Source organism: Mustelus asterias, chromosome 23 (genome assembly GCF_964213995.1).
Source record: "Mustelus asterias chromosome 23, sMusAst1.hap1.1, whole genome shotgun sequence".
Classification (NCBI taxonomy): Eukaryota; Metazoa; Chordata; class Chondrichthyes; order Carcharhiniformes; family Triakidae; genus Mustelus; species Mustelus asterias.
Window position 1 is genome coordinate 24,630,346 of NC_135823.1, and position 288,358 is coordinate 24,918,703.

At 42.0% G+C, this 288,358-nt stretch overlaps 3 protein-coding genes across 5 annotated transcripts; 2 read left to right on the forward strand and 1 right to left on the reverse strand.

Annotated features, from left to right (window-relative positions):
- The first annotated feature begins 19,253 nt into the window (after positions 1–19,253).
- Positions 19,254–36,513, forward strand: LOC144510585 (importin subunit alpha-5-like). The gene is made up of 10 exons (XM_078240146.1): positions 19,254–19,325; positions 21,241–21,375; positions 21,842–21,927; positions 23,016–23,284; positions 23,359–23,441; positions 25,576–25,839; positions 32,077–32,310; positions 33,334–33,516; positions 35,712–35,861; positions 36,345–36,513. Exons 1-10 carry the CDS (start codon positions 19,257–19,259, stop codon positions 36,378–36,380), a joined length of 1,509 nt encoding a protein of 502 aa, XP_078096272.1. The 5' UTR covers positions 19,254–19,256; the 3' UTR covers positions 36,381–36,513.
- Positions 36,514–49,189: 12,676 nt separating this feature from the next.
- smurf1 (SMAD specific E3 ubiquitin protein ligase 1) lies at positions 49,190–178,921 on the forward strand. Of its 3 annotated transcripts, none has more exons than XM_078240138.1 (18): positions 49,190–49,434; positions 118,250–118,288; positions 126,164–126,272; positions 132,459–132,592; positions 138,912–138,977; positions 142,914–142,998; positions 149,207–149,445; positions 152,293–152,377; positions 152,472–152,618; positions 155,008–155,212; positions 155,380–155,483; positions 158,932–159,046; positions 160,874–161,052; positions 161,702–161,839; positions 162,763–162,883; positions 163,717–163,918; positions 168,847–168,931; positions 169,944–178,921. In XM_078240138.1, the coding sequence occupies exons 1-18, from the start codon at positions 49,380–49,382 to the stop codon at positions 170,041–170,043; spliced, it is 2,208 nt and encodes a 735-aa protein (XP_078096264.1). In that variant the 5' UTR covers positions 49,190–49,379; the 3' UTR covers positions 170,044–178,921. The 3 variants fall into 3 exon arrangements, with proteins under 3 accessions (XP_078096264.1, XP_078096265.1, XP_078096266.1); XM_078240139.1 differs by having other exon boundaries at positions 168,856–168,931; XM_078240140.1 differs by lacking the exons at positions 49,190–49,434; positions 132,459–132,592 and having other exon boundaries at positions 118,271–118,288.
- Positions 178,922–219,819: 40,898 nt separating this feature from the next.
- uts2r5 (urotensin-2 receptor 5) lies at positions 219,820–220,884 on the reverse strand. Its single transcript, XM_078239805.1, has one exon. The coding sequence runs from the start codon at positions 220,882–220,884 to the stop codon at positions 219,820–219,822; it is 1,065 nt and encodes a 354-aa protein (XP_078095931.1).
- Between the last annotated feature and the right edge of the window lie 67,474 nt (positions 220,885–288,358).

Below are 288,358 nucleotides of genomic sequence, written 5' to 3' on the forward strand. Positions count from 1 at the left end.
TTGCCCATCCCTAGTTGCCCTTGAGAAGGTAGTGGTGAGCTGCCTTCTTGAATCGCTGCAGTTCATGTGGTGTAGGTACACCCATAGTGCTGCTAGGGAGGGAATTCCAGGATTTTGACTCAGTTTACTCTAACTTAAAACCTCAGGGGCTTGTGGGGGGAGGGGCAAAGAAGGTGGAAGAAACAGATTTTCTTCTGGAACGGGTGTGATTGGTATGACTGTCATTAGTCAGCCTTGATTACCCAACTCTGCTTTCTTGGATCAAGTTATCCCAGTATGATTATACATCTTACTGCAGTGCAGAAGAATGGGGCTATTGTTGTACCGACATAATTAGGAGACAGCATTATAACTCTAGTAGAGCCCCATTGTCTGAAGCTTTGTGGATGTGTGTATAGAGGATTGGATAACTCCAATCACCCTAATTAATTAGCAGGCATGAGATGCTAATGAATGGAAATGTTCACTGGGAAAGCCAAACTGCCTTTAAGCCACCGAAAAACAATATTTACAGAGTTCACCCCACCATCAGCAAACAGATTTTTGCCTCTCGTCAAATTAATTGCCCCACCAGCCTGGATTCCCACCGCTGGTGGGAATGGAAGCTTCCACAATGTTACAGCCTTTTCAACCCACTGCTTCACTTATGTAATTAATCAATTGTGATTTAGAAGTAAAACTCTGTCGATACAGCTGTCCTATTTTAAAATAGATAAACATTTCCTGCAAAGAATGGTTCACAAACACAGCAGGGAAATGCGTGAGATTTGATTGTTCATGTCATAGGACTGCCTATTATTTGATTTTACCTCAGTTGGTTTAATCATAGAAATCATCATAGAAACCCTACAGTACAGAAAGAGGCCATTTGGCCCATCGAGTCTGCACCGACCACAATCCCACCCAGGCCCTACCCCCATATCCCTACATATTTACCCACTAATTCCTCTAAGCTGCACATCTCAGGACACTAAGGGGCAACTTTAGCATAGCCAATCAATCTAACCCGCACATCTTTGGACTGTGGGAGGAAACCGGAGCACCCGGAGGAAACCCACGCAGACACGAGGAGAATGTGCAAACTCCACACAGACAGTGACCCGAGCCGGGAATCGAACCCAGGTCGCTGGAGCTGTGAAGCAGCAGTGCTAACCACTGTGCTACCGTGCCACCCATGAGGAGTCCTTTAGAATGAGGAGTCGCATCACTTAGTAAAAGAACAATGTTAGTAAAATATAAACCTTTGTAAAGCAAGTCACTGTGGATATTTTAGAAGTCAATAGTTTAAATCAGGCCAAAAGTCTTTGGATTTTGGAAAACAAGCTGAATTTCTCTGGCAGGAGCTCTTTTCTCCAAGAGTAAATGCGAATTTGTAGCAATGAAAGCATTTAAGATCATGAGAAATAGTAAATGGGTGCATTCAACACTCTTAACCTTGAAGGCATTCCAATTCATTTGTTCATGAATATACAGCTATTCAAAATGTCTAATGTAAAGGGTATGCAATTGTTAGGCCTCCCATTGGAAAGTTAATAAAGTAAAAAATATGATGCAATGAAATCTAACTAGTGAAGAATTTATACTCTTTCGGGATTTGGCACAGATTGCAAGTCAGAAATAGAGGAAACAGTATTTGACCGGGTGAAAGAGTTATGATACAGAAGCATTTACCACAAAATAATTCAAGGTCAATTCTTTATAATGTTTTTTCAGACTACTTTTTAAAGTTTGAACTTGTCTGCAAGGTTGAGATTGATGACCAATACCGTTTAAAGTTTATTTATTAGTGTCACAAGTACATTAACACTGCAATGAAGTTACTGTGAAAATCACCTAGTCATCACAATCTCGTGCCTGATCGGGGACACTGAGGGAGAATTTAGCATGGTTAATGCATCTAACCAGCACATTTTTTGGATTGTGCGAGGAAACTGGAGTACCATGCAGACACAGGGAGAACATGCAGACTCCACACAGACAGTGACCCAAGCCGGGAATTGAACTGCGTCCCTGGTGCTGTGAGGCAGCAGTGCGAACCACTGTGTCACCATGCCGCCCATTGTGATTGGCCACATCCCTATAACTCAAGAATTATTCCTGTTCACAACATTGGCCGGAATTCTCCAGCTGGCCACGCTCCACCATTGCTGCCAGCAAGGACGGAGAATCCCAGTCACAGGCGAGGTCGGAGAGTCCGGCCCATCATTGACATGGTAGTTGCAGCATCACAGAACAAGGGACGTGCCATGAGCAAGTCATGAGTTTATAGCCTCTGTTGACTTAAAAATCATCTTTAATATTTTTAGAAGGGATGAACTCTGAAAGAGTTGGCTCCAAACAGAACTTTATCATCTGCATGGCAGCATATTGGTCAGGGTGACTACAGATGGAGAAACTATTTCCTGCATCAAATCAGAGAATAGGGTTGTATTCTTGTCACAGGCCATCTCAACATTTCTTTGCTGTCATGTTTAGACTGATGGCTAACTCTTCAAATTAAGAAGACACCAATCAAAGATGAAAATCGATGGGGAAGCCAAGCATGAGTTGTTCTTTTCTGATAACTCTGCTTGCTTGTTTCAATAACCATGTATCAACCATCAGACAGCATTGGCTGCAACTGGAATGACTTAGAAAGAAACTAAGGCTCCAATCTACATTAGGATCTCATTGGAAAAAAATGTAAGCCATACTGAAGTACAAGCTAACATGTTCACCAGGGCCCAGATTCCATTGCTATTGTGATGTGAAGATGCCGGCGTTTGACTGGGGTGGGCACAGTAAGAAGTCTCACAACACCAGGTTTAAATCCAACATGTTTATTTGGAATCATGAGCTTTCGGAGCGCTGTTCCTTCATGAGGTGAGTGTAGAAACTTGATGTCTGTGTCGATATGCGCAATCTTCTTGGAGATCCTCTCCACTTGGAGCCGGTGGTTTGCGGTGTCGATGGTAGCCATGATGTGGAGATGCCGATGTTGGACTGGGGTGGGCACAGTAAGAAGTCTCACAATACCAGGTTAAAGTCCAACAGGTTTATTTGGAATCACGAGCTTTCGCAACACTGCTCCACTCACCTGATAAAGGAGCAGTGCTCCGAAAGCTCGTGATTCCAAATAAACCTGTTGCGATTGTGCACACTGCATCTTGCTTTGCTGACCACTCTGAATGAAAATGAAAGCTCAGCACAACCAATGGCTTGCTACAAAATGAGTTTGTCATTTACAGTGCTTGTAAATGTAAAAAAGACATTATGCACTGATATGCTATTTATTTCTGTTTTTAATATTTTTAATATCTAATATTTTTTTTAAATTAATTTGTGACAAGTTTCAAACTTTTCCAAGATTCTTCTTCCAACAAAACACTGAACAGAGAACAGATTGATGGACTGCAAGAATTAACCGCAACGCACACACTTCATTCTGCAATTGCAAAGCTTGATACTTTGCAAGACTAAAATCATATTCAGCATTAACCAAGCTAGCTCATTGGTCTCGTTCCCACCCCCTAAAAGGACATTTCGCATAGCATAGAATTCCCAAGAAACATGCTGTTAATTGATTCCCCCGTAGGATTTGAACACAATCCAATCAGAGTTGAACTAATAACTTCTGAAGTTGTTTACCAAATCTTTTTTGAACAGTTGTTTCTTACCCATGAGAATGGGTAATGTATAAAAAGGTTTTACAGACAGCAGCATATGTCTCAGTTGCTAATGGGGGTTGATGAGATAGTGCCGTGCTAATGTCACTGGATTAGTGATCCAGAGGCTAATGTTCTCAGGATATGTTTCAAATTCCACCATGGTAGCTGTTTAAATCCAGCTAATTAATTAATCAGTTCAATTAAATAATAAATCGGGAAATGAGAGCTAGTCTCAGGGCCTGATTTTACTAAAACTTCGCGCCCATAAGGTAAGGTTGGGCGTCGGGCCTTTAACGCAATCTGCACCTGAATCCGAGCAGATCGCGCCTTTACCGACACCCGATTCGGGCGTGGGTCCGGCCCGCGCCCGAATCGGGTGGCGCGACAATTTAAATGCATCTGCATGCATTTAAATCGACTTAATGAACCGCGCGCCCAACTCTACCGCCAAATCCCACTTCACTGTCTTCTGGCCCAATCTGCGTCCGTGCTATTACCGGCCTGCCAAATAAAAGTCTGAAGTCGCCGTTGCAGCCTCTGAAGAGCCGGGTCAGAGACTGCAACGGCTCTCTGACCCAGGTCATCCTCTGGTCGGGGTGGGAGGGAGGTGGGAGGAGGAGAGGGGGTGTGACGTCTCATCCCTTGGCGGGGGGTGGGGGGGGGGGGGGGGGAGAGGGGGTGTGACGTATCATCCCCTGGCGGAGGAGGGGGAGAGGTGGTGTGATGTATCATCTCTGGGGGGGGTGGGGAGAGAGAGTGTGATGTCTCATCCCCTGGGGGGTGGAAGAGAGGGGGTGTGACATCTCATCCCCTGGGGGGGAGGGAAGAGAGGGGGTGTGACGTCTCATCCTCTGGTCGGGGGGGTGGGTCGGATGCCTGTCTGCGGCCGATCCCTCCTGGCACCATCACTGGTACACTACCAGCCACATATTACTCTTCCCTGCAGGGGCAAGAGAGCAGGAGAGATGGCTGTGGCTGGTAGTGTACCAGTGATGGTGTATCCCTTTACACTGTGGAATTGGCCACTGTGGAATTGGCCGGTTCTGCTTCATCTTCTTAGCGAGGAATCGCTTCATCCTGAAGGTTTTGTGGGATGGCATGGCCGCACGTCCACTCCGGCAGGAGGCATCAGCTGCAGACTGGCAGCCGAACCCCCCCGACCAGAGGATGAGACGTCACACCCCCTGTTCCCCCCGCGCCCCCCCCAGGGGATGATACGTCACACACCCTCTCCCCCCCCCCACGTCCCCCAGGAGATGATACGTCACTCCCCCCTCCCCCCCAGGGGATTATCGGTCACACCCCCTCTCCACCCACCCCCCAGGGGATGATAGGTCACACCCCCTCTCCACCCACCCCCCAGGGGATGATCGGTCACACCCCCTCCCCCGACCAGAGGATGAACATCAGAGAGCCGCTCTTTCCGTTTTCTGCTTTTTTTTCGAGCCCGGGTGCGCTCTGTCAGATTTTTTCCGAATTGCGCATGCGCAGTTCAGAGCTCCGATCTGAGCTAAGCCCAGCCCACAGCGCGAACCGGACCGGAGCCAGCAAAACACGTATGGGCGCGCTGGAAAGAGGATTCCAGGCACGGATCTATTTGACGCCCAGATTCGGCACTTAGGCTCAAAATGGTAAAATTCCCCCCTCAGTATTGGTGACCATGAAAACCACCAGTTGTCTTAAAATCTCATCTGGTTCATAATGTCCTTTAAGGAAGGAAATCTGCTGTCCTTAACCAGTCTGGTCCACGTGACTTGAGACCTATCCCACAGCAGTGTGCTTAACTCTGAAATAGCCTGGCAAGCTACTCAGTTGTGGCAATAAAGGATTCTGGCCTTGCCAGTGATGCCACATTTTATGAAAGGATGATTAAAAACCTATTTGGTTGAAGATTCTGCATTGGTTTAATTTTATCCCAGAGTATATTAAAAATTTGAAGCATATGGTCGTAGCTCCATCATCTGATTGCAAATCAAAGGAACTTTCTGCTGGGCTGGTGAGATTTTAAATGCTGGGTGAATTGACGATTATTCAATGTTGTCTCTATATTCTGTCTAAAAGTCGCCTATTACCAACTTTTGAAGGTGGTAGGCGTAACTGATGAGGCAGTTAAGAAAAACATATGGGCCTGAAACTTGCACTCATTGAATGTGTGTGAGCAAGAGGCTTGGAAACAGACGTGACATGCTGTGACAGGGCCCAAACTTAATTTCATGCTGGCTGGCCAATTAATAAGTGGGAGGGCACGGGCGGGGTGGGGGTGGGGGGTAGTGGTGGTGGGGGCAGGCACCAAGGCGGTGCAGGCATTTCTAACAAGTTCTCTGAGGGCAGATAACTTCTGTGGAGCTGCCTCAAGAAGCTGCAGACCTGAAAAATGAAATGGGATGAAAGAATTGCGGCACATTCAAGCACCTGACAGCACTCAAAAGGCATCATAAAATCCCGACAGTGCAGAAGGAGGCCATTCGGCCCATCGAGTCTGTACCGACCACAATCCCATCCAGGCCCTATCCCCACAACCCCATGCATTTATCCTGCTAATCCCCCTGACACTAAGGGGCAATTTAGCATGGCCAATCCACTTAACCCACACATCTTTGGAGTCGGAGGAAACCAGAGCACCCGGAGGAAACCCACGCAGATACAGGGAGAACGTGCAAACTCCACACAGTCACCCAAGGCCAGAATTGAACCTGGGTCCCAGGCGCTGTGAGGCAGCAGTGCTAATCACTGTACTATCAAGCCACCCACATTGTTTTTTATTATATTTCAGCCCTGACATTTCATCTCGATCTGGATCAAAGTAATGGTGAAAAGCTGAAGGCCACCTGGGTAATTGACCTGTCTGCCTAAAATCACTTTCAAGTAACTCCCTAATGAGATTAATTGCCCACCCAGTTGTCAGTGCGTGCATTCCTGACTGCCATGTGCACCCACCCAGTGAAATGTTGCGCAAGTGTGTGCTGATGTTGAGACTTGCACCTGATTTTATGCATTTACAACCTTTCATTCTTTTGAACTGGATTAGTTTTCTTTCTTCTTTCCAGTGTCAATGATAATGCGTTCGAATTTGGGGTTTATTTAAATTATTAGAGATTTAATTTTTTCCAATGATTTTAAAGGAATTCCTATCGCTCTTGCATGACTCCTGAGGAATGTACATATTAGATATTGGTGAGTGGCGCTGGAGGATACTTGGTGGCATGGAAGCTACATGGAGGTTGCATGGATGATCCGAGGGGGCATAAGATGGCATGGGGTATGTTGGGGGAGAGAAGGATGGGTTGAGGTTTAATGAGTCTTTAAATGATGTTAGGAACTGGGCTGCTGTGTTGGCGAGCTCTTCCACCATTTTCATCATGATGAACGGTTAGCACTGCTGCCTCACAGCGCCAGGGACCCGGGTTAAATTCCTGGCTTGGGCCACTGTCTATGTGGAGTTTACACATTCTCCCCGTGTCTGCGTAGGTTTCCTGCGGGTGCTCCGGTTTTCTCCCACAGTCCAAAGATGTACAGGTTAGGTGGATTGGCCATGCTAAATTCTCCCTCAGTGTACCCGAACAGGCGTCGGAATGTGGCGACAAGGGGATTTTCACAGTTACTTCATCGCAGTGTTAATGTAAGCCTACTTGTTTCACTAATACATAAACTTTAAAATTTTAAGAGGCTGGGCCAACATGTCTATTAATCTGGATCAAAATTAGCAAGGGAATCAAATGACAGAGACAAATAGGGAAACCATCAGGACAAAAAGAATTAATAGAGGGTGCAAAGGCAGCTGTAAAAGTCAAAATGAAAAGAACAAAGTACAATTTCCCCACTCCAATAACCACCAGAAATGCCAATGACAAAAAAACGCACCCAGTCTTTTCCAGGTTACGCCCATCTCCCTACTCATCTTAATCGTAATTGTAATAAAGGATATGAAATGGAAATGTCCACCACTTGATATATCAGGATTATAAGACGAGAAGGCAGATAAAAATCACACAGCTCTAGTGAATGGATGTTCCTGAGTTCGCCAGGATATCAGGATAACAGACAACACATGCCTCAGTGCTCATATATCACAACTCCTGTCGGGATAAAAAACTTTCTCACAAAATCAGGAATATAATCATTTGGGAACAAAGTTCAGGATTAATGGTGAACTGCAGGGTAATATAACATAGCTTGAAAAGGCCAAAGTCAACACAGGATCATCGAGCAACATCCAGGATCCATCCAGAGTTTCACCGAAGCCTTTGCACCCCAACGATGTTGTCATCCCAAAGCCCCGGCAAAAAGAAATCTAGACCCCAGTGGGTGGAGAAGATCCGTCGCAACTGGCCACCTTATCTCGCAGTTCAGTAATGTGCTAGGGATCCAAGACTATCGTCGACAACTTCACTCACAATGGCAGTCATCATCCCAACACCTAATGCATTGCCAAAGCGCAAAGGCACCAGCAGAACCGCCACTGCAAACTGGGCCTCACCCCGGGCATCTCTGACCGACACCATCATATGAGGATTTTCTTGATTTAACTCGGCTCCCCATCACCAAAATTTAGCCAGGATCTTCCAGGAACATAGCACAGATTGTACACATCAGGATCAAATAATTCAGAGTTGTACATTAGAATTTTAAAAAAAGAATTAAAAGATGAGCAGTGACAGAGCTCGTGAAAACACAGACACCCCAGCACTTACATCATGCCATTTATAAAGGGAGCCCCAATCACAAAGTGAAGTTAAAGATTCCCCCCCACCATGAATATCGGAAACCCGGCGGATAAGGGGAACACTCTCAACCCTCGAACACAAAGGGCCAACCTTCCCCCCCACCACTCAATGGACAGGTCACCCCCCCATGCACGACACACGCGTCAGGGTGACCCCACCCAAATTAAACGAAGGCAGGTTTTTCCACCCCCACCCCCATCCCCCCCACCCCCATCCCCACCCCACCCCACCCCCCTGTGACATATTCCCGGCAGCAGAGGTGGCTCGACATTGACCAACAGTGGAATCTTCTGACTATGTGGATGATGTGTTGTGTGGCTCATCCCTCCCACCACTAAGGAACCTGCTCGGGGAGAGGGGTGTTCACCTTCAGCGGGACCGGAAGATCCCACCAGTGGAAAGGGCCAGAAAATCCCACCCAGAGTTTCTGTGAGACCAGTTGGCTCACAGTGTGACAAGCATCTGGGGGGAGTTAATGAGAAACCCATAGAAGTTGCTTTGGGACTTGATTTCAGAGTGTGGTGTGTCTAACCATCGTTCACCTATTACATGGACTGTGCACTTATTGAGAACATTAGATTTTGTAACTTGTCTTGTCCTTACAAATCTGTATATACGTGTCAAAATATAGTTGCGGGGAAGATGTGGTCAAGTTCATCTTGTTTAATTAATGTTTTATTCTTCTGTTGGAAGTCCATCAGCAGCTTCTGTGACTGTTCAGTAGCTGCCCTCCACATTTCCAAACCAAATGCAAAAGTTAGGATCTATTAAGCCAGGTTCCACCCTGGGATCTGATTTGTCCAGTGGTAACATCAGCTGGGATAGTAACATCTTTTCTAGAAAGATCAATTTCCTAATGGTTAAATTGATTATTCTTCAGTGTTCTAGTTTTGGAACAGCCTTATGGGTCCTCCTGCTACAACTTTAGGTACTATATGACTGGACAGGATAAATAGTGAGAAATAGTCCCCATTCAAGAGAATATCAAGAATTAGAGGGCATAGATTCAGTATAATTGGCAAAGGGAGTAAAGTGACATGCGGAAAAACAATTCACCCAGAGGGTGGTTAGAGTCTGGAGGGTGGTGGAGGAAGGTTTGATCGAGGTATTTCAAAATGGAATTGGATTGTTATCTAAAAAGAGCGAATGTGCATTGTAAAGATTCCATGATTCTGTGACTGCGGATACTGAAAGATGGAATTCTTTGGAATTCCAATGGTTGATGCCATCCTGGAGTTTAGAAAAATATTCTCTGGAATTTAGAAAAATGAGAGATGATCTCATCGAAACATATCAAATTCTGAAGGGTTTGACAGATCGATGCTGAGTGGCTGTATCCCTTATCTGGAGTGTGAGATTAGATGTTTTTCACTCAGGGCGGGATTTTATGACCTCACTCGGTGAGATTGTAAAATCCCATTCGAGGCCAACAGAGATTTCTGTTCTGTGAGCCTTGCTCGCCCCGATTTCGGGGCAGGCAAGGTGATAAAATTCCGGCCTCAGAGTATTGTGAATCTTTGAAATTCTCTACCCCAGAGGGATGTGGATGTCAGTCAACATGTATATCCAAGATATCCAGGTCTACTTCTGCTCATACATTTTCTACTTTTCTCAAGTTGAGAGAGAAAAGAGACAACAGGCAGAATTCTCCCTCCCCACCTGTGGCAGGTTTGGTGGTAGGCGGGGGCGGAGACTCTGGCGGGAGCCAAAAAGTTGGAAACCCAATGGCGTAAAATCACATAACAATTCTCCCAGTGGCGGGTTAATGATGTGTCAGTCATCTCACTGGCTGGTGGTGTGAATTCCATTTGCATTCATTTGCATCTCATTAAATCTCATTAAAGCAGCTGCTCCCTGGTGTCCCATCAGGCCTTCCAATCTGAGGGAGGGAAAATTGAGGGGAGGGAAACTGGATCTCGACAAGGCTGCGTGAAAAGCTCACCAAACAACTGGGTTAAAGATACCACAGCGTTTACTGGAAGGAGATGGATGAAGACTCCAGATGTCCAAGTGGGGCATGGGCGCCTCACAGGTGATGGGTTCGGGGGGGAGGGTAGTTGAATCAAGGAACAGATTTTTTCTTGAGGCTGCTATCCTTTACCTCTGGGTTGCTGACATCATGTAGGGTCTGGTGAAGACAGGTGGGCTGGAGAGAGTGATTTGAATGTGCTGGACTGGTATTTAAATAGGTGCTGGAATGTTTGAACCCATCAGTTGAGGGCGGGCAGACAAATTAGCTGCCGGCCCACCAGGACAGTTGGCGGGAACTCACCAATACATCATTAGAAAGGTTCCAAGAATCTGGCGCAGGAAGCCACCATTCTGGCCAGCAGGACAGGCACCGCTGGAGTGCCCACCATCACATTTAATCTCAAAATGGGAGAATTCCACCTAAAACTGCCTGTCCCTGGTCCCTCCCCAAGACAATCCAGGTATAGGAATCCCAGTGTAACGGGTCAGGCCCAATTTCGGCTTCTGAAAATCTCTGGCTGTTTGCCTGCAATAAGCATTGAGTTTGTGACAGCTCGAAAGCATCTTCAGCCCCTCATGAACAACTAACCTTTTGTCCCAAAATAATAATGAACTAATCAACTGCATTCAGTTAGCAGTGTTTCTCATCTGTAATTTTTCATAGTGTAATTTAAGTTGTAAATGACACCCTCCAAAGGAAATAATATATCATCTTATTAACTGCTCATCATTGCAATCATAAGTTCAAATGCTCTTTATTTCGCAGTCTTGTAAAATGTGGCACATAACTTGCAGTGTCTGAAATTTTCTCTGTAAATGTGGCAGCATAGTGGCGTGCAATCATGGGAACAAAATGCTGTTTGGACAGGACTTGACAGAAACTTGACAGCTGATCATATTTGGTTGGCAGTGATTTCAAATGTCAGTTGACTTTTAGTGTGGGATTCTATACACTACACTTCACTGAGGAGTCCTTGATGGTGATTTTGCGTAAACACAATTAAGGTGCTTTGTCTTCTCAGCAATGCTTTCCTTAGCCACATAAAAATACCACAATAGCAAAAAGAATTGTCAAGCGAAGTGGATTGATCTGCATTTATTTCTGGCTGTTAGGTTCATGGACATCTTTCAACACTTGGGAGTGTACAAACAGATGCAATACTCCCACTTACTTCTCCTGTAAGTCTTCTTGAGAAACAGACAAATCCTCAGAGAGCCAATAATCTGCACATAAAGTACATTTCCACTGTATTTTTAGAAACATCGCCCACTTACAATTGAATCCTTCCAGTTTTAATTAATGATGTTCACATATATAAATAACTAGTCCTTTGCCCGAACCAGGATATTCTTCATCAAAGTGACAACTTGTTAAATGTAAGATTGTCACTGAAGAGAGCAAAGGAAGTTTGCATTATTCACGTTGTGCTGTAGCTTTAGAATTTACCAGACTTAAAAGGTAACAATATTTCTGTTAATGTCTCAGGCTCTCCTGCCCAAGATAAAATGGGAACTACAAGAAGGAAATCCTGGGGCCACAATATGTGAGTGCTGCAGTGCGGTGCCACACTGTGGTAAGATACGGCTGCATTTCTGATTTTCCCTGCAGCGAGTAACCCAATCTCACAGGAAGGAAGGAATTAATGGCATGAAAGATCTTCGGGTAAAGTGAGGTTCCCAGATCTCCTCAGTTACCCAACTTCTCAATAAATAATCAATCAATCGCTTGAAAAGCGTCAGAGAAAAATATCCAAGAAAATGACTGAAGTGGTTCAGACACAAAAAAGTATCAATTACTGACATCGTGAAACTCCACAGCATTAAACTCAAAGATTGCCGTTTACCATATTGTTAATTTTAAAAAAGTAACGATAATATATAAAAATAGCCTTTTTTAATGGAGAAATATATATTAGCAACTCAAACCTATCCACTCGCTACACCTGTTTAACCAATTGGGTTGTTCGCACGATTCTGGGTGGAGCTTATTACTAACTCTCCAATCAGCTTGGAGTGTAAATTACATATTTAGCAACATTGGCCTGGCGCGGGAAATTCAAAGCTCCGAAAGCCGAGGCTAGTTTCAAACGTGCTGGGAGAGGTCGTTGAATGAGTGACTGTCCGTAAGTTTTTACTTGTGAAACTGTTATTGGTGCGCCGGCGTTAATTTATTTGCTGTATTAATCTTATCGATAGGTATAAACTATTTAGAAGCGATATTTGATTAAAATGTGTAGTTTTGGTTGTATTTACCTTGTGAGCTTCAACGTGTTACCGACCAAGTAACAAACTTTTCTTCATTTTTTTTCACACTAAAGAGAAAGGAAGCTAATTCGTTAAAGAGTTACACTTGCAGTCTCAAGTGTCTGCTCCCTTATAGATACAGTACTAATAAACAATGCGGTGTTTTTAGCTTTTCTGGTCATTTAATTGTTCAGGACGGTGAATGTTGTGAAATTAATTTCTATGTACGACACTGTAGTTAGTGCTCTGAGGTGCAAATGTTTTTGTTTACTCTGTCCCAGGACTAATTGTATAGTATTTATTAAGATGAAGGGTACTGGTGAAAAAAGACATCTTCTGTTTAAGCACAGTATTCTCTTGGCCCACACCCCCTCCTCTCATATTAGTGGCACAGTGATTTTGTCACTGAACTAGTAAACCAGAGACCCAGGGTAATGATCTGGGCTCAAATCTCAGCACAGCAGGTGATGAAACATCTGATCCTTAAAAATCTGATGACTGCGGAACCATTGTTGAGTTGAAAAAACCCATCTGGTTCATTAATGTCCTTTTAGGTAAGGAAGTCTGCTTGCCTACATCTGACTTCAGAGCCACAGCAATGCGGGTGACACTTCAGGAATAGGTAATAAATATTGGCCCAGCTAGTGACATCCTCTTCCCATGAACAAATGTTTTTAAAAAAATGCCCAAAACCTGCATTTGGGTACTTGAAAATCTAATCTACTTTAATGTTGTGAATGAAGCTTGTTGTAGGAATATGCTGTATCAGTGAGTGACCTAATCACTGGTGACAGGGGAGCTGAACTGAAACCTGAAATGGGAAATTTTGCAAATTGGAGCTTGTGCCTCTGCACTTTTGCCCTGAGTCGGAAGATTGTGGGTTCAAGTCCCACTTGAGAAATTTGACCCTGATACTAGTATGTTGATAGTATACTGATGGAGAGCCACATTGTTGGAGGTGCTGTCTTTTGAATGAGATGTCAAACTGGGGTCCTGGTCAGGTGAAGATGGAAGAGGAGCTGGGGTGTAGTCCCTGATCTCCAATATTCATCAACATTGCAAAAAAAAAATCCAGTTACTCGGGACTCTGCAGGCATTCGGGTTCGGGATGCATTTGTCGCCCGGATCCGATTACTGTACTCTGCCACAGAATGTCTAATTAAGGTTAACGGGTCCCTGGCAGCGCCCCTTCGCTTTGGGAGAGGAGTATGGCAGGGCTGCCCCTTGTCTGGCCAACTGTATTCCATATGTGTGGAGCCATTCCTGCGTCTCTTGCGGAGGAGGTTGTCAGGTTTGGCCCTGCGTGGACCGGACGTAGGGGTGGTCCTGTCAGCTTACGCTGATGACTTGCTCCTCATGTTCACGGACCCAGCTGACCTGCGGAGGATGCGAGAATGCCAGGTGGTGTACACTGCTGCGTCCTCCGCCAGGATCAACTGGGCCAAGTGCTCCGGACTCCTTGTCGGTCCTTGGGAGACGGACCCCGTTCCGGAGGAGCTCTGGCCTTTTACCTGGAGCAGGACCAACCTCCTCTACTTGGGGGCCCATCTCTGCCCAGCTGAGGAATCCTGGCGGGAGCTGGAGGCCAAAGTCTCCGCCCGCCTGAATCGCTGGACAGGACTGCTCGAGTGCTGTCCTACAGGGTGCGAGTTCTCGTCATAAACCAGCTGGTCGCCTCCATGCTGTGGTACCGGCTGGTCCCTTTGACCCCCCCACCCCCCTGGCTTTGTCGCTGATATCCAGAGAACCCTCCTGCAGTTCTTCTGGGACAATCGACTGCACTGGGTCCATGCTGTGATTCTGCATCTCCCGCTTGAGGAGGGCAGACAAGGTCTGGTGTGCCTTCGCACTCAGATAGCGACCTTCCGCCTCCGGGCCCTGCAGAGGTACCTTTACGTTGAGCCCCCTCCACGATGGTGTGCCATGGCAATGTATTTCTTCCGCCAGTGGCACGGCCTGAATTATGACGTGCCGCTCCTGCATATCAATCTGGGATGTGTTTCGACCTCCCTGCAGGAGTTGCTTGTCTTTTACCAGGACCTCCTCACTGTATGGAACACGGTTGCCTCGCGACGCAGCTTCCCCCCCCCCCACCCCCACCCCCAGTCAGGAGTAGCGGCTCTCGTGCGAGAGCTGCTGCTCAGGAATCCGCTCCTCCAGCTGTATAACTTCAGGTGGCTGGTGGAGAGGGGGGCTGTGGACGCCGGGGTGACCAGGATCGGGGACGTGCTCAATGGCAGAGGGGCGGGCTGGATGAGCCCCTGCGTGCTGGCTGAGTGTGCGGGGGTGTCTGTCGGGCACGTGGCCAAAGCCATCTTAGACCTTACAACGGTCGTGCTCGGCCCCGAAACTACACGCAAACTCGAGACAGCACAGGTGTGCGGTGGGATCCTGCCCGAGCGTTCCCCTGTTCGGATGGAATTCCACATTGGCCCAAAGCCTCAACCCCCCTCGGGTGAAGTGCCCCACAGCATGAGCCGCCTTGCGGAAATGTCCTCTGTGCTTTTTTCTACTGCGTGGAGGTGTTTCCTGTGCGGGCTGCTGCTGCACACCTTCCATTACCGCGTCCCGCCTGTCACCCCGATACACCTTGGTGGGCCTTGTTGTCGCTGGGCGGTGGAGGTCCCTCTACGGAGGGATCTCCCCCAATTACATTGGGGACCTGGGGTGGAGGGTGTTGCATGCAGCAGTTCTGCACAACCGTAGGATTCACTGGTTCACGGGCTCCGAAGACTGCCCCTTCTGTGGCCTTGTGGAGACTGTGGACCATGTCTATGTTTTGTGTCTTAGGCTGCACTCCCTTTTTGTTTTCCTAAAGAACTTTTTATTGATGTTTTGTTTGCACTTCAGTCCCACGCTCCTGATCTACGGACACCTGGTGCGGAGAGGGGAGGGTCGGGATGGCGACCTTCTCGTGAACCTGCTCCTGGGCCTGGCGAAATGTCCCATTTACAGGTCCAGGCAGTGGGCGATTGAGGGGGCCGTCCATCCTGACTGTCTGCCCCTCTACCGTGGCTATGTTCGCGGCCAGATGTCCACGGGTGCGGTTGATGCCTTCCGTGCCTGTTGGGCACCGCAGGGGTTTGGGGTGTGTTATCGACCCTGATAATCACATTTTAATTTGATGTCTTTAAGTTTCCTTTGTACTTTGATTTTTGTTCAGGCTGTTCCCCCTACTTTTGGGGAGCTGCCCCTTTTACTTTGTCCTGACTTAATTTGAGTTTGTTTATTTGGTTTGACCTAAAGAGGCCAAATTAACCTGTTGGACTTTAACCCTGGTGTTGTGAGGCTTGTTCCTGGTATCTTTATTTGACCAATGACTGAAGGGAGAGAAGCATTGGACAGTCCAATGCCATGGTACAAGAGAAGGCTTGGAGCATTCCAGTACCACTGAGGTTACAACACATCTGTCAAAACAATTGTACATTTCTGAAGTTTGCTCCTCCTGCCCCTCTCGTTGTGAATAAATCATCATCAATCACTGTTAACAATGGTCATGTACCTTAGCCAATTGCATTCTACTCTCGGATGACATAGGTTTCATTGTTCCGTAGAATCCAAATGCTTCCTCCCCTGTAAAATCCTGATGCTTCTTCCTCTTGCTGAGCAACCCCTGACGCTTGGCTACAAAGGTTAATGTTCCTACCAACGCTTGATTATGTCAACAACTGAACCAGACAGTTGTACATGCTCACGTCTGAGAAGACCTGCCTTATCTGGACAGTGTGAACACCCCAATTCAAAGGGGTCTGAGAACCTTACTGCTAGTAACTTTCCCTCAAGAACTGTGGTTTCATTGTTCCAAAGAATGTGGTTCTTTCTGCTAAAGCTTCACCCCTTGCAGCAACCTGCCTTTGGCTAAAGTGCGCAGTTTTTAAAAATACAGCTAATACATTTTAAAATGCCAAAGTACATGTTTAAATCAGAAATACTTGTTCAAATCTAATACTTTAAATTTTACTGTTTATGCTGTTTTCATGTAGACAGTTCCCCTATTAGACGGAGTCTGATCTGAGGTTATTTCACTTATTGCTAGTATTTTATTAGTGACTTAAATCACTGATATTTGAAATTTCTCTAACCTATGAATGTTTCCAACATGGATATTTTAGAATTAAAAAAAAATACAATTCATCCAATCTGTATGCTGGGACTTGTTCGTTGGAATGGAACTTGATGGATGAATGGTATTAATGTGTTCATGTCTTGAATTAATCAAAGATCACAAACATGGCTTTCGAGAAATATTGTCCTCTGACTGTTGGGTAGAGACCACAATTTGGAAAATTCTTCATAGTATTACAAAGTTGGGTAGAGTAATTGTAGATTGGTGTTTGTGTAATTGTAAAATGCCAGGGAAAAAGCATTGTGTGGTCCCTTTAAAAGGTGGTGCTTTTTCTGTGCTTAAAGTTTTTAAAAAATGCAAGTACATATAAAGTGCCCAAAATGAAATATTTGTATCAGAAGGCCAAGCAACTGGCTTTGGAATTTTTTGAATTTAGCCAATCAATTTGAATTAGGCACTTGGATACCAATTAAATTTAAATCTGATGGTTTTGGCAACCTAGGACCAATCCTATTGTGGGGGATATTGATATGTTATCACAGTATAAAAGCAGGGAGCAACTTCCAGAGTAACAGCTCTTAGTTTAGCTCTTAACTTCAAGAGAAAGTGTCATCTCGATTCGCAAAGGCCCAGAATATTTGAGAAGACACAACCCCCTGCTTGTAATTTAGAGAGCGACTTTTTGTCAAATAAGTGGGAATTGTATTTATCTGGACAGGATTCCATTCGAGTTGTTTTATTTGGTTTAATAGTTTAGTTAACTTGTTCACTGTTCTATAAAATAGTTATTTGTTGGTTTTAGTGTCAGGGATTTATTTTGCTTTAACAACAAAGTTGCTGAAGAGCAGATCGTACCACTTCACACTCAATGTAACAGATTATAGGGCGAGGTACTCCTGAGTGGTTAGGTGTTAGTTCTCAGAGGGGGGGAATCCACCTCTGCTTTATAACAATAGGTAGAGAGAATGCTTGAGTGAAATGCGTTTCATGGACACCCTTTTATTTTGTGTAAAATGGGGTTCTGTGCAAACTTTTTCTGAAGATAACAGTAACTTGTTTGGAATTGTTCTGAAGAATTTAAGTTGATGTATTTCACCCATACAATAGGGAGTATTGGGTCTGATATGTCCAAAGATTGTATTTTTTTGGTGTACTTAATGAACGTGTATGGACTCCATTTCTATGTTTACTAACCATATTAGCAGAAATTTCTTTCACAAAACAAATGAATTCTCTTGTAAGCAGATGGCTCTTGCAATGGCAGTTTACCAATGATATGGAGGATGATGACCAGCAGGCATCTCTGCCTCCTTGTACCATGTTTTGGAAAGGAAAAATCAAAGGATGACAGTGCTGTAGATGCTGGAAATGAGTTACACAGCATCTGTAGCCAAAGGAAGAAGTTTTGTTGGAACCTTTGAAATATTCAATTTTTAGTTCCATCGTAGTTCGTAAGAACATAAGAAATAGGAGCAGGAGTAGGCCATCTAGCCCCTCGAGCCTGCCCCGCCATTCAATAAGATCATGGCTGATCTGAAGTGGATCAGTTCCACTTACCCGTCTGATCCCCATAACCCCTAATTCCCTTACCGATCAGGAATCCATCTATCTGTGATTTAAACATATTCAACGAGGTAGCCTCCACCACTTCAGTGGGCAGAGAATTCCAGAGATTCACCACCCTCTGAGAGAAGTTCCTCCTCAACTCTGTCCTAAACTGACCCCCCCTTTATTTTGAGGCTGTGCCCTCTAGTTCTAGTTTCCTTTCTAAGTGGAAAGAATCTCTCCACCTCCACCCTATCCAGCCCCTTCATTATCTTATAGGTCTCATAGTAGCTTCGATAGAATTCATAAGACCCTCAAACTAGCTACTGGTCTGAGAAAATTAGTTACTAACCATGTAGGGTACAGCCCCAACCAATTTCCAGCCAGACTTGTGATCTGATTCACAGTCCCTTTTACTTCCAGTCCGCACCAGATAAGCAATCTGTCATTGCAGTACATTGAGCCACTCTCGTAGTGACTCATATGTCTATAATGTAGTAATGTTTGCTCAAAAGACTAACCTTTAATTTTACAATTATTTCATGGTGTGAAGCAATGATTACATCGCTCGAAGAAATGTACATCCTGAGTTGTTGAGGAAGCAATACAGGACTACATTTAAATCGAGATAATTGTGACGCATTAAGTCTATACTTGGATCACAAAGAAAGAAACATGACCAATACATGAGGTGATGTAGTGAGTACAGCCATTTCCTCATTTTAACAACTATTTTAAAAAAATCTACGAACAGAGTAAAGTATTTTAGAACATGTTGTCGTCCTGGTTTTTATCCAGTTGCTGAAAATGTTCTGGCCTTCATGTTTCATTGGCTTGCCATTCCTGGGTAATGGTTGCTCAGCTCAGTCTCATTTTCACCTTGTGTTAATAACAATGCTTTGAACTATAATTTCAATCGGCTTATCCTTCAAAACATGTTGCTTGGGTCATTGTTTACTGCTTTAACAGTTGAAAGTTCTTGTACAGCAAACCTGTGTTAATGAAGTTTTATAATTGATCTCTCATTGCATGTTTTTAAAAAAAATGCAGGCAGTCACCATGTCTGCCACCAGTGAAATGAAGCAAGATAGGATGTACCAATTCAAGAATCGAGGCAAGAATCCAGAGGTAATTGGGTTGTTTCTTGCATAGTATAGCTTTACTCTTCAATATGCATTTAGCCAAAATTGGAACTGGAAACAAGTCTGTCCAATATAACTAGAAACTGGCTGGGTATGCCACCTGAGTGGGGTTTCTCTAATTAACAAACACAATTGGATGCAACAGAAGAGTTTACATCAAAGGTGTATCTGTGGGCTCTGATTTAAATACTTCTATCCAAGCCCCAGGAGTTTTCATTGCTGTTTTCAAACATTCAAGTGATATTGGGGGAGGAATTCTCTTGGTGGAAAGAGATGTGGACAACAGTACAACATCCAGTGACATTACTCAGGGCAAAAATATCTGTTGGAGTGTGTCACAGGATTAGGGAATTTCCCCAAGATAAAATGAGAATTGCTGGCTTGTGGCACTCTGTTCCCCTTCAGACTGTCTCTTCACTTGTGGAATAGGCTGTTGCTATGATGGGTGATATTGTGGATGATATTGATTTTTAAACTTTGTCTATTAAAGTTCCAGTGTTTATGTATTTTGCATCCACCACCAGTGGCAGTATGGTGCTTAACAAGTCACATCACCCCCCCATTCCTCTGGGAGGTTGTTGCCTCTTTGAACACCTCCAACCCATTAAAACTCTTGTTTTAATTTAAAAAATTTGCCCACAGACCCAGATGCATTTAAGCAGTGACTTTCGCTCTGATATTAATCTCCATCCGTTTTCCCCTTGGACCTCAGTCCTCTGAATTCAGTACTCTCTTTCCTCCACAGAAACTGCATCTCCTCCTGTTCTCTCAGCACTTGCTCCCAGCCAGACTCTTGAATTTCTTTCTAAACTCCTCTGCTTCATATCCCTCTGATTATTTAGATCCTCCTTTCAAAACTTGCCATTTTGATCTTTGAGTAACCCCTCCTAAAATCCCCTTTTTCTGACCATTTAAAGTTTGCTTTTTAAAGTTCTAACATTGTTAAATAAAGGGAAATGGAACACATCAGTCAGCTTAACATTGGTGGTAGGAAAAAGAGTCAAATCCCTGAAGAAAATAGAAAAACATTTTGAAGACCCAACTCTTGCTTGACTATCTTGATACTAAATCGATGATGGTGTTCAAGCATGGCAACTTCTTGCAAGCTGTGCCCAGCATACCCTCTAATTCTGTCTTTTACAGTTTTATGCTTTTAAAACTGTATGCCTGTCCTTCTCTACATACTATATGCTTTGTAAAGCACGCAAGAAACAATACTTTCAATGTATAATAGACCATAAGATATAGGAACAGAATTAGGCTATTTGGCCCATCGAGTCTGCTCCGCCATTCGATCATGGCTGATATGATTCTCATCCCCATTCTCCTGCCTTCTCCCCGTAACCCTAGATCCCCTTATTGATCAAGAATCTATCTATCTCTGTCCTAAAGACACTGAATGACCTGACCTCCACAGCTCTCTGTGGCAAAGCTTTGACAAAGGGTCATCTGGACTCAACGTCAGCTCTTTTCTCTCCTTACAGATGCTGCCAGACCTGCTGAGATTTTCCAGCATTTTCTATTTTCAGATTCCAGTATCTGCGGTAACTTGCTTTTATCTGCCATCCTTACCTGGTCTGGCCTACATGTGACTCCAGACCCACAGCAGTGTGGTTGACTCCAAATACCCCCTGACACAGCCCAGCAAGCCACTCCATACAAGGACAATTAGGGATGGTGAAATGCCAGCCCAGCCAGTGATATCCACATCCCATTTAAGAATGAAAAAAGCTTTCTGCCAACAATAATTAAAGTAACTGCCAAGTGTTGAATGCATGGAATGACTGACCTGATGAGAGCAAGTAGAACATTGTGCTTTCAAGGATTTTACATTTTGGAAACTTTTTCACTTGTATATAATTACTGTTCTCCAGTTTTGGTGCTTTTTTTTGTTCAAACAGATATTTAGGAAACAGAGAATCGATGCTTCCATTGAATTACGGAAAGCCAAAAGGGATGAACAGATCTTGAAGAGACGGAATATAAGCTTTTTCCCAGATGGTCACCCTTCGCAACAAAACCTTGCTGGAATAAACGTACATATAACATTTACATTTGATTATATCTTTACCAAGCAACAAATTACTGGTTGAAACTATTGTAATCCCAACATTGTTTTAGTTTTGCCTGGGTTGACTTTATGAAATAAGCATCTATTAAACCTTTTGTCAAATCTGATTCTTAATCTCTGATCTCTAGTCAGTTATTCAACACCATGGGATAGCCTAGCTGAGAGAAATCTTTAGTCTACGCCTTAACTTGTCCTTGTGTGTCCATTTACCAAGCATGGCAGTTTGGGCCAGTGCTTTGTTTTATGATCAACCATATAGATTAATGGTGTACAAATAGAAAATAAAGCTCCCAGTATAAGGTACAAAGCCATATGAATGTAGCTGATTTGTACCATTTCCAATCTTGATAGTCTTAATTATTTTCTAGAATGGCTTATTTGCCAAATGAAAGTTACTGCTCCATGTTTAACATGTATCTTGATCCTTTCAGGATCATGAAATGACCATAGAAGAGATCGTGAAGGGAATAAACAGCCATGACCCATTGCTACAGCTGCAAGCTACAAATGGGACTAGGTAGAGGCATTGTTATTTCATTGCATAATGCACCTATATTTTTTATCTCCTTTTTAGAAGATGGAAGTGTTCAAATCAAATAAGTCAATGGACACAACGCATACAAGTCACATTTTTATTGCCAGTCTGGATCTGTAAAGTACTTATGAATTTCAGTTGACTGCAATACTTGGAGTGCTTGAGCTAATATTTAACTCGTGCATTGAGGTGGTTGTGTGGGGTAACTTTTTTTTATAACCTGCCTGTACCCCCTCCCTCACCAAGTAAAATTGCTAAACCTTTAATTTTTAAATTAAAAATGAGATGAAATGTGATAACTAAGTTCACTTCTTTTAAAACCCTATGTCTATTTAACTCTTGACTGCATGAAGATAGGCCTTTAGCTGAAGGATATTGACATTAGGAGTAGTAGAATAAGCATTCAGCTTCAAAACAAAAGTCATAGTATCATAGAATCCAGAAGGAGGCCATTCAGCACACCAATAACAATCCTACCTTGTAGCTCCACGTATTTACCCTTCTAATCCCCCTGACACTAAGGGACAATTTAGCATAATCAATCTAACCCTGTGGGAGGAAACACTCCGACGTGGGGAGAATGTGTGAACTCTGCACCACAGTCATCAGAGGCTGGAACTGAACCTGGGTCCTTGGTGCTGATGTGGAGATGCTGGCGTTTTGGACTTTAATCTGGTGTTGTTAAACTTCTCCTTGGTGCTGAGGCAGCAGTGCTAACCATAGCCACCATGCAGCCCCAAATTCTTTTTTTTTCTTCCATCCCAATAGTGTGTCTTGACACCCCCACCCATCTCCAGCATCCTCTGCACACCACTATCCACTTTATATTCTCCATTCTGTCGACTTAAAATGAAACATCTACACTTTGTAATGTTCTTGCACAATTGTTCAGGTGCATTTTACATGGAACCATTGCATCCAACAAACTTTGGTTCCATTCAAGCTCGGGTCTTGAAGAAAAAGACTATTGCCTATCCTAGTCTTGGCAATTTTCCTTGGATTGTGAGGTGTAGAGAAATAACTAATCCAGGGAAACAAAACTATCTTCACACTATTCATTTTCTTGATAGGAAACTTCTGTCACGAGCATGGAAACCTCCACTGGATGAGATTATTGAGGCAGGTCTAATTAAGAAGCTTGTTGAATTCCTTGGTCAAGATGACAATTCTGCAATACAGTTTCAGTCAGCCTGGGCACTGACAAACATTTCCTCTGGAACATCAGCACAAACTAGGGCAGTGGTGGAAGGAGGTGCAATTCCACCACTTGTACATCTTCTTTCCTCTCCATGCATGTACGTCAGTGAGCAAGCTGTGTGGGCTTTGGGTAACATTGCAGGTATGACAGCACCAATTAAGGTTTAATTTTGGTACTAAACAAATGGAGGTAGTAACTTGTTCAAACTTTTCCAGGTGATGGTCCTCTCTATCGTGATGCAGTCATTCAATGCTCTGCTGTCCCCCCGCTTCTGGGATTGGTACAACCTGATATCCCTGTAAGTCCAAATGGTTGCTTGTGGTATGACATCTGCTGTATAGAATGCAATGCTTGAATGAGTTGAATTTGGGTGGTTCTAATGACCATTTGAATTAAATTGCAATGAATAACCAATACAGTAATTGTGGTAAGGCAAGGTTCCCTTCTTGCACCTTTCTCCCCCTACCTCTAACTGTCTTGGATTACACAGCCAAAGGCTTCATTGGGATGATGAATAAAAGGGGTGGGTGGTGTGTATCCTCAAGATGGAAGGTTGTAGGTTCAAACGTTGCTCCAGGATGCAGCTTTGGCATACATTAGTATGAACATTTGAAAGGCTCCCACATTGTCATAGATATCTTTCTGATGAAACATTAAACTGAGGCCACCATCAGGGATCCATTGGCACTTTTGGACAGGTTCAGTTTCCTGCCATTCTGGTCAATAGTCATTCCCCAATAACAACACAGATTAATGAATTATTCATTCCTTTGTTGAATCCCTCCATGTTCAAATGCAACAAGACCTGGACAATATCAGACTAGGAAGTGGAAATTAACATTTGAAACCATGTCAGGCCATGATCATCTCAGAATCTAACCTCCCTTCAGTGTTCAATGGAATTGCTATTGCTGGATTTCACCCCCACCCCATTATCAACATCTTGGTAGTTATCATTGACAAAAATTTGAAGTGGACCAACAGTATAAATACTGCAGCTGGGAATTCCATGGCCAGTAATTCCTTGCCCAACTTCCTAATACCTGTCCACAATTAACAAAGCACAGTTCAGGAGTGTTGTTGGAGCAGCATGCATCTAGGCAAGTATTCCCCCTCAAGAAGTCTGACATCATCCAGAACCAAGTAGCCTACTTGATTGGCACCCCTTCCACCTTGAACAGTCACTCCCTCCACCACTAACAGTGGCAGCATTGTGCAATGTTAAAAGATGTGCTGCAGCAACTTACCACACCACCTTAGCAGTACCTCCCAAACCTGCAACCTCTACAATCTAGAAGGACAAGGGCAGCTGATACATGGGAACACCACCACTTGCAAGTTCCCCACACTACCCTGACTGAGCTATATTGCCATTCCTCATTGTCCTTTGGGTATACTAAAACAGACTGCAACATTTCAAGAATGTGGCTCATCACTTGAGTGCAACTGGGGATGGGCAACAAATGGCTCAGCCAGTGCTATCTACACCCTGTGAAAGAATAAACCTAAAACATCAAATCACTTTCAGTTGTGTAAATTGGCTGTGATGTTTATTCATTAAATTGGTGACTATATATTGGAAAGTGAGATTCTCAACGGTCCTTGGTCTGTCTAGTTGTACTTGAAGAAGTCTCACAACACCAGGTTGAAGTCCAACAGGTTTATTTAGTAGCAAAAGTCACTAGCTTTCGGAGCACTTGCTGCTCCTTTGTCAGGTAAGTGGGAGTTCTGTTCACAAACAGGGCATAGAAAGACACAAACTCAATTTACAAAATAATGGTTGGGATGAGAGTCTTTACAGGTAATCAAGTCTTAAAGGTACAGCAATGTGAGTGGAGAGAGGGTTAAGCACAGGTTAAAGATGTGTATTGTCTCCAGCTGGGATAGTTAGTGAGACACAGCGCAGAGTCGCTGAGCAGAAACTGATGGCCAAGTTCTGTGCACATGAGGACGGCCTCAACCGGGATCTTGGGTTCATGTCACACTATCTGTAACCCCCACAACTTGCCTGGGCTTGCAAAATCTCACTAATTGTCCTGTCTGGAGACAATACACATCTCTTTAACCTGTGCTTAACACACTCTCCACTCACATTGTCTGTACCTTTAAGACTTGATTACCTGTAAAGACTCTCATTCCAACCATTATTTTGTAAATTTGAGTTTGTGTCTTTATATGCCCTGTTTGTGAACAGAACTCCCACTCACCTGATGAAGCGGCAGCGCTCTGAAAGCTAGTGGCTTGTGCTACCAAATGAACCTGTTGGACTTTAACCTGGTATTGTGAGACTTCTTACTGTGTTTACCCCAGTCCAACGCCAGCATCTCCACATCATAGTTCTACTTTAACATCCAGTTTTACTAAACCTTTCACTTGACTAATTGCTTCTTTCTCCTCCGTACTGGCATAATTCAGTTTCACTTCAATTCTAGGTTGGCTTCCTGCGCAATATCACATGGACCATGTCAAATTTATGTCGCAACAAAAATCCACATCCGTCCCTCGAGACAATTCAACTGATGCTTCCCACACTGACTCAATTGCTTCATTATGAGGATGAAACTGTTCTGTCTGATGCTTGTTGGGCAGTATCGTACCTGACAGATGGCCCGAATGAACGGATTGAGGAGGTGGTTCGCACTGGTGTTTTGACAAGGCTTGTGCAATTGTTGTTGAAGGATAAGTTGCCTGTGTTGGTGAGTAATTTTGACAATTGGAACTCCATTCTATTTGAGGTTTTATGGGGGTGGGAAAGCATTAATGGCTTTGAAGCCTGCAACTGGTGTGACATGTGACAACTTCAGATGTAGCAACGAGTCTTTGAATTTGACAAATGTTTCTTCCGGGGATATATTAATAGGCTTTGTCTGGGATATATTTATAGGCTTTTTCTTGCTGATGGGGCAGAACACTGGAGCAAAGAACCACCAAGCTGTGATTAATTAGGACTATCATGTTATAATGTCCTAACTATGTAAGGGCTGAGAGTTTTAAACCAAGATGTGGCTTGCACTGTTGATTATTGCTGTTGCCTCTGCAGAGTAGAAAATGAAACTAAACAAGTTTGTGAAACACTCCAATGACATCACCAAATCATGTGGCTGGCTCCTAAAGCAATCATGCAACCACTTGAATATTTAACACATATCTAAATTGGATACTGTGTATTGGATCTGCTGTAGTTTATGTTCAATTTGTCAACTTCATTTCTTGGTTTTTAGCTTTTAGTTAGTGATTTGATCAGCTATTTGGAAAATAGTGCATGCATTTGTTCTTGTGGTGTTGTGGGAGAATAATCCTGTAGCATACTGCTTATGTTCAGTGCCTATAGAGGTGCAAGTTCTTGCAGGTAAAGTTTGCTATGGAATTGGTTTTTTCCCCCTTGAATTTCTAAGGAATAATTAATTAACTGCAGCTTCCAGCACTGCCAACATGCTGTCACTATGCTTTGAGGCTTTGCTTATTCTAGAAGTGTCTTGATAGATGGTATAGCTGGAGATATCTGTATGGCTGTGGCCCAAATTGGGCTTATGAGAACATGTGATATTATATGATACAAAGATTGTGACCCTCCAAGGAGCAATCAGAGCATCATGGGAAAGTTGTTGCCCTTAGACTGCAGATCCTGGCTGAACATCTACTCCAATCCCTCTGAGGTTTCACAACTAGGAGATCTACAATTGTGACCTTTTTTGTTGTCTTTGATCTCACCAAGATACAATTCATGACAATGTGAAGGATTAGGTCTGCAATGGGGTCACAGGCTTTTGTGTTCTGGCACTCTTTTTATCTGCAGAGCATGGGTACCAGAACTGACCAAGCTGTTTGCCCGGAGATCTAAACAAACTGCACTGAAGATGCTGCATTAACATTCCTGCGTTAACACATGCAGCAAGACTTGAAACTTAATGCTGTGACAAGAGGCTGAGAATTCTGCAGCAAGAAGCCTGTCCATCTAGAAGGCACAAATCAGGAGTGATGAAACACCTGGATGTGTGCAACTCCAACAACGCTCCAGCATCCAGGACACAGCAGCCCACTTGAATGGCACCCTATCTACTAAGGATGTGGTTTAACCATCACATCAGAAGTAAAATATGATCCAGGATACTACCATACCCTTGTCAATCTAGAAAATGTGGTGCTGGAGGTTATCTCCCATATCTCAGCTTCACAAACACCAGCAACAATGAGACACACATTGCAAAAGCTGCAGTTGTGATGGTCAGCTTATGTTGAGCACAAGTGTGGAACAAGCCTGTAACCTGGTGGGACCTGAACAGCATTGGGAGAGAAGGCTGAACAGTTTCCATGCTGGCAATGTACCATCAGCATCTCTTTGACAGGACATCAGGTTCAAGTGTGCTGTTTGTATCGGCATACACTCAGTAATCCAACAACTGTGCTGGCTTAGTCATGTTCCTCAGATGGCTGACTGCTGTATACCAAAAGATTTTCTATACAGGGAACTGGTTCCTGGGTGACATGTAAACATGGCGGTCATCAGAGATCGTCACTGGTCAGAAGGCATTGAAAGAGGAGAGCAGAAATGGAAAGGCTCAGCTTTTGGAGGCAGCCAGCGAATTGTACACTTTTTTTCTCCACCTGTCTTCCTCTACAGCAAGTTTGGGCCAGAGTGGGGCTCCTGACAATGCTGAACAGAGTTGACCATGGCACAAAGCATCTAATGATGCAGTGGAATGCTGTTAGCCCATCTTATTTATAATGGCTTGCTTTCTGAAATCATGTTTGGTATTTTTAAAATGTGGGGCACTTGTGTTGATTGTAGTGGTTGTGCCAAGTCAATGGCACTGTCATGTGTATCAAGCTGGTTAAGTATACATTGCATGCTTATTGGCATTACGTTTCTAAAGCCATTGGTTAACTTCTGTTGTTGTGTTACACTTGTACAGAGGCAAAGGCAGCAAAAGAAACATCCCTGACTACTGGACAGATTAGCAGCTTTTTCAAATATCAATAAGCAACTGTGCTAAAGGAAAGAAATGTCAGTAGTAATCGGGGGAAACTGCTTTCACTTGATCAGTTAATTTATTTAGAAAATGGTTGAACTTTGGGAAGTCCTCTTCAGGGACAGGAATCTGACACTGATGTGCATAAAGAGACATTTAGAAATGAGTTGGTTGCGTAATCTGGCTTGGAGCCATTATCTTCTGGGAAGCTGAGCCAGAATATTAGTTGAAGTCTAGACAGCCCACAGACCATAAGAATTTATTGTACATTTATACAAACATGAGCTGGTTTTACTCAGAATTTGTCTAAGCTGTGTAACCCAGCAGCTCCAATTAATCTTGTGCCTGATGGGTTTTCTCTCGAGGAAAGAGGCATAATTCCATTCTGGTTAAAAGGGATCCTTTTAGCTACAAGACAGTATGTAAAAGCTGAAGCCCAGAACACTCGCATAATTTTGTTGCACAAATAAAAGAATTAGCCTGTACATACTACCAGCATTTAGGAAATAACATGGTGCACTGGCCTTCATTGCAAGCAACCTGAAGTCGAAGATTAAGAAGTCTTGTAACATGGTCTCCTTTGTGCAAGGATATACTTGTCTTTGGAGATGATGCAATGAAGATTCATTATGTTGATAGCTGGATGTCCTCAGTGCAATTGGCCTGGGGGGGGAACCAGAGGAAACTGACAAATGGGTCGAATGTACGGACTCCACACACTGACCTGAGGCCAGAATTGAGCCTGGGTCCCTGGTGGTAAGGCAGCAGTGCCAACCACTGCCACCATGCTACCACTTGACTAGGTAGATGCTGGGAAGTTACTTGGTGTAGAGCTGTGACTCATGAGGATTGCACAGTAAGAGTTTGAACAACACCAGGTTAAAGTCCAACAGGTTTATTTGGTAGCAAATACCATTAGCTTTCGGATGCAAATAAGGCATAGAGACACAAACTCAAGTTACAGAATACCGATTTAGAATGCGAATCTTTACAGCTAATCAAGTCTTGAAGATACAGACAATGAGTGGAGAGAGCATTAGGCACAGGTTAAAGAAATGTGTATTGTCTCCAGACAGAACAGCCAGTGAGACAGCTGACAACGCAGAGTCGCTGAGCAGAGACTGATAGCCAAGTTCCGCACACATGAGGACGGCCTCAACCGGGATCTTGGGTTCATGTCACACTATCGGTAACCCCCACAGCTTGCCTGGACCTGCAGAATCTCACTGGCTGTCCTGTCTGGAGACGATACACATTTCTTTAACCTGTGCCTAATGCTCTCTCCACTCACATTGTCTGTATCTTTTAAGACTTGATTAGCTGTAAAGATTCTCATTCTAATCAGTATTCTGTAACTTGATTTTGTCTCTGTATGGCTTGGTTATGAGCAGATATCCACTCCATCTGACGAAGGAGCAGCGCTCTGCAAGCTAATGGCAGTTGCTACCAAATAAACCTGTTGGACTTTAACCTGGTGTTGTTAAAACACTTAACTGTGTTTACCCCAGTCCAACGCTGGCATCTCCATCAGGATTGGCCATTCCAAAACTCAGATGAAACATTTCTTCACTCCAGGTTGTCATCTTGGCATCCCAAGGCCTCTAGGGTATAAAATGCCAATACCCAAATTGTTTAAATGTTTTGTTTGCCGGGAAATAGAGATGGAGTTAAGATCTGCAATCCAAGTCAAATGACTGGCAAGCCTTAAACCTACTCCTTCCTTATCACCTGCAAAGGTATCTTGTGGCAAGTCCAGGTTTTGTAATGGATTCTGCTCATCAGTCACTCCAACTAGTGAAAGGCCCAAGGTTTTGTGATGCAGCTTTGAGAGCTTTTTAAAATATTGAAGTCTGCTTTATGGATCGACCCAGAGGATTGCTTGGTTTCCAATTATTTTCTAAACATTAAGTTGTCTGCTGCGATGTGTGCTTTGCTTGATAGAATTGGACATCTTCCTACATGTGGATGGGAATAATCATGTTTGAAACTCCAATACTAAAATTGAGGCATTTACAAAGAAAATGCCTAAGGTTAGCACCACATGCTGCTTGTGGTATCATTATGTTGAGACAGCATTGAATACATTGCCACTTGGCTTGCTGGTTTACTGACCAGTTTAGCAACTAAACCTCTGTGGCCATCTGCTGGCAGTCATGGAAATGATCATTAAGACTGTCAACATGACTTGCAGGAATATACAAAGATAAGAACTAGGTGTAGGCTATCTGGCCCCTCGAGCTTGCTCCACCATTCAATAAAATCATGGCTGATCTTTTCGTGGATTCGGCTCCACTTACCTGCCCGTTCACCATAACCCTTAATTCCTTTACTGTTCAAAAATGTATCGATCCTTGCCTTAAAAACATTCAATGAGGTAGCCTCAACTGCTTCAGTGGGCAGGGAATTCCACAGATTCACAACCCTTTGTGTGAAGAAGTTCCTCCTCAACTCAGTCCTAAATCTGCTTCCCCTTATTTTGAGGCTATGCCCCCTAGTTCTAGTTTCACCCGCCAATGGAAACAACTTCCCTGCTTCTAACTTATCTATTCCCTTCATAATGTTTCCAAAAGATCTCCCCCATTCTTCTGAATTCCAATGAGTATAGCCCCAGTCTACTCAATCTCTCCTCATAAACCAACCCCTCAACTCCAGAATCAACCTAGTGAATCTCCTCTACACCCCCTCCAGTGCACCTTATACAGTTGCAACATAACCTCGCTGTTTTTAAACTCCATCCCTCTCGCAATGAAGGACAAAATTCCATTTGCCGCCTTAATTACTGCTGCATCTGCAAACCAACTCCTTGTGATTCTTGCACAAGGACACCCAGGTCCCTCTGCACAGCAGTATGCTGCAATTTAGTACCATTCAAATAATCAATTTTGCTGCTGTTCCTATCAAAGTGGATGACCTCACACTTGCTGACATTGTACTCCATCTGCCAGACCCTCGCCCACTCACTTAGACTAGGAAGGCTTCCAATCTGCTGGAGGAGTTGCATCTCCAGTAAGAAACTGGTGTACCATGAGTTACTGGCTCCAAACTTTAATCTTGCAATGTGGAACAAAAGCAAAAACTGATTACTCATCCATTTCTAATGGGCTTTAGGCAGTAATTTAATCTCTGCAAGAAGCTGGCATGGTAGTGTTTAGCTGTGATTGCTGGCTGTTAATGAATGCATTTTCCCCAATGCTTGCCCTGCCTCCCTGACATGTTTCCATTGAATAGAGCTTTAGTTCTACATTGGGGGTGGAGAGAGCTTTATTTCTAGACTGGGAAAGTGAGTTCATAGGAGTTGAAGACCCGGTTCACCTACCCATTCAGATTTTTTTTGTTTCTGGAGCAGTAGCCTGGTCTGAGCATGTCCATTAGTTCACACCTATCAAAAGGAACATTTAAAAAGACACTACAGTTGTTGAATTGGCCTGAGTGCTCATGACACAATCTCATTGCCTGATCCCACTGGGGGTCCTAACTCTTAATCTGGGAAGTCCCGGTTTAGACCAATGACCATTATTGCACTGAATGATCTCCAGACTGCGACCTTTGGTATCCTTTTTCAATACTTGGTGTACTAAATACAGACAGACCACTTGTGAATGTGACTTCAAGCAGCATCAGATTGAACTCCAGTTAACTCCTGGATTTTCATCTGACAGTGGGGCTGGAATAGAAACCAACTGAATACTGCAGCCATGCCAGTCCTGGAGCAAGGTTGCCTTTCAGGTTTTTGCTTTTATTACTGTAGTAGAAGCTTCCACTTCTGTTCTCTAATTTGATCCACAATCAACTCTGCCTTTTCTATATGGCTCTATCACATTTGGCAATGGAGGCTCCATCTTTTACTGCATCTCCAGAAATCGAGACATCCAATGATCTGACCAACTTCTCTACATAGCCTTGTAGTAATTGCAGTAGCAGAATATGAAACCATGTTTCTGAATATCTTTTGTTCCTTTTCAGACTCCTGCTCTCCGTGCTGTGGGTAACATTGTGGCAGGAACTGATAGTCAAACAGAGGCTGCACTTGAAGCAGGAGCGCTCTCCATTCTACCAAAGCTTCTGAAACATCCCAAAACCAGTGTACAGAAGGAGGTTGTTTGGGCCATTTCCAATATTGCAGCTGGACCCTCAATGCAGATTCAACAGCTGATTACTTGTGGAGTTATAGCTCCCCTTATTGAAGTTCTGGAAAGAGTAAGTACTTGGTACCATTTAAATAACAGCAGGTTCAACATTCAGGCTGAGTTTGGATAAACTACATGTGTATGTGATCTTCAGTGGATTTATGCTGCACTTAAATGTACACCTTCAGAGATAGGTAACCTTTGTCATGTCTGATTGGGAAATCATTCCTACTGTCAATCTTGGCAAGGTATTTGAAATAGTCATTTGGTTAGAGTGGAATGTCAGCAGTCAAGAATCCTGTTGAGCTCCTGAGGATTTGTTTTTGTTTTGGCTATTGATTCAGTCTCGATGCAGGAATTACTGGCAAGTCCAGTATTTATTGTCCCATTAGCTTACCCTGAAGGTGATGAACTGACTAAGGTTGTGGTATTGATATTTCCAGTGTCCTTGGGTAGAAAGTTCTAAAGGATTTTGAAGCAGCAACAATGAACAAATTATTCCAAGTCAGGATGTTCTGCAACTAATCTTGTGCCCTTCCAAATGGTAGAGGTGTTAAAAGCTTTGGTAACTTGCTATAGTGCATCGTGTACATATGATGTATACTGTAAGCTACATTGGTGCTGAAAGAAGTGACTTTCAGGTAGTGGATGGAATGTTAATCAAGAGGTTTATTTTTGTCCTGAAACTATAGGGAACATTCCACCCGTGGATGTGGTGGTGCATTGTGATGGTAATACTGAGTCAGAGGTGGTTAGATTTTAGAGGGAATTGGTTAGATTGTCCTCATTGGAGATGGTTACTACCTGGCACTTGTGGGGCACAAATATTGCTAGTCATTCATTCGGGGCTTGTTGCATGTGGGCTTGTCACAGTTCATTAAGATGTTGAGAATGGAATTATCATTTTGTAGGTGACTGCTTATTTTATCAAAATCGCCTAGTGGATCATAAATGTACAACACCTTCATCACTGACCTTTAAACTAATTACAGGGCTATGAATTTGCTGTTACCAAATTCGATAACATGAGAACATTAGACTTGGTTGTGCTAGTTGCCAGCATTTTAATCATGGTGCAATATTTGTCTTCCAGGGTGAATTTAAAGTACAAAAAGAAGCAGTTTGGGCTGTGACCAATTACACAAATGGTGGTACAGTTGAGCAGGTTGTACAGCTGGTGCAGTGTGGAGTACTGGAACCCCTCATTAATCTACTACATAACAAAGATGCCAAACTGCTTCTGGTGACCCTGGAAGCCTTGTCCAATATCTTCCTGGTAAGTTGGCTGAAACTTTTAAACCATTTAAAGCAAAAGTGGGACCAGTTTGGAGATCTTGTGAAGACCGAGGTACTAAATGATTACTTCGCCCTGCTATTCAATGGGGAACAGAATTCTGTGAATGCAAGTCATGATATTGCTGTGTACTTCATGTTGGCAGAATTAATTCACCTGAATCAGCTGCCAAGAGTAAAATTAGCTGGGGATCTGGACACAATTTTCCAATGCTCCTTGGGTAAGGTAGCAGTGCTGGAGGAATGCAGAGTTTCCATCCCATTCCCACAAGGAGTGGGATGGAAACCAACTCTAGGTCTGTTGACCTAATGTCAATGGTGGGCAAATTTGAGGATTCATGGGCATTTGGAATACTAAGGGTTGTAATCGGTGAGTTTGTTCAAAGCAAATTGTCTGCTGATTTATTTGAAGTGAGGGTTGGTATTTACTTTAGATGCCACAGGCTTGTTCACAAAACTGAATTTGCAAGATTCAAGGGGCATCTGCAGCATGGACACAATGGCTGAGAGAGAAAAGGCAATGGTGCATAACCTTTTCAGGATGGAAGGAAATATACAGCAGTGTTCCCCAGACCCCTCTATTAGGATCACTCCTCTTGGTTTATTGATGGCTTGGACTTGAGATTTACAGGGCATCATGTCGAAGTTTGAGACACAGCTTGGAAACCTAGTGAACAATAACCCAGCTTCAGCAGGACAGATTGGTGAAATGTGCAGGCACTTGGCAGGAGGTTGCTCAGCAAATGAATGAACCTCCACCCCTTGGGTAGAGTTGATAAATGGGCAGGGTCTTTCCAGGAAAAGTGAACACTGTCCTTTTTCCCAGCTGTTGTTTTTGCAGTGGCGCCACACCCATCAGCAAACAAAAAAACTTAAGTGTCCCTCCTGTTAGAAATTTGCCCATGCTGCATGGCAGCCACTACTGCCTTGGAGTTTGTGATCCTGCAGCACATTGTTTGGGAAGACTTGATCCAGAATGCACTGCCTAACCAGATTGGAAAGGGAATTGAGAGCAACTTTCAACAACTGTTGGTGTCTCTTTAACTGAGAAAACATCCCAAGGTGCTTTAAAGAAGACTTCTCCACATATTCGAGGATGAATCTTTGAAGAAGGGAAAGAACTTCAGAAATATAACATCTGGGATATGAGATTTATGGGTCAACTCTCGGCAATGCAAGTGCAATTGGCCAAAATGGCCTCCAGCGCTATATCATTGTTTATTTGTGATCCTATGATTTGGGCATTGCTATCTTGCACAAGCTAAGTAGGGTGTAATGACTCTGGAAGCCTGAATGCAAAGTAAACCCACTACTGTGGTGTGTGTACACTAGTTCTGGGCCTGGCTGGTAATAGCTGAGCAGCCCATTGCCTTTTGCGAGGGAACTGGTGTTCAAGCCTCGGATCAATCAGTGATTTCCCCCATGGACCTCTGGGGAAGGAGGGTTGGGTTATCACAGGTCTTGCATCTTGGCTTAGGCCTAGAGTCTGCAATAGGAATATAGGGCTGTGTTCCTTGGAATTTGGAATGTCGATGGATATTTTGATCAAAGCTTGAGATATTAAGGGGAAACCTTTTTCTGTTGGTTTTATTGAATCAGCACTTGGGAACATCTAAGAATGAGAAACAGCTCAAAGAAACATTTATTCACAGAAAAGATGGTGCAAGTTTGGGACTCTGCTGGCCTAATGGTTGTTAATTTTGAATAAGGAAAATCAATTTGAGGTATTAAGTGATGAGGCAAAGGCAGACAGAGTTGCATCACTGGTCATCCACAATCTCATTTGAATGGTGGAACAGACTTGAGGCTACATGGCCTACTCTGCTTCCTGTAATGTCCTCCTTTAAGCTGACAGCAATTTTTAAACTTGGTGTTTGAGCAACAAAAGATGGGTAAAATGGTGCATTATTCTTTTCTTTGCAAACTAACTTCTAATTATTGGCTACTCTATTGAATTACTCATCTTCAGTATAGACCAGCTTGCATGTTGGATTTTTGGGGAAAGGAGTTTTAGAACAAACACTCTGCACGTTCTGCCTTTTTGCTGACCATGTCTTCAAGTTTGAATTCTGACCTTTTCTTTAAACTGATGATCCAACATGTTAATTGTTAGCAGTAACTTTCCACTTGCTGTCAAAGGTGCTGTGAGTTCATGCTATCCTTCAATTTTTGTTAAAGGCTGCAGAACAGTTGGGTGAGACTGATAAACTATCTCTATTGATAGAGGAACTTAATGGCTTGGAGAAAATTGAGGCTCTTCAATTCCATCCAAATACCACCGTGTACAAAGCAGCATTAAAGCTAATTGAGAAGTACTTTCTTGATGAGGTAGGCACAAAAAAGTAACCTGATTGAATATTCTCGCACTAAATTGTGTTGCTGCTGATTTGAATTCTTCAGTGTTTTCTTCCAACTTGTGGTGGCTTTTGCTGTGTATTTTCTCGTGCTTACTGGGAGGCGGCATGGAACTGGCACGTGTGTGCACACTTGAGTAGTTTAACAGAAGGTGAGGCCATTTGGCCTTCCCGCAGCAAGATTCCTGTTCCTGAAGTCATGAGATGAGGAAAAACTATCTTCTTGATGATTTCAACGACTGTCACTTGTGGCTCATTCTCTTTCAGTCTTGAAGATAAATTGTTGTTCATTAGCATGATTTTGTAAATGTCATAACTTGTTTCAAAGTGAATGCCCATCTGGGCCAGCTTCTCTGTCCCTTGGTGGTTAGACCACAGTTGTGGTAGTGGAGAAACGGAGCAGTGAAAGGGGATATACACCAATGTATTTAAATCTGAAGCATCTTTTCTCTTCCAGGAGGAGAAGTTCAAAACAACATGCAGCCTGAAGTAGCAAATGGAGAACCTTCATTTGAAGTGCATTCCACCAAAGATAAATTTATCTTTTGAAGAATTAAGCTCATCCTTGTCTGTGCAATTTATAATCCATGTTTAACAATTACTTTCACAAATAAACAACTTTTTGCAAAACTTTCTTTTGCAACTCTGCTCATTAAAATGAGCAAATTGCTGGGATCTATGATGGAGGCAATAGCAGGGCACTAAAATCTGTGTAATCGGGCAGAATCAACATGGCTTTGGGAAAGGGAAATGGTGTTTGACTAATTTATTGAACTTCTGAGGAAGTAATGGGGAACCCATGGATCTGCTGTCAGTGGATTTCTGGAAGACATTTGACACTGCATCAAACATTATTACACAAAATGAACTCATGGTGGTATGGAGGGTAAACATGGGTAGAGGATTAGTTAGCCAACTGGGACCAGCCAGGGCTTGGTCATTTTTGGGTTAGCAATGGAGTGCCACGAATCAAAGCTGGGGCTCAACTACTTACCAATGACTTGGACGAAGGGTCTGATGGCATGCTGACTAATTTTGACATTGGTAGGAAAGTAGTGTGAAGAGGACACCACATAGGGTAACGTGAGTGGGCAAACATTTGGCAGATAATATGGGAAAAATTGACCTTGTCCACATCAGCAAGAAGAATAGAAGCAGTATATTTAAAAGGAGAGATTGCAGAACTCTAAGTACAGAGGGATCAGGTGTCTTGGTACATGAATCTCAATGTTGGCATGCAGGTACAGTATAGCTTGGAAGATAAATGGAATGTTGGCATTCATTACAAAGGGACTATGGTATTTTACAGTTACATAGGGTGTTGGTTGAGACCACATGAAGAAAGTTGGAACAAGTTAGGCCTATATCCATTGCAGTTTAGAAAATTGAAATGATCTGACAAACACAAAATTCTGAGGTCTTGACAAGATGGATGGTTTTGGTGGTGAGGGCAGGGGGGGCTACAACTGGGGTCACAGTTTGTAAAAATATAGGGGTTTTGCTTTTAAGCCAGATAAGACTCATGAGTCTTTGGAAGTCTCCAGACAGCAGTAGAGGTGAGGTATATGAATATTTTTCAGGCAGTGGGAGACTGACTCCCTTGTTAAGCATCTGGTTTTTTAATCAGCCATGCTATTGAGTAGCTGAGCAGGCTTGAGGGACTCGATGGGTTACTGCTGCTCCTAACTTGTATGACCAGGTGGCTCCAGCTGATCTTGCCACCACTTCATCCTTGTTTAATAACTGCAAGAGTAGTTACAATAATTGCTATAGTATTTGAAAGGTCGAGTCTCCTTTCTGTAATGAAGAAAACTATTTCAAGTGGCTGCAGAATAGATGCAGGTGACCAGCCATTAACTTCAACATTTTTTTGAGTAAAGCTTGATGCAAAAGTCAGCAAGTTCTTTTACCTTCAAACAATGAGATCTCTACCTTTTTCTAATTGCTTCTAATTTCTCTCTGAACATTACAATACACACCATTTCTTTTGTGTTACACTGAAGTTGATGCATGTTCTGTATCTCAACTGGTCAATTTGATTTTGGTCTTCGTTTCAGCATCCATCATGAGAATGATCAGACCAAGAACTCTCTGCTCCATCTTCCCAGCCCCTCCCCTACAGCATCATCTGTAACTTGTTTCACTTTTTTGGAGTGGTGATCCATGTTTTGCTACCTTGCCTTGATCCCATTATTAGCCTCCAAGTCTTTCACACTCCCTTTAGTCTTGTCTATGATGGCTTTGTCAATTGCTCTGAAGCTCCCACCTATCCCTGATCTATTCTGCTCCACCTTTTCCAATCCCCTCACCATCTATGTAATCCATTGCATTTCTGCCCTTCCAACTCTGAAGAACGCGAATGGATCTGAAACAATGTACACCAAAATCTTACTGGCGTTTACGCTGATGGGATCATGTATTCCTGCCAATGGTGCACTCCCACCATGGGTTTCAGTGGTGAAGGGTGTTCAACTGGAAACATTGACAGCAGAACCATGAGATTGCACTGCCTTCCACTGCTGCAAAAGACCATGGAGAGGGAGGAAAATCCTGCCCACTGTTTCTCATACTGCCAGACCTGCAGAATCTTTCCAGCATTTTATCAAGGTTTTGTCTGTTCATTGGTTATCCGACTGATTTATATCATCGCATTATGTATTGTCTTTAATGAGCATGGGGTACATCACAGGTGCATTGCTTTTAAGTTGGAAACCCTGAACAGGAAAATGTCAATCCCAGTGGACAAAAGATTAAAGCCCTTACAGAAGAAAAACCTTGCATTGATATAATACCTTTCATGATTTTGTGACTTCCAAAGTACTTTGCAGTCAAATTCAATTCTTTTGAAATGTAGTCATTTGTTATAATGTGGGTTGCCAATTTGTGCACAGCCAAGGTCCCATAAACTTACTAGACCATCTGTTTTTGATGTGGATTGCAGGATAAATGGTTAAGGCACTTGCAAGAACTTGGAAGTAGTACCTTTGCATCTTTTACATCGACTGAGTGCCTTGGTTTAACATTGCAACCAAAAGATTGCAACTCTGACAGTGGAGCATTCCTTCAGTATGGCACTGGAATGAAAGTAACTTGTCTTTTACAAATAACTTTGAAATGCATATTTCCTCTTGAAATTTCTTATCACAGTGGATGTTTGTAGTAATTCAACCTGCTAGGAAATTTCACCCCCTTCTGAGTTTTGAACTGATTGCTCCCTGTGTCGGAGGAAGATCCAACTGGGGTTTTGATTTGAACAGAACAGCCCTCCTCTGCAAATAAATCCAGGAATCCCATTTTTTTTTTGAATCTCTGGCACAAGAGCTAAAGGAAACAACTCAACAAAACTGAACAGTATTCCTCTAGTTTGAGCTATTTGCTTCTGGTCTGTGACTGAAACATGTACCAAGCTTCTCCTTGTCCAATGTTACTAGAATTTAAATTGCTGTTTTAAGTCGCTTATGTCACTGAAACAACGACTAAACCAATAGAACAGCTTGCATTATATCAGCACCTTCCATGTAGGAATTTCTTGAGGCACTTCACAGATGTGCAAGGAAAACAAGTGCTGAAAGGAGAGATTTTGAAATGGTCCATAGAATTGAGCCTTGAGAAGTGGAGATGTTGTGGGATGGACCATAAGATACAGGAGCAGAACCTAGCCATTTGGCCTATTGAGTCTGCTCCACTATTCTAGCATAGCTTATAAGTTTCTCAATCCCATTCTCCTGCCTTTTCCCTGTAATCTTCAATCCCCTTAAGAACCTATCTATCCCAGTCTTAAATGCACTCAGCAACCTGGCCTCCACAGCCTTCTGTGGTGATGAATTCTGTAGATTCCACCATCCTCTGTCTGAAGAAATTCCTTCTCATTTCAGTTCTCTCAGGTCGTCCCTTTACTCTGATGCTATGCCCTCGGATCCTAGTTCTTTCTCTGGAGTTTCACAGAGCAAGATAAAATGCACAATGCATCTCGGAGGTTGTAATTTAAAAAATGTCAATGCTGTATCAATTATTATTGAGCACTTCTGTAAGGGTGCATGTGTCAGCCCAACAGCTGTTGAAGCTGCAGTTGTGCCTTGCCTTGGGAAAGATCTTTCAAATAAACTTTTTCTCTCAGCCGGTCCTGGAAAACGTAATAAATCATGTCCTTGTCAAGGAGAACAATGGTAGTTTAATTTGAGGCATCAAAGAAAGTGATTTTACAAAGCTGTTAATGAACCCTGCGGCATGTTTAGATTTAAAAATGGCATTTAGGACCTAAATTCATGGGAGCTGAATAATAAAAAGCTGACTGAAGTACCCACCTAATGATTAAACCAACACATGATGCCTATTATCCAGCATTGTCGCCTTTCCATTCTTGTGATTGAAATTTGAGATGAAGGCACCCTGAAATGGAATTGAGAGATTTTGTTAAAGTTGGTACTGCGCTGGAGGTGGTGAGTATGGAGGCAGCAGAAAAAAATTAATTGGTTCCTATTTCTTAGGAATGCATAAAAGATAATAGCCCGGCAATATTAGTGTTCCCTTTATGCCGTTAAATTCTACATTTGCCACTTCTTGCAGCACCATCTTCATCCAGTTTGCTTGGAAGATCGGGCCTGTAAAACTGCTTCCTGTCCCTCTTACCCCCACTCACCCAGACACTGTTCACTTGGATTCGGTCAGCTATTCAACAATCACTGCCCTTTGCAGTTCATTCCGGTTAGCCTGTGAACAAGGCCCTTATTGTAGACCATTGCTTTGGGATATTGTGGCTTTGTCTGTAACTTGGTTTATGGATGTTGGACTAATTGAGCCCGAGATTGATAGATTTTTGTTCGATAAGGCTGTATGGTGAAAGGACAGTTAAATGGAGTTGAGGTGTAATCTGGAGAGGATGAAAGTCCCCAGAACAGCTCTCCTGTATAGAAACATAGGGCGGATTGTTTGCAATGTATAGAATAACATGGAATTGTAGCATATTGAGAGGTTCAAATATGTTTCAAAGGTTAAATGTCATATTCCACTGTGTACAATTTTATAGTATATCAGAAAAATCAGTACGTTTGTTTTGTTGCCATGAAAACTGCAGGTGAAACTGAAGAGCGAAATAGTAAATGAGAATTGAGCAGAAAGCGCGAGTGAACAGTGGCTTTGAGCATCATTGTAGATTAATTTTCATTATATTGTAACATGATATCGTTATTATCCAACACTCCATTCTTCACACTACAATGGCATTTGTGTGCCATGGCATTTTAAGGGAATTGTAATGTGTGAAAGATCAGTAATATAATATCAATGGTGCACATTATCAGTGTTACCGCATTATAATCGGATTTTAAGATTGTACAGCATAAAATCACCACCTGGATATATTCAAGGGTGTAATTTATATGTGGGGTTCAACGAGCTTGGGTTTCAGTTTTGTTAATTTGCTTACAGTACTATTTTTACATTAGAATGCATGTGCTAAATCAGTTACATGGATTTTCTTTCAACCGTCTCATTTGATAGTTCATAGCATTTTTGTATATCAGAAGATATGTAGTAGAGGAAATTGCCAATACATTCTGGTGTTAAAATAACATTGTATAGATTTATACAATCTCTGCCAAAAATGCTGCACGATGAAATGTTTCAATTCATCCAGATATCTTTTGCAAGTTGTAAGTAGTTTGGAAACTTTCTGGTATCTTTTGGTTTACCAAATCATACAAACTCCAAGCTGTGGCTGAACATTTTGAATGTGAGTAAGATGAATGTCCCCCTCACTTTGTAAACCCGTTATTAAGTCGAGCTGAAACATTCACTCTCTCTCTCCCACAGCTGCTGCCTGACCTGCTGAGTATTTCCAGCATTTTATATTTTTATTCCAGATTTCCAGCATCTGCAGTATATTGTTTTTTGCCTGATTTTAAGTGTTCCTTGAATAATGATTGGTAGAAGTTACCTTTTATGTACGAGACCACTGTGATTTTTTTGCTACGGTAACGTGTTCTTCAGACTTCCCATGTCCAAACTGCATTAGGAACCACTTTTTTAAAAATGAAAAATTACTTTTTTCTTCTAAACTCTCCTGATTTCTTGACTGGTGTTTATTTGCAATCCTTTGGTTCTACAGGTGCCTCATGCTTTTTGGACAGTGTCCACAAGGTTCTTCTGCACCAGTGATCTTGGGCTGAGTGTTAGGAAATTATTTGCTCATGCCAGACAGATGCAGGTGCAATATTTTTGTTATGCCATTTTTTAATGACTTTTATATGTGGGGTTATGGGAATAAGGCCTGGGTAAGATTGTGGTCGGTGCATGTTTGATGGGCCAAATGGCGGCCTCCTGTACTGTAGGGAATCTGATTCTATGACTTTGATAATTAGAGCAAAATAGCTTCTGAGCAGAGATATCTTTGTCACTCTGTCAACAGAATAGCCTCATAATGCAACTCTCCTGATGTGGCTGTATTTTCTTCAGTTGTTTGTTCTGGAGATCTTGAAGTTGCTTATAATTCAGGTCACTGTATAATGACTCTGAACCTCCCCTCCAACTGGTACAAATTTTCCCAATATTTGCATCAATACTGGATAACCCAATTTTTTAAAAAATCATTTGGAGGAGTGTGGCTGGCTGGACCAGCATTTATTTCCTGTCCCTAATTGCCCTTGCTAGGCCATTTGAGGGTCAACTGCATTGCTGTGGGTCTGGAGTCACATGTCGGCCAGAGTGAGTAATTCAAATATCCTGGAACAACCATTCTGTTACTTGTCTCCCTGAACCCTTTTGTGTAAAGATGTCTCTCCACAACATGTATTCCTCCCTCCACCAATACTGTCATTCCTCTTTCTTACCTCTTTCAGTTCCCTCCTGAAGACATATGAATTCAAATTTATTTAACATCCTAATGCCCAAGGACATTGAACCAGATGGGTTTTTATGACAATCATTTTCATGGTTATCATTAGACTTTTAATTCCAGATTTTTACTGAGTTCAAATTTACCATCTGCCATGGTGGGATTTGAATCTGGGTCCCCAGTGAGAATACCACTACACCACTGCCTCCCCATCAATGTGCACTTCTTTAAGCAGCCTTTAACCTGTGACTACACATACATCTTGATCCAGTTCCAATGGTCCCATAGGAAAATAAATGCCCCTAATTTGTAGCTAGAATGTGGGATTCACCATCATAAGGAGTAGTTAGTGGCCAGCAGATGCATTTAAAGGAAAGCTCGATAAATAAATCGGGGACAAAGGAATAGGAGGATACGTTTGATGAAGGTTGGGAGAAGGCTTGTGTGGGGCAGAAATACTCAGTATGAACAGAGTACTGTGCGGTAAATTCTTTGTACTCTACTATTTGATGTCTGTGTCAGTCCCCATTAACGTATTACGCAGTATTAACAGCTTGGGGAATTCAGGCCAACTTGTCTATGCTGGTGCTTATGCTCCACACAATCCTACTCTTTCCCCCATCCTTCAACTAACCACGTCAATATAACCCTGTATTCCTTTCTTATGTTTGTCTAACTTCACCTTGAAGTGACAGAGTGGTTAGCACTGCTACATCAGTGCCAGGAACCCAGGTTCAATTCTGGCCTTGGGTGACTCTGTGTGGAGTTTACATGTTCTCCCCATGTCTGCTTGGGTTTCCTCTGGGTGCTCCAGTTTCCTCCCACAGTCCAAAAATGTGCAGTTTAGGTGGATTGGCCATGCTAAATTGCCCTTAGTGGCCCAACATGTGTAGATTCGGGGGATTAGTGGGGTAAACGTGTGGTGTTACGGGGATGCTCTGTCAGAGAGTCAGTGCAGACTCGATGGTCCAAAGGCCTCCTTCTGTACTGTAAGGATTCTATGAAGAGGAAAAAAAACATCCATGTTGTTTGCCTTAACTGGGTTTTTAGTAGTGGGTTCTGCATTCTAACCACTCTGTGCAATAAATTTTCTTTTGAATTCATTTAGGATTTATTAGTTATTTTGATGGTTGTGGGCTGACTCAAGTGTGAATGTGTTCTCTGCTTCTACCCTATCAAACTTGTTCATTGTCATGAAGACCTCTATCGGACCACCCCCCTCGGTCTTCTACTCAAAGAATTTTGATGAAACATGACCATAATATGGTGGAATTTAGCATTCAGTTTGAGAGTGAGAAACTTGGGTCAAACAATTGTGCTAAACTTAAATAAGAGTAATTACAAAGGAATGAGGGTTGCATGTTGGGTTATTAAAGGAAGTAATTACAGATATAGTGGTTGCACTGGTGGTAATCTTTCAAGACCTTAAATTCTGGGCAAGTCCCAGACAATTGGAAAACTGCTCGGGTAACATCCTTCATCAAAAAGGAAGGGTGACCAAAAAACAGGTAACTATGGGCCAGTTAGCTTAACATCTGTCAGTAGGAAAATGTTAAGAGTCCATTATAAAGGATATAATAGCAGAGCATTTAAAACTACATAATATAATCAAACAGAGTCAGCATAGCTTCATAAAGGGAAAATCATGCCTGACAAATTTATTATAAGTCTTTGAGGTGGTAACAAGCAGGAAAGATAAAGGGGAACCAGTAGATGTAATATACATGGATTTCATTATACTCACCGGTGTTTAGAAGAATGAGAGGGGAGCTTGAGATATATAGGAATCTTGGGGCTTGGAAGGGTAGATGTTGAGAGGTTGTTTTCCCCCTGTGGGAGAGACTTGGACCAGAGGGCATAATCTGAGTAAGTGGTCACCCATTTAAAATGGAGCTGAGGAGGAATTTCTTCTCTCGGAGTAGGGGGGTGAATCTGTGGAATTCTTTGTTGCAGAAGGCTGCAGAGATTGGGTTAAGTACGTTCAAGACCGAGATACACATTTTTAATCAGTCAGTGCATCAATGGTTATGAGGATGAGGCAGGAAAATGGAGTTGTGGATTATCATTTCAGATTAGTCTTGATCTCATTGAATGGTGGAGCAGACTCAGTGGGCTGAAGGGCCTACTTGTGCTCCCACATCTTATGATCAAACAGTGTCATGAGTGAGAGTCACCCTTGGTCTCAGTATTACTATTGGATGCATTCAGGGAAAAGGCTACAATCCTTGAATGCAGAACAAAATTGGTTCCTGAATTTATTTATGCCCTTCATTCCAAGAACTTTGAACAGGATTTTAATGTATGGACGAGGAAATGCACTCCAGGTGGGACTCACTGACTATTTTAATGCATTGGCTAGTTTTTTAAAATACATAATTAAAGTTAAATCTTGGTGATAGGTTCATTTTCAATGTTTATTATTATTTCTCATTTATATATAATAATGTGAGAGTAATGTACCCAAAACAAATTCCTATACCGACAATGAAGTGCAATTGAATTGAAATTGAATTTTCTAGAGAAAAAAGCCATTCCAATTTTTCCTCATGGGTGTAGCTTCTCAATTCTGGTATCATTCTGTAAATCTTTTCTGGTGCTTTGATATCCCTTTTATAACCAGGTCTATTCAGAGCACTCCCAAGTGCGGTCTGATCAAGTTTCTCTTACACATTTAACGTAACTTCTCTGCTTTTTAGTTCTGTCCTTCAGGTAATAAACTCCAGTGCTGTGTTTGCATTTTTTTAATGGTCTTGTTAACCTGCATCATATTTTTAGCAATCTGAAAAGTGTTGAAAGCATGTGGGTTTGCAAACTAAAAGGAGTAGGTAAATTCATGGAAATTCATTTGACCCATTGTGACGGGTTCATCTTGAAAGGGAGATTACATTAGTGATATTAAAAGTTTCCTTTGGCATAAAAGCACTGCCTTTGTTACTTGCCCTTGCTTTAGTGCCAAACTGCAATGTCAGCTTTCGATTCTGTTTCTATCTCTTTAACAAGCACTTTGGTTCTGTCATGGGTAGGAATGTCGCCACACTTGGGTACATTGTATTGAAATGGATGTGAAAAACTTCTTAAACTATTATTCAAATCTGCAAAAAATATGTTCTGAAGGTGATATTTTAAACCCCTGTAGACTGATTTAGTCTTTGCATTCTAAATCTTTATGTTATCACTGTGACTTTCTACATTTGTGTAATTAAATCTGTGCAAAATTTAGCCCGAATCAATGACATGACAGCGTGATATTTACTGCCTTTTGCAGCAGACAAGAAAATATGATTGGTATCTCCTGTGGGTTACACAAATGAAAAGGCAACGGTTAGTCTTGTGAACGGTTGTGCCATTTATGCCACTCAAAGCTCATTGGAGACTCAACTGTGCTTGTGGATATTATCTTTTTGCTACGAATATACAGTAAAATTGCTGGGGATCCCAAATCATAAACACATGACAGTCAAACGCTTTAATCATTTGTGACTACACCATTTGTCCAGCAGGGGTCACTGATCAGCAATTGGGAATAGCAATCCTTGCAGATTTCCTCCTTGCTCCTGTTGTGCAATTTTGTTTTCCATTTCACACACATCCGCCTCCGTATTGAATTTTCTTCCATCACCCCTTCAGGCAGTGCAATGCAGACCATAACAACTCACTCATGAAAGTTTTTTTTTCATCATGTTGCCTCTGGTTCTTTTGTCCTTAAATCTGTGCTCTTCTGATTGACCTTTCTAACAGTAGAAACAGTTTCTCCTCATTTCCTTGCTCAAAATCATGAGGGGTTTTGACAACCTGTCCAAAATTTAAATTCTCGGCTTTAATGAGAATAAACCCAGCTTCTCTTTTTCTCCACTGCAGCCTCATATCATGGAATCATAGAATCCCTACAGTGCAGAAGGAGGCCATTCAGCCCATCGAGTCTGCACTGACCATAATTCCACCCAGGCCCTATCCCCATAACCCCATCTATTTACCCTGCTGGTCTCTCTGACACAAAGGGGCAATTTAGTATGGCCAATCCACCTAACACACACACCTTTTGGATCATGGGAGGAAACCAGAGCACCCGGAAGCAACCCATGCAGACACGAAGAGAATGTGCAAACTCCACACAGTGAACCGAGGCTGGAATTGAACACCGGTCCCTGGTGCTACGAGGCAGCAATGCTAACCACTGTGTCGCCGTGCCATTCTGTCCCTGGTGCATTTCTAGTAAGTCTCCTTTGTACACTCACCACTGCCTTCTCTGATCTGTGCTGAGTCATAAGGCAGGGACAGGACTAATCACCGAATTTAATTGCATAGCCTATTTAAATATTCTGTTGATCTTGATATGTGTGACATACAATAAATTGTTTGTGGTATCATACTGATAAATGTGCCTTGTGTTCAGCCTCTGGAATTTTTTCAATTGAAAATCTATCCACCTTGCCAATTTCATTGTAGATAAGTTGTCCCAGTTAATTTATATTTAGGCACGGGGCATGTGAATCACTTTCCATGTCACTTCTGAGTGAGAATGGTCAATACTTACCAGTCAAGTTTAAAAAGAACATCACCCCAAAATGGTCAGGACTGTCAAATGTTTGAAGATGTTTCCTTCTCCCCTATTTACTCTATGAATGGTATGCTTTGTCTGTATAGTGTACAATCATAAATCAAATCAAATGTGACTCCTGACACACAGCAATGTGGTTGACTCTTAACTGCCCTTGTAATAGCCCAACAAGCACTCAGCTGAAGGGCAACTAGGAATGAGAAATAAATGCTGGTCAGCCAGTGACACCCATGTCCAATGAATGAAAGATTGATTTGCATTTATATAGCACCTTTCACAACTTCAGGCAACTCTCAATGATTCATTAGGAAAGTTTTAAAGTTTATTTATTAGTGTCATAAGTAGGCTTACATTACCACCATAATGAAATTACTGTGAAAATCCCCTGGTTGTCACATTCTGGCATCTGTTCAGGTACGCCAAGAGAAAATTTAGTATGGCTAATGCACCTAACCAGTATGTCTTTTGGACTGTGGGAGGAAACGGGAGCCCCTGGAGGAAACCCATGCAGACATGGGGAGCATATGCAGACTCTGCACAGTCACTCAACCTTCAGATTGAACCTGGGTCCCTGACGCTGTGAGGCAGCAGTACTAGCCATTGCTGAAAGCAAATTACTGCGGATGCTGGAATCTGAAACCAAAAGAGAGAATGCTGGGAAATCACAGCCTGTCTGGCAGCATCTATAAGAGCTGACGTTTTGAGTCCAGTTGACCCTTTGTCAAAGCTAAAAGACATAGAAAGTGGGAGATATTTATTCTGCAGGGTGAGGGAATGAAAAATGAGTCACAGCCACAAAAACAAGGGGAAAGGCTGCTAATGGCAGTTCATGGAGAGAATAAAAGGTGTGAATAGCCAAATGACAGAGGCTGAAATCAGAGGGTAAGCTATGACACATGAAGATGTGGGGGGAGGTTGGGTGGGCGAGAGGTAAAATTGAGAGAAAGGGGAAGCAAAGTGGGAGAAAAGGTAAGGAAACGGGTGCTAGAATGGGGGGGGGGAAAGAAAAATCACGACAAAGTAAAAGGTAGCGAATAGTTAAAAAATGAAATGAAAACAAAGGGGTCAAGATGGGGTTGAGCTAATCGTCTGAAATTGAATTCAATGTTAAGACCAGAAGGCTGTAACGTGCCTAGCCAGAAGATGAGATGCTGTCTCGACAGTTTGCCCTCTTTTTAGGTCAAACCAAATAAACAAACTCAGATTAAATCAGGACAAAGTAAAAGGGGCAGCTCCCCAGAAGGAGGGGGAACAGCCCGAACAGAAATCAAAGGAAACTTAAAAACATCAAATTAAAATGTGATTATTAGGGTCGATAATGCACCCTAACCCCTGCGGTGCCCAGTGGGCGCGGAAGGCGTCAACCCCGCCCTTGAGCTTCACTGGAACATTGCAGCAGGCCAAAGACAGACAGGTGGGCGTGGGAGCAGGATTGTGTGTTAAAATGGCAAGCAATTGGAAGGTCGGGGTCCTGATTGTGCATAGACTGAAGATGCTCAGCAAAGCACTCACCCAGTTTAGGCTTGGTCTCTCCGATATAGCGGAGTATACTGTGATGCCCTGGCAAAGGGTACGTGCATGCTAACCGGGGGTGTTTCTAAAAGTGGGCACTGCCAAGAGTAATTGGTAAAGGTGTTGGTCTTCCAGCCTTCAGGTAAAAGGCCATGATGATGCAGCCCCATCCGGGTCACGGCACTGCGCCGTGCCGTCATCAGGCAGTCGCTATGCCTGGATGCACAGGCACCGCGCCGTGACGCAAACGCGCATCCGTCCCTCGGCGCGAACGCGTACGCACTGCGCCGTGACGCAAACGCGCGCCCGTTCCTCCGCGTAAACGCGCACGTACTGCGCCGTGACGTTGGCGCGCCGCCGCGGCACTGGGCGGGTGCGCGCGCTGCAGCCGCCGTCAGTTGTGTCTCGTGCGAGCGCTGGATGTTGTCGGGGGCCCCGGGGAGTGTTTTCAAACCCCGTTTTATAAATCACTTACTTCCCAAAGAGCAAAGGAAAGAAATCCAACTCTCTCTACATATATATTTTACTATTGGTGAACAGGAACGGACCGACCCGCTGGGGGAAGAACAAGGGGGATTTTTTTCTAAGTAATGTCGAATCCCGGAGCTCGACGGAACGGGTCAAGCATTAAAATCCGGCTGACAGGTAAAAGAAGTTCAGTTGAGGGGGTAAATGTTTGAGGTGATTTTGGTGGCTGACCTGTCGGCGCTGGTGGGGAGACAGCAGGGGGTGGAGGTGGAGAAGTTTCTGGAAGCAGCGGCCGGGTTGTTTGCCAGGGCGGGCGGCTCGGTACCGGCTCGGCGGCGGCGGCAGCTTCTCCCTCAGTCCAGACAAGGGGATCCCGAGCCAGCTAGCGGCGCATGCGCGCGGGCCGTTTCCTGCCCCACTCAGCCATTGATGGGAAATGTCCATCTGACTGAGAGGGGGGCCTCATTCATTTGCACTGGGCACACGGGTGGCCTGGTTACAGTGGCTTTAAACCTCCAGTGTGTGTGAAACGAGATTTTGGTACACTTAACAATACATCAACTTTGGACCCCCTCGAGTTGTAAACCTGGCACTTTCAGCCTGTCTTTTGATTTGATTTATTATTGTCACATGTATTAGCATACAGTGAAAAGTATTGTTTCTTGCGTGCTATACAGACAAAGCATACCACACATAGGGAAGGGAAGGAGAGGATGCAGAATGAGATTTCAAGTACAATCCTCTCTCAAGGCAAAAATTGCGGATGCTGGAATCGATTTTTTAAAATTTGATTTATTATTGTCATGTATTAGTATACAGTGAAAAATGTTGTTTCTTGCATGCCATTCAGACAAAACATACTGTTCATAGAGAAGGAAATGAGAGAGTGCAGAATGTAGTGTTACAGGCATTGCTAGGGTGGAGAGAAAGATCAACTTAGTGTCACGTAGGTCCATTCAAAAGTCTGATGGCAGCAGGGAAGAAGCTGTTCTTGAGTTGGTTAGTACGTGACCTCGGACTTTTGTATCTTTTTCCCGAAGGAAGAAAGTATGTCCGGGGTGCATGGAGTCCTTAATTATGCTGGTAGCTTTTCCAAGGCAGCAGCAAGTTTAGACAGAGTCAATGGATGAGAGGCTGGTTTGCGTGGTGAACTGGGCTTCATTCATGATCCTTTGTAGTTTCTTACGGTCTTGGGCAGAGCAGGAGCCACATCAAGCTGTGATACAACCAGAACAAATGCTTTCTATGGTACATCTGTAGAAGTTAGTGAGAGTCTTGGTGGTCATGCCAAATTTCCTTAATCTTCTGAGAAAGTGGAGGCATTGGTGGCATGGGGGGACCAGGACAGGTTGGTGATCTGGAGACCTAAAAACTTGAAGCACACGACCATTTCTACTTCGTCCCCATTGATGTAGACAGGGGCATGTTCTCCACTACGCTTTCTGAAGTCGATGACAATCTCCTTCATTTTGTTGACATTGAGGGAGAGATTATTGTTGTCGTCGCACCAGTTCACCAGACTCTCTATCTCATTCCTGTACTCTGTCTCGTCATTGCTTGAGATCCGATCCACTACGGTGGTGCCATCAGCAAACTTGAAAATCGAGTTGGAGGGGAATTTGGCTAGACAGTCATACATGTATAAGGAGAATCTGAAACAACATTTACCTTGGCTCTGTTCCCACTCCACAGATTCTTTCAGACCCTGCTTGCTTAGATTTTCCAGCAATTTCTACTTTTGTTACAATCCTTTGTTTAGGTTGTGTGTTTATCGATTATCACTGCAAACCAGGCAAGCACTATTGGTAAAGCAAACATGGTCATTAGTGTTCAATTTGGTGTTGGATTGGTTAATTTTATACACTTTTTTTCCTCATGACAAGAATGCATATAAGTAAAATGTCTAACCAGCAGAGTTTTAAAGTCCATGGCATTCTTTTTACACAACATTTTTTTTACCAATCATACAAACATATGAATTGGGAGGAGGAGGCCATTGGGCCCCTCATGCATGCTCCAGCATTCAACAAGATCATGGCAGATTTCATTGGGGCCTCAACTCTTTTTGCCCGCCCTGATAACCTTTGACTCCCTTGTTAGTCAAGAATCTATCTGCCTCTACCTATCTCCACTACTCTCTGGGGAAGAGGGAGTTCCAAAAATTCAAGACCCTTTGAGAAAAATTCTTTTAATCTTTGTCTTAATTGGGAGACCCCTTATTTTAACTCATGTCCCCTAGTTCTATCTCTCCACAAGGGAAAACATCTGTTCAGCATTCATCCTGTCAAGTCTTTTCAGGTTCTTATGTTTCAATAAGATCACCTCTCAATCTTCCCAACGTCAACAGAGATAGCACCGTCCCCCCCCATTCCAGTTATCAGTCAAATGAATCTTCTCTGAACTGCTTCTGACACATTGATATCCTTTCTTAAATAAGGAGACCAAAACTGGACACAGTACTCTCGAAGTGGTCTCACTAATGCCCTGTTCAACTGTAACAAAGCACCCCTAATCCCATTCCCCTTGCAATAAATGACAGCATTCCATTTGCCTTCCTAATTATTTGCTATACCTGCATAGTAACTTTTCCTGATTCATGTACCAGGACGTCCAGATTCTTTTGTACCTCAGTCTCTCCATTTAAATAATATGCTGCTTTTCTATTCTTGCTGCCATGTGGACAAGTTCCAATTTTCTCATATTATACTCTATCTGCCAAATTCTTGCCCACTCACTTAACCTATCTTGTGTCCTCTTAACAATTTACTTTCCTACCACTCTTTGTGACATGATCAGATTTAGCAACCATACCTTCGGTCCCTTCATCTAAGTCACTGATATAAATTTTATACAGTTGAGGCCTCAGCACTGATCACTGTGGCACTCCCCTCGTCACATCTTACCAACCAGGAAACTACCTATTTATTCTGACTCTGCATTCTGTTCGCTAACCCATCCCCTACTCGTGCTAATATGTTACGCCCGACACCATGAGCTTTTATTTTATGTAGTAACCTTGGTGTGGCACTTTATCAAATGTCTTCTGAAAATCTAAGGACAGCACATCCACGGGTTCCCCTTTATCCACGTTGCTTCTTATTTTCTCAAAGAGCTCCAATAAATTAGTCAAACATGATTTCCCTTGCACAAAACCATGTTGACTTTGCTTGATTGCTTTTAGAGTTTTTAAGTGCCCCACTATAACCTCCTTAATAATAGATTCCAGCAATTTCCCTACAACAGATGTTAAGCAAACTGGTCTGTAGTTTCCTGCTTTCTGTCTCCTCCCTTTCTTTAATAGAACAGTCACATTCACCATTTTCCAATCTGATGGGACCTTTCCAGAAGCTAGGGAATTTTGGAAAATTAAAAGCAGTGCACCTACTATCTCAACAGTCACTTCTTTTAAGATAGGATGAAGGCCATCAGGACCTGGACGTTTATTAATTTTTAATTCGAATAATTTTCTCAGTAACCTTTCACCTCCTGATAATTATTTTTGGGATGTTATTTGCATCCTCTGCAGTGAAGACAGGGGCAAAATATTTGTTCAATACATCCGCTATTTCCTTCTTTTCCATTATCAATTCCCCATTCTCACTCCAGAGGACCAACACTTTTGTTTCCTTTAAATATCTGCAGAAACTCTTACTGTGTTTTGGTTCTACCCACCTTTCTTTCATACTCTAATTTCTCCTCTTTATTAATCTTCTTGTCATTCTTTGCTGTTCTTTATATCCTGGCCAATCTTCTGACCTGCTTTGCAGAATTACACACTTCTTTCAATTTGATGCTGTCCTTGATCCCCTTAGCTAGCCATGGATAATGCATCCTTCCCTGACAGTCTTTTTTTCTCACTGGAATGAAATGTTGCTGAGCATCCTGAAACATCTCTTTAAATGCCTGCCACTGCATCTCTACTGACTTATCCCCTAACCTAATTTCCCAGTTCACTCTCACCAGCTCTGTCTTCGTACCCTCTTAATTGCCCTTATTTAAGTTTAAAACGCTAGTCTTTGATCCACTCTCCTCCTAAAAGTGAATGTGAAATTCAATCATGTTATGATCACTGCTACCTAGGGACGCTTTCATTAGGAGGCCATTGATTAATCCTGTCTCATTGCGTATTGCACAGTAAGAAGTCTCACAACACCAGGTTAAAGTCCAACAGGTTTATTTGGTAGCAAATACCATAAGCTTTCGGAGCAGAGCTCCTTCGTCAGATGGAGTGGATATCCGTTCTCAAAGAGTACACAGACACAGAAATCAAATTACAGAATACTGATTAGAATGCAAATCTCTACAGCCAGCCAGGTCTTAAATGTACAGACAATGTGGGTGGAGGGAGCATTCAACACAGGTTAAAGAGATGTGTATTGTCTCCAGACAGAACAGCTTGTGGAATTCTGCAAGTCCAGGAGGTAAGCTGTGGGGGTTACTGATAATGTGACATAAATCCAACAAGCTGTGGGGGTTACTGATAATGTGACATAAATCCAACACCCCGGTTTAGGCCGTCCTCATGTGTGCGGAACTTGGCTATCAGTTTCTGCTCAGCGACTCTGCGCTGTCGTGTGTCGTAAAGGCTGCCTTGGAGAACGCTTACCTGAAGATCCAAGGCTGAATGTCCGTGACTGCTGAAGTGCTCCCCCACAGGAAGAGAATAGTCTTGCCTGGTGATTGTCGAGCGGTGTTCATTCATCCGTTGTCATAGCGTCTGCATGGTTTCCCCAATGTACCATGCCTCGGGACATCCTTTCTTGCAGCGTATCAGGTAGACAACGTTGGCCGAGTTGCAAGAGTAGGTACCGTGTACCTGGTAGATGGTGTTCTCACGTGAGATGATGGCATCCGTGTCGATGATCCGGCACGTCTTGCAGAGGTTGCTGTGGCAGGGTTGTGTGGTGTCGTGGTCACTGTTCTCCTGAAGGCTGGGTAGTTTGCTGCGGACAATGGTCTGTTTGAGGTTGCGTGGTTGTTTGAAGGCAAGAAGTGGGGGTGTCATCTCCTTCCACATCATTGCGTATTACCATATCTTGTATCACCTTCTCTCTGATTGGTGCTAAGATATGCTGCTTGAAGAAACTGTCCCAGAATCACTATGAACTCATCATCCAGGCTACTTTTGCCATTCTGATTTGTCCACTCTGTATGTAGATTTAAATCATTATAGCAATATCATCCTGTACCTTACTCACAAGCCCTTATTATTTCTTCCTATATGCTCTATCCTGGAGTGTGGTTACTATTAGGGGGCTTATAAACCACACCAATGATTTCTTACTGTTACTATGTTTCATCTCTATCCAAGCTGATTATACATCTTGATCTCCTGAGCTAAAGTCATCTGTCTTTATTGTACCAATGTCTTCGTTAATTAACGGAGCTACCTCCACTTTTTCCTACCTTGCTGTCCTTCCTAAATGCCATGAATCCATGAATATTCAGGTCCTAATCTTTGTCATCCTGTAGCCAAGTCTCTTTAATGGCTATCAGATCACACATATTTATTTCAATTTGTGCTGTGAATTCATCTGTTTCTGTTACAAATGCTACATGCATTCGGTTACTGAGCCCTTAGTTCTGTCATTTTACTTTTTTTTTAAACCACTAGCCTTATCTGCTGGTGCACTCTTAGGTACACCCGTGCCATCTTTGCCGTGCTCTGATCGTCATTTCCGTTATTCCTATCTTGCTCTTTTACTTTGTCTCCTCTATTTAATTTACCCCTCATTCCCAAAGTTGATCTCTTGCCTCACTACTTAATTTGAACCTGAACTACCCGAGTTATATGACTCGCTAGAGCGCTCGTGGCGCACAGTTCAGTTGAAGACCATTCTAACGGTACAATTTCCATTTTTCGCACACCATTCTTTGAGCCATGAATTGGACTCTACAATCTGATTTATCCTATGCCAATTTTCCTGTGAATTTGGTAATAATCCAGCGATTATTATCTTTGAGCTTCTGCTTTTTAATTTTGCCCCTAGCTACTCATACTCCCTCAGACGAACCTCTTTCCTAGTTCTGTATATGTCGTTGGTACCTACGTGGACCATGACCTCCCCCTCCCACTGCAAATTAGACAAGTTTTGAAGATAAATGAACAAAATATTCACCAATCAATCATTTATTTGTTTTCCTGTGATAACACGATCAATAATTATGATGACCAGTGACTCCGATGACATATGCACTGGATTGTAGGAGATGCGTCTCTAAAATTTGTGTTTCTCAATATCTGTCAAATAAATCTTCTTGTTTTCAACAAGCCTGAAATAACATCATAATTAGTGTTTGTCAGCTCTTTTCTAATATATTTTTAGGTAAGATTGCTAACCTTTTACCTAAATGTCAGAGCTAAATGCCTTATGTGGGGCTGCATTGACTCTGAAGCTTTTGTAATTATTTTGACTTGTTATTACATCTAACCTGTATTTACTGCTTTGGACAAAAATCTGATTGCTATGACAGGAGATAAATAATTAATCTTACAAGTCAGGATTTCTTCCTCAACCTTGACTTTGAAATTGCATACATCAGCATTTCCTAATTGGTCAAACTGCTCAATTCTTGTTACGTATCTTTTTAATGTCTTCTGTCAGCTAACAATATAATTTAGTTTAATTTGGAAAAGATAACATAGTATTCCAAAGCAAATTGCCCGCCATATAGTGTCCATTCCTCAAAGAATTACATATAGAAGATCAAAGTGAACATCACACCCGACATCAGTTAATTTTCAAACTGTCTGCCACAAAATCTTGCTTTCTGTTTCTTTGTTTTATTTTGGTAATTTGCCTTTTTTCCCAATTTCTATGCTTTTCAAAAGAAAAGCTGTTTCTGTTGAACTTAATAACCATCATATCTTATTTCTTGCTCTACTTAGTTGTTTTTATTTGTTCTTGGAACATAACCCATCCCACATTGCCCTAAGAATCGGATAGATCTTCTCCTTGAGTCAACTTGACCCCTGTGGTGATAATGCAACTGCAACATTATTAGGGAGGAAATCCAAGATTTTCACAGTGACAATGGAGGATTGGCAATATATTCAAGCATCTGACTTGGAAATGATGGTGTTAACATGTTTTACTGTTCTTGTCCATCCTGATAAGAGTTTGTAGGGCAGGGAGGTGCTGTCCAACTAACATTGGCCAGTTCTTGACTCTTTAGATCAGTTGTTCCCAAAGGGTGCGGCGCGCCACACTGGTGCAGCGAGAGAGGATGGCAAGTGTGGCGGGAAGATTCAAGGACAATCAAAGAAACATTTAAACATGGTTTAAACAAGCATTGTTTTATACTTTCTGGATGCCCCATGATCATATTATAAAGTAGTTGTGTTCTATGTTATGAATCAAGCACTGCTAGGAGTTGTTTTTTTTTGTTTTTGAATGTATTTCTTATCAATAAGAAATTCGGTGTGGCGCGAGCAAATTTTTATTCCGAAAGTGCGGCCCAGTGAAAAAAGTTTGGGAACCACTGCTTTAGATTGTGGTTACAGTCAGATCATGGATATTGAGTTCAAGTTCAGGGGTACTAATCAAATTAACTTCTTTATTCTGGATGGTGTCAAACATCTTAAATTGGGCTGCCTCCCATCAAATTTCCTTTCATAGGACTTTAGTAAAGTGCTTTGGAATCTTTTAAAGGTGCTTTGCAAATGCAGTTCTACTGTCTGCAATGAATCCTGCATATTTTATCTAGTTTTGTCTGCAGATTGAACTTTTCTCTTCTCAGCCTTGTGGTTAACTTCTGTTAGACCTACAAAGATCGACTTACTACATCCTTCCATCTTCCTTCTATAATATCTTGTCTCAGGATCTGCTCACATCTTGCACCACCAAAACTGTTTGTTTTCAGACTCAACCTTACATAGCATATACGGCACAGAAATGGACCGTTCGGTCCAATCAGTCCATACTGTTCCACTCAAGCCTCCTCTCATCATTCCTCATTTAAATCTATTTATCTGTTCCCTTCTTCCTCACAGTTGTTTAACTTCCCATTAAAAAGGACAACATGTGGTGCAGTGGTTAGCACTGCAACCTCACAGTGCCAGGGACCTGGGTTTGGTTCCGGCCTTGGGTGATTTTCTGTGTGGAGTTGGCACATTCTCCCCATGTCTGGTGGATCTTCTCTGGGTGTTTCGGTTTCCTCCCACAGTCCAAAGATGTGCGGGTTAAGTGGATTGGCCATGCTAAATTGCCCCTAGTGTCCAAAGATGTGTAGGTTTGATGGATTAGCCATGGTAAATGTGCAGCGTTACGGAGATGGAGAAGTGGGAGGGGGGGTTTGGGCCTGGGTAAGATGCTCTTTCAGAGAGCAAGTGCAGACTTGATGGGCCGAATGGCCTCTTTCTGCACTGTAGGGATTCTATGGGCTGGATTTTATGACCTCGCTCATCCCGAAACCATAAAATTTCGCCAGAGGTCAACGGACCTTCCCATGCTTTGCCCCTCACCTACTCCAATTCCCATGGCGGGCGAGCTGGTAAAATTCCAGTCTATGTATCTATGCTATTCACTTTAATCATTCCCTGTTGTAACTAGTTTCGCATTCTCACCACTCTTTGGATAAAGAAGGTTCTTCTGAATCCCCAATTGGAGTTCCTGGTGACTATCTTGCATTGATGGTCTCTCGTTATGCTTTTACCCCAAGAGGATGCATTCTTTTCCATCCACTCTATCAAAACCTGTCAAAGTTTTAAAGACCATTAATAACTTACCCCTGGCCTTCCTTTTTTGAAGAGACTTAGTCTATGAATCAGTTCCTGATAATATGTACCCACGCATTACTGCTATTATCCATGTAAAACTTCTCTGCAACCTCTCCAATGCCTCTCTATCCTTTTTATAATATGATAGACAGAACTGCATACAGTGCTCAGTATTTGGTCTAGTCAATGTTGATACAGGTTTTGCATAATTTCCCCACTTTTCATTTCTGTAACTCTAGAAATAAAGCTTAGTTTTCTTGTTTTTCTGGCCTTGCTAAACCTGTAGTGCAACTTTTAGTGATTGGTGTATTTGTACTCCAAGATCCCTTTGTTCCTCTGTACCACGTCTGAAGTGTTGATGTAAATTGTGAACAGCAGTGATCTCTGCAATGATTCTTGTGTAGCACCACTTCCCACCTGCTACTTAAATAATGACGCTTGATTCCCACTCCCTGCTTTCTGTCTTGAAGTCGGCTCGCAATTCATTTTGCTACCTATCCCTTGACTCCATATCCTCTCACCTTATTCTTTAGTCTATTATGAAGCACTTTATAGAATCCCTACAGTGCAGAAGGAGGCCATTTGATCCATCAAACCTGCACCGAAAACAATTACACTCAGGCCCTATCCCCATAATCCCAGGGATTTTACACTGCTAATCCCCCTGACACCAAGGGGCAATTTATCATGGCCAATCAATTTAACCTGCACATCTTTGGACTGTGGGAGGAAACCGGAGCACCCGGAGGAAACCTAAGCAGACACGGGAAGAATGTGCAAACTCCACACAGTCAGCCAAGGCTGGAATTGAACCCAGGTCCCTGGTGATGTGAGGCAGCAGCGCTAACCATTGTGCCACCAAGACGCCCTTTTATCAAAGGCCTTTTGAAAATTTGGATAAGTTACATTGACTGCTTTAGCATTGTCTACTCTCTATGCTACTACCTCAAAGAAACTCAATAAAATTGGTCACAGGATTTTCCCTTTTGAAATCTGTGCTGCTGAGTCATTATTTTATTTACCTAGTTTCTTTTAAATTCTTTCCTTTAATAAGGGTTCAGTTATTTTCCTGCCAACCAATATTAAGCAAAGTGGTCTGTAATTCCTTGGATACTTTCCGTCCTTATCTTAAATATAGGAATTACATTAGCAATCTGCCAGTTGTCTGGCATTGTACCTTTCTGTGAAGAATTATTAAATATGAGCAGTGTTACATCAGCTGTCCCTTCCCGAGATCATTTTAAAAGGTGTGGATTCAATCCATCCAACCCAGGGGCTTTAACATTTATGAGTTTTATTAGTTTGTCCACTAATTTTGATTTTGATTTGATTTATTATTGTCACATGTATTAACATACAGTGAAAAGTATTGTTTCTTGCGCGCTATACAGACAAAACAGACCGTTCACAGAGAAGGAAACTGGAGTGTGCAGAATGTAGCGTTACAGTCATAGCTAGGGTAAAGAGAAAGATCAACTTAATGCAAGGTAAGTCCATTCAAAAGTCTGATAGCAGCAGGAAAGCAGCTGTTCTTGAGTCGGTTGGTACGTGACCTCAGACTTTTGTATCTTTTTCCCCGAAGGAAGAAGGCAGAAGAGAGAATGTCCGGGGTGCGCGGTGTCCTTAATTTGCCGAGGCAGCGGGAAGTGTAGACAGAGTCAATGGATGGAAGGCTGGTTTGCGTGATGGATTGGGCTGCATTCATGACCTTTTGTAGTTCCTTGTGGTCTTGGGCAGAGCAGGAGCCATATCAAACTGTGATACAACCAGAAAGAATGCTTTCTATGGTGCATCTGTAAAAGTTGGTGAGAGTCCTAGCTGATATGCCAAATTTCTGCTGTCTTCTGAGAAAGTAGAGGCGCTGGTGGGCTTTCTTAACTATAGTGTCGGCATGGGGAGACCAGGGCAGGTTGTTGGTGATCTGGAACCTAAAAACTTGAAGCTCTCGACCCTTTCTATTTCATCCCCATTGATGTTCTACTTTATGCATCCTGAAGTCGATGACAATCTCCTTCATTTTGCTGACATTGTGGGAGAGATTATTGTTGTCACACCAGTTCACCAGATTCTCTATCTCATTCCTGTACTCTGTCTCATCATTGTTTGAGATCCGACCCACTACGGTGGTGTCGTCAGTAAACCCTAAAATCGAAATGGAGGGGAATTTGGTCACACAGTCACAGGTGTATGAAGAGTATCGTAGGGGGCTGAGAACACAGCCTTGTGGGGCACCGGTGTTGAGGATGATTGTGGAGGAGGTGTTGTTGCCTATCCTTACTGATTGTGGTCTGTGAGTTAGGAAGATCAGGATCCAGTCGCAGAGGGGGGTGCCGAGGCCAAGGTCACGGAGTTTGGAGGTGAGTTTCGTGGGAATAATAGTGTTGAAGGCTGAGCTGTAGTCAATAAATAGAAGTCTGACATAAGTGTCCTTGTTATCTAGGTGTTCCAGGGTTGAGTGCAGGGCCAGGGAGATGGCGTCTGCTGTGGACCTGTTGCGGCGGTAGGCAAACTGTAGTGGATCCAGGTAGTCTGGGAGGCTGGAATTGATTTGTGCCATGACTAACCTTTCGAAGCACTTCATAATGATGGATGTCAGAGTCACCGGCTGATAGTCATTCAGGCAAGCTGCTTGGTTTTTCTTAGGTACCGGGATGATGGTCATCGTCTTGAAGCAGATAGGGACCTCAGATTGTTGTAAAGAGACATCGCCATTTTAGTTTGAATGCATTCATCTCATTGCTTATCTCACCATTCAATGTCATGTCTACCACCCTGGTAAAGACCCATATGAAATAATCAGTTAATAGTTCTGTCATTTCTCTATCTTTACCTGTGGTATAATCCTGTCCTTTAATGGTGCTATTCCTATCCCAGTCTTTTTGTATTGATGTGCCTGTAAAATATTATACTGTTTATGGTAATTTAATTCCAGAGTTCCTCTTTGTCTTCCGAATTGCTTTTTGTCTTCTGTCCTAATCTCTTTGCATTTCCCTCATATCATTCACTGTCTGCTGTCTATGTATTTAATTTATGCCTCTTTCCTAATGTGCAGTTCATCCATAGAGTCTCACCAGTGTTTAGATTGGTCTTTGTGTAAGACTATAAGACATAGAACTGAGTTGTGTTCCTGTACTTGCCATTAATGGGGTGCTAGACAATGGTTCTCAGTATTGGTTCAGATGGACAGCATTACCTTGGCTCATTCAATAACATCAAACTGGAGTACTTTAGTATTGGAGCTGTCATGGTTTTCAGCCCTTTAACATACTTTTTCAGCATGTCTTTTTGCAAATTGTACCTCCAACATGTACATCAATCTCCTTGCAAGTACTCCTTTGAGAAAGCTGTTGCCTTTTTTCTCACTATTTCTTCCCTTTTTTAATCTCTTCTTCACTTTCTCACTTAGTTTACTCTTGTCATATACCTTCAGTATTTAGTATTTTTGTTTCCTGCCCTTTAATATCTTCTAATTTGAGTAGACTTGCAGTTAGTTCAGAGAAAAAAAATTTGAATGAGAGTCTCATCTTTAATCAAATGGTTGGAAATCATGTTTCTGTTAGTTTTTTAAATTGACTTATGAATAATGATCTCATTGAGAGTTTGACTGTGAAGGATCACAAGGTGATTCTGAGCGATACTGTATTAATGAGCTACATCAGCCCCCTCAGTGCCCACTGCAGTACAGCACTAACCCATATGGATTACTGTATAAGGTCTGCGCCATTATGTTTACTGATTATTGACTGAGCAGCTGATAACAGTTAGTCTCAACATAATGGGCTAGGGAAGAGAAATCTGTTTGGCCACTTGTTCTTTTCCCCAATTGCTGTTTCCTAAAAGGTAGTTAAATTGCACAGCACCTCCAATATAGTTTACCCGTCTTGCCATTGTTTATGAAAGCTAAACCATAACAAACATTATTGAGCCCTGCTGTCCTCTGCTAGAACTGCCCACTATTTCAAGAACATCTTAAAATGCAAAGATAAAACACTTGACATTTTTTCACCATCACCAACCATCTCTGTAAACTGCTCTTCCATGCCCCCACTATCCTTGTCTGCAATAATGCATGAGGAGCTCATGGACTTCTTTGTCACTATGATTGGGTTTCCCTTCCTTCCCTTGCTCACTAAAACCAAACTTATTTGAAGGTAACCAGAGCTGGCTCAGCAGATAATAATCAACTTAGTGATTAAAAAACCCACCCGAACTCTGTTTCTGAAAACTACAACCCTCATCTCCTATTCGTCCACTGAACTGGTTTGTGTCTCCTTCCTCTGTACCCGTATTTCCTGGAACTCCATGTTAGAATCTCACCAGTGAAGCTTTTACCTCATCACGACCTTGGAAAGGCCTTAATCAAAGTCACCAATTACTTTCTATGTGACTGATGGTACTTCTTGTCATATCTGCAGCCTTTGACATAGTTGACCACACAGTGCTCCATTGTTTCATCACTGTTGTCTAGCTGAGTGAGACTGCCCTCATCTGTTTCCACACTTGCCTTTGCAGTGTTGCCTGAGAATCCCCTACAATGGTTTCTCTTCCTGCCCCTGCACTGTTCCCTATGGGATCTTTGAAGAATCTATCCTTAGACCCCTCTTTTTGTCATCTACATATTTTACAAATACAGCATCAGTTTCTGTATGTACACAGATGATACAATACCTTGACTTCACTTCTCTCAAGCCTTACGAACTGTCAGACTATTTGCCCAATATCCAGGGAGTTCTGAATTTGTTTGTCCTATCTTTTTTCCTCATGAGAATGTACCTCAGCTGTATCTGAATTATCTCTTTTATAAAGGCATCCCACTGTTCTGTTATAATTTTACTAATCTATACCTGGGACAGAACTGTTCTCACCCGCTGAAATGCCCCAAAACCAGCAATGCTCTTTGCAAGTAAGATCTGAAACATACTGATCAAGAAAATTCTCTCAAACACATTTCAGAAACTCTTTCTGCGCTTTAAATGATTACTGTCACAGTCTATAGGATAATTAAAGCCTGAATTGAATTGAATGCTGCAGCAGACTGCGTATGCGAAATAGCCTAATCCTGCTTCTGTGTTCCTAAAATTCAGTGAAAATGAAGAACATCAAATGTTTGCACCTCTACAGCTACAATTGTGCACCCAGTTGATGTATTCTTAGTTTCTAAACTAATGGGGACTTATTCGAGTCCTCATCCCGAATTTATCAGAATTTGTTAGTTTGCTGCTATAATTTCCCTAGTGCTTGAAAAACTTAAAATGCTTTATTCTTAGTGTCCAACCTTTTAAAATTACTCCAACTGTAAAAACTAGGGTAATGAAGTTGTGTTTTTGGAGATGGCAGAATGGAAAAATGCTAACTTTCTTGAAGGGCTGCTTCAACATGAATACAGTTTACTTTTGGTTCCTGCTTGCTGACAATTTCCTTCATGTTGGAAAATATGTAAATCTTCCTCAGATAGCAAAATATTAAGTATTTTATAGTTGTAATACTGAATTGTTAGCAGAAAGTGGTAACCTGATTTTGATCGGAGCTTTAATTTTGAGGTTGAATTTTCCTTTCGTTTGCTTTGTGTTGCTGTTAGGCACAAACCTAATGGGCAACACATAATGCAGTGTGGTATCCCTGTTATTGTTGTAATCAATGATTTGAAAATATAGTTTTCGATTGGAATGTTTTAGATTGTCTGACCCAAATTAGTTTGAGTCATTTCGGTGGAATCTGTTACTACAGTAGCAGTTACACAAGTGGTGCATGGGGATTACATCCATTGAGGAACTAATAGTGCGGATGGCTTTTGCTACTGCATAAATCTGGGCCATCCATTAACACCCAAGCTAGGGCTCTGTTTGAATAAATTTAGCCAAGTGGCTCATCAAACTTTCTTTTCTTAAAATGTGACGTCGTCATTTCTTACGGGTGCTGACAATTTTACTGGTGACTTAGAGTGCATTTTTATTTCTACAAGGTAACAACTACTGAGGTGGCATGCTGCCTAGTTTCTGATGCCTTGACTATTTAGTCATTCTTCAAACTTAATGGACCACTCTACATAAGCACTGAACTATACCAAGCACAATAGTACCAGGCTGGATTACTGGCCCATGCCAAGTAGGCTTCATCTGAAGTTAGAGGCTAAAATTGAAATCTACAGAAAAGCCAGGTTTTCCATTCTTGCCCACTATCTTGTAATGCCTGCTGGGAAACATGAACATCGCTAAGGGCAGGAGATTCCAGTGGTTGATTGCCCCAATAATACTCATTGTTGATCCTTTCATTTTAATTCTAGATATCAAACAAATGATGCTGTCTTTTCTTGCTGGATTCTACCACCTAAATTTCCTAAACTGCTTCATTGGTGGTCTTGTGTCTCCCCCTTCTCTGGCATCTTTTCGTTCAAGTACCTTATTTCTCTTATTTCCTCTCTTCTGAATTCACTGTCCTCCTTTCCTCCCAAAATCTCTGCCTCTACATGTAACTTCACCCTCTTCTTGGCCATCTCCCATAGCCTGTCTACTCTCATGTTAATTTTTGATGAGGCCATCCATACCACTTGCTTATATTGACCATGACCCCATTCTTCCCGCTTTGACTTCTGTGTCTAAGCTGAAAAAAAATTCCCAAGTCACTTCCAACTTTATAGTCAAGCTCCTATCTGCATGGAATTTGGTCCTCCATTTGCCATTATACTTCTGGAGCTGTTGGTTTACTTAACCACTATCTTGTCTTTACTTTTGCTACTCTTTTGCCTAACTAAACCGTGATTCTTTTCTAAGTGGACTGGTACCATGGTACATCCTGTGTTTCTGTTCTGTCAGATCTGAGATAGAGATTTGAGCTTATCTGGTGCATCACAGGATGTGCTTTCAAGCCTCATTTAATCTGCCAGAGAGTCCGCTACTTCAGGATCATCTTGGAGAACAAAGATAAGCCTGTCTCCTTAAAAATTCTCCATGGCCCATGACCGTACCCTCATGCTTCCATTCTTATCAATCCAATCAAAGCCAGATTATTTTCAACAATAAACTTCTCATCTGGCTCTGACACTGTCATTTCTGGAGTCCCCTAAGGATTCATCCTTGGCCCTTCCAGTTCATCTACATTGACGTCAACATTTGCAAACATAGTGTCAGCTTCCATGCTGATAACAGGCAGCTATACCTCCTCATTACCTCTTTCTCAATTCCCCACCTTCCTTCATCGACACATTGGAGAGACCAAAGTCACTGTTTTTCGACACTGACATACACTCGATACCTGTGCCACTGATCCTGTTTACTACCTCGATATCCCATATGATCATAAATGCTACCCATTCCAATCCAGTGGAGACTAAACATCCATATTCCTTTCCCATTATCACTCTCTCCTCCCCTTTCTTGTTTTTATACCCTTCCTCTTTACCCCATCTTTTCCTTCGTCTTGTTCCCAACACCCCTCCCAATTCACTCTCTTCTCTCTCACTCTTTCGTTCCCAATCTTGATTTGGTTGTCTCTTTGCTTCCTAGCCCTGTTTGACGTGAAAAATTCTGTGGTCTTCACTTTGTGTAACACAGTAGGGTGTCAGAGATATAAGGAAACTTGATGTTGGAAACCTAGGCAGTTGTTCAGATAGGATGGGTTGGTACTTTGGGCTCTAAGTATTTGAAATGTTCTTTGGCATTTCTTCATAGCACAAAGAAAGCTAAATGTGGCAGCAAATTATGCTGTTTATCTCCCTTCTGATTTAAGTTTCTCTCGTGTAAAAGCTATCATGATGCAGCTGTGCAGGAATATGGGTGCTATGGTTAATCATTCTTGAAAATTAGTGAAGTTTCCAACAATGTACTTAATTTATCCATGTGCAACTCTTGAAGTCTCCTGATCTTTGAGGTATGCAGTGAAAATTCGCCTTGGTGCCAATTAAAATTATTTTGCCACTGATTTTCTTTTTCTGGTTCTCAAGATTTTAAATGGTCCCAGGTGCTTCTGACATTTGCTATTTGAAGATTGAGTATAGATACACTTTTCAGAGAATGAAGATAAACTAGTAGCTGTAGCTATAGTAAACAACAATTCATGTAGTGGCATTGCATCTTAGGGTGGGATTTTCCAGTCAACCCACCATGTTCCACCTCCATCAATGGGGTTTCCTGTTGAATGCACCCCTTTGCACCGGGGAAGCACGCAGTGGGAGTGCGCCGTTGGCGGGACCGGAACATCTTGCTGATGTGAATGGCTGGAAAATTCCTGCCTCTACTTTTAAAATATTCATATAAAGGAAACAGCCATGTTTTTCCAAATTGATTTTTGTTAACCATTTTAAGAAATACTGCATGGTTAATGTTGCTTTAAATTGACACAAAAAATGACTGCAATTACATTGCAAGTTTAGAGCTGTGTTGTAGATGGGATTTTGCCTTGAACGGATGCAACTTATAGAAATACAATTACAATTTTGGAAGTACAGCTAAGATAAATTAACATTTTCGATGCAGGTCATTTACAACCTTTCCTTTTTGTCATCTTGAATTTTCCAATACACCTATAATTGATTAAAGTCAAGTTCTAATTATATGTGGATGAAGTTATGGCAATGGCATCCTTAAATTACACCTTAAATCCTGCTTGTTGTACATTTAATGTAGAGCAATAGTGATGTTTGAAAGTCAACCATAAAACTGTTGTGATTGCTTAGTGTTCCAATACATGAATGTATGTCCATCATTTCTTCTGGTATAAATCTTTGTATAAATAATACTAGATGTGATGGTGTGTCAACTTTATGTGATGTGTGATGATGTCATCAACATTTGTTTCATCTAACTTGGTTACTTTAATAAAAGTTATATCACATAGACAATTTGAGTTAAATAAAGAGAGCAGGCGTAAAATTTTGTGTTATCAATGTCCTGGTTTTGGCCGACAGTACAGCCCATGGTACAAGACTGCTCCAAAATAAGTTGATCTAAAGCAAAAGACTGCATCATGTTTGACTAGGAAATTTGCTTCCGTCACTCTTTTATTGTGCTGTTGTAATCATGTATATATTTTCTGGTCAACCTTGCCATGGTACTGCTTACAACTGTAACTATTAACAGCTTTGATAAATTCAATGCTGAAGCGCACACATGTATAGCATGTGTACCATCAGTAGTGATGATTCACTGATGGTGGACTATTTTTGAACTCAACAGTATTTTCCAAAGTTCATTTGTTGCTAGCCAACCACAACATTCAGTTGTTAGAAAGTTTGTCATGATTGCAGAGCTTTTATGAGAGAGAAGGGAGAAGACCTGGCCCCATGAAAGATACCTTTTGCAAATTATTTACTATAATTATTTATGGTTCTCGCCATCTCCCTTCATTCTGTTTTTCACCCTCCTACATGCAGGTTACATTATGGAAAGTAGGTTGTTGGGGCCCAACCAACCCATGTTGTTGTTCTTGTCGTACTCTTTTGGAGTAGTAGTCATTATTCCATGTGACTCCTCCTTCCCATATCCTTTCCCAGCCATCTAAAAAATCTGATGATAAATGTTGACATGGTCAATGCTTCAATCATGAACTCCAGTTGTACATCCCCCAGCCATGCTATCATCTGCTTAAAAAAGGTGTCTGCTGCTCTCTGTCCTCAATGACTTGCATTTAATCTCTCAATCATGGAAATACACTTTCTATCAGATCCATGTTGCTGTTTAGGCTTTGCACTAGTACCTCCTTACCTTCCTTAATTTAACTCTGTCAACTTGTATTTTTGTTCCTTTCTCCCTTGTTCTGTTCATCTCGCTTCCCATAAATGCATCTATGCCTGCCACAATTACATCTTGTGGTAATATGTCCTGCATTCTTTCACAAATTAGGCATAATTTTTGCTATTGGATCATAGGAACTGGATTTAGACTAGGCCAAACTGACTTCACATAGAACTGTTATATTGGCAGATCAGATTTCCATTATGTTGCTCTGAATTGGATTTCAATCCAGGTTCCAGCAGTGAAAGGCCAGTTTGCCTTTTTATTTAACAAGAAAATACCACTGTGTATCACAGTCAATGTACAGTGTATCCTGTCACATTCCTTACTGGTTTGAGTACCTCCTACCATCCTGCAAATTTCTCTGTTGTCACATTAGCTGCCCAAATTCTTTGAACTTGCGTTTTTTCATACCTGTCAGCATTCATGTGAATTTGTATTGCATTATGCTTCTGCCTCAACAATCCTATAGTGTGCTCAAATCTACATACATTTCCTAACTTTGTATCACTGAAGTTCTTTATAGATTTACCATCATATCTCAGTGTTTATATTCTATAGATATTGTCATATAAGTGTTATTGTATTCAATGATCATTTTTATAGCCTTATACATTTTAGATGCTGGTTTTAATGGCTTCTGAACCCAATATGCTCAATCCTCTACTTTCTCAGAAGACTAAAGAAATTTGGCATGTCAGCTATGACTCTCACCAACTTTTACAGATGCACCATAGAAAGCATTCTTTCTGGTTGTATCTCAGCTTGGTATGGCTCCTGGTGTGCCCAAGGCCGCAAGGAACTACAAAAGGACATGAATGTTGCCCAATTCATCACGCAAACCAGCCTCCCATCCATTGACACTGTCTACACTTCTCGGCAAAGCAGCCAGCATAATTAAGGACCCCATGCACCCCGGACATTTTCTCTTCCACCTTCTTCCTTCGGGGAAAAGATACAAAGTCTGAAGTCACGTACCAACCGATTCAAGAACAGCTTCTTCTCTGCTTCTGTCAGACTTTTGAATGGACTTACCTTGCATTAAGTTGATCTTTCTCTACACCCTAGCTATGACTGTAACACTACATTTTGCAGTCTCTCGTTTCCTTCTCTATGAACGGTATGTTTTGTCTGTATAGCGCGTAAGAAACAATACATTTCACTCTATGTTAATACATGTGACAATAATCAATCAAATCAAATCCTCCGCTCTTCCATATCATCCAGCATCCCCCCATTTAAAGTATTATTTTTAAAAAACTGACTCGCTCTTTTCAAAATACATAAATCCACAGACCAAACATAAGCATGACACTTTTCATGTGTTGTCATTATCAATTGTAACTGTGGTTCTTGAACACCACCTCACATTTGTTGCCATTGATATCAGTATCTGCTTTGCAACCACCTCTAGCTCTTACTTAATTACCATATATAATATTTTGCTATTGTCTGCAAACTTGCATCCCACTGTAGAATCATAGCATCACTACAGTGCAGAAAGAGGCCATTCAGTCCATCGAATCTGCACCGATTCTCCGACAGAGCATCTTACCCAGGCCCTATCCCCATAACCCCACATATATACTCTGCTAATCTCCCTGCCTGCACATTTTTGTGACACTAAGGGGCAATTTAGCTTGGCCCATCCACCTAACCTGCACATCTTTGGATTGTGGGAGGAAACCAGAAGAAACCTACAGAGACACGGAGAGAACATGCAAATTCCACAGTCACCCAATATGCTAAATTTATATTTCCATTCACTGTTAAATAGAAGTGATCCCAGAACAGATCCCCCCTCTTGGATACTACTATTGTATTCAGTCCAAGGAACTTGCATAATTCCTTTATTTCTTTTCTTCTAACCAGCTTTTAATCCAATTTGCTCTCTCCTAATTTCATGGCCATTTATTGTCTCTAGTTTCCCAAACGGTACCTTCGGTTTTTTGAAAGTTCTCATGTTGCAAATCCACTGGATTTCTCCCTGTTGCCCAGAAAAAATTCCTTTCTGTGGCCTTTTTGCCATTTTGTTGCAGCTTTGTGGTACACACTACTTCATACATTTCCACCTTGTGTCTTATTTCTTATCTTTCCCAATGTGTTTAAAACAGCAGATACTTCGTAGGAACAAATCGGAACATGCAGCTTTTCACAGCAGATCTTGTGCAAGGTACCCCAAAAGGCCATGCTTAGTTGTTTTTTCTGTGTGTTCAAGAACCACAGTTACAATTGATAATGACAACACATTAACAGTGTCATGCTTATGTTTGGTCTGTGGGTTTATGTATTTTGAAAAGAGCGAGTCAGTTTTGACTTGATACTTGGCTAAATCATGCCAAGTTGTGCATAATCTGTGACAGATGGAGCAAGATCTTTGCTGTATGATTGCTGTCTCTGCTGCCATTAATCTATCTTGATTTGGCACTGTATTGTTCACATTCTGAGAAAAACTATGAAAAGAAGCACCATTGTATTGTTCTCCTTCACACCAGAACAGAAAATGAAAATGGGTCAAAGGTAAACTTTTCATGAAATTCTTCGAAGGTGCTGTGAATTTTACAGGGTAATTACTCTACAAGAGAAAAAGAAAAAAAGACTTGCATTTATATACTGTAAAGTCCCTCCATTCACTGGGGATACATTCCTGTGAAACCTTGCAAAAGGGGAAATCGTGAATGCTGAACAAACTTTACGATGGGAGTCAATTAGATTCTCGTCATTCTAAAAGTTGACGTAGAAGGGATCAAAGGCATTAAAACCATGTTCTTAATAAGTTTAAAGGGAGATTTACTGTGAACATTGTTTAAAATAATAAAGCAAGAACGATGTAAAATTTGTCTCAGTATTTGGGAGGGAGGTGGCGCACTACTGTTTGCTGGTGGTGGGATTCTGTAGTCCCATTGCTGTCAATGGGATTTCCCATAGAAATCATAGAATCATAGAAACCCTACAGTACAGAAAGAGGCCATTTGGCCCATCGAGTCTGCACCGACCACACGCCCACCCAGGCCCTACCCCCATATCCCTACATATTTACCCGCGAATCCCTCTAACCTACGCATCTCAGGACACTAAGGGGCAATTTTTAGCATGGCCAATCAACCTAACCCGCACATCTTTGGACTGTGGGAGGAAACCGGAGCACCTGGAGGAAACCCATGCAGACACGAGGAGAGTGTGCAAACTCCACACAGGCAGTGACCCAAGCCGGGAATCGAACCCAGGTCCCTGGAGCTGTAAAGCAGCAGTGCTAACCACTGTGCTACCGTGCCGCCCTTTGATGTCATTCCACACTGCCAGGAAACCCACGGGAGGGGGTGCACCACCAGCGGGACCAGAGAATCCCGCCGGGGTAAAGGGCCGGAGAATCCCCCCCCCCCCCGTGTTAATTGTATAAGTTAAGCTTAAATGTATACTGGTGAGGGACACGCATTGGATAATTACTCATTGACACAGAGGGTGGGTTGTAGAGTTAGGAATTATACATTTGTAATGTCATATGTTGTGAATAAATCTAAAACTTAGTAAAGATTGACTTCTTGCTTCCTCCTTCACTAATTGCCTGTAAGAAGTTTAACAGATGACACCTCTGACAGTGTAGCACTTCCTCAGTAATGCACTGGAATTTCAGCCTATGTATTGTGCTCAAGTCTTGGAGCAAGATGTGAAGCCACACCTTTTGATTCAGAAGTGAGAGTGCTACTAACTGAGCCACAGCTAACAATAAGACATTTTATACACATTTATAATGCCTAACATCACAGTCCTTCAGTTTTGTCAAATACAACGTTCATCTCCAGTCAATTTAAAGAAAGGAATCATTTAACTAGTTACTCACCCTTCAGTCGGCTTCTCTGTTAAATGTTTGCTTTTATATTTTTTAGATACTGATAGTTTCACACCCTTGGTTTATTTTCCTTCTTAGTTGCTTTTGATAGCAACACTGGGGGATATGTACGGTGGGTGGCTTCATGTTCTCAACTCCCTGTGAAGTCTCACACCATGCTCTTAAATTATTAGAGCTGAAGTAAGAACCACCTCAAACTAAGACTATTTGGAGCATATTGGCTGCATAATTATTGGAATAGACTAATATGATGATTGAACCATGCCATAATAACTGTCTATCTAATTGGAACAAAGTGGAATTCCAAAGCTTCTGGGCACCTACTTGTTATTAGTCGAGTGAAGTTAGAGTAATGTTGGAGCAGAAGGCTCTGAACTGCAAGAATTGGCTTAATCTTTTTGTTGTGCATTTAGTCTGCCTTGGAAGTTTAGTAGTAAAGTGACCAAGACTGGTCCTCATGGCATTTCAGAAGATCCAAAAAAATGTCAAGTTCTGTATGCGATTAGAGACATGGGGTTTGCCTGCTTCTTATTAATTTTCTGTGTGCATGTAATATTGGCAGAGAGTACTACATGGAAGGAAAAAGAAAAACGTGCATTTATGTAGCACTTTTTGTGACTTCAGGATGCCCAAAAGTATCTTATGGTTAGTTAAGTGCTTTTGAAGTATAGTCACTGTTATAATGCAGAAGGGAGGGAAAGAGAATTGATAGCATCCAATTTGAAATGCAGCGTGTACTATAATATGGTTGTTGTATTATTTTAACCATGCTGAGTATTGTGAAGCTAATTGATCAATTTTATTTTACAAATTTGTATTCCATGTGAATTGGGTTAACATCGATCACTTCTAAATTTTGTTTTGAGGTGGGAAGCTAAATTATATTAAGAGTGGTCTGAGATACCTTTCTTTGATTTTGTTTCCTCTTCCTACTCTGCCACCTCAGGGAAATGCTTGGTCTCTACTCATGAATGCCTGTATTGAAGGTGCATTCAAACTGAGAATTCACTTTATACTACATATAATTGTGATTGTGAATCGCTGAACATTTCGTAATTTAACTTTCTTGCTTTGGTACTGACTGTTGGATTGTATTTTAGAAATTGCCAATCAACAGCAATATTCTACAAATTGGTCAGTAATTTGATTTTTTAAAGAAACAGTGTACCTTTAAAGGCTGATAATCCAAAAGGTTATTGTATGTGGATTCCCTCCTTATTAGTTGTTAGAACATGATACAGTTAAACTTGCAGTGAATCACTCTGAAATTTTTTTTTAGTTTTAAAACTAATGCAACAAGTTAAGACTTTTCAGGCATCTGCTGCTGTCTTTCATCAAAGACCAATGAAAGAAAAATCCAATTCACCAGAGTCTGGAGCAAGTTTTCAGTTTTGGAGAGTATAGTGCATTTCTTGCACCTTTAATTCTTACATGTTTCTTTGCCTTCCTGTTATAGCCAACCTCTGTGGCATATTGTAGTATATTCCACACACTACAAAATAGCTCTTGATGTGTATCGAAGGTCAGGCTTTGTTTTTTTGGGGAGCTACTTTTCCCATTTTCTATCTCTGGACACATTTTCAGCGTATTTGTTTGCTAGATTATAATACGGCCTCATATCACAGCATGAGCACATTTTATTCTTTCAAAAAAGGATGATGGTGTGAGTGAAATGTTGAGTTCTGTATTCTCTTAGTGGCAGTTGTGCGTTACAATAAGGAACTGACAGTGAGTTCTCTAAACCAAACTATGAAAATGGAGGGAAAACACAGGCAAGAATACAACATAGATGAAAAACAGTTGTTTATTAATTTGTTTATTGCATTATTGGCGATGTTGTCACAAACAGTAATTCATTTTCACTGCCATTGGAGCACTGTTGCAAATTATGTTAATAGATTCTTCATTGGAAATCCGTCAACCCAGTCAGTGATTGTTGGGATGTGGGTGAATTATTTGAAGTGATTTGTACAGGATCCTTTACCTTAAAAATAACTGGAAATGTACTGCTATATTACATGACTGCTTCATGCCATAGCACATGCACAACAAATTGTTCCTTTGAGACTACATGATGTTGGCATGAAATGTTATGGTCTGTTATGTATTGATAACATTTATGTGTTATACATTAGCATCTGATAAAACACAAAATAGTGAATGTTTCAGATAGTTCAATAGACATTCTCAGAACTGGGAAGGGAAAGTAAGCAAGTCCCTTTATAAGATTGGCTAAAATGAAAAGGGAAGTAAAGAACATGTCAAAGTCACTGGTTAAATATGCTGAATACTGGTAAATAGAAGACCAGTGGATACACTTAATAGCACGAATATAAATCGAAGAAAAATTGGAAATGGAATATATGTTAGAATCAGAAATTATCTCAGCTAATTGTGAAAATATGCGGTGACATATTGAAGAGCCAAAAGATGATAAAGTAACATGAGTGAAATTTGGGAGAAAGTGGCATGAAAACAATGAAGATGGCTTAAGATCAAGAAGAAAGAGTGGTCTGCCTTTATATAGTGCCTTTCATGTCACAGAACATGGCAAAGCACTTTGCAGCCAGTGAAGTACTTTTGAATGTAGTCACTATCGTAGCGTGTGGCAGCCCATTTGTGCACAGCAAATTCCTACAAACAGCAATCTGATAAAGACCAGAGAATCTGTTTGCATGATGTTTAAGAGTAATTATTGATCAGGATATTGGGGAAACTTCCCCTGTTCTTCAAAATATTTCCATGGATCTTACACCCACCTGAGAGGCTCGCGTCTTGTCCCCAAACTGCTCACAGCGCCAGGGATCTCAGTTCGATTCCCAGCTTGGGTCACTGTCTGTGTGGAGTTTGCACATTCTCCCTATGTCTGCGTGCATTTCCCCCGGGTGCTCCGGTTTCCTCCCACAGTCTAAAAAACTGGTTAGGTGCATTGACCCAAAAAGGTGCCGGAATGTGGCGACTAGGGGAATTTCACAGTAACTTCATTGCAATGTTAATGCAAGCCTTACTTGTGACTAATAAATAAACTTTACAAAGACAGCGTCTCCATCAGTGCAGCTCTCCTTCAGTACTGCATTGGTGTGTCAGCCTTAGTTATTGTGCTCAAATTCTGGAGTGGATTTGGACATGTAGCTTTCTGGTCTGGAGGTAAGAGTGTGCCATGGCTGTCATGTAGTTGCTGAAATCAATGTTCGGGCCAAATTTCTGCAGAAGAGAAATGAAATGTTGCTCCTGAAGTTTCTGGTGTGCTTGACCTGGAACAATGTTGCAACAAAGATGGTAAGATAGGATTAGGAGGTTGAAATAATGCTTCCATATTTTTTGGTAGCTGGCCAAATTATACTGTGCCAAGATCACAGATGAGAATGATCATTAATTCACCCAGAGGGCTTCACAGCACCATTCCCCCACCCCCAGCCCGACCTCGCCCTATTTACAGCTTTTGTTTCCATTACAAGTGAACACTGATTTTATAAAGGTTTCCTAAAATGTCAGTCCTTATCAATGTCTCCTTGTACTCTTGCAATTTGTCATAGTTTGACCCTTTCCATCTCCTTCGCTATCCTGTACACCTTCATAGGATTACCTCTCTGATGACTGACACTGAAAAACCCTAGTTTAACCTGTCTTTTCTGTATAATTCTGACCTTTCAAACTAGGATCAGCCTAGTAGCTTTATCTGTACTACCTCTGTAGGGTATTTTTTCAAAGGCTAAGTATTGAGCTTAACTTTAGCTAATACAAAGACACGCGACACAGTATCCTGGTGAAAGACATTTCTTTATTGATCAACGCGTGCTGGGAGAGAAGGGCTGGGCAGTCCAACTCTACTCTAAAGTTATATCACAGTGACAATACAATTATACAACTTCCAAAGGACATTTTATCCACCTTCTGGCTCATCATGAGCCAATCATCATTAGTCCAGGTCAGTCATCATTAATAAATGTATATCTTGGCCAATTACAGATATTCTCTGACAGCATGGGAACAATAAGTCCTAGTGGTTTCTGCCTGACTTTTCCCTGTCCTAGAATCTTATCTGCCCTATTCATTAAGCTGTCTGGAACCACTAGCTTGTCCTTGCTCAATAAATGTCTCATTTACTGAGCTGTCTGGTACCCATGCTGATAAGAGCTATGCTTCTATGGGTGTATTGTTATAAGGAATGTTGATCACTTTACTGGCCTATTTCCCATGATGCCTTAGAACCCTGTGCCATTAGCCAAGATGTATGCCTATTCAATAATACACTTTCAAAAATACATGTTTAAATTCTCTAACTGTGGTTATATGTGTTTCTATGCAGACAGTATCTCTGTAAAATAAATATAAGGCAGTCTGTGATTCTTATCCTAAGCTAATCCATTCAGTTCTAATAGTCTTTATTAGTGTTTTAAATCCCAGGGTATTTTAAAATTCTTGAACACTATTTCTTGGGTTATTTTCCTTGTCTTCGAGTATGACTGGACTAGAACACTGAACAGTTTGAATACAAATTCCTCAGTTATAATGTACTGTTTTGATGATGCAGCTAAACATTTTATTTTAATTTTTCGATAGCTACTCAGTGCTTCCCAAACCTTTTCTCAGTGTGACCCCATTTTGATGCCTCAGATTTCATGTGGCCATAGAATGAAAATTTAGGGGCATGCAAATTGTTGAGCAGAGGGTGTGGGGAAGCTTAAGTTGTTGTGGGAGGGTGTGGGGGATTTTAACTTTTGACCAGGGGATGTGAGGAACAGAAGTTGTGTGGGGAGCTGATGAAAAGGCAGGGGTTCTCCAAAAAAAAAAACCCTACATTTTTGCAGACTCTTTTTTTCAAAAGCAGTCAGGCCTCAGCGAACAGGGCTTTTAGAAATCAGTCAATCTCCACAACAGTCATTGCTACCTTGGAGCTTGCGACTCAAAATCTCATCTTGATACTCCACTGGGATGGCAACCCATAATTTGGGAAGCCATATATTAGTTGCATCTATAAGGCATTGTATCTATTCAAATTCACAAACTTTTTTTTCAACTTGGCTACTTCTTTCCTTCCTATATGTAATACTTTGCAGTTCTCTAGAATAAATTTAATCTACCATTGTTTTGCCCGCGCGCACTTATTTTATCCAGCTGATTTTATAATTTGTGAACAGTTTCCTTGGATTCCTATACTGTCCCCCTACCCCATTGCAATTTTATGTTATTGGCAAATCTAACCATATTGCCCTTGAATTTCTGAGTCCAGAATAATATTGAAAAAGAGTATTGTTTAGCAAGGCCAAGCCCTATAAAAGCATCATCCACATAACCGAGAAAGCACATTTTGTTATGTAATGCAAAAACTATGATGACTACTTGCATCACTTTTAGTGGAAGCAAAACTGAGAATCAAGTACACCCAACTTTGGACTTAGAATGAAACCAAAACGTAGTTTTTACTGCCACACAATACTTCAATGACCTGCAGATATGGCTGAGGAGTTTGGGATATTAAATTGGTGCATTTTTCATTACTGTCAACTGCTTTCTTTGCTGTTGTGTAGTAAGATAGTAAAATCTGATTTCTTTTTTTTAGCTGTTTTCTGATGCCAAAAGTAATTGCAAGACATGTCAATGCTGACACCCACTCCAATAAAAAAGCACAATCAAGTATCTATTTTAAATCCGTACTTAATTATTGCCCTTAGGCAATAAATTTTAAGTGTAATTGAGTTTTCCTTTCTTTAACATCGCAGTTGTGAGAGTGTTAGAAATATAACATTACTTTGCATCTTGGAGTATTGAAGATAATTGACTCCTTATGCAAAACTAGTGGAACTTGTTTGCTACGTGATCTGGACTATTTTGTGTTTTGAATAGATTCACATATATTATGCACACTGATAATGTGTATTCCTGAGATAATAACCCCCTAATTTATTTAATGACATAATCTACTCAGGTAAGTCGGGCCTTAGCTCCATCTCCATGGCTGCCAGTGACAACATAAGATTGTTCGAGCGTTAGATATTTTGGGCAGGCCAACTTAATTGTCTGGAATGTAGAGGGCTTATGTCACAGTGATAGCAACCTGACTGTTGTCTGAAAACAAGCTTTGATGCCGAAGATTTTATGCTAGTAATATAAAACCACTATGTTTTCCAGGATAAAATTTCACAATGTTAGTTCTTCAGTCTTCTAAAAATATACAACGAGGAGATTATTATTTTACATCAGTTTCAAAGGTAAATCTGTTGGCCTTTTAAGTATATTTTGGATTAAAGTTTTTTAAAGTTTATTTACGAAGGCTTACGTGAACACTGCAATGAAGTTTACTGTGACATTCCCACAGTCCAGCACCTGTTCGGGTCAATGCACCTAACCAGCACGTCTTTCAGAATGAGAGGGGAAACCGAAGCACCCAGAGGAAACCCATGCAGACACAGGGAGAACGTGCAAACTCCACACAGACATTGACCCAAGCCGGGAATCGAACCGGGTCCTTGGTGCTGTGAAGCAGCAGTGCTAACCACTGTGCTACCGTGCCGCCCACTTTACTTGAAGTATTAAACAAATTTCTCATAACAGATTTTAAGTGCTGCACTGAAATATCTCTCATAATTTTCTCACCATTTGATATTTGAAATAACTCCTCAGAGGACGTTGTCCCTTCACCAGATTCCTTATATTTACAAACTCAATTCCACTCCTAAGAGTGCTTCAGGCACAAAGTCAGAATCTGGAGTGTCAGTAGCTCTGACACTCCTCAATGAACAGGTGAGACTCCCTGATTAGACAGGCAATCATGACCTCAGTTAGGGAGCTCATACTCCAAGAGGCTCACCTCATAGGCCTCATTGAAGTTATTACAATAGTTTTGTCTAATATAGGAAAAAGGCTGCAATGGGGAATTAGAATATTGTTATCAAAAAGTTGCTATGAGCTGGAAATCCGGTGTATTTGAAAGGGAGTATTTGGCTAAATATTTTAGTGTTTTTGAAGGACTTTTAAGGTTGATTATGAAACTTGAGCTTTTTTGTGTTGGCTTGCAATGCCATTAAACATTTTAGTAAACATTCATATACATTATTCTTCTCTGGATGTTATTTGTTTAATATTGTGGGTTATTTGCAGATCTGTATTTCCTTTGAGTGCACAAAGTGCACCTGTAGTTATAGTATAATGGATTGGGCTTGATCAGATAATATGTTAAGGCCTATAAAGATTAAGACGATTGTCATTTTTGTGAGTATCGCTAGCAAGACAAACATTTGTTGCCCTGGAGAAGGTAGTGATGAACTACTGCTTTCAACCTCTGCAGTCCATCTAGTGTGGGTACAACCGAAGTGCTGTCAGGAATGGAGTTTTAGGTTTTTGATCCAAGAACAGTAACAGAACAGCATTATAGTTCCAAGGCAGGATGACATGTGGCTTGGAAGGGAACCTGCTGGTTGTAATGTATCCATGTGTCTGATGTTCTTGTTCTTGTAGGTGGTTGAGGCCTCATATAGAGGGCAATATTGGTAGGAGTGATGACCACACATTCTTTGTGGAGTGGATGCCGCACCTTCCATCATGTTAAATGGCACAGAATCGGAGCAGATGTAGCAGCACAAAACTGGGCACCCATGAGACACTGTGGACCACCAGCAGCAGTATAATATTCAACCATAATGTGTAATCTCGTAGCCCACTATAATCCCTTAGTCTACCATTATCGTCAAGCCAGGGGGAATCAAAAATAAAATACTGCAGATGCTGGAAATGTGAAATACAAATAGATAATGCTGGAAGTACTCGGTAGGTTCGGCATAATCTATGGAGAGAAATTGAATTAACATTTTAGGTTGATGACCATTCATCAGAATCACAAATGTTAACTCAGTTTTTCTCACCACAGATGCTGCATTTTCTGTTTTTATTGAAGCCAGAAAATCAAGCCTAGTTCAAAATAGAGGTTAGAAAATTATTTGAACATGTACAATACTAATGAATCAGTGCAAAAAAAGCACTGTAATATCTTTCTGCTATGTTACCAAGCTCACACTATTTTTCAGACTCTACAATTTGAACACAAGTTTTGTTTTCTACCTTTTAACTAACTATGATTTGAACAAGTTGGTCCAAGTGCAGACAAGTGGGACAAGGCAAAGAATGGTTCGGCACAGACAAGAAGGGCCAAAAGGCCTGCTTCTGAGCTGTAATTTTCTATGGTTCTAAGTTAGGATTAATTTCCTTTTTTTAGTCCTCCAGAGAGAGTAGTGTTGGTGCTTCAAGCTTGAGCGGCAGAAAAATGGGAAATTAGAGCCCATTTTCAAAAATACATTCCAATGAAATGAAAAGTAGGCAATTGGGGCCAAAAGGGAAAAGAATGTAAGTTATAAAGTTAGTTTAAAAGAAAAGCATAAATACTTTGAAAAACAGAATTATTACACCTCTGGAAGTGCATTAATCATCCACAAATGTACTTTAATCAAGAGGTCCAAAGATAGTGGCTATCCACTTTTTAAAAAGCCAGAATTTGTTGCAATTTGGACATTTTATCAAATTTATTTACAGTAACTACATTGTATTATGCTTATTTTTAACAATTACGGAACTTGCTATATTGTAGCTAGCAAGCATCTTGTTTTATTTTTCTATGGAAGTTGGTGCCTCCTCTTTTGCTTAGGTTTTCCCATCTCTTTTTCCATATTAGCCCTTTCTCGTTTTACTTCATTTATTTTATGCATTTTTTTGATGATTCATTCTTTTAAACTAACTTTACAACTTTCTTGGTCTCTTCTTCCTTCAGGCTTCAAATATCACGTTTTAGACCTTTATGAATACTGTATTCAAAAGTAAAGTGAAAGAACTCAGGAAAATGATGCACAAGAAAATGTGTGCACTAAGTGTAAGCATCAAAGCATCTCAGTTTTAGATGCTTTTCCAGAGTTTCAATCAGCATTGCTTCATGTTGAGCAAATCTAACATAACTCTCATTTTCCTGCAGTTGTTTTGTGTGAATTGGACTTCAGTCACTGTCCCAAGTCTTACTGATAATCTTGCTCTGATTTTTGTGTTTGAGTCTTTGAATGAGATCTTTGTTGGTATTTTAAAACTTGATTCTGTTTTTACGCAGCTCTTGCTTTCCCCTAACAGCCTTGGATTTAACCTCAGTCTTGGCAAAGACAGCTTTATCCTTCATCTGAGGCATTTTGATTTAGAGTTGCAATGGCGATGGCTTATCTGCAGGATGCCTTTTGTATTGGGGAGAATATGGAGGGAATTAGGCGAAGAAAAAAACTCACTTTTGCTTCCCTTTTTTGCCTGGAAATGGACCACTATCTGTATAATAAAGGCTGCTTTAAAATAGATTTATAAATTTGAAATCAGCAGGCAAAAATGCTTTGTTTTCACTGCCATGGATGTCTGTTGTGACTTGAACAGAATCCTTCCCAAAATAAATGTAGCTTGTGTTTTCTTTGGAGCTACATTTTTTTCACAAGCAATATTAAATAATGTATTTCTGGGCAAAAGAAAAGCTGTCTCCTGGCCTTCTTTTCATTCACAGTCCCAATATCTCAGCTTGGATCTTTCATGTGGTTTTGTCACCTTCTTAAGGGTACGGTATTTCATTGATATTGCAGTGTGTTTTGAGTACCATAATCTTTTATAAGAGTTTTAAGGTGCTGTGTTCCTGTTCAGGGGCATTCCTCACTTGTTAATTAGTTGATCAGTTTTCTCAATTAATACCCAGTACTTTCCTTGCGCAGCTTGTTTTAAAAGCATATGCTTCTGTGACTTTATTGGCTTATAAGTAAGTTTGTCTCCATCATTAGCACTCTAGGAGTGAAATGATGGTTAAGGTGTACTGAACTTTGTGGTTGTTAATTGAAATATATATTATGGGCACAGCTTTTAAAAAATCCTGTGTAATATTACAATTGAAAATAGATAATCATTTTGGAGGTGGGTGAATATCCAACAATGTAGGTTTGTGTGTCCTGTACGTTGCCATTATAGCAATTATTGTAAACTATGTGAAAATCTCCTTTTGATCCTTTTAACAGTTGGATGTTATTAGGGGCATGAGGGAGAGTGGAATAGAATGATATGTTGATGGGTTGAGATGAAATTCCATCGAGCATTAAAAGCTGCGCAGCAATGCAGAGATAGATGCCAACTCCTGACTTAGAGTATGTCTGCAGAGAACATTATGAGCTTTATAACATTGGAATCTGTCCAGGTGGGGATAGCTGAGGTGAATGGGGCAGAGAATTCAGAGGCCATGAATAAATATAAGATATTCGCTAATGAGCCAAATAGGGAATTCAGGGGGAGCATCTTTACTCAGTAATGATCATTTGGGACTTGCCACTGTATGGATTGCTTGAGGCATATGGTGTTGAAGCATTTAGAAAGAAGTGAGGTAAGTATTGGGGACAAAGAATAGATGGACATGCTAGTAAGATGAGAAGGGACTTGTGTGGCACATAAATACTGGCTGGACCTGTGGGGCCAAGTGGTCTGTTTATATTCTGTCAATATAATGTTTTGTCCTCATCAGGATTGAACTCAATTTCACAATAAATAGGTAGTTTTCACTAACGTTAAAATGCATTTTTTAATGTCAAGTTTTCCAACAATTTATACATTGTGACATTATCAAAAAGAATACACAAGGATACTTGGAGTAAAGACTGCTGTTACTGAATCTTCCAAATTGGATCTTTTGTAGGCTGACTAAAGGAGTTCTGTGTCTTGGAAGTGTTGCCTGCAATTAAGTTTAATGCTGGTATTATGATTGTAAACAATTTAGAAGAGTCTATTATATGATGTGGCTGGTACAAACAGCACAGGAATTTGTAGCTGTATTTTATTATTCAGTATCCATGGGGCTGTCACTGAGGTTATTGATTGGTTAATGACCCCAATCTAATCTGTTTTGGTATTTATGTCTTAATACAGCAATTGCAAGTGGGAGATGATATATGGGGTTTCTTGTTTCTATCTTTCACAAATGAACCTTTTTGTCCAAACAGTTTGTCTTAGAATAACCCCAATGATACTGTTGAAACTGCTATTTGTCCATAGTAGTGTACTGTACACATTTTCCTCTTATTTGTTGAATTAGTTTGAGTGCCGAGGAGGAAAAAACAGCACAACTCAATTCCAGTAGTTCTGAAATGTTTTCATGTGTGCCATATTAGTGATAGATTTTTTAAAAAAACTGCCCAGGAAGCTTTAGAGGAAGTACAGTGTAGGCTTACAGGAATGATAACCTGGACTCCCAAGGGTTAAATTATGAGGCAAAATTATACAAACTGGGATTGTATTCTCTGAAATTTAAAAGGTTATGGGTGATTTGATCAAAGATTCGTTTCAAGATTTTCAGAGGAAGATGTAGGGTAGTTGGAGACTATTTCCATTGGTTGGGAAGTCCAGGACTGGAGGTCATAGTCTAAAAGTCTGAGGTAGACTTTTCAGGAGTGGAGATAGGAAATTCTTCTATTTACAGAAGGTGATAGAAGTTTGAAACTTTCTTCTGTAAAGGGCATTCAGTGCTAGATCACTTAACGTGTCAGGGTCTGTTCTTATTTCTTGAGTCACAAAGTTATGAGTTCAAGGACAGAGGCTTGAGCACAAAAATAAGGCTGATGCTGCAGTGCATATTGCGAGGGAGCTGCACTGTCGGGTGGTGCAGACTTTCAGATGAGACATTAAACTGAGGCCTGTCTCCCCCATCAGATGGACGTAAAAGATCTTACTGCACTATTTCGAAAAACAGTGGAGTTCTCCACAGTGTCCCGGCCAATATATATCCCTCAATCAGCATCACAGAAGCAATCTGGTCATTATCATATTACTGTTTGTGAGAGCTTGCTGTGTGCAAATTGGCTGTTATGTTTCCACATTACAACAGTGACCACATTTCGGAAATACTTCATTGGCTTGAAGTGCTTTAGGATGTTCTCTGGTCGTGACAGATGCTATATAAATGCAAGCCTTTCTTTCAAGAGAAATGCGGCAAAACAGACACGTGGAGCTCGGTCCCAGATCAGCCATGGCCTTGTTCATTGATGGAACAGGCTAGAGGAGCTAAATGGTCTATCCTGCACCTATGTTTTTGTGTATTAAGTCTTTATAACAACGCATATCTGACATAGCACGGTTGTTGGTTAATCTGATGGGGGTGGAGTAAATATATTACTTTTCAGCCGAATGTTTTTGTGAAAATTATCATGCAAGTATATCAAAAGATAAGGAGAAAAGATGGTGCAGATCAACCATATTCTAATAAAACAGAGGAACAGTTTAAGGGGCTCAATGGCCTGTCGTGCCTATATTCCGATGTCACTGCAATTCTTTTGAATGAAAGAAGTGTTTTATGGAATGCTTGGACAATAATAGTGTATTCTGCATATCCCTGGTTATTGGAATTTATATCTGGCATCGTATAATTGCAAAACCAACAAATGAGCACCTAAATTAAACATTGAATTAATTTAAATACATGAATCAAAATCTGCAATTTAATTAATGAGCTATTCTATAGGGACAGTATTAATAAAGTAGATGGACTGATGGACAGGAAGAAATCAAATCAAAGCTTTTCAAATCTAACATCCCTAAACTCAAGGGTTTCCAAAAAGCAATGTCTCGTAACATTAAACTCTGGAGGTCTCCAGGACCTTCAGATTTCTGTCCATCTGTTTTTTGCATTTTCTTTCCACATTCACTTGAATCATAGAAACACACAGTGTAGAAGAGGCCCTTCGGCCCATTGAGTCCATACCAACACGTTAGAAACATCTGAAGTCCCACCTAATCCCATCTGCCAGCATTTGGCCCATAACCCTGAATGTTATGATGTGCCAAGTGCTCATCCAGATACTTTTTAAAGGATGTGAGGCAGCCCGCCTCTACCACCCTCCCAGGCAGCGTGTTCCAGACCGTCACCACCCTCTGGGTAAGAGAGTTTTTCCTCTCATTCCCCCCCCTAAACCTCCTGCCCCTCACCTTGAATCTATGCCCCCTCGTGACTGACCCTTCAGCTAAGTGGAATAGCTGCTCCTTATCCGCACTGTCCATGTCCCTTGTACACTTGGATCAGGTCATCCCTCAGTCTTCTGTGCTCCAACGAAAGGAACCCAAGTCTATGCAACCTTTCTCTATAACTTAAATGTTCCATCCCAGGCAGAATTCTGGTGAATCTCCTCTGCACCTTGTCCAGTGCAATCATGTTCTTCCGATAATGTGGCGACCAGAACTGCGCACAGCACTCTAGCTATGGCCTCACCAAAGTTTTATACAACTCCAACATGACTTCCCTGCTTTTGTAATCTGTGCCCTGGTTGATAAAGGCAAGTGTCCCATATGCCTTTTTCACCACCCTACTAACATGCCCTTCCACTTTCAGAGATTTGTGGACAAACACACCAAGGTCCCTTTGTTTCACAGTACTTCCTAGTGTCCTGCCATTCATTGAGTACTTTGTCAAATTACTCACTTTTCAGGGTTAAATTCCATTTGCCACTTATCTGCCCCTTTGACCATTCAGTCTATATCTTCTTGTAGCCCAAGGCACTCCACCTCACTGTTAACTACCCATCCAACCTTTGTGACATCTGCTTGCCTATGTGTCATTTCAATTGTTCTGTATTAATACAAACTGTTCCTGAATTTGCAGGTTTCTTTTCAATAAGAACTGACGCTGTCTTTCAGAAATTCGGACAATTGTGTGACAAAAATAATGCCTTTTTATTCCAGTCTAACATGGCATTAGTTCATTCACTTTGTCAATATGGAGTTTAATCAAAAAATCAGGTTCACTTGAGTAAAACGGTCAGGTTGTTGTATAATTGAATTATAATTGTCTCTAAAATATGAACATTAGGTTTCTCGTTAATTTCCTACTGATGAGTCAGCGGCAGAGCCTCTCTCACAATAGAGGATTAACAAGAAAATTATAGATGCTTTGTGCACAACTTTTCGTGTACTGACATGAATAAATATAAAATTATGGGTAATTTTCTGATGAGTTGCCCTTTGTATGTGAGGACCTTCTGATGTTGAAATCCCTTGAAAGGTTTGACCAGGTGGCTGACTGGAGACCCGTAAAGGAGGCTAATCTGTACAGTTCAAACAGAAGCTATTTGTGCATCTATTGTAGAAATGTTTGTGTTTGCCTCAAGCACACGGCTGCCTCATAGTTGAATTACGTTTCTCATCTTTTTTTGATCAGGGAAGTCAGTTGGAAAATGTGGTGTTAATACAAGAATTTATCTTTCTTGTATATTGAGAGAGATGTCGCATAAGCATGAAAGGGAACAAACCTATTGAATGCATTCAAGGTAGTTTCTTAAAATTGCATATCTTGCAACTGAGAAATAGTTGATAGTTGCTGTTACAAATAAGATACAAGAGTATTGCAGACTGGCATTCCTAGGTCTAGGACGACTGCTGAGCGATGCATTCAATGTTGAGGCAGCAAAGACTCAATGGGAAGACCAGTGACGACATCACCGTAGTGGGTTGGATCTCAAACAATGATGAGACAGAGTACAGGGCTGAGATAGAGAATCTGGTAAACTGGTGCGGTGACCATCTCTCCCTTAATATCAACAAAACAAAGGAGATTGTCATCGACTTCAGGAAGCGTAGAGGAGAACATATCCCTGTCTACGTCAATGGTGACGAAGTAGGAAGGGTCGAGAGCTTCAAGTTTTTAGGTGTCTGGATCAGCAACAACCTGTCCTTGTCCCCCCCCCCATGTCGACGTTATAGTTAAGAAAGCCCACCAACGCCTCTACTTTCTCAGAAGACTAAGGAAATTTGGCATGTCAGCTATGGCTCTCACCAACTTTTATGGATGCACCATAGAAAGTATTCTTTTTGGTTGTATCACAGCTTGGTATGGCTCCTGCCCTGCCCAAGACTGCAAGGAACTACAAAAGGTCATGAAATCAACCATGATTGAATGGTGGAGTGGACTCGATGGGCCGAATGGCCTTACTTCCGCTCCTATGTCTTATGGTCTTATGAATGTAGCCCAATCCATCACGCAAACCAACCTTCCATTCTTTGACTATGTCTACACTTCCTGCTGCCTTGGCAAAGCAGCCAGCATAATTAAGAACCCCACGCACCCCGGACATTCTCTCTTCCACCTTCTTCCTTTGGGAAAAAGATACAAAAGTCTGAGGACACGTACCAACCGACTCGAGAACAACTTCTTCCCTGCTGCCGTCAGACTTTTGAATGGACTTACCTTGCATTAAGTTGATCTTTCTCCACACTCTAGCTATGACAGTAACATTACATTCTGCACTCTCTCCTTTCCTTCTCTATGAATGGTATGCTCTATCTGTATGGCGCGCAAGAAACAATACTTTTCACTGTATGCTAATAAATGTGATAAATTGGATCAAATCACTGTCTGAGGCCCTCCCACCAAAGGGTGCAGAGAGTGGAAACCATGTAAAACCCCTTGGGCTATATGGTTGATGTGAAATGAATACTGTAAATATAGCCTGTAATTGTAAGGGTAGTGAGGCACCTCAGTGTACCACATAATGAAATGAACTGATCTGTTTTGCAGTTTGTTAAATTTAAACTGTTACCAAATGTACCTGTACAAATTTTATGAAAAATATGTATTCTTGGGGGAAAAAAATGTTACAAGTAATGAATCAGAAATATGTCTTATGAGTAGTTAACATCATATGATGAATTCCCCACAATTGCATGTGTAAGAATCAAAGAGTGTTGCAAACCAAGAATGGCATTAAAATGAAAAACGAATTTGACGCCAGTGAGGTAAGAGCAGTGTCTGGTTGTAAATTGACAGATCATCTGTGAAATCTATGTGAAGGTATTCAGTGGATTGCAATATCTATCAAAGGAAGAAGGAACATGCATTTATATAGAACTTTTTGTGACCTCTGGATGCCGCAAAGCGTTTCACCAATAATTAAGTATTTTGAAGTGTAGTTACTGTTTTTCAGACATGGCAACAAAGGAAACAATATTGGGATGATGGAGTCATTGTCTGATCTTGATTAAAAGCAATAATAACTTAAGCAGAACTACAAATGAGAATTACTGAAAATAAAAGGAGACAAAAGAACTTGAGGCAGAGTAGGAGAATGCAAACAAATTGAGATTGCATCAAAGCTAGTACAAAACATTTTTATAAATGTATCAGTGCATTTTATAGATGCCTCAAAAACACCACAGATTCACTCACTTGAGACATTTGAAAGGAGGCTAGATGTTTATTTTGGTGGTGAAGGAAATAGAATTGGCCAGAAATACAGATTAGAAACTGGCATTGTGGCTAACAAAATGGGGGAAGCAACCGTAATAGGATGGATAACTTCAAATCCAGTTAATGTTTAATCCACTCAAAATGTGTACTTTTTGTTATCTGAACCAGCTGATTGAACAGTAGATATTGAAGAAGCCATATGTTATTAACAGCCTGCCAAACAAAATTGGTGGGGGTGGGGAGGGAATATCAGCAAGTTAAGCAATATCTCTATTATTTGCTCACAACCGCAATCGTTTAACACAACCAGATTCCCACTACACCCTCCCATCTGGTCAAAAATTTTCAGCATTTGTCCTTTAGAGCCTGTTACATACGTGTTTCATGGATTATTCAGGTAAAAAAAACATCAGTTTGCTTGGCATATGAAGAACTGAATGGATTCACACTATATTAACTTGATATGATTATTAACTTGAAATGTTATGATGTGCTGGTCTTGGAAAGGGTGCCATGATGTGGAGATGCCGGCGTTGGACTGGGGTAAGCACAGTAAGAAGGCTCACAACACCAGGTTAAAGTCCAACAGGTTTACTTGGCAGCACTAGCTTTCGGAGTCTCAAGCTCCTTCATCAGGTGAGTGAGGACTTGTGTTCACAAACAGGGCATATAAAGACACAAATTCAATTTACAAGATAATGGTTGGAATGCGAGTCTTTACAGGTAACAGACAATGTGAGTGGAGAGAGGGTCAAGCACAGGTTAAAGAGATGTGTATTGTCTCCAGCCAGGACAGTTCTTGCAAATTGAGTTTGTGTCTTTATATGCCCTGTTTGTGAACACAAGTCCTCACTCACCTGATGAAGGAGCCTGAGACTCCGAAAGCTGGTGTTGCCAAATAAATCTGTTGGACTTCAACCTGGTGTTGTGAGACTTCTTACTTGGAAAGGGTCCAGAGGAGGTTCACAAGAATGATCCCTGGAATGAAGAGCTGCTTGTATGAGAAACAGTTGGGGACTCTGAGTCTGTACTCGTTGGGATTTAGAAGAATGAGGGGGGACCTTATTGAAACTTACAGGATACTGCAAGGCCTGGATAGAGTGGACGTGGAGAAGATGTTTGAAAAACTAGAACCAGAGGGCACTCAAGGGACGATCTTTTAAAACAGAGTTGAGGAGGAATTTCTTCAGCCAGAGAGTGGTGAATCTCTGGAACTCTTTGCCATGAAAGGCTGTGGAGGCGAGGTCATTGAGTATCTTTAAGACAGAGATAGATAGGCTCTTGATTAATAAGGGGATCGGGGTTATGGGGGGAAGGCAGGAGAATGGGGATGACAAAAATATCAGTTATGATTGAATGGCGGAGCAAACTAGATGGGCTGAGTGGCCTAATTCTGCTCCTATGTCTTATGGTCTTATGATTACACACTAAAGTACGGATAAATTTCGCAGAAAGTCACTTTTTGGAAGTTTGAAGGTTAAATTAAGATACTGAATGGTTCCATATTGGATATTTATTTTCTAGGTCTTGGATTGTTCCAGAGTGGAATCTCTTGGATTTTTTTTTCTGACCTAAAACATATATAAATGATATTGAAAGCTAACAATTATTCTGTTCATTAGATTCTTCAAATTCAGTCAGTGATATGGTCATCTCTGGTGAATATGATATATTGGACAGGGTTGCTTTCTATCTTCTTTTTGACTGTACCGTCTGGATTTTAAGATGGCTGTCTGGAAAATTTTGAAATGTAATCAAAGTCACAGAAGTCTTGTCTTAAAATTGGAAGTTATTTTTTGTTGAATCACTGTCAGTGGGACATCACTATCATCTTATTGTCACTTTGCAAGTGATCATAGAATCCCTACAGTGTAGGAGGCAGCCATTTGGCCCATCAAATCTGCGCCGACCCCAATCCCGCCCAGGTTCCATTTCCGTAACCCCACATATTTACCCTGTTAATTCCCTGACACTAGGGTCAATTTAGCATGGCCAATCAACCTAACCTGCACATCTTTGGACTGTGAGGGGAAACTGGAGCAGTTGGAAGAAACCAACGCAGACACGGAGAATGTGAAACTCCACACAGACAGTGACCCGAGAATTGAACCCGGGTCCCTGATGTTGTGAGGCAGCAGTGCTAACCACTGTGCCACCATGCTGCCCTAATCATCAGATTCCTTCCAGTTATTCCAACATGATTTGTCATCATATATGACCCATTATTGAGTTGAACAGATGGGAATTTTGTAAATGTGCTCATTCAGTAGCAGCTCTACCTTACTGCTATATGTGTAAGTGGCTGCATATTGCTTTAAGACTGGTTACATATTTGATGGTGATGTCCTGGAGGTGTTTCACAGGCTCCTGCCCGAGTTTCATTTTCTACTCTGTACATGCAACCGCTCTTGCAATAAACCTGTTGTTGTTATTTTGAATCTATGTATGCAAACCACGTCATTTTCTTTGTGTTTGTGACCCAGGACCCCTAACATAGTTAGGACATTACACCTATCCTCTTGCACTTTGATTTTGGCAATTTTCATGCTGAATGCCAGCAGTGTGGTGGTTTTTCTCTCAATTTTCAAGATGGAATGCCTCTGCTCCAAAAAGGTTGCCTTTGCTGCCAGCGCTGTGCATGTGCAGTTGTACTGTTTTACTCTGTTTCATCATTGTGAATGACAGAGTAGGCAGCTGCCAAAAGCAAAGATGGTGTTGCTCAAATCATTGCCCGCGTTTTAGGCAGCTTGTTATATTGTATTGGCCTTGTTTTATCTTTATTTTTGAATTTTTTAATATTAGATTATTTTAAGATGCTGTAATGTGTTTTTAGTCTATCCATTTTCATCCTAATTTTTCGTGATTGTCCATTTTGATTCGCTGCTTATTAAAAGCAACTATTCTAAAAGTCCATATTAGGACAAGACACCAAAGTAAGTGCAGTCTTTTGGGGTTTTTTATTCTGCTCACTGAATTTATGTAACTTATTGATGGGCAGGGTTATGTGAAAAAAGAGAACACTTGTGCAAATGTCCACAATATGGTTACTAACAGCAAAAAAGTAGTAACCAATTGTCTGAATCCTGTCTTTATAAAATTCCAGAACTGCATCAATATCCTTGGTGACTGTCGGAGAGGGTTTTTTCAAGTATTGTCAAAACTTTAGCTAATACAAAGACTTGTGAAGGCAGTATCCCAGTGAAAAGACATTTCTTTATTGACCAACATAGAAAGGCAGCTGGGCAGTCCAACTCCCTTCTGAAGTTGAATTGCATTTGTCAGTATTATTTTAGATTTCCCAAGTTCGCTTTTCCTGCCCTCTGGTTCATCCCTGCCGGACATTAACCAATCATCATTAGTACAGATCAATCATTGTTAATAAATACCTCAGCCAACTACGTCCTGCCTTATGACAGCATGGGAATTCATTGGTCTGTAGAATCCGGAAGCTCCTGCCCTTTGTCCCTTAGCAACTTCTATTACACACTCATAGAGTTCAAAAGTTACCTTTTCCACTGTCTGGTAAGCTGCCCTTTATCAGTAAAAATGAATAATCCTATTCATTTTGAGTGCCTGGGAACTTGTACTTTCCATGACTTATGCTGATAAAAACTGTACTCTGTGACTGTATTGTTCTTAAAGAATGTGGTTTTTCTCACTTAGCCTTCATCCCATTATGCCTTGGGTCCCTGCATTTTGGCAAGGTGTACAGACCATTTTCATAAAATACATGTTTGAATCCGAAATGCATATTTAAATCCTCTAACTGTGGTTCTATGCGTTTCTATGCAGACTGTAATAAGGCAGTCTGTGATTCTTATCCAAAATTAATCTACTGAGTTCTCGTAGTCTTTATTAGTGTTTTAAATCCCAGAGTATTTTGAAATTTTCTAACAGTGACTTTTTTCAACATTGTTATTGCTATTTAAATGGCAGGAAAGTCAAGTTCAGCCACCCTCTATTACCTAAGAATGAGGATTTGACAGCAGAGGATTTCACAGCAGAACCAGTTTGAATTCTGAATATTTGGGTTTTATGTGCCTATCTGCTTTCATGACCAAGAGTAACTGATTATGTCTGATACATGAGTATGACAAAACATTATAGGCTTAATAGGAACCTGTGATGTGACTTATGGAAAACTCCTCTTGGTTTGCTCCCTCCCACCCTTCTCCATTTCAACAGTATAAATTAGCTAATATCAAGACCATTCAATTACTGTCATCTAATAGACATGCAGATACATGTGTAAATCATAGATTCCAGAAAATAAAAACTGACTCCATTGTTTTGTGTTCTAGTCAGGTATTCATCTTTTTGTTGGCAATCCCATTTGAAATTAAAATGAAGTAACAAACAATGCACCAGAATACATCCTTGAGCAGACCAAAATCAGATTTAATTTGTGTTATTATCTAGCCTGGTGTTCTTTTTACCATGTAATAATGCACAGTACATTGTTAGTTGCAGCAATGTTTTTGCTTTTTTCTTGCTATGAATCTTCATTTCCAAATCTCCTTAAATTATTCTCCCTGTAAAGGTGGTTGGGCAGTTGATATGGACCTGGTCTCTGCCACTAAAATGATCGAAGCCAATGTGTGACAAGAGGTGGAGATGAATTGCCTTTTTTCTGTCTTTCAGCTGAGATCTAAATTGACACCTGTTCGCCCTTTTAGGTGTTTGTGAAAGGTCCCATGATGTGTATAAAAGTATGGAGTTCTGGCCAATATTAAATCCCTCAAACAGAGTTTTAAAAAAAAATTTGGTCCATTATGTTTGTGGGACCTTGCTGTGTGCAAATTGATTGCTGGGTTACAACTGTGATGACACTTCAAAAATAAACTAATTGGTTGTAAAGCATATTAAGTCTTTAGTCTGTGAGAATTGCCATATGAAGCTCTTTCACCATTCTTTGGTCTGGTAGTGAATCACTTGGACACAAAACCTCTCTGTGATGTTATGGATGAGAGCGATATATTATTCCTTGCCAGTCATGGACATACAGTATCTCCACATCCTGTCTAAGTATTTGTTTGGCTGGAAAATTTCAGTTTTTATCTCTGTTACTATTTTCACATTCTTCCCCAGTGGCAACAGTGCATTTTATGTTGTGCCTCTCTGTATGTCAGTCCATTTGTTCTTTCTCTGCCCTCTACTTTCTTTACAATGTCCAATTTCAGCATTTTGGCTCTATCATTTGTTTCACATCAAACTTTATGCCAAGTCTTGGATTTCAGAGTTGTGTAAGTTGCTGGAACCATCGATATGTGAATAAATCCTAGTCCATTTATAGAAAGCAATTTGGCTATAATTGCAAGCTTGATACCCTGAGGACAAAATAGTGGACGAACAAGATTAGCAAGGTTGACATATTGGCAGTTGGAAAAAATAAACTGCTCACACTGGACATTCACGTATCAATGAAAACTTGAATATTTGGAGCTAATGATAGGTGTATCTGTGCTTGTGCTGCTTCTCTTAGCTGGTGGGGAATTGTCCACCTAATCTTGGAATATCATAGCATTAAATTCAGTCAACTAATTTAAATTGAAATTTTCAAGTTTTGCTTTGTTTTTAATTGTTTTGAAATTTGTCTTGATTAGACAAATTGGTGTTGAAATGGTATATTTGCTCGTGGGGTGTACATAATCTTGTAACTTTAAAATACACAATGTGATGAAATAATTTAATATTCATATGATCAATCTGGATGGGCAAGATCATTCAATCCATTTTCCCTTATTTTGCAGAAAGCCTCAAGTCCCTTAATACAGCATCAAAGAGTTAAATAATTCCAGAGATTTGGACTCGGCTAATTTTATCAGTCCTCATTATACTCTGGGTTTAAGAACCTCCTGACACCAGTTTTATGTTTGCCTTTTATTAGTTTGAATGTGTGTGTCTCTTTATCCTTCTGTCATAGTTTGATTTAGAATAGTGTTCCAAATTGAACACTTCATTATTGTTTCTATCTTGTATGCCTCTGTCGAGCCCCCTCTGTTCAGTGTTGAACAGTCTAGTTTCACCAACCTGTGAAAGTAGGGGTCAATAAAATGGTGTTTTCCTTCATTGCCTCTGGTGCTTGAATGTCCCCTTCACTTCTTAAGTGTGGGTGTATGGGGCGGCACTGTTTTCATTTCAGATTCCCAGCATCTGCAGTAGTTTGGTTTTATTTTAGTGGCAAAAAGTTTAGGAATCATAAACTTGGATGCTTTCCTGATTGACATTGATCCATTTATTTTAAAATTGGAGATAAAAAATAAATATTTCTGCTAAAATTTGGATCAAACTGTTTGAAATTTACCTAAATTCTTCTCAAAAGCTCACTGCCAACATGTTGAATTCACTAATCATAAGTCACAAAAGGCTATTGAATCCTAACAAAGGAGATGGGGGTGGCACAGTGGTTAGCACTGATGCCTCACAGCACCAGGGACCCAGGTTCGATTCCCAGCTTGGGAAAGTTCTCCCCGTGTCTGTGTGGATTTCCTCCGGATGCTCCGGTTTCCTCCCACAGTCTGAAAGTAGTGCTGGTTAGGTGCATTGGCTTTGCTAAATTCTCCCTTAGTGTACCCGAACAGGTGCTGGAGTGTGATGATTAGGGGATTTTTCACAGTAACTTCATTGCAGTGTTAATATAAACCTACTTGTGACACTAATAAATAAACAATGAGTGTACCACCTAGCATCTGACGAGCAATATATAGTTTAACCAAGGCCGGAAATTTACCGGTGATCGTGCCCGAGGCCAACGGAGAATGCCGTTCTGCGAGCTTGGGGGTGAGCGTGACGGTAAATATCGGGGCCCATAAGTTCCTAAAAGTTGTATCTTTTTTAAATGATGTACCTCAGTGTTCTATTTACCTTTTTGACTGCAGATTTGTAATTATTGAGCACCAAGTTTCAGCAAAATTTCTAGATCCTCTAGTAAAATTTTTTCATCTTTCAGTTTTACCTTCAGTTATTTCGAGATCATTTGCAGAGCACCTATGCTGTCCATTTCTTTCCACATTCAGTAGTTTACAATTCTCTATATTGAATTTAATCTGCCAGTAACCTCCTTTGTTAGGATTCAATTTCCTTTGTTAGGATTCAATAGCCTTTTGTGACTTATGATCAGTGAATTCAACATGTTGGCAGTGAGCTTTTGTGAAGAGTTTAGGTAAACTTCAAACAGTTTGATCCAAATTTTAGCAGGAATATTTATTTTTTATCTCTGATCCATTTAAAAAAAAATCAATGTCAATCAGGAAAATATCCAAGTTTATGATTCCCAAACTTTTTGCCACTAAAATAAAACCAAACTACTGCAGATGCTGGGAATCTGAAATGAAGTAAGAGTTTTAACAACACCAGGTTAAAGTCGAACAGGTTTATTTGGTAGCAAATGGCATTTGCTACCAAATAAACCTGTTGGACTTTAACCTGGTGTTGTTAAAACTCTTACTGTGTTTACCCCAGTCCAACGCCGGCATCTCCACATCTGAAATGAAAACAGTGCTGGAAATACTCTGTGGAGAGAGAAAGCTCGCGTTAACGTTTCAGGTCAAGTATGACTCTTCATATCACTATCTCAGGTTGCTCTTTAATCCTCTCTTTATTTTTCTTCTGATTTATTAGTATCTGTTTCACTTTGCACTTGTTTATTGTGTACTTGCTAACTCTGTATACATGTTTATCTTGTATCCTGAGCATTATACTATAATGGTATTCCTTAGGTTTTCATCAATAATTCAGATCTTTAATTGGCTTGAATTATTGATGTAAAGTTGCCTTCCCTCCATCATTCTGCTTAATGTTTTTCCTCTAGCTTTTTCTAAAATTATTATCCAAGCTCATGCCTCTTGAATCTCAGCACTGAACATATTCAGCAGTTCATATGCTTTAAATTGCCACCACCCATTCCATTTGCGTTATCTGGATCACTTAAGATTAATTACCAAGTCAATACTGTATTATCGATTATCAATACTACCTTTTGGATTCCATGATGCTTCTTTAATAACCAACTGCATTACATTATATTTACTGAGCTGGATTCTAAATTACTTGGGTTATTCCAAATTTATGTTTAGTTGATTGATGCACCCTGTTTGGATAGCCATGCTATTTTCAAATACATTTGTCATTTCTTTCTCAGGCAAATTGTCTTTGACGATGGTCAGTAGCATGCCCCTAACATTATTTTTGAACTTTTGATATTCAAGATCTCAGTTGTTTATAAGATATTGAATCATTTTCCACACTAAGTTTGTATTTTAAAATAAGCTTGCAATGTGTTTCATTGGTAGACCCAACTTATTGCCCAACTGAAATGACATTAACTTGTGCTACTTTCCTTAAACTAAATAATATTTCTTTATTTTACTACTTTTTTTTTAGACACATTAACCAAACATGACAAAAGGCTCCAAAAGAAAAGCAAATATTAAATAAAATTTTCCAGTTGACTTATCCAATCACATAGCATAATTAAAGGCGACAAGGCGGCTTTGACCAGAGAAACTGAATTCAATCCTGGTTATGAACATTTCTCTTCACTGGTTTTGTCCAGTTTTACTGTAAAGTTGAGTTTATTTATTAGTCACAAGTATGCTTACATTCACACTGTAAGTCAGTTACTGTGAAAATCCTCTAGTTGGCACATCCCGCTCATCGCCTGTTCGGGTACACTGAGGGAGAATTTAACATGGCCAATGCACCTAATCTGCACATCTTTGGACCATGGGAGGAAACCGGAGCACCTGGAGGAAACCCACGCAGACACAAAGAGAATGTGCAAACTCCACACAGACAGCGACTCAAGCTGGGAATTGAACCCAGGTCCCTGGCATTGTGAGGCAGCATTGCTAACCACTGTGCCACCCCTAAGGAAAATACAATTGTGTTCCACCTCTGTGTGCTCAGATTCTAGCCAGAAATTCCTCTCATTCAGAAATCTCACTCAAATAGTAAATTTTGGGACAAGTTATGGTGTTCTGTGGTCAGAGTGAATTATGTCATTTTCAGGATCCAGCTGTTCAAAGAAGCTAATTAATAAAAAAGCATTCTGCAGGCTATAGATATTGGCTCTACATGAAAAGAAACGTTCACAGACAATGACAGTGTACAACAACCTGTCTCCAGTTGATGTTGGTAGATTTATTGATGTCAATGAGTTGGAAGTTTAATTTGTCTGAGCTAATGTGTTTCTACAATACAAAAATGACTTTGTCCTGTTGTTCTTTAGTTATTTAGTAACATTATTTCTTCTAATAATAGCACGTGTTTTAGTAATTTGGTGCCAGCCATTTAAGATTAATGAAATTACTTGTCAGATGAAATTATGACCTTCCTTTATGGTGAAATGAAGGGTGCTTTGTTATGACTTAGCAATTGAACAACACTTCAATTAATTTATGATTTGACTTTGGTGAATAAATAAATATCAATGTATTACTTTAGCTTTGTGAAATTATCCCCATTTTGGAATAGGGCATTTTTGGTTGCTATGGAGTATTGTTTCCATGGTAGCATCTGCCTAAGGCTTAAAATAAAGGTCACAGTGTCTGGTTGTAGTTTTTGTATAATTAGATTTGCCCCCGCAGTTTTGAATTAACATATCTATATTTGAACAATTATTTGGAGCTTTGGTGGTAACTAATCCCATGTTTTTCGCTTCCATCATCTGAATGCAGAAAGCAAATTCAATTTAAAAATACAGTGAATTCCTGCCGTTCACAGGGACTCTGTTCCGTGATATCTCGCAGAGGGTGAAATCGCAATCGGTGAACACATTTTATAATGGGGGTGAATTAGATGGGTTCCAGTCATCCCCAAATTTCACATTTTAAAATTAAAGGAGTCAATAAAAACCATGTTTTTTGAGTAAATTGAAGACAATTTTACTTAAGAAATTGTTAGACAGCAGAAGAAAACAACAAATTTAAACTTGTCACTTACATAATACAGTGGTACATTTTACAAATCACAGTACATTACTACACAGTACAGTAAATTGTAGATCATTTTATTGAAGAAATTATTTGTCAACACAAAACAACAACAATTTAAAACTTGTCACTCAGAATACAGTACCTAATTTACAAATCACTACATTACTGTACAATACAAGTACTGTACTTGAGATTGGGGGTAGATGGAATGGGTGACATGGCTCATGCAGGCATTGATGTGGATAATTTGGATGAGAAGAACAATGTTACTGTTGACTGCTTCACCTTTTGTTTTTCAATTTTGTGAAGCTCTCTGTAAGGAACAATAGCTTTGTCAATTGCTCTACAAAGGCAATGCTTCTTTTCATGTTTGTATCGTGGTCTGTTGACTTTTTTCAAATCTTTGGCTGACCTGGGTTCTGCCATCATCTTGGTTGTGAACTGAGTCATTTTAGGCCCTCTTTCCTGCCCCTATTAGGACTCATTTAATCTCATCAATTCAACCAATTCTTACTGGTCACTTGTGATGAGATTGAAGCAATTCATCCACTTCAACTGTGGTCATGACTTCAAATCTCTCCCTTGCGATTTGTTTTGTTAAGTCAACAATCCCGGCCACTTCAGCTTCCACATTGGCGAACCCTGTGAAATCATTTTCACAGCCTCAGGACAAATTTTTTTCCCAGCAGGCATTTATGTTTGAAGCTGTAACATCCTTAATTATGCTGACAGCTATGAGGATGTTGAATTGCTTCCAGCAGTCATGGACAGAGGTTGAAGGGACTGCTTCCTGAAGATGAAGGATGTGGCTGAAACTTTGTCCAGTGAGGCACTTCCCTTGAATGAGGCAATCACCCCCAGACCATTTATTGGGTAAGTACGGTTGTATTTGGGGGTAAAAACAAAATCTCAGCATCTGGATGATTCTCTGTGAGAGTGTGTGGAAGCCCAAGTATATTATTGAGGCTGAGTAGGACCTTGAAAAAGAATTTTTGTTCCCTCATAAATGCTGACCTGTGGCAGAAAGCAATTGGCAAACCAGTCTTAAAATCTGACTGCTATAAACCAGGCATTGCTATTGGCTTCCAAAAGACAGGCAGAGGATTTTTTTCCCTTTGAAAGCTCAAGGGTTTTCTGGCCGATAAACCAGCATTGGTTTATCACATTGACACAGCAGAAGTGTCAACTTGTCTTTTACTGCTTTAAACATAGGAGCTGTCGTCTTCTTTTGAAATCTAAGTCCTCTTTTGGCATCTTCTTCCAGAGCAGGCCAGTATCACCTGCATTGAAGACCCACTGTGCCTGATAGCCTCTCTCTTCAATGTATTCCTGTAGCACCTTTGGAAACACTCCTGCAGCTGCATAATCAGAAGAAGCAGCCCCCTCTGCAACGTCACATTATGAAGCCGATACACTTTTTAGAGTGATTGATCCATCCTGTGCAGGCTAAGAATCCTTTGGAAGTAGGAGGGGAGAACCCACTTACATTTCCTTCATTGTCACCAGTGACTCCAGTACTACCCTTTTTACTACTCTCTATGTTCTGGTTCAATTCAAGGGCTTTGTTTCGAATGATTGGACCATGGACTGGGGTCTTCCTTTGATGCTGGTGCTCGATCCACATTTGAGTACCTTGTCCATTTCCTCTAAGTGTGGATCTCCTGCCCACAAAAGTTAACCTGGCAGTTCGACTACCAGAAATGATAACACTGACCCATATTTTACCTTCAAACTGCATAATATACCTGATTATGGATTCAATCACAGAGTATTCCCGGACTAGCATGGAAGCACTTGCACCATTTCTCAGTCTATTTAGGATTATGACTCTTTGTTCAAGTGTCATCATTTGTACTGTATTGTAACTGTACTGCAAAATATTGCACCACTGTATATCCGGTAAATCACCGCAACCAACGTGCACATTTGCATTTTAGCAGATGGAAATCCATTTACAGAATCAAGCAGAAGATATTCTGTAATTCATAATTGTTTTATTGTTGTACAATAGTTAAATATAGATACTAGTTTCCACTCTTCTTCTGGATCGTCTCCCTGTGCAGAAGCCACCCCCTACTGGGGAAAAGCCCAGTTTTTCAGTACAGGTTTCAGTGAGCATCACTCTTAAGTTAGTCCTGGTTTGCTCTTAAAGGGACCCACATTTCTAACATGGTCAGATCCTCTTTTAAGAAAAAGAAATCTATTTAGACAAAGATATATAGATGTACATATGGGAGACATCCTCTTTTTAGAACCTTCAACAATTGTACTGTATCGGCATTCCTCTTAGTGAAACAATCTGATATTTGGTGACTAATATCGACCCCACTTAGCTTAGAGGTTTCTTTCCTCTACAACATCTGCTTTAAACAGGCTGTGTCTATCCTGAGCCTTTTTTCATTTACACTTTTTTGTAGAATGTACATTACCCCACATAGATCAGTTATCCATGTAACATTCTTTTGGTATTGTTCTTTCAGCCTCTTTTTATACAGCATTCCCTCCAAGATCTTGCACACATAGAACAGCATCAATGAGAGCAAGACTTACAGCTGCTAGTGTGCTCTTCACCATTCTTAATTTCTTTGCCTCCCATGCCAAGGGGCAGCTTGTCCTATTATCTGCCACAAGAAGTATCACAAATCCTCCTGTTCTGGAAAACCCATTGCCAAAGTTTGCATGTGAAGCATCACTAAAAATGATTAATTTCATGTTATTGATATCACCCAAAGCTGGGAACTTTTGCATACCTCTATTTTAAATTTTTTAAAAGTTTAATTCGCTCTTCAGATGTTCTCCATCTTTTGGATTTTTCATGACAAGACCAAGTTCCAGCATGAAACTTGCATCTGATCTTGCCTGTCTGTCTCACCAATTGAGCTGTCCAATGAGACTCATCAGCTGTTCTATCTCATCCTTGGTAGAAGCCACATCTTTCTGTCCGAATATGATACAACTAATTGTGATGTGATTGACATTGCCTACGTAAGACTCTTGATGTAAAATTATTTCTTACTCACTCTGGTTAATTGCCAAACCCACATATTTGAAGGCTCCAAAAGCTTTACCATCAATTTTAAATGCCTTCCTAATTTCCCCCTAACCCACTCCACAAAAAAAAATCATCCAAATGCATCATGAAGATACCCAAAGGTTTTCCATCAGAGTGCCAGTAGAATATGGCTGGGTCCACTTTCAGTTGTGCACACCCTAACTTTAACTGAAACATCCTTACCCAAAAATACTATACTCGATGCGTAATTTAACCCATAAACACATTTGTTCAATTTCCAGAGCTTCCCCTCTATTAGTCATAGACTTGGTGCTTCTTTCAGAGGTTGTAAGAATACTTCCCTCTTGAGCAGATTAACCTGAAGAAAAGTTGGTTTGATATCTATGGAGTTACACTTCCAGGAATAAGTTGTTAAAATGGCTTAAAAGATCTTCAAATTCCTGGTTTAATCTTAATGGGAACTGCATCTCTAACATTGTCATTGCAGTGGGTGTTTTCTTCACGGGAAAGATGACAAACGGTGTTTTTTTATGGTTTCTGCTGTAAATGCTTTATTAACCTTTCGGGCGCATGTGTTTAAGTGGGAAGTGAATCGCGGATGAGCGAAGTTCTGGGGTCGTGAACCTGATTTGGATCCACAGATTTGTGTAGGTAAACCGAATCGTGAAGCAGGGGGACACGAGCTATAGGAGTTGACTATAAAACACGAAGAAACTCAACTTGAATCATGTGATTATTACTTTTGTGAATGCAAGTTAGTTCCATATTTGTGAATATCTTTGCAATATTGAAACCCATTGCAATTAAAATCATTGGTTACTATTTGAAGAATTGTGTTTGGGCATCTTGTAAAATGAATGCTACAAAGGCTGTCAGTTAATAAGCTGAAACTCTCTTGAACAGGCATGTCCAACCTTTTCGCCTGTGGGTGGCCACATTTCAAATTTTTTCTCAATGGGCCAATAACCAAATTTCAGAAAGATAAAAATTCGGCAAAACATTAAACATGAATTTCAAAAAAAAATAAAATAATTCTTGTTGAGCAAGAATAAAACGCTGAATAATAAATAAAGATGAGTGTTAGAGTGCAGTCGTGACACTGAGAGTCCAGCTCACTCCCCCTCTCCAAACCTGAGGGTGGATGATAGAGCATGATGGTGGGTGAGGGTGAATGAGAACACTGAACCGGGGAGTGGACCAGACTTAGGGACACACTCTGCCCCCACACATGTTCCCTCCGCCCCCTCACCCACACCACAATACCCGCCCCCACCCTTACACTCTTTTCCACCTCCCCTAACACACACACTCTTACTCTCTCCCTCACATTCTCTCTCTCTCTCTCCCTCTTGCCTTTTCACTCTCCCCAGAACTTTTCTCTTTGCCCCGCCGCCTGCGCCCGCCCCGCCCCCGCCCTCTCACCCCGCCGCCCCCCCTCGCCTGCCCCCCGTCCCCTCTCACCCCGCCACCCCCCTCGCCCCCTCTCATCCCGCCGCCCCACCTCGCCCCCTCTCACCCCGCCGCCCCACCTTGCCCCCTCTCACCCCGCCGCCGCCCCCCCTCGCCCCCTCTCACCCCGCCGCCCCCCGTCACCCCCTCTCACCCCGCCGCCCCCTCTCACCCCGCCGCCCCCCCCTCGCCCGCTCTCACCCCGCCGCCCCCCCTCGCCCCCTCTCACCCCGCTGCCTTGCACCCTCTCCTTCGCTCTGGTCCTCTCCTCGCATCCTACAGCTCTGGTCACCTGTTCTCTATTGAACCTACCTGTTGTTTTGAGCCCCCCTCAACCTGAAACCGAGACATTAAAAACTTGCTGGGCAATTGAAGATTGCCAGTCCCACGCTGGTTTCACCCTATATCAGCTGTGATAGGCAGTTACCAGTGAGCTTGTCAGCAGCCAATGAATGGAGAAACCAGCCTGTGATTGGATGGGCAGGCTTTGTAAAAATTCTGTCTGAGAAGCGTTGGAGACTTGGACTGTTGACTCCAATGATGCAGCAAGCCAGGTGAAAATGCTGGGCCATGTTCAAGCCTGCTGTAGAAAGTAGGAACAGGAGTGGGCCATTCAGCGCATTGATCCTGTTCTGCCATTCAGTTCATGGCTGATAATCTACTTCAACGTTACTTTCCCACACTATTTCCATATCCCATGTTGTCATTATTTTATAGAAATCTATTGATTCCTGTTTCGAACATGCTCAATGATTGAGCTTCCACAGCCCTCTGGGGTAGAGAATTCCAAAGATTCACCACCCTCTGACTGAAGAAATTCCTTTTCATCCCAAGCACATATTTTACTAAGGTTTGGCAGTGCAACACCATCTGTTCCACATCCAGCATTTGCTTCATTTGTAATATCATTAGAAAATGGTTCCTGTGTTAAAATTGGAACATTTAAATACTCATAGCTATAGTATAAGGCAGAACTTTGCAGTGAAAATTGATGTTGGTTGATCCTCAGGCATACTAGCTTTTATGTACAGCAGAATCGGACCATGGAATTGTGTGTTGTGTTTGGTACTGAGAATCTCATCCCACTAGTTTTCTATGGTGGCGAAGCAACAAGTAAAGAATACACATTTCCCTTAGGCAAATGTAAGTTCCTACAAGAGAATCTTTCTTTAATTTGTAGTCGGATTGCTTAATAGCACTCCCCAGGTTACAATTTATAATTTCCCTGCTTTGAATTTCTGAAAATAGCTGATGCGTAGTATTAATACATTTTAGAGAGGTTAGAACAACCCAGCAGAACCCCTCTGAAGAGTTGCAGTTGTAACTCCAGGGCAGAGCTTTTGGAAAACACAGGACGTGCTGGAGTGGCCTTGAAGTGTTGGTGCTCTGAATCAGAGTTGAAGATAAGTTTAAGACATTATGGAAGGCAATGATATGGTTTGTCGTCTTGATGTGAATTAAAATTCTGTTAATTATATTGCTTGATAAAAATTGTTTTAAAGACCAACATAAAGGAAGTTAAAACAAAACTTCTTAGTCTCTATACTCCAAGCTTTTAGCTCTTGCACATTGATTTGCAGTAGACTTGTTCAACCCTTTCATCAGGCCACATTTGCATTTTCTCTAACTTGGGCAAATTTCAGAATGATTAGGTTTGGCACAATAATCGATTGTATTTCAGAATAGGTTGACATATTAAGAAACAATTCCTCAGCAAAAATAAAGCAATGTCATAGCAATGAAGTAAATTAAGAAAGAGTAATTAATAAAAATAACCAGAGTGCATGTGTGTCTGGCTCACTCCCAGTCTCGAGGTGCTCACCAACTCACCTTCATTCACTAAGTGGGTGTGTGCATTTGTGTTGATGTGTGCTGGTGAGTGTCAGTGAGAAATCTGTGACTGGGAGTAAGTCAGACACTCCCTCAATCTCTCCCTCACTTCCTTCCACCCACTCACTGCCTCTCTCATTCCCACCCTCTCACTCACTCACTCAGTCTCTCTCTCTCACATACACACACACACACTCACCATGGCCCTGCCTCTTCCTTGGACCCAACACAACTAGTGAGCCTATCAGCAGTAAACGTGGGAGAGAGATCCCTGTGTTTGGAGGGGCAACTCCGTGCACAATCTTCCATTCAAAAGCACTGGTTTAACCAGCATTTTGGAAACGGATTCCTGGTGGGTCTGCATAGTGGGACTCTGTGGGCCGGATGCAACGGTCGGCCCTGTATGTTGAACAAGTCTGATGTATACATTAGGATAGACTCCCCCACACGTTTTTTGGTACATCTTGCTTTCCCTGGAGTCTCTTTGGTTTTTTGAAATAAAAATTGAAAGCTCATAATATAATCAAGGTCATTGAGTTACATTTGTCGCAGGAAAAAGGTCAGAATCAGGCAATTGGATTTTCAAAGCATCACTCGAATTCCATGCAAGAAGGATCTAGTTTGACTTTTCCAGTCATCACTGGCTCCTGATAATGAATAACCTGAGGCATCATGAGGAATATTGTTTGACGTCTAGAGTTCTCTGAATCCCTGTGCCACTGTTCATGGTAAGCTAAGAGGATGCAGTGTTTTATAAGGACAGGAACAGTACACAATGTAAAACAAGTTGTTGTATTCTGTTGCTAAAATGTAGATGTATATGCCTTGAAGTGGAAAAGGTTATTTCTTGACCAGAATGACTCGATCAATTTTTAATTCAATAAGTAAACAAGTTGATGAGTAAAAATCTTAGCTATGTTTGGAAAAATCAATTAAGTGCATTAAAAAAGTTTACATTAAACCATGTGTCGGGGAGGAGTGTTGTCGCATCAGTTTAAAAAAAATATTGTTGTATTTGTTTCTAAGTCAGAAGGGTGGGTGAAGTGAATTGTTTAGGGAAGGATATGAAGATTTGGTTTGAAAGAAAATATTTGATATGTATGTACTGCTTTTTACAATCTTGATAGATGCACATAATCACTAACTTAAAACAAATAAAGAATAATGGATCTGGCATGCCAATGCTCATGTAAAGTTACAGGATATATATACTGTCTGTCTTTCATATATTTATGCTCTTCATTTTCCCACCTTTCTTGGTCCTGATTTCTCTCATTCCTTCCTTTGTGTTTGCTCATGCTAATTATTGTGTTCGCTTTCTTTCTCTTTTCTTTTCTGTCTTCCTTTCCCTCTTCTGCTTTTGACCCAACACTCTTGTCTCCATTCAGTCCTTGCTTGTCTGCCCCACTTCAGCAGTAAGCTGCTGAACTATCAAGTGATTCTTCAAAATACTTATTATGCTGCTCAGCCTACAGTAGAATTATTCGCATAAAGATGGAGAGCACAGGATACAAAGTAGCAGAGCCCCAAGGAAGTAGGGAACAAGTATCACAGCGCCAGAAATGGGTACCTTGAATATAATTTCAACAGTAATGAAGTGAGGCATGCTGGCATTGGGAATAGAAACTGCTTGAAGTCTCAGCAGCAGCATGAACAATGAGGGAACTACCTGTTTTTTCAAATGTTTAAATTAATACAAATGTGAGACAATGCATTTTGGAAGGTCTAATCTAGATGGGAAATATACAATAAATGGCAGAACACTTAAGAATATTGATAGGCAGAGGGATCTGGGTGTACAGGTACACAGGTCACTGAAAGTGGCAACGCAGGTGGAGAAGGTAGTCAAGAAGGCATATGGCATGCTTGCCATCATTGGTTGGGGCATTGAGTTTAAAAATTGGCAGGTCATGTTGCAGCTTTATAGAACCTGAGGCCACACTTAGGATGTAGTGTTCAATTCTGGTCACCACACTACCAGAAGGATGTGGAGGCTTTGGAGAGGGTACAGAAAAGATTTACCAGGATGCTACCTGGTATGGAGGGCACTAGCTATGAGGAGAGGTTGGAGAAACTTGGTTTGCTCTCACTGGAATGACGGAGGTTGAGGGGCGACTAGATAAAAGTCTACAAGATTATGAGGGGCATGGACAGAATGGGTAGTCAGAAGCTTTTCCCCAGGGTGGAAGAATCAATTACTAGGGAGCATAGGTTTAAGGTGCGAGGGGCAAGGTTTAAAGGAGATGTACAAGACAAGCTTTTTACACAGGGTGGTGGGTGCCTGGAACTCGCTGCCCGGGGAGGTAGCAGAAGTAGATATGATAGTGACTTTTAAGGGGCATCTTGACAAATACATGAATAGGATGGGAATAGAAGGATATGGTCCCTGGAAGGGTAAGGGCTTTTAGTTCAGTCGGGCAGCATGGTCGATGCAGGCTTGGAGGGCCGAAGGCTGTAATTTTCTTTGTTCTAAAACATCAGTTATCTGGAAAGCCTACCATGGTAGGCTAGAGGCAGATCTAAAACAAGGGTTTGGGCGGCACGGGTAGCACAGTGGTTAGCACTGCTGCTTCACAGCGCCTAGGACCCGGGCTTGATTCCCGGCTTGGGTCACTATCTGTGTGGAGTTTGCACGTTCTCCCCGTGTCTGCGTGGGTTTCCTCCGGGTGCTCCGGTTACCTCCCACATTCTGAAAGACGTACTGGTTAGGTGCGTTGACCCGAACAGGTGCTGGACTGTGGCGACCAGGGAAATTTCACAGTAATTTCATTGCAGTTAATGTAAGCCTTACTTGTGACGAATAAATAAACTTTACTTTATCTATGAGAGATCACTAAAATAGGAGTCACGGATAAAATCAAAGGAAGAGTTGAGGAATGATGTTGGCAGAAGGATGAACCAGTGTGGTTGCTGAAAGGTGTCTGGGACAGCATAAAAATGGTTTTCAGAGATGTCCTCAGAGCAGTGAAATAAGTCAGGGCAAGCTGATAATGGGATCAAAGCAATTTACTGCAGATGCTGGAATCTGAAACAAAAACATAAAATGCTGGAAAATCTCAGCAGGTCTGGCAGCGTCTGTGGAGAGCGAATAGAGTTGTTGGGTGGGATTTTACGGCCTCGCTCTAGCGAGACCAGAAATTCCCACCCGAGGTCAACGGAGATTTCTGTCATCGGACCCTCGCCCGCTCTGATTCTGAGTTCCGGCAAATGTTTCGAATCTGGATGGCCCTTTGTCAGAGCTTTGATAATGGGATATTTCTTTGATTTTGCTCACTCTTGGCATTTTTTTGACATCCATACTGCTCTGTCATTTTCCTACCGGTTCAACAATGTTTGAGAGATTTGGCATTGTTCAGTTAATTGATTTGTTGCTTTTAATGAATAATTGGTCAAACTGCAAAAGGTAATTTGGAGTATTGGTCTTATGTTTCTCAGATGTCTTGTCTTGTGCTGCTACTTCTGTCCCCTTATCCCTGCTTTTCATTCTCTCGCTTTTCTGTTTACATTTTTTAAAACTGTGCCTCTTTTTAGATGCTTCACTTTAGGGTGAAACTGAGCTTTTCAAGTAAATGGGGACACTAAAAAATGCAAAGATAATTTGGTGCACAAATTGAAATATGTTCCTGTAAGGTATTAAAATTGAATTTAGTTTAAACCCTTATTTTAGACATTTTAATTAACTAGGGTAGTGGATGGCGGGTAGGAGAATGGATGGGGAATAAAACTCAAAAATATTTTCCTTTTACAAGAGCCCGTTGGCTGAATTGTGCAGTTACAGAATGGAATGATATCACTATAAAATAGCAGCTAATGCGATATTGCGTAATACACGCTTGGGCATGGTTTTGATGTGTTGAGGGAATGAAAATTATCAAGAAAATGTTGGTGTTTTTCTTGTTGTTTTCAATGCATACATATTCCAGAAAGCATTCTTCATGCACCGTGTGAAATATCCTACATATAATCAGCTGGAAGTTATTTTTGAATTTTCTTGTGGAAAGGCAATTACTCATTTCTGACATCAGAGCCGCAGAGCACCAGCAATTGGAGTCTGCCCTATTTCTCACTATCGGCACAAAAAGGACTAAAACCAGAATAAATGTAGAGTTAAAACCTAGAATTAATGGAATATAATGGAAAGATTTTAAAACTGGGACCTTGGACCATACTGTTTTCCACCCAGACATCCTCATGTTTCTGGGTCTCCTGTAAATGTGGAGACAAATTATTTCCTTTGATGTGTACTGATGGACATTTTCTGCAATGATAGCACTGTTTCATTTTGGTATTTGTTTTTCATAAGTAAGTCAACATTTGCAGGAAATACTCCAGGTAGATAAGTTTGAAACCATTGTTAATAGCTTGAGGTATTACAAAGCAGCACTCCAATCTTAATTCCGATGACAATGATGAACTATTCGACCTTTGCTTTCACAACTTTTGAGTCTACATAATCAATCCCAGGTAACCTCTAGCCCTCTAATTCTGGTTTGCACTGTCTGGTTATTTCGCTTCTGTATTATGAAAGGCTTACCATTAGTATATCGCTACTCTATAATTGACCCATAACACATTTAAAAATGACTAACCTTGATTCATGAGTCGATTATTCCATTTTCAATCATATGTCACTTGTCAACATAAAGAATAGTTCAAAATTTTCAATATACCAGCTGAACAATTATTAGAACCTTAAACTTGATTTATCATGGAGCTCTATATTTAAGCCCTCTCTGATTGTATTAGTGCCTCAAATTCAATAGAGAAATCATTTGAATGTGTCTGTTGCAAGCACAGTTAGGATTTAATTTTCTCTACTGTAATATAAGCTAAAAGGATTTTTTTAAGGCGGCCCTAATTATTTTACAACTTTGAATTACCCTTTACTGTCTCCTATCCTGATCCATCTTTGCTTTTGCGAGCCCAAGCAATGCAGATTTTAGTGCATCTGACACACAAATGGTTCACCATCCGCCATCTGATCTAATTGGATCACATCAAACGCTATTGGGCTGAATTGTCCACTGTCATAACTGTTGATGACTCCAAAATCATCCGAGAGAGCAGTAATAATCTGGCTTCTTTTATCTGTTACCAACCAGTTCCTTAAGTCTCTCCTTTACTATCATCACCCTCAACTCCAACATGTGCAAGGCCTAAGCAGGTCATTGACATATTTGTCACTAAGATTGAGCCATTCTGGTCAACTATCTGTTACTTTCCGATTTTCCCTCAATCCCCAAGTCAAACCTCCCTTCACACCCAATCCCCAAGTCAAACCTCCCTTCACGCCCTTTCCAAATTCATTTTGTTTGTGAACCTACTCTCCTTTCCGAAACCAATGCTTGTTCAAAAAAATCTACTCTTGACTCTTGTTCTTGCAAACTACCACTGCATTTTCAACCACCTTTACTCTTCCAAAGTCTTTGAAAATGCATGTCTATCTTCAAAAAGGCAGCTCACCACCACCTTCTGAAGGGCAACCAGGGATGGGCAATAAATGCTGGCCTAGCCAGCGATGCCCACATCCCGTAAAATGAATTTTTAAAAAAAGAAATCTTTCGGTTCTGAAAGTCCTAATTCCTTCTGGTGCTCACTACACTACACTCTAGTTGAGGTTGAACCACTGTTTCTGTCTGTTTATAAAGCTCAGGATCTGATATGTCTTTTTAACCACAGTCTCAAATTGCCCTGCCACCTTTAATAATTTGTGAACATTTACCCTGAGATCTCTCTGTTCAGAACTTTCTTTAGAATGACACCTTTCAGTTTATGTTGACTCTTTGTCCTTCCTACCAAAATGTATCACTTCTGTATTAAATGACATCTGCCATGTGTTCACCCATTCCACAGCCCAGTGTCTACATCCTAGAATCATCGAATCCCTACAGTACAAAAGGAGACCATTTGGCCCATCGCGTTTGTACCAACCATAATCCCACCCAGGCCCTATTCCCGCAACCCCATACATTTACCCTGCTAATCCCCCTGACACGAGGGTCAATGTAGCATGGCCAATCAACCGAACCTGCACATCTTTGAAATGTGGGAGGAAACTGGAGCACCCAGAGGAAACCCACGCAAACACAGAGAGAATGTGCAAACTCCGCACAGACAGTGACCTGAGGCTGGAATTGAACCTGGGACCCTGGCGCTGTGAGACATCAATGCTAAACTCTTGAAGTTGATCACTAACCTCCTCACAGTTCACCATACTTCCAATCTGCAGGTTTCACAATTGTGCTCTGTACATCCAAGTCTAGCTCATTATAGACCCAAGTGGTTCTAGTACCGACTCCACTGGAACTTCATTGTATACCTTCCTCCACTGTGAAAGAACATTTGTTCACCAAAACTGTTTCCTGTCCTTCAGCGAACCTCATGTAAATGTTGCCACTATCTCTTGATGGGCTTCAACTTTGCTAACAAGCCTATTACCTGGCAATTTATCAGACACCCTTTGGATATCCATGTGTGCCTCATCAGCCACCTTGTCCTCATTAATCCTCTCTGTTACCTCACCAAAAATAATTAAGTTAGTCCAACATGATTTGCCCTTAAGTTTGTGCTGGCTTTCCTTAATTGTCCACATTTATCCAAGTGGCTGTTTATTTTGACCTGGATTATTGTTCCTTAAATCTTTCCCAACAGTGAGCGTAAAATGACTGGCCTGTAGTTGCTAGCTTTTTAGAAACTTTTTTGAGTAAGGGTGAAACATTTACAATTCTCCTGCTCTGTGGAACTACCTCCCTACCAAAAGAGGATTGGAAGATTGTGGATGTATCCTATTCAGTTCTGGTGACTTAAAACCAATAAGCTTTTTTAATTTCTCTGCATTATCAATTTTAGCTCATCTAGTATCAGGACTTTGGTATCATCTTTTCCTTTGTAAAAACAGGTACAAAGTGCTCATTAAGTATCCCAGCCATGCCCTCCTTTCCACACACAGTTCCACGTTTTGGTGCCTCACTCGCCTTACAACGCTTTTACCATTGAAAATGCCATAAAAGACTTTGGATTCCCTTTTATATCAGCTGCCAGTCCGTTTGAGTCTCTTATTTCCTTTTTCACATTCCTCTCTGAATTTTCTATATTGAACCTATATATAGTTCTCACTTGTTTTAAGAACCTAAATTTTGTCATAAACTGTCTTTTTCTGCTTCATTTTACTCCATCGCTTTCAGGGAGCTATTGTTTTAGTTTCCCTATCTTTCCCTCTTGTGAGCATGCACTTCAACTGTACCCAGTCCATCTCCTCTTTAAAGGAATTCCATTGTTTGATTCTAGTTTTCGTACCAGTTTTTGATTCCAATTTACACAGGATTGCTTGCCTCTCAACCCTCTGAAGTTGACTCTTCTTCAATTCGGGATTTTTACTCTGAATTGCACATGCCCTTTTCCATAGCTAATCTAAACCTCAAGATATAATCATTATTAGGTAAAGTCACCATAGTCCCAGATGACCATTGGTTACTCTCCTCTTTGAGGGGGAGAGGTGATAGGTGGTGATTTAACCCAAGGATCACCACACCTCGGGCAAGGTTGAGAAAGCAGGTGTTCATGAATAACCCCAGCTGGTACAGGAATTGAACCCGCACTGTTGGCTTTGCTCTGCATCACAAACCAGTCGTCCAGCCAACTGAGCTATCCGACCCAACCGAATCATCATTATTTCTGAAATGTTCCGCTACTTATATTTCATCCACTTGACGGGCAAGGCTGAGAGTGGGCAATGAGAGAAAAGGAGGCCTAGAATGGAGGAGGAAAGAATAAGATTGAGAATGGCGCAGTGTGGGAGGGCAAGGCTGGGAGCAACATGGCCAGGGAATGGCACGGTTAGGAAGGGTGAGGCTGAGAGTGGCACATTCTGGGAGGGCGAGGCCAAGAGCAGTAAACATTTAATGTTATGTTAATTATGTAAACTTGTTATGAGATCAAATTTGCCTTATTGAGCTGGGGGCTGGGATCTACGAGTCCTCACAAACCCCAAGAGTTTCAGTGTGGATCAGGAACCAGTTGTGCATGCATAACCCAACATTCTTGGGCTGAGGACAAGGGCCTAGTGCAACTGTTAAGAGTAAAATGTGCAAAAACCCAGGAGTGGGGCACCATACCTAAAGCATCCTGGGACAGGACAGGGAGAGGTCTCTGAAAGAGGGAGATAGAGAACTAGTGAAGGAGGAGGAGATCACCAGTAGGATCACAAAGGAAGAGGCTCCAACTAGTAACAGTGCTGAGGATGGCAGACTTCAAGTAATGAGGGTTCAGTGGAAATTCTGAGGATCTGAGAAGGCAGCAGAAGGCTGGTGATTCCGTGCTGTGGGCTGTTGGGACAAAGGTAATCTTTTAGACCAGTAGTGTTCTAACCGGCAAGGCTGAAGAGCTGATGATGTGCTTGTGAGTTGGTGCTGGAGTGCGGACTTTGGAATCAATTGGAATGGAGTCTCAGGAGATGCGATTGAAATTCTGTGAAGTGAGCTATCCTTGAGGCCTGAATTGGAATGACTTTTGGAGAGAATTCCAAGGCTAGATATTAAGGGATAAAGTCTGGAATCCTTTGAGAGAGAGATTGGTTGACTCGCAGAATTTATCAATGTTTGGGTGGATTGCTGAGAACTCTGTGGGAATCTGCCTTGGTCGCATTTGCCGTTTAATGTGTAGTGTGAGTGTAGACCAGAGTATTTTTGAGACCAAGGCTGGGTTTTATTTTTTGGCAGTGGAGGTGGCTTTTGGCTGGATCTTCCGGTCCCAACTGAAGTCAGTGGTCATTTGCGTTGCTCGCTGGCTGTGCCGCTGTGGAACCTGCTGTGTGGGGTGACCTTAGGCAGGACCGGAAGATTCTGCTGATAGAGAGAGCCAGAAAATCCTGCCCCAAATCTTAAGGCAAAAGATAGGAGGTCAACTCATACATGATTAATATTTTTGAGAGGTTGAAATCCATGCATTTTCTTGACTATGATGAGGGCAAACCACATTTAATCGCATAATCCACTTTAAATGATAAAACTACAAAATATTCACAAGGTTTAAGATTCACCAAGAGCCCTAACTCTCTACACAGTATTAGCATTGTTTCACGCCAGGGCTGCCTGAGCTAGCATGACCGATTGGCACCATTTTGGAGCAGCCTCTCCTACCTGAGATTCTTTGCTACTTGCTGCTTCCCTACCCAACTTTCCTGCTCACTGCTCCTTATGCTCGTTTCCTCCCTCTCACTCTCTACTGGGTCCTTGTTCACAGCAAAGTTTCTGGGGAGAAAGCAGCAAGCAGGAGAGTTGACCTGCGGAAGAGGCGGTAGGCATATAATAATTTGAAAGTCTTGTGATTTTTCGGCAAAAGTCGGGATCAACCTTTACACAAAATTTGCTATTACAAGTATATATGGCAGTTTGTCCCAAACATAATTGGGGGATGAAATTCCAGCAGTGAGAATGTAACCTGCAGAAAAGTTGCTAATTGCATTTGTCATTCTAAGACGTATAATCTCCACAAAATGCAGATTTACACATTTTATCATACAGTATAGCTAGTGCACTGGAGAATGCTCATTGGGAGCAACTAAGATTGACTTCATTTGTATCTCCAACCCAACCATTCTATCTTTAAGGCTATCAATTTTCATGGACTTAAAAATATCACACAGCTGTTCAGTAAATTAAAATAGAATCTTTTGTGTGCAAGGCTTAGTGACATGGATGTTCTGTCTAGTTGTATTACATCAATAAATGGTATATGACTTTGGAGAGCTTTTAAATATTGAATCTCAAAGTGAGAGCAGTAATTGTGAAGAGTTGTTTACGGGTTAGCCCACTGACACTTGTGAAGTGCTGTTTCATGATATTAAAATCAACTTTTACGTGTATTTGAGTTCCCTCAAAGGTGAGCATATTTAGGATTGCTTATACTTTGCCTATTTGCTAAATAGTATCTGTTGCAGTAGCAGCTGCTGCATTTGAAAGCTAACTTTATATGAAAAAATATTACCACTTTGGGTTTAGAAATAGATCTGAATTGCTTTTGCTTGTACTCAAAGAAGCTGTTGATCACCTTTTTCTGGGTGTTTACCAAACATTTTGAAAAGAGGAGTCATCCTTCTGATTGTCAGTAATTGTATCATGTCAGTTTCTGAACACTATCGCAACTATGAAACACGAAACTTGACTGTTTCAGTAGTAATGGTTCTTAATATAATGCAAGGTTTATATTACTTTTATTATAACGAGAAACTATTTACTGAGTAGTGACTCTATAAAAAATATTTTTTGTTTATATATTTTTAAGTTCTCTGCTATCCCAGGAGCACTTTACAATCACTTAATTACTTTGAGCACAGCAATTTTTCTTTTATAGGCAAATTCAGCAGCCAGTTTGCATTCAGAGGTCCCATAAAAAGCATGAGATGTGATGAAATAAATTAAAAGATGATAATTAAATTAAAGATAATAATGAGAGAACATCCTTGCTTTACTTTGAATAAGATTAGGATCCTTCGTATCTGGCTGAACAAAGTTCAATGTCTTATCAGACAATACAGCACTCTCTGAACAACGCAGTTTATGTGCTCAAAATCAATAACCTACAACCTTCTGACTCATCAGCAATAGTGCTGTTATTGAATCAATTCACACTTAAGAAGAGATTAACAAAACTTGCATTCTGTTTGGAGCCATTTGGCTTTCTTGACTGGTAAATGACTTCTGTTGCCCTACATGCCTAATTTGTTAGGTTTATGGTGTGAATTTCTGAAATTTGCCAGAACTTGACAGGCTGAGTGATGCTGGACACCACTGGATGTCACTCTCAATATCCCAGATTCAATCCATCACTGTTTGTATGTGGCTTGAAAGCTGATTTCTGTTGAAAATTTCAATTTGCATGTTTTAATTGTCAAGCCAGGCTTTCAAACAAATCCCAAAGGCAATCTCCAGGAAGACTCCATACAATGAGCTTTGAGCAAACCCGTCTCAAACTTGAGCTCATCCTTGACCCATGATTTTTGCCACCCAAATGTTATACTTTTCATCCAGTTAAATCGCTTGTGAAACCACCTGTATCTATCTGAAAAACTGACTTGAAAGGATAAAGAAATTTTGATTGTTGTTAGAATTCTGGTTTGTTTTTCCACTTTCATTTTATTTTCTTATAATTGGAGTTACTGTTCCAAAGGAATGTCTTGTTCCAAATTCATCATACTTTTAAGCATCTATTGATTATACATCTTGTACTAAAATAGTACACTATTTCAATGTTTAATAGATATTTGCAGTAGAAATGTGTAGACTTTGTTATGTTCCAAAAATATATAAAGGATATCCTTACATTTATAAACATTATGCATAACATCCATCAACTGTTCAGAACACTAATTATCAACCATCTGTCCCTCATTCTGTTATGCCCCATTCCAGTTTCATAATGTTCTTTCTATTTCTATTTAAAGTTGTATTTTATGTATAATTAAAATAAAAAGAGGGGAAATATTAAATTAATTTAACCTAACCTCTGGTCAGGACAGATTACGTTCACACATTGTTAAAGAATCTAGGAAGAGATAGCAGAGGCATTATTACATACATTTAAAAGGTGTAGTGCCAGAAGACCTATTTTTAAGAAGGGAGCAGGGACTTATCCAGGAAGCTTTTGACTTGCCAATTTAACATCTGTGGTCAGAAAGATAATGAAATCTCTACTACAGGAGAAAATAGAAAAACAGCTAGAGGCTGAAAATTTAATAAATAGCCAGGCATGGATTTCAAAAGGAAATGTCTTGCTTGACCAACCTTATTGAATTTTTTGAGGAAGTAACAGAGTGCCGAGAGAGGTGCTGTAGTTGATGTAATTTATCTAGATTTCCAAAAGACCTTTGATAAGGTGCCACCTAATAGACTGGTAAGTCAAGGCCAAGGAACAGAACTGAGAGCTAGTGGCTTCAATACAGAAAGTAGAGCATAGGGGTAAAGGGTTATTATTTAGAGTGAAATCCCATAAAGATCAGTAAAAGGGAACAGCATTCACAAGTTTATATCAACTATTTAGACTTTGGAATCAAAAACACAGTTTCTGAACTTGCAGATGACACCAAAAACTAAAAAAATAAGATGAGTAAGGTTAAAGAGGCCACTTTTTTCTAAAAAGGAAAACCAAGCACTTGGGTTTATTTCTCGAGGAATAGAATTGAACAGGAGAGAGGTTATGCTAAACTTATTTCAAATCTTGGTGAGACCATGTTTGGAGTGCTTTGTGCAGTTCTGGTGGCCATAATATAAAAAGGACAGAGACATTGCAACAGGTATATAAAGAATTGACATGGATGGTATCAAGTACTAGTTTGCATTTCTATCAGGAACTGAACAGGTTGTGTCTCCTTTCTTTTGAAAAGTCCAGACTGAGGGGGCGATCTAATAGATACGTTTTGATAGAGTAGGCAGGAAGAACGTGTTTCCATTTGTGGGGACGCATAAAATTAAAGGTTATCAATAAAAGATGGCCACCAAAAAATCAAGGTGGAAATTCAGGAGAAAAAATTTACCCAGAGAGTGGTGGGGGAGTAAAACTCGCTACCACAGACAGGGCTTGAAGCTAAGTAGTGTAGATATACATTTAAGGGAAAATTGAATGAGTAAATGAAGGAGAATGGAAGAGATGGCTATGTTTTAAGTGAAAGGAGGACTGAATGAAACATAAATGCTGGCATAGACTGGTTGGGTTGAATGACCTTATTTCTGGCTATATATTCCATTTAATTCTGTTTCATACAGCTTTTTAATTTCCTTGCGCAATTATATTTGAAGTAAGAATAAATATGAAAATGAAAGCAATGCAGTCTTGAGATAGCAAGTTGTGTGGAAATATTTCCAGAAACCAAAATTACTTCATTTGTAATGACTCAATTTAGACAATTTAGGAACTGTTCAGCAATGAGTCATCCAACTGCTTTGAACTTTTAAGGTATCTTATTCGGATAAATGCATATGCTGTTTAATTTTGCAAACCAGCTGACCTATTGCTTTTTTCTTTGTTTTTTGATTTGATTCATTATTGTCACTTGTATTAACATAGTGAAAAGTATTGTTTCTTGGGTGCTATACAGACAAAACATACCGTTCATAGAGAAGGAAATGAGAGAGTGCAGAATGTAATGTTACAGTCATAGCTAGGGTGTAGAGAAAGATCAACTTAACGCAAGGTAAGTCCATTCCAAAGTCTGACAGCAGCAGGTCTGACAGACAGACAGACCTGTTCTTGAGTCGGCTGATACGTGACCTCAGACTTTTGTATCTTTTTCCCAACAGAAGAAGGTGGAAGAGAGAATGCCCGGGGTGTGTGGGGTCCTTAATTATGCTGGCTGCTTTGCCAAGGCAGCGGGAAGTGTAGACAGTCAATGGATGGGAGGCTGATTTGCATGATGGATTTGGCTACATTCAGACCGTTTGTAGTTTCTTGCGGTCTTGGGCAGAGCAGGAGCCATACCAAGCTGTGATACAACCAGAAAGAATGCTTTCTGTGGTGCATCTGTAAAAGTTGGTGAGAGTCGTAGCTGACATGCCAAATTCCCTTAGTCTTCTGAGAAAGTAGAGGTGTTGGTGGGCTTTCTTAACTATAGTGTCGGCATGGGAGGCCAGGACAGGTTGTTGGTGATCTGGACATCTAAAAACGTGAAGCTCTCGACCCTTTCTACTTCACCCCGTTGATATAGCTGGGCATGTTCTCCTTTATGCTTTCTGAAGTCGATGACAATCTCCTTCGTTTTGTTGACATCGAGGGAGAGATTATTGTCGCTGCACCAGTTTACCAGATTCTCTATCTCATTCCTGTACTCTGTCTCATCATTGTTTGAGATCCGACCCACTACGGTATCGTCAGCAAACTTGAAAATCAAATTGGAGGGGAATTTGGCCACACATTTGACTGCTGCAAATCTGGATTTTTAGTGACGCCAAGTGGTGGAGTGCAGACTTGCAATACTAGCCAGATCTCAGTCAAGTTTCTGTGGCAGAAGTTTCGATCATATTGCACTGAGAAATTGTTGAAATGCCTTTTATATGCATGAAAATAGATTTTTTTCAACTATTATTTATGAGATCTCTTGGCAGTCAATGTCATACACCTGAGGAATGATCACTTCAGAAAGCAGCTGAAAGGTTTAGTGCTTGTGACTCTGTAATTTAAAATGAGTTGTTATTTTTGGAAAAAGGGGAGGAAGTTTGAAGGAAAAAAATTACATTAAATCTCATTTTTTTGTCTTCCAGTGTTGTGTGCAAAAAACCTGGCTAAGAAGGATTTCTTCAGTAAGTATTAAACTTCAGTTTCTGTGATTCTATTTCTGAAATGTAAAGGACTGGTTTCTCAAACATGTCAAATTGGAGTCCGACATTGCTGCATACCCAGCAATAATTGCAGAAAGGGAACAGTGAGCAAACATTGCTGGATTCAATATTGTCAGCTGTTACTCTTTGCAACCATTCATTTACTGAGGTTAGCTGGTGCTCCAAAGATGGGATTTTCCTGAAGGTCTTGTGCAGAAGCACATCTTTGTTAGAAGAGGTAAGGTAAAGGAGGGTTGGAATATTTCAGTTGGAGGTGCTCCCCCTTTTGCAATCCAGTTTGCAATATGCCTGGCAAGAATTGGCTGATAAAGTCAGTGTTGTCTCCCAACTCCCATAGTTTGTGGGAGCAGATGTGTGATGTATTGTGAACCAATGCATCTCTGTTTAATTAGTCATGTCACATGTAGTGCCGTCATCAGAGACATTGGCGGGTTTTTCCCCTCTCTTCCATCCTGGACTGTGCGGCAAGCAACATCTAAAAAAACTTGTGTTAAGTAACATACTGTGTGGCAACAAGTTCACATTAAAATGAAACAGTAAAAGATAAAACTGGCATCGAAGTGTGTTTTCCAGCAAGATTGTCGACCAAGATCAATTTTAGGCAAAACTGATGACAAGAAGCATTTTTCAACAAAATAGTCACAATAAGGGGAGGGGGATGACCCTCCAGGGGTAAGCCACGAGGACCAGATCGCCTCCACGGAGACAGTCTCAGGGGTCCGGAAGGGAAAGAAGGGGTTTAGGAGAGCGATAGTTGTGGGGGACGCAATGGTTAGAGGCACGGACAGGCGGTTCTGTGGGAGTGAATGAGAATCCAGGATGGTAGTCTGCCTCCCTGGTGCCGGGGTACTGGTTGTCTCCGAGAGGGTAGGAAGCATATTTAAAAAGGAAGGTAGTCAAACGGATGTGATTATACACATTGGTGAAAATGATGTAGGTAGGAAGAGCAGGGGGGTCATAGGAAAGAAATTCAGGGAGTTGGGTGCTAGGCTGAAAAGTAAGGCCTCCAGGGTAGCAATCTCTGGACTGCTCCCGGTGTCTAGTGCAAGTGAGGTTCGGAACAGGGAGATTCTACAGTTGAACGCATGGCTAAAGGACTGGTGCAAGAGGGAGGGTTTTAAATTCATAGATAACTGGGAAATCTTCAAGTCAGGATGGCAACTGTACAGAAAGGATGGGTTACACCTTAACTGGAAGGGAGCAAATATCCTGGCTGGGAGTTTTGCTCGAGTGTTTCGGCAGGATTTAAACTAGTGTGACAGGGGGGGGGGGGTGGGGAACAAAACAGTAGGTCAGTAAATACTGAGGCTGGGGTTGAGCTGGGGGCCAGGGCAAGGCTAGCTAAGAAGAGGAGCACTCTGGAGGAGGATGACCTGAGTGGGCCTGGAGGTCTGGAGTGCATCTGCTTCAATGCGAGGAGCGTAACGGGTAAAACAGACGAACTTAGGGCCTTAATGCTTATGCGGAATTTGGATGTGGTTGCGGTGACAGAAACTTGGTTAAAAGAAGGACAGGACTGGCAGCTGAATATTCCGGGGTATAAATGTTTTAGGCGAGACAGAGGAGGGGCTAAAAAAGGTGGGGGAGTAGCGATATTAGTTAAGGAGCATATTACCGCGGTGCAGAGGGTAGACAACTTAGAGGGGTCATGTACTGAGTCGCTGTGGGTGGAATTCAGAAACAGGAAGGGTGCAGTCACTATGCTGGGGGTGTACTACAGACCACCCAACAGCCCACGGGAAGTGGAGGAAAGGATATGTCAGGAGATTCTGGATAGGTGCAGAAAAAATAGGGTTGTTGTAGTGGGGGACTTTAATTTCCCTGGCACAGACTGGAAAGTGCTTAGAGCTGGGGGTCCGGACGGGGAGGAATTTATAAAATGCGTACTGGAAGGTTCTTTGGAACAGTATGTAGATAGCCCGACTAGAGAGGGGGCTATACTGGACCTAGTTCTGGGAAATGAGCCCGGTCAGGTCGTCAAAGTTTCGGTAGGGGAACATGTGGCAAATAGTGACCACAACTTTGTTAACTTTAGGATAGTAATGGACAAGGATGAGTGCTGTCCTACGGGCAGGGTGCTAAATTGGGGAAGGCTAACTATAGCCGGATTAGGCAGGAATTGGTGGATGTTGATTGGGAGAGGATGTTCGAGGGTAAGTCCGCGTCTGGCATGTGGGAGTCTTTTAAGGAACTATTGATAAGGCTGCAGGATAGGCATGTGCCTGTAAAAAGGAAAGATAGGAAAGGTAGGATTCGAGAGCCGTGGATAACCAGGGAAATTGAGGATCTGATTAAAATGAAAAGGGAGGCGTACGTTAAGTCCAGGCAACAGAAAACAGATGGAGCTCTGGAGGAATACAGAGAGAGTGGGAAAGAACTCAAACGGGGAGTTAGAAGGGCAAAAAGAGGTCACGAGATGTTCTTGGCAGGCAGGATTAAGGAGAATCCTAAGGCATTCTATTCATACGTTAGGAACAAAAGAGTTGTCAGGGAGAAAATCGGACCTCTCAGGGACAAAGGAGGGGAATTATGCTTAGAACCCAAGGGAATAGGGGAGATCCTAAATGAATACTTTGCATCGGTATTCACGAAGGAGAGGGGCGTGTTAACCGGGAGTGTCTCGGAGGGAGGTGTTGACCCGTTAGAGAAAATCTCCATTACAAGAGAGGAAGTGTTAGGTTTTTTAGGGAACATTAAAACTGACAAAGCCCCAGGGCCTGATGTCATCTATCTTCGACTGCTCAGGGAGACGAGAGATGAAATTGCTGGGCCTCTGACGGAAATCTTTGTCGCTTCTTTGGACACGGGTGAGGTCCCTGAGGATTGGAGGATAGCGAATGTGGTCCCGTTGTTTAAGAAGGGTAGCAGGGATAACCCAGGAAATTATAGGCCGGTGAGCTTGACGTCCGTGGTAGGGAAGTTGTTGGAGAGGATTCTTGGAGACAGGATGTATGTGCATTTAGAACGGAACAATCTCATTAGTGACAGACAGCATAGTTTTGTAAGAGGGAGGTCGTGCCTTACAAATTTGGTGGAGTTTTTTGAGGAAGTGACAAAAACGGTTGATGAAGGAAGGGCCGTGGATGTCGTCTATATGGATTTCAGTAAGGCATTTGACAAAGTCCCACATGGCAGGTTGGTTAAGAAGGTTAAGGCTCATGGGATACAAGGAGAAGTGGCTAGATGGGTGGAGAACTGACTTGGCCATAGGAGACAGAGGGTAGTGGTCGAAGGGTCTTTTTCCGGCTGGAGGTCTGTGACCAGTGGTGTTCCGCAGGGCTCTGTACTGGGACCTCTGCTATTTGTGATATATATAAATGATTTGGAAGAAGGTGTAACTGGTGTAATCAGTAAATTTGTGGATGACACGAAGATGGCTGGACTTGCGGATAGCGAAGAGCATTGTCGGGCAATACAGCAGGATATAAATAGGCTGGAAAATTGGGCGGAGAGGTGGCAGATGGAGTTTAAGCCGGATAAATGCGAAGTGATGCATTTTGGAAGAAATAATGTAGGGAGGAGTTATACAATAAATGGCAGAGTCATCAGGAGTATAGAAACACAGAGGGACCTAGGTGTGCAAGTCCACAAATCCTTGAAGGTGGCAACACAGGTGGAGAAGGTGGTGAAGAAGGCATATGGTATGCTTGCCTTTATAGGACGGGGTATAGAGTATAAAAGCTGGAGTCTGATGATGCAGCTGTATAGAACGCTGGTTAGGCCACATTTGGAGTACTGTGTCCAGTTCTGGTCACCGCACTACCAGAAGGACGTGGAGGCGTTAGAGAGAGTGCAGAGAAGGTTTACCAGGATGTTGCCTGGTATGGAGGGTCTTAGCTATGAGGAGAGATTGGGTAAACTGGGGTTGTTCTCCCTGGAAAGACGGAGAATGAGGGGAGATCTAATAGAGGTGTACAAGATTATGAAGGGGATAGATAGGGTGAACGGTGGGAAGCTTTTTCCCAGATCAGAAGTGACGTTCACGAGGGGTCATGGGCTCAAGGTGAGAGGGGCGAAGTATAACTCAGATATTAGAGGGATGTTTTTTACACAGAGGGTGGTGGGGGCCTGGAATGCGCTGCCAAGTAGGGTGGTGGAGGCAGGCACGCTGACATCGTTTAAGACTTACCTAGATAGTCACATGAGCAGCCTGGGAATGGAGGGAAACAAACGATTGGTCTAGTTGGACCAAGGAGCGGCACAGGCTTGGAGGGCCGAAGGGCCTGTTTCCTGTGCTGTACTGTTCTTTGTTCTTTGTTCTTTGTTCTTTATAAGACATCAACTCAGACTTGGTGTCAAGGAATAGTTTCCAGAAGACCACACCACTATCAATGGTAAAACTGACTGTGGGAATCAGGTATTAGCAAAAGCTAGGAGTAGCAATTTTTTAAATTGAAAAGAAAGTACTCCGGATTGATCCTAATGTTCAGTTTTTCTCTTGACCTTGTCCCCGGAGAGAATGGAGAGTTGGAGGTGGAAATCAGAAAAAATATAAGCCAGTGAATTGACTGCAAAAGAAGTCAAAGTAAACCAGTAGATGCAACAAAAAGAACAAAAAAACCTTCCAGAAATAGAGGAAACTATTAGAATTAGTGAGTAGGTTATTTAAAAAAGAATAGTTTACTTATTGATAAACGTGGGGCGCACTTTCCAACCGTGAGTTCTTACATGTGGCAGGCTACACCATCGAGATCCTCGCATTCGGAAAGGGAGATAACCTGCATTTTTTTTAAGAAAAGGGAAGCTACTGAAGTTATACTTACGAAACTAAACAAGAATTAATGCTTAACTCTTCTTGTTCCGATTGGATTGGTGATTGCATATTTTCAAAAAGCTACAGTTTAAACAAAAAGCCAACTTAAACAACAAAAGAAAGAATGCAAATTGAAAAGGGAGAGAAAAGAAAAAAGAGGGAAGGAAGTTAAAACTATTACTACAACCTACGAACCAGTAAATGCAATGGCGGGCAAAGGCAGCGCCATGGGAGCATTCGATGAAAACGTGGCATGCTTACCAAGAGAAATTTCATTATTATCTTGCAGCAAACTGGATACCAGATGAACATAGTTGCTTAGCATAATAGGTCGTAAAACCTTTACACTACTACATGGTCATGTCCATCCTGAGAAGCCTGGTGGAAAAACCTACGAAGAACTGACCAAGTTTCTCAAAACTCACTTTTTGCCTAAATCACTAATAATTGCTGAGAGATTCAGATTCCATCGATGGAGCCAGGAAGGGGGTGAAGATATATCGCAATTCTTGGCAACATTAAGAAGGCTAGCGAAGAACTGAAAATTTGGCCCAACCTTTGAAGCCACTCTGTGAGACAGACCTATTGGTGGACTTCAAAATGAAGCAATCCAAAGATGATTGCTCACCGAAAGCTCTTTAACACTAAAATTTGCTGTTGAGATCGTGGTGTCCATGCAATTGGCCACAAAAGAAACTTCCCAAGTTGTTGCTGGAACCAAAATACACAAGATGGGAACTGACATAAAGAAATCTCTTAAAATGCAAGCCATTGGTGTGCTCAAATGGGGCACTCTCCACATGAATGTTGGAGTAGAGCCGTACAAGTGAGTTGACCACAATACATAACAAGACGTGGCAGAAATTCTCTGGCGTAAGTGTCAAGATAAGTTTGCCGACAGGTTGACAACTAACTTGAATCTATGTTCATAATTTGCATGACACAGGCGCCAAATCCCAACATGGTGCAGCACCCCCCAATATCCATGGGAAGCACAAGCATATAATCTCTTGTATCTTGCATGCCAAAACCTTCATAGTTGTGATATGCGCATATGAACAAGAAGTAGGCCATTGGGTCCCTCAAACCTGCTCAACCATTTGATCAGATTTTTTAATCTGAATAGGGCTGGCATGAAAAAATTTCCAATGGCACACTCAACTCTGCAGGTTATGCCCATAAGTTAAAATGCCACCGCCAATCATCCAATCACACAAGGTGGAATGAAGGCTGATCACTGGCATGGCACTCAAGTCTGAACCATATGCTGAAAGCTTGCTTTTTGTCTGCTTTTAAAGGCGGAGTTTGCACACAATGACAGCACAATGGTGGTGGCACTGCCAGTTTGCAGCATCTGACCCATTAATGCAGCTCAGGACATCATTATGATGGAGGCCCTTAAGAGTGTGGACAAGGAAGAGCTTGGTGGTTTTTGTGACAGGCAGTGAGAGATGTATTCTCTAACCTTTTCTAAACTCATTTAACTTACAAATTCATTCACTCAGTGACACATCCAGGAGCAGCATGGCACTCTGTTTTGCCTTTGCTACCATGTGCAGGACCATTTGTAAATTGCACCACGCTAACCACTCTCTTCTCTTTACATAGGGCTTCCCAAGATGCTTTGCCTGCCGCAGGGACAAGCACAAAGTAATCGTCAAGCACTTCTGACCACACACACACCAGCTCAGATATACACCATAGGATAATCAGGAAGAGCAAGTTGATGTAATAGTAAATGGGTAATAACATGAAGAAAAGGCTCGGATTAGATATTATGTACTGCAAGACTCATCGATCTGTACCTGACTGAGGCTATGTTGAGGAGACCTCTACAATAAAATAAGCTTCGTGTAGCTCTTTGAAAATACTTGAGATTCTTACATGGTATGTCTGAAAGTTGACAACTCTCAAGTCATAGCTATGGCACGGAACCTCTTTATACCTGGTTCAGTTCTATTATGTCATGTGCAAAAATATAGCAAGCTTGCAATCCACAATGGCTACTTTACCTGCAACGGGATAGTTGTTAAAAACCCATGTAGTTTTATTTGTTAAAAATGTTACCATGGCTATTGAGATCCTGGATTCAAATTTACAGGGGGTTCAGTTCTAGGTTGCAGAGGCTAAGAAAGTAGCTTCAGAATACCTTACTGTGGGGCTTGACAGTGAAGTCCAATATTTCTACACAGATCCAGTTGAGTGATTTGCAAAGCAAACCCAGCATCTGGAATAAATCCACAACACACTTGGTTATCTTTCGAGGTTATGCCAGATCTGCCTATTTCAGCTGTAAATTGACAGGTGACTGACAAGAGTTGAAGGATCGTCTTGAGACCAGGTATAAAGAGGTTTTGAGAGTTCTCTAATCATGAGCAACAGGCTATTATCACAGTCACTCATCCCACTGAAATAGCACTTAGAGAAAAACATTACACGAGAATTGCCATACTGCATCAAGCGTGGCAAAGCAAAAAAGTGAAGCACTTATGTAATAAATAGAAGTAGAGAACTTTACTGCTTGTCAATGTACTGTGCAGATTCATTGTTGGGAAAAGTGTTAATGCTGTCAGCAATGCAGCAAAGGTAAAGTTAGTGATGATCAGGCAGAACATTTGTTTATAGTGCCAGTATATCCAGAGGACCACACAGTTGTTCACGCAGCATCACCTTTGCAGCCTCCTTGGGTGCTCATTTGTTTCCCCCATTTCTAAATGTATATTTTCCTGCTCCTCCTCTTCAAGCTGACCCTCTTTGCTCTCTTGTTCTCAGTCAAATTTCAAACATTTATCTTGAGATTCCACCTAGAATAACTTCCAGACTTTAGCATTTTATTAAAGCACTCTGTTCTCTGATCACTCTGGGCTTTACACTCAAGTAACGAACATAACTTAGTGACGGCCATCTCAATGATGTGTAGACAATAAAGGAAGATCCTGTGAGATGTAGTTACGTATAGGGTTTGAAGATTTGCGCCTTAAACACAAGGGGGTCAGGAATGAAGTTTTCAACGATTTGAAATGTTGCGAGATTATTGGCAGTTTACCTGTTTTAAATAATACTTTTTTTTTTGTCTTGCACAGGATTACCTGACCCTTTTGCCAAAATTATTGTAGATGGCTCTGGGCAGTGTCACTCAACAGACACTGTGAAAAACACACTTGATCCAAAATGGAACCAACACTATGACTTGTGAGTGCAGTTGAATCTGCAGCTACCATTTGATTGTTGGAGTGTCTTGTAATTCTTAGGGCTCATTATGCTTTAAATTACCTTTTTAATTGTTTAATTATTTTAAAACCACAAATGTTATTTAAAAGTACAAAAATCTAAAAATTTCCCCAACTGTTTGAATCAGAAGGGGTTGTCTTCATGTACGTAAAATGGTAAATTATGAAACTTGTGAAAAAGTTCCAAATACAGAATGTAATGGTGACAGTGCTGCACTTGTATTTTAATAGGGACCAATGGAGAGTAGCTGTAATTGGCAGTTGGACGTAATTTGGGGTCGCATTTTATCTGATTTCATTCTATTACAATTTTTAATTGGGTATTTTCAGAGTATAGGATATGGTTGCTTTGTAGGAATAAAATTACTGATTCAGAAAGATTAGACTAGACTTTTGCTCCTGCTGTTCCATCCTCCTCCATCATATAAATGTTAAAAGTCATGAGTTCATGCTTCCTCACTTAACATTTATTTTGCCTTGTGCTATTAGAAAGTTTCTCAAAACCAACAACAGCTTATAGTGCCATTAAAATAATGAAATCTCCAAGGCACTACACCAGAGCTTTACAAAACAAAGTATCACAGTGAGCCACACAAGGAGATTTTAGATCTAATGACAAAAAGCTTGGCCGTGGAGGTTAGTTTCAAGGAGTGTCTTGAAATAGAAAAGTAAGTCAGATAAGTGTAAAGTACCTGAATTATGCAATGCACACACCTTCATGAAGTCACTAAAGATTGATTTTCTGGAGTTTAACTGATACCTTTTTTTAATGTTCTCTCAACCAATTAACAAAAGCTGTGCTCTGGTTAGTTGAATTGAAAGTATTGACAAATTAAATTTGTATTGAATCTAAACTAGATGAAATTTAATGCCTCAAACTACTCCTGGATACACAATTCTAACTATTTGTGAAAATGTTTGGGGTTTATTCAGATATAACAACAAAGCACATTAAGTTAATTTTGGATTGTTGCATACTTCTGATTGTTGACTATGATAATTCAGATATTGCTAACTGAAACTTGGCAGAAAAGGAAGTATGTTGCTTTAAGACCATATGTCATCATTGAAGATTATTAGCATTATCAATGCAGAATAATTAGCCATGGATCAGTGAATGATCCACTTTATTATCCTAAAATATTTTTGACTAATACAATAATCATTAAATTGCTGTTCCAAAGAACTCAGTGACAAAATGTAGATCACGTTCAGTCTCCATGTTCACCTAGCACTTCTTCATCATTGATAGTTGTCATCATTATTTCATTTACAATGGCCAAAAGTTGAACCACTCCTGAAGTTTGCTACCAGTTGATGGAAATGATCTCACCTCGACTTGAAATTGTCAGTATCAGTCATTTGCATTAAAATGGCTGATGATGGTTTCAAGTTTTGTTATGGTGCAGCTAGTGAATGTAAATTTCACACAAAAGTAGTCACTTTGTGTTTTGTGAATATAGCTTGTTTGTGATTTGAAGCTTTTATATTTATATGCAACTAGACTGTCCTATGTGTTGTAGAATCATCAAATAATATAGCACAGGAGGCCATTCAGTCATCATACCCATATCAGCTGTTTGAAAAAACTATCCAATTGATTCCAATTCCCTTTTCATTTTCCATAGCCCTGCAATCATAACCATATCCCTACTTATTTAATTCCATTCAGAAAGTTACCATTGAATCTGTTACCACTGACCTTTTAGGCAGTGCATTCGAAACCAGCTGTGTAATTTTTATTGTGTCACCCTGGCTTTTTTGCCCATTATCTTAAATCTGGTTACTGACCATTCTGCTGTTGGAAGCAGTTTCTGCTTCTTTATTCTATTATTCATAATCTCATAATTCATAATTTTGACTGTCTCTGCCTTAATGAGAACAATGTCAGTTTCCCTAGTTCCTCCACATTACTCAAGCCTTTCATCTTTGGTACCATTCTGGTAAATTTACACTGCACCTTCAAGGATTTAACATCCTTCCTAAAGTGTGATTCCCAGAATTAACCCACAGTACTGTAGCTATCCAGTGTTTTATAAAAGTATGTGACTTATTTGCTTTTGTAGTATATGCATATGTTTTTTAAAGCCTTTTCAATTTAGCCTGCCGCTTTCAAACACTTGCACACATACCCCCTCTTTAACATTATGTGACCTAATTCTTATTCTTCCTTCCAAAACAAATCAGTTTACACTTGTGTTAAAATTTGCCTGCCATGTGTCTGCCTGTTTCACAAGTTTGTTGATGTTCCCCTGAAGTCTGTTACTATTCTCATTACTATTTGTTTCCAGATTTTTGCTATTTACATACTTTGAAATTATGGACTGTGCATCCATATGGGTCACCACCACTCTCTGCTTTCTGTCCTTGAGACGATTTTCCATGCAGTTAGTGTCCCTTTAATCCCGTGAATTCAATTTTGCTAGCAAGCCTATTTTTCAAATGCCTCTTGAAAGAACATGTAGACTTCATCAACCTTTTCTGATTTTTTTCATCAAAAAGCTGAATTAAGTTGGTCAAACAAGTTTATCAAGTCCATGTTGGGTTTCCTTTATTAATCCATCTTTTTCCAACTGCCAGTTAATTTCATTCTGGATTATTGTTTGTGAAAGTTTCCCCATTGTCAATGTTAGGCTGACTGGCCTGCAATTCCCAGGCTTGTCCTCCTTTTTTGTGTAACATATGTAATTCTCCATTCCTCTGGCACCGCTCGCATTTCTTGGGGGAATTGGAAGATTGTTGCCAGAGCCTCTCAATTTACGCCTCAACTTTCAACAGCAACCTAGGATGCACCTCATCTGAAGCCAGTGATGTTCCTACTTTGTGCATTATTAACCTTGTAAGAACATCCTCTGTACCTAATTTTATTCTCCCTCCTTTACTGCTAAGTTGATAGCATCCTCTCCCTTGTGAATACAGATACAAAATACTTATTAATACCTCAAACTTCACCAGAAGATCCCCTTTTTGGTCCCTGACCCGTTGCACCCTTCCTTTGTTTATAAATAGTACAAGTACAGACAAAAAACATGCTGATTCTTTTTGTCAGCCCGCCATCTATTATCATATGCTTTTTTGACCCTCCTGTTTCTTTTGACAATTCTACTGATACTTTTGTATTGATTTATGAATTTGACATTTAATTTTGAGCTTTTTTCTATTTCATTTTCATCTTTACAACTTAAGTTATTTAGGGACTCTAGCTTTGCGTGTTCTTCCATTCCCCTTTGTGGGAATGTGTCCAATCTTTATACCCAAGCGACCTAGCTCTTTGAAAGCTTTTCACTGTATGTTTACTGTTTTATCTGCCAACCTTTGTTTTCACTGCACTTGGGCCAAATCAACTCACTGAAATTAGTACCCTTTCAATGGAGTGTTTTTGCATTTGATTTATCTTTGTCTAATTCCATAACTGCTCTTAAACGAATGCTATTTTAATCACTGTTTCCTAAATGCTTCCCATTGAAGCATGCTCCACTTACCGTACTTATCCCAAACTAGATCAAGCACTGCTTCCTTTTTCACTGGGTTGGAGACATACTGATTAAGACAATTCTCTCGGATATATTTCAGAAATGTGCTTGCCCCTTTACACTGTTATTATCCCAGTCTATATTCAGATAAATGAAATTCTCCTTATCTCACAATCCCACACCCGACAGATCAGGCAAAAACTTTACAGTCCTGTCACATTCAGCCATGAATATTGGTGGACAATTAAACATCCAACCAGCGGAGGAGGCTCCACAAACATGCACATCTTCAATAATGGGAGATCCCAGAACATTTGTGCAAATGATGCACTTGCAACCATCTTGAGCCAGAAATGCTGAGTGGAGGATCCATCCCAGTCTCCTGCTGAGGTCCCAAGCATCACAGATGCCAGTCTTCAAATAATTTGATTCTCTGTAGCGAAGCACAACTGTAGTACTGAAGGCATGTGCTCCAGAACTGTTCATGTCCTTGGACAAGATGTTGCAGTATAGCTACAATACCGGCATCTACCAACAATGTAGAAAATTGTCCAGTTATGTCCTGTCCACAAAAATCAGGACAAGTCCAATCCGAACAAATTGCAGCCCATTAGTCTACACTTGATCATCAACAAAGCAACAGTGCTATCAGGTGGCATTTGCTTTCCAGTAACCTGCTTATAGATGCTCAGTTTGGGTTCTGCAGGGTTACACATGGCTGCAGATCTCATAACCGCCTTGGTCCAATCATGGACAAAAGATGACAATTCCAGAGGTGAAGTGGGGATGACTGCCCTTGACATCAAGGCATCACTTGACTGAGTGTGGTATCAAGGAGCCCTGGCAAAACTGAGGTCAGTGGGAATCTGGCATAATCACCACTGGTTGGAATAAAAACTAGCACAAAGGAAGATGGTCATGGTTGTTGAAGGTCAGTTATCTCAACCACAGGACATGACAGCAGCAGTTCCTCAGGATAGTGTAGCTGGCCCAACCATCTTTATAAGTGATCGTCCCTTGATTATAAGGTTAGTTTTGGAGATCTTAGCTGACATTTTCCAAATACATGCAACTCCTCCTCCTAAAGCCTGTTCCTGCATGCAGCAAGAATTGTGCATCATTCAGGCTTGGGTTGCTAGATGGCAAGTAATAGTCACATCAGACAGGTGCAGGGAAATAGCCATCTCTAACAAGAGACAATCTAACCATCCCCTAGAAATGCAATGACATTACTATTGCTGGAACCCCCATCATCAACAACTTGGGAGTTGTCATTGACCAGAATCTTAGGTGGACCAGCCATATAAAGACAGTGCTGAAAGAAATTCTGCAATGAGTAACTCACCTCCTGACTCCCCAGAGGCTGCTTACTATCTTCCAGGCACAATTCATGAGTGTGTTGGAATACTCCCCACTTTCCTGGATGAGAATAACTCTGACATTACTTGAACACAACCAGCTCTGGAACAAAGCAGCCTTCTTGATTGGCACCCCACCCACCCTTAAACATTTACTATAATAAAAGCAAAATACTGTGGATGCTGGAATCTGAAACAGAAACAGAAAATGCTGGAAAATCTCAGGAGGCCTGACAGCATCTGTGGGGAGAGAAACATTTACTCCCTGCATCACTGGTGCACAGTAGCAGCAGTGTGTACCATGTACAAGATGCACTATAGTAGTTGGCCAAAACTCCTTCGACAGCAGCTTCAAAATCTTCGACCTCTACCACATAGAAGATCAAGAACACCCAGTTTCATGGGAACACCACCAGCTGTAGGTTCCCCTTCAAGACACAGATCATCCTGATTTGAAACTATATTGTTGTTCCTTCAATGTCGTTAGGTCAAAATCCTGAAACTCCCTTCCTATCAGCACTGAGGGTGGACCAGCACCACATGGACTACAGTGGTTCAAACAGGTGGCTCACAATACCACCTCAAGCAGTTAGGGATGGGCAATAAATGCTGACCTTGCCAACGATCCTCATGTCAAGTGAATAAATAAAAAAGAAATTGCCCTGTCATTCTTCCAACTTTCTGCAATTTATATGCAAGTTTACAACTCTCTCTCCTTCACATTATTGGTAGTTCATAATATGCACCCAGCATTAAAAAGCTCCTCAATTCCTTAATTCTAACCAAAGGGGGTACTGTCTTTGATATGCTTGAGTATGCATTCTAGTCTTTAACAGTATCTTTGACCAATCCTTTTTTTCTTCTATATCTTTCATGAATATGCCGTAGCTAGGAATCTTAAATGGCATTTCCTCCCCTTGTTTAAGTCACATTATAGCCACTCTATTGTATTTCCCCCATGACTACTTGGGTCTGCAACTTACCAACCTTATTTTACCATGCTCCCATGCATTTACACACACACACCAAATCTATTCCAGCGTACCTCACATTTCCCTTGTCTGATCCATCCTCTTTTTGAATTATTATTCTTTTCAAATGCTGCCTGTTTCTATCAGCTCTGCTTTATCCTGGTGCTCCTTCCAAAGCGAAATAGTTAAAATTCCACCTCCCCGCTCCCACCCCCAGCACTAGTTAATATGTAATAAATCTGAAAGATGGGGAAAGCATTGTTGGAAACCTTTTGGGAAATTTCAGCATCTTAAGTTGTTTGTGGTGTTGCTTTTGTTTTCATACTCATAACTTCTTCCTTTTCAGGTACATTGGAAAAGCAGACTCAATTACTATAAGCATATGGAATCACAAGAAAATACATAAGAAACAGGGAGCTGGCTTCCTGGGCTGTGTTCGGCTGCTATCAAATGCCATCAGTAGGCTAAAGGACACTGGCTGTATGTAGTCTGTCTCTTGATAATTATTTTTGGCAGTAGAACTAATGTATAAGCAAGGATTAACTAACTAATTATTTAAGTTTAATTTTCAAGCTTTTCTGGCACTCTTAATAGCCTGGTACTGATGGAATGAATTTCACCTGATCCTAGATGATATGTTAGCTTGGGATCTTTGTGATTGTAGAGTATTCCATTGGAGGAGAGAATAGAAAATGGTGACTATCTCCTTACAAAAAGCATGTCTGCAATTGGGAAGTGGCATCGGACTGTTCACTTTCTCCTTTGTTTTGTGTAGGTGACCCAAGTTGTGTTGGACTTTCTTTGGATGAGAAAGCTGGGTCTGTTTAAAAACAAAGGTTTTGCATTAATATGGTATCTTTAATGACCTCGTAATTTCTGAAAGCACCTCACAGCCAATGAAGTTCTTTTCTTGTCATCTGGTCATTGGTAATATGGGTGAAGTGGCAGTCAGTTTGTAAACAGAATATCTCACGAGCACCAATAAGATAAATGAATAAATAATCTGTTTTTTGGCAGTGATTGAGGTGTAAATATTAGCCAGGAAATTAGGAGAACGCTTGATCCTTTGAAAAGTGTCATGGGATGTATAAAATGACACAACTTTTTTATACCTACTTGTTCTCAGAATTTGGGTGTCACGGGCAGGGCTGCATTTATGACTTATCCCGAGTTGCCTTGAGAAGGTGATGGCCAATTCTTTGAACCATTGTAGTCTTTGTGCTGAGAAGTAAGGAATTCTTAGAAATTGACCCACCAATGATGGTATGTCAAAGTCAGGATGGTGTGTGACATGGAGGGACATTTGGAAGTGGTTTTCTTCGAGCATTGATGCTCTTGTTCATAAAGATGCAAAATTAATTCACAGAAGGAGACCATTTGGCCCATCTTGTTTGTGCAAGCCAAAAAGAGTGATCCAGCTTGATCCCACTCCCATTTTCCAGCTCTTGGTCAATAGCTATAGTAATAGTAGGTTACAGCACTTCAAGCACACAGCCAGTGTTTTTTAAATACCTCTACCGCCATTTCAGATGGTAAGTTCCAGACTCCTAATCATAGAATCCCTACAGTGCAGAAAAAGGCTATTTGGCCCATCGTGTCTGCATTGACTCTCGCTGACAGAGCATCATACCCACGCCCTTTCCCCTGCCCCATTCCCCATTTACCATGGCTAATCCATTTAACCTACACATTTTGGGACATTAAGGGACAATTTAGCATGGACAATCTACCTAACCTGCACATCTTTGGACTGTTGGAGGAAACTGGAGCATCCGGAGGAAACCCAGGCAGACACTGGGAGAACGTGCAAACTCCACACAGTCACCCAAGGCGGGAATCGAACCCAGGTCTTTGCACTGTGAGGAGGCAGTGCTAACCACTGTCCCAACATGCCACCCTATCCTTCAGAAATAGTTTCCAATAGTTCATCAACCATCGAGATTAGATTTATAATTTATCAATCTGCCCTTTTTTAAACAATATTATCATGTTAGCAGTCCTCCAGTCTTCTAGCACCATGCTTGTATCCAAGTAGGATTGAAAAATGATAGTCAGAGCCTCAACTGTTTCATCTCTTACTTCTCATAGCACCCTGGGGGACATTTCATTTGGGGTAATAATTTATCCACTTTCAAAGATGCCAAACACCTTAATATTTCTTCTCTTACTAGGTTTGTACCTTCTATTATTTCATACTCAACTACAATTTGTACATGATTCCCCTCTTTTGTGAAGACATGCAAAATGTTCATTAAGAATCATGCCCATGTCTTGCGCCTCCAAACAGCAAGTTAGCTTTTTGGTCTTGAATCAACTCTACTCTTTCCTCAGTTGTCCTTTTGCTCCTTATTTGTTTGTAAAACATCTTCCAGCATATCATTCCCTCCTTTCAGCTGTGATTCTTTCCTTAGCAATATTGTGACCACTACCCCCCATCTTTTTTTAAGAATTGTTGAATGTTTACAATGCTGGAGGAGGTCATTTGGCCCATCATATCTGTGCCAGTCTTCTCTCTGAGGGCACCCCTTGCAGTCCCACACCTTTTATACGTAGCCCTTCAGTTTTTTTTTCCAGTTCTCCTTTGAATCTGCCACACTGTCAGACTATACATTCCAGATCCTAACCAATTGCAGTTTTAATTTAAAAAATGTTTTTCATCATGTCTTTTACCAAACCCATTTTGTCTCCTTTCCTTTGGCCATCACATTAAATCAGTATCAACAGGATCAATTTCTCCCCAGTTTCTATCCAGACCCCTCATGATTTTGAACTCTTCTGTCAAATTTCCCCTCAACCTTCCCTCAGGTGAATAGCCCCAGCATCCCCAATTTATCTTTACAATTGAAGTCCCTCATCCCTGGAACCATTTTCATGAATCTTTTCTGCATGCTCCCAAATAACCTCATAGCTTTCCTCATAAGTTCATAAGATATAAGAGCAGAATTAGAAGTGGGCAGGCTTGAACAGACTACTCCAGTTGAGGCTGAATCAATGTTTTCTAAAAAATCACCATAATTCCCTTGCTTTTGTACTCTGTGCCTCTATTTATAAAGTCCAGGATTATGTATGCATTATTAACCACATTCTGAACCTGCCCTGATACCTTCAGTGATTTCTGCCTTTGTACCTCCAAGTCTGTCTGCTCCTGCACTGCCTTTAAAATTGTATCTTTTATTTTGCCGTTCCTCGTTCTTCCTACCAAAGTGTATCACTTCATACTTCTGCCATGTCTGCCAATCCACTGTCTGTCATTTTTGACTTCTTTCACTGTCCTATATTTTGTGCACATTACTTCCAAGTTTTGAACCATCTGCTAATTTTGTAATGTGCCTTGCACACCAAATCTGGTTCATTAATGTAGAACAAGAAAAGCAGAGGTCCTAATACCAATCCATGGGGAACTCCATAATATAACTTCCTCCAGTCCAAAATGCAACTGTTCACGACTATCCTGAGTTTCCTGTCACTCGACCAATTTAATATCCCTACAGCCATTGTCCCTTTAATTCCATGGGCTTTAACTTTGTCCGCAAACCTGTCTTGTGGCATTTATTCAAACACCTTTTGGTAGTCTATGTACACTACAGGAACCTAATTATCCTCATGAACTCTTTCTATTACCTCATTATAAAATCTCATTCAAGTCAGTTAAACTCTATTTGTCCGAAACAACTTTATGGTAGTTTGCCCTTTTATCCCTCCCTATTATTCCATCTGAAAACACTGTAACTGTTCTTGCTCTTTAAGCCATAGTAATAGCTATACTTCTCAGTGGTAGAGCTCACAGTGGGTGGAAATGCTGTCTTCAGTAACTGGGGTGACTTACTGCAATACATCCTGTAGATTGTAATAACTACAGCTGTAGTTTGTCAGCAATGGGGGAATTAATATTAGTCCATCAGCAGTGGCACCGATCAAGTAAACTGCATTGTTTTGGTTGGTGTTGAACCACTTGAGTGTTGTTATTTCTGCAGCAGTCCAGGTTGAATGGTTAGCATTCCATCACACTCGACGTGAAGCTTGTGTATGTTAGAGAGGCTTTAGGAGGGTCAGGAGATGAGCCAATTGTTGCAGGGTCCTAATCCTGTGCTGTGGTTATGTAGCCATGTTGTTGATATGACTGGTCCTAGTCAACTTCTGACCAATGGTGAGCCCCAAGATAGTGATGGTGAGGCACTTGGTAATATATGTATCTTTGAAAGTTGAGGGGAATGGCTATACTTTATCTTGTTTGAGTTGTTTATTACCCAGCACTTATGTGACACAAAATATTGCCTGGTACTTGTCAGTTAATACCTGATCTGATTCTCCCTGTAAGATGGCATGAGCTATCTGAGAAGTTTTGAATAAAGCTGTATGCAAGGTGAACAGTCCCACCTCTGTGGGGCTTTGTGACAGAGGAAAATTCATCGATAGAGCACCTGAGGATGGTTGGGCCAAGATATTTACTTGTGCAACTCTTGTGCTAATGTCCAAATGGATTTGATGACTGACCTCTGGCAGCATTAACTGTTTTCCTTTGCAACAGGTATAACCAGTCCAAAGATGTGTGGGTTAGGTTGATTGGCCATGCTAAAATTGCCCCTTAGTGTCCTGAGATACGTAGGTTAGAGGGATTAGTGGGTAAAATATGTAGGGATATGGGGGTAGGGCCTGGGTGGGATTGTGGTCGGTGCAGAATCGATGGGCCGAATGGCCTCTTTCTGTACTGTAGGGTTTCTATGATTTCTATGATGAACCTCTATCCACTGAATCATGTTCCCATTGACTTCAAGTTTGCTTGGACTTTTTGGCACTATTCTGCCTAGATGTTGAAGGCAGCCACTCTTGCCTCTCTCCTGGTATTATGTTGTTCAGCCCATGTCTGGATGAAAAACAAAGGATGCAGGAAATAACCAACCAGCAAAGCAGTATATCTGAAGGGGGGAATGGAGTTAAGTTTCAGGTCTGACTTCTTGTCAGACTGCGAATAAGTCAAAGATATAACCGGTTTTAAGCCATTAAAGAGGCAGGGAGGAAACAAAAGAACACAAGGGAGAGTTTGTGATGAGCTAGAAGGCAGGAGAGGCTAAATGATACAAGGGATGATAGTGCAAGGCAACATAAAATGACGAGCAAAGAAACAGAAGGTGGGTCTGGATGAACATGTAAATGGGAACAGCAGAATCATCACCAAACAGCTACTGTCTGGACAAAATAGGAGCAGAGGTTACGATCTGAAATTGTTGAACTCAGCACCGAGTCCGAAAAGCAATAAAGTGCCTCATTGAAAGATTAATTCTGTACTCCAAACTCATTCTGATCTCTGTCCTTTGGCTCCTACACTGTTCCAGTGAAGCTCAGTGAAAGCTTGAAGAACAGCATCTCATCTTTTGATCATGTTGTTCACAACCTTCTGTACAATTTTGGGGTCATAATCTCTGCCCCTTTTTTTTCATGGGAGCTGTTCATGACAATTCTGCTATTCTCTTTGCACCTCCTCTAGACCAGTCGTCCCCAACCTTTTATATGTCATGGCACACTTCCATACTGTAAACAAAAATTGAGGCCCACCTTCTATTTTCTCTGTCGTCTTCTCTTACTGGGAACTTCATTTTTAACTTCCCCCTGTCCTCTTGTCTATTTTTTTTTAACCTCTCCCTGTCTCTCTCGCTTCTCTCAGCGTCTTTTGCACCCTTTCTGAGTTTTCGCTTTCTGTGCGGGCGCATAGGACCTTTGTCTTCAGCTCCAAGTCCCGTTGATCATGGCACACTGGTTGGGAACCACTGCTCTAGATCCATCTTTTGTTTCTTTAGTTGCTCCATTACAATCTTCTTTTACCTTGCGCCATTGCCTTTGTCATTTAATCTCTCCTGCCTTCCACCCTATCACAGATCTCACTTTTGTTCTTCACCACCACCCCCATGCTATTCCCAATTTTCCCTGTATTTATACTTAAAATCTGTTAAATCTCTAACTTTTTCTAGTTCTGATGAAACGGGGTTTAACCTGAAATGTTAACTCCTGTTTCTTTCTCCATGTATATTACCTGACCAGCTGAATATTTCCATTTTCTCTTTTTATTCCTTATTCCCTATTTGCTCAGCTTCATGACACAGATGAATAGAGGTGAATACAACATGTATTGACCCATTTGAGACTTCTCACACATTAGCCAAACAGGGACAAATACATTCTTCTTCCATACCAGCCCTTTTTTTAAGCACATCTGACCATTCTTTATCCCTTATTGGCGTTATGTGTTTCATAAGCATTTCATACAGAGAAAAATGACCAATTTCTCAGATTTGTTTTTGAAATTTTGCATGTGCCTCTTTGTTGACTGATGGTTCACAGTCTGATTTTTGGCCTTGCCAACATTGTTCCATTTCTGTGCAAAACTTAGAGGAAGGCAAATCTAGGGGAAGGATTTAATGATCAAAGCCATAATAATGGCAACTTAATTGTTAATTAACATTTACTGTTTGTGACCATCAGGTCAGATCCTTTGCCATGCTTATTACTTTGTGACATCAATGGGAATCTGCCTATACATCCTGAAGCACCTCTGCTGATGATCAATTAAGGGAAGTGGTGTGGAAGGGTGTGAATTTAGACAGGCCTGAGAGTCCATGGCTGCTGGAATCTATTTGTTGGCCTAGACGCAGAGTAGTGTGTTTTCCCTGGATCTGGTCCTCTGACAATAGCACTTTGTATAAAATATACACTTACCTCATACTGTATTAAGACTTTCATTGTGTTGCTATAAATTCTGTGCTCACGCAGTTCAGATAACATTGTACCCTCTTTTTTTTGTCAGACCAGCGGTTAGATCTATGCAAGCTCAATCCCACAGACAGTGATACAATACGAGGGCAAATAGTAGGTAAGATCTTAAATGTTCACGGTTCATTCAGCATGTTTACTCATAAATCATTTGTGAAATAACTGTTTGCAAGTATGTATGTACCAGAATTGTTTTTTTCAAAGTATTGCATAATGAATTTTGCCCATTTATGTGAAATTGCTTTGGTGCACCAGAGGACATGCACTTGAGAATAAGGTCAGATATCTAGTAAAGAACTTGTTCTGCATTACGCTTAATTTTGTCTCCTGCTGGGCAATGGACTGAAATGCCGACAGAATTCAGAGGCTGGAAGAGAGAGAAACATAAATGACAAAGCATGATAGGAGAGATGAAGAGCAGGAATTCAAGTACCATAGCTAATATATTCAGGAGGTGGTTAACAATTCAATACCATGTCACTTTGTGCTCCAGTTTACTTAGCTAAACTGAATTAATTACTACTCCCAATACCCAGCCATAATAAATCTAAATATATAGATTCCATTTTCCTACAAGTTGCAGACTTCAATACTTGCCAGCCAGAAAATGTCAGGAATGAGATTTATGATTGAGCTGATTTTAAGCCCACTTATGAAATGCAGAACTGATTACTTTTAAGAGTGACATTAACATTATTGGTTATATTTCTAAATCAAAATTAATATGTGTCATTCCGGTTGACAGATTTGCTTACCGAGGGTGGCACCATTGAATTTATGACATTGTTACTTTATAAAAGTATTTCTCTGCCAGACCTTTGAGTCCAAAGTGAAATTAGTTTGTATGGAATCAACCGAGAATGTTATGGCAGACAATAGTAAGATATCCAATACCCTAATACCCTAAATGTGCTGTTCTCTACAAGAAGTAATTCGGAGTTAAGACACATTTGTGTTACTGTATGTATCTAGTCCGTGTTACATATTCACTGTATATTTACGGTGACACTGAGCATAAAATGGAGAAAGCGTTTTCTGTATACGCATCTCTCCCCTATTTGTTGGAAGTGGAAAGTACTTATTGTATTTATTCCAACACCACCCCACCATGTGCCATAGGTTGGGGTGTCATCTTAATCCGTTAAGAAGTTTTGCAATTATATGTGTGACCTTATCTTGTCTTCCCATTTGTATAAAGATAGATCCACCCCTGATACTTGTCCCTTTTTTTCTTTCAATTGGCATTTTTGCTGTTAGTTTCCCACTCGCTGAATGTTTAGATAGTAAAATCCTATAAAATTCTATCCTTGCAAAATCCTACTAACTGTCCTGGCTTGAGACAATTCATACCTCTTTAACCTGTGATTATCCTTCCCTCCACTCACACTGTCTGTACCTGTAAAGACTTAATTACCTGTAAAGACGTGCATTCCAACCATTCTTCACGTTCCAACTTGTAATTATCCTGCAATTGTGTATTTGCCTATATATGCCGCGTTTGTGAACCTACCTCTCCACTCACCTGATGAAAGAGCAGTGCTTCGAAAGCTCGTGATTCCAAACAAACCTGTTGGACTTTAACCTGGTGTTGTGAGACCTCTTACATTTGGGGGTGAATGAGATCAAAAGTGATGGGGAAAAAAGCAGGGTTAGGCTATTGAGTCGGACGATCAACCGTGATCGTAATGAATGGCGGAGCAGGCTCGAAGGGCCAAATGGCCTCCACCTGCTCCAATTTTCTATGTTTCTATGCACGGCATCTCCACATCATGTTCAGATAGTAGTTAGTTGTTGGTGCAGCTATCAAATTTCTTTTCATCTCCTCAGTCAGATTTTTCTTAAACAAATTATCATTTTTGTTATGGATGTCACAATGTTCAATACCATTTAATTTGAGCACTGAGAGGCAAGAATACTCAGTGGAATCATTAAATAAGCACAGTACTTATGATGATTATCTTTTGAAGAACAGAATGAATAGTTGTCTTATTTGCTGGTGCAAGCTGGTATAGGTAGATGCTTGGGGGAAAAAAATGGTACCTGTACTAGAGAATACTTGTAGTCAATCAACACTGCTCTGCGGAAGCATCACTCAATCAGTGCTATACTTGTTTGGTACTGGCTCTAACAACTATGTTACTTTCTTGCACGTCCATTATTGACAACTAGTTACAACCTTCTTAAAAGCTCCTTCCTACAGTGATCGTGAGGTAGTGAGTTGTATATCGAGTATCTCAGTTATCATTGGGTATTGAATGCTTATCTAATATTTTAGTAATGATATTGTGGATTTAGTAATGATATTGTGTTACTGAAAATCATGACTTTAAATGAAATGAGTAAGTGAATCACATTTTCAAATTGTAAAAGCTGCATTCTGTAGGACCTTCCTCACCAGAAAGAAAATTAGAATTAGAACTGGAATACTTTGTCAAATTCCTATATTGACAAATGTAAAAGGAATATGGAATTTTCTATTTATAGTACCTCTCTGCTTGCCACCAATCCTGCTTCCTGAATGTTTGGTCACCACACATCCTGTTTTCTGACCATCCTACTCACTGCAAACTCTTCTCACCCTCCGGTTTGGGGCATCTCCCACACCCTACCCTACCCCCTTGCTAACAAAGGGAGAGTGCAGGTCCAACATGTTACATATAGGGGGAAATGTAGGAGCAATAAGTTCGGGAAACCGTGAATGTCTTGGATAGTTCAGGACTGGATAAGGAAGAAGTGAATGGCTTTTAGCAAGTCCAAAGAGAGCAATTCAGCTGCAGCCCTAGAGAAACATAGGAAGTGCAAGGGGGAACTTAAAGCAATTAGAAGAGCAAAAAGGCGGCATGGAAAAGGATTTGCGAAGAAGATGAAGGAGAATCCTAAAATATTCTATAAATATATCAAGGGGAAGAGATCAGGAAGAGGAAGGGATTCAGAGATATGGAACCAAGGTGGACAAATGGAGATGAGTTAGATCAGCCACAAACTAATTTGAATGGTGAAACAGACCGGATGGGCTCAACGGCCTATGTAACACAAATGAATAATTCTAAGTTGTTTTCATAATAAGCCTGAGTTTCTGTGATGACCTGACAAATAAAGGCACTTCTTAGTGTAGTGCTAAACTGCAGGTTTGATTTCTGTTGTACCATGCTAATTGTTTCCAGTTGAGATGCTATTATTGACTTCAACACAGGATTGAGGGGGCAAATAAGCCAGAGTTCATAGAATCCCTACAGTGCAGAAGGAGGCCATTCGGCCCATCATATCTGCACTGACTCTCTAACAGTGCATCCCACCCAGGCCTCCGTAACCACACGTATTTACTCTGCTAATCCCCCTAACACGTCCTGGAACACTAAGGAGCAACTTAACTTGACCAATCCACCCAACCTGTACATCTTTGGACTGTGGGAGGAAACTGGAGCACCCGGAGGAAGCCCACGCAGACACGGGGAGAATGTGCAAACTTCACACAGACAGTGACCCGAGGCCAGAATTGAACCCGGGTCCCTGGCACTGAGAGACAGCAGTGCTAATCACTGTGTCGCCCTCGCTTGACCACTTCAATTTTTTTTAGCTTTATTCTTCCATGAGGCATAGCCAGTACTTATTGCCTGTCATTAATAGTTGTCATGGTTGCCATCACTGATACTAATTTTAGATTCTAGATTTATTAATTGAATTTAAATTCCACGAGCTGCCATGGTTGGATTTGAACCTCTGTCTGGGCCTCTGGATATACAGTCCAGACATTATCATTATGCCACTATCACCACTTTGCTGATTGGAAAGGAGGATGAAACTCATCCTTGCTGCCTTTACAGCCTTTATAGTCTAAATGTCAAAGGTATATGCTGGGCTGTGGCATTGAATAACCACCACAGACACGCGCACAGGAACACTGACAACGATCTTTTCACTTTTGGTACCAGATTTGTTTTGCTATCTCCAGGATATAGAGACTTCACCTTGAATTTTGTTGCATAATCTGCATAAAATTTATAGAACTAAATAATGTAATTCTTTTCTTTTCCAGTAAGTTTACAAACACGAGATCGAATAGGAACTGGTGGTCCTGTTGTAGATTGCAGGGGACTTTTGGACAATGATCTACCTGAGGGGTGAGTAATGGGTCTTTTCCTTGGCCGGCTTCTTGGAGGAGATTTAACTATGAATGCAATTTTATAAAACTAAATTATTTTCTGAAATTTTGAATTCTCTCAATAGTTGGTTTAGATATATTTCATACATTCCAAGACCCCTATCACATTAGAAAAAGTACCAGTTGCAGCACAGCTTATCCACGTTAACATCCTTCATATGTTGCATGAATTCAACTTTGTGTTTCAGGAATTCTTTGTTACTTTAGCAACAAATGATAACCGATGCAAGAACGTAAAGACCTGGCGATGTATGTGCACAAATTGTTGAATGTGATAGGACAAATTGAAAAAAGACATGGGTTTCCTGACTTTATTAATAGATGGAAAGAACAATAAAGGCACTAAATTTAAATAAAACACCAATGCAAAGCCAAAATACTGCAGATGCTGGAAGTCTGAAATAAAAACTGAAGATGCGGAAATATGCAGCATGTCAGGCAGCATCTTTGGAGAGAAATAGAGTTCATGTTTCAGGTTGATGACCCTTCATCAGAACAAAGATGAAGGATCATTGATTGACCTGACACACACACACTTTGTTTTTCGCCACAGATGCTGTCTGATCTGAGTATTTCCAATATTTTCTGTTTATTTTGTAAATAAAACATTAGTTTGGCTACAGTTGCAGTACTGAGGTCCATTCTGGGAACCACGCTTTAAGGAAGGGCGTCAAGATTTTGGAGAGGATACAGAAGAGATTTATGAGAAAGGGTCTAGGGTTGAGCTGGAGAAGCTGGTTTGGTCTCTTTGGAGATGTGATGCTAAGATGAGAGTTGATAGAGTTGTATAAAATCATGAAAGGTTTGATTAGGGTGGATAAAGTGAAAACATTTACAATGGCTGAAGGATCGATAGAGGGCACTGTTTTAAAATGATTGGCAAAATAATTGGAAGCAACATTAGCAAATGCTTTCTTGCATAATGAGTGGTTAGGATTTGGAATATGTGTCTGATAGGGTGATGGAAACAGATTCAGTAGTAACTTTTAGAAAGGGATTGGTTAAATACTTAAACATGATATGGAGAAAGAGCATGAGAATGGGAGTACCTGGATTACTCTTTGAAACAGCCAGTACAAACTCGATGGGCTGAATGGCTTCCTCAGTGCTGTATTGTTCTGTGCTTCTCTGGTGGTGATTTGAATGTCTAAATTGTAACTTTCCACCATTAGACTTCAAAATGAACTAATTCTGAGTTAAATGGTTATTATGCTCATAACAAACTAAAATATTAGTATTTATATGGTCAGTCTGAAAAATGCATGAAAATTTTTGAAGGCAAGCCAAGTTTCAGACTTTGCTGAATGAGAGGCAATCTCACTGAAATCTACAAAATTCTGAAGGGACTTGATCAAGTGGATGCTAAGAGATTGTTTCCATTGTTTGGGGAATCTAAAGCATGGAGGCAGAGCCTCAGGATAAGGGGCTGATGATTTAGGACTTGGATGAGGAGGAACTTGTACACTAAAAGGGTAGTGAATCTTTGGAATTCTCTGCCCCAGAGGGTTGTGCATACTCCATTGGTGAATGCATTTAAGGCTGAGATAGACAAGTTTTGGTGTCTCAAGGAATTGAGGGATATGGTGAGCTGGCTGGAAAATCAGACCAAGATCAGCCATGATCGTATTGAATGACGAATTAGGCTTGCTGGTCTACCCCTGTTCCTATTATGTTCTTGTCATGTGCAATGCTCGCCCAGAGAGGGAAATTGGGAAGATTTTTACTTGATCTTTTCGTGGCCCAGGTCTTCAGGTCTCTGTATAGTCAGAGACTGGAGGTATTGTGAAAAATATTCGCAGGACCCATCGAAATCCTGTTGTAAGCACATGTCTGTACATATGTGGAAATTTTAAACATCCGATTGCCAGCTTTACCTTGTTTGGATTGCTCAGTGACTGGCCAGAACCAAGTGGACATGGGCTGTTTGTCCTATACAAATTCTGGTTTTGACATGGATTTACGAGAGTTTTTCATAGCAAGTATATAAGTAGCGAAACTCTTAAGTAAATCACCTGGAGTGTCAATGCACTCCAGAGCCCACAGCAATGTTCACTGACCACCCACCCACTAGTAATATAAAAATGAAGTGTGATTTTACTTCCCCCAATGCTGCTGCACTACACAAAAAGGAACTGAGGAGCTGCTGCTCCGCACATTTCTTAGCAGGCCCAGGTCTGGGTGAATTACTTGGGTAATTAAGGAGCCACTCCAGTGAAATTCTTGCCCATTTCCTATAGTGGATATAAAATCGATACTTAAGTGCTGGCAGATTATGTTCAGAATTATTTCACATCTTTTGAATACTCAGGGAGCACAGATCTAATGAAATGATGAGAATCTGGCACAAGTGCAGTCACACCTGGAATACTGGACTAAACAAGTATATCCTGGCTTTGAAAACCATGGAGAGGAAAGGGAAATTAAATTGATACTTGGCCCAAGACAACATATTAGGAAAGAATGAGGTTGATTGACCATGCTAAATTGCCGATAGTGTTAGGGGGATAAGCAGGGTAAATGTGGGGTTATGGTCGGTGGGATTGTGGTCAGTGCAGACTTGATGACCTCTTTCTGCACTGTAGGGATTCTATGATGGTATTTCTTTTCTGGACAAAAATAGACTGTGGTTTAGGTGGTCCGGATGTGCAATAAAAACCAGTCATTTAATTTATTAATTATTCCATGCAAATCTTTGCTGAATGCTTTACACTAATTCACAGCTTTTTATGAGCATTTCTACCTGATCCATATTTCTTCATTCACTGATCTGCCGTTCGTGACTCTTATGCATGAGACCCCAGGGACTGAACTCGCAAAGACTTGAAAACTGTTTTAGAACATAGAACATTACAGCACAGTACAGGCCCCTCGGCCCTCTGTGTTGCACCGACCAGTGAAACTAATCTAAAGCCCATCTAACCTACACTATTCCAATATCATCCATATATTTATCCAATGACCAATTAAATGCCCTTAATGTTGGCGAGTCCACTACTGCTGCAGGCAGGGCATTCCACGCCCTTACCACTCTCTGAGTGAAGAACCTACCTCTGACATCTGTCCTATATCTATCACCCCTGAATTTAAAGCTATGTCCCCTCGTGCTAGCTATCACCATCCGAGGAAAAAGGCTCTCACTATCCACCCAATCTAATTCTCTGATCATCTTGTATGCCTATATTAAGTCACCTCTTAACCTTCTTCTCTCTAACGAAAACAACCTCAAGTTCCTCAGCCTTTCCTCATAAGTCCTTCCCACCATACCAGGCAACATCCTAGTAAATCTCCTCTGCAGCCTTTCCAATGCTTCCACATCCTTCCTATAATGCGGCGACCAGAACTATACGCAATACTCCAAGTGCGGCCGCACCAGAGTTTTGTACAGCTGCAACATGACCTCCTGGCTCCGAAACTCAATCCCTCTACCAATAAAAGCTAACACTCCGTACGCCTTCTTAACAACCCTATCAACCTGGGTGCCAACTTTCAGGGATCTATGCACATGGACACCGAGATCTCTCTGTTCATCCACACTACCAAGTATCTTACCATTAGCCCAGTACTCTGTAATCCTGTTACTCCTTCCAAAGTGAATCACCTCACACTTTTCTGCATTGAACTCCATTTGCCACCTCTCAGCCCAGCACTACAGTTTATCTATGTCCCTTTGTAACCTGCAACAACCTTCCGCACTGTCCAGAGCTCCACCGACTTTAGTGTCATCTGCAAATTTACTAACCCATCCTTCTACCCCCTCATCCAGGTCATTAATAAAAATGACAAACAGCAGTGGCCCCAAAACGGATCCTTGCGGTACACCACTAGTAACTGAACTCCAGGATGAACATTTCCCATCAACCACCACCCTCTGTCTTCTTACAGCTAGCCAATTCCTGATCCAAACCGCTAAGTCATCCTCAATCCCATGCGTCCGTATTTTCTGCAATAGCTTACCGTGGGGGACCTTATCAAACGCTTTACTGAAATCCATATACACTACATCAACTGCTTTACCCTCGTCCATCTCTTTGGTCACCTTCTCAAAGAACTCAATAAGGTTTGTGAGGCACGACCTACCCTTCACAAAACCGTGTTGACTATCCCTAATCAAATTATTCCTTTCTAGATGATTATAAATCCTAACTCTTTTCCTTTCCAAAACTTTGCCGAGAACAGAAGTAAGGCTCACTGGTCTATAAGTACCAGGGTTGTCTCTACTCCCCTTCTTGAACAAGGGGACAACATTTGCTATCCTCCAGTCTTCTGGCACTATTCCTGTAGACAATGATGACATAAAGATCAAAGCCAAAGGCTCTGCGATCTCCTCCCTAGCCTCCCAGAGAATCCTAGGATAAATCCCATCCGGCCCAGGGGACTTATCTATTTTCACACTTTCCAGAATTGCTAACACCTCCTCCTTATTAACCTCACCATCTAGTCCAATAGCCTGTATCTCAGTATTCTCCTCGACAACATTGTCTTTTTCCTGCGTGAATACTGACGAAAAATATTCATTTAGCGCCTCTCCTATCTCGTCAGACTCCACGCACAACTTCCCACTACTGTCCTTGACTGGCCCTAATCTTACCCTAGTCATTCTTTTATTCCTGACATACCTATAGAAAGCTTTAGGGTTTTCCTTGATCCTACCTGCCAAAGACTTTTCATGTCCCCTCCTGGCTCTTCTTAACACTCTCTTTAGGTTCTTCCTGACTAACTTGTAACTCTCAAGCGCCCTAACTAAGCCTTCACGTCTCATCTTTACATAAGTTTACATTTTGTCAGGCAGTTAAATGAATGAGAATCCATTTTCTCTGTACAAAGAAAGGAGTCAACATCCTTAGGAAGGAAGAAAATTGGTTCAAAGATTTCATCTTTTTAAATAAAAATGACACCAGAAATTATTTTGGATTGGTAACCCCTTTGTTAAAGTACAAGATTAAGTAATTTGATAGGCATTTATTTAAAGTAATAATGCAATTTATGCTCGGCATAATTTCTAGATTATAATGGTTGCATATTTTTCAAAAAGACTGGAAGATCATGGCATCAATGGCACCACAAATCAGTTCCTTTCTGTTACAATAAATTGAGAATCCTAGCACCTAAGTTGAGTTGAATGCATGAATTGTAATATTTGATTTGACATGGTTGAATATATTTCTTCAGAAAAACTGAGAATGGTACTTATTTAGTGAATAATAAATGGTCTTGAATTTGTTTGACTAAACCTTTTCAAAATCTCAATACTGCATTGTATTCCAAGTACTGCAAGTATATTCTACACATATGTATGTATTCAGAATCTGTTTTGTGAAATGGTTGTAATGATTATATCTGTTTACAAAGTTATTGGTTTTTAGCATTTAGGTAATATCTCAATAGGCTATAAAAATATATTTATTGAAGTTACATAATTGCATAACAATAAACAATAAATGGTGGCACGGTAGCACAGTGGTTAGCACTGCTGCTTCACAGCTCCAGGGTCCCGGGTTCGATTCCCGGCTCGGGTCACTGTCTGTGTGGAGTTTGCACATTCTCCTCGTGTCTGCGTGGGTTTCCTCCGGGTGCTCCGGTTTCCTCCCACAGTCCAAAGATGTGCGGGTTAGGTTGATTGGCCAGGTTAAAAATTGCCCCTTAGAGTCCTGGGATGTGTAGGTTAGAGGGATTAGCGGGTAAATATGTGGGGATAGGGCCTGGGTGGGATTGTGGTCGGTGCAGACTCGATGGGCTGAATGGCCTCCTTCTGAACTGTAGGGTTTCTATTCATCTATTCTATTCTATTTCAGGCAACTTGCTTAGGGAAATCTGCTTCTAAACGTAACAGTTTATAAGCTCAAATTTCGAGCAATTTTAAAATTTTCTTTTCATCTCTACTGTTTTCTAAACTGCATCTTTTACTATAATTTGGATGGATGCTGAAAGTAGTTGCAATATATATTTCCCAATTGCATTATTTCCTTGTCTCCAGTTAAATAGAGAAAAAAATGTGTGTTTAGCGCGTAATTGTTTTTAATTCAACATTTCAATGTTCTACGACATGTAGTGACAGTTAATGGTTACTACAACTTTGTTAAGTCTGTGTTTGTACAATAATTATTCTGTTAGTGGGAGTATAATAGCTATGGAATGCTCTTTAAATAATGTGCATAATTTTGAATCAGGCCACTTTTTGAGGATTCTGGACCTGGAAGGCCGCTAAGCTGTATTATGGAGGACACCGTACCATTTACAGACATGACAGGTGCTGCAGGTGGAGGGAACTGCCAATTGATAGAGTCTCCAAACCAGGAACAGAGACTTCAGACACAGCGAATTCGAAATTTTGGGGTTCGAGTTCAAATGCACACGCCACAGAGCCGGCCTCAAGGCCATCAGTCACCTGTATTGCCAGAGGGATATGGTAAAGTTTGGATTCAGTAATATTTTATTAAAACTAGTATTCAGAGGGGAGTGCTAAAATCAAATTGCCATTTTGTGATTGTCAGTAAATAATTGGCATTTAGAAATACGCTTACCTTTATGAATTTATATTCATAAAGCAAAATGGATAGAATTGGGAATTCTATGAATTTTGCTTTCTGAATACAAATTCACTTAAATTCACTCTTGCACTTAAAATTGATGGGCATGGTTTCCAGACTTTTTAAAAAATAGATTTATTTTGTTCCATTAAAAAACATATAGTTAGCAGAGATTTTAGCAAACTTGCCTGTTTATTGACCTGAACTAGAGACTATAGATGAGGCAATGCCAGCATGATGCTGAGCACCAATGAAGCGAGTGAGCACTGGAAGAGCTGTCCCATATAACTTCTTGTACAGCCATTGCAAGTCTGCCTGCCTATTTACCACTTCCTGTGCCATTATACAGGACTCAGATCATCGTGTGTCAACATTCTTGTTGAGTAGCTCAGACTTGTTGTCCACTCTCATATCCATTCTAGTGCATACTTAAAGTAAAATAACACCAGGGTTTAATGAAATTTTCACTCATGATAGAGAATAGTAGAGGAAGGAAAAACAACATCCAGATTGAAACTCCCTAATTTGTTGACCCCAACAATACTTCAGTGGATCCGTGTCCATGGTTTTCAAACTTGTAAGAAGAGATGTGCTTGATGAAGAATGGGAAATAGTATCTTATACACTTCCTAGTGACTAGATACAAGATAAAAAGATAACATCGCCATAGTCTCAAATGACCATAGGCTATCTCCCTTTTGAGGGGGAGAGCTGACTGGTGGTGATTTAACTTGAGGATCGACACACCTCAGGTGAGGGGCAAGGTTGAAAAGGCGGGACTTCGTGAATAACCTCGGCTGGTATGGGAATTGAATTCATGCTGTTTGTGTCGCTTTGCATCACGAATCGGTTGTCCAGCCAACTGACCTCCAGTATAGAGAGACATTGACAGGAGGTAGCTTCAACTCTCTTGGGTATGAATTTTAAGTCATGCAGAACACATAAACAGATAATGCAATTTAACTCATACCCCCTTTTTCTACACACGCACGCATGCACACACGCACAAACGCACACACACACCAGAAAGCTGAGTGGATTAGTGATTCCTGAGTTTCTGTCAAAAGTGTTGAAGAGTGCAGTCTGCAACTGTACCATCAATATTCAGTACGGTACACCCAAACATTTGTATTGTATTCTTCCTCACGTTTTCTGAATGATTTTATCTCATCACATTGGTCATTCCAACTCACTTTATAATGAAGAGAAAACGCATCTACGTTTGTTGATGCACTCAACCAGACTTAACCTCAAATCGGATTTAAAATTAATTTGCAGAAAAATTACAAGCACTAGCATCAAACTTGTGCTTACACTTTCCCTATGAATTTTGGAGAGGAAACGTTCTCTTTTCTTTCCTCTCACTCATTCTCTCCAGATTAATTTTTCAATAATTTTGAATGTTGGGAACCTTCAATTTGTGTTAGGGCTAGGTACAAGGTAAAAAGGTAATGTCTCCATAGTCCCAGATGACCATAGGCTGCTCCCCCTTTGTGTTAAGTTTGCAAATAAATAGTGAAATGTATAGAGCTCGCACAAGAAGTTTATTTTTGTTTTTAAAGTTGGAGACCCCTTTGTTATTAAATATGTGCATTCATATATTTGGATTACTCTTAAGTTGCAAACTTTTATAATGCTCGGAGAGAAGGAAATACATTTTGGGATGGAATTCCCTGTGGAAACATAATTGGAAAATTACACTCGAATTACACTCAAATTTATCCCCATTTTGTCAATGTCTTTACACCCAAATTTCCTGCCCATCTCATCAACATATCTTGAAATCTAAAGCGGGTATACAAAAGCAGAAATCAGCATAAATATTTAAGCCTCCAGGAAAAGAGCCAAACTTACACCAACTGTTCCTTTTTAAATATAAACATTTCAAATGATCTATCCAGCATATATTCACATGGTTTAGAGCAGGCAAATGTGGAAGATTTTCAGTTTTTATTATGACTTACATGGATTCTATAAAAAATGCAGTGCACGTCTCTGAGGATATATATTTTTTTAAATAACAGTAAAACATCAGAAAAGTTACTTTCCTGCTGCACCTAAAATCTTGTGTACAACTTGGCACTCAATTTGAACCAGCATAATTGCAGAAAATGTGAGTGTATGAATCTTCAGTCAGGAGGCAGAGCCATTATAATGAGCCACTGATAAGATGGCTCTAATCTAGAGCAATAACTAAATTCAGGCAGAGCGTAATTATGTGAATAACGCATTGGCGGCTGTGGTTCCTTCACCTTTTACACTTGAGTATTTGCTTACACTTCAATTGGCTGGTATTTATGCATGTGAACTGACAGCAAATTCCAACTACATTGCTTGCAATTCTTTAGTCAAACCACTCGGTTTAGGAATGTGCAATTACTTATGTTAGACTTTTGGACCAAGTTGATTTTTTGCCTATACATTTTAAATGTAGAATCCTAATGCCTGGCTTCCCATATATAACTTTGAAGGAAAGGAAGTAATGTGTCATTTCAGTAAGAATCTTAATCAGCACAAAGCTACAATTTCTCTCACTTGAAATACAAACTTGGCAAATTATCTTAATTACAAATGTAGAGAAGATGGAATTAACACAACACAGATTAACTTTCTTTGTATTGTGCAACTGGAGTCCATGCTCAAGCAGGATATGTTGAATCACTTGCAGTACAGGTTCTACAACAAGAGAGAGAACTAGTTCTAAATTATTATCTGTTTGTTTTCAGAGCAGCGAACAACTGTACAGGGACAGATTTATTTCCTGCATACACAGACTGGAGTCAGCACTTGGCATGATCCTCGAATTCCAAGGTTAATTAACAAAATTTAATAACACTTGCCAAACAGTTCCTGCTGTATAGATAATTTGACTTGTTCTAATTTGATTTGTAATTTGTTTGTGCAGGGATCTTACAAATTTTAACTATGATGAGCTCGGTCCTTTGCCTTCTGGGTGGGAAGTCAGAAGTACAGTGTCAGGAAGAATATATTTTGTGGATCACAACAACCGAACTACACAGTTTACAGATCCCAGACTGCACCACATAATGAAGTAAGCTATTTGAAACATGTGCCACCTTTTAAAAGAATGACTCAGTTCTTGTGATGCATAAATACCGTCACGAATGGGTACTAATCCCCAAGTTTCTTTTCCAATTGTAGTAGCTTTAGTTTGTGCAGGTATTTTTGTAGAGTCGTGCAAATGTCTCTTGCAGGTACCCTGTATACCACTACTAATACTACATCACCTTGGGACAAGTCAACCTTTCCAGTGTGATATTTATGGTCCCTGAACCGTGGGAGAATATCGTTGAATTGAACTTTTGTAGTAATCTTTGTCACCTAGGCATTTGTAATGTTTTTAAATCAACAACTTTCTACTAAATTTTAGACTCTTGTCTAAGACACCCAAGTCTTTGAATATCAACACTTACAAGTTTCTCACCGCTGAAAAAAATCTGCATTTTTATTCTTAGAGTAAAAGTAAAAAACTTCACATTTCCTGATACTATACTCAATTTGCCATCTTGTTTTTGTATGAATAGAGGAATTAGATTCAGCATTATAATTAGTTCAAGCTGAGTTAATTTGCATTAAAAAGAAATGTCTTGGGGACTCAGTACCTCTTGAATTTTCTTATTGCATGTCTATTTGTTTCTGCACACCTTTTGTTGAGGATCTTCACTTGGCTGTATGTGGAGGATAATTTTTCAAAGATGTCTCACACAACCCAATACAGCTACATTTGATTATTAATTAAGAGAATTTTTAAAAATTCATTTGTGGGACATGGGTGTCTGTCGCTGGCCAGCCAGCATTTCTTTCCCATCCATAGTTGCTCTTGAGAAGTGATGGGAGCTGCCTACTAGAAATGCTACAGGCCATGTGCTGTGGGTTGAGCAATTGATACAACTGAGTGGCTGGCTAGGCCATTTCAGAGGGCAGTTGAGAGTCAACCATGTGGGCTGTGGAGTCACATGTAGGCCAGACCAGGTAAGGACGGCAGATTTCCTTCCCTAAAGGACATTAGTGAACCAGATTTGGGCGGCACGGTAGCACAGTGGTTAGCACTGCTGCTTCACAGATCCAGGGGCCTGGATTCAATTCCCGACTTAGGTCACTGTCTGTGTGGAGTTTGCACATTCTCCTCGTGTCTGCGTGGGTTTCCTCCGGGTGCTCCGGTTTCCTCCCACAGTACAAAGATGTGCGGGTTAGGTTGATTGGCCATGCTAAAATTGCCCCTTAGTGTCCTGAGATGCTTAGGTTAGAGGGATTAGCGGGTAAATATGTAGGGATATGGGGGTAGGGCCTGGGTGGGATTGTGGTCGGTGCAGACTCGATGGGCCAAATGGCCTCTTTCTGCACTGTAGGGTTTCTATGATTCTATGAGATGGGTTTTTCCAACAATCGACAATGGTTTCATGGTCATCAATAGATTCTTAACTCCAGATAATTCCAGAATGTTAGGTTTAACATGTGAATACCTGTCATTACAGAGATAACAGTATAACTGTCTAATTCATACCTAAGAACAAGCATAGGTCATTCAGTGTTTCAAACATGTTCTACATTCAATAAAATTATGACTGATCTGTACACTAAATCTATCCATCTGTTTTGAGATATTAAAACGAGCTCAGTTCATCTCTTGAGGGGATGTAAAAGATCCCATAACACTATTCAGAGAAGGGCAGGGGATTTATCCTTGGTGTTCTGGCCAATACTCATCCTTCAAACAGCATCACAGAAAACCACCCAGAAAGTGGTGAATCTGTGGAATTCATTACCACAGAAAGTAATTGAGGCGAAAACGTTGTGTGATTTCAAGAAGAAATTTGATATAGCTCTTGGGGCTAAAACGATCATGGGGGGGGGGAAGGGAGGATCCGGATATTGAATTTCATGATCAGCCATGATCAAAATGAATCGCAGAGTTTGAAGGGCTGAATGTCCTACTCCTGCCTCCATTTTCTATGTTTCTGTGTAAAACAGATTGTCTGGTCATTATCACATTGCTGCTTGTGAAAGCTTGCACAATTTACCATTGTGTTTGCGACATTACAACTGTGACTACACTCAAAAATACTTAATTGGCTTGGAGCCATCCGGTTGTCATACAAAGAACTACATGGATGCAAGTTTTGCATGGTTAATCTCTTTGAACCTCCACTATTCTTGACTTTTCACCATTTAATAAATATTCGAATATATTTTTTATTTTGGTCCAAAGTGAATGACTTTGCACTTGTCCATGTTAAAATCCATCTGACACAGTTTTGTTCACTGTTATCAATCAGTATCTCTTTGTAACCTTATGCTGCCATCTGCATTACTCATTATACTTCTAATCTTTGTGATATCAACAAGCTCGAATATATGGCTCTCTGTGGCATAAGCTAATTTATTAATAAACATAGTATACTCTTGATGCTTCCTTATAGCAATCCATCTCAGTTGAAAGAATCAAACCAGCCATTGCCAGTGCAGACAGAGGCACCTGTGGAAGAAGGGGAGGGAGAATGGTCTGTCCCAAGGTGCGAGCGGGATCTAGTACAGAAGCTGAAAGTGCTGAGGCATGAGCTTGCTCTGCAGCAACCGCAAGCCGGGCACTGCCGCATTGAAGTCTCCAGAGATGAAATCTTTGAGGTAACATTGATCTGTGTGTTTTAAGAGTGTAGAGTTAGGCACTTATTATCTGTGTTTGTATTTATCCCAGGCAGTTTTGAAAGGTGCATCTTATGAAACGTTTTTAGGAAAATTATTAAATTATGTTCTGTTTTTAAAAAACACTTACCATAGTTTTTTCTCCTTAGGAATCATACCGGCAAGTGATGAAAATGAGGCCAAAGGACTTGAAGAAGCGTTTAATGGTTAAATTTAGAAGTGAAGAAGGGTTGGATTATGGTGGAGTTGCCAGGTAAGATTTGTTCAGAATCCCTCCAGTGCAGAAGGAGGCCATTTGGCCCGTCGAGTCTGCACCGACTTTCCGACAGAGCATCTTACCAGGCCTACCTTCTGCCCTATCCCCATAACCCCATGTATTTGCCCTGCTAATCTCCCTAACCTAGACATTTTGGGACACTAAGGGGCAATTTAGCATGGCCAATCCACCTAACGTGGACATCTTTGGACTGTGGGGGGGGGGGGAAACCAGAGCACCTGGAGGAAGCCCACGCAGACACGGGGAGACTGTGCAAACTTCACACAGACAATCACCCGAGGCTGGAATTGAACCCGGGTCCCTGGCGCTGTGAGGCAGAAGTGCTAACCACTTTACACTAAGTCTGCAGTCATCTGGTTGCTGACTGCAAAAAAAGGACGGAAGTGCTTGCAACACTGCACTGTCTGCAGATCTACAGTAGTGGCAGACCTTAGCAAATTGAATTATTGGGGCAACTATGGTGCAGTGGTCAATTGGTGGCACTAAAGTACACACATGGCTGCAATTTGAACACTAACTGCTTTAGCAAACAGATAAGGCTTGCACCATCAAGTTAGGAACACTCGAGCTCTCCATACTGGTTTCATAGTGATGAGTGTTCACCGTGTGCACACTCTCAAGTTCAGAGAACAAGCAGCATTCTCTCACTCCTGAGTTCAGAGATTCTCTGAGGCTGAAGCATTTACTATTCTGCATAACTTGAGCTGCACAATTGGTTTAGTGAAGTGCATTTAATTCAAGGAGAACAGATGAGGCTGATGTGATTGGAAGTAATCTCCCTAGCAAAATGGTAGGGCCTGTGCTAAGAATGACAACATCGATTGGTCAAGCTCATAAGCAGGATGGTGAGATGGTTCAAATGAAAACTGGAAGTACCCACACTATCGTAAATCACAATACCAAACTAAACATTCTAACCTGATGGGGGTGTTTTATGTGGGTCATGTGTTATTAGCAGGTTTATTACGTAGGGAGGGTGGTGGTTGGGTATTATCTTTTACTTTACAAAGTGAGTGGTGACAGTGTAATGGTTTCCGGATTTTGCATATTGCAGTGATATCACTTGCCAGCCTAGTGCTTTCCAGGCTTTCTGAGAAGTCATCTCACTGCTGCCCATAGAGCAGAGTGTGATCCAGGTTTTGGGGGGCGGGGGGGAGACAGAGAAGGTGGTCAGATGTAAAAGCATTGGAAGAACATGATCCAGTCTAACAAGTGGGAAAGAATGTTATCCTTCATCCATCAAACTTGGGAGCATTGTGAACAGTGAGTGTTGTGTATTTGGAGTGTTACTGTGTGTGGCATGGCCCCTTTAAGAGGACGGTCAGGTGATCACTCCATGATGCCATGATCTCCAAAGGCTGACGGCAGTTGGCAAATTGAAGCCTGCACAGTGCACACTTAAAAATACATTGGCCTGCTGTTTTTATTAAAACTTGCATGGACCTCTTGAATGGAACTCTGCACCTCTCGCCAAAGACAGCACAACAGTGACGATGATGCTGGAGAACTGCAAAAGGGCATATGCCGGTTGATAGAATGGGTGGACAGATGAAATCTAGTGTAGAGAAGTGTCAAGTGATTCATTTTGGTATGAAGAAAAGAGAGAGACGATACAAAATGTAGGGTGCAATTCTGAAGGGGGTACAGGAGCAGAGAGATCTGGTTGTATATATGCGTAAGTCATTGAGGGTGGTAGGGCAGGTTCTGAGCGCCGTTAAAGCATATAGCATCCTACACTTAGGGGCATAGAGTTCAAGAGCCAGGGGGTTATATCAATCCTGTCTGGAACACTGATTCAGCCTCAATTGGAATATTGCATCCAGTTCTGGGTGCCACACCTTAGGAAAGATGTGAAGAGTGCAGAAAGATGCATGAAGACGGTTTGAAGGATGAGGAACTTCAGTTACGTAGATAGATTGGTGAAGTGGGAATGTTTTCCTTGGAGAAGAAAAAGTTGAGAGGAAATTTGTTAGCAGTATTTGAAATCATGAGTGGTCTGGATAAGTAGATAGGAAAAAACGTACCCCACTGGTGGAAGAATTGAGAACGAGGGCACAGATTTAAGGTAGTTAGCAATAGAAGCAATGGAGTCATGAAGAACAAATTTGTTCATGTGACAAGTGGTTGGGATCTGGAAAGCATTGCCTGAGAGTTGGGAGGGAGGCAGTTAATGGGGAATTGGATTATCATCGGAAAAGAAAGTGTGCAGGGCTACGAGGAGAAGGCCGGGAGTGGCACTCAGCAAATTGCTCCTTAGAGATCCAGCATGGACAGGATGGGCCGAATGTCTCAACCATTCTGTGATTCTGACATCCAATTTGGATCACAATCTTCCTCCCCCACTCCCATTCTTCCCTATTTTCTGCAAACCCTGGTTACTGTCTATTGCCCCACCTCAGTTTCTCCTAACGTTCGTCCACCTTTCAATCCTGAGACACACACACATCCTTCTGTAGTGCATGCAACCACAGGTAATGCAGACATATGCAGCACTGTTGAAAGGGTGGGGCAGCCTCAGTCAAAGTTTCGCATACATATGCTGATGCACAGGAGGGCTGGTATAGCTTGTATGGTAACAGTTTGATAATTTCCTCGAGGAATAGAATTCAAAAACAGAGTAATCATGTTAAACATGCATGGAACCTTGCTTTGGTAACAGTTATTTGGTGCACAGTATCGGTCTCCACATTACAAAATGATATAGAAGAAAAGGATAAAGTGCAAAAGACAATTTACAAGCTTGATATCAGAACTGAGAGGGTCAAACTAGCAGGGAAATCCAAATGAAGGAACAAGGGTTCTTTTCCAGTTATGCTGGAGTTCGACAAAGTAGCAGATGTTTCTACTCATGGGGGAGCCCAAAACTAGGAACTATAAATATAAGATGATCACTAAAATCCAATAAAGAATTCAAGAAAAACTTATTTTCCTAGAGGGTGGTGAGAATCTGCAATTTGTACTGCATAGGATGATTGAGTTACAGAAGGGAAAAAGGAATAGATGGGTTCTTGATGGGGTGAAATGAAGTTAAATGGCAGGAAGCTTGTGTGGAACATGCACATGACATTAAATGGTCTGTTTCTGTGCTATAAATTGCCTGTAATTTTGGAATTGGAGCTATGTTAGTAAAAGTAAATCCAGAAAAAAAATCTTCAGGTGGATGGACCATGAATAGTGCTGACCCAGAAAGCCATAGGTGTAAAGTCAATTGAGGTGTTTAAAAGGAAGATAAATCTTTATTTGCAGTATAAGGATATTAAGGGCCGTGCGGAAAAGGTCAGGAATTCAGATAATAAGGATAAAGCTGCCACTTCTATGAAAAATTAAAAAGCTGGCCTGATGTCCTAAATGCCCTACACTGGCTCTGATATTACAGCCCTGATTCTTTTCAAATATTGTTTACTTCTGTTTTCTTGTCTTGTAGGGAGTGGTTGTATTTGCTCTGTCATGAAATGTTGAATCCTTACTATGGACTATTTCAGTATTCAACTGATAATATCTACATGCTTCAGATCAACCCCGATTCTGCTGTTAACCCCGTGAGTATCTAAAGTCACAGTGAGAGTTGAATAAAAGCAAATTGTTTTCTTAATGTTCTGTAAGCGATCAAACTTTATCTGTATAGATTTCCTCTGTAAGGCAAGTATGCGCAGCAAGGTCCAACCACCAGAAATAACAGCATGTACATTTTTTGGATGGCCCGCATTTCCATTCCAAAAAGAAAATTTATTAAATAGAAGAATCAGACTACTTAGGCCTGGTAAATTACCCTATGATTGGCTTATATTCAATATCATTTAATTTCTGTTGAATTGTAATAAAAGGAATTATATTTGTTCTTCTAGAAAATTCTTATATTGCCACTGAAAGAAATTTGTCATGGAAGAGTCATGTACGAATATCAGCCAGTTACTGCTCAACTATAATTCTTTAATGCCTACACTTTTTCCAGTCGCCTAAAAGATTAACTTGAAACATTTGTAAAAATCCCAGTCTATATATGGACTGTAGATTTTGGATTTCATTACTTTCATGCTGGAAATATTCCTGCTTGTGTTGATTCACAAATCTTTTGATAATTGTGTTTCTTAATCTGTTTGATGAGAGGAGAAATGAGCCTCAGTGTTAGGTTTCTGGTAGTACAACATACGAGCATTCACATGGAGTCATTTCCACATAACGTCGCCATGAATTTGTTTGCTTGGGTCTTATTAAATTTCAGTGGGTTTTTTTTGTTTTCATGATTCAACCCATGCAACATTCAACCTTTTTCGTGCACGTACAGGTTTCACAATCTTTCTGATCATCTTTTCTATTTGGAGTTAGGAAGATTAGCTTGAAGTTGAATTGATAGGACACCACTCCCCCACCCCCCCGGCTCTGTTAAATGTGCTGTGATAGAGTAAATTATATATAGCTCAACAATGGCGCTATAGACATGATATTCTAAAACAGCCTCCCCAGTTCCCCGCACTGACATGTATGAATCTTCTCAATTGTAGTTTTGAACAAATTCACCTGGGCATTTTAACAATGAAATATTCTGTTTCTTGACATTGGTCCATTTCTGCCATTTAGTACAGTTCTGACAGCCAGTTGTTATCAATGTCTTCACACTGTAGAATTCTCCGGACACCGTGAAATACATCCATTTCATTTTAGACGCCGAGTTCACGGCCAAGTTATTCCACATTCGGAAGTATATTCATAAGTTGAAATTCGTAAGTTGAAATTCACAACCTCAGCTTCCGGTTGACTTAACTTCTGCAGTGCCTGTGTAAGGTGCCTATATGTCACTGAGCAAGAAATCTTATTATGGGCCTGTATTTGGGGCACGAATACTTAGCCCAGTAGCAATTTTGTTCTCCCCTTCCAGTAGAGTTTTTGTTTTTCTGCCATGGTGGTGCTTCTTCCTCTACAAATGCTAGTGAAAATTGCTCTTTAGGTCAGTTCTGAAGGCAGCAATGCAGTCTCATTCACTTTACTGTGTGCTGCCACTGAAATCAAGGTTGCCAGCAGTGTTGCTGTAAAGTAAATGGAGCACATTGTATAAATCATTTTCATTGATAGTCATCAGTTAATTTGAGTATAAGACTGCCTCTTTCATAATCACAGTTCTAATCAATTTCTACTTGACAATGGTTCTAAACTGAATTTTTTTAAACTATTGAGTATTATTCCTATTTGACTGGTTGTATCAGTTTAATTTCTGGTTTTGTCTTAGTATTCTTTTGCTTTAATGTTACATAATTCATTGAAACATTTGAGAAGAATGATTATGTGAATATTTCTGGTTCTTTTGCTTGTTGGCCACAGGATGGCAGCATTTTACTTTTTAATCAAACAAGTGAATATTTCTTCTACAGGAACATTTGTCATACTTTCATTTTGTGGGTCGGATAATGGGACTTGCCGTATTCCATGGGCACTACATTAATGGGGGTTTCACATTACCATTCTACAAGCAACTGTTGGGTAAACCTATCCAGTTATCAGACTTGGAAACTGTTGACCCAGAATTGCACAAGAGCCTGGTTTGGATCCTGTGAGTTGAGCTAATGGAATTACATAACTGTAAAATTTATTCTTGAATTTTTCCTTCCTGACTAATGTCTTCCTGGCTGCACATCTGGACAGAAAATAACTAAGTAGAGGTTTGAGATTGCTACTTAAGGAAAGGTGCATTAATTTTTCCAAGGAATAGATGTTAGTGCAAAAGATTAAAAGAATTAAAATTGCACCTTTTATAATCTGAAAAGAGTTGGTGCATAAAAGTAACTCTCGATAGTTTAGTTCCAAAGCTGTTAGGTGTGTCATGATCTCATAAACCACAAAGGTGAAGGATTATACTATTGAGACTATAGTAATGTTTCTGGACCTTTAATTCAGATTTGCCATCTATATTTTGCGATTTCAGATCTATTTTAGAATGTTGTAGTTCTGTAAAATTCTCTATATGCATGTTAAATACTTTATGGTGGAAGATAAACTTATTAATTAGGGGGTTGCTTAAGGTTTTGATGCATCAATAGTAAGCATTGGTATATGTAGGACAGTAGTATTTGAAGTCTGAAAAAAAATTGTGTGAATGCTTTAAAGGAAGGTAGAAAGCGACATTTGATATTCTATCAAATCGCAAATAATGCAAGTATCATTAGCCAGCCAATTGCTTCATAACTTTTTTACTGTTGCAGTGAAAATGACATCACACCTGTCCTTGATCATACATTTTGTGTTGAGCACAACTGTTTCGGTCGGATTATTCAACAAGAGCTGAAACCAAATGGCAGAAATGTTCCTGTAACGGAGGAGAATAAGCGAGAATATGTGAGGTAAGTGGTTTCTTTTTCTGTTACTTTTTTGGGGGGGGGGTGGGAGTTGAAGGTGCGAGGAGCTGTACTGCTCCTTAATGCAAAGTTTGAAAAACACATTCCCAGTGAGTGCCAATAGCGGCCGATGACAGTTCCATCCGTGGATTTTTAAAACAATGCATCTTGATGAGGTGAGTAATGTTATATCTGGAAAATGTTTTCTCCTGTCATGGAAAAATTAGAACTCTGATTTTGCATTCAGCTTTTCTGACTCTGATATCGCGAGTGCATTTTAAGGAATTTCTGCACCTCTAGCCTGTGCTTAGGTGCCAGTTGGACCAAACTCACCAGCATTTATTTAATTTTTACTCAGTTGCCAATGTAACTTGCTAACTATCACTTTAAAAACAAAATAATTATAAGCAGGAACTTCAGAGATTAATGAAAAGCATCCATTAAATGTAGATTGTCCATTGTCTCCCAAGTGTATTATACGTGGGCTTGTTTCACATTAAAGTAGATAATACTCTTTCTTGTATCTAGAGGGAGAGTGTTGAGCATATTCACATCCCAAATACAATTGGCCATTAAGATTATTCACCATCTTGGTTATAGTTCTACTATCCTAAATTAAAGAATTGTTTTGGGTACCCAACAGTGCAATCAGCTCTTCCAATATGGAAGAATCCATTCTGGCAATACTTGGCTGCTTTCCAGTTGATCCTATTGTGCTTCTATTGTAAGCTAATATTTGTAGAAATATAATTTCTATCACTTTATTCAGCATTAACATTGGCTGTACATTTTTTGCACTTAATTTTGTCTTTTCGTACAGGTCTGTTTAAATTGGCCTGTAAATTTTGCACATCTAAATTATAATATGTATGTTTGCATTTATTACATTTCTGACTTGATCCTATTAATCCATCTTGCCTTGTTTTCAGGCTTTATGTGAACTGGCGGTTTATGAGAGGAATTGAGGCACAATTTCTGGCTTTGCAGAAGGGATTTAATGAGCTTATTCCACAACATCTGCTTAAACCTTTTGATCAGAAGGAAATTGAGGTAACAAACTGGTTCATATTTAGTAAAATATATGGCTTTAGATAGTTGAAGACAAAAATATTTAATGGCTCCTAATTCCCATTTCACTCTGGTCGCCCTGGTGCCTGATGTTGGAACTTGTGTCATCATTTAGAGTCTAGAAACCAAGCCCAACTATTGGAATCCTAATGTGTAGAGTTTCTATGTGCGTAATATACGGTACATAGAGTACATCACACTGTTCTAAGGTTGGAGTCTTTGGGTGCACATTGGCGAGATGCAAGGCTTGGGAGCCTTTTGTGCATGGATGTTATTGGTATTTAACTGGCTAAAGCCATGCAACTCATCAGTACACTGATAAGCCTCCCACTACTTAGCCAGCCAGTCCCCCTGTATCTGGTAAACAATCATTATTTGCATATTGAAATATTCTGAACCTGTCTGGCAGAGCTTTGTTTTTATGGAGTTTATCGTTTGTGTCTCCCTTTACAATTTATTGACAATGCTCTTCGCTGCTAATTTATTATAAAGTATTATCACTGATGTTTTGCCAAGTTGTGCTTCAGAATTGTTTAGATTTGCTGAGTGATGAGATGTACGACACAGTACTGTTCAGTTTTTAAATTTTATGGCTGAAGAGCAGAGTAGGCAGTAGTCATCTAGTATTTACAGCTGCTAAATTAGTGAAGCATAAGCTGGTTTTGCCAGCTGAGATTTGCTAACCATTTGTATGTGTAGTTTATGTGAAAATGAAGTGTACACTTAAATGCGACAAATGCTAATCCTTTGAACATGCTGTGAATATCAGAATATATGCTTATAGAAGGTGTGCATCTGAATTTTTCTTCTTACAGCTGATTATTGGTGGATTGGGAAAGATTGACATAAAGGACTGGAAAGCTAACACACGTCTAAAGCACTGTACCTCAGACAGCAATATTGTGAAGTGGTTCTGGCAAACAGTCGAGATGTTTGATGAAGAAAGGAGAGCACGGCTTCTTCAATTTGTGACCGGATCTTCCCGGGTACCTCTGCAGGGATTCAAGGCACTACAAGGTGGATATCATATAGATCATAATTAGTTATGTAAGCATGTTGGGCGACCCTGGTTTTCCTGTGCTGCACAAATGTAAGGTTGTATTGTGAACTCCACTCTAAATAAAGTGATAACTGTAAGTGGTGATACAGTGACATTCACATGCACTACATTGGGTCAGACAACTATACTTGTATGTAATCAACAGACTGATATTGCTGACTAGATAAAGAGCAAAACTAAAAATTAATAAGTTTCTGTGTGCTACAAAATTTATATTTGGTTTTAATAAAAAATAGCCTTGCAAATACATGTCAATTTGGCCCATTGGTGACACTCTTGTCTGTGACTCAGATGATTGTGGGTTCACACCGCAGTCTGGGACATGAGTATTCATGACGGAGTAGTACTGAAGGTGCCATTTTAAAAATAAAACGTGATACCAAGGTGTATGTAAAATCATAGAATGGAATCATAAAATGGTTACAGAACAGCAGGAGGAGGCCATTTGGCCCTTCTTGTTCATGCCAGCTCTGTGCAGAAGAATCTCAGCTATTTTATTCCTGTAGCCCTGAATTTTCTTTCCTCTTCAAATTCTGTTTTGAAAGCTATACTGCCAGGTAGTGCATTCCAGATCATAGCCCTTGCTGTGTTTTTTAATAGTTTTCCCTCATGATGCTTTTGGTTCTTTTGCTGTTCGCTTTAAATCTATGTCATATGGGTCTTGACCCTTTTGCCAATGGGAAGAATTTCTCTCCATCTAATCTTTCCGGACTCCTCATAATTTTTAATACTTTATCAAATCTATTCTCGACCTTCCCTTTAAGAACAACAACCCCAGCTTCTCAAATCTGGCCATGCAACTGAAGTCCCTTATCTCTGGAACCATTCTCATTAATCTTTTCTGCATCTTTCTCGTGTCTTCATATTCATTCTGAACTGTGTTGCTCAGAATTGGATGCAATACTGCAATTGAGACCAAATCAGTGTTTTATCAAGGTCCAGAATTTCCTTGTTTTTATTCTACAAGCCTCTAAAGCCCAGGATCCCGTATGCCTTATTAACCATTTTCTCAACCCGCTTTTGTGCGCATATATCCTGAGGTTCCTCTCATCCTGAACCCCTTTTAGAAATACACCCTTTATTTTATATTGTCTCTCCTCATTCTTTCTACCATAATGTATCACTTCAAATTTCTCTGCATTAATTTTCACCTGCCATATGTCTACCATCAGCCCATATATAAATACCTCATGCAGCTATTCAAAGACAAGCAGGGGAGTATTCCCCATTATTCTGACTGATTAGCATTTCTGTCGTTGATGTATGTGAGGCCATGTGGTACACAAATTTGTGCCTCAGTTGAACAGTATGTCAAGGTTTACAATCTATTTAGCGGATGACTGGGAAGGCAGGTGTAATCAACAAAGATTTTGGTGTGGCTTAGAATTGGAAGAATTTGACACTCATTCAGAAGTGTATATTGGGCCAATAGTTTGATAGTGCAGTGGGTGTTGATGGGCCAGTTGAGTGAGATGGAGGAATGGAGCTGGGGGCAAGGATGAATCTTCTGGTGGTGGTGTGGCACTGTGAAAAGAAGCCATTCTTGGAGATACAGTGACTACATTCACATAGAACCATAGTATCCCTACAGTGCAAACTCTCTGAAAGAGCATCCCACCCAGATCCTTCTCTCTGCCATACCCCTGCTCATTTACCTTGGCTAATCCACCCAAGTTACACATCTTTGGACACTTGAAGGGGCAATTTAGCATTACCAATCCACCTAACCTGCACATCTTTGGACTGTGGGAAGAAATCGGAACACCTGGCGGAAACCCCCACCGATACGGGGAGAACGTGCAAACTCCACGCAGTCACCCAACGCCAGAATCAAACCTGGGTCCCTGGTATGGTGATGCAGCAGTGCTAACCACTGTGCCACCCTTATGAACTCATTCACAAGAAGGTATTCTAATAGAACAGAGCAATGGAGAAGCATTGGAAGGAAGACTGTATAGTCAGTAATAATTGTGGAACATTAAGGAGAGATAGAACACAGGGTGGCACGGTGGTTAGCACTGCTGCCTCACAGTGCCAGGGGCCTGGGTTTGATTCCCGGCTTGGGTCACTGTCTGTGTGGAGTCTGCACGTTCTCCCCACATCTGCATGGATTTCCTCCAGGTGCTCCGGTTTCCTCCCACAGTCCAAAAGATGTGCTGGTTAGGTGCATTGCCCATGCTGAATACTCCCACAGGCGCTGGAGTGTGGCGACTAGGAGATTATCAAAGTAACTTCATTGCAGTGTCAATGTAAGTCTACTTGTGACACTAATAATAAACTTAAAAAACACCATGAAAACAGTCTCAAAGATGTCATTTGTGACTTTGGTTTGGGTTGTTTCAGTGCTGTGGAAGGATGGAGGTTAGATTAGAGGGAGTTGGACATGGATCGGAGCAGTTTGGCTAGTGGCGCAGCTGTTTGTGAAGTACAGTCTTCAGCGCTACAGCTGAAATGTTATCAGGGCTGGCTCCAGTGCACACAGTCATTTCTTGATTTATTTTGGAGTGAACCGTACTGACAGAAGACTGGCATTTGTGGTGAGAACGTCAGGGGAAAGCTGAGATTAATTATCCACTCGAAGCTTCTGGCTGAACGTGGCCGCACATGAATTAGTCATAACTTTTGCACTTGCATGCTAAGCTCCACCATCATTCCAAGTGGGGTTGTTCAAGAGGCTAACTCCTCTGGTTATTAGTTTGGTTATCCACTGCTATTTATGACTGGATGGGACAGGATTGCAGGGTTGTTTTTTTGTACTGGGCATATTTGCAATATAAATGACTTGGACGAAGGAAGTGAATGTACTATCGTCAAGTTTGCAGATGACACAAAAATAGGTGTGAAGGCAAATGGTGAAGATGATATAAAGAGTCTACAGAGGGATGTAGGCAGGTTAAATGAGTAGGCAGAAATTTGGCAGATGGAATATAAAGTAGGAATATGTGAAGTTTTGCACTTTGGTAGGAAGAATGAAGGAGCTGAATATTATTTAAATTTAGAAAGTCTGCAGAAAACTGCAGTCCGGAGGGATTTGAGAGACCTTGTGCATAAATCTCAAAAAACTAACATGCAAGTTCAGCATGTAATAGGGAAGGCTTCAAAGAAGAATGGAGCATAAAAATAGGGATGTTTTGCTAATACTATACAAGGCAATAGTTAGACCACACCTGAAATACTATGAACAGTTTTGGTCCCCTTATCTAAGGAAGGACATACTGGCATTTGAAGCAGTCCAGAGAAGGTTCATTAAGTTGATCCTGTGTATGGGGGAATTTTCTTATAAGGAACGATTCAGTAGGTTGGGCCTGTGTACTCATTGGAGTTTAGCAGAATGAGAGGTGACCTTATTGAGATTTATGATTCTCAGGGAGCTTGACAGGGTAGATGCTGAGAGGTTGTTTCCCCTCATGGGAGAAACTAGGGCCAGAGGGCATAATCTCAGAGTAAGTGGTCACCCATTTAACACAGATGAGGAAGAATGTCTTCTGAGGGTAGTGAATCTGTGGAATTCTTTACCACAGAGGGCTGCAGAGGCTGAGCCATTGTGTGTTCAAGGCTGAGATAGACAGATTTTTCATCAGTTAGGGAATCCAGGGTTATGGGGATAAGGCGGGAAAGTGGAAGATTATCACATCTGATCAGGCAGGATCTCATTGAATGGTGGAGCAGACTCAATGGGCCGAATAGCATACTTCTGCTCCTACATTAGAAATATGAGGCTTTCTATTAGCCAGTTTTATATATTTTTGACTTGATTTATTATTGTCACATGTATTGGATACAGTGAAAAGTATTGTTTTTTGTGCGCTATTATAGACAAAGCATACCATTCATAGAGTACATCTGTAACCAAGTCAATAATTTTCAATTATATCCTTCAACCTTTTAATATATAAAATGTCTTGCCTACTCTCCCATGTTCAAAAATGGCAGTGTAACATGTTAGAAATGTATGATTATTGTCTTTGTAAATTCCTTTGTTTATAAGTTATATTTAGTGGCAATCATTTTATGAACATCATAAATGTATCTTCAATTGTTAACTTAGAGATAGTGGATTTGGCTTGCTGTCCTTGAAGCCATAACTGGATTGTTCAATCGTGGGATCCTAATTTATTCTGTAATACTGTTTCAAAAAAACTAGTTACTTCATTGTTTAATTGTCCATTGCCATTTACGATTGGATGTAGCGTGATTGTAGGGTTGCATTCCAGTATTGGGCATCTTCTCCTATTGATTTATGGTTTAGGGCAGCACGGTGGCACAGTGGTTAGCACTGCTGCCTCACAGCAACAGGGACCCAAGTTCAATTCCCGGCTTGGGTCACTCTCTGTGTGGAGTCTGCACATTCTCCCCGTGTCTGCGTGGGTTTCTTCCGGGTGCTCTGATTTCCTCCCACAGTCTGAAAGACGCGCTGGTTAGGTGCATTGGCCATGCTAAATTCTCCCTCCGTGTACTCGAACAAGTGTTGGAGTGTGGCAACTAGGGGATTTTCACAGTAACTTCATTGCAGTGTTAGTGTAAGCCTACTTGTGATACTAATAAATTAACTTTAAAACTTTAATGAGTTATCCATTGGCCAGAAATCAGGTACTGCAGAATTTGCTTTCTCCACTGGTCCCTGGATTGTGATTAATTCACTACTGTTCAGCATTGTGTTTTTATAGCATAAATGATGAAATACAGTGGGCATTCTGTTTGCTCTAAGCTATTTTCATGCTATGCCAAGGCTTTACCTAACGGTCCTTGATTCTGACACTAGGTGCAGAGCACAAATTCTTTCATTTGACTGAAACTCTTTCACCTTGCACATTGCTTATCTTTTGCAAAGTTAAAACTGTTTTGTTATTTGCTGTATGGTTTAACTAGATTTTGTATTTGTAAGGTTCTACAGGTGCTGCAGGCCCAAGACTTTTTACCATCCATCTGATTGATGCCAACACAGAGAACCTTCCCAAAGCACATACTTGGTAAGTTTCTGTTAACAAAGTAACATGCACAATGGTTAGCAGTGCTGCCTCACAGCGTCAGGGACCTGGGTTCAATTCCTGGCTTGGGTCACTGTCTGTGTAGAGTTTGCATGTTCTCCCCATCTCTGTGTGGGTTTCCTCCGGGTGCTCCGGTTTCCTCCCACAGTCTGAAAGACGTGCTGGTTAGGTGCATTGGCCATACTAAATTCTCCCTCAGTGTAACCCGAACAGGTGCCGGAATGTGGCAACTAGGGAATTATCACAGTAACTTCATTGCAGTGTTAATGTAAACCTACTTGTGATACAAATAAAATAAGTAAATAGTCATATATCTGAGACCCTCCAATCAATTGCTTATCAATTGTGTCATTCAATCATGATAGATTATGTAAAATTACTTGTCTGCTTTCCACTATGCTCAAAAATGACTATGTAACTACTAGAAATGCATATTTATAGTCTTTGATAGTTCCTGAGTTGACAAGTCATATTTAATGACAATCTGTTTCTGAAGGTCCAAATTGTACATCAGCATAGTTAACCTACAAGTAATGGATTTGGCTTGCTGTGCTGGAACTATAGCATGATTGTTCAATCATGACATCCTAATTTATTGTGTAATATTGTTCCAAAAAAGTTACTATTGAATGATAAGTCAGTGGAATGTTGTTTTCAATGGATTTGTTTTCTGACCCAGTGAGTAATACGCCAGAATTTTACCGCCTCACCCGCCCCAGAATCGGGGCGGGCGAGGTTCGCATACTGGCATCCTCCGTTGGCCTCGGCGATGGGCGAGGCGGTAAAATTCCAGCAATAATGTCTTTAACTCAGCTCCACATAAGCTAATGATAGGGTCACATCCCTTTCCAGAACAAATTCAGAGCCCCATTAAGATTATTTTTCAATGTCTGAATGGACTAGCTAGTTTATTATGTGGATCACCGATGAATGTAATCACATGTGGCCAATATTGTCAGTGTATTCGTTTACTGAATGTTCCCTCTCTCTTCAGCTTTAACCGTATAGACATTCCTCCTTATGAGTCCTACGAGAAGCTTTACGAGAAGTTGTTGACAGCCGTCGAGGAGACTTGTGGCTTTGCAGTGGAGTGAAGCACGTGAATACTTGCTTTAAAACTATTAGGAACACTACAGGAAGGAAGCTCTATGAGCTTCTTGTTGAGCAGCGCACTGTATGACCAGGAGAACTAACAATTCACTCACATGGTTACTATAACTTACAAGTGACATAATGATGCTGATCAACTCAAAAACGAAAAGGCGGTAGGATTTCTAAAAGCAAACTAGGAATCTCATAAGTGAAGAAGATACTGTATCTGTAAGACAGAAAAATGGACCTGTTTCAGTTGTATTATACATTTTTAAGTTGTGTGCTTGAAACTTTATTTCAAAAACTTTGCACAGTGAAAGAGGACAGATCCTTGCACATTTCACTTCTTTCCTTCATTCCTTTCCCTTTATGCCCTGCCCCGCCCAAAATAACTGTCTGATGGAGATTTTTCATTCTTCCAAAAGCTGGAACTGGCATTTAGAAATGCAGGATGTTAGATGAGAAATAGCTCTGTTTATAGCTACAGTATTCCTTTTTTTATCAACTCTTTCAGCGCAGGCAGTAGCTATACTTAGTGTGTTTTAACCAAATCAGATTATTTTTAACCTATATTTTGTTAAAAGAGTTATATTCCTCCACAGTATGCTGAGTAACTTTTTAAGAATGGTGTATTTACAAATATATATATAAAAATACAATGCATTTTGTTCTAATGCGATGAGCCTTTGAGTACTGAAATCACATTTTGGCTCTAAAGTTAAAATTGTCACATTAAGATGTTTGTTCTAAGAACAGTTTGAGCTAAGGAATCCTGTGGGTGTTTGTATTCCTGGAATTCCGTTTTATAATACACATAAAATAGAATATCAGTTTTACATTTAATTCTAAACAAAAATGTCTGCATATGTTGAAACCTGTAAGTGTCTTTCAGTACTCAAAAGATTAATCCAGAAATGTTATTTCCATAGGAGTCCAGCGTTGAAAGAGTTAATTGGGAAATAACAGGCACTGTTTTGTAACAAATGGTGCATTTCCAAGTCCTTTATTTATAAATGTGGTTTATCTTTAAATCTGCTTTTTTTTTTACTTTTATGTTTGACGCTAAGGTGGGGACCTGCAATGTCAGTCTTTCATGAAATGCTCTAATTTTGTAAGCAGAATTTAAGAAATGTACCAAGTGCAAAACTGGTTGCCTCGTTATTAAATTAATTAACCAGTTAGAACTGTACTAATAGATTGGGCAGATAAGTGGAGAACGTAAGTTATGAAATCTTTATATGTTGACACTTGCATCTATGTCTTAGCAATTTACTGCACCTTTTACAAAATTCTGCAAGTTTTGTCTTTTGTTTCTGGATGTTAAAATTGTATTTTGAAAAATTATTTTCAATTTATTTTTGATTAACATTTTGTTTGGAAACCTAAGTAAGTGGAAAGGAAGTTATCTATATTGTATTGGCGACATTGACGCATTTTCAAGAGAGTACTGCAGCTTTAAACAGAAATCATTCATGAGTTGATGGCAACCATTGTTTTTATACATTTGAGTCATCTGTATTTTTTTAAAGAGACACTATCCCTTTCCTTTGAGTTTGTTAAATTGTGTACTATATATTTCAGACTAAAATCCAAGCAGAACCAATTTGATGAGAACTATGGTGTAAATTGCTGTAGAAGCTAATTGTTTTTATACGGAAATGTGACCAATACCATGTCTGTTTTAAGCCCAACACTGTTCAGTTATGAGCTTGAGCAAAATCAAGTCGATACATCAGTATCTTTCCTACATGCTCTTGATCGCTACTGAAAGCCACAGGTACTTCTAAAGATATTTTCCAAAATGTATTTTAAAGAAGCAGATTTTTGTAGAGTTGTTTTTATAATTCAAGAGTGATCAAGATTTCTGCATTCATCAAAATCATGGCTTTGAATTCACAAAGATACTATGTTGAATGAGAGTAAATTCAGAAAGGAAAAGTCTTACTACACTGTTGATGTTACACAACGAAGACACAGACTGTGCTTAATCCCATCAAATTCAGAAGGCATAAAATCAATTTTCTTGTTGGAAAAAGGTTCTATCTTCTGCACTATTGAAGCATACCCGAAACCTTAGTCTCAGGGAATAAAGTTTTGCTAACTGCGTGCATTTTTCAATGCATTTACATTTAGTGATTCTTTGTTCCAGAAAGATTGCACAAAGTTGCAATTTCTCAGCTGTCCTTCACCGAAGTGGCATCGCCTTTCAAATGCTTGTCGACCATAATTTTGCTTGTACTGCCAGATTTCAGAAGTTACCTTTTCTGTTTTGCTCAGTGTGCTATATTTATGCAGCGTTTGTTTGTCAAGCTTCCCTAATATTTGAGTCCAAACACACTGAGTCATAATTTAAAGTGGATTTTCCAAACAGTAGTAATTAACCATGGTATGAACAAGGCTTTCAAGGTTGTTTTAGTAAGTGTGTCAAAATACTGTAATATTTAAATATTTTGCTTTTGAAAAACCAACAGCAGGCATCTTTCTGTTCTAATCTTGGGTCAACAGAAAGGGGTCTGGATCAACCCTGATCAGGCATTTTACTTGGATAAGAAATACTAGAAAACAATGCCATGTGAATGGTTACTTTATTCTTTATAAACAAATTTTACTTGTCTTACTGTAACCTTTAAAATTAGCAAACAGGCAACTGTTTTAGCTGTCCAAGTTAATTAATCAAAGTACTTTAGTTTTTAGTGCACTCCAAGACATGAATTTTTGAAATTGAATGTTTTGAATCACAAATCTCATAGTTTTCCATTTGTATGAAGCTTCAAAAATCAGAAGAAATCAGCGCAATTTAAAAGAAGCTGCATAGTCCCACGTCAGAGCTAACGTATTGGTCTGAATAGAGAATTATTCAGAGATGCATTTGCATTGATACCAAGTTTCAGGATATTACCACAACTTTAAATTCAAACTCAATATTTGATCTTTTGCAAAGAGTTTGTTGGCAAATTTTTGATGTAAAATTGGCATCGTCTGTTTCAGAAGTTGTGCTGTAAAGAATCTATTGTGCTTACCCCAATGTTGAAAGCATATCTTTAGTTGTTAAAATTACTAAAAGATGCAATGCTTCTTAGTGCACTAAGCCCATGGTCCAAAATAATCACGAAGCTGGATTTTCTTCCTGAACTTCAATAACTGTATTGTTAGATACAGAAATGGAATTACTGTTCTGTTTGCAGAATTAGGACATTGCATACTATAAACTATAGGGGCGGCACAGTGGTTAGCACTGCTGTCTCACAGTGCCAGGGATCCAGGTTCGATTCCTGGCTTGGGTTACTATCTTTGCGGAGTCTGCATGTTCTCCCCGTGTCTGCAAGGATTTCCTCCGAGTGCTCCGGTTTCCTCCCATAGTCCGAAGGACGGGCTGGTTAGGTGCATTGGCTATGCTAAATTCTCCCTCACCCAAACAGGCACCGGAGTGTGGCAACTAGGGGATTTTCACAGTAACTTCATTGCAGTGTTAATGTAAGCCTACTTATGACACTAATAAACTAAAAAAAAAAACTTAAAATAGATATACTAATTAGCAATACTACAGCTTTTAAATGTCAAGTCACAGAAAATTTGCAATTTTTTGCCTGGACAGCTCCTGCACAGTTGGGAGAGGTATTCCTTACACAAACTGCATAAAATGTTTTTAATTTGGGAAGTTGTGGTATCCCTCCACTGTATACAAATACAGTTACATTGCAAACCTTGTAGTACTATATGATTTTTAAAAAATTGCATTTACTTACCCCAAAAAGAACCAAGACAAGGTAATATAAAATTACTAAGACAACCGCAACAACTAATTTGCGTGAGCTTTGGAAGAAGATACACTTTAAAGAATGACAATATTCAAAGATTGTAGTTCTGAAATATTTTAAATCCCGTTCCACACATTTATTTTATGCTTTTATGTTATAAATTCAGATTGTAATTCTGGGGCATAAAGATTAATCCAATGATAGTGATTTTTCATCTGATAAATGGCTTGCGTGAATAACAATTCATCTACAGAAGCCACTGTGGTGATGGAAGACTTGAACATGTGACATTATAGCACTTTAAAGTTAAACACGAGCATAGTTATCCAGAGCTCCCAAGTCAGTAAATGTAAGATATAGCTGCGGTATCTCAAATTAACAGTCAGTTAAATACAGATTGGTGTTTTGTACTTGGGTGGCAATGAAGGAGGAACTTTTAAAAAACATTTCAAATAAACCGAAACAAACTTGCTGCAAGAAAAATATTGGTTGGTGGCGGATGGGGGGGATGCTGGAGGATGGAATTTGGGAGAGGAAAAACTTTTTTAACCTAGGACCTCTACCTAACTGGTGAATATTAACTACTGCATAATTGCATAGAAGCTAAAGCCTTTTATTAATGTGGATTTTATATAGAATATACAATATTTGTCCACTTTTGGAAGAACGAAAAGTATGGATTCCGTCCAAACTAGAACATAGTGCTTTGGGTTATGAAAACATGTTTTTCACAAGTTAAGTCTGCATCTTTTTGCATGTTGTTTTGTTAGAGGATGGGAGGACAGTTGGAGACCGTAATTATAATACCATCTGTGGAGAGAGAAACTGAGTTAATGTTTCGAGTCCATATGACTCTTCAGGACTGGCCCAGCTCTGCAGAAGGGTCATATGGACTCAGAATGTTAGCTCTGTTTCTCTCTCCACAGATGCTGCCAGACCTGCTGAGTTTATCCAGCATTTTCTGTTTTTATTTTCGATTTCCAGAAGTTGCAGCATTTTGCTTTTATGTTATTGCAATTAGGATGATTTTTAGGTTTCATCTTTTTGCCCTGAATTTGTGTGTGATAAACTCAGCAGCAAACACTGTTTTTTTTAATTAGGAAAGACAAAATACTTGTAATTGGGAAAGCTTGGTGTTTAATTCCTCGGGATGAAACAATGCCAAGTAAGAAAAGTAGAACTTGCATCTATGTCACACCTTTTGCAACCTCAGGCATCCCAATGCGCCTTACAACCTATAAAGTACCTTTGAATAGTAGTCACACTTGGAGGAAATGTGGCAGCTATTTTGTGTACAGCAAGGTCCCACAAACAAAGCAAAATAGATGTACATAATCTGCTTTAATATGTTGGTTGAGAATTAATTAATCAATAAGTAGTTTTTTTTAATATATGGAATGACCATGTTATATGACCTGATGTATCCTACTTGTTCACAGAGAAAAATAATGTGGATTTTCTTTTAAAGATTCTTTTGCTTTTGGGAACCCAAATGTTGAATTTCTTCATTTTAGAGGCAATAACTGAATGAACCTGATGCAGATCAATATTGGCTGGGATTTTCAGTCGCTTGTGGTGGCAAAAACACAAACAGGCATCTTTGAAAATAGCGCTCCTGAAAAGTCTCAGTATCCCAATCCAGCTGGTGCTCATGACCCATAACCCAGAGCGCTATCTGGGACGTGCTGGAATTTTCAAAGCAAGGGAGAGGGATGGTGGGAAGGGGTGGATTGATTGTGAACGTGTGTGCCTCAGATTAGGTGCCCTTTAAGCTTTGTGAGGAGTTACTTAATGGGCTGGGAAGGGCAGAAGTTGATTTTCAATTCACAGAGTACCACAAGCAGACAGTCTGCTGCACATTAGTGTTCAGCTGTTGGGTTCAATGCAAGGGCACTGAAATATTGTTTTATGATAAATTTTTGCCACCATGGATTTTGTTCCCAGTTAGGCCAAGAGCTTTTTATTTGGTCATTTGGCCACTTTTGTGTATGGTGAGACTGTTGGCCCTCTAATGTACTGCCTCCTCTATTCAGTAAAGGACAGTAGGACAGGCCCTGTCATACTTGCCATCTGCCTTTGACGCACGTGCTCAGCAGGCAGCTCCCATCCCGTGACAGAGCTCACGTCGTGAATTGGCTACCAAGCTTGCCACTAGCCTAGTTAAGGTATATACATTTGAAGATTGTGTCCCGTGAGCAACACATGCAGTGCAAGGTCAGAACCTGGAAATTATCTGGACATTAGGTTCCTCCCTGCCTTGAAAATCCAGCCAATTGACTAAAATGAAAGATGCTGGCAAGTAATTCCATGAGGGAATTTATGTCTATTTGTCAGAACCCCAAATTTCACAAAAAAAGGCATTGCATGAATCAAATTGAATTTCACTGCTGGTAGAGAAAATGAGGAGAGTAGACAATATCCTGACAGGTGACTGTTGCTACCAGATATTCCTCTGTTGTATTGGAATGCCTTTCTGGTTGAATTTGAGTTTCCACTTTCGTGATGGGGATGTTTGAAATAGCTCTTCACTGTGTTCTGACTGTGATGATCTGGTAGCATTACTGATGCTGCAAAATCAGTTATATAGAATGAGGAGGTTATAAGGCTTTGTTTCCAGTTATTATGCAAAAAGTATTAAATGACTTGTTTAGCAAAATATGTTGGGCATACTTAGTCAGAAAATTCAGGCTATATCCCCTCTATTAGGTTGTGTACAATGATCGATGGGCTTTAAATTCAAAATCCCTCCAGGGGTTTGGGTGCAGGGGCAGAAGAACAAAGTCTGTTTTTTTTCTGGGCAGTTCACATCATCATCTATTTCCAGCTGTAACACTAACTGATAGAATTACTTTGCAAAAGTTATATCTCAGAGACCAAGTAACTGATTTGTTTATTGTAATATTTTTGCTTCTACCTGCAATATACGTTTTCCTGACATTGGGGGGATGAGTTGAAAGAAACTGATCACTAGCAATGTGGACAATACAGCTTCCAATGAATACTTTCGCTCCTTTTCTCCTCCATTCTGTATGATGCACCATACTTAACGTTTCCTTCAATGAGACAGTTACGGTTGGAATCTTAATCATACAGAAGTGGTTTAAATTCCGGTGTGATAGTTCCAGGCTCCATGGATGTAGCCATGTTTTTGAAAATTATCATTGAGCACCTCTTCTCTACATACTAAATTCCACTAGTTGATAATATTTCAGTTGATATTACTCGTGAAAATATAAAACTGCAAGTAAAACAGAGAACCTATCTGCCTCAGATCTGCTGTGTCTGTCACTGAAACGATTCCATGCTGTAAAGATGATTAAGTTGCATTATAGTGTGGTCTCTGACAAGTAGCCGTTAGCCCCTTCCTCCTCATCCCCTTTGCTTCTACCTCTTCCCTGATTAAAATTAATTAACTGTTATCTCTGAACACTAATGGGAATTGTCACAATACATTTATTTTAGTTGTTGAACTTTGCAGTGTAGGATGTATCACTTCGCATTTTATTGTAATATTTTCCAGCACATTTTATGTCTCTTTAGAAATGTCACAGCATTTATTAGAAAGGAATCGCCACACGCTGCTTAAAGAAAAGTGTGACTCCTTTATTACATCCTATTTATGAGAAGAAAAATCAAAATGAATAAGAATGGAGTCTTTATAATTTGTTTTTAGGTTCATAGCCTCTTCCTGACGGAGTTCTCATCAATTCTACCATTGGTAGGTTGTAAAATTTGTGCTGTACAATTATTAAAGTGGGTTATAATGTACTGTTAACTAAGAATGGAGTTAGATCTGTCTGTTGCAGCACTGTATTTGAAAAAGGTGACTTTCCTTTTTCCTCTTTATGGAAAGTAATGGCTTGGGCTATATCTGGATCATGGTTATATGGTAAAATTGTTATAATTTTGGAGTAAAAAGAGGAAATGATGGAAAACCTGAATTCAGATTTCAAGAAATGGGTTGCTAAATTGATAAATTAGGACTTTAATATCCAATTATCTTCACCATCAAACATTAAGGATTGTGCTTATACCCTTCACTTTTTGTTTCTTCATTCTGTGACTAAGTTCTCCAGCTACCCGATGTCCGTTGGCTCAGACAAGCGTTTATCAAATAGCTCCCAAATAAACTGGTAGATAGCTTCCAGTAGCAGACACGGATAGTGTGATGTGATGATAAGTGATCGTTGGTGAAAGCCCATTGATGCTAACATTGTTTTGAAGCTATTTCTAATCCTTTGATTGTGCAATGTATAACACTAGCATTGCAGAATCAATCTCTCACTATTAATGTAGGGATATGAGAGTTGACTGTAAAATTCAAGAAATTTTAGTGGACATAATTTGAGTTGATTAAGAAAAGCAAATATGTGTGTGTTTGCTACATCTGCAAATGACCACAGAACTTTCCAATTTGTCCCCTGAATTTGTACAGTGACAGGAATGATACTGCAATAATCGTAGCTTCATAGATTTTTGGAAGATGCCATAAGCGCCAGCGTTATTTCACCTTTCATTCCTTTATTGTAATATTGAAAGTACTTGTGCCATTTCTTACTTTGCTCGTGGTAGTTTGACTCCCCTGTCTTGTGCTACAATACACTTATCCCGTTGTCATCTAATGTAGAACTTTACCTGCAAAAGTTAGAGGTTCTACTTTGACTTTTGTGGGGGGTTTTTAAATCAGATTTTTTTTAAAGGTGTGAAAATAGCACTCCTAAAGGTGGTAATGTTCTGGTGGTTCAAATGGTTCAAAGTTGCTTTGCTCCAGTCTTGAAACACCCAGGCTTCTACATAAGAGATCTGTCCCTTTTTATTTTATTTTTTTCTGAAATAAGCCTTCTGTTGCAAATTAAATTGTTTTGACACATATTTATTAACTAGTAACTAATCTGAGAAAAATTATTGCTGTTTTACCTTTTTCAATGTTGCTGCTAAAGTCTTACCTTTTTAGCACAGTTTTGTTGTGAACCATGTACAAAATCTTTGTTTTAACTGTGAATTGAAGTATTTTTAATTATTGATGGTATTGAATAAGGTATGGACTGAATTTGATGGCTGGTAATTGAGAGGATGTTGGACCCGAGGCCACATTTGTTTTTGTTACATGCAATAAAATTCAAATTTTAAACAACTTGTGTTGTTTTGAATTGATCAGTTTTATATTTATTTTAGAAACCTGAACAACTGAAAAAAAGTCTTAGAATTCAATAATTATACAAAAGATTCCAATGAGTTTTTAAAGCTTTTTAAAAATATTACATAATTCACTCGGAACTGAATTTTGTACTGCAGTTTGTTAAATGTGGAGGACCATTCGGCCATTCTAGTTTATTCATCCAGGAATAAACCTATTTTATCCCCATCACAACATCCAGTTGTTAAATGATCCAGGGGTTTCTCCCTCCACTGTCTTGCTTAGAAGTCAATTTCATACATTGATCAACCCTCTGTAAGTTTACCCTCCGAATCCTACTTGTCACAGTTTTAAAACTTTGGTTCTTTACATACTGGTTCTTCCCTAGTCATATGGCCGACATTGGCAGCATATAAACTCTGCTGCAACACTGGTCATTAGAAACTTCGTGGGATAGATAAACAGTATTTCTCTGAATTAAGAGGTGACAAAACAACAAATTAGAGTATTAATATCTCTCAACATTCTATGATTATGTGCAGTTACATTCATTATATTTCATTACAGACAGAAATTCTTTATACTTCTTCGAAAGGTAAATGGAATCTCTGGAGTAAAGGTGGTTCATATCTCAAATTGAAGCCCAGTCACCCTTCTGCACAACAGAGTCAATAATTGGTTACCTGAGACAGGCAGAACACACTATTCTCGATCACTGTTGATGATTGAGTGGTTGACCTGACCCTGAAAATGATAGATGGACATGGATAGATAGAAAGGGCAAACTATCCCTTAATCATCTCTCTGCAGCCTTCAACATAATTGATCATGCCATCCTCCTCTAATGGCTCACCACTGTCATCCAGCTGGGTAAGATGACACTCGCCCAATTCCATTCTCATCAATCTGATTGTAGCCAGAGAATCGCCATTAGTACCTTCTTCCCATACCCTTTGGTATTCCCCAAGGCTGTATGCTTGGGCTCCACCTATTTCTCAACTACAAGCTGCTCCTCAGTGACTTCATCCAAAAACATGCCAGTTTGCACAAGCACATTGATGACACCCATCATTAAGCCAATCGATCCCTCTACTGTCTCTCAATCGTCAGATTGATTTATACATTGAGGGTGAATGCAAACAATATTGTACATTTGGAGACCTACGGCTGGACTTTTATACCCCCATTTGTGTTGAATGGAGGTGGGTGGGCTTTAAAAATGACAAGTGGGACCTGATTCTTGGCTTCCCAACACCTTTCCCATCACTGGAATCTTTGAGCAGCGCAGGATAGGGGCGACGGTAGTGAGCCTGCATTCACCACTCCCAATCTTGCTGGTTCCAGTATAGGTCTGGCCATCTCTGAACTCCCTACAATTTTAATGATGTCACATCAGCCTCTGAATACGATGTGGCTCATAGCAGCTCAGAGGAGTTGGGAACCATGGAGGATCTCTCGTCTGGAGTCTGAAACTTCTTGACAGGTTATTCAAAAGATGTCACCAACTTCACATATAAATAATGGAACGCTATGTGAAAAGTTAAACCTGTTTTGATGCTGTGATTGATATAGCTTTGTTCTTCAACGGTAAGGGACCATTAAATTGGCCAGCGTTGTGAAAGTGGAAAAATGTTCAGATGCTTTAGAGTACAATATTTCATAAAGCATTTTCCTGCATTGAACACTAGTGATATTTGGATTTGATTGTGTCAGTGGTCCCCTGTGATTTATTCTTTTCATTGATTAGCAACAAGGATGCATTGAGGTAACCTTACTAGGATTTTTATAGATTTAAAATCTATAGGGACTGTTGCCTAAAAAGATGTGTTTAGCTCTGAATTTAACTAAGCAGAAATCGTCTGAGAAATATTTGTAGAACTATTTTAAGTATGTAAATGCCATCTTGTGCGTTCTTTTTGTTGTTAAATGTTTAAATTTAATAATTAAAGCCTCCAAAAGTATTTTGCAATTCTTGCTCCTGACTTAAGTGCATGTACTTTTTCACAAAATGTTAAGTTGCAAAACATTGTGATACTTTGTCCAAGTTTCCCTTTGGGATTTGGGCAGCTCAATAATTACCACCTGCTGTATAAGACAATGGATTCAGCTCGGGTGGAGTTGTTGATAGTTATTAGAATCTCATTTTGCCTGCTTGATTCCAAATCCCACTAATTGATTCAGCTCAGGATGGGTTGCTGACACAGTTGTCAAGGAGACTGAGAGTTTATTTATCATAATAGTTTTATGAACACTTAGGATTTTTTATTGAAGTGGTTTTGAATAGATATTTGGTTTTCTTGACAATTTTATGAGATTTCAAAGACTTCCCAATGTTATAATAAGGGCTCAATAGTTCTCAACAGTAGTGGATACTGGGTGAGTGGGTATAGGGTGGGCACTAGGTGTGAATGAGCATGTGGGTGTGTGGCAGAGATGTGAAGGGTATTGAGGTGAGAGTGTAAGGGTGAGGTTAGGGGGCTTCACTAGCATCTACAGGACTGGGCAAATGTCCCAGGGGACTTCTAACCTGCCTGCCTCAGCATCCATCCATCGCTTCTATTTCTACTTCCAGCCTGCTTCAGGGACGACAACCTCTACTCCAGTCTGCCACTGCCATCCCATGATGGAAATGGCAAGGGTAGGCACTGCTGGGCAGAAGGGGAGATTGCAAAATTGGGAAATAGCTCTACTTGTGTTTCCTGTCGAAGGTGGAAGTCTGGGCCTTGGCATTTCAGCTTGTGTTACACCAGTTTCCCTTTGCACCTTGGCATCATCCATGCTGAAGGTAGTGGAAATTTCTTTGTGAATTGCACTGCCAGTTTCTCCTTGCCTGCCAATTCCTGGATTTTTGAGCACAAATGGCATCTAATATTCGATGCTTCCATCAAAATGAAAGGCAATATAGCCTCCCACTTGCACCTCAGTAATGCCAAGAGTGGTGGAAGCCTGATAGTCATGGCATCCAGTGTTATGATGCATTATTGAGATTTCGATTTGATTTGTTGACTAATTGATTCAAATCCCCAGCTCTGTGACCTATAAAATTCTTTAAACTATCACACCCTCTTTGGCTAACCAAAAGGTTCATCTCTACATTTCTTCCTTCCAGTCAGACACAAGGCAGAAGCAGGGAGCTTGTCTGCTGTTGGAACAGGTTGGGCAGAGTCCTGCTCCCACTGCCGTCGGATGACTATTAATTGCCTTGACTGCACAGTTGATTTGCAGCTGCTTAGATGACTGTCTGATGGCTAGCCTCTTGCTTAATGTTTCAAGTAGACCACAAAATGGCTTCCACATCATGTGATTTGTACAAGTTTAAAGTCATTTTTCCAAAAAGCGGATGGTGTGTATTGACTACACCTCCTAAGTTGTGTTTAACACTTTGAAATTTGCTCAGTCTAGGTCAGATGAGAGACCATTTGATTTGATTAGATTTATTATTTTCACATGTATTGGTATACAGTGAAAAGTATTGTTCTTGCAAGCTCTACAGACAAAACATACCATCCATACAGTACATAGGGGAGAAGGAAAGGAGAGGGTGCAGAATCTTCACAATATAATGGAAGGCTGATGGGAATCCATTAGTCTAATACACATTGAATTTCAATATTACTTTTGTCCATGGTGAAACAGAAAGAATCCAATTGTTCTTTTGTTGACGGTGCATCCTTAAACAAAGGGAAGTGTGAATTCTCTGGATTGGTCTGAATATCCATATATTTGCTTATGACTCAGGACTGTCTAGAGCTTAGAAGCCAAAAGGTCACATGATTTGCATGGTCACTTTAATAGGCTGTGTTCAAAATTTTTAAAGGTATTGACTCAAATTTCATACTGGAACATGACACAATATTGAATGTCCTACTCACCTATGTTATTTAAATGAAGATAGATTGCGTAACTCTGTGATGTCTGCGTGTCCTGGTACAGGGGCGGCATGGTAGCACAATGGTTAGCACTGCTGCCTTACAACGTCAGGGACCTGGATTCAATTCCGGCCTTGGGTCACTGTGTGGAGTTTGCACGTTCTCCCCCATGTCTGTGTGGGTTTCCTCTAGGTGCTCCGGTTTCCTCCCACAGTCCGAAAGACGTGCTGGAAGTTGGTATGAGGTACACCAAGTGATTAGGAAGGCAAATGTTGTTTATTGTAAGGGGAACTGAGTATACAAATAGGAAAGTTTTGTCACAGTGTACAGGGTGTTGTTGGGACCACATCTTGGAGTAATGTGCACAGCTTTGGTCTCCTTGCTTGAGAAAGGAAATAATTCCATTAGAAGCAGTTCAGAGAAGGTTAATGTGACTGATTCTTGGAACGAAGGGGTTTTCTCATGAGGAAAGGTTGGGCAGTTTGGGCCTGTATCTCAAATCATAGAAATCATAGAAACCTTACAGTGCAGAAAGAGGCCATTTGGCCCATCGAATCTGCACCGACCACAGTCCCACCCAGGCCCTATCCCCATATCCCTACATATTTTACCCGCTGATCTCTCTAATCTACGCATCTCAGGACACTAAGGGACAATTTTAGCATGGCCGATCAACCTAACCCACACATCTTTGGACTATCTGTTAGGGTTTAGTAGAATAAAACATGAAGGCACTCAACATGTAGAATGCCGAGAGGATATTTCACTTTTTGGGAGAATCTAGAACTGGGAGACGCAGGGTGAAATTAAGAGTTCTGCCATTTAAAATGGAAGTGAGGAGATATCTTTTCTCTGAGGGCTAGTCTGTGGAATTCTCTTCCACACGGAGCAGTGGAGACGTTTGTTGAATATTTTAAAGGCTGAGCCAGATTCTTGATTGACAAGGAAGTCAAAGGACATAGGACAGTCGAGGCTACAATCAGATCAGCCATTTTATCAAATGGTAGCGCAGAATAAAGGGGCTGAATGGCCTACTCCAGCTCCTAATACATGATTTTGTATGCTCTCACGTTTAACCTAGGTAGGTCAATCTTGCAGCGATTTACTAGGACTTCATGCTCCAGAATTCCTGTTGAATACCTGCCCAAAGTTGGGGCAATATTTAGGTAATTGGAGAAGGGAAAGTGAATGGAGATTGTTATGGCAGATTCCCACCTACTTTAACACCCATTCGATTTTTGTCTGTGATATGGCAAAACTGCCAGCATTGCAATGATTGGCTGTTTTCAAATGAAGCTATAGTTATGTAGTTCTTTTAACATGAAAAAAGATAAGACAAGATCATTTTGCCCACGAAATCTGTTCCAGCTCGATATGGTGAAGCCTACTTAGCCCCTCACCCCACAACATGCACGGTTCCTTAGACCCTAAGCTCGTGAATTCACTCCCTAAACCCCTCCACCCCTCTATTATATGTTGAAAGTGCTGTATTAATGCAAGATCTTGATTACTAAGAGAATATAAATTACAGATCAAGTAAATAGAAATGACTAATATTGATTTTTCAATAGCTTAGTTTGACCATTGTTGAAAGGGTACTTCCCATGTCTGGCTAACATCACATTTATAAATTGCAGTTCTGCATAGTACAGATTCCAACAGCAGTAAAAGATGCCTCAACAATTGGTTTAAATAAAATGTATTTATTCGTCACAAGTAGGCTTACATTAATACTGCAATTAAGTTACTATGAAAATCCCCTAGTCGCCACACTCCGGCGCCTGTTCGGATGCACTGGGGCAGAATTTAGCATAGCCAATGCACCTAACCAGCATGTCTTTTGGACTGTGGGAGGAAACCCACACAGACACGGAGAGAACGTGCAGACTCCGCACAGTGACCCAAGCCGGGAATCAAACCCGGGTCCCTGGTGCTGTGAGGCAGCAGTGCTAACCATTGCACCACCTTGCCACAATAGCCGACAGCAGCTAAATGGATACAAAATTGGCTTGATGACAGAAGCCAGAGGGTGGTTGTAGAGGGTTGTTTTTCAAACTGGAGACCTGTGACCAGTGGTGTGCGTCAGGGATCGGTGCTGGGTCCACTGTTATTTGTCATTTATATTAATGATTTGGATGAAAATATAGGGGGCATGGTTAGTAAGTTTGCAGATGACACCAAGATTGGTGGCATGGTGGACAGTGAAGAAGGTTATCTCAGATTGCAAAGGGATCTTGGCCAAAGGGAATTGGCCCAGTGGGCTGACAAATGGCAGATGGAGTTTAATTTAGATAAATGCGAGGTGATGCATTTTGGTAGATTGAACCAGGGCAGGACTTACTCAGTTAATGGTAGGGCGTTGGGGAGAGTTACAGAACAAAGAGATCTAGGGGTACATGTTCATAGCTCCTTGAAAGTGGAGTCACGGGTGGACAGAGTGGTGAAGAAGGCATTCAGCATGCTTGGTTTCATCGGTCAGAACATTGAATACAGAAGTTGGGACGTCTTGTTGAAGTTGTACAAGACATTGGTAAGGCCACATTTGGAATACTGTGCACAGTTCTGGTCACCCTATTATAGAAAGGATATTATTAAACTAGAAAGAGTGCAGAAAAGATTTACTAGGATGCTACTAGGACTTGATGGTTTGAGTTATAAGGAGAGGCTGGGTAGACTGGGACTTTTTTCTCTGGGGCGTAGGAGGCTGAAGGGTGATCTTATAGAGGACTATAAAATAATGAGGGGCACAGATCAGCTAGATAGTCAATATCTTTTCCCAAAGGTAGGGGAGTCTAAAACTAGATAGCATAGGTTTAAGGTGAGAGGGGAGGGATACAAAAGTGTCCAGAGAGGCAATTTTTTCCATACAGAAGGTGGTGAGTCTGGAACAAGCTGCCAGAGGTAGTAGTAGAGGCGGGTACAATTTTGTCTTTTAAAAAGCATTTAGACAGTTACATGGGTAAGATGGGTATAGAGGGATAGGGGCCAAATGCAATTGGCACTAGCTTAGGGGTTTAAAAAAAAGGTGGCATGGACAAGTTGAGCCGAAGGGCCCGTTTCAAGGCTGTAAACCTTTATGACTCTATGACTATGACACTGAGTACGTGACTAAAGGGCTGCTTGCATGCCTCAATGTTGTTTTGCAAGGTGAAAGGAATTAACTACTGAATATCAGCAATAAATTTTGGGCCTCATTTTTTTAACAATGAGGCCAAGATAATCTTGTCTGAGGCAGATCATTTTTATTTTGCTGAATTCTATTATTTTGTTATAGATCCGGGGTTCTTACGCTGTATGGAATTTAGTATAGATCAGTTTCCTTCTGGCATATTGTATTCACATCGGCGATGAAATTTCTCATAATGAGTAGCACTACATCTGTTCCTAATTCTAAACTTATTAGTTCCGAGAAATAGGCTGAAAATAAGCCATGGAATTGTGTAAAAGCTAGGCGAAACATTTTTCTGTGACATCTCATCAATCCGACATATGCCATTGGTGCCTGAATCTTTGTGGTATGATGGTTCAGAGCTGGATGTTTTGAGAACTGTCTCAAGTTCTCTCAAGCTCAGTGATATCTCCTTTTAAATTAAGCAGCATGTAAATTGGTGAGCAACGTTGTCATCAGAAGTATCCAGCTAATAATAAAGAAGTGTGGAGAAGTTAAATATTTTTTTAAAAACTCCATGATCAACCATACTGGGAAAAATTGTATTTTGAAGTTTAACCCAGCCTCAAGTTCAAATAGCACTAGTGGTGTCACTTGAGGACAAAGTGACGCAAAAGTATATTTCCTGGCAATGAGAAATTTGAGTCACGGAAGAGTTAAAACAGGTGTAGTCCAATGCTAAACATGTCTTTAGCATGTTGGAATCCACATAATGTGGCTGTCAATAGAGTATTGACATAAGTGATGAGTTCAACAGAAAATTTGCACTTGTACAGCACTAGGTGGCACAGTGGTTAGCACTGCGGTTCACAATTCCAGGGACCCAGGTTCAATTCCCACCTTGGGTGGCTCTGTGTGGAGTTTGTGCGTTCTCTCCGTGCCTCCGTGGGTTTCCTCCCACACTCCAAAGATGTGCGGGGTTAAGTGGATTGGCCATGCTAAAATTATCCCTAGTTGTAAGTTAGGTAGATCAGCTGCGTTGGAAGTGCTGGATTGCGGGGATGAGGCAGGGGGGTGGGCTTGGGTGACATGATCTTTGGAGAGTCAATGCAGACTTGAAGGACCAAATGGCCTCCTCCTGCACTGTAAGGATTCTTATGATTCACAGGGTGTATCTCACAAAGTAAAGGTGCAAGAAAACTTGGGAGAGGTAACTGAAGATATGGTCAAACAAATTGAATCTGAGGAGCCTGTTGAAAAGATGGAAGGAATTTGACCAGTAGGGATATGATAGTTGAAGACTGCGCAGTGCTGGAATTGCCACAAAGTAGAGCAGAATCTGAAAAGGCAAGGATGCAAGTGGAGGCATAGGGCTACAACGGTGAACATTTCCAACAAAACACATGCCACTTCTCCAGCAGTTCAAAGGTTGCCATTAATCCTAATCCCAGCACCCACAGATCGCTTTAAATGATCCTAAGGATGGAAGATTGGGAAACTGGGTCCAAATTGCACTCTTCCAATTAAAATAAAAGCAAAACACTGCGGATGCTGGAATCTGAAATAAGCTCTGACGAAGAGTCATCTCGACGCAAAATGTTGGCTCTATTCTCGTTTTGCAGATGCTGTCCGACCTGTTGACACTTCTAATCAAGTCTGACTGAAATTCCCATTGGACATTGAGTGTATTTTTGGCTTGGGGTGAGTGGGGAGAGGAATATTAAATCAGGTACTCTCACATCTCTCTCAATTCTAATTTTAATTTCCATTGAGTTTACCTATAGCGTAAGTTGGAAAATCTGGTGTCCTGTCCAATGTTTAGCCCTTGAACAATGTCACTAAAACAGATTTTTGTCTCAATGCTATTTGTGGACATTACTGCAAATACTTCATTCAAAAATAACACTTGGATGCTTTTCTCTCCAAAGGAAGTCATTCGTCTGTATACTTAAATCGATATGTAATGCAACCTTTCTCTTGTACAGAAAGGCTGCCATTGGCCAGGCTTATGAGAGGCAATTTGGATTATGAAGTTTTTATTTAGCTTCAATCATTTCAACCCATGATAATGCATTCTTTGCATAATTAAAAGCCTGGACTAAGTTTGCCTTCAAACACACGTCTGTCTGAGGCAAAAAGGAAATGAATTGGTTCGACTTGGAGATGTCCCCCTACAGCCAGGTTGACTAAACCATTGGAATAACAGTGGAATGTAATATCTTTCCTGTATTCCTGCCTTAGCCAAAGGAGTGCGTGTGAACTCCCAATGCCCACAGACACTCAACATGCGAAACCAAAGCCCACAGAGGCTGTTTGGTTCAAGCTAAGCTTACTATGAGTCATTCTTTGCATCTAATTACCAGTTTATAAAATCATTCCAAAGCAAGTCTGTCTGATTAACCCATGGAATATCAAAATTGTCCTTTGTAGATTGGTTTGGAAGTAAAAGTAATGGAGTTCGTCATTTAGAACATGTATCAAGTCCCAATAGATACTGACTTGTGGTAAATGTGAGATGCTTCTAGATTATTAGTATTGTTATGTTTTGTTATAACATCATATGAATAAAATGTGAATAGCTGACCACACTCTGATACAGAACAGATCAATGTTGGACCATCAGGACATGATCTTCAGGCTGTCCTGAGTTCCTTCCTCTGACCATTTTGATCAGGAACTAAATCTCATTTTTGAAATTCCAGATAAACCGATATTGTCAACACTGCTAATTTTATTTTAATTTTCCAATGTGTATTGACTGTTTATGGCAGATGCACAGTGAGAGATAGTGCATTGGTAATATCTAATCCAACAGATTTTTTTTGTTGTCGCAAAGAAACTGTAAAGAATTAGCAAACTTCAACTCATTCCCAAACCGGGATTTTTGCATCCCAACATGATGGTCCCCACCATTGACAGAATGAGGTTCCCACCCAGAAAGGTCAGGAATCTCATTTGAATACATTATCATCTAATCAGCGAGCAGTCCCACCAGAATGTCCCACCGTGCCAGCATGATGTCACACTGCTATGGTTTACAACAGGTTTTTCAAAGTGGTAGTCTGTCGACTTCATCTCCAAGGAGAGGCGAGTGCCCAGGTCGCCACCACTCACCAGGGCGTCCAGGGGAGAAAAAGCACTGGACAGCCAAGTGGGGGGCGTAACCAGAAATGAGAGGGCAACCAAGCCACTTACAAATCTCACCCACCCCGAGGCTGCAATCCACAGCTGAAGGGCCTTTCCCTTCTCCTAGGACCCTGCTCCTGGGCAAGGAAAGCTGGACTGGGTGGGTGGCCCATAATTCAAGGTTTGTAAGAGGCCCTAACATTGGTGTAAGGCTCTGTGTACAAACATCTTGGGTTTTTTTGTGGGGGGGAGGCTGGGGGGGAGGCTGGGGGGGAGGCGGGGGGGGGGGGGGGGGGGGATGACACTGCACCAACACATGCTGGAGATGAGTGGCCTGTGGAGCTCATTACCTCACTGGTACACAAGTGCAGGGAGATGCTGATTGCCCACATGTGGCTCTCTGTTCCCCATGGGTTCAAGGTGTTCCCTTCATAAGCCACATGGGCTTTCATTGCTTGAATGTCCAGATGGTGTGCGACCATGCCAAGCGCATCCTGCAACTGAGTGCCATGTTCCTGGGGCGTGTATACGACAGCTACGTCCTTGGCTGCTCTGAGGGAGCTCATCAGCTACGGGGTTGGCTCCTCAGGGACAAGGGGTACTCCTCGGGACGTGGCCATTGACGCCTGCAGTGTGCTGTCAATACCCGCTATAATGAGGCTTATGCTGCTGTTTGCACTTTGGCTGAGCAGATACAGTTAAGCTTAAGATATGGTTATGATGCCTGGACTCGTCTGATGGAGCCCTCCAATTTTGCTCCAGAGTGTGTCATGCATTGCTATTGTGCACTGTGCCCTCTACAACCTGGCACTGTAATGGGGTGAGGAACTGGCAGAGTAGGTTATGGATGAGCAGCTCATATCCTCTGAGGAGGAAGGCACCAAGTGGGAACCCCTGCAGGAGGCAGAGGAGAACCATCAGGCAACGATGAGGGCCAGATTGGGAAGAAGCGCCCGGGATGCTTTGATAGGGTATTGCTCCACTGACTGGGACGAGGCTGGGCGTGGAAATCCTATCATGGGTAATGGCCTTTCCTCACTGATAACGTCATCCCAACCCTGCAATTGGCCCCACCATGGAGAGGGTGAGGTTCCCTGAGTCCAAGCAATGCAGGAGGAGGAGGATGACTTGCAGTGAGGACAGAGCACTGGTTCCCCAAAGAGCGACAGTGAATGTCTGACTCCTGTCTGGCTGAAGGCAGCTCACAGACTCCCTGTGACCAGGCTCATATCAGGGTGCTGATGCACGGTTAGACTCGATGCAGGTTCCTCCACAATCTGGGGTGCGGATGAGGATGTGTGAGCGCCACCAGTGCCAGAGAGACGACTCTCACTGGGTGTAGCCACTGCATTCCTTGTGTTGAAATCAGACTTGCCCAAATAACGGGGTTGAGTCTTGGGTTCTAACCACTGGAGGGAGCGGGAGGGCTCCTCATTACCAGGTAACACTGGCATGATTGTGTCTGATTTCCGTCGCGGAGCTGATTATGCGAAAAAACCTAGTGCTGGAGACACGCAGGGACCATGATGCCCAGCAGGAAGCCTGCAAAACGGTCTCCTGATGTCTTCTGGCCCGCTGTGCTGCTCAAGCAGCCCAGCGGGCTTGGAGAATCGCACCCCCCAACCTCCCCTCCCATGTGTTTTGTTTGCTAATATATTCCATTTTACCATCTTCCGAATGGTAAAGCCATCAATTACCACTAAGGAACCAGGAGTGTGTGGCCCACTTCTGCCATTTTGATATCCTGGATTTGAATCCTGATATCCTGGATTTGAATCCTATACGTATCCTTCAAACTTGAGACAGGTGGGGTTTCTGCGGCGTTATTTCTGTGGAAGCCACTATCTGAACTGTCGTGCCTTGAGCCCCTGATATTTTGACCTTAGTATGGCTGGCAGAGGGGGAGGTAACACAGAAAGCACCCCGAGCCTTCATCTCAAGGTTTCTCGCTATCAAAAGGGGCCAGCGACCTGGTAGAAATGGTTTCTATCTCAAATGCAGCTGCCCTTCTCCCAGGTCTGCTTCGGAAACATTTACTCTGGCTCACTGATATTGGACTTTGAGTGCAGAATGCTGCTATCATCATTGGAAAGTGTAATCCAAGTAAAATCCAGAACTAGCTTTGACATAAAAGTTTGCGATGTAAAAACTTGTAGGAGGAAGGGACGTGGTTGCACAGTCCTGGGAAATAACAAGTCAGCAAACAATAAGGGGACACAGAGGACAAGTGAGGCTACTGCCTGAAACCAGTGCAGTGCAGCAACTAGCCAGCAGATGGCAACAGAATGCTGGCTGGCAGCTGAGTGCTGTGGGGGAATAAATGGGTGACCAGCACTCAGTGAAGGAGCTTACTTTTTTGTTACTCTTTTGTGCCTCTTCTTGTCTTGACCCCTCTTTTCTATTATCCCTTCAATAAGGGTACGGAAGTCACTGACTTCGAGTCTGAGGTCGCCAAATTGCTCATTCCTAATTGCCCTTGAGAAGTCATGGTGAAAATCGCCACCTCAAATTGGCTGTTCTCCGTGTGGTAAAAGTACGCTCAGAATGCTGCTTGGGAGTTTGTTCTGGGATTTTAACCCAGTGACAATGAAGGGGAAGGGGATGTATGTTCAAGTAAGGTTGGTGGGAACTTGCAGATGGTGGTGGTCCCATGTCCCTGCTGTCCTTGTCCTTCTAGACGATTAAAGATTGCCACTGACTTTAAAACCTCACGGCGTTACTTGATTTAAATGTGATTAGAGCAGAATTACCCTCTAAACTAATTGGTACCTTTGCTAAGTTAGATGATCACTACTGGCGGTGGGTAATAGTACTTGGTATTTAATGAGCTGCTCCTTAACACTTCATTTGAGGTGCACTGAAGCAGAATAAGACCAGCCGTACAAGTGACCTGTGTCATCCTTGATCAAAAACACATTCCTCAATGTTCCCATGTTTATCACTTATTTATCTGATCTCACATTCTGCTGCAAACATTCATCAATACCACAGAATGGACATCAGTTTTAAACTAATTTTATTACTGTCAAGAATTCACATAAGCAATTAAATTATCTTGGTATATACGGCTATAAATATTCTTCCACATATTTTTTTAAAAATGCAAAATATGTTTCTTAAAGCCACTGCATTGGTGAACACTCCTTCTCAAGAATGTTAAAGCCAGAAAATCAGTTCACTGAAGTTCATACAACCCATATGATATCCAAAAAGAATCACCAAAACATCAACATCATATAGAATCCCTACAGTGCAGAAGGAGGCCATTCAGCCCATCATGTTTGCAACAACAACAATCCCACCTGAGCTGATTCCCTGTAACCCCATGTATTTACCCTGCTAACCCTCACCCCCAACACTAATGGACAATTTAGCATAACCAATCCACATAACCCGCACATCTTTAGACTATGGGAGGAAACTGGAGCACTCGGAGGAAACCCACGCAGACACAGGGAGAATGTGCAAACTCCACACAGACAGTGACCCAAGCCAGGAATTGAACCAGGGCTCCTGGTGCTATAAGGCAGCACTGTTAACCACTGTGCCACCCTATGCATTTTATGAAATCATAGAATCCCTACATTGCAGATAGAGGCCATTCAGCACATTGAGCCTGCACTGGCAACAACCCCACCCATGCCCTGTTTCCATAACCCCATGATTTACTCTGCTAATCCCCCTGACACTCGGGGGCAATTTAGCATCGACAATCAATCTAACCCACACATCTTTGGATTGTGGGAGGAAACCGGAGCACCCGGAATAATCCCATGCAGGCATGGGGAAAAAGTGCAAACTCCACACAGTCAGTCACCCAAGGCCAGAATTGAACCCGGTTCCCTGGCGCTGTGAGGCAGCAGTGCTAACCATTGTGCCACCCTATTTGCTAACATTTATTTTACTGCTTCATATTTTTCAGAGTTGCATCAAAATGGCAACATTTTATGCTTTTGTACACAATGATAGCATTTAATATCTACACCTTTTGTCAACAGACCCCATTTAATACGAGATAATTTTGGTCGCATTGCCGTTTGTAATTGTGCTGGTGCAATGTGTTACTTTTAAACCTCCCTCAAAGATGTTGCAGGGAAATCCCAGAATCCTTTCAGGACATACCCAGGCTGACTCTCAGCTCTGGGTGAGATCCTAAACGATCTTTGCATCAGTATTCACAAAGGAGAGGGACATGTTGACTGGTATTGTCTCAGAGAGATGTGTTGACCCGTTAGAAAAAATCTCAATTACAAGGGAGGAAGTGTTAGGTTTTTTAGGAAACATTAAGACAGACAAATCCCCAGGGCTGGATGGCATCTATCCTAGACTCCTCAGGGAGGCAAGAGATGCAATTGCTGGGCCTCTGACAGAAATCTTTGTCTCTTCACTGGACACAGGTGAGGTCCCAGAGGATTGGAGGATAGCAAATGTGGTCCCGTTATTTAAGAAGGGTAGCAAGGATAACCCGGGTAATTATAGGCCGGTGAGCTTGACGTCCGTGGTAGGGAAATTGTTGGAGAAGATTCTTAGAGATAGGATATATGTGCATTTAGAACTGAATAATCTCATTAGCGATAGACAGCATGGTTTTGTACGAGGGAGGTCATGCCTCATAAGTTTGGTTGAGTTTTTTGAGGAGGTGACAAAAATGATTGATGAGGGAAGGGCCGTGGATGTCGTCTATATGGATTTTAGTAAAGCGTTTGACAAGGTCCCTCATGGCAGGTTGGTGCAAAAGGTTAAACCTCACGGGATAAAAGGTGAGCTAGCTATATGGGTGGAGAACTGGCATAGCCATAGAAGACAGAGGGTAGCAGTAGAGGGGTCTTTTTCCGGTTGGAGGTCTGTGACAAGTGGTGTTCCACAGGGCTCTGTACTGGGACCTCTGCTGTTTGTGATATATATAAATGATTTGGAGGAAGATGTAGCTGGTGTGATCAGTAAGTTTGCGGACGACACAAAGATTGCTGGAGTTGCGGATAGTGATGAACCTTGTCAGAGAATACAGCAGGATATAGATAGGCTGGAACATTGGGCGGAGAAATGGCAGATGGAATTTAATCCAGATAAATGCGAAGTGATGCATTTCGGTAGATCTAAAGTAAGGAGGAGCTATACAATAAATGGCAGAACCATCAGGAGTATAGACACACAGAGGGACCTGGGTGTACAAGTCCACAAATCCTTAAAGGTGGCAGCACAGGTGGAGAGGGTGGTGAAGGCATATGGCATGCTTGCCTTTATTGGACGGGGCATAGAATATAAAAGTTGGCATATGATGTTGCAGCTGTATAGAACATTGGTTAGGCCACATTTGGAATACTGCATCCAGTTCTGGTTGCCACACTACAAGAAGGACGTGGAGGCTTTGGAGAGAGTACAGAGAAGGTTTACCAGGGTGTTGCCTGGTATGGAGGGTCTTAGTTATGAAGAGAGATTGGGTAAACTGGGGTTGTTCTCCCTGGAAAGATGGAGGATGAGGGGCGACCTAATAGAGGTGTATAAAATTATGAAAGGCATAGATAGGGTGAACAGTGGGAAGCTTTTTCCCAGGTCGGAGGTGACGAACACAAGGGGTCACGGGTTCAAGGTGAGGGGGGCAAGGTTCAACACAGGTTCAGGGGGACGTATTTTACACAGAGGGTGGTGGGGGCCTGGAATGCACTGCCAAGCAAGGTGATTGAGGCGGACACGCTGGGATCGTTTAAGACTTATCTAGATAACCACATGAACAGACTGGGAATAGAGGGATACAAATGAATGGTCTAGTGGGCACATGAGCGGCGCAGGCTTGGAGGGCTGAAGGGCCTGTTCCTGTGCTGTATTGTTCTTTGTTCTTGTTCTGAATGAAGACTTGTGGAAGCTCTTTTGAGGACATTTAATTTGAAAAGGTGGGCGTTCTCTCTCTCCCTCACAATTGGTGTAGATGTTGACTGTGTGTGAATTGAGTGACAGAGAGTCGCCAGCCTGATTTTGTCTTGTCCACCCTTATTCACATTGAAGTCGACAGAAATAGAAATCATTGTAGATGCAGAATGGGCTGTGATTTACTATCACTCTGTTCACACTGTCACGTACAGTCCAGATCTACCCATTCTCTGCCAGAGAATTGTAATTTGTGAATAAAAGATCCAATTCCTTATCTGTAAAATGCTGTATTGATTAATTTTTCTCTCCTCCCTAATTTCTCATAGCCATTGATTCTTTGGTTGGGATTCATAACAATAGGAGCCGGCCTTTCGGCCCCATTGAGCCTGTTTGGACATTCCATTGCATCATGATGGACTTGTACCTCAACTCCATGATGTGTGCCCTGTGGACTGGTCTCTTCCCAAGCTGCCATTATTCATGGACAAGGTTTAATAGGATTTCTCTCAAATCCAATCATATCCTTGCGGTGTCCATACGCAAACTTCCAATGAGAGTTCTGGAAAGCAAACAGAACTGCCAACCTGAACAGATACTTCCCTCTCATTGGCTGGAATTTTTACCGGCACGCCCGCCCAGATTCCGGGGCGGGCGAGGCTCAGAGAACGGCATTCTCCCTTGGCCTCGGGTGGGATCATACGAATCTCCGGCGGATGTGGCAGTAAAATTTTGTCCTTTGAAAGAGTTATCCAATTTATCCCACTTTCATGCTCTTTCCCCATAACCCTGCATTTTTCTTTTCCTTTCAAGTAGTGTGTGGTATGCTGCAGGTTTAATCCTGTTACATACAGTCACTAACTTTAACAATGATTAAATAGAACATTGCAACTGAGCACTGGATCAAACATATTCACAGAAAGAAGGACGTTACAAGAAAACAATTCCAAGCTGGTATCAGAATATCATCTCAGAACACTTGGATCATAGTTTTATACATAGAATTATAGGATTCTTACAGTGCAGAAGGAGGCCATTCGGCCCATCAAGTCTGTACCGACTCTCCGAAAGAGCATCTTACCCAGGCCCTGTCCCCGTAACCCCACAAATGCCCCTAACCTAAACATTTTGAGACACTCAGGCAATTTAACATGGCCAATGCACCTAACCTACACATCTTTGGACACTAAGGGGCAATTTAGTATGGCCACTCCACCTAACCTATGCATCTTTGGAGCGTGGGAGGAAGCCAGAGCACCCGGAGAAAACCTACGCAGCCATGGGGAGAACATGCAGACTCCGCACAGACAGTGACCCAAGCTGGGAATTGAACCTGTGTCCCTGGTGTGTGAAGCAGCAGTGCTAACCACTATGCTACCCATGAAACAACCAACTTTATAAGGATGAAGAAATGCCACTTGTTGCTCAGCATGTACAAGACCTACTTGCCTCCTCAGATTCACTGATTGCAAGCTGCTGAAGGTGATTGTAGACCATAACTCTCTAATTTTCCTGGCAAATATGCCAAAGCAATCTATTGACAGGAGTTTCTAGGTCTTTTCCATAGGTTCGCTGCTGCAGGGACCAAAGATATCTGGAGGCAGAATTCTTTGTGTTAGTCTGCATGGACAGTCAACATCAAGTTGTGTTTAGATATGGTTTGGACGAAAGCAGTCCCACTTTTTGTCTTGTGTGATTGAACCTCTCCATTTAGGATATAAGTTAACATTTATTTCTATTCCCTGAAAGATGTCCTGTCGGCTTTTTCATCAGGTTGCATATAGCCAGACCCAAGTGGAAAAGATCGGCAATTCCCATGTCAATCAAGCCGGGAGGTCTCATTGATGTAAGTGACTCAGGTTAATTTTACCCACATGATTTGTTTTATGTAACTAATCTCTATTCACTGCAGCTTACTGGAGAAATGACCTTGCTGTTATCAAGAGACCTTGCTGTAGTTTCAGTGTTGATTGCTGTAGGTCACTGACCCTCTGCTTAAATAGACAGTGCTTTCTGAGGAAATAGACTGCTGTGGTTTATAAGACTCTGTTTAAATAGAGTCTGGTAGCTGTATGCTGAGTAAATAGATTGCTTGCTGCAAGTCTGGCCAGTCTCCAACGTATTCGCTGAAATAGCGCTGTTAATACTGTGTTTGTGAAATCAAGTAGCTATGTAGACTTTGTTAGCTAAGCTATAGACATGCATAAAGTGGAAGAAATGGGTTTAGCTGAAATGGGAATAACACTTTCTGTATAAATACCCTGCAATTACATTATTAACCAAGATCTTTTCTGTAAGTTTACTAAACCATTTGCTTCCGATGGAGTGAGATTTTTTTGAAGCTCAAATGTATTGTGACGGGAAAGAACATACAGTTTGATTCAGTCCAACTCCATTTTGTGTGAATGTCTTCCGCTTCTGTAATAGTGTAACTCTGCATTTAGTGTGCAGGTTGTGGATCCAAGAGATTTCGACTCCACTCTTGCTCCTGCCGCCGTTTCAATGGGACAGTATAAAAAGCTGAGGCAGGCTGAGGGCAGAGCACCACCAGTAGACTTAGCTGGAAACTGTTGGTTGAAAATGGGCAATATTCTTGGGAAGAAGTCTGGTTCATAGGATATTCCTGCAATGAAAGAAAAAAGATGTAGTTTATTTCTATGGAATTCCTACAGTGCAGAAGGAGACTATATGCACCAACTCTATGAAAGAGCATCCCACCCAGCCCACCTGTCCCCATTACTCCATGCATTTACCATGGCTAATCCACCTAACCTGTACATCCTTGGACACTAAGGGGCAATTTACCGTGGCCAATCCATGTAGCCTGCACATCTTTGGACAGTGAAATATTGTGAAGTGGCGTTGGAGCGTGGCGACGTCTTGCACACTATATTCTGCACCCCATCCTTTCCTTCTCCCCTATGTACTCTATGAACGGTAAGTTTTGTCTGCAACAGCTCGCAAGAAACAATATTTTTCACTATATCCCAATATATGTGACAATAAATATTCAATTCAATGTGCGTGGAAACAGGAGCACCTGGAGGAAACCCACGCAGACATGGGGAGAACGTGCAAACTCCACACAGACAGTCACCCAAGGCTGGAATTGAACCTGGATCCTTGGCGCTGTGAGGCAGCATTTGTAACCACTGTGCCATAATAATGGCAATAATATGATAGGTTAACTCTGTTCATTCTGATTGTCAAACACACACATATCGATAATACAGGCGCAGTGTTCGGCAAAACTTCAAATACATTTAATATATGGCACCATGTATTTTCTTTTGACTCCACTGAAAATTCCTTTGTCTGAATTTGTTCTGCGTGAATTAAACTCTCCCACTACTTTTCTCAGTAACTGAAGAGTTTAGACAAAGCAGTAACATGGTTACATTTACGATTAAAATATCTTTCACGTCTTTTAATGTTTTCATGAAAGTTTCTTGTAATATATGGTGGCCTCAACCTCTGGCAAAGACATGGTCTTAGTTCTGGGCATCAAAATCAGATCAATGATATGGTGAGTGCAATTTGAATGGTTTAATCTGAGGATGTGGAGTGTACCTAATTTCTAAGGATGCTTCAATTCTGTTCAGTAATCGGTATAATGAATGGACCTACCTTATATTAAGTTGATCTTTCTCTACACCCTAGCTATGACTTAACACTACATTCTGCGCTCCCTCCTTTCCTTCTCTATGAACGGGGTATGCTTTGTTTGTGAAGTGCACAAGAAAAAAACTTTTCACTGTATACTAATATATGTGACAATAATAAATCAAATCAAATCCAAATACAATTGGAATGTTTAAAAGATACTGGGGACTGAGTTCTTGAAGCTTTTATTTTGGGCAAATGATTATATTTATATAGAAATATACCAGCAATTATGTATTTCTGTCAGAAACTCTTCATGTGGATAGGAACATATGTTATTATGTATTTTTTTGAATCCTAAGAAAGGGAAACAAACAAATTATTCATCGAGAATGAATTGATTTTTATTGACATTGTAAATTTTATAAAAATCTTGTTTGAATCTGTTTTTAAGGCTTTAATAATGACCGTGCAGCGAAACTTACTAACGGTACTTTAAAGAGTAAATTTTCTTTTGCTATACCCTTGAGAAATACTAGAAAGAGATATTGGGAAATTGTGTGTCCCAAGACAGCGATTTATTGTCCATCAGTTTTGGACAGGAACTGACTAACAATGGGAAAGTGGTGGGCAGCCGAGATCCTTCAGGGTACAAAATGGGCTTTGGATGGATCAAGAGTGGAGGCGGATGGGTACAGAAGCAATGAAGGTTGGCTTCTGACATAACTGTTTTAAAGGGATTATCAGAAACATGTGCTTTTATTCTGCTAGGTCCCATTTCCTTATACGCTTATTAAAGACTACTCCCAATGCAGATAGATTTGGAGAACGGGCACTATTGCAATGCAATCTTGGGATGGTTTTTCATGTTCCCTTTGGCTCTGGGATTTTGACTGGAATTCCCCGTGTGGACTGTTCTCATGAAGTTTCCTTTGGAATTGATCAGATCATTCACTTCCCCTGGCAGGACCGGCTACAACATCTGCTTGGCCAACCTCCACAGATATGACATTAGTGCCAGCCCCTTATGTGCCTGTGGGAGAGAGCAAACTGTGCACCACATCATAGAAAGAGTGTCCAATCCATAGACTCAGTGGAGGACGATCCACGCTCAAACACAGCAGGACTGGAAGAGACTGCTTGGCTTCGGGACTTTGCATTCGCTAAATGAGGAACTGCAGATGGATGCCAGCGACCCCATTATTTAGTCTTTCCCCTCTGATAGTTCTGAGATCTCAGCAGTCTTCTAAAATCCAAACTGCCACCATCAGTTCCTGAGATCTGGCTCCATTGCTAGCACTCTTATCTCTGAATCAGTAAGTTGTGTATTCAAGGCTCATTCGAGAACAGAAATCTAGGCTGGTGCTTCAGTGCAATACTGCACCGTTAGAGCTGCCATCTTTTACATGAAGGTTTAGTGAACTCCCACCTCTACTCTCAGTTGAATGTGAAAGATCCCATGACGTTATTTCATTGAAGAGAAAGGGAGTTATCCGACTTCGCTGTGTGAAAGTTGACTGCCGCTTTTCCACATTACAACAATGACGGCACTACAAAGCTAATTAAATGATTGCAAAGTGTTTTGGGAGGTTGACAGATGCTATGTTAAAGGCAAGGCTTTCTAAAAGCCTCAGGAACATATTGCCAGTGTCTCTTGATATTAGAAATATCCCAGTGTTTCCAGGCTGTGTGATGTCCTTAGATAATATCTTCACATACTGGGGTTAAATGTATTGGAATCCTCATGACATACAAAATACATTTCAAATTAAAGTCTTATTTCTTCAGAGTAGAGAGCCTACCCAGAAACATAGTGTTAGGCTGCCAGATCAGAAACCCCAAGGCACTATATGAAGCCAGACTAGACCCTCAAAAGTTTTCTATTTTGGCATTAATGTGAGAAAAGGATGTTTAACTCCAGGCGCGATTCTACTGACAAAATAGTGATCTTGAATCAAAACAAACCTCATTTAATAACACAGTTTAACTATAACAAATGATTGTGCTTAACCCTTAATAACTGAGCAATTCTTAAGCATGACAATACAATTCTTAACTGCTAAATTATCATTACGAGTTCCAATCAGGCAGCATTTCCCTTATGGACTTAAACCCCTCTTCATAATTAATTAGCAAAACACAGGCTTATTTGCTTGTGACTTAGGTTAACAGTCCCGGAGCTTTCAGAAAGCCTCTAGAGAGAGAAAGAGATAGGGAGAGACACTTGTTTCTTCTAGCAGATCCAGGCCGCAACTGCTTGTATTTTAAAATGAGAATGAAACTGCACTTTCCTGCAAACTTAGCTCCTCATATGACTCTGCTCCTGTCAAGCACCTCATGGAAAACTCGAATGACTCTGCATATTTAGTCTAAAATCCGGGAGAACTTAAATAACAAAAGGTCCATTAGCTCTCCAAAGTAACACATCCCTAGCTAAGATCAGTTATTAATCTGTTCTTAGCATTTGAGCTGCATGTTTTCCCAGACAAATCGACTCCTGTAACAAAACACTGCCTCTTAAAGCACTCCACCTTAAACGTAAAATATATCAAAACAGCATAGTAACATCACAATAGGCACACACACAGGTTAGGCAGCTTCTGAATCACACACGGATCACTCACCTTTTTTTTGTTACCTTTACTGTTGACCAGAAACAATCCTTCCTTAATGGTGTCAGATGCCACCTTTCTCCTAGGGTTCCGAGGACTTCCCATCGCATTGTTTACAAAACCATAGGACTTCTCCTGAGAGTACTCAGGCCCCGGTCCCCCCATAAAAATGCTGCTAAACCCTTGGGCTTCCTTCCATTAATTCCAGATGTCAATGTCTACAATTCCTCTGACTCATATTTATTAAATTCCTTGAGTTGGTAATTCTGTAACACCACCAGTTTAGTGCCTAAACATATATAAATAAATATACCAACCCAAAGAACCCCTTAGGCCAAGGATGGGATTTGCAAAGGGGACTGCTTGTGGGGCATGGGGCTGAAATTCAGGGCAAAACCCGATCAGCCCCACCGGAGGAACTTCCAGACAGTTTTGGGGTGGGAACATGACTCTAATTGCTAACACTTCTAAACAAAAAGGAACTTGAATGTTAGAAGCAAACAGTCTTTAAGGGAAAAAGGTAGAACAGGAAGCACAGCCTTTCATCACCTACTTTTGAGAGTGAATGGAGGGTTGATGGTAAGAAAAGTGACAGTGGGGCAAGGGCAGGGAATGTTTTTATTTAGCACATCCCCAGAGCTAAGTGATAGCCTCCTCATTTACTCGGTTTAAGGTGATTAGTCTGAAGTCTGTAGAGGGGACACTCCTTGGTAATTTGCAGCATTGTTAGAGTGTCTTGCCACATGCATAAGGGTTTGTACTGAGGCTCCAGTGGCTGCACAGGGACCCTGGTCTATCCTGAACCTGTCTAGCAAGGACCACTATCACCATGGTAGTTCAAAGCCTACCACTGGACAGATGGGGATTGTCACAAGGAATTTGTTAGTAATTTCCCATGTTTCCCATTCCTTGATCCAAAGGATTGTTTACTTGAGGATCTTGCTCAGGAAGAGTGCTCCATTTGGGCTGCCGATATGGAAGGTAGGTAGTAGGCAGGTTGAACGGGTCATCATGGAGTGGGCAAGCGAGGTGCAGTGCTGATGGTCTTAATGGATTTGTGGGTTCTCGTCAGTCAGCCGATGTATGGGGGAGTGATGTTGTGAGGGCAGGAAGTCAGGGGAGGAGTGTTGAATGGTGACTTCCAGTTATGATGTTCAATTGCGTATCAACAAGATATGTGTGTGATGACCTTTGCCTGGCAGGGAAACTTTGCTGTGAAACCCCGCTGTGGAGTTTGAAGGGCAATTGCTGAGGTCTGGAGTGTTGTGGCAGGAGTACCCCACATCGATTCACGTGGGGCCTGATAAACTGATTGAATCTGTGGCACAAGGGATAAGAGAGAAGTGTGGGAATGAGAGTGAGCATGTGGTGAGAAGGAGAGGGCAGAGTGGTAAAGAGAAAGGAAGTGAAGGGGTGAATTATCCCCCCTCCTCCTAAGGTGGTGCTTTAAACTTCCCTCTGCGACTAAGAGTTTGGTCACCTGACCTAATATCTGGTGTGGCTTGTGCCAAATTTTGGGATGGTTTACCACTTTAAAGTGCTATATCAATGCAAGTTGTTATTGGTGAAGGAAGTGTAAGTAACTCGTGGTAGGATGAGAAGGGAACAGTTATTTTTATAGCCTACATTCACACACTTTTTTCTTTCCCTTTGGGGAATAGCGGGGAAGTGGTGGAAGGATTCCTTAGCTGACTATCAGCCCGTTATGAACGCTCCTTCCTGGCGTTGGACTTGAACCTGAAGCTTCAGTCCAGAGATAGGGGTGCTACCCACTACGTCACAAGACCTCCTTAATAGAGAGCTAGTCAGGGCCATGATTTTCCCAGAATCCTCACTCAGTTGTGGGTTCTTTTGCCAGCTGTACCAGGCTATGCCACCTCCCACCCAGAAGAAAGAGGAAACTGGCAGAGTGATGTAGGAAAGTGTGGTGGGAAGAAATAAAGACTCATAAAGAGACGAAGAATGGGACAGAAAAGTGGAAACTCTGAGACAGCAGTGTCGTATCCTCCACAGTATTTGCTGAGTTATCATCAACAATGCCTCACAAGATTGGCAAATGCACAAGCACATTTTTGAGGTAGTCTTGTTTTGTTTTCACATTGGCACCGACCCTGCTGTTGATAGATCATAGCGTTCCCACAGAAGGAATGTGATTATGACTTAACTTCAACGGGTTCATCCCTCAACCCTTTGTAGTTGACTACCATCAAAATATATGGCTTGCATTTTGTGAGTTGCAGGCAGCTAAGATATCGTAATGCTAACCAGCAAAAGTGCTTGAGGCAACTCGCATTTTCAAATTATGGGAATCTTGCTGTTGATTAGAAACATAAGGGCTGCTTAACATCACCCACCGCCCGTCCCTCCCCCTTATTTCTCCCACCGCCTCCCCCCCCCCCGCCCCCTCCCCACCAACCCTCTTCCAGCCCCAGCCAAGTTCTATATCACAAGGGACTTCTTGGGAAGAGACAATAAAGAGAATTCCACTGCATTGCAACCTCTTCTTTTCCCATTACTTTTCGGATGAAGATGTCTTGGAAGGGTCTGTGATACATAAATGTCTAACTTGTAACCGGGAACAGTTGTAACCGAGCATTCCTGTAACTGAGATCCAATTAGTAGCACCCTTCCCGCATGCAAGAAGCCACATGCTATTTTCCACTCACAGATAGAATGTTTCTATATGTCACTCATGTGATAGATTTCCACAACAATTTCAGCAATAATTATCAACAGCCAATATGTGAAAGAACATCTGAGTAGTTCATAATGGGAAAGGAGGATGTCAAGGGTTGTGGGAAAGATTAATAGATTTATAAAGATAATTTTTAGAGACATTCAGAGAAAGAAGGCAAGTCACCTAGCACGGCAACGTGATTGTTGTGAGGAAACTCAAATGAAAGACCACAGCTAAGCAAAGACTGGCATGAACCTCCCATGGGAGACGGGCAATAGTATGGAGGATGGACGATGGAGGGGAGCTGCTGGACAGTCCGATGGACAGGGTCACCTAGATAAACTGGGGCAAGGTCATTTAAAGATTTGAAATCATGATGGAAATCTTGTAACCTATGGCTGGGATGGGGGTGTGGACAGGGGTAGGGACAATGGTCGCGCAGTGTGAAAGAGGTCTTTGCCATGCTCATCTGGACCAACTGGAGTTTGTAAAAAGTGGGGGAAATGAAGACTCAGAAAAGTATAAGGGTGAAAGAATGCCTTAGAGTCATAGAGGTTTACAGCATGGAAACAGGAACTTCAGCCCAACTTGTCCATGCTGCCCCCTTTTTTTAAGCTTGTCCCAACTGCCCGTGTTTGTCCATATCCCTCTATACCCACCTTACCCATGTAACTGTCTAAATGCTTTTTAAAAGATAAAATTGTACCCGCCTCTCCTATTGCCTCTGGCAGCTTGTTCCAGACACTCACCACCCTCTGTATGGAAAAAATTGCCCCTCTGGACCCTTTTGTATCTCTTCCCTCTCAACCTATGCACTCTAGTTTTAGACTCCCCTACCTTTGGGAAAAGATATTGACTATCTACCTTTTCTATGCCCCTCATTATTTTATAGACCTCTATAAGGTCACCCCAAAGTCTCCTATGCTCCAGGGGAAAAAAGTCCCAGTCTATCCAGCCTCTCCTTATCACTCATGTCCCAGTAGCATCCTAGTAAATGTTTTCTGCACTCTTTCTAGGTTAATAATATCCTTTCTGTAATAGGGTGACCAGACCTATACAAAGTATTCCAAGTGTGGCCTTACCAATGTCTTGTACAACTTCAACAAGACGTCCCAACTCCTGTATTCAATGTTCTGACCAATGAAACCAAGCATGCCGAATGCCTTCTTCACCAAACTGTCTACCTGTGACTCCACTTTCAAGGAGCTATGAACCTGTACCCCTAGATCTCTTTGTTCTATAACTCTCCCCAACGCCCTACCATTAACTGAGCAAGTCCTGCCCTGGTTTGATCTACCAAAATGCATCACCTCGCATTTATCTAAATTAAACTCCATCTGCCACTCATCAGCCCACTGGCTTAATTGATCAAGATCCCGTTGCAATCCTAGATAACCTTCTTCACTGTCCACTATGCCACCTATCTTGGTGTCATCTGTAAACTTACTGCCTCCTAAATTCTCATCCAAATCATTAATATGAATGACAGTGCTGATGGTTTCTGCTGGCGAAGGACAGTTGGGGAAACGGGCAATTGTTACAAGAGAGGACGAGGCGGAAATTAACCATAATTACACATTGTGCAAGCAGGAGGTGTGCTGGTTTGTAGTCAGAGGGACAAGTGCTGGCAGGACTGAAGCAAAATATTTCTTGTTGGGCTGATTCATTCAAGACTTAGTATTAATAGCCAATAATGGTGACGTTTGCAAGCATTGTGTTGGTACACCTGTTGAACTTTCAGTTGCGTGTTCTTGTTGTGGTTGTTGGACTGATATCTGGCACCCAGGGGATGGCACGCATGTGACATGTACAAGTGCTGCTCGAATGTCTAATAAATAGCGATGACGTTCAGTTTGTTTGCCACAAGCAGCCTGTGTTTAAATATCAACAAGTTATTCAGTCTCAAATCGAACCACTCCCAACTTGCGCAGCATAAAAACAATGGGGTAATTTTGACTTTGGCTGATGACATAAAAAGGGATAATTGATTTAGCTGTTGTCCATCTCTACCATTTTAGACTATCTCCCGAACCCAAACAAGTGGACTGGTCATTAAAGAAATGTCTTACATGCCTGATATTATTCGGTAATTTATTTTCTCGTAAAGAATGGATCTCTGATGGCAAAGTGAATCGTACCATCTCCTGGTGAAGCTATACCTACCAGAGAGGCCCAGGTTGACTCCCATTTATCTGTGCTGAGTTCACTATTATCTCAGTTGGCAAATGATTGGTACCTAGTGACTTCTGAAAAGCGTTTGGGTGAATGTTGAGTCAAAGCTGGCTCATGCGCAATGTGATGCACTTTGAGGGAGAATAGCTTGGGTCACACATGAGGGTACCAGGTGGCAGTGGTTGCCAATGGAAAGGGCTATACAGGTCATTGTGGAAGAAATTGGCGTGGCACGGTGGCACAGTGGTTAGCACTGCTGCCACTCAGCGCCAGGGACACGGGTTCAATTCTGGCCTTGGGTCTGCGTGGAGTCTGCACGTTCTCCCCGTGTCTGTGTGGGTTTCCTCCGGGTGCTCCGGTTTCCCCTCTCAGTCCAAAGATGTGCAGGTTAGTTGGATTGGCCATGCTAAATTGCCCCTTAGTGTCAGGGAGATTAGTGGGGTAAATATATAGGGTTACAGGGATGGGGCCTGGGTGGGATTGTTGTCGGTGCAGGCTTGATGGGCTGGATGGCTTCCTTCTGCACTGTAGGGATTCTAGGATTCCCTCCCACCACCTTCAAACTGAATCAAATAAAGAGCTAGCATATTTAATCATTCCGTATTTCCATTCTACAATCCTGGATGACTACTTTGCACACCCAACACTTCCTTCGTCAAAGCAACCACTGAGTACTCTGTCCATGTTTATCCTGAAAACCCTTATCCATTCTTAACCAGACGCACCGTGGAGTGAGTTGATGCTGCATGTTACTTAGGGAAGGAAGTCTGCCATCCTTCCCCAACCTGGCCTATATGTGATTCTAGACTCTCAGAAAAGTGCTTGACTTTGAACCGCCCTCTCAGAGGATTGCTCATTGCAACCTCCTCGAGGAAAAGTAGGAATGGACAGTAAATGCTGGCCGTGCCAGTGATGTCCACATCCTGTGAATGAATAAGGAAGATATATCTCCCTCGGGGAAAGTCTGCTCTAACCCTTTTCTCTGCTGCAAGAGGGGGGAGAAAGTCCTTTTTTTTCTTGAAGCTGATTAACTTCATTCTCGTGTCTTTAAACAAATGCCCTTCATTGGAATTGCTGAATATGTTTCATACAGTGTTACATCTGTCCCATTCTGTTTGCCAATTCAGTTTGATAGCACTAAACCCTACACCAAAATAATTAAATTCTAATGATCACCCACTAGAAAAATATTAAAGAGCAAACTTTTCTTTGTCTCTGTGAAACCTCTTTATTTCCTCCAGTGGGAAATCTGAGACACTATAATGTGTCGCAATCCATTACTTCATAGAACATGTAAAGTGCAAATGCTTCATCCAGTTGTTCGATTGTCTTTTCAGTTGTCGTCAACCTCATCGCCATGATTTTGGGCATTTGGAATGTGCGTCCACCAGGATGAGAAAGATATATCCCTCAATTAGTTCCGCAAAGTCAATACTTACTCTTTGCCAAGGTTGTCTTGGCCAATCCCATGGGTTGAAGAGGGGGAGTATTTCATATCCTAGCACAAGACTGACTCTGCCCTACTCTTTCTTCATTGAGAGTCTGGTCCTGGCCATCAGAAATAGCTCCTTGTGAGTTCTTTCATACATACAACTCCTGGATGTCCTTCGTGGACTTGATCCAGTATATGACTCTGCAAACCTGGAAGGATGATCACTCTAGCTTCCATTTTGTTCCATTAACTCAAGTTCCCTTGTTCAGTATGGTTTGAATTCCGATCCCATCCTCATTGCCAGTTTTATCTTTTGCTGTTGTGTATTGAAGTGGTCAACTCACTAATGCAGCAAAGATAAATGAGTGAAAAGGGTGCCACGCCGTGGGCAGAATTGTGGCACAGTGGTTAGCACTGCTGCCTCACAGCGCCAGGGACCCGGGTTCGATTCCCGGCTTGGGTCACTGTCTCTGTGGAGTTTGCATGTTCTCCCCGTGTCTGTGTGGGTTTCCTCCGGGTGTTCCGGTTTCCTCCCACACTCCAAAGATGTGCAGGTTAGGTGGATTTTAACCATGGTGAATGTGTGAGGTTACAAGGATAGGCTGGAGCAGTGGGCCTGGGTGGGATGCTCTTTCAGAGAGTCAGTACAGACTCGATGGGCCAGATGGCCTCCTTCTGCACTGTAGGGATTCTATGGTACTTAACTGGTCAGTGGAGCTTTATTAGATCGGTGTTGCTTGCTTACAGTCCAGGATGGGAAAGAGGGAAAATCTCCCAAATGTCTCTGATGATGTCACCATGTAATCATCAAATACATAAAGGGCAAAAGAGTAACAAGGGAGAGAGTAGGACCTCTTAAGGATCAACAAGGACATCTATGTGCGGATCCACAAGAGATGGGTGAGATCCTAAATGAATATTTCTCATCAGTATTTACTGTTGAGAAAAGCATGGATGTTAGGGAACTTGGGGAAATAAATAGTGATGTCTTGAGGAGTGTACATATTACAGAGAAGGAGGTGCTGGAAGTCTTAAAGCGCATCAAGGTAGATAAATCCCCAGGACCTGATGAAGTATATCCCAGGACGTTGTGGGAGGCTAGGGAAGAAATTGCGGGTCCCCTAGCCGAGATACTTGAATCATCGATAGTCACGGGGAGGTGCCTGAAGTTTGGAGAGTGGCAAATGTTGTGCCTTTGTTTAAAAAGGGCTGCAGGGAAAAGCCTGGGAACTACAGGCCAGTGAGCCTCACATCTGTGGTGGGTAAGTTGTTGGAAGGTATTTTGAGAGACAGGATCTACAGGCATTTAGAGACGCAAGGATTGATTAGGGACAGTCAGCATGGCTTTGTGAGTGGAAAATCATGTCTCTCAAATTTAATTGAGTTTTTTGAAGGGGTAACCAAGAAGGTAGATGAGGGCAGTGCAGTTGATGTTGTCGACATGGACTTTAGCAATGCCTTTGACAAGGTACCGCATGGTAGGTTGTTGCATAAAGTTAAATCTCACGGGGTCCAGGGTGAGGTATCTAAATGGATACAAAATTGGCTTCTTGACAGAAGCCAGAGGGTGGTTGTAGAGAGTTGTTTTTCAAACTGGAGGCCTGTGACCAGGGGTGTGCCTCAGGGATCAGAGCTGGGCCCAGTGTTATTTGGCATTTATATAAATGATTTTGATGAGAATATAGGGGGCATGGTTAGTAAGTTTGCAGATGACCCCAAGATTGGTGGCATAGTGGACAGTGAAGAAAGTTATCTCCAATTGCAGCGGGATCTTGATCAATTGAGCCAGTGGGCTGACGAATGGCAGATGGAGTTTAATTTCGACAAATGCGAGGTGATGCATTTTGGTAGATTGAACCAGGGCAGGACTTACTCAGTTAATGGTAGGGCATTGGGGAGAGTTACAGAACAAAGAGATCTAAGGGTGCATGTTCATAGCTCCTTGAAAGTGGTGTCACAGGTGGACAGGTGAAGAAGGCATTCGGCATGCTTGGTTTCATCAGTCAGAACATTGAATACAGGCGTTGGGACGTCTTGTTGAAGTTGTACAAGACATTGGTAAGGCCACACTTGGAATACTGTGTGCAATTCTGGCCACCCTATTATAGAAAGGATATTATTAAACTAGAAAGAGTGCAGAAAAGATTTACTAGGATGCTACCGGGACTTGATGGATTGAGTTATATGGAGAGGTTGAATAGACTGGGACTTTTTTCTTTGGAGCGTAGGAGGCTGAGGGGTGACCTTATAGAGGTCTATAAAATAATGAGGGGCATAGACAAGGTAGATAGTCAATATCTTTTCCCAAAGGTAGGGGAGTCTCAAACTAGAGGGCATAGGTTTAAGGTGAGAGGGGAGAGATACAAAAGTGTCCAGAGGGGCAATTTCTTCACATAGAGGGTGGTGAGTGACTGGAACAAGCCGCCAGAGGTAGTAGTAGAGGCGGGTACAATTTTATCTTTTAAAAAGCATTTAGATAGTTACATGGGTACGATGGGTATGGAGGGATATGGGCCAAGTGCGGGTAATTAGGATTAGCTTAGGGGTTTTTAAAAAACCCTCTCTCTCTCTCCCTATCACTCTATCTCTGTGTGCGTGTCTCTCACTCTCTCTCTCTGTCTCTCTCTGTGTGTCTCTTTCTCTCTCTCTCTCTGTCTCTCTCTCTATCTTTGTAAACCTCTATGACTCTATGTGACACAATACACAGAGATCCATCAGGGAAAAAATAATAGGAGTTTATCAGAAAGGCATAGAGAATCATGGGAGATTTTAATCGACCTATCCACAGAAAAGTCAGATGGGCAAAGGTAGCCTAGGTAGCAGCCACCGTAGGACCCCTACAGTGCAGAAGGAGGCCGTTCAGCCCATCACGTCTGCACTGACTCTCTGAAAGAGCATCTTACCCAGAACCAACTCCCCACCTGCCCTATTCCCGTAACCCCATGCGTGCATTTATCATGGTTAATCCAACAAACCTACGCATCTTTAGACACTAATGGACTAGTTAGCATGGCCAATCTACCTAACTGGCACATCTTTGGAGTGTGGGAGGAAACCGGAGCACCTGGAGCAAACCCACGCAAACATGGGGAGAATGTGCAAAGTCCGCCCAGACAGTGACCCAAGCTGGGAATCGAACCCGGGTCTCTGGCGCTGTGAGGCAGCAATGCTAACAACTGTGCCACCATGCTTCCATCATAATACGATTGAATTTTACATTCAGTTTGAGAGAGAGGAGTGGGTCTGAGACTGTTATTTCAGCTTAAATAAGGGCAATTATGAGGGTATGAAAGCAGTGCTGGCTAAAATGAATCGGCAAATTAGATTAAGGAATAGGTCAGTAGTGCTGCAGTAACAAACATTTTAAGGGGATATTTCATAATGCACAGAATAGATACATTCAAACGAGTAAGAAAAAGTTTGACTGACAGTCCCACTATCCATGGTGAACTGGAAAGGTTAAAGATAGTGTCAAACTTAAAGAAAAAGCATATAATTGTTGAAAGACAGATAAGAAGTTTGGACAGAATATGTGGAACATATGAGTAAAAGATTTATAAGGAGGGGAACATTTGAGTATAATATAAAGCTCGCCAGAAATATAAAAATGGAAGAATTTTTAAAAAGAGAGCAAACAAAGTGAGCATTGGTCCTACAGAAAGTGAGTCTGGAGAATTGATAATGGAAAGCAAGATGATGGCAGATGAATTGAACAGGTATTTTGCATCTGTCTTCTCTATAGACCCTAAAGTATAGAGGATACGAGTAACATCCCAGAAGCAGCTATAAACCAGAAAGTGGGATGGAGGTAGGAACTCAGAAACCTTTCATTCACCAGAGAAGTGGTACTGGGTAAATTGTTGGAGCTGTGGGTTGACAAGAGCTCAGGTCCTGATGGACTTCATCCTCGGGTCTTAAAGGAAATGGCTAGTGAGATAATTGATACGTTGGTTTTAATTTTCCAAAGCTCCATTGTTTTGGGGAAGGTACCATTAGACTGGCCTCCATTATTCAAAAATTGAGGGAGGGAGACACAAAGCAGGGCAATTTCACAGTAACTTCATTGCAGTGTTAATGTAAACCTTACTTGTGACTAATTAATAAACGTTACTTAAGTTTAAAAAGCAGGTAACTACAGGTCAGTTAGCTTAACATCTGTCATGGGGAAATATTAGAAGCTATTATTAAAGAGGTTATAGCAGGGCACTTGGATAAGTTAAAGTTAATCAGGCAGAGCCAACATGGTTTTGTAAAAGGGAAATCATGTTTAACAATTTATTGGAGTTCTTTGAAGAAGTAACATGTGCTGTGGATAAAGGGGAACCGGTGGATGTACTTTACTTAGATTTCCAGAAGGCATTTGATACTGTGCCACATTAGAATCATAGAATTATAGAAACCATACAGTACAGAAAGAGGCCATTCGGCCCATCGAGTCTGCACCGACCACAATCCCACCCAGGCCCTACCCCCATATCCCTACATAGTTACCCACTAATCCCTCCAACCTACGCATCTCAGGACACGAAGGTCAATATTTAGCATGGCCAATCAACCTAACCCGCACATCTTTGGACTGTGGGAGGAAACCGGAGCACCCGGAGGAAACCCATGCAGACACGAGGAGAATGTGCAAACGCCACACAGACAGTGACCCAAGCCGGGAATTGAACCCAGGTCCCTGGAGCTGTGAAGCAGCAGTGCTAACCAGTGTGCTACCATGCCGCCCCATTAAAGGTCATTGCAGGGGGTAACATATTGTCATGGATAGAAGATTGGCTGGCTAGAAGGAAACAGAGAGTAGGTATAAACAAGTTCTTTTCAGGCTGGCAATATATGATGAGTGGTGTACCACAGGAATCAGTGCTGGGACCTCAGCTGTTTACGTTTATATAAATGACTTGGATGAAGGGATTGAAGGGATGTTGCCAAATTCACTGATGACACAAAGATAAGTAGGAGAGTGAGTTGTGAAGAGGACATAAAGAGGCTACAGAAAATTTGGATAAGTTAAATGAGTGGGTAAATATCCAGCAAATGAGGTATAATGTGGGAAAATGTGGAACTGTCCATTTTGGCAAGAAGAATAAAAAAGAAGCATCTGATCTAAATGGTGATATATTGCAGAGCTCGGAGGTGCAGAGGGATCTGGGTGTCCTAGTGCATGAATCACAAAAGTATGCAGGTACAACAAGTAATTAGGAAAGCTAACAGAATGTGATCATTTATTGCAAGGGGAATTGAATACAAAGAGGTTGTGCTACTGTTGTACAGAGTCCACATCTGGAATATTACGTGCGGTTTTGGTCTCCTTATCTGAGGAAGGATGTTCTTGCATAGAGAGAGTGCAGTGAAGGTTTACCAGACTGATTCATGGGATGGCGGGACTAACGTATGAGGAGAGATTGAGCTGGTTAGGGTCATATTCACTGAAGTTCAGAAGAACAGGGGGGGTGGATCTCATAGAAATCTGTAAAATTCTAACAAGATTAGACAGGGTAGATGGAGGAAGAATGTTCCCAATGGTGGGAGTGTCCAGAACCAGGGGTCTAAGGATATAGGCGTAAACCTTTTAGGGCTGAGATGAGGAGAGATTTCTTCACCCAGAGAGCGGTGAGCCTATGGAATTCTCTACCACTAAAAGCAGTTGAGGCCAGGACATTGTTTGTTTTCAAGACGAAGTTAGATATCGCTCTTGGGGCAAAGGATCAGCCTGTCATAATGAATGGCGGAGCAGATTTGGAGGGCTGAATGGCCTCCTGCTTCTATTTTCTATGCTCCACGTTCATATCTTCTTTGTGACCAACATGGAGGACACAAAAGCTGAGAAAGTGCTCAGGAATAATGTTGAAACCAGGTTCATGAGTTATACAACTGTACACCCAACACCGCTTGGTATAAAAACGGAAAGTACTGGTAAGAATGGAGCCGGAAAGGACCAGGCCCTTTACCATAAAACTCAAAACTGTTAATACTCAACTGACAGTCTAAAGTAAATTTTAATCATTTTTTAAATGTTCTGTTCAGCCTCACACTGTGAGTGCACAGTCACGATAAACTCCGATTTCCTTTATTTGCAAGAAACTATGGAGGGGCACACAGTTGGGTCAGAATTGTTATTTTAAACACTAATAATATTAAATATTATTACTTCTACAAAATGGACACATTCAGATATCCAAACAGAAAAATGGAATCATTTTTTAGAATAAAAAGTAAAGTATTTCTTTAGAATCTCTGAGTATAATATCACCAATCCGGCCTGTTCTAGATCTTCAAAAGAATTATCCAATTTGACCCACTTCTCCATTCTTTCCCCAAAACATTGTAATTCCCAACTAAAAGTCCATGTTGTATCTTATCTCCCCCATTCAGATCATCGCAAATTGTTGAGTTAAAAAAATCTAAGCTTCTCACTGGTTCTTCTGCCAGTATTAACTGAGTGTGAATAAAGCCACAAGTACAGCAGCCTTTGACACTTACTAACTTTTAATAGGTGTGGGTCGTCTGATTTGATTTGATTTATTACTGGCACATGTATTGGGATGCAGTGAAAAGTACTGGGGGGAATTCTCCCGTGCCGTCGCCATGGGAATCGTAGTGGGTGGGGGGGGCGGACCGTGCAAAGGTCCATTGACCTCGGGCGAGATTTTCCGGTTTTGGGGAGAGTGTGGCCAGAGATGTCCACACGTTGTTTCTTGTGAGCTATACCGACAAAGCATACTGTTCATAGAGTACATAGGGAAAAGGAAAGGAAACGGTGCAGGATACATAGCTAGGGTGTGGAAAAAGATCAACTTAATATAAGGTAGGTCCATTCAAAAGTCTGACAGCAGCAGGGAAGAAGCTATTCTTGAGTGGGTTGGTATGTGACCTCGGACTTTAGTATCTTTTCCCGATGGAAGAAAGTGGAAGAGAGAATGTCCGGGGTGCGTGGGGTCCTTAATTATGTTGGCTGCTTTGTCGAGGCAGCGGGAAGTGTAGACAGAGTCAATGGATGGGAGGTTAGTTTGCGTGATGGATTGGGCTATATTCACGACCTTTTGTAGTTCCTTGCGGTCTTGGGCAGAGCAGGAGCCATACCAAGCTGTTTTGATTTGATTTGATTTATTGTCACATGTATTAACATACAATGAAAAGTATTGTTTCTTGCGGGCTATACAGACAAAACATACCGTTCATTGAGACGGAAATGCGAGGGTGCAGAATGTACTATTACAGACATAGCTAAGATGTAGAGAAAGATCAACTTAATGCAAGGTAAGTCCATTCAAAAGTCTGACAGCAGCAGGGAAGAAGCTGTTCTTAAGAACATAAGAACATAAGAAATAGGAGCAGGAGTAGGCCATCTAGCCCCTCGAGCCTGCCCCGCCATTCAATAAGATCATGGCTGATCTGACAGTGGTTTAGTTCCACTTACCCGCCCGCTCCCCATAACCCTTAATTCCCTTATTGATCAGAAATCTATCTACCTGTGACTTAAACATATTTAACGAGGTAGCCTCCACTGCTTCAATGGGCAGAGAATTCCAGAGATTCACTACCCTCTGAGAGAAGAAGTTCCTCCTCAACTCTGTTCTAAATTGACTCCCCCTTATTTTGAGGCTGTGTCCTCTAGTTCTTGTTTCCTTTCTAAGTGGAAAGAATCTCTCTGCCTCGACCCTGTCTAGCCCCTTCATTATCTTATATGTCTCTATAAGATCTCCCCTCAGCCTTCTAAACTCCAACGAGTACAGGCCCAATCTACTCAATCTCTCCTCATAAGCTAACCCCCTCATCTCCGGTATCAACCTGGTGAACCTTCTCTGTACTCCTTCCAAGGCCAATACATCCTTCCGCAAATAAGGGGACATAAATTGCACACAGTACTCCAGTTGCGGCCTCACCAGTACCTTGTACAATTGCAGCAAGACCTCCCTGCTTTTATACTCCATCCCCTTCGCGATAAAGGCCAACATTCTATTTGCCTGCTTGATCACCTACTGCACCTGCAAACTGAGTTTTTACGATTCATGCACAAGGACCCCCAGGTCCCTCTGCACAGTAGCATGTTGTAATTTTTCACCATTTAAATAATAGTCCATTTTACTATTATTCCTTCCAAAGTGGATAACCTCACACTTGTCAATGTTATACTCTATCTGCCAGATCCTCGCCCACTCACTTAGCCTATCCAAATCTCTCTGCAGACTTTCTGCATCCTCCACGCAATTCGCTTTCCCACTCATCTTTGCATCATTCGCAAACTTTGTTACCCTACGCTCGGTCCCCTCCTCCAGATCGTCTATGTATATGGTAAACAGTTGAGGCCCCAGCACCGATCCCTGTGGCACGCCACTAGTCACCAACTGCCAACCAGAAAAGCACCCATTTATTCCATCTCTCTGCTTCCTGTTAGATAGCCAATCCTCAATCCACGCTAACACTTTACCCCCAACTCCGTGTACCCTAATCTTCTGCAGCAACCTTTTGTGAGGCACCTTATCGAACGCCTTCTGGAAATCCAAAAACACCACATCCACCGGTTCCCCTCTGTCAACCGCACTCATTACATCTTCATAAAAATCCAGTAAATTCGTCAAACACGACTTTCCCTTCATGAATCCATGCTGCGTCTGCTTGATCAAACCATTTTTCCAGGTGTCCTGCTATTTCTTCTTTAATGATGGATTCCAGCAATTTCCCAACTACGGACGTAGTGAGTGGGTTGGTACGTGACCTCAGACTTTTGTATCTTTTTCCCGACGGAAGAAGGTGGAAGAGAGTATGTCCGGGGTGCGTGGGGTCCTCGATTATGCTGGCTGCTTTTCCGAGGCAGCGGGAAGTGTAGACAGAGTCAATGAATGGGAAGCTGGTTTGTGTGAGGGAGTGGGTTTCATTCAAGACCCTTTTTAGTTTCTTACGGTCTTGATCACAGCAGGAGCCATACCAAGCTGAGATACATGTGCCTTTTAAATTAATGATGAAAGTTCGTGACCCAATCTATGCTCTAAATAATTGTTAAATAATTTGAGATCACTTTTTCTTTCTCAGATTAACATTTACTTTGGTCCGCCTGAATGGTCAGAATTCTGACTGGATTTTACTGCCACTTGTGTTAAACTAGGGCAGAGTCACAATTTGCCTCAAAGCACATCATGCACAATATTCCTCTTGTACTTCCCTGCCTTACGACAGGGTATTCTTAAATCATACACTTCCATCGGCCAAGAAAACAACTGTTTCAAGAAGACCTACCTGTCTTTATATTTACAAGTTTATTTATTAGTGTCACAAGTAGACTTACATTAACACTGCAACGAAGTTACTGTGAAAATTCCCCAGTTGCCACACTCCGGCGCCTGTTCGGGTACACAGAGAGAATTTAGCATGGCCAATGCGCCTAACCAGCATGTCTTTCAGACTGTGGGAGGAAACCGGAGCACCTGGAGGAAACCCACACGGACACAGGGAGAACGTGCAGACTCCGCACAGATGGTGACCCTAGCCAGGAATCGAACCAGGGTCCCTGGCGCTGTGAGGCAGCAGTGCTAATCACTGTGCCACCATGGCGCCCATATGTATCAATGTCATCCCAAAGTATCAAAGCACTTCTGAAGTAGAGTCACCATTGCTGTGTAGGAAATGGGGCAACCATTATGGACACACCTAAGTCGTCACACAAACAGGAATGTGATAATGAACAGAGTTTTTAATGATGCAAGTTGAAGGATGAACACTGGCCAGGAGACCAGTGAACCTCTGTGTTCTTAATCAATGGTGCACGGGATTAGAACCATAGAAAATTACAGCTCAGAAACAGGCCTTTTGGCCCTTCTTGTCTGTGCCGAACCATTTTATGCCTAGTCCCACTGACCTGCACTTGGACCATATCCCTCCACACCCCTCTCATCCATGAACCCGTCCAAGTTTTTCTAAATGTTAAAAGTGATATTAACCACTTTATGCATTTACCACTTTATGCATTTACCACTTTATCCGGCAGCTCATTCCACACTCCCACCACTCTCTGCGTGAAGAAGCCCCCCCTAATATTCCCTTTAAACTTTTCTCCTTTCACCCTTAACCCATGCCCTCTGGTTTTTTTCTCCCCGAGCCTCAGCGGAAAAAGCCTGCTTGCATTCACTCAATCTATACCCATCAAAATCTTATACACCTCTATCAAATCTTCCCTCAATCTTCTACGCTCCAGGGAATAAAGTCCCAACCTATTCAATCTCTCTCTGTAACTCAGCTTCTCAAGTCCCGGCAACATTCTTGTGAACCTTCTCTGCACTCTTTCAATCTTATTTACATCCTTCCTGTAACTAGGTGACCAAAACTGTACACGATACTCCAAATTCGGCCTCACCAATGCCTTATATAACCTTACCATAACACTCCAACTTTTATACTCGATACTCCGATTTATAAAGGCCAATGTACCAAAGGCACTCTTTACGACCCTATCCACCTGTGACATCACTTTTAGGGAACTCTGAACCTGTATTCCCAGATCCCTCTGTTCAACTGCACTCTTCAGAGTCCGACCATTTACCGAGTACGTTCTTCTTTGGTTTGTCCTTCCAAAGTGCAATATCTCACACTTGTCTGCGTTAAATTCCATTTGCCATTTTTCAGCCCATTTTTCTAGTTGGTCCAAATCCCTCTGCAAGCTTTGAAAACCTTCCTCACTGTCCACTACACCTCCAATCTTTGTATCATCAGCAAACTTGCTGATCCAATTTACCACATTATCATCCAGATCATTGATATAGATGACAAACAACAATGGACCCAACACCGATCCCTGCGGCACACCACTAGTCACAGGCCTCCACTCAGAGAAGCAATCCTCCACAACCACTCTCTGGCTTCTTCCATTGAGCCAGTGTCTTATCCAATTTACTACCTCCCCATGTATACCCAGCGACTGAACCTTCCTAACTAACCTCCCATGAGGAACCTTGTCAAAGGCCTTGCTGAAATCCAGGTAGACAACATCCACCGCCTTCCCTTCATCCACTTTCCTGGTAACCTCCTCGAAAAACTCTAATAGATTGGTCAAACATGACCTACCACGCACAAAGCCATGTTGACTCTCCCTAATAAGTCCCTGTCTATCCAAATATTTGTAGATCCTATCCCTTATCACACCTTCCAATAACTTGCCCACCACCGACGTCAAACTTACTGGCCGATAATTTCCCGGATTTCTTTTGGAACCTTTTTTAAACAACGGAACAACATGAGCCACCCTCCAATCATCCGGCACCTCCCCCGTGAATACTGACATTTTAAATATGTCTGCCAGGGCCCCTGCAAGTTCAACACTAGCTTCCCTCAAGTTCCGTGGGAATACCCTGTCCGGTCCTGGGGATTTATCCACTCTGATTTGCCTCAAGACAGCGAGCACCTCCTCCCCTTTAATCTGTAAAGGTTCCATGGCCTCCCTACCAGTTTGCCCTATTTCCGTAGACTCCATGCCCGTTTCCTCAGTAAATACAGATGCAAAAAAACCATTTAGTATCTCCCCCATCTCTTTTGGTTCCATACACAGTGTACCACTCTGGCCTTCAAGAGGACCAATTTTATCCCTCACTATCCTTTTGCTCCTAACATACCTATAGAAGCTTTAAAAACTTGATTTAATCTAACAAGTTCTATAAAAACTTGATTTAATCTAACAAATTTGAAACCGGGTTGGTGAGTTAGATAGCGGCACACCCAACACAGATTGGTATAGGGAATGAAAGTGCTGGTAAGAATGGAGCCTGCAAGTACCGGGTCCTGTACCATCACTCTCAAACTGTTAATATTCAACTGACAGTCAATTTTAATTATTTTTTTCATGTTCTGCTCAGTATCGCACTGTGCCTGCCCAGTCATTATAACCTCTGACTTTCTCTCATCTGTGAGAAGCTATTGAGGGGGCACAGTGAAGGGTTGTTTTAAATGTATCTCGTGTCTTTGCGGAAGGGAAAACAGAGAGATGTTTCTGGTACACACATATTTCATATCGATGAAAGATACTCGTACAGTTGCTTGTTTAAGTCAAACCAGATTTGGGCAACTCGTAGATTTTCACTCTTTAACAAAGGAGTCTGCACTTTATCAAAAGGTTACATTCCCAGGCTCTCCTATTTAAACAGACGGCTTAGGAAAGCTCAGCTAGACCAAACACATTATTTCAATTACTTTATATGACGTGGAGCGTGATAATTTCACCCATGGGTACACACGATATAACGAGTAGTGAGATAAGATCACCCTTGGTATGTCGAAATGATCCGTTAGTGGAAAGAACCAACTTGAAATGGAAAAGTGAAAAATAGTTAAAAACAAACTACACACATATACACACACCTCTCTTATATATATATATATATATGTAACTTACACTCACATGTTAAACTGTACCAGCCTCCTCCCTAGTCCTCTAGTTGTGTGAGACAATTTCTGTGCATTGTTGAGTCCCAGAAGACACTGATCTTTGGGATGAATTCCTGTAGTGTTTCCTCTGTGAGAACTCCAGGGAGTTCCTTTGCTGATTCCTCACGTACTCTTTGTAATTTTTGGTTAGTAAGGTATAGAAGAAGGGGTTGACACAACTGTTGCCGTATGCCAAGCAAGTCACAAAGAAATTCACAAAGGCAGTGGTTTTGGGCGAGAGACCAGCAATGTCTCTGTAATAGAGAGTGAACAGCTGCCAAACCCAAAAGGGCAAATAGCAGACACAGTAGGCAAGGACAATGGTCAGAATCATGTAGAGGATTTTCTGCTTGGGGGACCTCTTCACTTCTTTCTTGTTGAAAGTTGTAGTTTGGGATGTCCAGTAAGTATGGGCCAGTTTTGTATACAAGAATCCAATTACTATCCCCGGAGCCAATATACAGGTGTGGAAAAGTACTGTCAGATAGACCTTGTACGCCTGTTGTGGCCACGTCGAGTGGCACATGCGCTTTATCGCCCCATTTTTGTTAAATTCTCGCAGATCGATCATTATCATGGTCGGCAGGGCAAGGGCAAAGGAAATGAACCAGACTGCGCCAGCAATGATCCTTCTGTAGGCTCTGTTTCTTCTCAGTGTATCCAAAGGTTTGACAACTGCCAGATATCTCTCAGTGCTCATGGCGGTCAGGATGAAGATGCTGGCTTGCATGGTCAGGAAGTCTAAGCTGAAAAGGATCCGACAGCCCACTTCTCCAAAGTACCAGTCCTTGGCGAAGTAAGTGCACACCACAAAAGGGATGGTGGCGAGGTACAGAAGATCAGCCAAGGCCAGGTTGACAATGTACACATACATGGAACCGGCAAACCTCATTGACAGTGTCATCACCGCCAGGATGTAGATATTACCGACAATCCCTATCAGACACATGATGGTCAGAATGGTCCCGAGCAGTAATGTGACCAATGCTTCGTAGCTTGACTCGGTTACTGAAGAGGAAGTGTTCCCCATTGAGGAAAGGTTCCCTGGCATCTCGGACAAGATCACCTCCATGCTCCGTCCTAAACTGGCTCTGGTGAGACTAAACGCGGTTGCTGCTTCACCGCCAAAGTGAAGCTCATCTGGACCGAGGGGCGGAGATGGGCCAGTAAATCACACTGTTAGTGCAATTGTTTCCCAGTGTTCAGAATGTAATCACTGAGTATTCCACAGCGATTTCACAAAGTACCCTGTTAAATCCTTGGACATCGAACAAAGGGTTTACTTTGCAAAAATAACCAGGGTGGTGAAAATATTGATAAACAAAGTTTGCCTCATCCAGCAATTGGTTGATTGCGATCGCTGTCGCCAGGTTATAAATATTGTGGATTTTTGTTAACCTGAAATCTTCAAAACATACACTCCATCCGTGAGAATGCAACCTGCCAACAACGACTGCATGTGTCCGTTTCAACCCCTTTGAAGGCCTGCAGCCAAAAATAATATTAAAAAAAACTTCAAAGATTGAGAAATCCTCCAAAGGTTCGAATTCGGATGGTTTGAAATGTTTTGGAAACCTCAAATCTTGCACAAAGATGTTGGAGAGTCACCGGGCAGAAGGTGTGATGTGTGCACACTTTAATCCGGCAGCAGGTTACTCTCTGGAATGTGTACACACTTTAATCCGGCAGCAGGTTACTCTCTGGAGTGTGTACACACTGTAATCCAGCAGCAGGTTACTCTCTGGAGTGTGTACACACTCTAATCCGGCAGCAGGTTACTCTCTGGAATGTGTACACACTTTAATCCGGCAGCAGGTTACTCTCTGGAATGTGTACACACTTTAATCCGGCAGCAGGTTACTCTCTGGAATGTGTACACACTCTAATCCGGCAGCAGGTTACTCTCTGGAGTGTGTACACACTGTAATCCAGCAGCAGGTTACTCTCTGGAATGTGTACACACTCTAATCCGGCAGCAGGTTACTCTCTGGAATGTGTACACACTTTAATCCCTCAGCAGGTTACTCTCTGGAGTGTGTACACACTTTAATCCGGCAGCAGGTTACTCTCTGGAGTGTGTACACACTGTAATCCAGCAGCAGGTTACTCTCTGGAATGTGTACACACTCTAATCCGGCAGCAGGTTACTCTCTGGAATGTGTACACACTTTAATCCCTCAGCAGGTTACTCTCTGGAATGTGTACACACTTTAATCCCTCAGCAGGTTACTCTCTGGAGTGTGTACACACTTTAATCCGGCAGCAGGTTACTCTCTGGAATGTGTACACACTTTAATCCCTCAGCAGGTTACTCTCTGGAGTGTGTACACACTTTAATCCCTCAGCAGGTTACTCTCTGGAATGTGTACACACTTTAATCCCTCAGCAGGTTACTCTCTGGAATGTGTACACACTTTAATCCCTCAGCAGGTTACTCTCTGGAGTGTGTACACACTTTAATCCCTCAGCAGGTTACTCTCTGGAATGTGTACACACTTTAATCCGGCAGCAGGTTACTCTCTGGAATGTGTACACACTTTAATCCCTCAGCAGGTTACTCTCTGGAGTGTGTACACACATTAATCCCTCAGCAGGTTGCTCTCTGGAATGTGTACACACAATCCCTCAGCAGGTTACTCTCTGGAATGTGTACACACTTTGATCCCTCAGCAGGTTACTTTCTGGAATGTGTACACACTTTGATCCCTCAGCAGGTTACTCTCTGGAATGTGTACGCACTTTAATCCGGCAGCAGGTTGCTCTCTGGAATGTGTACACACTTTAATCCCTCAGCAGGTTACTCTCTGGAGTGTGTACATACATTAATCCCTGAGCAGGTTACTCTCTGGAATGTGTACACACTTTAATCCGGCAGCAGGTTACTCTCTGGAATGTGTACACACTTTAATCCGGCAGCAGGTTACTCTCTGGAATGTGTACACACTTTAATCCGGCAGCAGGTTACTCTCTGGAATGTGTACACACTGTAATCCAGCAGCAGGTTACTCTCTGGAATGTGTACACACTTTAATCCGGCAGCAGGTTGCTCTCTGGAATGTGTACACACTTTGATCCCTCAGCAGGTTGCTCTCTGGAATGTGTACACACTTTAATCCCTCAGCAGGTTACTCTCTGGAGTGTGTACACACTTTGATCCCTCAGCAGGTTGCTCTCTGGAATGTGTACACACTTTAATCCGGCAGCAGGTCCTTGGCTCTCTGCATTCAGCCACACTGAAACTGCTTGCTTGCTCCTTCACACACAGTAGCTGCACTGTCTGAAGGCGGATAGCACACTGCCTGGCTACACACTCTGCAGCTGGATGCCGGGCCGATGTGAAGGAGAAGACGCTCCAAGAGCTGGTGTGGGTTTTGGTTGAATGTAAACTCTCCAAAGGGGAGTTTCTCTGTGTCTGTCACAACGTGGCGGAGATGGGATCTGAGTTGAATCTCTCTCTCTCTCTCTCTGCAGTGGGCTGAAGAATACCGGTTTATTATTCGCTTTTGACTGCTGTCTCTCTCTCGGGGGATTAATGTCTGGACAATTGGCGGCAGGGTCAGTGACCAGAGGAACACACATTTAAGATAAGTAGCAAAAGTGACAAGAGTGGAGATGGGAATCTTGTGAGTTGTTACAATCTAAAACAATCGGCAGTGACAGGGCGGTAGCAGCAAATTCCATCGCAACTTTCTAAATGAGTTAGGAAAGAAAAATACTGGAAGAGGAAGAAATGACAGAAGAGAGAGCCCGGGACTGAGACTAATGGGATAGTCCTGCCACTCAGGAGGGGCTGAATGGCCTCTTTCTGTGCTGCAGGATTGATGAAATATTGGTTTTAATATCAGCGTGAAAGAACAGCATTGTTCATAAATTGGCTCAGTATCTTTAACTCGGCTTTCAAGAATAAAAATCAGCATATATATTGTATAGGGTCAGCATCTCTGTTTAAAATTGCTAGGAAGCGGTTTTTGGTGTACAGTCCGGTGAAGTTAGCTGCTAATCATTGCAGTTGAGTAATGTGAAGTTACATCGGGGAGAAAATCTCACTCGCTGACCTTTCCACCAACTGTAGTACAATGTTTGCATTTATATAGCACCTCACCACATTGCTACTTGTAAAGCACTTCGCTAGAAGTTACCATTACGGGACAGTAACTGTTACATAGCAGGATATATGGGGTTGCTTTATACAATGTATCCAGACCATCCCGTTGCACCTCCTGTAGACCCTATAAACTTAGTACAATTTTTCGTTTCATTTTAAGAGAAAATGGACAACACACTGTTTCCACTTAATTTTCAAAATAACTTGGAGGGCTGTGGAATTTAAAAGAAAGGAATGTGATATTTTCGACTGCAGTTAATTTGAGTTCTGAAAGGGGGGAAACATAGCTTGCAGCCTGGATTTGTTTTATAAAGGAATAATCCAAGAACAAATCTCAGATTTTATATACCTACTTCAGGAACATGTCATGAAATGCTTACATCAAGACGTTGAACATACTTCACATCACGTGTGTGTATGAAAAGGTCATAGTTATACCAAGTAGACATAGAATCATAGAATCCCTACAGTGCAGAAGGAGGCCACTCAGTCCATCGAGTCTGCACCAACTCTGTGATAGAGCATCCACAGTAAGAAGTTTAACAACACCAGGTTAAAGTCCGACAGGTTTATTTGGTAGCAAAAGCCACAAGCTTTCAGAGCCTTAAGCTCCTTCTTCAGGTGAGTGGGAATTCTGTCCACAAACAGGGCATATAAAGACACAAACTCAATTTACAGAATTACAGAACTTTGTATGCCCTGTTTGTGAACAGAATTCCCACTTACCTGAAGAAGGAGCTTAAGGCTCCGAAAGCTTGTGGCTTTTGCTACCAAATAAACTGTTGGACTTTAACCTGGTGTTGTTAAAACTCTTACTGTGTTTACCCCAGTCCAACGCCGGCATCTCCACATCATAGAGCATCCACCCAGGCCCTCCCCTCCACCCTATCCCCATAATTTACCATGGCTAATCCACCTAACCAGCATATCTTTGGACTATGGGAGGAAACCGGAGCACCCAGAGGAAACCCATGCAGACGTGGGGAGAATGTGCAAACTCCACACAGTCACCCAAGGCTGGAATTGATCCCAGGTTCTTGGCGCTACGAGGCAGCAGTGTTAACCACTGTGCCACTGTGCTGACGCATGTGATCCTAATCCAAAAATATTCCTGACATTTTTTTCCAATTAACGAATCTTATTTTCCAGTTATTTTATGAACAAATCTTCTTAGACTCTTGTCCACTGCATTTATTACATCAATATGTTTCCACAGTAAGCATCTGTTCCACTATTTCACATTTTTGAACTATCTGCTTGTGTTTGTTACTCTGTGAGGACATCCTCAAGGTTATGTCATGCGTGGTTGCTTTTTCACCTCTTCATGCATATATCTTTCAATAAACACAATTACAAATTTATCATTCAATCTTTATTTGTATAAAAGCTAATCATTTGAGGTCATATTGTGGCATTTAAAAGGCCCTAGCAAATCTGGAGTGAAAGAGAGTCAGGAGAAAATCCTCCGCTGGCTGGAATCATAACTAGCACAAAGGAAGATGGTTGTGGTTGTTGGAGATCAGTCATCTCAGTCCCAGGACATTGCAACAGGGGTTTCAGTTTATTTATTAAGTTTAAAGTTTATTTATTAATGTCACAAGTAGGCTTACATTAACACTGCAATGAAGTTATTGTGAAAATCCCCCAGTCGCCACACTGCGGCGCTTGTTCGGGTACACTGAGGGAGAATTTAGCATGGCCAACGCACCTAACCAGTACGTCTTTCAGACTGTGGGAGGAAACCAGAGCACCCGGAGGAAACCAACGCAGAGAGCGTGCAGACTCTGCACAGACAGTGACCCAAGCCGGGAATCGAACCCCGGTGCTGTGAGGCAGCAGTGCTAATCACTGTGCCGTCTTGCCACCCTCTTCGAAGATTCTCGGGGCAGTGCCCAGCCATCTTCAGCTGCTTCATCAGTCGCCTTCCTTCCATCATAAGGTAGGAAGTGGAATGTTTGCTGATGGTTGCACAGTGCTCAGTAATATTTGCAATACTCAGATGCTGAAGCAGTTTGAATGTAGCAAGATCTGGAAACATTCAGGCTTACGCTGATAATTAGCAAGTGACATTTAGTGACCGGCAATGTCCATCTCCAACAAGATGTAATCGAACCAACTGCTTTTGATATTGATTTGCCATTGCTAACTCAGCTGCCATCAACACCCTGGGGCATACGGTTGGCTAGAAACTGAACTCACATGTCATATAAATACTGTGGCTATCAGAGCAGGTCAGCGGCTGGGAATTCTGTAGTGAGTGACTCAGCCCCTGACTCCACAAAGCCTGTCCACCATCCACAAGGCACATGTCAGAGTGTGAAGGAATATTCTCCACTTGCCTGGATAAGTGCAGCACCAACAACACTCAAGAAGTTCAACACCATCCGGTTTTTTCCAGCATATGTTTTTGTTTTTATTATTGAACATACTCCTTTTGTGTGCAGAGGATTGGTCCCTGTGTATGGACCTATGAATGTGTGTCACTTCCAGCAAGTGTAAATGAGCCACATGACAAGCTCAGCTGATTATCTGAAATTGTTTGTTAGTGTAACTGTCAGCACACTCAGGATTGTTCAGCAAGTGCTACCTAGTCGCAGAATCGCAGCTAATTGGCATTTTGCTTTGTGTTTCGCCAGCGTGAACTGGTTAAGCACAGTCTGTACTCAGCCAATTACAAACAACCGAAGGAATGTACTGTTTGATTCAATCAGCCAATCGCTGGGACGTAGAGCCTATGTGCCTGACATTGCATCAGCATTGAAATTCATACATGATCTTGTTTAATCTGTGATCCTGTAATTGGACAGCACATTCTGAACAATCTGGAGTGTGATCATAGCTACTCTAACAACCAATTCAAATAATCAGTCCAGCTCGGGATGTGACTCATTTATGCTTGTTAGAAACAACATGCATTCACGTTCAGAGACCCATTCACTACAAACAAAAGAAATTTATTCAAGACGTGTGCCTTTTTTGAATTACCTGGGAGCCCGAGAAGCCTAAAGTTCCCAGCTGCTTTATTCATGCTTCAGCCAATTAGAATCGGCTTGCCAACCAATCAGCACCCTCTAATTCAGTGGAATAAATTGTGATCATTTGAAATTTGGCATTCTTGCATTTGTCCTGATGAGTACAAGTCAAAAAGCTTCAGCAACACGTCTCTCTCTTCAACAATATTCAAGAGCTGTGCTACCAAGTGACTGGGGAGAGGAGGAGAAATTCTTTTCACCCAGAGCTAGGTGGGAACCTGGAGCATTCTCACTAAGGGTGGCAGAGAAAGACACTCCCGTCACACTTAAAAAGTGCGTGAAGTGCCATAACCTAAAAGGCGGCAGACTAAGTGCTGTAAAGTGGGATTACACTGGGTAGCCTTTTTCCGACCAGCACAGACACAATGGGCCAAATAGTGTTCTGTGCTGTAAATTTCTAAGACTCAGTGCAGTGCTCTTATCAGTCTGCAAGAAACTGCTTGATCCATTGATTTATTTGTCAATTACAAATGTAATTGGTACCCGTGTCCAAGCTGAGTAAGTATGGGGATGTTTCTGCTTGATATAGATAAGTTACAATTTAAATTCAATATTACCAGGAACATTGGTTCTTATGGATATTTCAATGCTATTTTTTCAGGAGATTGTGTAAGAGCTCATCTTGTGACATCAATGAAACAATGAACGTTTCGTAATTACAAATCGAACCAAGGTGAAACAGATATTAATTGATTTGACTGAATAATGTGGAGGTGCCTTTCTTGCTAGGTTCGACACAGATTCATTTTGCCTAAGCGCAGTCAATTTTCAGTTTTGAAATGCAATAACACTGACGTTAGTGCAGATTTATTATTTAATTCTGGTTTATGATGCAGTTTTTCTTTCACCACCTGGCATAGTTGCTTGTAGGAAAAGGACTGTCTGTTTAGTCCATATTAAACTTTGTAAAAATGATACTTCTATATTGTATAAAAGTCTTGTGTTGGCATACAATGCAGTGCAGAAGGAGGCCATTCAAGCCTGCACTGACTTTCCAACACAGCATTTTACTCCAGCCTTTACCCATTGTATTTACCCCACTAATCCTCCCTAAACTTGGGACACTAAGGGCAATTTAGCATGGCCAATCCACCTAACTTGGGCGGCATGGTTGCACAGTGGTTAGCACTGCTGCTTCACAGCGCCAGGGACCCGGGTTCAATTCCCGGCTTGGGTCACTGTCTGTGTGGAGTTTGCACATTCTCCCCGTATCTGCGTGGGTTTCCTTCGGTGCTCCGGTTTCCTCCTGCACTCCAAAGATGTGTGGGCTAGGTGGATTGGCCATGCTAAATTGCCCCTTAGTGTCAGGGGTTCGAGCTAGGGTAAATACATGAAGTTATAGGGATAGGGCCTGGTTGAGATTGTGGCGGTGCAGACTCAATGGGCTGAATGGCCTCCTTCTGCACTGCAAGATTCTATGATCTATGAACTTGCACATCTTTGGGAGGAAACCAGAGCACCCGGAGGAAACCTATGCAGACACGGGGAAAACATGCAAACTTTACACAGACAGTGACCCAGTTCCTGTTCTCAGATATTGCTTCCTTTCTTTACAATATTTGGTCATTGTTTTGGTGCAGATTTAAAATTGAAAATACATATGTGATTGCTTAAGATAGGAAATTCTCAATGGTCCAGTGATGAAGTAGTTGATAGGTAAAGCCTTTAGGTGGTGCTATAGTTCCACTGTAACCTGCACTACAGGATCCTTTAACGCACGAGCAACGCCAGGGGAGATCTACCCATCCCGAGAATAAATGGTGAGTTAGGTATCTCCTTTGTACCTCTAACTAAATGCATAAACTTTTTACCTAATGTCAGATATCAACTCAATCAGCCAACATTTATAGCACCATTTTACCTTAATATTGTATACAGGTTTCCGACTTTGTGGTCAGTGGGTTACCCCAGTACTTCAACATGTGACCCACTCCATGGGAAGGAGATTGGTGTTGGGTCAAACCAGTGTAACAGTCTGATAACAGGAACCCCACATTGCTCATTTTAATGTGTTCCTAGTTGAGATCAGGATTGGTCACATTTCTGTATCAATATATATTTGAAACTACTTCACATTAATGCAAAAATACCAATATTTTTCGTGCATTATTGCTAACAATAGCAAAGGCTTCCAGCCTTCTCCCCATTGACTCCATTCATTTTCCAAGAGCTTTACACCAAAGTATTTATATTCAGGAAGAACTTCCAGTGGAAATGGTTTGGCAAAGGGACCTGTAGTCACCTTGTCTACACCACCATTTTCAAGGCGGCAGAGTGGCAAGATGGTTAGCACTGCTGCCTCTCTGCCCCAGGGCCCCGAGTTTGATTCCTGCTTCAGCTGGCTGACTGTGTGGAGTTTGCATGTTCTCACCACATCTGCATGGGTTTCCTCTGAGTGCTCTGGTTTCCTCCCATGCTCCAAACTTGTGCAGGCTAGGTGGATTGGCCATGCTAAATTGCCCCTTGGTGTCCAAAGATGTGTAGGTTAGATAGATTAGCCATGGTGAATGTGTGGAGTTAGGGGGAGAGGACGTGGGGGAGGGCCTGGTTACAATACTCTGTTACAGAGTTGGTGCAGAATCGAATGGCCAAATGGCCTCCTTCTGCACTGTAGGGATTCTATGATATTTTCTTGTGTATTCATTTAATATTATTCTAAAAATGCATAGAGGTGCTTATTGCAAATACAGCAGCACTGGACGCTTGCATTTAATACATGGTGTGATGTTGTGGCTGTTATGGCATCATCAATAGATTCCAGACTTTTTGAAGAACAAAAGGTATTTATTAATAAGAGAACCTTAGATAGAGGAGGTTAATGCAGCATGAAGACTGCCTTGGGGTAGAGCCTGGTTCGACATGCTTATGACATGATTCCAGACGCAAAATGTCTGAGAGAGGCCTCTACCCTCTGGGGCAATCATTCACTCTCAGTTCCCAATGGTCTCTCAAATAAGGGGAATCACTTCTGCTGTACTGTCTTAAAGAATCAGACACCACATACATAACAGATGGGTACAACAATTCCTTACTCTGTCAATTCTACTCGATTCATTCTTTCTCAATAAGGGAGGCAATGGCCTAGTGGTATTACCGCTAGACTATTAATCCAGAAACTCGGCTAATGTTCTGGGAACCCGGATTTGAATCCCACCACGGCAGATGGTGGAATTTGAATTCATAGAACATAGAACAGTACAGCACAGAACAGGCCCTTCGGCCCACGATGTTGTGCTGAGCTTTATCTGAAACCAAGATCAAGCTATCCCACTCCCTATCATCCTGGTGTGCTCCATGTGCCTATCCAATAACCGCTTAAATGTTCCTAAAGTGTCTGACTCCACTATCACTGCAGGCAGTCCATTCCACACCCCAACCACTCTCTGCGTAAAGAACCTACCTCTGATATCCTTCCTATATCTCCCACCATGAACCCTATAGTTATGCCCCCTTGTAATAGCTCTATCCACCCGAGGAAATAGTCTTTGAACGTTCACTCTATCTATCCCCTTCATCATTTTATAAACCTCTATTAAGTCTCCCCTCAGCCTCCTCCGCTCCAGAGAGAACACCCCTAGCTCCCTCAACCTTTCCTCATAAGACCGATCCTCCAAACCAGGCAACATCCTGGTAAATCTCCTCTGCACTCTTTCCAGCGCTTCCACATCCTTCTTATAGTGAGGTGACCAGAACTGCACACAATATTCCAAATGTGGTCTCACCAAGGTCCTGTACAGTTGCAGCATAACCCCACAGCTCTTAAACTCCAACCCCCTGTTAATAAAAGCTAACACACTATAGGCCTTCTTCACAGCTCTATCCACTTGAGTGGCAACCTTCAGAGATCTGTGGATATGGACCCCAAGATCTCTCTGTTCCTCCACAGTCTTCAGAACCCTACCTTTGACCCTGTAATCCACATTTAAATTAGTCCTACCAAAATGAATCACCTCACATTTATCAGGGTTAAACTCCATTTGCCATTTTTCAGCCCAGCTTTGCATCCTATCTATGTCTCTTTGCAGCCTACAACAGCCCTCCACCTCATCCACTACTCCACCAATCTTGGTGTCATCAGCAAATTTACTGATCCACCCTTCAGCCCCCTCCTCTAAGTCATTAATAAAAATCATAAAGAGCAGAGGACCAAGCACTGATCCCTGTGGCACTCCGCTAGCAACCTGCCTCCAGTCCGAAAATTTTCCATCCACCACCACCCTCTGTCTTCGATCAGACAGCCAGTTACCTATCCAATCGGCCAACTTTCCCTCTATCCCACACCTCCTCACTTTCATCATAAGCCGACCATGGGGGACCTTATCAAACGCCTTACTAAAATCCATGTATATGACATCAACTGCCCTACCTTCATCAACACACTTAGTTACCTCCTCAAAAAATTCAATCAAATTTGTGAGGCACGACTTGCCCTTCACGAATCCGTGCTGACTATCCCGGATTAATCCGCATCTTTCGAAATGGTCGTAAATCCCACCCCTAAGGACCTTTTCCATCAATTTGCCAACCACCGAAGTAAGACTAACCGGTCTATAATTACCAGGGTCATTTCTTTTCTTTTTCTTAAACAGAGGAACAACATTCACCACTCTCCAGTCCTCTGGCACATTCCCCGTGGACAGTGAGGACCCAAAGATCAAAGCCAAAGGCTCTGCAATCTCATCCCTTGCCTCCCAAAGAATCCTAGGATATATTTCATCAGGCCCAGGGGACTTATCGACCTTCAGTTTATTCAAAACTGCCAGTACAGCCTCCCTCCGAACAACTATTTCCTCCAGCCTATTAGCCTGTAACACCTTCTCTTCCTCAAAAACATGGCCCTTCTCCTTGGTGAACACTGAAGAAAAGTATTCATTCATCACCTCGCCTATCTCTACTGACTCCATACACAAGTTCCCACTACTGTCCTTGACCGGCCCTAACCTCACCCTGGTCATTCTTTTATTCCTCACATAAGAGTAAATTCAATTTTTAAAAATCTGGAATTAAGAATCTACTGATGATCATGAAACCATTGTTGATTGTCGGAAAAGCTCATCTGGTTCACTAATGTCCTTCAGGGAAGGAAATCTGCCATCCTTACCCATCTGGCCTACATGTGACGCCAGAGCCACAGCAAAGTGGCTGACTCTCAACTGCCCTCGGGCAACTAGGAATGGGCAATAAATGCTGGCCAGCCAGTGACGCCTATGTCCCACAAATGAATTTTTAAAATGTCTGTTTATGGAGAGAGAATTTAAATCCCTTAATCCTTTGCTGAGAATCAGTGAATCATTAGCCTCTCATTCATGCATCTTGGTTTATCCTGAGTTTTGATTGTTAAATCTAATAATAAGGACAGAGGGCCAGAGGCTGGAGAGAGAGTGAACCTGGCGGGGAGCAGCTGATTGGAACTCCAGGGGCATTTTGAGAAGAGGAGCACAGGGAACCTTCCTGAGAGATGGAGCTCCTGAGATAATGTCAGGATTCAGAAAATGACGCAGGGTACGAGGAAGCAGCTGATTGGGTAAGTAAGGTCAGATGATTCAGACTTAGCAGGCAAGGAACTGCCATTATGGACTGACCCTAAATTGTAGTGATATAGAAAAATATAATAAGTGATTAACTGAGAAGGGAAAAGTAAAAGGCAGAGCCAGCGTAATAGAGTGGTAACTAATTATAAATAATGCAAGGATAATCAGGCCGGTTTAGAATTAGATCAGAAGACCAAGTTAAGAGGAATATCTTTTAAGAGTAAGAAAAGTTAGCAAGTAAGACAAAATACATTTAAGTTTAAGACATGATAGGTGAGTGGAATGTGTGACCTGTCATATGTGGGAAGTCATGGACCTGATTGGCATCCTAGATGAAGAAAAGCAAGGGTGGTGGGAGTCTGGAATGGACTCCTAGTGCTCATACCAGTTTCACCAGACTGGCAGAAACAACTGTAAGCTGCAAACCTCACAACCTTTAACAACTTGAAGTGTCATAACATTCAAGGCTATGGGCCAAGTTCTGGAAAGTGGGATGAATGCAGTATTGTTTTATCGGTGTAGATTCGATGGGCCGAAGGGCCTCTTCTGTGCTGTATGATTCTACACCAATCGATTGCGCTTAAATCCTTAACTTTTAAATTCCTTTAAATTCTGAAATCATTTGTTTCTCACAGCGAGGAATCTCAGTGCTGGGGAATGAAGCACTCCTCTACATTCTGACATCGAAGCATTATTTATTTAAATAGTTACTGCTGCCGGAACATTTGCCTGCCAGTTGTGCATATTAGTGAATTACAGATGTGTTGACCATTATTTCAATCAATCAAAATTAATTGGTGTCTGCTTCAAGCAATGTCGATTCAGGCTAAATGTGGCCTGACGTAAGATCAGAATTCACCAACTTCAGCAACTTGTCCTTTCTCGAGTCTCAGAATAGCACAACTACTCCCCATCATCCCTTCCACCCACCCAGTGAACCAGTATGAATTTTTCCATTTGATCACACCGGACTACTTAATAAGTTCTGAATGACGGCCAGTTTTATGTTTCGACCGCAGGACCAGACTGAGATTCCCTTGATATGCTTTCCCTACGAACATTATCCCCAACCAATCCAGAAAGATTCTGATTCCCTCAGTCTGGGCTAAATTCAGAACCCAATTCAGGAGGTGAAAGAGACACAATTGCCCACAAAGGACATGAGAAGAAATAGGAGCAGGAGTGGACCACTCAGCCCATCGAGCCTGCCCCAACATTCAATATGATCATGGCTGATCTTGGGCTTCAATTGTATTTTCCTGCCCATTCCCCATATCCCTTAATTCCCTGAGACCAAAAATCTTTCTATCCCAGCCTTAAATGATGGAGCATCCCCAACCCCCTAGAGTAGAGAATTCCAAAAATTTCCAATCTTTTGAATGAAAACATTTCTCCTCATCTCAGTCCTACATGACTGAACCCTTATCTTGAGACTTTGACTCCATGTTTTAGATTCCCCGATCAGCAGAAACTTAGCATCTACCCTATCAAACCCCTTCAGAATTTTATAGTTTTAAAAAATTCATTTGTGGGACATGGGCGTCACTGGTTGGTCAGCATTTATTGTCCATCCCTAGTTGCCCTTGGAGGGCAGTTGAGAGTCAACCACATTGCTGTGGCTCTGGAGTCACATGTAGGCTCGACTGATTAAGGATGACAGATTTCCTTCCCTAAAGGACATAAGTCAAGCAGATGGGTTTTTCCAACAATCAACAATGGTTTCATGGTCATTAGTAGATTTTTAATTCCAAGTATATTTTATTGAATTCAAATTCAACCACCTACTGTGGCGGGATTCGAACACGGGTCCCCAGAACATTAGCTGAGTTTCTGGATTAATAGTCTAGCGATAATACCACTGGGCCATCACCTCCCCCAGGTTCCGATGAGATCGCCTCTCATTCTTCTAAACTCCAGAGAATATTGGCCCAATTTACTCAACCTCTCATCAAAGGACAACCTGCTCATCCCAGGGACCAACCTAGTGAACCTTTGCTGTCCTGCCTTCAATTCTAGTATATCTTTTCTTAAATGTGAAGACCAAAACTGCGCGCACATGCAGTCTCACCAAAACCTTGTACGACTGTAGCAAGAGTGATTGATAAAGTTGAAACTTCACGTTAAGTCAGCAGGAAGGGCTTTTCGCAGATCAAAGGAAATCATCAAAATAATTCTTTATTGAATTTACCAAAGTAAATTTACCAAGGGAGGCGATGGCCTAGTTGTTGACAAAGGGTCATCTGGACTTGAAACGTCAGCTCTTCTCTCTCCTTACAGATGCTGCCAGACCTGCTGAGATTTTCCAGCATTTTCTCTTATGGTCTCCTCTACATTGGGAAGACCAAATGCAGATGTTGCCCACTCTGTGAAACACCTCCATTCAGTCTGCAAGCATGACCTTGAGTGTCTGGTCACCTGTCAACACAATACTGACCTTTCTCATGTCCTGCTCATGTTCCAATGAAGCTCAATGGAAGCTCGAGGAACAACACCTCAGTCTTTCAACTGGGCACGTTACAGCCTTCTGGATTCAACATCCAGTCCAGTCATTTTAGGGAAGGTGATGGCCTACTGGTATTATCGCTAGACTATTAATCCAGAAACTCAGCAAATGTTCTGAGGACCTGGGTTCGAATCCCACCACCGCAGATGGTGGAATTTGAATTCAATATCTGGAATTAAGAATCTACTGATGAACATGAAACCATTGTTGATTGTCGGAAAAACTAATCTGGTTCATGAATGTCCTTGAGGGAAGGAAATCTGCCGTCCTTACCCGGTCTGGCCTACATGTGACTCCAGAACAACAGCAATGTGGTTGGCTCTCAACTGCCCTCTGAAATGGCCCAGAAAGCTACTCAGTTGTATCATCACCACCTTCTCAAGGGCAACTAGGCAATAAATGCTGACCAGCCAGCGATGCCCATGTCCCACAAATGAATAAAGGAAAAAAAGTAACTTCCCTGGTCATAGGCACAGCCATAATTTATTTGTAAACTGGATAGATATTTAAATATTGCTATTAGTTTTGACAAACCATTTGTAATAGAAACTCTCTGAATTTGTGAAGCATGATGATAGGGTCCACCCGAGTATTTTTATCGAGACTGTTGCTGCTCACTTTTAAAGATTATTTTCTGTAGAGTTATTCATTGTTGTTGCGGAGTCCAGTGTGTGGTTGGAAACTCCTGTTTTGGAGGGTGTGGGTTGTCTGTCCCCAGCCAAAACCAGACTCTGCTGTTCTAAATTAGTGGTTAAAGCTTCATTCTCAGATTATGTCTGTAACTGGTGGTTAGCCAGTCGCCTTCTGAAAACCTGCCCCTGATATAACACTACGTAATACACTGCGACAATCCAGCGGATAAATAATATTGTCCCTCCCATGGTGATGTTTATGAGCAGTCTGGGATGTCGAATCCTCTTTTTCTGTTTTGCCGCTATTCTAGCCTATCTCTTTCAGGCCATGACTCAATAATTGCCTGTAGGAAAATATCTAAATAGGTTCCCAACTCAATTAGAAGTTAATTATTGTAGAAGATTTTTCTGGATTGCCAGCTGTGTGGCTCCTCTCTGTATTATCTTAACAGTCTTGCCTGCTTATCTCGAGTTCAGATAAACTAGCAGGAAACTATTGAGTTTGTCACTTGTTTTCTAAGTCATTGCTCAGGGTGATTAGTCAGAGTCTGGATATAGTTCTCTCAAGACCTTTATAGACAGAGTAATAAATGGTGCGATGGAAATTCCTGATTTAAAATCTATAAAACCAATGAAATAGTGTTGAATCTGTTCTTTTTGTTTCATATTTTTCATGTGTTGTTGGAAAAAGATTTAAAGTGGTTTGGAATTATGGATCCTGTCTCAGCAGCGAAAAAGCAAATCACAAACAACTGAATTTGTTCTGTAAAACAATGTGCATTTACACTGCGACTTCAGTAACAAGAAGGTCCCAGGATAGTGGACAACTTGAAATCTGTCTGCTCCGGTCCCATTTCTTGTGCATCTAAGAGAAGTAAGGCTCAAGAGTCATTTTGTGCTGGGGGGACGGTGTTGGTGGTGGGTGGGGGCGGGGTGTTGGGGGCCTCGTGTGGGAAAGCACAGAGTGTGTTTTTACTTCATTCAATGGATGTGGGCTTTGCTGAATAGGCCAGCTTTATTGCCCATCCCCAATTGCCCTTGAGAAGTGGTGGTGAGCTGCCTTGCACTGCTGCAATCCATGTGGCATAGGTATACCCATTGTGCTGTTAGGGAGTTCCTGTGTCATCTGTTGTTTGTAAATCAGAAGGAGTTATGGGATGAGGAAGAGGAGGATTGGGTAGAAGGATATCCTCATCTTCAGTGGTGTCAGCCCCACTGCTGGCCATGGCCACTCCAGTGACAACAACTCTTATCTCCTTGAGAATCATACGGAAATGCAACCATACCTGCCCCCCGCCCAAACTGCTTCGTGTTTGTTGCCTCCAGTTATGCGCAACTTGCCCTTCACGATAGAGAGAATTATGTCTGTGAGTGTGGTGCCATGTGTTTGGGTGGTGTGGTTCTCATAGTTGAATAGGTGATAATTTGTGGCATGTGCTGGGAGTGTTGGTGTATTAACCACTGCATGAAGCTTTTGATGCAGTTGGTGGAATTTGGCATTTTTAAGACGTTTTCACTGACCTTGACCACTTGTGTGAGGTCATTGAACTTTCTGCTGCACCACATCCTTGGGGTTGACTCCAGCCACTTACCAACCCAGCTGTTTGGTCCCGCTGCTTTCACAAATTTTGTCTGGAGGGTTCTCCTGGCCCCACTGCGGTGGATCGCAACTCTTCTCCTTCACCAAGGTCTCCAGTACAGTGTCAACAAAAGCCTTGTTGCTGGAACTCCCTTGTTGCTGGAACTCCCTTGTTGCTGGAACTCACTTGTTGCACCATTGCTCAAATTTTTATTCAATCCAAATTCTGAATCCAATTCGTGGTTCCCTACAAGGGAGACCGACAAGATCCAAGCCTGACAAGATGAGGCATTGCACCCCATCTTAGGCTTGATCTGACGCTTCACCTTAGCCAAAAGGCCGAGATGGCTTTGAAATGTTGTATCAGGAGACACTTCGGTTAAACCTCATTGGCTACCCTGACCACTGACTCTACCCTACCAGGTAAATATGTATTCAGTCCATGGTCTCACTGTGAATGATCCCATCGCTCCTCTCTTGTTGCAGATGGCCCTCCCGTCCTACTCAAACTCTCTTTCACAAACATTTCCAACTCCTGCTCCAGCCAGAATGTACTTTCCCTGTCAGAGGCTTTAAGTAGTGCAGGCTAGCATTAACTCGCCTCACACAAACATGGGACCCCTGCTGAGGCATGCAACCACTCGACAGCATGTACGGCACTGGCTGCACGCAGCAGTCATTTAAATCAGCAGGGGGCATGATGTTGGCATGCTGCCTGCAATGGAAGCCATGGGTGTGGGTTAATTGAGCATTGCAATCCCAGGCCCGTTTGTGGGAACTATCCAACTTTGTCCCGGTTGTTCTTGAACTTGGTTTAAAAATAGTTTTTAAAATGCTGTTCCTTACCAGACTCCACGCAGGGAGCTTTGCAAACATCTGTACCCACTTTACTTGCAAATAAGCTGCAGATTTTCAGAGTAATTCATTGTCCGTGGCGCACAAACCTATCCGTTGCAGCCAACATTGATGGAATTGGCAGTAAACATGTGTTTTCTAGTAAAGGATGGACATTTCAAACACAAATCTAAACCTGCAAATGTGAACTATTTCAAGGTTTGCTTTGATCATTGATTCTGGGTATGTGAAAGGGCGAGCTGCTTTATATTAACCGTACATTATTAATTCATTAGCAATTTGTAAATTCACTGTTATATAGTTGCTGAAAAATTATGCTCATATAACTGAAAACCTTTGAAGAATAGGAAAGGGCCATTAGGCTTAATAAGTCTGTCATTTTGATAAAAGTCTGTTTACCTGTCTCTTAGTACACGATTTAGTGCCTTATCCCTACTTTATTTCCTTCTTGAAGCTTTGATTCCACAGCCCGCCAATGTTTCCTTGGTTTATACTGTAGTTGTCTTCATTCCCATGCCTAGGATGTTACTGTTTCTTATTCTTCAGTTCAAACTTAGGACCTCTCAATTATTGGCCATTTCCCATTGTTCAGTGGGGATTCCTTCCATTATGACAATGGAGGTATTGATATATTGCAAGGGATTTTACCTATCCGCGTCTGTTCAGTTCACTGACAAACATGTTAGTTAGGCATTTATTACAATTTAATCATTTAAAGAATACACACGTCAGAAGGTGTAAAAGTTTACATTCGCCAAATAATGTCAAGGTGGCACAGTGGTTGGCACTGCTGCCTCACAGCACCAGGGACCCGGGTTCAATTCCCGGCTTGGGTCACTGTCTGTGCAGAACCTGCACGTTCTCCCTGTGCCTGCATGGGTTTCCTCCGGGTGCTCCGGTTTCCTCCCACAGTCCGGAAGATGTGCTGGTTAGGTGCATTGGCCAAGCTAAATACTCCCTCAGTGTACCTGAACAGGCACCAGAGTGTGGCGACTAGGGGATTTTCACACTAACATCATTGCATTGTTAATGTAAGCCGACTTGTAACACTAATAAATAAACTTATGTTCTGGAATATTTTCTGATAGAGAGGGTTGAAACAGTTTCTGATTGTGGTGTAAAGTATCACATGTAACAATCACTGCCGTTGGAGTTTTTCACACCACATAGATCTGTGGTTACCACAGAGATTTTAAGGAACAATAACATCCAATTTAATATTATGCTTTTGTGATAATACTGTGCCTTTAAGAAATATATTTATATCATGTTCCTTGTAAGGAGTATGTTTAGAATTCAGATCTGTTTTGCAGGGTGCCAATTTGTCTAGCAAAATCTTTAAATTGGTAGCAGGGACCACAGGCTGAGTACCTATTTTAAACCTGGAGTGTTCGATTTAAGCTGAACTAATGCATTTGTGTTTACTTGGGTCTTCCCTGGTGGTTTCAGTGTAGAGTTTTGATTAGGTTGATTGACAGGGACAGAGTCACATGCTTAATGGGAGGAGTTGAGCTTGCAGGGAATAAATACTGTTTGTTTCATTTCTAAAATCCAAGCATTTGTTCTCCCTCTCCCTCTCACTCTCCCCCTCCCCTCCTCCCCCTCTTCCCCCCTCCCCATCTCCCATGCCCATGCCCCCCTCCCCCTTACCCTCCCCCTTCCTCTCCCCCTTCCTCCCCCTCCCCCCTCACCCCTGGCCCCTTGCCCCTCACCCCTAGCCCCTAGCCTCTCGCACTTCCCCACCTCCCCCACTCCCCGCTTTGCTATTTTCATCCAGTTTATGATCAAAAATTAACAACTATTTTTAATGTGTTAATGCAATTTGGATAGTTTGGACGGGCATCAGCATAAAACAGAATGCATTTCTCCCTGAACCAACTTTAATCAGATGAATTATTCTAAGTTTATACTTACTGCAATTTATTTAATTGGATCAATTCAACTGGTCTTGAAGTGACAGTTTCAGATATGGAATGAGACAGGAGCTGGCTGGAGCATTAGATTGAAAATGAGCCTTCAATCACAGAGGAGCTAAGTTCAAATCTAGCATTGGATAGAAAGCTATGTGCTTTTGGGGCTTTGTGAAATGAGGTTGGACAATTGAACATGACCTTACAGCAGGAAATTGCCCTAATTTAGCGTTGGCCAGGAGATAATTGGTGCGTATGGTAAGGTGGAAAATTACTGTACAGGTACAGCAGCCTGAGCTTTTGTTTGATGTTGACCCACATTGGAAGAGTTTTGCCATGTACCTGGCAACATGTACCTCACTGGAGAGAGCTTGATGCTGAGACACACTGCCTCGAATTGAAAGTCGCCCATTCACCACCACTGATGTCCCTCAAGTTCATAAGAACCAAAACAAAATGACCAGTTTCCTCACTAATGATTTACAAAAGCTTTGATTCGGACCAGGAATAGTCTAGGGATGGTGAGAAGGGAGATAAATCCGAAACCCCTGAGTTAACAAAAGCTTTCCATCACTTCTATTGACCTTTCCCTCCCACTTTTCTCTTTACTCCTCCTCATCCCTTCATCCCTGTCACCATTGTTGCTTCCATTTCTCTGCCCTGGTAAAACGCAATCCTAAACTCCAGCACTCCGTGTGCTCCATACTCTCCTGCTACAATCCCAGCTTGACTCACTCTTAGATAAGCCTACAGCTCACCTCGGTGCCCCTCTTGACATTCTCTGAGGGGTCCATCAATGCTGCGTGCTTACAAACGGCAATTGCCCCATCCTGCTGTCCTACCAACATTTCCTGCCAGCGCGCTTGCTGGGTCTAATCTTTTCTACCCACTTCTTGTTCCATTCACCCTTCCCGTTTCCAATTCTTTGAACTCTGCCTGCAAATCAACTCTCACCTCCCATCTTCTCCCCTCTCTCTCTCTCTCCACTGTACATCCACTTGTAAATGAGGCCCATGCCATTCCTGAGCTGATTCCAGATGATTGCATTAACACCATGGCCTTGATGAAACCTAGCTGCTGGAAGATATATACCTTCCATCTAAATGAAAGCTACCAGCCTGACTACACCTTCTATGACTTGCCCCCCCACGCCCCCCCCCGCCCCCCCTCAGACTGCTGTGGATTCGGACAATGTGGCCCTCATCCCCAAATCACACCTCAGCCTGTCCCTTTGCTCCTCTGACACCTTCTCCTCCTTCGAACAACTCATCTTGTTCCACCCCTTTGCCTATCCTTTAAACTTCTTGTTATCTATCCCCCACCCAAGTCAATTGCTATGTTTTTCACTGAGATATCTTCACTGCTTTCCTCCCTCAGTCTCTGCATGGAGTAACTTCTCATCCTCAATGACTTCAACTTCCTTCCCAACTCATTGTGATTTCTCTCCTCTAATTTGATTTGATTTGATTTATCATTGTCACATGTATTAACATACAGTGAAAAGTATTGTTTCTTGCGTGTTATGCAGACAAAGCACTCTCCCCCATATTCACGGCCACCCTCTCAACCTTGGCATTTCATGTGACTTCTCTATTCCTGTCCCATCGCACACTTCATAGAGAAGAAAAGCAGACAGTGCACAATGTAGTGTTACAGTCATAGCTAAGGTGTCGAGAAAGATCAACTTAATGCAAGGTAAGTCCATTCAAAAATCTGATGGCAGCAGGGAAGAAGCTGTTCTTGAGTCGGTTGGTACGTGACCTCAGACTTTTGTATCTTTTTCCCGACGGAAGAAGGTGGAAGAGAAAATGTCCGGGGTGCATGGGGTCCTTGATTATGCTGGCTGCTTTGCTGAGGCAGCGGGAAGTGTAGACAGAGTCAATGGATGGGAGGCTGGTTTGAGTGATGGATTGAGCTACATTCACGACCTTTTGTAGTTTTTTGCAGTCTTGGGCAGAGCAGGAGCCATCCCAAGCTGTGATACAACCAAAAAGAATGCTTTCTATGGTGCATCTGTAAAAGTTGGTGAGAGTCATAGTGGACATGCCAAATTTCCTTAGTCTTCTGAGAAAGTAGAGGCGTTGGTGGGCTTTCTTAACTATGGGGGGACCAGGACAGTGATCTGGACACCTAAAAATTTGAAACTCTCAACCCTTTCTACTTCATCCTCATTGATGTAGACAGGGGCATGTCCTGCATTCACTGTCCTCCTATCCTCCTCACCACTCTCCCCCATATTCACTGCCACCCTCTCAACCTTGGCATTTCATGTGACTTCTCTATTCCTGTTGACAGATCAGGCCATTCCTAATCACTTCCTGTATCGCTCGTCACCCACATTGCACTTTCCTCACCTAAACCCACTTTCTTCTCTCTTCCCCAGAAAATAACACTTTCCCTCAAGTTACTTACCTTTCAAATTCTCAACGGTTTAGTTTTTAGCCGTGCATTCGCCATAACGTTTCTGAAGCAACCCATCTGTCCCATCGCACACTTTCCCTTTGAAAACTTTGTCTACACTAAAACCAATAATCTTTATCATCCATTTCACTCTGCTGGTACGGCCATCATCTCCCTTAAACCCAAGGGACACAGACGTGATTATTTATGAGGGACTGCTGATTTAGCCATTCATGACTGGACCACACAAAGCAGGTTCTACTCGTATCTGCCAGCTATCGATAGTGAATACAAGATAACATCTGGTTTCTCTTCTCTACTGTCACATCTACTGAAACCCCTCTCGCTTGCTTTTGGAGGTGAGGGCGGAAGAGGCATTTGGGAGGGACTAAAATAAAAAAGGAAATATATTGGAAATACTCAGCAGTGGAGAAAGATATCAGCTTGAAGACTTTCCATCACAACTGGAAAATTGAACTGTGTATAAGTCAGTGTCAGTGCACGGCCGAGAGGAGAAGCAAAGGGAAACTCCACAATCGAGTAGAAGGCAGGAGATATTAGAAGAGATTTTGGTGCAATGCAAAAGAGAATGATAATGAGACATGTAAAGAAACAAGAGGTGGAGTAGAGGAGGTGTAAATGGCACAAACAGAAATAGTACCAACCATCGTTGTCCATAAAGATGGATACAATGGGACGGGTAGTGAGTGTTGGGGGTGATTAAGAAATGGATTGGGAGGAACAATCCCATTGGAACGCTGGAAGGTGAATGGAACAAAGGTTTGTTAGCATTTAACCTATTTCCTCTCTGCTTCCCCCAAAACCTGTTTTGAGTCAGGATGGAATGGACTTCATTGATGTCCAGAGTGATTGATTGGCTCAATAGACGCAGTGGCATCTTAGCTTCTCGTTCTACCTTGCAAGCTCTCTGAAAGTCTTCTTTCCTACATTCTATATTGCCGAAATCAAATCTACGTGTCACAGATAAAACCTCTCAACATATCTCTTCCTGAATCCTTTGAACATCATGTAAACAGTTGCACTTCTTCACCCTAAAGTTAGTTCCCTTAAGTAAGACTTCTTGACCCAACTGTTTTTAATCTCTTTGCAGACAAAGTCTATTAACAATGACCTTTCTATTCTATAGTGAAGGTATCCCCCCTTTCTTTATTACACTAGCCAAACTTGTACCTTAATCACTGATGGCTGATGTCATTCCTATCACATATTTTCTTGCACATACACTTCTTGTATATAACACTCAGATATTAAAAGCAGAAGACAAGCCATGCTTTCCTGTAGCGGGACTTCAAAGTCATCCTGTTTACATTGGAAAGCCTGTTGCTTCGTGATAGAAAGGAAATTGAATAATTAACCCTTAACTTTCCAAGTGCCCAACATACAACTTCCCACATGTCTAACAGTGTTCAACAAAGCAATCACCCAATGGGTATTAGTGTAGGGTGGCACAGTGGTTAGCACTGCTGCCTTACAGCACCAGGGACCCGGGTTCGATTCCCGGCTTGGGTCACTGTCTGTGTGGAGTCTGCACATTCTCCCCGTGTCTGTGTGGGTTTCCTCCGGGTGCTCTGATTTCCTCCCACAGTCCAAAGATGTGCTGGTTAGGTGCATTGGCCATGCTAAATTCTCCCTCAGTGTACCCGAACAGGCGCCGGGATGTGGCGACTGGGGGATTTTCACAATAACTTCATTGCAGTGTTAATGTAAGCCTACTTGTGACTAATAAATAAACTTTACTTTAGTGTGTAGAATGCGTACCCCTCCCAGTGTAAAGGAAATGGCATCCTAAGTAGCGGCTGCAGGATATGAAAGCAAAATTTGTACAAGTAATTTGCAGTTTTCATCTGAAAAGAGTGTTCAGGGTCTTGGTTGGTGGGAAAGGCGGAGGTGAGGGGCTGACTTTCCGACTCCTGTCCTTGAATGTGAAGGTGCAGTGGGAAGTGTAGTGAGTGTTGGGGGTGATTGAGAAATGGATTGGGAGCAATAATCCCTTCAGAATGCTGGAAGGGAAGATGTGTTTGGTAGCTGGAGAAATTAATGGTATTCTTTGTCACTAAGATTGAGATAATTTATCTGTTATTTTTACCACTTCCCTATTCTCCCCTAGCCCACTGGGCCGAACCTACCCTCTACTCCAGCTTTGAGATCAGGTTTTTCCCTCCTTTCTCTCCTATCACATGGCCCTTGATCATATTCCCACCTTCCTGTCCTTCCCAATTAGCTAACATAGTGTCCTTTCCTCAGGTACTATTTCCCTCCTCCTTAAATCTACTTTCCTCATCCCTTTCCTCCAGTAAAAACACTGTTGAGCTAACCATCCTTGCAAATTACCATTCCTTTTCCAAACTTCCCTGACTTTCCTGAGTCCTTGAACATGTTGTTGCCTCGTGCAAATCCATGCCAACCTTCCCTGCAACTCCATGCTCGAATCCCTCCAATCAAGTTTCCTTCCTGTCATGACATGAAACATAGAATCATAGAATCCCTACAGTGGAGAAGGAGACCACTCGGCCCATCGAGTCTGCACTGACCACAATCCCACCCAGGCCCCATCCCTGTAACCCCACATATTTACCCTGCTAATCCCCCTGACACTAGGGACAATTTAGCATGGCCAATCAATCTAACCTGCACATCTTTGGACTGTGGGAGGAAACCGGAGCACCCGGAGGAAACCCACACAGATACGGGGAGAACGTGCAAACTCCTCACAGATAGTGACCCAAGCCGGGAATTGAACCCGGGTCCCTGGCGCAGTGAAGCAGCAGTGCTAACCACTGTGCTACCGTGCCACCCCTCTTGTTAGTCATTGATAGTTCTCATCAAGGTCACAAATGACATCTTATGAGATCGTGTCAATAGGAAATCACCCTTCTCGGCCTAATCTCAGCCTTTGATATAGTTAGCCACATCTTCCATCTCCTTTCCTCTGGACTCCAACTGGTGGGATGACACTCACCTGGTTCCACTGCTATATATCCAATCATAGCTCAAGGGTCACCTGCAATGGTTCCTCTTCCGGTTCCCCACTTTGTTACTGCTGGAGTTCCTTGGGGGTCTGTCCTTGGTTCCCCTCCTCCTTTTTCATTTGTTTTTCTTGATGACATCTTCCAAAAACACGTGTGTTATTTGGCTATGTAAACAAATGAAGAACTTGCATTTATATAGAAACTTTCGTGACCGCGGAATGTCCCAAACACTTGAATGGAGCACTTTTGAGCGTAGTCACTGTGCTAAGGAAGCAGATGTGGCCAGTTGTGCACAGGCCTTAATGGTCCCATTACCGTTAGCAACAGGGAGCATGTCATCAATTTTCGTGATGTTGTTGAGGGATAAATATTGGCCAGGTCTAGAGGATTCCTCCTCTTTAATTCGAATAGTTCTGTGGGATCCTTTCTGTGCACCTGAGAGGGCAGTTAGGGCCTCAGTTTATTGCCTCATCCTGCACCGTATGGCACCTTAGACGGTGCAGCGTTCCCTCAGTACTGCATTGGGAATGTTTAAAGTTTATTTATTAGTGTCACTATTAGGCTTACATTAACACTGCAATGAAGTTACTGTGAAAATCCCCTAGTTGCCACACCCGTTCAGGTACACGGAAGGAAAATTTAGCATGGCTAATCTACCTAACCAGCATGTCTTTCAGACTATAGGAGGAAACCGGAGCACCCAAAGGAAACCCACGCAGGAATGGGGAGAACGTGCAGACTCTGCACAGACAGTGACCCAAGCTGGGAATCGAACCTGGACCCCTGGCGCTGCGAGGCAGCAGTGCTAACCACTGTGCCAAATTGTGTCTGTCTCTGAAGCAGGACTTGAATCCACAACAATGTGACTCAGCTGAGAATGTGTGACCCAAGCAGAGACTGGTTATCTAATTATCAATGACTAACAAGCTACGAAGAACTCCTTTATGTTTATCTGCACCATAAAATCCCTGCAGAGGCTCTCAGGTGAGCTTCCCTCAGAAATACTGTGAATAAAAACTCTTTTTACCAAAGATAGCGAGGGATATTTTGGAATTAAAAAAAACTAATTTTGGCAGCTGAATTGTTTTAAATGGCAGTTTTCCCTCAGCCATTATCAGGGGTGATTTACAAACATTGTGACAATACTGTGTCTTTAAGAAATGTATTTATATCATGGTTTTTGTGAAGGGTATGTTTAAAACTCAGCTCTGTTTAATCGGTGCCAATCTGTCTGCTCCAGGCAGCCCACATGCTGAGAATATAGACGAATAATTGATCCTAGATATTGGGGTGTTTGTTTTAATCTGAGCTCATGCAGTTTATTATTTTGGGTTGTCCCCTGAGCTTTCAGAGTAGGATTTGGTTACATTGATTGACAGTGGCCAAGACATGTGTTAATGGGTGGAGCTACGCCAACAGAGACAAGCAGGCAGTTTTCTGCTTGGGGTCTGCAAGGAGCAGGAGCTCTTTGCTCTCTCTCTCTCTCTGCAGTCTGCTATTTGGAACCTGCTAGAAAATGGGTGTCTCTCTCCAGAGGTGTTCTGGAGGCTTGAGGAATAGCAGCTTGCATGTCAGCATGCAAGCCTGTTGTTTGCTAACGGATTTTGAAGAGGAGTTTACGTCTGTGAAGAATATTGCTTAAATTGGAACTAACAGAGATAGGCTAGCAGTTAAGAAATTTTGTCATGCTTAAGTATTTCAATTGGTAAAGGTCACGCTAATTCTTTTTGTTGTAGTTAAACTGTGTGGTAAATAAAGTTTGTTTTAATAAAAGCTTCCTAGTGGGCCAATAGAATTTCACCTGGAGTGAAACACCTTACCCTCACAGTAATCATAGAAACACTACAGTGCAGAAAGAGGCCATCTGGCCCATCGAGTCTGCACCAACCACAATCCCACCCAGGCCCTACCCTCATATCCCTACACATTTACCCACTAACCCCTCTAATCTACGCATCTCAGGACACTAAGGGGCAATTTTTTAGCATAGCCAATCAACCTAACTCTCACATCTTTGGACTGTGGGAGGAAACCGGAGCACCCGGAGGAAACCCGCGCAGACACGAGGAGAATGTGCAAACTCCACACAGACAGTGACCCAAGCCGGGAATCGAACCCAGGTCCCTGGAGCTGTGAAGCAGCAGTGCTAACCACTGTGCCACCGTGCCGCCCTAATGCCAAAATCAAAAACAGTCGTGACCTCGTCTAACTTCTTCATATACTTTGGAGTTTCTGATCTGGTCCCTAACAAAGTGAAACTAGGCTGAAGGAAATTTTGATAATGGAAAGATTTGCACTTTTAGGTTTATGATATGATATTTCAGCCGTCCTTTACAATACCAGCTATTAGGAAATCAACACTTCTGTAATGAAGCATCAGTTAACGCTGGAATTACACATGTTTCTTTTTTAAATTCAGGCTGAAGACTCTGTTACCCATTTTAAGCACAGTAAGAAGTCTCACAACACCAGGTTAAAGTCCAACAGGTTTATTTGGTAGCAAATACCATAAGCTTTCGGAGCGCTGCCCCTTCGTCAGATGGAGTGAAAATCTGTTCTCCAACAGTGCGCAGAGACACAACATCAAGTTACAGAATACTAATTAGAATGCAAATCTCTACAGCCAGCCAGGTCTTAAAGGTACAGATAATGTGGGTGGAGGGAACATTAAACACCGGTTAAAGAGATGTGTATTGTCTCCAGACAGAACAGCTAGTAAGATTATGCAAGATCAGGAGGCAAGCTGTGGGGGTGCAGAATCTTACTAGCTGTTCTGTCTGGAGACAATACACATCTCTTTAACCTGTGTTTAATGTTCCCTCCACCCACATTATCTGTACCTTTAAGACCTGGCTGGCTGTAGAGATTTGCATTCTAATTAGTATTCTGTAACTTGATGTTGTGTCTCTGTGCACTGTTGGAGAACAGATTTTCACTCCATCTGACGAAGGGGCAGCGCTCCGAAAGCTTATGGTATTTGCTACCAAATAAACCTGTTGGACTTTAACCTGGTGTTGTGAGACTTCTTACTGTGCTTACCCCAGTCCAACACCGGCATCTCCACATCATGACCCATTTTAAGACCAAGGGACCACTGGCTGCATGACAGGCCAACATTTGTAGGATGTAAGTGGGAGTGGAAGGCGAGAGGCTGGGGGAGTTCTAATAGGAGGGAAAGGATTTTAAATGTCGTGCTTTTGGAGGCAGAGTCAAGGTAGGGCAGCAAACATAGGGCTTGTCAGATTTAGTTCAGGAGAAGATATGGCTGGTTTAATTTCAGACAAGTTAGAGAGTTTATCAGGGGTATAGACTGGAGGGGCAGTAAGGACGGTGGAACAATCAAACCTCAATGTGATATTTGTAGGGATAAAGGTATTAGGTGTTTGCTGAGGTGCATTGCAAGTGGCTCATGTTGTTGGGGAGGGGGGGAGGAATAAGCAGAGTTTATGGTGGATGGCTATGATCTTTCTGATATCCAGTTAGAGGAAATGTCCGTAAGGATGCTTTTTTTTATTGTTTTCCTTTGAGCAGAGGAGGCTGAGGAGGGACCTGATTGAAGTGTACAAGATTATGAGGGAAATAGGGTAGATAGGAAGGAATCTTTCCTCTTAGTAGAGGGGTCAATAACCAGGGGGCATAGATTTGAGGTACGGGGCAGGAGATTTGGAGGGGATTTGAGGAAATATTTCTTGCACCCAGAGGGTGGTGGGAATTCTGGAATTCACTGTCTGAAAGAGTGGCAGATACAGGAACCCTGACAACCTTTAAGAAGTATTTAGATGAGCACTTGAAACGCAAGGCTACGGAGCAAGTGCTGGAAAATGGGATTTGAATAGATGGCTGGCACAGAAATGATGAGCTGAAAGACCTCTTTCTGTGCTATACAACTCTATGGAGGGGGCGGGTGGGGGGGGGGGGGGGGGGGCGGGGGCGACCTTCCTAGAATTTGACAAAGCGTCAGTTCTGGTGAGAAAACTGGTGTGAAACTCTGCAGCTTCACCGGTCTGAGTGGGCAGGAATTGCACCGTCACTGGTCGGGCGGGGATACTCAGAGCCAGAAACCGGCTCCACAAAGCCCTTTAATAAGGGCATCCCAATCACAAATAAGAATGAATACTACCGCCCCCCCCCCCCCCCCCACCAAGGAGGTATCTGGGGCTATGTTAACAAACTTCAGAATTGCTCTTGGATCAGCAGCAATTAAATGCTAGATTTCCAGGACACAATTGAGAACAATCATAGGTCCTGAAGATGAACGTAACATGGGCCCCTGCTTTCATCACCGTGACATCTTACAAAGATTGCTTCAACTGCAAAGTAAGTGAGCCAACAAGAATTGGTCATTGCTCCAAGCGTGTTATTGAGACTAATGTTTTGCACTTGAGACAAGTTAGTTGGCTACTTGGAACACACTAATTTCATTTTGTTGCTTCCATGATCTAACTCCAATCGCAATAACACCCAGAAATGTCCTCATAACAACAAACACATTTCATTCTGATGTACATTCTTGTGAAAGAAGATGAGTTCCTTCTGTGAGAGATGGCAGGCCTTCCAGAATATTTGTTAACTCACTGCTGTCCGATGTAACTGCGAAGGAGACTAGTTTCATCAAATAACCTTTCAAAACAAATTGCCCTTTGAAGGTTTCTGTGCCTACATGTAGGAGACTTCTTCATCAAAGGAGTTTGCACAGTGTATAATGAATGAATCGCCTGTAAGATAACTTTTCTTTAGAATGATGTTTAAGTTCAGCAATTGTTTAATTACCACCAACTCCATTCCTTTTTTCTCATTTTTGGCTTCTTCTTTTCATAGAAATGATCAGAGACTTTGTGCTAATGGATATCAATAATCTGACTTTGTTTCAGTATCACAGAATGAAAGAGTGCATGATGCTGAATGGTCAACAGCAGTGAACTTTAGGATTAAGATAATTAGATATTTGATTTCATAAGAAGAGAGTGCTGATTGGCCTCTCCTCATGAAATATAAATTGTTGTTTCCTTTCCATTTGGTATTCTTGGGAATTGGCCTGAGTTAGCTCAGCTGGTTGGACAGTTGGTTCGCGATGTGGAGCGATGCCAACAGAGCGGGTTCGATTCCCGTACCGGGTGAGATTATTCATGAAGCCCCACCTTCTCGACCTTGCCCCTCACCTGAGGCGTGGTGATCCTCGGGTTAAAATCACCACCTCCCCTCAACGGGGAGGCCTATGGTCACCTGGGACTATGGTGACTTTACCTTTACCTGCTGAATGCAGGTTGAAAAGCTTCGACAGCATCTGTCCTTTTCCAGCAATGCTGTAGTTTGCACTGCCAAGCGACTAATTGTTTGATTTGGTAATAAATGGCACAATGTATTTCCACACTTTGTTGCTGTGTTTCATGGTTTCCTTAGTAAATTTGATCAGATTATTAGAGTTTATTTTCTAAAGGGTAAGGGAATTGAATAACATTGGTGCCTGTGTTGAGGTTAATAGAATTCTTATTTATTTATTTGTAGATACAACATGGTTCACATTGAACCAGAGCACACGCTACTTAATGACAATAGGCATACTATCGAAAATCACGATGGGGGAATAAGGGCAAGTAAAATGTTACTAGAGGTAAGTGTAGAACTTACAGAAGCATTGAGCAATATGCTAACGATTTAGTATAATGCTAGCAGATCTTCCGAGATATTGTTCACATTGAGTCACAGAAGCTGCATTACGAGATTATCAACAAAGTGTGACGGGAATAGTGTGATGCATATAGCTTTTCACAGACCATAATAAACAAATCTGTTCTAAATCTCTGCTTTATTTGTATTATATTACCACAGATGAATGAATCATCATTTGCTGTAAGTCAAAATCCAGGTTCAAATAGTTGGACAGGAATTTGGAAATATGGATTAGGAAATTAGCCGCTTCTCTTAAATTTGTGGAGTGTTATAGGGGCAGTACGGTGGCACAGTGGTTAACATTGCTGCCACACAGCGCCAGGGACCCAAGTTCGATTCCAGCCTTGGGTCACTGCCCGTGTGGAATTTGCCCGTTCTTCCCATGTCTGCGTAGGTTTCCTCCCACAGTCTAAAGATGTGCGGGTTAGGTTAATTGGCCATGCTAAATTGTCCATTAGTGTCAGGGGGACCAGCTAGGGTAAATGCATGGGGTTATGGGGATAGGGCCTGTGTGGTATGTGGTTGGTGCTGACTCGATGGACTGAATGGCCTCCTTCTGCACTGTAGGGATTCTATGAAACTCACTGAAACTTTAGGCCAAATTACTTCAAGCTTTCGTTTTACTTTCTGAAGTCAAGTTTCTTAGGGAATGTTAAAAACATTTAAGTGAAATGACAGCAGCAAAAACAACACGAGCTATAAGAGTCAGTCAGTTGTGTTTATTGATGTTTTAAAAGGAGAATTCCAGAAACTTGACAGCTTCAGCAAAGTTCTTTTGAAAAAACTTACCCAAGCGGAATGCAACCCATGTTTGTCTAGTGCATCCTGCATTGGTGTTGTGTGTTGTATCCCAGTGTCTGGCCAAGCACAGCTGGGAAGCATTTTCTGGTGTTATTGCTGATGATTACAATGGGTTATGTAACGAATATGAAAGTACAAGGCACGCTGACTTGCCCAAACTCTGGTTAGGTTCAATGATTTAAGGATGAAAACAGAAGGTTGCACACATCCAACTTTTAACCTAATCTTCATTTGGCAACACAACATACACGCAAACCCGCTCCAGCTCAATCACAGCCCGCAGAGTCGAGACATTTTCTTACTTTCAATTATTAAGAATATCCAAGATCATTCCTTCCTTTTCTGAAAATCTCTGGCCAGAATGAAATTGATGCCTGGCCAATCCTTTCGACTTCATATTCCCTCTGCAACAGTTGCTTTTCTGATTAACAGGAACTGAGGAATCATCCCAAACATAATCGCCTTATTCATGCATGTGAATATTTGGTTATCTTGTATTATAACATCAATTTAAACTTTATTATCACTCATGTTACGTCGAATTACAGAATACTGAAAGGCCTGGATAGAGTGGATGTGGGGAAGATGTTCCCATTAGTAGGGGAGACTAGGATCCGACGGCACAGCCTCAGAGTTAAGGGACGGCTCTTTAGAACTGAGATGAGGAGGAATTTCTTCAGCCCCGAGGGTGGTGAATCTGTGGAATCCATTGGCACAGAAGGCTGAGGAGGCCAGGTCATTGAGTGTTTTTAAGACAGAGGTAGATAGGTTCCTGATTGGTAAAGGGATCAAAGGTTATGGGTAAAAGGTAGGAGGATGGAGTTGAGAAACATTTCAGCCATGATCAAATGGTGGAGCAGACTTGATGGGCCGACTGGACTAATTCTGCTCCTATGGTCTTAATTCTATTGAATGTAAAGCACAGAAACAGGCCATTTGGCCCAACTGGTTCATGCTCTATACTTCCTGATATCCCTAGTCATCGAACCCTATCAGCCTATCCTGCTGTTCCCTTTTCTTTCGTGTACTTACCTAATCTGCTTTAAAATTTAGTTATGCTATTCAGCTCAGCCACCTTATGGTGCAGCAACTTCCACAATCCTATCTAAGAAGAATCTCCTGAATTCCAAATTAGATTTATTAGTGACTATTTTATATTTATAGCCCCTAATTTATACTCGCCCACAAGTGGAAGCATCTCTATGCTGTCACGCTTTAACCCCTCGATTGGATTCGTCAGCATAAATGTTGCTGATTAGGTGGAAAAAAAAGGTTTGTAAGAAAGATCAATTTTGCAGTCAGTCGAATTTAGATTTCGGCACATTAGCTACACACTGATGTCAGCAGCCATTGTGTGTGGCAGTCTAAGAAACAATCTATATTGCTGTTCCATTGACTCGCCAGAGTACACTGTTTACTGGATCTCCGAGTTTGATTTCCAAATTTCTTCATGTAAAAATGCCCAGAGTTTTGCCCATGGGGAAAAACCTTGTTAGACATATTATTCTCAATGTAGTTCCCCCAAACTTGAACCCTTCCAGACAGATGGATGGTTCGAGGGCATGTTATACATGAGCCTTTCAAAAATAATAAAATCGTTGACTTGTTCAACTGAGTTTTGCTGGTAAAAGTCAACCATTCAAAGAGAATCTGCTGGCATCACGTGTTGACATTATTAATCAGAGATTGCAGTCATTTAAAGTCGCTGTGTGTTTTGTTGCATTAGCCTTGTCTGCTGCTGCTCCTGCCTCACTTGAACCAACATGCTTATTCTGCACCTAAAATAGAAAAGCAAATGATGAACTTGGATATCAAAGTCTACACAAATATAATGACCATAGAAAACATGTTGTAAGGAGCACAGAACTAAGAAGTGGCAGGTTCAGGGTAAAGGGAACTGGATCCATATGTGCAGACATGGTAACAGCCTGGGAGAAGAGTCTTGGCCCATTTCGCTCATATTTCCACAATATATCCTTCGGTGCACTTCTAATCCCAAACTCCATTTGTCAACACGAACCCTGTCTGGTCCCTCTTTTAAATCATATATTTAATGTTCTTTTAATATATAACATTCATATTTTCCTTTACTGTCCTTCGTTTGTGACCTCTGGTGCTTAAATTCCTTGGAAACTTTTGGATTCCATTTGTCTGAACCTTCCATAACCACATTGCCTCTCAGTCTTCAAGAGAATATAAAATCCATGGCAGTCAATCTTCCCTCGCGCGTGATCTTTAAGTTTGGGGCCTTCTTCCATCATCTCAAATCTATTACCATCATCTATGTTAACCCTTTACCTCCCGGATTGAATAACTTTACATTAAATTGCACCTTCCATTTCTCTGCCCACTGACTGATCTTGTCAAGATCCCTTTCAATATGCATGCATTGATATTTGTCATTTACTACTGTTTCCAACTTGAACACCTTGGGCACTATTCCTTCCCCCGGTTGATTTAGAAAACTTATAAACAGCAACGGCTCCAGTTGTACCAATCCTGCTGTTAACTGGTTACCAGCCATGCACTGTATCTCGCTATTGCTAACCAACCATTTTAGTTCCTTTGTAATACATTCCCATCTATCCCATGTGCTTGGATGGTGTAGAGCAGCTTATTATTTTGTAGACTGCCCAAAGCCTTCCAGAAGTCTAGTGCATAATGTAGAATGGCCGGGTTCCAATGACTGGTGACCAATATTTACAACAGCAATAGTTCATTTAGTGCCATGAGCAGCTCTTACATGCTTCCATTCTGCACACACTTTGGGGAGAACTCCTGCACTTCCATCATGTGATCCTTTAAATAGCCACATCATCATGTGACCGCTCGGTCTTCTCTTCTGAGTTTAATTTGGGACAGTTGGTGGTATTGGGATGTAGCAGTGTGTGTGAACAGTAACTGTGTGCAAAGCATTTTACAATACATTGAACAGGCTACCAAGAAATAACACTTCACATAGGGTGAAATGTGGATTAAGCTGTTGCATAGCATATAGTGTCTCCTCCCCCTCCCCTGTTCTGTTGTTTAAAAGAAGAAAGATGAAGGCCAATTGTAGACTAGTTTGCTACGTAGTCCTGGAACCTTGTATTTGGTTTGGTCATAGACCTGAGACAGTAATTATTCCAGTTGACTGTGCTGGAGATGCTCTTAAGAACTAGGAGCAGGAGTAGGCCATCTGGCCTCTCGAGCCTGCTCCGCCATTCAATAAGATCATGGCTGATCTTTTTGTGGACTCAGCTCCACTTACCCGCCCGCTCACCATAACCTTTAATTCCTTTACTGTACTCTTGAGCTGATGTCCTCGGTCTGGATGACCTGGGGTGTTCTTTCGATGTACCCAGTGGGTGCAGGACCTGCTGTGTAGGCTTTGGGGAGAGCCTCCATGTCCACTGGTGTAAGGGGCTTGCATTGTAGGCTGGATATCTGGAGTACTGTGGCATTTGCTGGTGCCAGTTCCAATACCTGTAGTAGGTGACACCAGTTTCATATGTAATGGGCACCATCCGAGGCTACCATGGAACTGTTCAGTGGTGGGGAATGACTGTGCACCACCGTCAACTTGTTGTGGCCGCATGCGGTCTGGATCTTGACCGTTTGACCAGGTGTTAGAGGACCAGGTCTGTGGGCGTTGTGATCACAGTTCCTTTTTCCAATTAATCACTATTGCATGAGGGCACCACGTAGATTGGTTTTGAGTTTGAGCTGCAGCAGAGGCGAGGCCGTAGGAGTTGTGTTCCTGGTGTATCCGGAGAATAGTCACTGTGCTGATGTTTACAGACACTGTTCTGACATGTTTTGCATGAAGTTCAGCCCTGCCAAATACAGATTCAGAGTCAGTGCAGTCACTTGCTGACTGCCGATGGTGAAGCCAGCACCAGACAAGGCAGCTTATACAGCGGATGTCCACTCCTGATAACAAACACACACTGCAGCATTTCCTTGCTGCGAGTAACTACCTCTCAAAGTTCATTCTTTACTACAGCAAAGTGACTGCACCCCTCTGCCAACAATTCCATCGGGATGTGCAATGGTGCTGCAGGAGAACCACAACAGTGAGTTTAATAGACTCCAGGACCTGCTTTCAGCCCCTCCACTGTTAGAATACTTTGATATCCAAATTCCTGTAGTGTTATCAGCAGCATATGTGTCTCAGCACGGACTCAGGGCAGTGTGAATCCAAAATGGCAGACCAGGGCCTATTGCAACAAGGGCCCTCACTGACATGGATACTCACTACGTCCGGATTGAGAAAGAACTCCTCACCCCTGTCTTTGCCTGTCAGGTATTTAATAATTTCATTGATGGTCACTCTGCCACCATTGAGACTGATCAGCTCTGACGAAGGGTCATCCAGACTCAAAACGTTGGCTCTATTCTCTCTCCACAGATGCTGTCAGACCTGCTGAGATTTTCCAGCATTTTCTGTTTTTGTTTCAGATTCCAGCATCCACAGTAATTTGCTTTTTCTTACTGTTTAACTAAACTGTCACTTCTCTTCCAGGAATGCCTTCCCTGAAGAAGTACTGCTCTTCCCTCCGACAGGATTTCTGTTTGTGTCTCTCACCCTGTGCACCATCGGTGTTTACCAAAACTCACTTTCACAGCCATATTTCCTTCCTCAGCGACTGTCTCCGACTCACCCCACGTGGATTCCAAATGAAATTCCATCCCTCATCCTTCAAATCCACCCAGGATTACAGGTATCTCCAGGACATACACTGCTCCTCGGACTACTCTTCTCGCCGCATCCTGAGATCCACACTCAGTGCCTTGCGCCACCATGTGCACACCCTCGATATCTCTCTCCAGCAGCACCGACTCGCTCTTTCTCAAAGCTGTCCTGGTCCCCAGTTTCACTTCATTCTTCGTCTCATCTGACGTGTCAACATGAAACTTTTTCTCTTCCTTTTAGGTATTAAGGAACACAAGCTCCAACAACTTATTGATACCAACACCTATATAGGACTCTCCCTCCACCTCGTCCCGAGCATCGAATCCCATCCCTCCTAACCCCAGTCCTTGCTGCTTATTCACCATCTCCTCTGAGGCTGAGCTGTACTCAGCAAAGAACTTGGCTTCGTATCCTTATGTCCTCACCTTAACAAATTTCGGCTTCGACATGATGCTGAACTTTTCATCTACCACCTTTGTCTCCGTGCTCACTTCTTTGGGAGGAGCCCTCTCCCTGTTCAGCAGATCCTTCCACCCGCCTCCAGCATTCTCCCTCCACCTGCCTCCAGCATTCTCCCTCCACCTGGACCCCTCCCTCTGGCCTCTTACCAGCACAGTAAGAAGTCTCACAACACCAGGTTAAAGTCCAACAGGTTTATTTGGTAGCACAAGCCACAAGCTTTTGGGGCGCTGCTCCTTCATCAGGTGAGTGGGAGTTGTGTTCACAAATAGGGCATATAAAGACACAAACTCAATTTACAAGATAATGGTTGAAATGCGAGTCTTTACAGGTAATCAAGACTTAAAGGTACAGGCAATGTGAGTGGAGAGAGGGTAAAGCACAGGTTAAAGAGATGTGTATTGTCTCCAGCCGGGACAGTTAGTGAGATTTTGATGCCCAGGCAAGTCATGGGGGTTACAGGTAGTGTGACATGAACCCAAGATCCTGGTTGAGGCCGTCCTCATGTGTGCAGAACTTGGCTATCAGTTTCTACTGATCATGTGTCGTGAAGGCCGCCTTGGAGAACGCTTACCTAAAGATCAGAGGCTGAATGCCTGTGACTGCTGAAGTGTTCCCCAACAGGAAGAGAACACTCCTGCCTGGTGATTGTCGAGTGGTGTTCATTCATCCATTGTCGTAGCGTCTGAATGGTCTCCCCAATGCCTTACCAGCATACAGAATGTTCTCCAGATGCACCAGGACCATAATCCCTGTTGCCAAGTCCCGTCACAACACAAAATGGAAACAGATGTGAAGGAAGCTTTAATGAAATGGTGGTAAAGAGGAAAGAGCTACTATAACCACAATGCCCACAAGCTCTAGACTCTGGAGCTGGGCCAGATAGTCAATATGCAAACTACTCAGGGTTAGGGCAAACTGGCTGCTGTGCACAGCCATGCTCCCCAACCCAACAGCTTTACAGTCACTTCAGATGGCACCATGTGTGTCAGGAACTGGTGTTATCTGCTTCAGGTACCTGACCCCAGCCCCGCTAACTGTTTGAGCCTCTAGATTGCTGTAAAGAAGACACAAGTTTTGCTTCTTCATAAAATACCTTTATTTTTTTGATCCAACTCCACACACAATTCTCCACCAATAAATAGTGCCACCTGTGGCCCCTTGATATATCAGTGACTGCTACTGAATAATTGACATCAAATTAGGACTTAATGGGAAGGTCTGTTAACACTAACTGCCGCAGCGGCTGACACACCGAGTCTGCAGTCCGTGCCTCCCACAACAGCTGAGATTGAGGCCCTTCCTGTTACTAATACAACAAGTCCTGCAGTCACTGTGCCCACCCCAGGCTAGCCTGGTGCTGTCTGCCACATGGACAACAACCCGACTGCCTCCCAGGGACAGCCAACTTGTGTGACTACATCTCGGAGTGACTAGACCAAACTCCAAGTTTAAGCACAATATTATCAACTTAAATAAATACATGTGTTGTTTCTGATGTTGGTGGTGTGGGATGGTTACGCTTGGGCCTCAGGTTCCTGCTCTGGGTATTCGGTTTCTCCATTGCGGTACTGTTCTTTGAGTGCGGTTACGGATTAAAGATGGGGAGGATGTAGAGTGTGCATTCATTCAGATTGCCAAATGGGTTGTGCACAGGTACTGATATGCAATGTGCGGGAGGATGCTGGAAATTACCCCCGCGTGGCTACAAGCACAGCATGTAGAGCAGTCAAAAGACCTTCATAATAAACTGTTGAAGTTATTGCCTGTGTCATCATTCCCGCACAACCACACAATAATACAACTAGGTTAAAGGCGTTATCTAAATATAAGTTGTTGTTGTTAAACTTAGAATTTTAAAATTAAAAAATCACATCCACATGTTACTTTCAATGCTGATAGTTTTGTAAAACTATCAAAACCATGGAATAGTGGAATACACAGAATTGGCAATTCTTTATTATCATTGTTATTCCACAACCAATATTCTGAATGAAGGGCGATAGGGTTCAGTTCCCACGCCAATGAGTTCTTAATCTCACCCAAAATCTGTTCAAAAGGTTATCCACGTGTCTTAGGTACAACCTGTTGAAAATGAATTTCAGAAGTATAAGGTTGTTTAGGTTGCTTTCTGTTTATAATGATCAGTCTAGTATATCTTTCCTGTTAGCTGCTGATAATCAACCTGTTTGGCCACATTATGAATGTACCTTCCTTGGCCAACATGTCCTGGAGTGGAACTTGAAAGCAAAGCTTTCAACCCTGAGGTAGGGATGTTATCCACTGAGTCACAAGACCTTCCCCTTCCACTATTTGGTCTGGAAACTACCATTATTAGTGTGACTGATCCTTTATTATCTTTTAAATGCAGTGGCAGGTGGCACAGTAGTTAGCACTGCTGCCTCACAGTGCCAGGGATCCGGGTTCAATTCTTGGCTTCGGTCACTGTCTGTGCAGAGTCTGCACATTCTCCACATGTCTGCGTGGGTTTCCTCCGGGTGCTCCGGTTTCCTCCCATACTCCAAAGATATGCGGGTTAAATGCATGCTAAATTCTCCCTCAGTGTACCCAAACAGATGCCAGAATGTGGCGACTAGGGGATTTTCACAGTAACTTCATTGTAGTGTTAACATAAGTCTACTTGCGACACTAATAAATAAAAAAGTAATCAGTTTGGGTCGAGATAAGAAATAGTAAAGGTTGGAATTCACTTTTAGGAGTGGATTTTAGGCCATCTAACAGGATGGGGTCTGCCGGAAGAAATAATGGGGGCTCGTGACAAAGGTAAGGCAATAATCATGGATGATCTTAATCTGCATACAGATTGGAAGAATCAGATTGTGAAAGGTATTCAAAAGAAGAGCTCATAGAGAGTTTTGAGGAGAGATTCCCAGAGGAGTTTTTTTTAAAATTCATTCATGGGACATTGGCGTTGCTGGCTGGCCAACATTTATTGCCTATCCTTGGTTGCCTGAGGGCAGTTGAGAGTCAACCATGTTGCTGTGGCTCTGGAGTCACATGTGGGCCAGGTAAGGATGGCAGATTTCCTTCCCTAAAGAACATTAGTGAACTAGATGGGATTTTCCGACAATCGACAATGGTTTCATGGTCATCAGTAGATTCTTAATTCCAATTTAAAAAAAATTGAATTCAAATTCCACCATTTGTTGTGGTGGGATTCGAACCCTGGTCCCCAGAACATTAGCCAATTTTCTGGATTAATAGTCTAGCGGTAACACCATCAGGCCATCGCCTCTCCTGTTCTTCAGCCAATCAGAGAGCTAGATCTGGTCAGGTGCAACGAGACTGGATGAATTGATGACCTCATAGTAAAGGCAATCCTAAGTAGCAGTGGTCATAATATGATTGAACTTTGCATTCAGTTTGAATCTAAGGGGAGGGGATTTTCTGGCGTCCCTGCGGTGTGCTTCTCGCGGTGGGAGGTGGCCCACTGTTCGCCGGCGGCAGGCGCTTCTGGCCCTGCTGCTGTCCACAGGATTTCTCACTGGTTGCACCTCGTGCCATGAGGAATCTCGCAGCGGTGGTGTGCCATCGGCAGGACCAGAAGATTTCACTGGCGTGGAAAGGCGGATAATTCCAGCCTAAGAGTTGTGTTTTAAACTTAAATAAGGGCCATTATGAGAGTATGAAGACAGAGCTGGCTAAAGTGAACTGGGAAATTAGATTAAGGAATAAGTCAGTAGAGATGCAGTGTTGGGCATTTAAAGAGTTATTTCCATATACTCAGCTACAAGATACATTCCAGTGAGAAAGAAAGACTGTTGTGACTAGCTAAGAGGGTTAAAGATAATATCAAACCGAAAGAAAAGGTGTAAAATTTCACAAAGGTTAATGGCAGGTCAGAAGATTGGACAGGGAAGAATGACTCCAAGAGTTAGTGTCGGACAGAAAGCCAGCTAGAAATATAAAAACAGATAGCAATAGTTTCAACAGATGTTTACAAAAGGAAAAGTTAAAGTCAAGTATGTGTTGGTCCTCTAGAGAGAGAATCAAGGAAATTAATAATGAAAAATAAGGAATTCCGAGATGAATTAAACAGATATTTTACATCTGTCCTCACGGCAGAGGGTACAAATAATATCCTCAAAATAATTGTGATTCGAAAGGTGAAAGAGACGTTGGCATTTAAAACAATTATAATTACCAGAAACCAGCTACTGAGAAAACTATTAGAACTAAAAACTGACCTATCCCAAGGTCCTGATGGACTTCATTAAGTATTAAAAGATGTGGCAGCAATAATTCTAAATACATTGGTTGTAGGGCCCCACCACATTAGAAAATAACAAATGGAACACCTCTTCAAGAAAGAATGGAGAAAAAAAGCAAGAAACTACAGGCCAGTTGCTTAACATCTGTCATAGGAGAAAATGTTAGAACTTATTATTAAGGAGGTTAGGGCAGGACACCTAAGATATCTTAATGCAATCAGGCAGAGTTGCTATGGTTTTGTGAAAGGGAAATCATGTTGACTTATTAGTGTTCTTTGAGGATGTAATAAGCAAGCATTGTAAATAAAGGGGAACCTGTAGATGTGGTGTACTTAGATTTCCAAAGGCATTTGATAAGGAGCTGTGTCAAAAGTTACTATGCAAAATGAGTTCATGGTGTAGGGGGTAACATATTAGCACAGGGAGAGGATTGGTTAGCTAATGAGAAATAGGGGGCAAATTTTCCTGTCCTGCCCACTGTTGATATTTTAAATTCTTCTATCTCTTATATTGCTGATTCCTCTTTATGAATTGCGAGTATCTTTTGGAGGTCATTGTGGTGACCTCCCTCTGGGGTCTTTCATTGCTCTCCTTTTGGAATGATTTGTTGCCCTCTTTCTGGTGTCTTTTTCATTGCCTCCTCTTTGAGGTCTTCTGTGGCCTCTTCTGTGAGGTCTTTGTTTGCTCTGGGCCTTTTTTGAGAGTTTCCCTCTATCTAATTTCCCTGTCTATCACCGTTTGTTTCCTCTTGCAGTCGCTGCTCTAAATGCTGTTACCTCGTTAAGTGTTCTGCTGCTTCAAGAGCTGTCACACTGTCACTGTTTTGTTTCACTCACCTGTCAGCTGGTTGAGTCTCTGTGGATTTTCCCACGCTGCTTTTTGAAATCTAGCGGGCTCTCGAGTGACCGTGACTTGCTGCAAACTTCCCAAGATGTTCAAGGTAAAGATGTGGCTTTTCTGAGGGATTCTTTCTTTTATTTTCCTGCAGGGCCTTTTTGAATGTCTCATGCTGTGGGAGTTTTGGAAGACACACTTCATTTTAAAGTTGCGAGTTACCAGTTTCTTTAGTGTTTGATTTTCCCGCGCTTTGGGAGACCTGGTAGGTGCGCGCTACTCTGAAAGCCACGAGGCTTGAACTCTGCAGCTTGCTTTCCTTCTTTCTTCAGCCGTTTTTAAAATTTAAAGCGACAGCCTCTCTGTTGTCTTTTTGAACTCTGCAGCAATTTGTTTTTTAAATTTTTTTAAAATTTAAAGCTGCAACACTTCTTGCTGTTAGATCCGGAGGATTCTCTTTATTTAAACTCTGCAAGTTTCTTTTTAAGCTTTTGACTCTGCCAGCCAATTTTATGAGGTTATCTTCTCTACTCCACCTGCCTAGTCTTTTTTACAGATTTTATCTGCAGCTGTCTTTCAGCTTCTGAGTCTCTTGGAACCACCACATATTCTTAAATGTAAGTACAGCCTTTTTTCCACTTTTCTCATCCATCTTCTGTTTTTTATTCATTCATTTGTGGGACACGGGTGTCGCTGGCTGGCCAGCATTTATTGCCCATCCCTAGTTGCCTGAGGGCAGTTTAGAGTCAACCACGTTGCTGTGGCTCTGGAGTCACATGTAGGCCAGACCAGGTAAGGGATTTCCTTCTCTAAAGGACATTAGTGAACCAGATGGGTTTTCCCGATAATCGACAATGGTCTCATGTCATCAGTAGATTCTTAATTCCAGATTTTAAAAAATTGAATTCAAATTCCATCAGCTGCCATGGCAGGATTTGAACCCTGGTCCCCAGAACATGAGCTGAGTTTCTGGACTAATAGTGTAGCGATAATACCGCCAGGTCATTGCCTGTAATGGTTTCTTTGACCCTATGTTACTCAGGGTCTGGCAATTCTCCTCTTAGGTGCACGTCTCTAGTTAGGCTTCAGTTTATTTCATACCTTGGGTAACTGTTCTGTGTTCCTACAGTTAGTTCCCACCTTTCTTATCACCGTTGATCACCGCTGTTGATACCATGGTACTATCACCAAACATTGTTCTGACACCATGATATAATATGGTTTGGTTCTGTTGCTGTGGAGGTGCCAATTGATGAGATCTTGAGGTTTGTATGTTTAAACATAATATGGTAAGCTTGAACTATTTATAGTTCCAAACATGGCCGTGCATGGTAATGCTCCACCTGGCTGCTTGCAGAGCGTTGCTTCTAGACTGTTCTCTGAGAGTCTCTTACCATGTGACTGCATACATCATACCGTGGGTGGTGTTATTCTCCAGTTCCATGTTGACCCTTGCTCTCCTGAGCACCTTTACATTATGGCGCATGCAGGCACATGCCCTTAGATTCAAACTGAATGCAAAGTTCAATCATATTATGACCACTGCGACTTAGGATTGCCTTTACTATGTAAAGGGATCAAGGGATGTATCAGTCATGATCTAACTGAACAAGTGAACCAGGCTCAAGTAAAGACTGAGTGGCCTTATTATGATCCTAAAAGATGACTTCCAAACATTTGGTATTAAAGGAATCAGACATGATTTGGGCGGCATGGTAGCACAGTGGTTAGCACTGCTGCTTCACAGCTCCAGGGTCCCGGGTTCGATTCCCGGCTCGGGTCATTGTCTGTGTGGAGTTTGCACATTCTCCTCGTGTCTGCGTGGGTTTCCTCTGGGTGCTCCGGTTTCCTCCCACAGTCCAAAGATGTGCGGGTTAGGTTGATTGGCCAGGTTAAAAATTGCCCCTTAGAGTCCTAAGATGCGTAAGTGAGAGGGATTAGCGGGTAAATATGTGGGGGTAGGGCCTGGGTGGGATTGTGGTCGGTGCAGACTCGATGGGCCGAATGGCCTCCTTCTGCACTGTAGGGTTTCTATGATTTCTATGAAGAAAATTAATTTTTTACCTTCATGATAACTTGCGTTGTGCAGCATGCCTCAAAGCTCTTCACATACAATTAGCTACTGTAGTTGCAAGAGCCACAATTGCCGTTCTGTAGACAAACACAGTAGCTTTACCACAGCAAAAGCCTGCAATTATACATTAGCGTAATAGTTGGTTTAGGCGGGTTAAACAACAAGCACTGCATAAAATATTTCAATGCTGTGCGTGCTGAGATGAGACAGAATTGGTACCAGAATTATAAATATTTTGTCAATCATGTTTAGTTTAATGAGAAGCTAATGATTTAATCCCTGTAATACAGTCTTTGTGAAGGTATACCTGAGGGCGACACGCTGGCACATTGGTTAGCACTGCTGCCTCACAGTTCTAGGGACCCGGGTTCAATTCTAGCCTCGGGTGACTGTGTGGAGTTTGCACATTCTCCCCGTGTCTGTGTGGTCTGAGTGCTACAGTTTCCTCCCACAGTCCAAAGATGTGCTGGTTAGATGGATTAGCCATGGTAAATTGCCCCTTAGTATCTCCAGATGTTTAGGTTAGGGGGATTAGCAGGATAACTTTGTGAGGTTACGGGGGGTAAGGTCTGTGTAAGATGCTCTTTTGAAGCGTTCGTGCGGATTCAATGAGGTGAATGGCCTCCTTCTAAACTGTAGGGCTCCTATGGTTCTATTCGAGGATTCTGTACCTGATTTTCCATATTTGAAACTATTTGAAAGCCATTCAATGTTTTAACATCCTTGCAAAGCATTTCAGGGAAGCATGTGTGTAAAAAGTCTCTATAGGAGAGGATTATGTTTACAGAACTACATACGAGAGTCTGGGTGATCCAGTAAATGGACACAATAGCCTTTCAGTCCTGGGATCTGGATTTGAGTTCAACCCAGAATGATGGGCCGTTTAATGTTCCTTCCCACTTTATAAATGCAGAGTGCACAGGAATTTCACTCTTCCTGGAGTCAGTCTGTATTTCCACGTTCAAGTGTTTAATCTAATTGCGACATGCATCAGACAAGTAACATGTCTGAGAACGGGTCCATGCCAGAGTTTCAGTCATGTGACCATTAGCAGCTGAAAGTCACAGAATCATAGAGTCCCATTGTGCAGAAGGAGGCCATTCAGCCCGTCGAGTCTGCACCGACCACAATCCCACCCAGGTCCTATCCCCATAACCCCATGCATTTACCGTAGCTAGTCCCCCTGACACTAAGAGGCAATTTAGCATGGTCAATCCACCTAACCAGCACATCTTTGGAATCTGGAAGAAAACCGGAGCACCCGGAGGAAACCCACACGGACACAGGGAGAATGTACAGTCTCTGCACAGACAGTGGGAAGCTGGGAATCGAACCTGGGTCCCTGGTGCTGTGAAGCAGCAATGCTAACCACTGTGCCACTGTGCCGCCCCATAAGTCACATGAACTCAGTGGCTGCCATCTTGGCATTCTTTGCTTTGCTGCTGGGTGTGTTGCTGCCACCTTGGAATTGACCAATGCTAAACCCATGCTATCTTATGTGAATCACAGAATTGTTATGGTGCAAAAGGAGGCCATTCTGTCCATCATGTCTGCACCAGCTCTTCAAATAAACATTACGACTTAGTGCCATTTCCCTACCTCTTTCCCCTTACCCCTGCACATTGTTCCTATTCAAATCATCAATTAATGTCCTCTTGAATGCCTTGATTGAACCTGCCTCTGCCACACTTCCAGGCAGTGCATTCCAGACCCAAACACACGCTGTGTGAAAATGTTTTTTCTCACATCACATTTGCTTCTTTTGCAAATCACTTTAAATCTGTGCCCTCTCATTCTTGATCCTTTTACGAGCGGGAACAGTTTCTCCCTATCTACTCTGTCCAGCCCCCTCATGATTTTGAACATCTCTATCAAATTTTCTTTAGCCTTCTCCTCTTCAAGGAAAATAGTCCCAAACTCTCCAATCTATCCTCATAACTGAAGTTTCTCATCCCTGGAACTAATCATGTAAACCTCTTCTGTGCCTCTTCATGTAAATCTCTCCAATGCGTTCACATCCTTCCTATATTGTGGCGCCCAGAACTGTACACAATATTCCAGCTGAGATCTAACTAGTGTCTTGTATTAGTTTGGCATGCCCTCCTTGCTCTTGTAATCCATGGCCCCTTAATGAAGCCCAGAATACTGTATGCTGTAAAAGTGCTCTCCACCTGTCTTTCCATCTTCAGTGATCTGTGCACATATACACCCTTTGCCTCTGCACCCTCTTAAGAATTTTACCCCTTATTTTATGCTGTCTCTCCATGCTCTACCTACCAAAATGCATCACCTCACACCTCCGCACTGAACTTCATCTGCCACCTACCTGCCCACTCCACCAACTTGTCTGTGTCCTTTTGAAGTTCTGCACTGTCCTTTTCATAGTTTACAACTCTTCCAAGTTTTGTAGCACCCATAAGCTTTGAAATTATCCTCTGCACACCAAGGTCTAGATCATTAATATACATCAGGAAAATCAAGGGTCCCAATACCAACCCCTGGGGAATCTTCAATTCTCCAGTAAAATCAGAGTGTTGTACTTGCAGAAGGCAAACACTGCAGCCACAGAAAATGCTAAATAGCAACAGAAATGACAATAACACTCAGCAAGTTAGGCAGCATCTATGGGGAGAAAAATGTTCAGATCAATGATCTTCCATGAAAACTGGTGAACTTTAGGATATAATTTTAAGGATGCCAAGTGCTCACCATCCTGAGAGTTGGTGTGTAACACATTACTGCTGACTCTCAGAAGCTCAATGCCTTTTAACGTTCACTTGAGTGTTAATTGGCAGTGGACAGGACTTACATCCATCTTTGGAAGGAAGTCCCGCCCGTGAGAGCCATTGGCCAAGGTGAATGGCCGACAACTCTCCAATCCATCCAAGCACAGTGCTGCCAGAAGAGGTACTGCAGTGCTCTGCCTGGAACCAAGTCCTGGGACCATTCTCAAGTTAAGTCATGGGGGTCCCGAGGCAGGAAGAGGATGTCATGGGGAGGGGGGTGGGGGGTTTGGGTGAGGAGAGGTGACCACGGCATCTGGGAATGGCCAGGGAGGGAGGAAGGGCATGGACCAGAGGAGGCGGCCTTCAGATTGAAGTGCTCACCCTCCTCCTCAACCGAGATGGATAAAAGTTTATTTTTCTGTTTCCTATCCTACTCACACTCACTCCCGTCATCCTAAAAATTGGGGCTGGGTGGAAAAGGCTACTTAGGGCCTTAATAGATGAAAGAGTCGGTTTCCCGCCTGAGGTCCTGTCTGTCCAAGCGCAAAATTGCATCTGGGTGAATTGACAAAGTTTTACATCTTAGAGCACACAATCCTGCAGCCCAGAAGAAGACCATTCAGCCCATTGTGCCTGTGCCAGCCCTTTGACAGAATTACTAATTCCTCCCACTCCCCTGTCTTTCACCAGAGCCCCACAATTATCTATATTTGATGTCCGGAAACACTGAGATAAGCCCATAGTCCCAACACTATCAAAATATAAAAGCATGGAAGAGAGAATGAAGTCGGTCGCGTAATCTAGCAAAGCCAAAGCTGATTTGTAAAAGCTGCTCGAATGAAACAGGTTCGGAGTTCCACAATTTTTGAACTCTTGGGTAAAACCCGAGTTTGTGTGTGTAACAGTGAGGTAATCTTGAGTGAGGGTGTAGGGAGGAAGAAGAAGAAGATGAAGAGAATGGGATTGAGAAACTGGGGAGAGGTTGTTGCAGAGGTCCAGAGGTTAGAAGAGGCCAGACACAGGGCCAATCATTTCGGGTGGCATTGTTTGGGAGGGGTGCGGGGGCGGGGAGAGGACAAGAAACTGTTGGCTTTTATAAAGAAATTAAGATGAAAGCCGACTGGATTTGTATTGATGAGCAACTAGCAAAGTTGTTTCCACTTTTCAGCAGATGAGGTTATTCATCATGAAAGGAAGGGATTAGAATCCATGCAGTGCAGAAGGAGGTCATTCGGCCTATCGAGTCTATACCGACCATAATCTCACCTAGGCCCTATCCTCATAACCCCATACATTTATCCTGCTAATCCCCCTGACATTAGGGTCAATTTAGCATGGCCAATCGACCTAACCCACACATCTTTGGACTGTGGGAGAAAACAGTAGCACCCGGAGGAAACCCACACAGACACGGGGAGAACGTGCAACCTCCACACAGACAGTGGTTGATTGAATCATAGAATCCATACAGTGCAGAAGGAGACCATTAGGCCTATTGAGCCTGTACTGACAACAGTCCCACCCAGGCCCTATCCTCGTAACCCCATGTATTTACCCTGCTAATCCCCTGACATTAAGGGCAATTTAGCCAATCCATCTAACCTGCATATCTTTTGGACTGTGGGAAGAAACCAGAGCACCTGGAGGAAGCCCATACAGAGATGGGAAGAATGTGCAAACTCCACACAGACAGTGACCAGAGGCTGGAATCGAACCCGGGTCCCTGGCGCTGCGAGGCAGCAGTGCTAACCACTGTGCCACCGTGGCGCTCTAGTCAATGTCAATTTGATGGCAAGGAAACTTACGTTATATTATGAATTGGAATATAAATTGGATGTATGCATTCAGCAAATATTCTTAATTGGTTTTTAAGTGTCTCTGTTTTTAAATTCAATTGCGTGTTTGCGTTTTATTTCCATTCCAAAATGTAATTTTGTGGGACAATGGGGAAGAATTGGGACAAATTAGCAGAGTCGAGGCAAATGTTACTACATTTGGTAACACATACAGAAATAAAATGCATGTATCTTAAATTATATTTTTGTCACGAAATCAAAGTCTCGCAACTGAATGGCAATATTATTAAAATTATAACATGGTAGATAGTTTTCCAATTTTGAATGGTTGTCTTCGTGCAGTGTGGTTGGAGCTTGGCAAGTCTGATACATTTTGGGATTTCCTATCAAGTTGCATTCAACCCTCTGTGCTATAATTTGGCTTAATCACCATATTACAATTTGTGGCCTGTATGACTGCCAGGATATATCCATTAGCTGGAAGATGATGCAGTATATTTTTTTCTTTATGAATTATGATTAGGTTGGTTGGCCATGCTAAATTGACCCTAGTGTCAGGGATTAGAAGGGTCTATATGTGAGGTTATGGGAATAGGGTCCGGTTGGGATTGTGGTTGGTGCAGACTTGATGGGCCGAATGGCCTCCTTCTGCACTGCAAGGATTCTATGATATTTGCGCTTCCAGATTCTTTGTTACCTCAATTTCCACACCAACCATCTCGTCGGTAGCTGTACTTTGGCATTTACGGATATTTCAGCAGCTTTTTTGAACTATTTACTTCTTCATTTGGATCTTTTGTTCCATTTGACCACAAAGGGCTTTGGGAAACCCTGCACAATGCTGTAGTAATGAGATTGAGATACAACTACGCAAAGGAGAAGCTGCTTGAATTCTTTAGTTGGAGCAAGGGAAATAGAATTGTTCGCATTTGAAACCACAAAGCCAGCAGCTTTGAATTACAATTCAGAATCCATCACAGTCAACACAATCTGTTCTTTAAGAGTTGCATGTATTTTGAAGTGGCAACACACGGTCAGATAATGTTCTAGATAGTGAAGCTGCGAAAAGGAAAAAAAATCAAGTGAGTGCATTGGGGCTATTTCAGATAATATAGATATGATTTGATTTATTATTGTCACATGTATTAACATACAGTGAAAAGTATTGTTTCTTGCGCGCTATACAGACAAAACATACCGTTCATAGAGAAGGAAACGAGAGAGTGTAGAATGTAGTGTTACAGTCATAGCTAGGGTGTAGAGAAAGATAAACTTAATGCAAAGTAAGTCCATTCAAAAGTCTGACAGCAGCAGGGAGCTGTTCTTGAGTGGATTGGTATGTGACCTCAGACTTTAGTATCTTTTTCCTGAAGGTGGAAGGGAGAATGTCCGGGGCACGTGGGATCCTTAATTCTGTTGGCTGCGTTGTCGAGGCAGCTGGAAGTGTAGACAGAGTCAATGGATGGGAGGCTGGTTTGCATGATTGATTGGGCTACATTCACGACCTTTTGTAGTTCCTTGCGGTCTTGGGCAGAGCAGGAGCCATACCAAGCTGTGATACAACCAGAAAGAATGCTTTCTATGGTGCATCTATAAAAGTTGGTGAGAGTTGTAGCTGACATGCCAAGTTTCCTTAGTCTTCTGAGAAAGTAGAGGCATTGGTGGGCTTTCTTAAGTATAGTGTTGGCATGGGGGGACCAGGACATGTAGTTGATGATCTGGGCACCCGAAAACTTGAAGCTCTCGACCTTTTCTACTTCGTCCCTGTTGATGTAGACAGAGGCATGTTTTCCTTTACGCTTCCTAAAGTCGATGACAATCTCCTTAATTTTGTTGACATTGAGGGAGAGATTATTGTTGCTGCACCAGTTCACCAGATTCTCTGTCTCATTCCTGTACTTTGTCTTGTTATTGTTTGAGATCCAACCCACTACAGTGGTGTCGTCAGCAAACTTGAAAATCGAGTTGGAGGGGAATTTGGCCACACAGTCATAGGTGTATAAGGGGTATAGTAGGGGGCTGAGAACACAGCCTTGTGGGGCACTGGTGTTGAGGATGATTGTGGAGGAGATGTTGTTGCCTATCCTTACTGATTGTGGTCTGTGAGTAGGAAGTTCAGGATCCAGTCGCAGAGGGAAGTGTCGAGGCCCAGGACATGGAGTTTGGAGATGAGTTTCGTGGGAATAATAGTGTTGAAGACTGAGCTGTTATCAATAAATAGGAGTCTGACATAGGTGTCCTTGTTACCGAGGAGTGCAGGGCCAGTGAGATGGTGTCTGCTGTGGACCTGTTGCGGCGGTAGGCAAACTGCAGTGGATCCAGGTAGTCTGGGAGGCTGGAATTGATTCGTACCATGACTAGCCTTTCGAAGCACTTCATAATGATGGATGCCAGAGTCACCGGCCCATAGTCATTAAGGCATGCTGCTTGGTTTTTCTTAGGTACCGGGATGATGGTTGTAATAGCCATCAGATGTAATAGCCATCAGCGTGTTTAACAACACTAATTGGGACACTGATCAATGCTTTTAGCAACATGATTTCTTCAGCGTTGTGAAGGAAAAGATAACGACCCATGAGAAATTGTCGCTGGAGGAATTCAAGTTGTCTCCAATCACCTTTTCTTATGACATCAGCTCCGTGATGATACAGGTGTTTGACAATTGTATATTTGAACGTCCTACATTAAATATGAAGATTGTAAATCTCACCACTGCTGAGTACATCAGTGACCTTCCCAAAGAGTGGCACAGTGATTAGTACTGCTGCCTCACAGCACCAGGGGCCCGGGTTCGATTCTGGATACTCTGGTTTCCTCCCACAATCCACAGGTGTGGGGATTAGGTGAATTGGTTATGCTGAAATTTTCCCTTCGTGGCCAAAGATGTGCAGGTTCGGTGGATTGGCCATGCTAAATTGCCCCTTAGTGCCCAAAGATGTGTAGGTTAGGAGAATTAGCCATGATAAGTGCACGGGGTTATGGGGATAGGGCGGGAGTAGGTCTGGGTAGGATGCTTTTTTAGAGAGTCAGTGGGAGTTGATGGTCCGAATGACCTCCTTCTGCACTGTAGGGATTCTATGGTTCTATGATTCTAAATCCTAGTATTTAAGTCATCATGTAATATAAATACAAAAATGTTAATTTAAAAGTCCTTTTTATCGTTGAAGTTGTTTGTCTCTTCTGCATATGTGGGGCAATGTTGAACAATCAAAAATGCTGGTTCTGCATTTTCAACCAATCTGAAAGCTCTCAGTTGATGCTGCTGTGATGTGGGTGTTGAGGTTTTGCAAGAGGTGCCAGGGTGGAGGGCAGGAGTCTAATGAGTGGCACTGAGGGAACATGGTGCTGCAGAACAGTGGAAGGCTACGACCAGAGTGAGGGAAGGCCACGGATAATGACTACCTATGAGGATTTCATTTTCGGAAAGGTCATTAATTTTATGTGTGGGGTTGAAGGTTTGCTTAGAGCAGCAAATACCCTTGTGCTGCTCCTGGCTAGGAGAACTAATTCTCAGATAAAACATCTTTAGTTACTTTTGTCTCAGAGAAACGTGCTTGAAGAGCTGCTTTGGAGACGGCAAGAGCGGTTTTGTGGTTTTGAGAGATGATGGAAAGGAATTGGCATGGTAGAGGAAACTGAAATCTGTGCCACGGGTTAGTAAGGCCACGAAACCAAGTAAACCAAACACTCAGCTTTATCTCGACACGGGTAGGATTGGAAAGGAGGAAAGTTGTGCTAAACCTGTATTGAACGTCAGTTTGACCACAACTGGAGTAGAGCACACAGTTCCAATCACCTTATTATAAAATGAATATGGAAGCACCAGAGAGAATGCAGAGAAGATTGACAACAAAGATATCAGGAGTGTGTGAGTGTGCAAATCAGCAAAGAGTTGACAGGCTGGATCTCTTTTCCCTTGAAAGGGTTAGGTAGATTGTGGCTTTTGCTACCAAATAAACCTGTTGGACTTTAACCTGGTGTTGTTAAACTTCTTACTTAGGTAGATTGGCCAGGCTAAATTGCCCCTTCGTGCCAGGGGATTAAGCTTAAAGTTTATTTATTAATGTCACAAGTAGGCTTACATTAACACTGCAATGAAGTTACTGTGAAAATTCCCTAGTCGCCACACTCCGGTGTCTGTTCGGGAGGGAGAATTTAGCACGGCCAATGCACCTAACCAGCACGTCTTTCGGACTGTGGGAGGAAACCGGAGCACCCGGAGGAAACCCACGCAGACACAGGGAGAATGTGCAGACTCCGCACAGACAGAGTGACCCAAGCCTTCTTGGAATTGAATCCAGATCCCTGGCGCTGTGAGGCAGCAGTGCCAACCAAGCAGGCTAAATATGTGGGTTTACAGCGATAGGGCCTGGGTGGGCTGAATGGCCTCCTTTTGCCCTGTAGGGATTCTATGATTCTGTGAGAAGAAGGCCGCAAGAGATCTTTAAAACGATGAAAGGTTTTGATAGAATGGATGCAGAGAGAATGTTTCATCTGTTAGGGAAGAGCAGGTTGCCATTGCCACAGGTTTAGCATAACTTTCCTCCTTTCCAAGGGCACCGATAGGAGATAGTCACCAAGAAATCCAATCAGAAATTCAGAAGCAACATCTTTACCTCAGGAGTGACAGAATGTGAATGCACTACAAGAGGAGTGGCTGAAGTGAATAGCACAGACAAATTTCAGGGGAAGCTGGATAAACATACAGGGGAGAAGGGAATAGAGATTACAAGGATAGATTTGGATGAGGGGAGGTTTGAGCAGAGGAGAAATGCCAGTATGGACTGGTTGGAGTGTACGGTCTGTTTCTGCACTGTATTCAATGTAATTCAGTGGGAGTTTCTATAATTTGATGTTAGCAATGGAGAAGATGGTCAGTGGAGAAAGAAAGGAATATTCAGCAGTAAGAGGTGATGGTTGTTGGGCAGACTTGCACGAGATATGAAAGACAATCTGCTTCCCTGACCAGATACTCCCAGTCATGAACAAGTGCACCGTCAGCCATTGTGGGCCCCTGTCTCCCACCGGAAGCTCAGAAGTGCAGAGTCGGATTGCAACCGGATTGGAAGGCTGCAGGACAGGTGCGGTAAATTAGATGGCCCGGGGGATTCCAGCACTCTACTACAAGTAACTTAGCAGAAAAATCATAGGCCCATAAAAATGATTGTATCATTTTATCTGAATGCTTTTTTAATTACTTATAAAATATTGGAGACAGGATTGAAAAACATAGGCTGGCAGTGAACGATCGTTCAGTTGGGTAACGAAGCCCCTGTTTGGATTCCAGTTGATGTGGGAGGATTGCGAGGACGAGCATGGCGACCGCTAATGGCTTTAGTGTGGGGGCAGCAGCTGGGGGCAGGAGGTCTCCTCGATGAAACCTCGAGGAATATATCGCCAATGGCAACCCCAACTTTACGAAGAGGCTGGGCACAACTATCATCCTGCTTGGTCTCTGCCAGGTCGACAGGGTTAAAATCGGGCCTTAAGCATTTCCCATAAGTTTATTTTAAAGAAGGAAACTGATATTCGACATGACATTGTACCTTCTGATGATCATTTAGGTCATTTCTCCACCACAGCAATCACCGTATTTAAGTGAGTGGTGTTTCAGAATGTCCCCATTGTCCTGTTCCTTCCGGTGTCTGGCTGTGCTTACTCTGGGACAAAGGGAGGGTGCAAGAAACAACCTTTATTTATGCAGATAAATGCAAAATACTGCGGAGGCTGGAATCTGAAACAAAAACAGAAAATGCCGGAAAAATTCAGCAGGTCTGACAGCATCTATGGGGAGAGAATAGCGCCAACATTTCGAGTCTGGATGATCCTTCATTAGAGCTGAAGACAAGGAAAATCAGACAAGATTTATACTGTGAGGGCGAGGCTTGGGGGCGGGAGGGGGGGAAAGGGGGGGGGTTTGCTGTAATTGATAGGAACGGCATAGACAAAAAGACAAAGGGTATGTAAATGGTGATGACCTACATAGAGCTGGAATGACTAGCCTTATTTATGAACTGTGTGTTATTTGGCAATCTCAGAATTGTACAGCATGTCCAGTCCATCGTGCTAAGGCACGATGGACTGGACGTGCTGTACAATTGAAAGAGGACATCCAGTCAGTCCTACTCCTCTTCTCTTCCCTCATAATCCTGCAATTTTCTCCCCTTCAAACGTGTATCCAGTTTGTTTTTGGGAGTTGTGACTGAATCTATTTCCATCCCCATGCCCGAATGTTTCAGCAGTGCATTCCGGATCACAATAACTGGCTGTGCAAAACAATTCTTCTTTCGCCTCTGGGGCTGTAATCACTAATTTTATGGCATTGGGCTACATTCACAGGTTTTTGAACTTACTCATGTTCAGTTATATTTTAAGCTTTCCTCTCATGGTGACAGTATTTTAGAACATAGTGGAATAATGAACAGGCATTCGTTACAAATCGGAATGTAATTCCAAGCTGATCTTTGGCCATTCGTGCTGAGTTCACGTCCAAATCCACTAAAGAGTCTGGACGTGTTTGGAAGCCATCCCCTGACTATCCAGAATTTTGTACAAGTATTTAGTAATTTGCATAATTATTTGTTTACAACACCCTTTAATGCATAACACGCTGGCCCCTTCAAACAGCTCGTATTTGCTCTGTGCTAAGTTATGTGCCATTAGACCCATTGAATTCACTTTGCAAAAATATTGTTAACAAGTATAATTGCTGAAAATAATGGCAATGGGTTTATTTATGTTTTCTATCCCCATGATTAGCTGCATCTGTGATGTGTGCAATGTCTTGAAAATGCCACAGCCAACGTTTCCTCTGATTCTTAGTTGCCGTGTTTGGCCTATTTGTCACAGTTCGCGCTCCCTTTAAGATTTCTGTGTTGGCGTACAGGCATGCGTGGCACACACATGCACACCTTAAAGGGAGCATTGGTTGTGCCCAACCACATGTTGTGCTGTGCAGTACCCTCAGACTGGCATTGTAGCCATGCACCCGTGCAGCTTACAGGGGACATTGGCACAATCTGCATGTTACGGGTGTGGCTGATTGCAGATGACACTTGAGTGATGCTTGAGAAGATTTTTTTTTAGTCTATCATGGGAGGTGGGTGGCGCTGTCTGGGCCAGCATTTATTGCCCATCCCTAGTTGCCCTTGAACTGAATGGCTTGCTTGGCTATTTCTGAGGGCAGTTGAGAGTCAACCACATTGCTGTGTCTCTGGAATCACATGTAGGCCACACCAGGTAAGGACCAGATTTCCTTCCCTAAAGGACATTAGTGAACCAGATGGGTTTTTCCAACAATTGACAATGGTTTCATTGTCATCAGTAGATTTTTAATTCAAGATTTTTTATTGAATTCAAATTCCACCATCTACCGTGAAGGGATTTGAACCCGGGTCCCCAGAACATTAGCTGAGTTTCTGGATTAATAGTCTAGTGATAATACCACCAGGCCATCGCGTCCCCTAATTGCAGGGAAATTTTATATAAATTTATATATGGAGGGACGTAGCAAATGCAATGCAATGTTAAGTTTAAGTTGCCAATGGTGACTGGACACTTCATTAAAGCAATCGCCGTGCCCCCACACTAAAGCCATTGGTCACGCGGCACAGTGGTTAGCACTGCTGCCTCACAACGCCAGAGACCCAGGTTCAATTCCCAGTTTGGATGACTGTTTGTGTGAGTTTACACATTCTCCCCGTATCTGCATGGGTCTCTTCCGGGTGCTCTGGTTTTCTCCCACAGTCCAAAAAATTGCCTCTTAGCACCCCAAGATGTGCAGATTTGGGGGATTAGCAGGATAGGTATGTGGGGTTACGGGGTTAGGGCCTGGGTAAGATGCTCTGTTGGAGAGTCGGTGCAGGCTTGATGGGCCAAATGGCCTCCTTCTACAGTGTGGGCATTCTATGTCCATCTTCGCAATAGTTCGGCTCCCAGTTGATGCTACTGGACTGCAAATTCCCAGAATGGAACCTTGGCTCAAAAAACCTTTTCTTTTTTTTAGAAGCTATGGTTGAACAGAGTCACAGGAATGGCAATTAGCTTTTAACATATAAAAACATATATTAAACATGAACAGTTTGACTTTTGTTCCCACTTATCCTCACGAATGTACCCAGTTTTTACAGATAACACGAAGATATCTAATGTTTCAGTAAGTAGACAGTCCCTGTAAACCAACAGGCCAACTATGGTTAGACACACCACTCCCAGTGGTAGATGCCATCCAATCAAACCTCTGTGGATTTCTCCTCAGCAGTAGGCCTCTGCTTTGAATTTCCATGTACGTTAAAGTTTCTATAAAATCTTTCAAGTACACAGCCATGCCAGTAGAACACCACTGCTTCACAGCAGTTAAGATGTCACCAAACTTCTGATTTACCACGCATGTCTGGTTCGCCACTTGAAATTTGGTTCTTGCAAGTATATATTTAACTCAGACCACTCTCACCCTTTTATCATAGAATCTCCACAGTGCAGAAGGAGGTCATTCAGCCCATCAAGTCTGCACCGACCACAATCCCACCCAGGCCCTATCCCCACAACCCCATGCATTTACCCTGCTAGCCCCCTGACACTAAGGGGCAATTTAACATAGCCAATCCACCTAACCCACACATCTTTGGACTCTGGGAGGAAACCAGAGCACCCAGAGAAAACCCACACAGACACGGGGAGAATGTGCAAACTCCACACAGACAGTGACCCAAGCCAGGAATCAGACCCTGATCCCTGGCGCTGTGAGGCAGCAGTGCTAACCACTGTGCCACTGTGTCGCCCCATTTACTTGAATTCCAATGAACAGTACCTTGTTCAAATTCCACTCCCTTTATCCCTTTGACTTCAGTCTTTCCAGAACCACTCTTTTCATTTCCTGGTGTCTACAACTAGCTCTTTTTTAGTTTCTCAGATTTACTTTCTTCTCGTTACTTTGCTGTATTATTTCTGCTTCTGGCAGAGCCGTGAGAGCTGTTCACCCTCTAGCTGCTAAGCTCTAACTGCCTTGGGTCCAGTTAAAATTAAACTCAAAAGGTCTTTCTGACTTAAAGGTGGCACCTGGTTGCTGAGCAACAGCTCAGTCTTTCTCTATGCTCTGTTTGCTTTTCACGTCATAAACTCGCTCTAAGCAAAATACACAAACAGTTTGAAATGAAACCAAAAGCACCATACATGCAAACACCTTTATTTAACATGAATCTAACTAGAGTTTTACCCTTTCTTGCACAGAAATACTAAATTAAACTCATTTAAATCTAGACCTTATTTCTAATATCCAACAATGCAAACATAGATGAATTTAAAGTACCTCTACTTCTTGACACAATGCTCCACCCTCCCACATCAACTAAAATCCAAACAGATTTATTGGATGATTCTTCACTATCAGTCAAAAGACCTATTTTTAAAAATCCTGTCCCCAATATTTTTATAACTAATAAAAAAAATTAAAGAAAATGAGAAACTTCACAGCCAAAAGAGAAAACGCTGCAAAATCTCAGCAGGTCTGGCAGCATCTGTAAGGAGAGAAAAGAGCTGATGTTTCGAGTCCAGATGACTCTTTGTCAAAGCTACAGTTTTGAAGAAGCTACAGGTTGAGAAACTTCACAGTACTGTGCTGGAGTCTCCATGATGATCCTTGAGGGTTGGTCACCCTACTGGAGATAGTTAAGGCAAAACCATATGTCGCTGAGGCAGTGTCAGAGTTTTGACTAGTCTTCCTCCATGGAGGAATGTCTGGTTTAGGAGTAGTCTGAGAGATGGATGTTTCTAGAGAGGTTCAATTTAGAATAAGTTATGTTCTTGCACAAAATAGGTTTGTCACAATTTGAATCTGTTTCTTGAGACTCCAGAAGGCCTTCTCAACTAGGACAATGTGCTGTAGCTGCATTCTGATCTTGGCTCTCTATTGTGGATAGCTTCCTTATTAGCGTTTTAGAGCTTTGACATGAGTTAGATGTTGCAGATTAGATTCACATGGAGGTTTTGGGGGGGGGGGGGTGAATTTAACCTGCAGATGGGAATGTGTTTGGGACTCGGAAGCTGGTTAAAAGGGGTGAAATTGATAAGATGTGGGGAAGCTGACAACAACCCACTAATTTTAGGAAGGATGGAAGGGTCCTCAAGAGGACCTCCAGGTGCTCCAGTTTTCCTCTCTCAGTCTGAAAGACCTGCTGGATAGGTGCATCGGCCATGCTAAATTCTCCCAAGGTGTACCCAAACAGGCACCGGAGTGTGGTAACCAGGAGATTTTCACAGTAACTTCATTGCAGCGTTAATGTAAGCCTACTTGTGACACTAATAAATAAATAAAATTAATATGTGTATGATAGGAAGACAGGCAAATCCCCAACATATTTACTGGATGGACAATTCTGTTGGTTAGCGCAAAAAACTCAAACAGGTGGTTTTTGCCACAGCAGCCCATTGCGCCATGCACTTTATAGGTGGCATGGTGGCACAGTGGTTAGCACTGCTGCCTCACAGCACCTGGGACCCGGGTTTGATTTCCAGATTGGGTGACTGTGCAAAGTCTGCACGTTCTCTCCATGTCTGCGTGGCTTTCCTCCCACAGTCCAAAGATGTGCAGGTTAGGTTGATTGGCCGTGCTAACTTGACCCTAGTATCAGGAATTATGGGAATAGGGCCTGGATGGGATTGTGGTCGGTGCAGACTCGATGGGCCGAATGGCCTCCTTCTGCACTGTCGGGATTCTATTCTATTGTTCTATTCTACTTCGCCATGTGATCATTTCTATTTTGTACATAGTTCACGGGACTATTCATTTGTACTGCGAGTGGAACGTGCCATTATCTATGAGAACTTTTATTCCTTCCAGTTTCCAATGTTGTCTTTCCATCAGTTCCAGTCTCATCTGTCTATCATTAGTGGTTTGTGATTTCATTTTGACAAACCCCCAGGGCCGCAGATCTCTGCTTCTGAGAATATGTACAGCAGATTCATGACTTTGGCTTGCTCAGTACCTCTTCCAATCCCTTACCAACAGAGAAGTCACTGGATGTTGTAGCTTCAGCACAGATTTTGTGGATCAAGTCCATCTCAGCAGCGTAATGCAAAATTTCCTTCAGTTGCTCACGGGGAGGCGTTAGCCTTATTGTATTATCGTTAGACTATCAATCCAGAAATTCAGCTAATATTCTGGGGACCCAGGTTCGAATCCCGCCACGGCAGATGGTGGAATTTGAATTCAATAAAAAAAAATCAGGGATTAAGAATCTACTGATAACCATGAAGCCATTGTTGGAAAAACCCATCTGGTTCACTAATGTCCTTTCAGGAAGGAAATCTGCCGTCCTTACCTGGTCTGGCCTACATGTGACTCCAGAGCCACAGCAGTGTGGTTAATGCTCAACTGCCCTCGGGCAACTAGAGATGGGCAATAAATGCTGGCCAGCCAGCGACGCCCATGTCCCACGAATGAATTTAAAAAAACTTGCCTCGAGATTGTTGAGGTTCTGTTTAGTCTAGCCATTCTCCTTTGAATATGAAGCAGCATTTCTTCTTTCTCACATTGTTGGGTGATGCTTTTTGTTTTGGTTTAGACATGGCCGTTAAGAGGATATGCCAGAAGTAACCCTCGTAGACCCAATTACACCAACAAAACCTCACATTCATAAAGGCAAAGTACTGCGGGTGCTGGAAATCTGAAATGAGAAAATGCTGGAAAAACTCAGCAAGTCTGGCAGCATCCATGGAAAGAGAAAACATTTTGAGTCCACGTCTCTTTTTCAGAGCTATAAAATGATCACTAAATACCAAGTTTTTTAAAATGCCTCTCCCGATCTTTGATACGGCTTTAGAATTTGATCCCTCGCACCTGATACGGGGTCTCGCAGACAAGATTAGAGATTCTGTAGTAGCGTTATCCCTTTAAGGGATAATCCCCGAGGGTCACGTGATTGAGCCGGGCCCTATGAAGAGGCAGTATGTGAAGGCAAGCCAATTGGGAGCAAGGGCACATGTCCCAGGTTGGGGAGGGACCTCAGTTGGAGCCAGGAAGAAGAGAATAGACGTATTTTGCCGTTCTGTTAGACCATTGCTTGTACATATGTAAATATTGGTGATGATAAACCCTTCATAGCTTCAAGATACAACGAGTCGCCTTTGAACTTAGTATGCTGGCGACGAGGAAAGATTTTTGTCAGTCGTCGGGAGATCGCTGTCTGCAGCTAGAGGGAGAGGCAAGTGAGTGTCGAAACTATGAAGAAGCAAGATACATACATTACATAGAGATGTCTTCGATTGGAAAGATTGAGCCGTTCGACTCCAGATGTGAAAACCTGGAGGCATTATATCAAAAGGCTGCGTTATTTCTTTGTAGCAAGTGAAATCACAGCAGTGGATAATGAAAGGTGATACTACTCACAGTGTGTGTGGCCCACAGACTTACAAGTGAGGAGTTTAAAATCACCTGATGCTCCAGACACAAGTCTTTTGACCAGATGGTCCAAATGGTCAAAATTCATTTCAACCCCGACCTTCAACCATCATACTGAGCTATAAATTTCATTCTGGAGCCAGGGGAGTCAGTCTCCAGCTTTGTGGAGAGATTGAGAGGTTAGTAAAGCTCTGGGTGGCACGGTGACACAGTGATTAGCAATGCTGCCTCACAGCGCCAGGGATCTGAGTTCGATTCCTGCCTTGGGTTACTGTGCAGAGTCTGCACGTTCTCCCCATGTCTGCGTGGGTTTCCTCCGGGTGCTCCAGTTTCCTCCCACACTCCAAAGATGTGTGGGTTAGGCGGATTGGCCATGATAAATTGCCCCTTTGTGTCCCGGGATGCGTAGGTTAGCGGGATTAGTGGGGTAAATATGTGGGGTTGCGGGGATAGGGCCTAGGTGGGCTTGTTGTTGGTGCAGACTCGATGGGCTGAATGGCCTCCTTCTGCACTGTTGGGATTCTATGATTCACTGCAAATTCAGCCCAGCTTTAGGGGAGATGTTCAGAGACTATTTGCTCTCTGAACATGAGAGGGAGGTCATGCCTCACTAACCTGGTGGAGTTTTTTGAAGAAGTGACTGGAATGGTTGACGAGGGAAGGGCCGTGGATGTTGTCTATATGGACTTTAGTAAAGCGTTTGACAAAGTCCCTCATGGTAGGTTGGTGCAAAAGGTTGGATCTCATGGGATAAAGGGGGAGGTGGCTAGATGGGTGGAGAACTGGCTTGGTCACAGAAGACAGAGGGTGGTAATGGAAGGGTCTTTTTCTGGCTGGATGCCTGTGACTAGTGGTGTTCCGCAGGGCTCTGTATTGGGACCTCTGCTGTTTGTGATTTATATAAATGATCTGGAAGAAGGTGTAACTGGGGTGATCAGTAAGTTTGCGGCGACACGAAAATGGCTGGACTTGCAGATAGTGAGGAACATTGTCAGACGCTACAGAAGGATATAGATAGGCTGGAAATTTGGGCAAAGAAATGGCAGATGGAGTTCAATCCAGATAAGTGCGAAGTGATGCATTTTGGTAGAACTAACGTAGGGGGGAGCTATACGATAAATGGCAGAACCATAAAGGGTGTAGATACGTAGAGGGACCTGGGTGTGCAAGTCCATAGATCCTTGAAGGTGACGTCACAGGTGGAGAAGGTGGTGAAGAAGGCATATGGCATGCTTGCCTTTATAGGACGGGGCATAGAGTATAAAAGTTGGGGTCTGATGTTGCAATTGTATAGAACGTTGGTTCAGCCGCATTTGGAATACTGCACCCAGTTCTGGTCGCCACACTACCAGAAGGACGTGGAGGCTTTAGAGAGAGTGCAGAGGAGGTTTACCAGGATGTTGCCTGGTATGGAAGGGCTTAGTTATGAGGAGAGATTGGGTAAACTGGGGTTGTTCTCACTGGAAAGACGGAGGATGAGGGGTGACCTAATAGAGGTGTATAAAATTATGAAAAGCATAGATAGGGTGAACGGTGGGAAGCTTTTTTCCAGGTCGGTGGTGACGTTCACGAGGGGTCATAGGTTCAAGGTGGGGGAGGTTTAACACGGATATCAGAAGGACGTATTTTACACAGAGGGTGGTGGGGGCCTGGAATGCGCTGCCGGGCAAGGTGGTGGAGGCGGACACACTGGGAACGTTTAAGACTTATCTAGATAGCCACATGAACGGAGTGGGAATGGAGGGATACAAAAGAATGGTCTAGTTTGGACCAGGGAGCGGCCCGGGCTTGGAGGGCCGAAGGGCCTGTTCCTGTGCTGTATTGTTCTTTGTTCTTTGTTTGTTCTTTGGAATAAACAGCCTGGTAATACAGAAGAACTTATTGATAGAAAACAAAATCTCTCCAGAAAAAGCTACAGCGATGGCCCAGGCGATGGGATGCACCGAGCAGGGTCTGAGCGAATTACAAGGCGTGCTTAATAATGACCGGTTTGTGGTGGGAAACGACTGCTGTGAGAAAGAGCCTGAGTGAGGGTGCAGCAGAGACTGAGGAGGGGAGTACAGCAGTGGGGGAGGAAGCTTGTTTCCAACGTGAGGGAGAGGACACCCAAGAAATTTGCTGGCGCAGAAATTTTATATGTTGCTGATGTAAAAGGAAGTGTCATTTAGAAGCATGGTGCAGAATGAAACAGGCAGGACAGAATGTGCAGAATGAAACAACCAGTAGTGTAACTCAGTTAAAAGAAAAACTGGCTGAGGAGCCCGGCAAGGGACCCGAGTCGTTTACCTTAAACTCAGTGAGGTGCCACCTATCGAGACAGCCTTGATGGTAAATGGCAGATCTCTTAAAATGGAAGTAACGCAGGAACTGTGGCCACAGTCATAGAGGAGCAGCCATTTTGTTATCTTCAAAAATGTCTTCAACCACTGAGACTGAGCAAATCAGGAGTCATATTGTTATTTATACAGGGAGAGACATTGAAGACTGGAGGGTCAGGGACAGTTACTGTATCCTCCAGAAACCAAACACCTCGACGACCTGTAATTGAGGGTCACAAACTTTGCCTAATGGATTTGGATTGGCTGAAGCATATAAAATTAGATTGGTTAGAACATAGAATAATGTTGAAAATATTAAACCCATGTGACGGAGGGTTCAAGAGTTACTGTGCAAATACTCTGAGGTTTTCCAAAAGGAACTGAGATGAATAAAAGGAGCTAAAGCCAAAATCTACTTGAATCCTGAGGCAACGGCAAAATCCTTTCTGGCCCATACAGGGCCTTATGCATTGCATCACAATGTTGTAGTAGAGCTTGAGAGATTGGAAGATTTAGGTGGCTTAAAACCTGTACAGGGCTGCACCCATACTCCCTATCCTCAAACCAGATTGTGCTGTAAGAATGTGTGGGGGTTATACACTAATGTTAATTGAGAAGCTCAGACAGGTAGATACCCTATTCCCAGAATTGAGAACCTCTGTGCCAAATTGGCAGGAAGGCTGAAGCACACCGAGTTAGATCTCAGTCATGCCTACCCGGCAGCTGGAGCTGGGTGAGGAGTCTCAGAGGTCGATTACTATCAACACCCACAAAGGGTTATACCAATAACATCTTTACCCTTTGGAGTCTCATTGGCTTGTGCCATATTCTAACGTACGATGGAAAGTTTATTACAGGGCATTCCTAACGCAGTAGTGTATCTAAATGATGTCCTGATTACAGGAATTTCACCTGAGGAACACAGGTCAAACTTAGAGGAAGATTTGAGAAGATTTAAAGAAGTGGGTGTCTGTTTAAAATGAGAGAAATGCACTTTTTAGGCAGATGGAGTTACACACCTGGGTGCAGGGTAGATGCCAAAGGCCTGGAGGATAGAGTTGAAGCCATAAGGGAAGCACCACAGCCAAAGAATGTGTCGGAGTTAAAATTATTCCTTGGAATGGTCAATTATGGCAGATTCTGACAAAATGTGGCTACAACCTTAGCCCCACCACCAGCTTTTGGAGAACCATCGGTGATGGAAATGGGGAGAAGCACAAATTAAAGCATTTAGAAACATAGAAAAACTACAGCACAAACAGGCCCTTCAGCCCACAAGTTGTGCCGAACATATCCCTACCTTCTAGACTTACCTATAACCCTCCATCCTATTAAGCTCCATGTACTCATCCAGGAGTCTCTTAAAAGACCCTATAGAGTTTGCCTCCACCACCACTGACGGCAGCCGATTCCACTCGCCCACCACCCTCTGTGTGAAAAACTTACCCCTAGCATCTCCCCTGTACCTATCCCCCAGCACCTTCAACCTGTGTCCTCTCGTAGCAGACATTTCCACCCTGGGAAAAAGCCTCTGAGAGTCCACCCGACCTATGCCTCTCAACATCTTATACACCTCTATTAAGTCTCCTCTCATCCTTCGTCTCTCCAAGGAGAAAAGACTGAGCTCCCTCAGCCTATCCTCATAAGGCATGCCCCTCAATCCAGGCAACAGCCTTGTAAATCTCCTCTGCACCCTTTCAATCTTTTCCACATCCTTCCTATAGTGTGGCGACCAGAACTGAGCACAGTACTCCAAGTGGGGTCTGACGAGGGTCTTATATAGCTGACGAGGGTCTTATATATTTGCTGAAGTTAAACAAGCCTTACTGTCATCAACACTGCTTGTACACTTTGATCCAACCAAACCATTGGGAGTTACCTGTGATACTATGTGGAGTGGGAGCAGTCTTGTCTCATTGGATGTCAGATGGAGTAGAGAAACCAATTGCGTTCGCACCAAGAACATTATCAGACACAGAAAAAAAAGTGTTCTCAGATTGACAAGTAATTTATGCGGTGAAGGAGTTTCATCTATAGATATATGGTAGACACTTCACCGTAGAGTCAGATCACAAGCGGTTGTTGGTTTATTCTGAGAGGATAAACCAGTGTCACCAATTGCCTGTGCGAGGGTGCAGAGAACAGCTCCATTGTTAGTTGCTTACAACTACTCTGTCCAGCATAGGTCAGGCACGCAAACATTGAATACTGACACATTCAGCCACTTCCCTCTGCCGCAGACAAAACCTTCAGCACTGGTACCACAAGAAAGGGCGCTGCACCTAATAAAAACTACCAGTCTCAGCTACTCATATAAAATCCTCGACTGAAAGGGACCCTGTGTTGTCAAAAGTTAAGAGGACGGTGATGCTAGAATGGCAATACGATAATTCAGTGCAACTTAAACCGTACCAGCAACTTAGGATGGAGATAGCATGGTGTGTTAGTGTGGAAGGGGGGGGGGGGGGGAAGGGTTCGTATTATGTTGCCACCTAGCATTTATTACAGGAATTGCACGACACACACCCCAGACAAAGCAGGATGCAAGCACTCGCCTGGAGTTATGTTTAGTGGCCGGGAAAGAAATGGGAAGAATGGTCAGCCAGTGCACAAGTTGTGAAACCCAACTGGCATTGCCACCACCGGCAAGTATGCACCCATGGGAGTGGCCGGGCCGGCTGTGGTCAAGACTACATATAGACTTCACAGGACTGTTCATGCGACATATGTTCCTCATCCTGGTTAATGCACATTCTAAATGGCTGGATGTCCAATTAATGAAGTCCACAACAGCCACAACCACCATTGACAAGTTACTGCAGGTTTTTGCCATCCATGGCATCATAGCGGCCTTAGTGTCAGACACTGGCACAGCATTTACAGTAGAGGAGTTTGGAAAATTTGTTAAGTGGCTGGCCCTATAGATTGCACCTTCCACAAACCTGAGCTCTGACAAAACTCTGCTGCCCCTGTCGTACAATCATTGAATCACACCGCGCAACAGGAGGCCATTCGGCCCCTTGTACCTGAGCCATCCAATTAGTGCCACTCAAATCGCCTTTCCCCAGAGCCCTGCAAAACCTTTGCCCTTCAAGTATTTATCCAATTCCCTTTTGAAAGTCTCTTTGGAATCTGCTTGAAGTCGGTTAATTAAACCACATTGTCATTATCTGCCAAGTTGTGAGATTTCATTTCAGGATCTGGAGTAATCGCCATAGGTAGATATAAAATGTCCGTAATTTTATACTGCATTGTCAGGACTAGTGTTGTTGGCGACGTTGTTACAATTTATTTTATGTACTTGCTCAAAGCCATTTGAAGGGAATGTTGTTCTGGCAGCAGATTAATCTATGACTAATTTACAGGATGTGAGCTTTTCCCCACAGGAGAAAAAAATAGAGCATATTAAAGAAATGATTTATTAACTATAAAAGTATTGGAGATGGGTAAAAGAGCGTTAGGGTGGTTGGGGTGGGGGAGGGACGGTGTCATGTGATGAAACTTTCAGGAATGTGCCCAGTCGAGTTCGCAAGGCTGTTTAGGAATGGGAGATGTTAGAATTGGAATGGAGAAGCCATCAAAAACTAATACAACACTGGCAGAATGAAAAGCTTGACATATGAGGAGTGTTTGAGGATTCTGGGTCCCTACTCGATGGAGTATAGAAGGATGAGGGGTGGGATCTCACTGAAGGCCTGGATAGAGTGGACGTGGGGAAGATGTGTTTCCATTAGTGGGAGCGACTAGGATCCAAGGAGAATCATAGAATCATAGAAACCCTACAGTGCAGAAAGAGGCCATTTGGCCCATCTAGTCTGTACCGACCACAATCCCACCCAGGCCCTACCCCCATATCCCGACATATTTACCTGCTAATCCCTCTAACCTGCGCATCTCTGGACACTAAGGGGCAATTTTAGCATGGCCAATCAACCTAACCCTCACATCTTTGGACTGTGGGAGGAAACTGGAGCACCCGGAGGAAACCCACGCAGACACGAGGAGAATGTGCAAACTCCACACAGACAGTGACCTGAGCCGGGAATTGAACCCAGGTCCCTGGAGCTGTGAAGCAGCAGTGCTAACCACTGTGCTACCGTAAAGGGGACCACCCTTCAGAACCGAGATGAGGAGGAATTTCTTCAGCCAGGGGATGGTGAATCTATGGAATTCCTTGCCACAGAGGCTGTGGCGTTCAGGTCATTGTGTATTTATGACATAAGATAGCTTCTTGATTGGTAAGGGGATCAAAGGTTATGAGGACAAGGCAGGAGAATGGGGTTGAGAAACTTATTGGCCATGATTAAATGGCGGAGCAGACCTGATGGCCTAATTCTGCTCCTATATCTTATGGTCTTATAGAACACAAGGGGTCCACCATAGTTTGGTCAGCATTTCACAGGGTAAGATAGGTTGGCACTCAATGTAATCTCACATCTGGGCATCTGCGATATTAACCTGTCTTTCTCTCTCTCCTGCCATTTGACCCAACCTGATGCACATTTTCACTTTTATTTCAGATCGAGAGCATTCAAGAGAAGAAACAATGACATCTAATCTCGACTTATGCTCATTAATGAATTAAAGCTGCTTTTTCTTTCTTCGATAATAATGTTAATTTCAGATCACTTTCATCTTCCTAATGCCCATTAACTGGGGATTTGTGGCTGCTTGTGATGACACTGGAGCCATAATTGAAGAGATTGTGGAAATCGCATTTTGCGAATGCTTTGTCTCAGTGTTTGCTTTTTTAATAATAGCCACATTTTAACCATTGGAATTGATTAAATAATAGAGATCATTGGATACATTTTTATCACAAAAATAACACTGACTTGGGAAGGTTCCTTGCCAGAACTCTAATGAAATATTCCAAGTGTCAGCTCTAACCATGCAGTCAATCATAACGATCACAGAATTGTTATGATGCAGAAGGAGATCATTTGGCCCATTGTGTCTGCCCTGGCTCACCAAATGAGCGGCATGGTTCAGCTCCATTCTCCTGCCTTTCCCCCATATCCCTGCAC

What these genes read in the sequence shown, in the direction of transcription:
- uts2r5 (XM_078239805.1), bottom strand. Translation starts at nt 220,884, where the DNA reads ATGGAGGTGATCTTGTCCGAGATGCCAGGGAACCTTTCCTCAATGGGG.
- LOC144510585 (XM_078240146.1), top strand. Translation starts at nt 19,257, where the DNA reads ATGTCTGCCACCAGTGAAATGAAGCAAGATAGGATGTACCAATTCAAG. An exon ending in TTATTGAAGTTCTGGAAAGA is followed by an intron (nt 32,311 to 33,333) that starts GTAAGTACTTGG and finishes TTTGTCTTCCAG; the next exon opens with GGTGAATTTAAAGTACAAAA. An exon ending in CCTTGTCCAATATCTTCCTG is followed by an intron (nt 33,517 to 35,711) that starts GTAAGTTGGCTG and finishes TTTTTGTTAAAG; the next exon opens with GCTGCAGAACAGTTGGGTGA.
- smurf1 (XM_078240138.1), top strand. Translation starts at nt 49,380, where the DNA reads ATGTCGAATCCCGGAGCTCGACGGAACGGGTCAAGCATTAAAATCCGG. An exon ending in GACAATGATCTACCTGAGGG is followed by an intron (nt 142,999 to 149,206) that starts GTGAGTAATGGG and finishes ATTTTGAATCAG; the next exon opens with GCCACTTTTTGAGGATTCTG. An exon ending in CTTCCCAAAGCACATACTTG is followed by an intron (nt 168,932 to 169,943) that starts GTAAGTTTCTGT and finishes CTCTCTCTTCAG; the next exon opens with CTTTAACCGTATAGACATTC.